Below are 257,757 nucleotides of genomic sequence, written 5' to 3' on the forward strand. Positions count from 1 at the left end.
GACCTGGGAGAGCTGAGTCCCAAATGTGCTCTAGTCATATTTAATAAATATACTGTTCCCCTAATTTATATTCCTGTTCCAAACAGATTTTTCAAAGTATTTTTCAGAGTTTTTCCAAGCTATTGTTACAACCAGTCAAATGAAAACAATGATTACTGGAACAAAGAATGTTTAAATGATGGATTGGTGGGGGTTTTGTTTTATTAAAATTCTTCACAGAGTTATTGTTTTTGCCTTCTCTCACCCCATTTCCTCAGGACAAAAATTGACAGGCAAAATACAACCAGATTCTCACAGTTCATGCTATGGCACTTTGAATAACGAAGACGCCTCGGTGAAAAGTCAAAGCTGAAAGAAGAAAGCACCTTACATGCCAACGACCAGGAGGAATGCCACTGCACCGAGGACCAGAAGCACCTTTTTGCTGGACAGTCAAGTGTATGTTGAACTCCTGTATGTTGATGAGTCATAGTGTTATTTAATCCTACTTAGTTTATCCCATGGTCGTCCCAAATGTGTTCTGAAGATAAAGGAAGCCTTAAGAGAAACTAACTGACTGTTAATGAAGTGGAACAGTCCCCTAGTATCCATGCCTCTTGAGGGTATTTTTAGAGTCTTAATTGCCTTGAAATGCAAACAGGCACAGAACAGGATTATAAAAATTCCCCTTTGAAACCCCTCAGATCTGTGTAGATGCTTAAAGACAAAGGTGGGAAATGAGGACAATTTTTTTTAAGTGACTTCAAAGTATTGTGCTATATGTATAATACCTTTACAAATCTGATCCTTCCTGTTCAGGAGTCAAAACTGTGGGTTTATGTATAGTATACACAAATACATTCACACAAAGTATTTTGTACTGTGTGTGGAGGGAAAATCCTGATTATCTTCTGCTGTCAGATTAATTCTCTTATCTTCCAAGGAAATCAGCACTTGTGTGAGGAGGGGGGAGACGGCATTTGCCATAAACACAGGCACCTTTGCACAGGCACACGCTGGAGGTGCCCAGCCAAGGCAGAGCCTGACATTTTACATCCTCCCAGAAGAGTCCCGTTGCACTGGGCTGTGCTGGGCTCAGCTGCATTACCTGTTAGAATAGTCTAGCCTGAGGTTTAACCTCTGCTTTCAGGAAAACAAGGTTTTAGTGAAGGAAGCAGAAAGTTCTCCAGCAGCAATGGGGTAGCCAGGCTACCTCCCTTGACGTGTCTTGAAAAAATGCTCCTAAAAAAAAAGAGAAGTAGGGCAACTCTTGCCTCCTTCCTAAACCGCTGGTAATCCTGCATGAGGAAAGGCTGTGAAAAACAGGATCAGAAAGAGTCACAGGAACAGTACAGTTTTCCCTTCGTTAAATAGTAGCGTCTCCGCACTGACTTGAAGAGCCAGCAGTGACAGGGAGCCATGGCAGCACGGACTCTGTGTTCAGGTCTGGGAGGTCTCGATGTCCCTCAGTCCCAGCCTCCCGGTGAGAAAGCTGCTTCTGGGCACCCATCACAGGTCTACTCACCCCGGCCTGGTAGCACTGATCTACCTCAGCTGGCGCAGCGGGGGTCAGACGCCTCTGCAGAAACAAGTGAAAGTGCTCTTGAAAAGCGTTCACATCTTGGACAAGATGTGAACCCAGAGTTTTAGGTCTGAATTAATCTGCAGCAATGGATAGGGGCCATAGGCCGTGTGTATTTTGTTTCAGTGGGAAATGAGGTCTCTCCTTTTTCCCCATTTAAAAATAGGTGCATTTATAACAGGTACAGCTGAAGGTCTGTAAGGCAGTTTCATTTTAAACCCCACGAACTGCACACAGAGCTGCAGCTTTTCCTGTGCCGCAGTGTCCCAGGAGCCAGGGCGCGGGGGAGCTGCTTGTGAAGCTGTTTTCCAACATGGACCTTTTCCAGCTGGCACAGGATGAGACTCTGTGTCTGCACCTTACTTGTACCAGCTGCCTGGCCGTGGCCTTCCTTTCCCCTCTTACAGCTTGAGTTCAAGTTTCTAAAGCTTAAAATAAAAAAAAGCACATTCTTTTCGTCTGCTTTCTCCGGGGAGTAAGGGCATGCCTCTGCCTTTCTTTTGCAAGGCAAATTTAAGCTGCTTTCTAAGTCTCAAGTGAGAGCACGTGCTAAAGGTGGAAACAGGAGGCCTACAGGTTTTCATTCTGTGACCTGGGAAACAAATGGGTGAAAGGATTTAGTTTTGTTTCTTTTTCAAATTATTGGCCTTGGGCAGAAATCTGTTTCCATAACTCAGGAGGGTTGGAGGAAGTTTCTCTTTAAAGCAAGAAACCAAATGTAAAAATCTGTGGCAAAAGTTATTATTTATTTTAAACTACTGTATTTGTTCTTGAACAACACTTTTTTTCTTCCTATGGGTTTGTACAAAAATTAAAAGGGTTAAAATGTTTTCTTTAAACTCCAATGTAATTGGAATTAATTTATGGAGCAAAACACTGGTGGGAATTATGTGCAATTAAAAGGGATTTGACATGATTTTTGAGATGTGAACATGTTCCAACTAATTAATGCATTATAAAATCCGAAAAACTCAGTGATGAGAATTCATTACTGCCTGCCAAGAAAGGGACATGATTTGTTTCCAGAATCAGTTTCTAATCAATGTCACGTTCAGATTGTGCTTGCGATATTTAGCTCGCAAACACCACAGACAAATGCCTGCTAAAAGAAAAGCCTGTTCACTGGAAGACAAAAAAGTCTCTGGAGCCCTCCTCTTTAATAACGAGCTATTTTCTTGCAATGTTTTTCCTGACATCAAAAATGTGGGCCAGATATAAGCTGCAAAACTTGCACCTGCAGGCTGAACTTTCTTGAACGGATCCTCCACGGGATCCGAGGAAATCAAACCACGGGAAGGCGTGGTGGGCAGGCAGCGGCTCACGTGGTCCCCCAGGCTCCAGCTTGGGATTTTTGACCGACCAGAACCAGCAGGACTCGTTTAGTGCTTGTTCCACTGCTGGTCACGCTGCGGTGAGAGATGAAGTATTAACTGGCCACGGGCCTGGAAATGGGAGCTCTGGGGTAGAGCGAGGCCATTTAATTTTTGCCGTAAAATATCAGGATGCGTTTACCAAATGGTTTCAGCTGGCAAAAAATAAATGAATTTTGGACTGGATTTGTATTTCTGCCTGTGGTAGGGACCTGGCATTCACCTGGTGGTCACCTACTCCTTGCTACAGCCCAGCTGTTGGTGGCCTCGTATTTTGTGTGAGGGCACTGGTCACCTGAAACCGAAGGGGAGAGGTTGAGCACTGTAGGGGCTTGAGCTTCTGTGCTTTGATGCTGTGGTTTCATGCAACTGGCAATCTGTTTGAATGGTTCCGTGCTGCTAAAATCTCATCCTCCTTTTCCCAGCAGTGCGATCCTGCATGGCCTCTGGCTCTTTGTGAGCCAGTTCAGTTCACTCACCCTGCAGAGAACATCTGCTTTCTTCTCCTTGCTGAGATGGCTCTCTAAGCTGAGCCAACTGGGCTGGCTGGAGCGTTTGGTGGGAAGGAGGGGAAAAGGAGGAGGGGGAGTGAGATCCCTGTTCTTCAGGGGGAACTATTACATTATTTCTCTCCTTCTGGGGAGCTTCACTACACAGCAAGCATCCTGCGAAGCTCACCCTTAATGTATCACCGTGCCTCAAATACAGCAGTTATGAACTTCTTGTAGCGCTTTTAAGTGTCTGACTCCTGAAGCAAAACCCTGAACCAGACTCGCTGGGTTGTGCACGGTGAGCATTGAGTGGCTCCACGTGGCACAGAGATAGGCAGCTTGTGGCACCAGGGGTGTCCTGAGGTCAACCAGAAGCCCGGACACATCTGACTACAACTTGTTCTAAAGACTTATTTTTTTCTTTCCAGCAACTGTTTGCTACAAGGTGCATAAGCAGTGCTGGAAGGATGGGCTGAAAAGTCTTCTGGACTCAAAATGGTCTCCCCTTGCGCTCTCTCCTTCCAACCCACTTTATGCAGGATCATTGGTTGCTTGCAGAGAAAACTGTTGCCTCCGGTAACACAGGAGTGCAGATGATGAGACTGAGCTGTCCTCCAGCTTGCCCTTGTGTTACTGTCCCCTGAGACGTGGCCTTTTTGTTGTTTAACTTTGTTTGTTCATTCATTTCTCCTGGAGAAATCAGCTGGACTGTTTTAGCAGCTTAGCCCAAAGGAGATAGAGGCTAATTACCATAATTATTAGAGGGCCGAGCTGGAAAATTACAACCTGAGGCCACTTCAGGAGCAAAAGACAGAAAATGTTTAGTACTCTGGATTCTCAGGAGTTTGAGAAATCCAGTGTTTGCAATGTTTCTGGGTTCTAGGATACAGTTAGGGACATCAGTGAATAACTAGCGATTCCATATATTATGAATGTGGGGTTAGTTTGACTTTTTTTTTAAAAAAAAAAAAAAAAAAAAAGAACTTATGTGGAAGTGAAGGATGACTACTCTCTGCCTGGAGAAGCAGAGAGGAAATAAGACATTCCCTTGGCAGATGGGACGTGTTTTAACCTTTTAAAGCTGGAAGATGTGTGGGGGTACCTTCCAAGCACCCTGGCTGAAGTAACCATTGAGTTATACAAGGAGGCAGCACTGGCAAATACATCACTACATTTTGAGCAGTCATGACCATTCAGAAACAAACCTTGTCCACTTGCCGTGTGCTTCATCTGTTCAGAGCACATATAGCTGATCTGACCCCTTAGGCTGCACATAAACATATTTTTGAAGCATGCAGAACAAGATGCCTGGAGTATTGTGTCAGTGCCTCTTTGACACATACTGTTTCCCATGCAGAGCTCTTGCCAGGTCCTCCCTGTGGGGAAATGGGACCGTGTGGTGGGCATGCACCACAGGCTTACTCTGATAAGAAGATACGGTACTGCCAGGGCATTCCCATCACCTGGGAAGTGTTTATGGAGTACTGCCCTACAAGGAAGCTGTGCAAACCTACAGACTTAGATTCTGTTCCTTTCACTTTGTGATTCCCACCAGAGTAAGTAATGGCAGTTTTTGGTATCCACAGGAGAGGAATTATTGGCACCTCAGGAACTTCCAGGCACAATAGACCAGACCCTAAATAAAGAGTTAGGTGGCTGCTGAGTAGGTTTCTTATTTAATCTACATCCCAGGTTTGCAGATAGGCCCCTGAAGTTTGCCCAAGCCTTTGAGGGAGAAAGTGCATGTATTAGTATAAAATTGCCGTAAATTTTGATTGCTAGTGGACTCTGGTGTCGGTGCCAGGGGAATTTGTGTTGATTCACAAGGTGACAATGAGGAGGACAGTGTTTGGTGGCAGAATCAGCAACGTGTTGTGGTGGCAGGAGAGTTTTTCAGAAGCACAAAGGAATGACTCCAGGGGACCACTAATATCCAGTGGTCTCCTGGACTCCTTGATGACAGTGTCAACAAGGCATTTGTTGACAGCTTTCACAGTAGAGCTACTGTAAAGAAATGATTAAACAGGTGGTTCTAACACTGACTGTTACACGAAGTCAATGTATCACTGTAGCCCATGGCACTAATACGTTAAACATAAAAAGTGGCCTGTGGCCATTGATGAAGGAGCCAATTTCTGTACTTCTCTAGATCACATTGGGAAAAATAGAAATGATTGATTTAAGCCTCCAGCACAAACATGTACTTGCCAGCTCTCCAGTTGGAGATTTCCACTCTTGGAATAGGCATTGCCTTGCCTAGATGAAATCTTTGGAGTCTGCTGCCAGGTCTTTTGCCAGAATCATTAAACTGCTTGAAAGAACACCACTGTCATTTGTCTTGTGTTTGATAGCTGGTGGGCATAAATCCAGAGCAGCATGAACACAAGACCAGGACTTTTCGGTCGATTTGAAAAAAATTGTGAATGTTTTACTTGAGTTTCAATAGCATGTGTACCGGGCCCATAGCTTTATGCCATCTAATGCTCTCAAATGCCCTCAGCCAAGAGTAAGAGAGAAAGTTTGCGTGGCACAGAGGCTGCTAATTAGGCAGTTCTCACCTGTCACACAAGGTTACCGCTGGTAACACATCGTACGGCAAGAGAGTACAACAACAAAGCACTGGAGCTTCTATTCAGTTTTCCAAGAACAGCTGTTCTGTGTTTTACAAGGGAAAGGAGCTGAGGAACATGATTTACTATTACTAAGCATCGCAGTTACCCATGTGTTTATTTTTTCCAGACAGTATTTAACAGTTAACTAACAGGCACGTCCTGACAATGCTGACTGGATGCTGGGTGTGTGGATGTGCTGCAGGATTTGAGGCAGCGGTGTGAATAACGGCAGGTTGCTGATATGAGAAGGCAGCTCCCTGTCATCTGGCCTGGCCTCCTGCACAGCTCCGGTCAGACAACCTCCTCCAAGCACTTCTGTGTGAACCCTTTGGCCCATCTACAGAAGAAGGCACCCTGTCCTTTCCTACTAGTGAAAGTAGAAGATCCACCAATGCCATTAGTAATTTGTACTAGCAATGAGTCACTGCTTGCTTTTGAACTGTGCCTTATGTCTATTTTAACTTGTCTGGATTTAGCTTGCAGCTATTTGTCTTTTGCCAGTGATTTAAAGCACTCTGTAAAGTCCCTCTAGTAAAATACAGTAAGATGACTTGGGCTTTTCGCTAAGCCAAACAGACGGACCTTTTAAGTCTCTTACCATCAGACATTTCTGTCAGTCCTCAGATCGTTTTTTGTAGTTGTTTTCTGCTCTCTCTCCATTTTTCCAGGGTCTGCAATTAGTCAAACACAAAGTAAAAATCACATCCTGGCAGCGCTGAAGCAGCAGCACCGAACTGGACCAGACCCAGCACGCCATGATCGGGTGCCCAGCTTCCCCCCTTCCCACAGCTGCAGCCTGGCCACCTCTCCCCAGGGACGCTTTCTGTTTTGACACTGTGATTTAATAGCGGCTGTTTTGCACGCCTAGAGATGCAGAAGCCTTGGTTATTTTCAGCGATTTGACTTCTGACTCATTGTTGAGTTTGGTGATGGTCCAAAGAGTAGGTGCTCAGAGGTCCCCGGGGGGCCAGCACAGCAGGAGACCCTGAAACCCTCTGGGCCAGGGGCTGGCACAGACATGGTGGCACCTAGCAGTGGTAGTCAGCAACCTCACAGAGCTGCCCTTTCTCCAGTGCCTGAGAGATTTGAGAGCTCAGCCCAGATTTGAGGAGAGTGACTCATTCAGTGACTGTTTAAGGTGCAGCAAGTAAATAGGCTCTGGGAGGGGTGCCTGGATATGGGAAGACCCTGCCCAGGTCAGCTGGTCTCTCCTCAGGGACGGTGGTGGTACACCAGAGGGAAGAGATGCTGATATCTGTCATACACAGCAGAAAGGCTTCTGCTCTCTCTGCCCCTTGCTGCTCCCAGCCTCACAGTGGGGATGTGTTTTGAAAGCTGCAGCTTGGGCATCTCCCCTCCGAGAGGACACAAGCAACTTCTAATGCCAAATGGGACATCCAAACCCCCAAAAGCAGCGGGATGTGAGTGCTGGCACTGGCCTCCTTGGCTCGTTCAGATGATCAGCCATTGGCTCAGGTTATGGATGTCCCACTCTGAGGTGCCCAAGGCTCCTGTGCTTCTGGTCCTGCTTATTCTCCTGCACAAGGGACGAGTGTCCCCCCAACCCTTTTGGGGATGTAGGTTTTGAAACGCATTTGTGTTGGAGAGAAGGTTGTGGTACAGTTATAACCCAAAGGTCCCATGTTACACCGCAAAGTAGGCGCAGCTATTTTGCTGGTACCCTTGCAGAGTGAATAGTTTGAATTTGGTGCTTTGAGGTCTTTGGGGTGGTTTTTCTTAGTAATTTGAAATGGACAGATCAGTAATGTCACCTCAATTAGCCTGAGGTAATTTGTGGTGAAATTCTTAATTTAAAAAAAAATATATCTGCTTTTAATAGTGAAGCCTTTGCAAATAAAAGGCCATGCTGGAGCACTTTGAATGTGATTACAATGACTCACATTTTTAATGGCTTTTTCTTAATCTCAAAAATGGCTTTTTTCCAAACAAAGTCCTACAAGGCCTCATATAACAAACAAGGGTTACTGCTCTTTTCCACACATAACATGAAAAATATCCTTGAGCGGAGCGAACTGCAGCCCATCTGCTGTAGCTTGGCCCGGCGCGCGGCGCAGCTCCCTGACCATTACGCATGGCTCTTGGTAAAGCAAACCACCTGCTTCCTGCACGAGGGCCCGCCTCGAGCCTCCCCAGTGCTTCTCCGAGCAGGAAACCCATCCAAACCGCTGACGGGGATGACAACCTTGGCATTCCCTTTTGCTGCATTTGTTCTTATGCCATTTGTTGTTCACTCAAGTGCTCCGTGGACTTTCGTCTTCTTTTCCATCCAGACTAGAAAAAGGCAGGCTGCGCCAGAGATAAATAGACTCTTACTTTCCTGTTTATCGCACTCCCTTGCTCTCCAGCTGCAGTCAGCAAAGTCTTCACTCGGGAACCCAAAAGGGCATCCTTGAAAGGGGAAGAAAAGGAGAGAAAGAGAAGTCTTGGGGCAACTTTGCCAAGGAGTGATCTGAACATCAGCCCCCTCCTCCCTGATTCAGGGTCTGATGCTGCAGATGTTTAACTGAGCTGAGCCTTTCATGAATCCCGCTTATGTCAAACAAGCAGTCACGTGAATTCCAGAAGTATCCTGGACGTGTACTTCCCAGGCACTTTACCTAGGCTCTTACAGCACATACTCTTACAAAACCATAATTTTTCAAAGACTGTGCTGAGTAAAAAATGGCATTTCCTCCACCTGCTGCATCACGCTCCACAGCTCTGCCAGCTGAACAGACCAAAGCCAACACCATTGCACAGCACACGTCGAGCATCCTTGTGTTGCCCTCATTGTCGATGAAGAGAGACCTCCGCTCATCTCACCATCAGTGCTCAAAGCAGATTAGGGACCGTTCGCATAACCCCATCTATCAGCTACACTGGGGAGGGGTGCCCTGAGCCCGAGGAGGTAGGCATGGCTTCAAAGGATGCAGCCCTTTACAAAACAAATGTCTTTCTATGGCCTAAGCGAGTTCAGGGTACGCAGTGCTCCAGGGTATCTCTCAGTGGTCAAAACATGAACGTGAAGTTTAGAAGCTCAAGTTGAAATCCTTTCCCAGTCTGAACTGGAAACCACTAGCTACATCTTCAGGAAATTGAAGAACTGGGCTTTTGGCTCGTTCTGCTCAGCCCTGACCCTGCTGCTGCAGTCTGGAGGGTGCTGTGGTGGCACTTCATATGTCTGTCAGAACAAGATGCTTCGTTCCTCCCACATTAAAAAGAAAAGAAATTCAGGGCTGATGGTTTGCTAAGAAATAAACAGTTTTCACTACCTTTTTCTCTGAAGAAATTAAGCCATATTATTAAATCGACTGATTACAGATGACCATCAGCGGCACTCTGAGATAAAAAACTCATATGAAAAATTTCACTTAGATGGTAGAAATTTGGCAGAGTTTTAAGATTAGCACAAAAAGGGATTTTACAGCAGAGAACAAAGCAGTGCTTCCAGCTGTGCCTGAAACTGGGACATTTGCCTTCTTGAAACAGTTATTTGGAGGAAAAAGTGTTTGTGGATATGTCTGGTTAACTGGGTGCTTGTGTGGCACAGATTATCTCGCTGGTACCAGCCCTATCATGTGTTCGTTAGCGTGCAACATGCTTTGCCACTCAGTGCTCAGAGTCCATCTTTTTATTTCTTTCTTAGAGACTGAAGATGTGCAAAATGCAGTAAATACCATTAGAACTGGAAAAAATACTTACTTACTATGCATAAATAAGGGTTCTAATGCAAAATAAAATTACAGCTTTAAATGTGCCATTATGAACCATTGGCCACAACAAAATCGTAGCTTAAAAATGTATTACACCTGGCCGGCCAAAACTCTAACCTATGTTGCTTTGTTTTGTTATGCTAAATGGTGGCTTTAAACATACCACGCCACAAGTGGAGGTGGGCTGCAGGGGCTGTATGAAACAGGGTAAAATGTGCAACACACACCGCAGCAAAACATTGGTTAAGATGATCTCAACATCAACCTACAAGAATACAGTCATGCTAAAAAATTATAGGAATGGTCCTAATGTTATTTCAGCAGATGTTGGTGCTCACAGATTGCAGAAGACACAGTCGGTACCAGAGTCCCTCTCAGCTGCTTTTTTTCAGCTGCTTAGTAACTAACAACTAAATAAATTGCTGGGTTGAGCTGAGGGTTACTGGGAGGTATTCAAATCTTTGCTTTGAGTCTGCACTTAGAACAGACCCTGTCTCAGCACAGGTAAGTGACAATTCTGAATTCCTGTGTGCTTGTGGGTATGGCAATGTTTTGGTTCCTTTTTTCAAAAAATTGATTTTAGGTAACATAAAACCTGGCCTTCTCCTCTCTGGAGCAGCTGCTCCTGCTGACCCTTTCCCTCTGTTTGCCTTTTGCAGTAGAGTAGGAGTTTGGGGTATTTCTGTGTTCCCTGTGATGGAGGAGGCACTAGAGCTGCTGGCGATCAGGGCACGACTTTGTCTTCTCTGCACACTTCTGTGTTTGGCATCTTCTGCTTAGTCTCATCCTGTATCCCTTTGGGTCAGCTCCAGATGCAGCATCTGTTGGGTGCTCAGTGGTGTCTGGGTAGGGACCCTGGGTGTGGCTGCAGTACAAATAATTTGCGAAGACAAAAGGTAGCATGAACACAAGAATAAATAGGCTTGCATGTACCATAAAAATGTGTCTGGAATTATAGTTTCCAACAAGCCCTGGTAGATGCGAGCTCTGCAATAAGACTGCAACAAGCTTTACAGTAGAAACAATGGGAACAAGAAACCTAACTAGTCTTAAGATGGAGCCTGCAAAATGTATGATGGGTTTGTCTGTAATAGCACAGGACCCTCTGGTGTGGAGGTCTCTCCCCACCTTATGCTCCACAATCTGATATAGCTGTTACATTCACTCTTGGCTTCTGCAGCTATAAAGCTGTGACATGAACTTCTGTGCGTGGCAGAGAGCACCTCCTTGCTGTATAGCGGCGCTGTGAGGGAGGGAAAAGATTTGCTTTTGTACTGAGGCTGTGCAGTAGCTGAGGTATTCCAGGAGCAACATTTATACTGGAAAAGCCAACCCAGCCTACTGCAACAGTGGTAGTAAGGGCTTCAGCAGCATCTGAAGTAGTGTCCAAGAGACAAAAGGAGTGGAGTAAGATAATATAAAACTGCTGGGTTTTATTATTAACACTGTTGCATTTAGTATGCTTCATTCATGAGTATTAAACACCTGGTGGAAGATAGAAGCCTGAAGCAGAGATCTGCCATTGACTCTAAAGCGTGCAAGACAATGAGTGAGGTAGATGTTTTGTGCTTTTCCAAACACATAAGATAGGGGACACTCTTCTCCAAAGCAGTGTTCCTCCATGCTTTTTAGTCCAAAGATCCTCAAACGTTTTGGAGGACTAAGCTGCAGGTTGCTTGAGCAGTGTGAATGTAGCGGTCTTCGTGAATAACCACATAGAAATGTGTCCGCCCTTTGAAAGTTGAGACTATGGGGGGGGCGGGGGGTGGGGGGGGTGGGGGTGGTGGGCAGTTTGGGGTCGGGGAGACAGTGGGGACAGTTGCTTTGTCTTAGAGTGATTTCACAAACCATTCTCTGAAGTCTTTCAGACCACAAGTGGTCCCCAGAGCACAGGTTGAGAAATACTCTCCCAGACACAATAATATCTGAGAGCAGAACTGCACTGTTCCCTAAAGCTGCCGAGTTCCTGAGGGATCGCTTGGAGAGCAGGGGGTGGTTAGACCTCTCCATTATTATTCACAGCTCTCACAGTGCAACAGAAAAATGTGCTTTAATTGTCGTCATAGCAAAGGAAATGTTTAAACCCCAGTGCAAATGTAACCCATGCTGTTCTTCTGCAAGCATGTGTGGAAAGCCTGAGGTGTAGGATCTCCTGGGTATTTCCATGAACTGGAGTATAAAATCAGAGCTGGTACATTCAGCGCCTTGTATGCTCTAACTGATGTCAGTGATGGTCAAAACATGCAAAAACTGAGAGGGAGTATAGATTTTAAGGAAAGTTGCATCAGCAGTCACCAATGTGAGAGCATCCTAAGGAAGAAAGGTGGGTGGGCGGGCAGGCTCTAGAAGATATGGACAGTGAATGCACGGACCTTGAAAAGAGCCACAGTTCCTAATGGGTTTCTTTTTTTTTTTTTTTTTTCTGGATGGAGGAGTAGCCTTTTAAGAGTCTGCAAATGTTTTTTCAGTGAATGAGAGGTGCCTCAGAAATGAGACATACAAGGATAGTCTGACTAGAATTGGTAGCGTGCCCCCTCCAAATTTCCTTTTGAATAATAACACAACATAAATATTTAGGAGTCTCTTTCTGGCACTTACAACGGTCTTGCTTTTCTGTTTTCTTTTCCTTTTGAGGAACACTTAAGAAAAATACCTCTTTTCCCTTTGTCAGTAGGAAAGCAATAAAATTACAGTCATCTGAAAAATACTGGCATTAGCTCTGAAAAGACATAATGCAGGAGTATGTCAAAGAAAAAAAAAAAACAGAAAATTATTTTTTTGTTATAGTTTGTTAAAGATAACTGAATTCCTCTAAGTAGCACATTTATCATCATGAGTGTCAAAATTTCCAAAGGTAACCTTCATTAAGTCTCTTAAGAAGTCAACCATCAACACCCACATGATTCAGTCTGAACAGCAAAACCAATAATAAAACCAGTAGGTGTAATAATTGCTGCTGTTCTCTCCCCAACACTTTTTTCTTTATATGAGAGTACATACATGTGTGTGTGTCTCTCTCTGTGTGCGTAAACCAGACATAAATCTAGCAAAGAGCAGAGCTTGCTTGTCTCTGCACTTACCATGCATTGATGACTCAAAAATATATCATTCTAAAAAATACAGAAGTCTTCCTTCTCCCATATCAGCCCCCTACAGGATGAACTTTCTTTTTCCTTCCAAAATCATCACTTAAAACTTTTTAGGACTAAAACATGACTAAACCTAAACATTTTCATTTGGAGCAAGCATTTTCCAGCATGTTTGAGTGGTCAGCTGTGGACATCATTTGGTTACTATGAAATTATTTGGAAAGAAAAAAAAGGGTTGTTAGAAGTTATTTCATTTTGTTTTCAAAGATTACTTTCTTGATAATGTTATACAGTAAACCCCTAATAGCTGGTTTATAGGCCAGCTCCACAAGACAAACAGACCAACTACATAAAGAGAAACAGCGAAAAAATTGGCCTGGCCAAGGAAAGCTTTCCTAAGATAATTAAAAACAACTCGTGCCTGCACTGTGAGAAAGAAGACAGCTTTCAAAATGTTTATCTTTGAGCTAAAATACAGGTCCCAAGCCTGAGTTTGAAAAGCAGCTGAAAAATAGTTGGCCCCGGTCAGGAGCGGGCGCGGAGCCGGGGGTAGGTGGGCCAGGCTGTGAGCACCACGCAGGTGGGACCGGGGCCAGCAGGCCAGCCAGGATGGTCCCGGCAGGAGGTGGGCAGGGACCTCCTGCCTCTCATCTCTGTTCAGCTTCACATCTCAGAAAGGCATGTTCCCCTGGTCTGAGGCGTGTCCTCCTCCAGCTATCTCACAGTCACTCCTCGCATACGGCTTCCCAGTAACCCGCCCCAGCACCTTCGGCCTCGCAGTTTCTCCCCGTCAGCCCTTCCATCCTTCAGCACCTGTGGATGACCATGCGGCACTGCTGCACAGCTCCTCTGCCTCTCCTGCATCTTCTGCAGACCACCCCGCTGGTGGCATATCTGAAATACTCCCTTCCTGCCAATACATCCTTCTCTTGTTGTGTCTCTTCACGTTAGCTTCACGTCAGTTATCTAGGCAACAGTTTATATGAAAAGTTGGGGTGAGAACAGAGATTGACAGAGTAAAAAGGCTTTGGTTGTAACCTCACTTCCAGTTCCCAACTTTAGGAAACTGCCACCTCCTGGTTCCAGGTTTCCCGGCATCACAGCTGCTTGCAGCTCGGTGGTTGTGTTTATTTTGGAACATTTCCTTCACGAAAAGAAAGAAAACAAAGTTCAGCCATTACCACATGAGCGGGAAGTGAAGAAAAAAACCCCACTCCTCGTTATAAAAATATACTCAGCCCTTTTCCCTGCTTCCCCCACCCTCCAAGCAAGACTTCAAAGCAAAAGGCAGTCTCAGGCAGTGACATTTGCTATGGAAATACATTCGTGGAGTGCAGCACAGGGCTGGGTCCCAGAGGAAATTTTTGTTCTTGACTTGATAGTTACAAGAATTTGAAAATCACCTAACGAGCATGTGGGGTAGGGTGTTAGTCTCAGTCACTCATTAAACCTGCACCTGGTGCATTTCTGTGCAGCAAACAGCCACGCGCAGAACTGCCGTCTCCAGAAATAAATGGCTTGAGGAAGCCAAGGGTCTGGAGAGAAGGATAAATCCCATGCCCAGGGTGAGCTTTTGCAGAAATGCAAAATTATACAGTAGTGCTCTCCTCTACAAGATTCAGCCCGGCATGTTTGGCTGTGCGTTGGCTGCAGATCAGAGCTTTGCTGAAGCTGCTGGGCCAGATCCTGCTTGCTGTGGAAGTTTATCTCCTAGTGATGCCTGCAGAAGCTGTTGGGCTACAAAAAACACAGTGTGCTCCAATAATGTAACCAAGTTGGACATCTAACCAGAGAATATGGTCACAGTGGAACTGTAGTTTTGAAGATTCATTTCTCTGAGCACTAGGGAATAATAGAGCCCAATAAACAACACAAGGAAACAGTAAATGCCGGCCACCTCATCAGAGAAACCTGCACAGAAGAGTGACGTCTTTGGGCAGGGATCATCTTTTACTTGTATTCACTTTCTTTTGGCTAACAGTGGCATCTCTTAGTAAATACCTCATCTGTCCTCACTGCATCTTGTGCTATTAAATGGCTTTGTTGACCCAGGAGATGGCACGGAGGCACAGAAGCCCTGATCTCTTGCAGGTGAGATCTCATCTACAGATGAGACACCACATCAGCTGTATCAGGAACAGCGTGTAGCATCCAAGGGGAAAAGATAAAACACCATACTCGTGGAAAAAAAAAAATTAAGAAAAAATTTCAGACCCAGCAGGAAAAGTTTCTGAGGTTGAGAACCATGTGTTGGATATCCTCCGACACTGAAGGGCTACTAAACAAAAAAGACATGCAACATCAGATAAACCCAGCAATGCATGCAGGTCATTATCCCATCCTCAGCCATAACTGGGTGGAACTGAGCAAAGGGCAGAAACACCTGTATCTGGTAACTGCGCATCGAGTGAAAGTGTTGATGGTCTCCTTATCAAGAGTCAAGGCTTCTAGGAACACGTTCTTCTAGGATGAATGCAGCATTGCCTTATTGAACCAAAAGAAAGGGGGGAGGATGTGTCACCAAGTCATAAGGGTAAACACCAGGGCAATGTCTCCACGTGCTCATGTGCTTATTGCTGACAAGTTAATATTCCATTAAAGCCCTGAACACACTGGACACATAAGTAACCTTGCAGACATCTGAAGTTAAGAGTCGACCTGCTTTGTTGCACGACTAGCAGCTAAGGCTTAGGCAGACTCCTTACAGCTACGGCAGCTCCACAGCAAGTACTTGCACAGACAGCGCAAAACACAAATATGAAGCTGATAATTTCAGCAGTGTGTTAGAGGTCTGTAGCAATACAGGAAAGGGCCAGAATGGATGGTGGCAAATAGTGGGGAAAAGGTCATGAGAAAAACAAAAAAAGGGAACTAAATTGTATTAGCAGAAAAACAGGGCATGACCCTGCCATTTGGCAAAGTTACAGAAATGTTAACCTTTGGAAATGCTATTAGTTCACTGCTGTTGGAAAGTTGGCTGGAGAGGCAATGCTCAGGACTGACTCAGTTCTAGGGTTTCTGCTGCGCTAAGCACAGTAACACATGAACACACCTCCCCTTCTCAGAGGCACGCTCGTAAGGAACAGTCACTAAATACTGTGTTATTCCTAATATTTTGCTACCCTAGGCAACCAACCACCAACTCCACTTGGCATGACACAGCCTGGAAGAAGCAGATAGTCTAGAATCAATTTGCTACTCCAGTTGAGTTTGATTTTATGATCTTAACACTTGTCATTTTGGGAAGGAACAAAACATTTGCTGTTCCCAGGGTATGCAATGCTACTGGGAAGCCATAAATTTTAATTCAGTGCTTTATTTCCCTTGTGAAGAGATGTTGTTCATATGTGCTGTCACAGTTGGGGGTTCCTCTCTTTTTTTTTCCTTTTGGTTGCTTGTCCCTTCATTAAGTTGGAACACACTCAGAAGCATGACAGCTTTTGTTTCTATCAACGATGGATGTTATAGTGAGAGTTTTGGTCTGGTTTCCTTGAACCAGGAATTGTTTCACATGAGTTTTTCTGCTGGATGAGCTGGCACTCCTCACGCCTCCTGGCTGCCTCTCCAAGCTCTGCCAGTTACTATTTTTCTTCCTTGAGTATCCGGCTTGAATTTGAAGTTGCAGGAAATGGAGACTGATGGGTTTATTCTTTAGAGGAAAAGAATCAATTCAGAGTGCACGCAGGTGCCCAAAAGAGACTTAGGGAAGAGAAATGCCCTGCAAGTTTATCCAAGGGTATTTCAGGGCTTGAAAGTGGAAACAGAAAACTTATTAAAATATTTTCATTTTTTAATTGAGATTAATATGTTAAATTATTGGAAAACCATACTCCTATAGAACTTTCTGTAAGATATATTGCTTCATATTTGGGGGAAAAAATACTTGGATGTCTAAAGGCTCAGAGAAAATACCTGCTTTTCATTCTTCCCCCTTGTATTTTCCACTCAAAAAAATTTTACCATGACAAAACCTGAAGGTACATACAGAAAAAATGTCCGGTTAATTGAACGGTGCCTACTGCCGTCTATGAAAGAAGCTAAGTGATAACCTAAAGGAAAGAAATTTTAATGATGGCAATCAAAGTTCAAAGGGGAATCTTTTAAGGGTTTTCTATAATTTTATGTTATGTGACAGAAGTGTATCCTGTCTGTGAGGTCAGAAATCCTGTTTAGCTCCTGTTTGAGAAGCAGACTCCAACTTCAGTTAGGAGGTTGGCTGAAGCTTTTCATATTTTTCAGTGCTCAGCGGTCTTAACATTTTGAGGACTGAAAAGGAGGAAACCAACACTGCAGCCTGTATATATTTCTCTAAGTCCAGGTCCCCATAGACTAATTTATACTCTTGAAAATATGCAAATTAATTTTACGAATGGATCTGGATAAGAATCGGTTTTTAATGGTCATCAATTTAATAACCTTGCAGATAGAAGAGGTCACCTCTCTTGCTTCTTCATAAACCCAGAAATCTAACTGACATGTGAGGCTCACTGTTTTCAATGTGAAAGGAAAGTTATTATTTTTGGTAGGGTTTTTTGTTCCCATCCCTGAAGGCCACATGAAACCTGGCTACTGTCCTGGGACTTCTAGTTCAAGTTATTGTCTTTATAGTCCCTGGAGTTAACCTAATAGCCTGGGATCTCGCCTGTAGAAAACATTTGGAGAAAAATTAATTTATGTTGTATTTCCTGCATATTTTTGATAGCTGCTTGGCCAGACTAACAGCATCCCTCCTTGTACTGTGGGACAGTAATCTTTCAGCTTTTGACGGCCTTTTACAGAAGGAAATCTGAATGAAAAATACACAGTATTTCAAAATGAAGGCCATGATTTAATCAGAGTAGGGCCAAAGTGGAATTCAAAACACAGATACAGCATTAACACAGCCTTTCTCTCTTCTGTGGTCTCTACTATGCTTCAGCAAGAAAGTTGTTGAAAATAAACTGTTTCACACCAAACTGCAAGGGCACTGTGTCTGAACTCTTGGGGGGAAGTCAGCAGAGGACCGCATGGAAGGATTTGATGAGAACCAGAGTGGGGGCTGCAGACCCAAACCCCCCAGGGCTGAGGTCCCCTCCGGGGTGCTGCCCAGCTGCACGCTGCTGGTTTGAAATACCGAGCTCTTAAAACCCAAGCATTTTAACTGCTGAAAGAGATCTATTACTCGAGACACATGCTAATGCTGTGGAATCTATACCTAACTCTTCCTTTGATGTGTTTTAACATACACATTAAAGTGCGTATGCTATAGAAAACAGTCACAAGTCTACAGCATTACAACTACAAAAACTAAAGTGCTCTAAAATTGTAAGAAATTAAATAGAAAAAAAATCAAAACAGCAAATGGACGGCTGCTACCATTTACACAAGAGACTCCAAGAATCTGGCTTAGTGCCCATCCAGAGAAACAGCCAAAAGTTTGTGTCGTGGTGGCACGTGTATCAGTTTCCTCACTGTCCTGTACAAGTACAGGTCTTGGAAAAAACTCCAGGTGGGAACTGGATTCACCTTTCCAGCCCTGGAAGTGATAGATACCTGAGGCACTGCAGGCAGGTCAGAAAACAGTGCTTCATGCATCTTTCTGCCTTGTATAGAAATGTGAATGACAGACTGTCTTCCCCAAATGTGTCCTTGCTGCAGTATGCATTTATGCTTTACGTTACAGGGAAGCCTTTCCTAGGACTTCCATTTTTCTGATGTGATCTTATTTTACTGCATCCACAACACAGTATCAACAGGCTGCAAGGGCACCTTCCACTAAGAAAGGAGAAATCAAGGCATTTTTACAAGTTAATATATAAAATAATATTCAAATTATCTTTATAAATAAAGAGAAAACTCAAGCGTCAAACCATAGTCCTTTTAACAGGAGAGATTAAAACCACCTCTGGCTTTGAAGGTTTTGATTTTAAAGCTGTGTTAAGCCTCCTCTGCTCCTCAGGCAATCAAAGAAAATTATTTGCTCCAAGGGAAGAAGTGATTCAGATGTACGTTCATTAGGAAGTCTCTTACCATGTGTTTCATGTGTGTTCACCCATGTGCAAGCACTTGCACAGGAACATCTTGCAACATTGGTGAGCTCTGGCTTTACACCAGCGCGCAGTACAACAAAAAGGGGTTGATTGCATACGAGGTGAGAAACAAGCCTTCAGGCAGGGAATTGCTGTTTTCTGGACATTTCTGGTTTTGTTGGACAATTTGAAAAGGAGTAAAAACCCTAGCCTTCTGCATGTCTACTAACCTTAAAAAGGATAGGTTTGTATGAGGTTTGGTTGGGTTTTTTTCTCCAATGAACCCAGAATGCCAGGATTGGGATCTCTGAGCTATTTGTTAGACTCGGGCTCCCTTCTACAACATCAAAGGACTCCAGAGCTTCACCATCAGCGCAGGAAGGATGGGCTTCCACGGCTTTTGACAGAGAGTGCTGTCACGTTGCTCCAGGAGCAGTTTCCGCAGAGGCTGTTTTCTCAGGCTCCAGAGCCTGTCTCAGCTGGCAGCTGCAGGATGCACCCACCAGACCGGGTGCCCTCCTGGAAACCTCCTCAGTCCCAGCATCAGGTTTGGGGATGCTTTAGGGGCTAAGGAAATCTGTAGTTTGGGGGTTGCCGGTTTAGAAGTTGTGCCACTGTGTGCTACCTACAGGCACAAAAGTAAGTTCTTAAAGACACTAATAGAAATTACTGCTAAATTTAAAAAAAAAAAATCTACTGCTTAAAAATCATTACCACCTCAAAATACAGTAGCTCAGTGGAAGTCTTAAAAGGACTAATGGAAACTACAATTAATTGTCTTTTAAGACTTTCCCCAGACTACCATTTTATAGATGCACTAATGTTTATTTTCATCTGTTTCTCTTTGAAAAAAAATCTGGTTACAGTTCTTAGCCAATTTCATACATTTTTGTGATTTCATTTGGAACCCCCTTGATATATTTGCCAGCTAATTTACAAGAATTATTGCATTGTAAAAATATTCAGAAAACCTGGATGCAATTGATTCCTGTAAGACATTTTGTCTTACAGGAAAATAAATTATCTATCATTAACCCTTTAATCCCTGCTGGCCTGTATCAAAACCACTTCCATGTGCACCTTAAAAACATAAAAATCAAAATCACTGTATTAAGCAACTACCAATCTGGAAAGTGTGTTTTTAATTGCAGATTTACAATTTGTTCTTCTGTGCACCTACTCTGGATTTTTTGGTGTGCTAAGGAGAAGTAACAGACTCTGACAAGTGTGGTCCCTCTTTCTCACCCAACCCATTCAGAGCAACTGGGTTCGCCCGTGGGTGAAGCTGCCTTGGGTGACACCTGGTACAACCAGGTAAGATTTTTCAGAAGTACATGTGTGGTATTTATAATTAATTACAATTGTAAATACATAGGGCTCATCACTACAGCCACAGTTAAAACAACTGGGGCGTCTGTCTCAAGAGGGGAGGAGGAGGTGGCTTATTTCTGAGATGGCATTTCAACTCATTTTTGAGTGATAAAGCTCTAAACTCAAGTTTTGCCTGTCCAAGTTTTATTTCATTCTTTTGCTAAAAGGCAAAAAAAAAAGAACCTTTTTCATATTGTCCAATGTGAAAAAAAGAACAAAACCAGAAATTAAGAGAAGTGATGTGTAAAAGTGAGCCCCAACAGGCACACGGGTTTACAGATGCATGAGCTCTCCCATCTGTCACAACCACTGCATTTTCTTTAAAAGAAAACATTTTCTGGGCTAAGAAACAAACAGCCCTTCTCATCCTATTTATTTATCTTGAGATGAAATGAAATACTGAATTGCACCATCCTTTCTAGAAATTACAGCAAATCCTCACATAGCGGCTCAGATTTCATGATCCAAATTTCTTCCTTCAGATTTCTTTTTCATTCTCCGCTTTACTCTTGCTGTGTCCTGGATGTCTTTTTGATTTCTGTTTCTTAAGAATCAGGCTTAGCTATGCAAGAATGTTAGATTAGCAGCACTGCTGTAAGCCTATGATGAAAAGACAGCTAAAATGTGTCAAGCAAGCTGATGCTGATACGTTACGCATATTTTGGAGTGTCTAAAAAGTTTGGGTTTTTTTTAAATCATTCTGTGTAGGCATTTTTCCTACTACAGAAGAAACTGTGTTTCTTTAAAGAGAACCAATTCGGTAACTGAAAGCTGTGTTTTGTCTGTTCTCTTCCTTTGTCACCCCACCTACTTTGCAAACTACCTTGAACTGATTGATTTTATTTTGTCCAGGGCCAAGCAAGCTCTGACTTTCAAAGCTGCCACAAAATATTTTCAGCCCATCTCCTAGGTGTTTTCCCAGAGTTCTCATTATTCAGTACAAGCTTACTTGCTCTTGCAGGGATTTGTTGAGACCAGTATTCACAAAGAATTGCAGTACAACTGAGTTGAATTTGCACAACACGCAAACTATGGGTGCTATTTAGGTTGCTGACCTCTGGGAAGAGCACTTAGAAGTACGGGACTTTGGGTGGCAGTTTTCTGCACGTTGTACATTTGGAACACAAAACAATGCTAGTGTTTTTCTGCTTTTCTTGGTCTTAGCACTTCAGAAACCTGCCATTGGTATTTTATTCCCTGAAGCTCTGTTCCTACTACCTACCTCACGTGGGTATGTGAACGGATCAGGTTTGACATATCTGGCTTTTCCAGACTTACAGCACTGAAAGAAAAACTGTCATACTGCATTTGACAACCCTCTGTCTGTGTGTGTGCCATGATCCCCCAAGGCTTCCACCTCCATCGAGCAGGCTGTCACCCTGCCAACTGTTTTCTCAGATTTGCTTCAACAACCCCAGCTGCCTTTCTGCTAGGTAACTTCTTCCATTACTTACACACTGCTGAACAAACTGATTGCCCTGAACATCTTTAACGTACACACAACAATCTGGCCACAGTCCCACCTCACCTCATTCCTCAGGGTAATCACCACCCTGTTCTGCAACTTCATTTTCTGGACTTGCAATGGTAAACAACGCGCATCTCAGAGCCACGAGACCCTCAGCATGGTAGGTCCGCTAGTCACTGTGCCTGTCTTAATGGAGCTGGCAATTACCATGGAAGTCATGGTTCAGGCTGGGAGAAGACCTTTCACCAGGTGAGTCTCAAGTACCTTTATGCAGCTGCTCTGAGGGAGCCATAGGAAGAGCTACAGGAGCAATGCGTTAGCATTTGGGCTCTTCACAGTGCTACAGATGACGCCAGAATTGCCTTCTGTGCTACATTTCAGCTTCCAAAAGCTCTTGCCAAGCAAGAAATGAGAGCTAAGGCTTGGGGCTGGCATCCATTTTGAGAAACTTATCTGGGGAACAGCATGGGAGCCAGAGAGCTTGTGAGAGCTTCTTTCACTGGGTAAGAGCTTCCTGGGTTCCCAAAAACGCTCATGTATCAGAGCCCACAGGAGCTGATCCAGATGCTCCGGGGTAGTTAAGCAAGAGATAGTAACTGCAGTACGATACAGCCCAAGAACAGATGTATGCTGCAAGCTACACCTGATTCAACATGATGAACACAGACATACTGTCCAGCTGATGCACTATAACACAGGTTTAATTAGCCACAGTTTGATTATCTGGTGTTGACACAGTTTTTATGACTAACTCACCCTTGAGACACTCTGAATCTGGAAATCCCAACCACAGATAAAAATTTCCTTGCAGCTACATAAAGTCACAGTATTTTTCTGACAAACTTTGGCTGAGAGTTTTGAGCATTTTTAACTTATCGGGCTTGCAGTGCATTTTACAAGGAGAGTGAAGTCTTAAGGCATAAATCATTGACTTAAAGGAAAACAACTGTGTAACAATATTACAAGATACACAGAACAGGATGCACTTGGATTCCAGTTTCTGTTCATTGGCTCACCAGAGACAAGGATCATAAATCAGAAATAGAGAATGGAAATCAAAGAGAAGTAACAGGAAGTGTCAAAATGAAAACCTGGCAGAAATTACCAATAGGAGGAAAAGAAAAAAGACTCCAGATGTTTTTCTTTTTTTTAAAAAAAAAAAACAAAACTGGGAAAAATTCAGTGAACAAAAGATCTACAAGCAGAAAAGAAAAAATGATAGCTTGGGTGGAGGGCTTCTCCTCTTTCTTTCTCACATACAAGCCAGGTCTAGTGAGGCAAGAAAATATGTATTTAAATAAGGGAGGCGAGGGTGGGGGGAAAGCCATATAAACATCACCTCCCCTCTTTTCTTCCCATGAAGCACAGCTCTGGAAACTCTGACCCTAGAAATATTTCAATTGGGCTCACAATTCAAATGGTTCATTAAATCCAGGATTATTACCACGAGAGAACTTGATCAGAGCAGCCAGGCTGCAATGTTTAAGGGGCTCCTTATTCACACATACCTACAGGCTGCAGCACTCGCAGCCACAGGGCGAGGAGCTGTGAATCCCAGCCCTGCGCAGCACCAAGCTTTTCCTCTGGGGCCATCTGCCGGCTTTTGTGCGGATGCTTCTCGGGATGTTTCTGGAACGATGATTGCTTTATCAGGTGCACCGAAGGTGAGCGATGCTGGAGCCATTTGGCATCATTTCTCATGGAGATGTGGTCCAAGCTGTGCTGGAGGCTGCACCTTTCTGTCCCACATGCTGCCTAACTCTGAACTGGCACACAATTCTTAAAGTGGTCTTCTGAAGACTTTAAAAAAAAACCAAAAACCAGCCCCACTTCCAATACTTCCCTTGTGATCAGAGATATTCATCCTTCTGCATGTGTGCCATAATTAATCCCACAATGGCCCTAAACTTTAATATTTGTGGGGGTAAGAAATTTAAATCCTTCCTCCAAGCAAACAACTTCAACCAATGTGAACCTATTAACCTAAAACATTTTCAAACGAAACTGTGAATGAGGGAATTAATTTGCAGGCTGATACTTCGGAAGACAAAGCCATTAACTAATCCATATTAAATGTCTTAAAGAATCAAACTTAGCCAGTAGACTCCTGAATCAAGAATAGATTACATTTTATTTGTACACGATAATTTCAGGGTAATTTTACCAACTGGCATATATTTGTATTACACTGCTACTGAACTACTGTTTATCACTGTAAATTCGTTTTCAAGCTGCTTAACTCAAGAATGGCTAGAAGCTTAAGGCTACCATTAAAAAAAAACCCAAACACCACCAAAACCGACCAGCCAACCCACACTGCCCCAGTCAAATCAAACACTTTTCTCCCTTCACCTCTCTAGCATACTTTACAAGTTTTATGGCTGTTTGAACAACATCCATAAACCATACTGCAACATGAAGAAACCTTCAATCCTAGCACATTCCATACAGAAATAATCTCATTTTTAAGAAACCAAAATATCCCCTATTATTAACAAAAAATGTATGCTGACCCACCAGCAGCAAATTGCATCTGAAAGGATTATTACCTTTCAAAAATATTTTTCTCTCTCAGACTACAGAGAGAGATTGCTATACTTTCCAATTTAAGAGCTCCAGTTGCTATAATTCAAGATTATGTAGCTGGGCTATATTTTATTTGCATTTCATTTAAGCACAGAGATGCTCCACCACAGTAAGTACCCTTCTGCTTTCTGTGCTAGTTTCTCTACTTAGCTCTGTTCCACTGCAGCCACACATATTCAGACACGAAGAATCGTGAGAAGCCAATTGCCATACACACGGGTCCAGATCACATGCGGTTACCTATGTGTGAAAGTGCACTGGAAAGTTTACAGTCCATCTGACCAAAAGATTTCTGAAAGGACAATACAAAAATTTCTGTGTATTGTTACAGCATCCACTGCTCTGAGGTGAAAAATTAACCATATACTTCTTTACAGATACAGCAGACCCTGGTAATGGATGCGTTACCGTTAGAGATCCTTAGCAATGCAGACATCAAAAGTAATACTAGGTCTGTTTATGCATTAGTTATTTTCATGAATAATGCTACAAAGCTTTTTAATTATTTCATAATCCTCAAGATGTTGTTTGGGCTCAGAACCACCTCAAATTTGAGACATATCAGAAAGGCCACAGAAGACAAAACAGGCATTCTTTGGTATTTTTGGCGTTCTACTGTGCTGCAATGATATTTAAACCTCAATATTAAGTCTTGCAAACCTGTACTGTAAAGATGCTGGAGTTCTTAACAAAACAAGTCCTTTTTTATCTGCTGGCTGCCTGTGTAACATATAAAGCAACCCTGTCAAGCTAACAAACCCCAGTGCTTCTCCACAGCCCGCAGCCAAGGAAAAATCCCCTCGAGTGACATATCCCAAGAGAGTTCTGGAGCAGTGGGAAGTAACATCTGGAAGAGCATCTGACCAAAGACCAAGAATGAGGTCTTCATGCTCCTCAGTTGTTTCTTTATCTGGAACATTCAGAGGGTCACCTTCTAGAGCCTTCCTGTTATCCTTTTTCTTCTTCTTCTCCTCTTTTAATTTCTGTACCTTGTGCTTGAATATGTCACAATGTTTGGGTTCCTGAGGACCACAGAAGAGTTTGTCTTTGCTTAGATGCAGCAAGTCATCTTCTGTTGGGATGCAAATCATGGCATGTAATTCAGGGTTCCCCTTTCTCAAGAGAGACAAGGTGACCCATACGAGAGCCCTTGGATAGCTCATCAAGATTGGCATAAAGACATCTTCAGTCATTTCCTTCTGTCCCAGTCGAGAAACAAGGCGGACACGCCGATCTTTTCCAGCAGTGGGATAGCACCAGGCTGATAACTGCATTAGTAGTTTTTCACTCCTATTAAAATTTTTTACAAATAAACATCAAGGATAGTTATTAACAAGTAGTACAACAGAAATCCAGCATCCCACATATTTACAAGAACACGATTAAAAAAAGCCCCGGGGCTTTTTGTAACCTTCCAAGCCAGTATTTGTATCACTTGTAGCACAAAAAGCACACGGGCGAGTGCAATTCATGTACAAGGCTATTTCTTCAGAAGGAGGTATTACTTGTTATAAACCCCCCAAATTTGTTGAATCACAAATGCTCTAAAACCTTCAGTGTCATTAATGCAGCCCAGAACTGCCAATGTTTTCTTCCCCTGACAACCACATAAAAATGAAAGACTGCATTCAAGCACTTAACACACACTGTTGCTGCCCTCATGTGTTGCACTGGAATGCAGAGGATTCTCTATTTTCTTTATAGACCTTATTAAGCAGTGCAAGAACCACCTGTGATATTGTATTAGAAAAGAGAATGCAAGCTGATTTACACAGCAACAGTTTTAAAATCACAAACATGAGCTTCTAAAAGCTCCATCCACTTGGAAGCAAACAAAGTATATGTCAACTCCAAAACCACACTGAACTCAAATGCATTACATTTAAGATATTTACTTCATCTAGTCACAAAGTTTGCTGGGAAAACGCAGTAGAAGCACTTCCACTCAACAGCAAAATCTGATCTGTTTATTCTCCTCACTGTACTTGGATCAAATAGTTCTCTCATCCTAATAATCAAGGCTGAGCTCTTGCCTTCCCCAATTCAGTAACTCCCAATAAAGAAGTAACACCTCACATGCACGCATCGCTTTGACATACCTGAGAACAATGAAGTCACTTGTCATAGTTTCATCTCTCTCACCAAAGTTTTGGGTGCCTGTAACATCCTCTGTCTTTAGCACCCCTTCGGAGCTTGTTACTTCCATAGTCTCTACCTCACCAGTCTCAGGGGACGCTTCTTTGAGTACTTCTGCTTCGGGGTCACAAAAGCTATGCCCTTCAGTTGCACAGCGCTCAGGGTGTGGGGAAGAAGGATGTAAAAGTTCTCCCGAAGCTTTCATTCTTCCTTCCCAGTTCTTTGTCAGCTGCCCCCAAGGACAGAAGAAAGGGGACAGAGTGCCCAGCTTGACATAATTTACCCTTTTTGCCGGTGGACGTCTAAACGATAAATCAAGTAGGTAAGAATATTTGTTTCATAGGCCTTTATTCAGTCCTTAGCATTTCAAAAGGTGGTCTGCTTTGTCCTGCTGGTCTAATAATGTTTTCTGTTTTCAAAACCAAGTACTTCGAACAGAAAGTTAACTGTGCATTCCCTTTGTAATGTCATCAAACAAGAAGTTTAGTTATTCTTCTAGACAACACTGCTCTATTCCCGAGTACCATATCCTTTCAGCCATGCTGGGTATTTCTATCAACTGTGACTGCCACCACCACCTTTTCCTCTGAACTTTTCCTACACGCCCCTCCTAGCAGGAAGGGGAACCAACACCAGCTGGCGCAGAGGACACTTCCAGCTACTTCATGCTCATGGTTAAGAGTTCTGTGTTTATTGCAGTTAAAATGAAGGCAAACTTCAGAATACCCGGTATTTAAAAGCTGGACACTGAAATATACCTCTTTGTTCACTTTATTCTTTAACATTTAGGACACACATTGATATTCTGCCTCTGCCTTCTCCTACTTCTTCCCTCACTTACTGCTAGGGGAGCTTGAAATAGCTTTATTTTATTTTCATATACGCTTGTTATAGCCTCATAACTGAGCATACCTCTGGGAATAGGTTTTAGTTAATTTCTATGCCTTATTTAGCAGAGCTTTTCTGTTAAATATATCTAGGATTCTTTTCTTTTTTATACACTAGGATTTAAAACACTAGTGAAAGATCTCAATAAAGTCCAAGTCTAAAGAAACACAACAGGTAATTAAGGGAGTATTTTAAGCAGCACCCATTTTTTTTCTTTCTTGTAATCAATTTTTAAGTTAACATTACCGTTTGAATTTTTCAAGAAGACTGGTTTCCAGTTCTTTGGCAAACTGCATTCCTGCCTGGCAGTCTGGGAAATCATTTGGAGTGTGAGGTATTCTTTGATATTCAGAATGCTTTAAAGCCTCTTGCAAGCCACCAACTCGTACACCTCGATATATCTGTTATAAAAACCAAAACCCAAAAAAGCAGTGTTTGTACTGATTCCTGGTTCCTAACTGAAACAAAACATTAATGCTCCAGAAGCTACTGCCTTAGAAAATGGAAATCTGTCACTTTAGCTTTCATAACAATTACCTTAAGTATGGTTTTCAGAGTTCTAGATGCTCCTTTCAACAAAAATGTTAGTCATGCTCTTATATTTAATTCTGAAAAAACATCAACAGAACTGAAAAGAGTTTCACAGGCTCTGCTCTCGTACATTGCCAAGAATGCCGTATTACTTCAAAGAAGTCACTGCCCAATTTATTTTAACTGTATATTAGGTACCACTGAAATTAATCCCCCTGCACACTCAAAAGCATAAATTTAAACTGCAAAAAAACATTAAAACTGCCATCTAAACATCCACAGCCAGATGCTCCAAACAGCACCGGAGGAACGTTCAAGCCTAACTCAAACTTTGTGTTTCAAGCTTTCTCCCAAACCAGAAGCTATCAATTTGTTGACAGAGTGGTGGAGATAGCCAAGCTTGAAATGGATTAGCAGCAGGCACCAAATGGTTTCTCTTTAGAGGCATGTGCCTGTAGAAACACAAAACCAAAGAGCTATAGCATCAGTTTTCTCTCCTTACTCCCCACTCTGATTTCGTGCTTTAGACTGCCCTGTGGGCACAGTTACACCCAACAGAAGACAGGGAAAGCTATTATCTATTTTTAAGATTTTAAGACCGAGCCTCTGTCATCAACCAGTTCATACACCCTCTTCTAAAGTGAGATTTTGATCTTATAATTGCGCATTGGTTACACAATGTGAAGTACACTCTCTAAAAGCTATTATTTTGAACCAAATTATATGATTTGTCATATTTATTTGCAATGTGCAATGAAAAAAAACTTACAAAAGGAATCCAGAAAGCCATGCCCCAGCCCTTTGGGAGATAGATATCCCAGCCACTCCCCCATCCTGGTCGATCTTCTCCAGCCATTTTCCCTGGCTGCTGCACCAACAGTATAGGAATCTTAGATTCAGAAGGACCCAAATCAAGGTGTGATCCAGGTACCAGTAATTGAGCTCTCATATGGTTTAAATCCTGAGAAGGAGGAGACATTTCCCATAAGTTAGTAATCATTTCTCCCTCTTCCAGATACTATTCCAAGATAGAGAGAAGAGGTAAGCTTATAAGTAGGAAAAATATACTAGTAACATGCTACATGTTTGAAATGACCTTCATCAAGACATGAAAAATGTGTTGGTTTGTTGTTTGGGTTTTTTTTTTTAAAAAAAAAGGTATTAAGCACCCTTTTTCTCCCCTTCTTACTTGCACAGACCTTGACGGAGAGCAGGTACTGAAATTCAGAACAAAAATATACAGCACAGATGAAGGAGGAAAAACAAGTATCGCAACTTGATATTTAGAGATTTGTGCACAAGACTAGACCGAACAGGTGCTTTCAGACAGTCTGTCAATACATGGAGAAAATCTGAACTACATCCAGGGAGATGAGAAGAACATTTGGTCACAAAACAGTTTCATATAAAGCATGCTGGCTCCAAGGCTTTGTCAATCACCACTTGTTTTATCTCATTGTACCGCATTAAGAATACATTTATAAAAAAATAGACCACCAGACTGCCTCTTTACACATCCCTTCTGCATCAGGTGTTTCATATGGTAAACATTACCTTTCATGACAGCACGAAGAACACTGTCATAGACAAAAACTGCACTAGTGTACTACTTTATACATACTCTGCCTTTTTTACACTACATCAGCCTATTTGAAAGAGCACAAAACTAATTTTCATAAAGAATAATTAGAGAGAAGTTTCTGCTATAAAAATATTTTCTCTTTTTTATTACAATAGTGCTGAAAGTTTATCATCTCTTGCAACTAAATCATCTTTTTACCCATGCATTTTATGGGTTGCTCCTCCATTGTCAACAGAAATGTCAAGATAGGAGATTTCAAACCTGTAACAGCACATTTAAAGCTCCCTACAAATTACAGGTTATTGCCCAGAACACCCACAACAGAGTGTGCTGCAGTTCAGAACCAGAGGGATTTATTCCCTTCCAACTTCTGTGATTCTTTTGTCAGAATTATCCTGGCTATGACTGAGGAGTGAATGGCCACAGCCTCTCTGTGCCACTTCATCCCTTTTACCTGCTGCACAAGTCAAGGGGATGTAGGAAATCCAATTCCAAACCCTTCTGACAAATAAACATACAGCTATTTAGTCCCGTAGACAATCCAAAAAAGTTTTCTTTTAATTGAATCGTGAAGAATAGTTGTGCAAGAACATTACACAAAGGCTACAGAATAACAACTCAGCAGCTGGATACTATGACATTAGGAAACTACTGCTTTTGGATTTATACAAGTTTCAAGAGTCCCGTTCTATGGACTCTATGGACCATTAGCCATTTCCTTCATGGCAATCTACCTTCTTAGTTACCTGCTCTGAGATTTTATTTTCAGTGACGTTCTTACAGATGTCCTGGTCCCAGATAAAGCTGTGAGCACAGTCTACAGGTACACCCTCCAGGTACAGCTGCCTAACTTTATCATTATCTACAAAAGAAGAGAACCTTCAAACAAAATTCAAATATTTTTTGTGTCTTCAGAATCAAATTACCAAACCCACTCCATTACCGTAAGTACAATGAGCAGACAACTAAGGAAACAGACTATTAAAAGCTTAACAAGCATCACTGCTTCTGGAGTATTTTGCTATCACGTTTTCCAAATACAAAATATGAAAGACTTAGTGTTAGAAGCATTGACATGGTGTTCTCTTACAGACATTTCTTATTACAAATAACATCACGTTTGGCAATGTAAATTACATCTTTAGCAAGCCACCTTTAATATTCTGGCATTTGACCTTTCAGGCAGAGCACACAGCTCAACAGGTTTGGTAAAAATCAGAAAGAGCAGCATTAGACTGATATATTTCAGGCTTTGTAAGTAAACTTGTAAGAGAAGCAAGGATGACCTTTATGAAATGTACATACAGGAAATATTTTTATGGATATGACTAGCATGCAACTACTCATTTAGCACTAGCTTCCCACTCTAGATCTTTCCAGGCTCTGTGCTTCAAGGAAGGGACTATTCTTTGCTTATGTCTACACAAACCAACAGTTGCATGCATTACTGAAGATAAGCAACACTTTAACACTGATTGTTGAAGTATGAAATAAATCTCTCTCATCTTCAGTTTGCAATCTAACCAAAGCAGAGAAAACGTATCAGCCTTTGGTGATCTATCGATTAAAAGCCTTCTGTGTACAGTACGTAATGCATGCCGATCCATATTTTAAGTGAAATATTTCTTACTAATAAACAATACAGTGAACTGATTAATAGTTCTGCGATTAAAACTTACAGGGACTGCTGTTAATTCTGTGATCTATAAGTCTTACATATTAAAGGAACATAATGTGTTGGGTTTTGTTTTTTAAATCACTTCGTCTATCAAAAGAAGATTCAGCTGATTTTTCCAGTTAAAGTTGACAAAGACTTTAAGCACAGAAGATAGGAATTATTCAGTAGTACTAACAATACAATAGGTACTGCTGAATATAATTGCAATAATTATTCATTTAAAAGCTATAATCTTCAATATGTCCCCATTACTAAGAGTTGCAAAATACTTCAAAAGAAATCTTAAATACAGCAGCACTCCCGACAGTTTGACAGTGCTATTAAGCTGATACTTGCTATACATTCTTGCTGATGAGTTACATTTATGTGAGAGGGAGAAAAACTATAAAGAAATTACCAGATTAGGGTGGCATAAAAACTATAAAGAAATTACCAGATTAGGGTGGCATTCCTTCAAATCAAGAACAATATAACTAAAAAGGAAATCCTTGCCAATTCCCTGCCAATTCAGCTAGAAGAATTCCTTCTCAGACCAAAGATTTAGGACAGGAACCCAAGCAAGAAACTAAGAGCTCAACACTCCTAGAGGCAAAGCACATTCTATCTGGAGATACAGCAAGTATCAATGCCTCAAAAGGAGGAGGAAAAAAAGACAGCAACAAAACCATGTAGTGGTGGTGGGGAATTCCTTCCTGACTCTTACAGATAACCAAGGCAGAAGGGCACATAATTACAACCAAACATAAGGTTAAGGAAAGTGACTTTTCCATCTTCTATACAGAAAGCATTTGTGAACACCAGAATCCCTTTATGTTAAAGTACTTAAATGTTCTAATTCCTTCAATGGTAAATTATTCATTGTAAATTTCTCTGATTGTTTTTTACCACTTCTTTCTATTACCACAGTTCAGATTGTCCTTGTCATATTCTTGCAGTTTTTTACAATTTCTATATTATATAATGGCATTAATATTTTTTTTTCCTCCACTTTAGAAAGCCCTTTAAGTCAGCCTCTTTCCATCACCACAGTACATCCAATATCCCCCTCACTACCCTAAAATATACTTCTCTCACTTGGCACGTTCTTTCTCCTTGATCCTCACTGAACTTGGAGAATTAAATTTCTCTACTAAGCACACTATAACTCAACTCATAATCCCATATCTTCATACCAGTTCTCTTATTTCTTACCTCTCTTCTGTTTTCTTCAGCCCACCAAGATTGCTGGGAAAATAACCCTACTGATGAATAAGTTGCTGATGATAGCAGATGTTAGAGGTAGTATAGGAAATAGGGAGTTGGATTACTAAGCACACAAAGCTCAGGGACAATCAGCACATTACCTATTTCTACTGGTGTTAATGGCTGGTGCTTAGACAATACAAGCAGCTAGAGGAAAGTTTTGTTCCATTTCAAGCTGTTCTGATTTGTGTAGCTGATTATCTTAACAGTCTTAGAAGACAGGCCTAAGAGCTAATAGTTCTTCTATTTGAAATTTTTCCCTCCCTCTGTGAGGGCATAGCAGAAAAACTAGAAATGTAAGCACTGCTCGTTCAGACCCGTATGTGTGTAGTGGCGTGTGGTACCAGGACAACTGATGCAAGAGGTGTGTTCACAGGCAAGGATTCAGGCTGCGTGTCTGCAGAAGGAACTTGAGCTCACTTATCTTTCATGACACATTTTCCTTCTATGTTTCTCATACACTGATTGTTTAAAAGCTCCACCATATTCCATGTTGAGTAGTTTTTAAAGCAGTGGAATTTGCATTCTCCCATAGAAGACAGGAAAAGCACATCAAAATGTTGAAAGTGTACTTTAAAATGGAGGAAAGAATAGAACTAATTTGCAGTCATGCAAGCACTGACTGCTTCTTGGGAGTCTTTACTTCCAGAAGGCATAAACCTGCTGAGAAGGCAGTGAAAAGTAATTTATTCACAAACTTTCTATCCCCCAGCCTGAAGAAATGAGGACAGTTCTTTGATTAAATCTCATCAGCACGTGTCTGTAACACATGGCTTGTACACATGCATATATGCATTCAGAGTGAGAGTAACTGGAAGAGGCTGATATTACATTTCATTTGTTAGTATGTTACAGGGAAAAAAACTACACAGGCATATCTTAGAACAGCATTTGGAAAAAAAGAAGGGATAAGGACAGATGCGTACCATTTCACACACTGCATGTATGACAATCCACAAGCAAAGACGTGGCTGTAACTTACCTAAACTATTCACTCATTTGACAAACATGCATCTTTAAGTTAGTAAAGATTTCCTAAGAAAATCAGTTAGCTTTCATACAACATTAAAGAACAAGAGAGGCTAAAGCACATATAGAATCTACTAACATACACAGTGCCATTTCAATCTTACTAATACTAATCCTAGTAGTATTTGAATGTCTAGGAAGCAAAAAGGTAGAAAAAGTGTGGGAAAACAGCAAAAGTTCCTTTTTATTGCTCAGTCAACACGTCATTAAGGCAAATGAATGATTACTAACATTTCTTAAATAAAGATCATCTCACTGTATGACGACATCTGAGTAATGTTATATCAAAACCAAGGCTCAGAAAGTTTTTGTAGTTCTATGGCTTGTAAAAAGGTTTATTCTTACAGAAGGGGCAAATTAATACCACACAAATGGAATTACAGATCTTAGAGAAGTGTTCTTATTGGGTGGGTGTTACTGCGGAAATCTTGGTAATACTATTGCTGTAGTGATGTATACTATATGCCATGATTAAATTCCTTCCTTTTTTGGTTAAACAAATGGCCCTTCACAAAACTGAAGGACAGTCTCCATTCCTGGGTTACCCTTGGCAAACGAACCAGTAAAATGAGAGGACAGAACTGATTGGAAAAATGCTGGCTAAAACACTAAATCAAACCAGAATAATCTTTGGGAACACGTTGCTTCTGATCAGATTCTTGTTGGCTATGTCAGTAATCTGTCTTCAAATGTGGCCAATAACAGCTCCTGGGGAAGCATACAACGCTAGAATCAGCATGTAGCATTGCGTTTCCTCACTCTGCCAGTTCCTAGCCACTTGTGGCTTACAGACTTCTTCAGAGGTGATTCTTTTGCACTGAGCAGCCTTCAAAATGTTCTTCAGATAGTTAACTGATTTTTTTTAACTCCTGCAAGCCTTCCAGGCAATCAAGGAGGCTTATAGGAAAAAGCAATAAATCGAAGTGGTGTATAGAGGCAGTAAAATATGCAACAAGACCCTACACTCCAAGATTACAAAAACTAAGCTGACAGAATACAGGAAGACCTTACAATGGGTCCTGAAACAGCAAATAGTGGAAAGAAAGTATAATGCTTGCATAAAGAGAACAGATTAGACATAAAATGCATTCTGCACAATAACTCGTTGTGTCTAGGCTTCCTTTTATTTACACATATGGAATTTTACTTTTTCTTTCAAAACCACTGATAATTAAATGCACTTGAATGTTTTCCCCAACTAGAAAATTATAAAAGCATCTGAGCTTAATAATCTAACATGGGTTGAATTTCTAGAAGTATTTAAAAAAAAAAAGTAACTTCTCTGCTTTTAACTACTTGAGCAAGGTGGCCTATTAAGGCAGAGATACAGCACAGGCAGTAGCTGTCACAGTCAACTATAAAATCAGGTTAAGAACAACAGTCTTTGGAGAGTAACAATAGCCTCCTGTCCTGGTTTCAGCTGGGACAGAGTTAATTTTCTTCTCAGTAGCTGGTGCCGTGCTGTGTTTGGGATTTGGTGGGAATACAACGCTGATGGCACACTGATGGTTTTGGTTGTTGCTGGGCGATGTTTATATTAAGTCAAGGACTTTTCAGTTTCTGAGGCCCAGCCAGTGAGAAGGCTGGAATGGCACAAGAAATTAGGAGGACAGAACCAGGACAGCTGACTAAACTAGTCAAAGGGATATTCCATACCATATGTCATGCTGAGTATATATAAGCTAGGGGAAGAAGGAAGTAGGGGACGTTCAGAGTGATGGCGTTTGTCTGCCCGAGTAACTGTTATGCGTGATAGAGCCCTGCTCTCCTGGGGATGGCTGAACACCTGCCTGCCCATGGCAAGTGGTGAATGCATTCCTTGTTTTGCTTTGCTTGCATGTGCGGCTTTTGCTTTACCTATTAAACTGTCTTTATCTCAACCCACCCATTTTCTCACTTTTACTCTTCCAATCCTCTCTCCCACCCCACCATGGGGGGAGTGAGCAAGCGGCTGCATGGTGCTTAGTCACCAGCCAGAGTTAAACCATGACACCTCCCTTTCCAACTAACACCTAAGAATACTCAACAATGGAGACAGGAATGTGTCAGACCTCAGTCTTGAGTTCCTCAGGTTGGAGAGATGAGCTACCAAGTCACAGGATTCCCCCACTGCACTTGTAATGAGTATGCAGGAGACTGTGAATGATCCTGTAACTCTTCCTAGACAGCATTAGAAAGTCACTCAAGTGGGCAAAGTAGAAAACAGCAGCCCTGCTGAACCATTAGTCCCTCCTGTTCTCTCTTTAACTGCTTCTACTCCCTTACCATGATGTCCTTTTGATTTTCTACTAGAAGACAGATGTATTCTCTGTCTTCTTTCATCTTTCTGCCTACTCAACTTATTTAGTACTGTTGTAACATCAAGTTCTTTAGCAGAACCTAAATTAGAAGGTATCACAGTTTACCTTTTCTTGCTAGCTGAGCAAGAACCTTCTCTCTCTCTTGAATAAAAGTCAGAGAGGACACAGAGTTTTAACTTCATGATGAAAAAACAAAAAAAAACCCAACGCTCAGAAAGGAACCAGAAAGCAACACCAGATGTTCTGAAAGTTTGTGGTTTAGATTTTTGCAAGTGAAGGGTAACACCAAGCAGAAAGACCTCAAAAGGCCATTTCTAGCCAGCTAAAGGAACACAGGCATAGGTATTTTCTTCCCCTTGACTTCCTCTCTTACATCATTACCTCTTCACCATGGCCCTCTTTCCTGAGGGATAACCAGCTCTGGCAGTGGGAGAGAAACTACTACGAGACATTTCCAATGCCTAGATGCCTTCCGCTGATCTTGCTTTCTTGAACACATCTTCACAGACATGACAAGCAGAATGAAGGGAGCTCAATTACTGCTTGTAGTTGCTAAGTCCTCTACCAACTCAAACCCGTATCTGTAAACAAGTGCTACATAGCTCACCTTACTTCTCAGCAGAAAGGAACCAAAGTAGAGGTCATGTATGCTGCAGCACTTCCAACAGGAACATTAATGATGATAAAGTTAGCTGAGCAGAACTAATTTACAGGAGAGAAAGGCTGTCTAGATACAGAGGGTAGATAGGAGAACGTAAGAAAATCCAAGTAACACAGAGTTGTGCAGAGCTGAAAGACAGTAACTGAAATAGGTGTTCAACATGACTTAAGCAAAAAGGTAAGGCTAGATTATTCTAGTGTCTTGCAAACACACTATCAAGGAAATGAAGTATTTTCAAGTGTCTGGAACCTTCAACTTGTCCTATTTGCTACTGTTTGCTAACTGGCTATTATGTTTCTCCTATTAGGTGAAGCAGTCTGTGTCCAGTCAACCTAACTGCGTACAGTGCTGTGTAGGCGCTTCCAAACCCTACTGCATATATACTGCATATACTCTTGCATATTTTTCAAGGACATTCACATCCAACTGATTTTGAATTTTGCACTGAAACATTGTCTAAGTCAGCACTGAAATGAAAGTTTCAGAAGTCATGCATTTTTCATTCTTAACATAACCAGCATCTTGGCCACCTGAAACGCTAATCTTGAGATGGTAGTTTTTTCCAGTGGAACCGCAACTTTCATCCTTGTAGGGCTATAAACCAGGAACAGCATCAGGAAGCCTGAACACCAAACAGAAACTTACGAAGTAGCTTTTAGCACCTGGTTGGCCTTGCCAGGATTCGAACCTGGATCATCTGTATGGTCAGACAGAGGCTTCCACTGAGCACAAGACCAGCTTTGGTGCATGTCCCTCCCTCAAAATTGCAGTTCTAAAACCTATGCAACTTTTAAGCTGTTTCTGTTCTGCCAGGGGCTGTGGAAAGGGGAAGGAGACATTCTGAAAGCAAACTGTAGAGGAAAACAGCAAGACACAATCAGGAGATGACAGTAAATGAAAAAAAAAAAAAAAAAAGTGTTGAGAGCAACTGCATCTCTTGCCTTTGGCAGTTCCAGGAGAAGCATAATATAAGCAAGGCATTTTACCTTGATATTTTTCAAAGTCTGGCACAGCTTTTGTCTTCTTTTTTGGCAAATTGACTCGAGGATCTCCAACAGTGAGGCCCAGTATTGTACCTGGTGGCATTTCTGATGGTGAACTTATCCCTTTAAAAATACACAGATGAACATTGCCATGAAACTACCAATTAAGTTGTGATCTTTTCTGCACCATTTTGTGCATTTTTGCCTGCAGGATGTGATACCACTATAAGCCAGAGAAGCAATCCAGAGTACTCAAATTAACGTGCTTTGAAAACTCACCAATGCTTGTTAAGTGTCCAATAACAAAAGACAACAATAACAGTGTAAGACTTAGTTTGCAATTACATTTGTGCTTAGCATAGAAGGGAGATCACTCTCACAACTTACATACTCAATTCATTCTTTGCATTTGGTAAATATCTTAAAAAGCCATCTCTTAAAGAACAACCAACCTTTGTCTTACAGTTGTCTTCTAAAGAAATGAAATTGAAAAACGTTTTTGAAGTTTTACCTCATCTCTACTTAACTGCCTCACATTGGATAGCTCAAGTACAGTGTGAGATCTACCAAAGCCAGCTCCTTACCTGCTTCAGCGCTAGAAAGTGAGAAGATGTTGTTAACTTTATGGTATTTTACAACTCAGGCAAATAAACAACTATTTATTAGAAACAAAAATATAAAGCAAGGTGTAACACTTTTACTTTGGGTAGGAGCCTACCATTTTATCTGTGGAGGTATGGTACAACTTATTGCCTTAATTTGGTGTGTACGGGGGGAGAGAGTGTGAGTGTATCTCAGACTGTATCCCTCCAGCAATCTCAAATCTAAGTTCATGAAGATAAGAAACAAGATTCAGTTTATACATTGAGAGTTTGGACTATACAGAGGATTAAAATTCCCTTTAAAAAACTTAATGTAACACCTCCTGAGTCTTTGATGTGCCACAGTAATTACCTAAGCACATGCTCAACGGCATCACTCTCTTGATCAAGAAAAAATAAGCATTTCCAAACTGAAGTCAACTTATTAGTATGCCAGTTTTGACTACTACAGTTTAAGAGTTTCCCTTTCCTCCCATAGCACCCATATGCCCAAATACCTTCTAATAGCTCAAAGATAGCACTTTGACATTGATGAAGCGATACTTTTTCAGAGTCCTTGCAGTTTTCTACCCACCAGTTATTCAGTCCTGTCTCTGAATCTGCCATCTCCTGGAAAACAACACAACTAATTAAACTCAAGTGGTTATTCAGTATTTGCTACCAGTATGAATTCACTCTCATTTTGCCTTAACCACTATGTTTGCTTTCTTCCTCTTCAAGTTTCAAACCAAAATTTTTTTTCCTGATGCGGTCTATTCCTATACTCCACTTTACAGTAATCCCCAATAAGCTGTTCAGTTTAACCTGTGTTCCAAAAATCAACAAAGCAATCCACAATGCTTCCTAATTCTGTCATTAATTATTTCCTACAAAAAGCCAGAGATTTCATGGCCTCGTCATCTTTGGTGCAAGTAACAAAAAAAAAACCCCTTAAAATCACAGTGATGCTACCTGTCAAGAGGTGGACAAAATACTAAATCCTAGAGAAACTGCACATTTGACTGAAAATGCAGAAGTTTTCTATACCTTACATGTCTCGTCCTTTAGCTCTAGGTGCTCTAGCCCTTTGCTTAGAGATATGACCTATGGTTTGTCAAAGAGAATATAAATTATTCTGGACCTCTCAGCAGAATACGTCACTACAGCACAAACTACACAGCCCTACTCAACAGCACCATTGTTTCTATTTTCTTCCTATCCTGGCTTAAAATCCAGATAGGGGTTCTTCTCGAGATTAGCATTAGTCAAGAGGTTCAATATAGAGAAGCTAACAGAGTAGAAATACATAGGTTAGACTTTATAATAAGGAAGGCCAGATAGTTTATAACTCCTAGCAACAAAAAGCTTGCACATTCTAGAAACCTTATCAAAATTACAGTAATATCCAAACTGCCAATTTCCTTACTGTTTGGAGAGAAGCAGCTTTCAAGGTCTCTGTAAGGACAGAGTGTGATAATGGGCCAATCAGCCGATATCTGAGAATCTCCATGGTTCTGTCACTGAAACAGAAGAAAATTTCAGGTGAATTTGCAATCATACAACATACAATATTTTTCCCCAGTACTGCTAAGCGAGAATTCAGCTATATTAAGTGGTTAAGGGTCATGGTTTCTGACTCTACTGTAAACAAACCTGATCACAATGCCAGTAGTCTGTGAGATCCAAGAGTAGGACTGGAATGCATCTCTAGTGCCATCACCAATTATTTTTTTCACTGGCACAGCTTTTTCTCCTTCTTTATCCTCCATCTTCCTTTTCTTGCCAAGGCTCGGAACAATATCCGTTTGTTTTTGCTCTTGAATTGATGTTGTAACAGGCTCAGGAATATAGATTTCCTCAGGCTCTGAACACTGAAATATTGTTTTTAACTCTCTCAATATGTCCTTAAGAAACATGAAAAGTTTGGATTACGATAATAAGCAGTGCATTGCAAAGCTTAAATACAGTTTTAAGAATTACACTCTACTATTTTATTTTCCTATATGAATTTAAGGGAATAAACTTCATTCTGCTGGAGTCCAGGGCTGGCTAGCAAGAGCTGAAAGTAATACTGAATGTTGCTAAGAATTTATTCTCGCTCAAATTAATGTAAGAAAAATTGCTACTACCCAAAATTTTACTTTTTTTTTTTATTTTTATATTTTTAAAGTTCATAGCTAAGTACCAGATCAGGATTATCTGTGATGAGACTAAACTTAACCTGTTGGGTGTGCCAGTAGGAAGGATGCGAATCAAGCAACAACATATTACAAATGTATCCTTAAGCAAGTGACACTAGAAAACATTTAACAAGCTCAAACACTAAAAAAATCTCAGAGGCATGCACCTTCTGTACAAGCTTTATAAAAACAAGCTGTAGAATATAAATATTGTTAGAGTGGAAACAGTCTTCCAACTTCCAGTTCCTAAAGCCATGTATCATACCCAGCTCTTCCACACTTTTCAGAAGGTATCTTCAGTATTATGTATTGTACATTTTTAAAGAAATCAGAGTTAAACTATACAGAAAAAAATACCTGTTTGAGAGCTGGATGTACCCAGATCCACAACTGCCTGTTTTCAGACCCATCCCTGGGTTTCCAAATGAATGTAACAGGACCAAGCATACCCTCAGGATAACGATCTGCTTGGTAAAGATTCAGGGAACCCTCAAATCTTCCAGATAGACAACTAGCCTCTTCAAATGTTAATCCTAAAGAAGAAGATACTTATTGAAAAACAAAAAAATCTCCTGCTTAAAAGAAAAAAAATAAATTAATTCTGCTAATCCTGTATCACAATTAGTTTATTAACAAGCAACTGAAAATCAGAATGTCTGGTCCTAGTATGAGACATTTTAGTTATGTTTTTCAACGAAAAACCACAGCCCAGTATCAACTGTTACTACTATTGAGATTGGCTGGGTATTAAAAAAAGGAAGAAGATGGGTCATCCTTTAGTCTATTCAGTATCTTAACTTAATTTTGAACTACATAAATCTTACCTGTCTCAATGCTACATATTCGAGCAAGTGGCTTCAGAAGCTCATTCTCTTTACCAGTCAACTCCAGGCAACAATAATATGATAGGTCCTGAAACAACAGGATAGCGGTAAAGTGAGAATAACTCCTGAAAGTGACCCTGGCAAGGAAGGACCAGACAGAGCTTCACAATTTACCCCAAAATACTCATTTTTTATTCACTAAAATTCATCTCAAAGAGAAATGAGTTTTCTTTTTTAACTTAAAATCTCTAGTTATAGAAGAGCTGTCAGGCATTCCTCTCATTTGACAGCCAACCTGCCTCTCAAACCAACAGACCAAGAAGGACATGGAACAAAGCCCCTGTCTTCACTAGCATCCTGCTCATGAAGACGATGCAGGGATTCTCTTCACCTCTTAGCTCTTGAGAAGACTGAAACTGTCGTATTTCAGTCATAGTTACCATAAAACTCTTTTAATGGTTCATCTCCTTCCCTCTGATACTCACCACCCTTCATCACAGTTATGAAATCACTCCTTTCGTACTTAGCAGTTACTAACAGCTGACACAAAAGTACTTCAAAGAGACGGAAATATTCCTTATAACCGAATAGTTGATTACTGCACCTTGGCAAAATAACAAAGAAAACTGATGTAAAAATAACAAAGAAAATAGACTGGTACCTGAAGAAGGCAGTGTTTTGCCATGGCGCGGTAACAAGCCCTGTAGCTCTTCTCCGTAGGGCTATTTCCCAAACAGTATCCCCATTTCTTTGCCATATGAAATCTCTTTGCATGCCAAATATGGGTCTCCAGCCAAATATTCTTTCTTTGCCTGCGATTAAACTCTGCTACCAGATTTATGTGGCGCCTTCTAGCTTTGCGGCATTTAGTCTTTGACTGTTCTTTTTTCTGATGTACAGCTTTCTCTGCCTGTTTTTAAAAGAGAGGATATCGAAGTAAACCTCAAAAGGACAAACTTCTGTAGAAGAAAAATGCTGACATATATAAGCATACAGGAAGCACTAGCATTAAGTTATACTTTATTCTGATGTTAGTTCTCCATAATTCTTGAGGCTAACTAACATTCTGGAACTTTATACACAAGCCCCATCCACACAAGTGCATCAAGGTTTTACTGGAACCCATAGGTAAACCAAAATCCCCACACATTCAGAAACCTACTAGTGAACAGTAAGATCTGCTGCTTCCTGTGTGAAGGTTTTGCCCAACATCAATATATCCACATGATCAAATGAATATGACATTAGGAACACCACGAGATTTGAGCTGGTACAGAAGCAGTATGGACTCTCAGACTGTCGGGTAGGACTCTAAGGGTTCTACAACGTGTAGAAAGCGAACAAGAAAGGACTGTGGTGATGTCTTGACCAAATTCTTGATAAATACCCAGTTAAGGTCTGAATTATTATGGGTGAGTGCATGGCTAGAGAGGAAGGATCAACTGTCTCCATGTTTGATTCGTCTTTTTGTGAAGAGAAGTGGTAGAAATAAACAGGGACTATAAAACATAAAAAAATCCTTAGGGTGTCCTTTGTAAGCTCACCAAGGAAGAGCTGACAATAAACCCCTCCTGCAGTGGACCCTTTTATGATCACTACTCTAATAACTTCTTAAGACATCCAATAAGCACAAATCCAAGTGTTAGTGACATCTACTTGAGCTACCATCTAAAACTGAGGTGTTCCTGCATTTTGAATCCAAATGTCAGTCAAAGTTTGAGAACCTGTAGGGAAGTTTTGCAGATAAACTCAGGTCTGAACATTAATAAATGTACAGCTGAACACTATGCCTTAGCTATGCTCACTATATAGTTTATCAAATACTATAAAACGCACTTATACCTCTTTCCTGGCAATCTCTTGGAGCCGTCTGGGTAGGCGTTTAATATTGTGACTCATAGCTCGCCTTCGCATGTGCCTAGGTAGAGTCTGGAAAACTAGAGAGTTTGAAGACTTCTGTGCAACTGCTTTCAACATGGCATTGATCTCAGCAGCACGAGCTTGAGCAAAGGTAGAAACTGGAATGAAAAGAACTGCATTAGAGCATGACAAACTGCAAAAATCAAAGGGGAACACTGCACGTAAATTACTGAATTCCAGTAGAGTATTCCTAGTACATTGGTCTCATAAGTTTTTGAGATAAAAGTAAATACTGTATACTATTATTAAAGAAAATTCAATTATTTAGATATTCTGAAGCTTACAGATATGGTGAAGCAAATACTTATACATGAATGAATTCAAAAGCCATGATATAACCAACAATTTACGCAAATAATGCAAAATTAATGCAAATAAAACTATTAGCATTAAGTACTTCTTGATGAAATTAGAGCAGCGATCTTTTCAGATGGTATTCAGAGAGCTGAAAAAAAATCTGCATGGAAAAAAAGGGAAGCAGTAATCATATTACAGACTGTTTTAAAATGATCAAATAAAATCCAGAGGTTGGTCTTGTTTTCTGCTTATGGAAGAGTATCTACTATCACAGTAACACCACACTTTGGAAGGCTAATCTGCTCTCCTAAATAAATGTTCTGTTAGATGAAAAGTTGTCTTTAGCTCACATCACGGGGAAAAACAGTTTCACTAGCTGTATTAAAAGCAGATGGCTGTCAGTTCTCATTTTGCTGGCAAAGAGAAACCAAAATGCACATTCCTCATTACAATTAAATACAACTTTTCAACCCAGAGGTCTGAAAGGACTCATTAAACAACAGCTGGTCATTCATTCCAGCATACAACTACTACTATATTTTGGAGAAAATTACGAAAAACAGAAGAACATAGCATCAGTTCTAATTTTTGCTCCTGAACAAAAACAAAGACAGACAGCAAACAATCACCTGCAAGTTGCCCAGGACATAAAAATCATGACCTTTTTCTTATATGCTAACCTGTTATGTATTTTGGCATTTCCTCAGAAATACTCTGACGTCCTCCTTGCCATCCCCCTCTTCCTCTGCCTCTCTCTCCTCTGTTTTGTCCTTTTGCAAAATATTGGTCTTTCCTGTAAGAAGGCCCAGATGACTGATTCAAAAATTTCTGCTGATGATACTGCTGCTCTGAACAAACATCTCCTGCAGGGTTTAGAGATAAAAAGAGTTAATAGAAATGCAAAGCAGTCTGAGTAACTGATAACTAACCACAGTTTTTCCTCGTAAGATTGCATTGCACATTCCTCCTCTTTTTTATATATATATATATATATATATATATACACACCTATATATATACCTGCAAAAGTAATCAGAAGAATTAAGTTCTTTTTTATATGAAGAAATAAAATTTTTGCACTGTCCTGCAGCAAGCCTACAGTAGACTAAATAACTTTTGTACATTCTGAAAATGGTATCCAATCCAGACTTTGTCTTCAATACTCCATCAGATCCAACAGGAAAGATCTGACTAAAATCTTTGTCTATGCAATAAATAAATAAATAAATAAAGTCTATGCAATATCAGTAGTGATTTTTACTACTGTCTAGTCAGAATTTTAGCACTAAACAAGAAAAGTTTGTATTTTTCCCTCTTGCCCCTTGATTTTTTCCCCCTAAGCAAATGTATTCTTGTCTCACTTACATGTATTTCTGTTACAGCAATAAATAAGTTAAGCATGATACATGTATGTTGGTGTAGTAAGTTACTTTTCTGGTACAAGCATTTAAATCAATATTGAAATTAGTCTACAGTTGAAATTGAAATAAAATAAAATACAAAATTGAAATAAAGTCTACAGTAAGCTTCCTAAGGTATAGGAATACTTTTCAAGAGTGATAAGCACCTAACAATACTTCAAGTTTAAGAGGGCCTACAACTCCATACTTAAAGATCTGTTTATATTCAACCTATTCAGTTCAGTCTTCCTTAGGGTTTCTAGTACAACTTCAGATACAGTTCTCAGGCAGCTCCTGCTGGACAACTGGACTAGAAAGGGCCCAGCCAGCCACTCCCACCACTCCACCTGCATCATGATGAGTGCTTGAGGGAACATGAGGCCATACAGTTCAGGGAGCTTCTCTAGTAAAAATCAACCTGTGTGTCCAGAGAAATGGGGCAACAGATTAAAAAAAAATCAGTTTTCAGGTTGATGAGCTTCTTAAACAAGCCTATCCCATTGTCCCAAAAATGCTACCATTGGCATGAGGAACAGCCAGGAGCAGATCTACCTCCTGCAGCATCAATTGATGTGAATTTAAAATGGCAAAAAACTTCCTTTTTCCATTTCAAATAAGCATAAAGCTTAAGTGTTATGTTCAGCAGCAATGCTGTTGCAGCCTTGACGCAACCACACATCATGCAGAACTGCACTAATTCAGATGAAAAAATAGTTTTTACACGGAATAACTCTCTGATCTGGGTTCTCCACATGGCTGAGAGGAGCGCTGTCCGGACAGCGAGGTAAAGGTGAGAAGGAAATAGCTGGGAGAGAGGGATGGATGCTGCCTCAGTAAGCAAATCTGTGTAGACCTACAGCCCAACTCAATTGTGCAAGGGTAACTGGACAGCAATTAATTCATACCACAAACACACTCTTTCACTATCAAGTTTGCCTAAGAATGGAGGAGCTAAACATTTTAATCAGAAGATGGAAGAGTTTCAAAAGACAGTGACTGACTTAATACCTAAAGAAAAATTAAATTATTTCAGGTACTATGTAAATCCATTGTTTTCTAACTCCTATGTATACTTTTTTTCTTTCCTATGAAACAGCCCTATAAAACCGAGATACTGACACTACAAAAGAATGTTATATGGATGAAAATGCATGCTATTTAACAGGACAGAAAAGCATAACCATGTAATCTTAGAAGTTCCTTGTTACAAATAAAGGTAGAAAAAATGTGTTTAATCTGGCAGTACTCTGGTAATGATATTCCAAAATCTTCAGACAGGGCTGTCTATAATTTGCTACGTCATTCTGTCTGCCTAGGAACTCTTCAATCACCTAAACACACAGTGACACTTAAGCATTTTTTTGTTCAACCACAAAGATGCAATTTGTCAGCTTCTGAAGGCCTCACAGTAACAGGCCCTGCTCTTATGTATGCTTTTATTTTCCCCCCAGAAATAACATAGGTAACAAAATAAAAAAATGAAACTGGGGAGAGGCTGGGGGGGTGTGAAATCAAAGTCCGCCTGTAGCACACAAGATGCAGGTCAATGAAAAAAGCATCTGGCATACAGGTTGATGGATTCTTTCAGTCTTAAAGGTCACCTGCGTACAAAATGCTCCAGCAATGACCTAGCAACACTGCCATTTTAGGGGAGCGCCTTGCTGCCTCCTGCCAATACTCTCCTATAGATACAGAAGCCACAAGCCCCAGAAGGCAAATTGGCTGGGCATGCTGATCGGATGGAAAACCAGCACATTTATCATAGGGCCAGCAGGCTAAACCAGCTCCTCCTGGGGCTCCTAGGTCTGACAGAAAGAGAAGAGAGATCACTGGATGTGGTAAAACGCCTAAATTAATTTTAAGACTAGAAACCCCAGCGGGTGGGTAGGGATTTGTCGTGGAATCAAAGGGGTGATTGCAGAGAAGCGCACGCTGACGAGATGCAGGGCAGAACCAGGGCTAAAGCACCCAACGGCTGGGGACGAGGCCCCGGGGCTGAGGAGACAGGGACACCCACCCCGAGGGGAAGGGGGGATGGCACCCAGCCCGGGGGGGGGACGGGGGGGACGGGGGGGGGACTCAGCCCCGGGGGGGGGGGGGGGGGGGGACACGACCCAGCCCCGGGGAGGGGACAGGACCCAGCCCCGGGGGGGTGCACCCCCTCGGCTGTCACCCACCCCGTCCCTGGGTAGGGGGAACCCCCTCCCCAGCCGTACCTGGAGGTGGGCAGGCTCTGCCCCCGCCGCCGCCGGGGAAGGGTCCCGGCTCTGCGGGAAGGGTGACGCTGGCTGGCTGGTTCCTCATCTTCTTGGCCCGCTTCTTCTCCCGCGCCCCAGACATCTCCGGCAGGGCCCGGGGGGCGCGGGGAGAGGAGGCTCACAGCAACCCGTCCCTAGGCGGGCCTGAGCGCGCCCGGCGAGGGCTGCCAAGCCTCTCCGCAGCGGAGGAGAGCCGGGGAAAGGCTGGCGGTGCAGCCGCGGCCAAAGCGGGAACGGGAGCGGACCCCGGCTCCGCAGCCACCCGCGGCGCGGCCCCCACCGGCTACACGCGGCCGCCCGAAACCCCGCAGCGCGCATGCGCGCGGCGCAGCGCCGCACACGCCCACCCCGCCGCCCCCGAGGGACTACATTTCCCAGAACCCCCTGCGGGGCGCTGCGGCACCAGTGGGCGGGGCGGAGCAGGCGGGCGGGGTAGGCGGGCGGCTCGCTGAGGAGAGGGCAGGAGGGGGCTGTCGGCAGTTATGGCCTCGCTCGTGAAGAAAATAATCAGCACTGCTAAGGCTCCCCCTGCGTTGGGTCCCTACAGGTATGCCTTAGCGAGACGGAGGTCTCTGGGAAGGAGCAGGAGCGAGCGGGAGCAGGTTTTGCCCGTCGGCAGGGCCTGGGGCGGGGGTCTGCCAGGCAGCCCTGAGGGCTGTGGTGGGGGTGGGCTCCTCCATCAGGCACCGGACTCCCCTCCGGTAACCCCCCAGGGACACCTGGGGTCCTACAGCACGGACGGGTCTGCAAGGCTGGCGGCGTTTTAGGCGCAGTTTTAAAATGTCTCTCAAAAAGCCAGTTTGGGAAAATAATTCTGAAATCAGTGGTAAGCAGGGGTTTAAAATGTGAATGTTGACTCTGGAGGTGATGGGAAGTGAAGGTGGAGCCCAAACCAGGATGCGTTTTGGCTGCTGGAGTATTCATTGCCCGGGAATTGCAAATCTCTTATTCTGAATGTAACTTCCAGCAGGTTATAGGTGCTTTTCAGTCTAAAAACGTAACTGCTGTAAAACATGTAATATGTTGCTCACTGTTTTCACAAGTAAGTTGTTGCAATGGCTCTGAATGTAATTTTAAAAGAAGTGCTCCCATTTTTAATTGGAGAAAGGTTTCGCTTTGCTATTTGGGTGTGAAAAAATACTCAATAACTATAGTAGACCCTTATAGCTAAGGTACTGAGGGATTTTTACCAAGGCATTTTCTAAGAATTTTTAATTCTGCATTTGGGCTTTGTTTTCCCAATACAAGCACAGATTCCTTTGGTCTAAACTTTTTCCCCTGTAGCATCTTAGTGCCTTCCAGGTACGGTTTTGTCTCTGTTACTTTGTAACTGAGCTTTCTGCTCTTCAAACTGTGTGCCCTTTACGGGAATTACAAAGATGGAGAAATACAAAGTGTCGAAGCAGAGCCCTGACATGAAGGTTAACTTCTGTAAACAAAACTGTTGCTGGGGCCAGCCAGGGGCCTGGCGTGGCTTGTACTGAGGAGAACATCTAGGATACGGGAAGGTGATGCTTTAGCTGTTCACACACAAACCACTGGCTTAGCCTTCAACATAGCTCTCCACTTCTGTTGGGGATTAACTGCACTCCAACATTTTGTGCTTAGTAGTTCTTAATGAAATACTGCTTGTTAAGCAGCCTTTTAATTGTATGATGGGTCTAACTTCAGTACGTTGATCAATAACTTAGTTTATTGGTTTCAGTAAACTTGTCAAAGTCCAGTGAGCAGAAGTTGCACAAGAACTGCTACATCTCTGCTGTGGAGTCTGAACATAGTAACAAAGGAATGTGGGCTTAATAGAGAATGAGGAATTGGGATGTATGGGCTGCCTTCCTGGTTCTGCTACAACCCTTCAGTATGCTTTTTTGGTGACCTATTTTTACTGTATTTTTGTATTTCCTTTACTGCATCCAGTTTCCTATACCTTGAGATAGGTAGGTATATATAAAAAGATATGTGTGAGTGTGTATGTGTATATGTATATCTCATTAATGTTAATGGAGCCAGAATACTGTTGTGTCAACAATCATCTATGTAAAAAAGATCAGATTATCTTTGCAGTACATGTCTTTAAAGAGCATGCTTCTTAACACCATCTCTCTGATGGATAACATTCTTCTAATGTCGTAATGTCTGTCCAGTTATGCACTTGGGTATACTGAAACCTGAATGACTCTAGGCACACCAGATTTCTGCTGAATCAGAGATTAATGAGTAGCTACAATTGACTTTAGTTATAGGATACATTTGCAGTTGAAGTATGATTGGGTGTTGTGTAGTTGAAGTTTCTCTGAGCTTCGCTCATGCATTTGACTCCTGTAAAATTATACCCTTTAGTTGGTAAATTGTTAATAGTCTCAGTGAATGGAAGATTCCACCAGTAAGCTTGTCAAGAGAAGGAACTTGAGGGGCAAAGAAAGGGACCCAATAAGACTGCTACAGATGTTGATCTGGCATTGGTGCGAGAAGGCTTCAGCTTGTTGGTGTTTTTTCCTAATTATTCACTATTTAGGATGCTCCAAAGCCTTTGTTGGGATAAATGATTTCTTGTGTCATTTGCTTTATAATAAGCAATACGAGACTTTTTTAGAGAGCTCATGCCTTCTTGTTGCATGGTTTTCTGTGCTTCAAACAGAAACAGAAGTTTGTGGTCTGAGGGCCTGTGCCTCAAACAAAGCAAGACATGGTAGGAAAGAAAATAAAATGAGGGAAGCATATGTGTTTGGTTCATACATGTATTTTCTATCAACAAGACTGCATCAGCTAGAAAACTACTTCATTCATTCAAACATTTCCTATGAGGACAGGCTGAGAGAGTTGGGGTTGTTCAGCCTGGAGAAGAGAAGGCTCTGGGGAGACCTTATAGTGGCCTTCCAGTACCTGAAGGGGCCTAAGGAAAGCTGGGGAGGGTTTTTTTACAGGGGCATGTAGTGACAGGAGAAGGGGTAATGGCTTTAAACTAAAAGAGGGTAGATTTAGATTAGATATTGGGAAGAAATCCTGTATGGTGAGGGTGGTGAGGCACTGGCACAGGTTGCCCAGAGCAGCTGTGGATGCCCCATCCCTGGCAGTGCTCCAGGCCAGGCTGGATGGGGCTTTGAGCAGCCTGGTCTGGTGGAAGGTGTCCCTGCCCATGGCGGGGTGTGTGTGGAACTAGGTGATCTTTAAGGACCCTTCCAACCCAAACCATTCTATGACTCACTAGTTTCTCTTCTTTAAATGGTGTAGTTTTGTGATGTACTCTGGTTTCATTAGTTGATAACAGAGAAAATAATCACCACAATATTTTACCATAGCAATTTAGTTACTGGCTATTTTTTCCCCTTGTGAAATTACAGGAGAATTTAGGACAGGGGTAAAAGAAAAGATGGGAGTGACGGCACTCTTCAGATTGCCTAACTGTAATCTTTTTACTGAGTCCCTAAATTAGGTTGGTCCAATGTGAAGTCAACAGATTGAGACAATCCAACTGAGTCAATCCAATTAAGAGAGAAGATATAATAAAAATATTCTCTGGAAGAGTCCCCTTTCTTTCCTCACTGGCATTAAAGGGAAGCTAACCTCTTAATTTAAATGCTTCAGGGAGGTGCCTAACCCTACTTTGTGTAACTTGAGACACTGCTGAATTGTCAAAACTATGTGTTTTCTTGTACAGTGGGAAGAGTTAAAAAAGCCAGTGTTGACACACCACTAACACTTTCAAAAGAGTCTTTTCCTAATTTCTCTGTGAAATATTTTTAATTACCAGCTGAAGAGAAGTAAACTATGTCCCTTGTGTAATGCTTGCTAGGTAGTTTAAATCTTTGTTTTAATCTTTTAATCTCTTCGTGGTAATTAAAGACATTAATAATTGCCAACTCTACTTCAGCAAAAACACACCTGACATTTATTTAAAAATGTTTTGCAAATAGCTTGAAATCTTCAATCTTCTGAATTAACCCACCCAACAGGTCACTCAGATTATTTGGTGAGAGGAAAGTGATTGTTCTGGGAATGGAGTGATCTAGAAGTTGTGCTGACTGGCCAAATTCATGACTCTGGAGGAATACTGCCAGAGAATTAGTGTGCAGGGCTTCACCTTACAGCTGTAACTCAGTATCATGGTGCTTGTTTGAGAAGAAAAATGTTAAATTTTCTAATCAGCATTCTTTTGATTTTTCTTTCTCCACTTCCCCCCGCCCCGTTCTGCAGCTGAGATGTAGGTGAAAGGTATTGTCTACCTGCCAAGCTAGGGTGGGATATATATCTGGGCAGGTCCAAAAATTGTGGAAAATTGTGTTTATTTACTCTGCCTCCCCTCTGCTATATGCAGTGTGGAAGCTGTGTAGCTCAGTTTAGTGTTGTGCTGCTGTGCTCATACCCTGTGCCTTTGCAAGAATCAGGGTTTATTTCCTCAAAACCAGAGCTATGCACTTCCATAGGTGGTCCCAGCTCTCCCAAAAGCATACACAGATTGAATGTGTGGTTGTGCGTACAGACTTGTGCATGGATAACCTCAGTCCTCTGTCTTTCTGAGATGTTATAAACTACTGAAGAATATGTGAAATGTGCCTTCAGATAGTTAAATGTTTTGATGGGGAAACATTAAACCTAAAATGTCACTTGTTTTCAGCCAAGCAGTCCTAGTAGACCGAACAATGTACATTGCAGGACAGATTGGTATAGAACCTTCCACTGGGCAGCTTGTCTCTGGAGGGGTAAAGGACGAAGCTAAGCAGGTAAGAAGTCTTCTAGCAATAAACTTGTAAGGGAGTTAGCAGGTGTGTAGTTAAACACGGACTCATGAGAAACTGAAGGCACCTAGAGATCACATTTCACACCCTCTAAAATAAGGGAAAAGCAGGAGGAAGTCCTTCCATTCTAACCCTGTAATTTTCCACCTAAAGAACTTGGAGGGCAGGGGAGGAATCTGTATTTCATGTATGAAAGAATCAATGTTTATAAGAAAGGTTAAGACCTCAGTAATAACCCTGGCTTGAGTCAGGGAAAGATTTTGTTCCCTTAGTAGCAAAGAGGTGGTGTGACGTAATAGGGTGAGATGGAGCTGCATCATGCATTTACATCTAATGAATGGATGCTTTAATATTTGTGTTTATTAGAAGTTCCCTTTTATTAATTTCTGATTTTGCTTACTCACTGAGGACTGTTGATGATTTGCTGGGTGAACTTACAGTATAACGTGGATGCAGCCAAATTAAAACTATATATTTACATACTTACCTAAATACAACCAAGCTGATAGTTAAAAGATTTTTGCCTTGTTTTTCATTAGGCTCTAAAAAACATGGGAGAAATCCTGAGAGCTGCAGGCTGTGATTATGGCAATGGTAAGTGCTGCTGTGATGGTGGCAAACAAATGGTTGGTTTTACCTGGATTTAAAAAAAAAATGCAGTGGGCTTAAAAAACAAAAAGGCTGTTTGCTAAACATTCAGTTGTTATCAATAGCTGGAAGAAACAAAAGGAATCATGAGTCTGGGTTACAAAATACAAGAATAAGTCAGAATGCAAGTCTTTTTGGTGGGTATCAATGGAACACTGCTTTTCACCGGAAGTTTCTGCCCACAGTGCTAATATTTTAACTCTAACTGGGGAAGCTCAGATATAGACAGAGCTGCAACTGACTACAGGCATTTTAAGCATCCTAGGCTTTGCTCCAGGTACAAGCAGGTTTGTATCTATGGTGCTAATATTCTAGGAGCTTTCAATACTTTTTTGGGGGAAGGACTCTTAACAGTGGAGCCAAATCAGGAATAATGCTGGCTTGGGCAGTCATGGGTAAAAAATTTAGTATAGACTGTATTTTCAGACCTGTTATGGACTCTTCTGGCAGCAGATATTATATAGTTTATTGCCAACAGTTGGCTTACAACAGCTTTTTTAATTGACCTGCTTATCAGTTCTATGCCTCTTGGAAGAACTGGGCTTAGAATGAAATTTAAAATGGATATTTTCAGAGCTGGTCAGGAATGTCTAATTCCTTAAAGTTTTATTAAATAGTAGCTGTTCGGATTTTTTTAGGTGGTAACTCTAATAGTCAACATCTGTTTGCAAAACTTTTCAAAATATTTAGAATACTTGAGAGAAATTTATGAAATAAAAGCAAGAAATGCACTGAAGATTTCAACTTCTGTATACAAGTCAGAGGTCTAAAATAACTGCAGTTGTGTAATTTCTAGTTGTGAAGACTACGGTTTTGATGGCAGACATGAAGGATTTCAATGATATTAATGATATTTACAAACAATGTAAGTAGATCTTTTTTGTTTCTGTTTTACTAGTATGGCTTGTGGAACAAATTATATTCATATTAGGCAAAGTGTTTTAATGACTCAGATTGTGTAGTTCCAGAATCTTCAAGATTCCAGTTGAAATTTAATAGTAAAAAACCCCCAAACACCCTAATTTGCAGGCATCAGATCAAGCACAGCCTACTTTCCAGTGGATTTGTGTCCTACCATTCCACTAACTCACTGTCATGTGAAGATCACCTCCTGCCATCCCTGCAGGTTGATCTTCCATGCCTCTTTACCTTGACAGATGCTATTATCCCTATGTAGTTCCACTGTAGGCAGCCTTCAAATGCTTATTTTCAGATTTTGTATCTCCATTTCTTTAAAGTCTCTTTGGATCTTTTTATACAATATCATACACTTTTTATATAAGGATGAGCCACACTGCTCCACTTAAGGAAAAAACAAACAAAAAAATGCTCGGTCAGCAAAACTGGATGTAGACTGAAATAGGTCATTCCAGTAAGCCATATTCTGCAGAAGCATTTGGGAGAGTATGCACATAAGTTCCTTATTTACATGGCTTTGGTTTTTAATTAGATAGCAACATCTGGTTTTGAATGAAGTGTTATTGATGAGCTATCAACACGCTTTTGTGCATGTCAAAGTGTGTGTTTAAGCAGGGTAAAAACAGACCAGCTGGATACTTAAGTTACTTGTTGCCTCCTGCTTGTAGTTCAAGACAGCAGTTGCTGTTCTTTGTGAGCTATTATCCTGCCTTGTCAGTGCAGGACACTGAAAGTTACCATTTCTGAGCTTAGTGTTAACTCTCACTGGTAAAACTTCAATTTAATTACACAAATTCCTTGGAAGTGTTCAAAGTCAGGTTGGATGGGGCTCTAAGCAGCCTGATCTAGTGAAAGATGTTCTTGCCCATGGCAGGGGGCTGGGTTGGACTAGATAATCTTTAAAGGTCCCTTCCAACTTGAACTATTCTACGAGTCTATGAATTCAGCTCTTACACCTTTACCCTTCTCCCTCCCGCCTTTATTTTGCCGTCCTGGCCCATGTCCCCTGACCCATTGTTTTAATATCCTTGAGCACCAGGCCTAACTGGGAATGGAGGAATAGGTCAAGGGACTATTTTTCCTATGCCTGCCTTTGATACGAGTAGTGTTGGCCCCCTGTTGACTTTAAGCAGATCTGGCATCTTTTCTCATGACTTGGCAGGGGCCTGTTTCTCCCTCTTGCTCTTTGTGTGAAAGAGCACTCTCCCATTCCCTGGTGTTTGCAACTGGATGATTACCATTCTGATTTAATCTTTCTTTTTCGGCCAAGTTGGTGTTGAGGCCATGCGGTGTCAGCAGACTGCAGGTTATCACTGGCCATTAGAACCACGGCTGTAGCTGGCTTCTTGATGATGAATGGTAGCTTGCTGAGATGTTGGAGCAGTCAGTGACAAAAAAAACCCTAAACCAGCAATGGGGAAATGATAGCTGGCACCGAAGACTATTTGTCCTGTAGCCTTGAACCTGAAACTGTTCCAATGACTACATTTTATACAGATTACTTTGAACTGTGTTTTATCAAGCAAAGTTAAGTGATTGGTGGATGTTTCTGCTTAAATTACAGTTTTCAAGACAAACTTCCCAGCCAGAGCAGCCTATCAGGTTGCTGCTTTGCCGAAAGTAAGTGTCACTTTTCTGCCTACAAAAAGTTTTCTGAAATTCCTTACTTCTGAAGCATTCTGACATCTTTTCTTATTATGGAATAGTTTCAATTGCAACTATTTGAAAGAAGACTCTGAAGTATTTAGTTTTTTTCTAAGTATACAAGTCTTATTCCCACACATTATAAGATATCTCAATATGAGAGAGAGATTTCTTGATGGTGAAAGATGGCTACAACGCTAGAAATCAGGGGCTATGATACTTCAGTAAAATTAATTTTCACTATTACTTAGTTGTAGCACTAATTTAGCAATGTTATCAGAAGTATGATCTCCCTCAAATGTCACTCTGTTCATACAAGATTGTATTATACATTCAGTTGCTTTGTAAAAAAGAGATATTAAACTCCTAATATGTTTCCTCATTGTTTTCTCACAGGGTGCCCGAGTTGAGATTGAAGCTATTGCCATTCAGGGACCCCTCCAAGATGCTTCAGCCTGACTATAAATAGAGACTGACTATCCTATGACAGCCATTTTAGATGTAATACTTCTCCCTGACATCTGTTTGTTCCTACAATTGACTATCAGCAGTTAGGTACAGTTGCAATCAGTAAATTTACTGAGGAAAGGTGCTTGCTTCTGGATTGTGGCCTTGGATTCTCTAAAATATGAGCTTACAGTGAATTCTCTGCTGGAAGACCCTGAAACCTCCTGCTAAAATCAGCTGAGCCCGATTGCAGGACAGGGCCCTTAGTTTGCGCTGGTGACTGGATATTCAGGTATTAAAGTATACACTTGGGTGAATGTATGACAGCTATACTGTGGGTGATCTGGACATGGAAAACTAATGATTTGTAATAGTAAGCTTTTCATAACAATTTTATATGAGAAAAATGAAAGAAATGGGAAGACAGAAAACTTGAATTGCATAGTGTGCATCTTCGCTTTGGTGTTTTGGGGAATTTTGTTGTATTTGTTTCTGAACTATGTTAAACTTTACAGAATAGATTCCTGTTGGGACTCACATTTTTTTCATATGGAAGCAATTGCTTAAGAAAGTTAATACTAATTTCAGAAAGAAGAAAATTATGCTATTCTGAAGTAAAGTGCTAACTTTATTAATCAGCTGTAAATGAGTAACCTGTAACCTTTTTCATAGCAATTCAACTTTGACTTTTTTGATTTTAAAAAAAATATATATCCCATTTAATAAGAATAAATTATGATTGCATCTCTAAAACTGTGCTTGTCTGTTCTGGGAACAAACTTTTCCTGATTATGCTTCTATACTCCATTACAAAAAAGTCCGCATCTTGTTTATTCAATAGAAATAATTCAAACCATAAGAATAGGTTTATTATCTATCTCCTAATAGCTAAGGATAAAAATAATCTTCCAAGATAGGAAGCTTTCAGCTACCATGACATTATAGTTCTTGACATTTTTCTCTCTACTATTAAGGACAGAAGCATCCGCTTGATGGGGTGATTAAGCAATATTGAGAAGTCAGACAGACTGGTGATGCTAGTAAATTATTCCATCCCTCTGCATTTATCTTCTAACCAAGTTGAAACGGATATCATGGTTTTAAGGATCTGGTTTGAAAGTCTGCTATCTCATGTTGGAGTTGATTCCCTGTCTTCTCCACAGCTATACGATTAAGCACACTATTAGTTTATTCGGGGGAAAGGAGCAGAAATTCTTCTCTGTTGTAGTCTGTTCACCTCAGCGTCTTGCTCTGTTCTGTGAAGATGGCCATCCAGTTAAATATGGGATGCTATTGTCACTGTATCTTCACTTTCTTTGTGTAGGGAGTAAAAACAGCTAAATGCAGCAGCTTGAAGAATGTACTGTTTCAGTGGCAGAAACGTGTACTTTGTTTATCAAAGGTACCGTGAGACGGAATCCTGTAGGCTGCTCATCCCAGAGGCTGGCTGCTGCTGTTTGTATGCCAGGGTGCCATGACTGAGGTGCTTCAGCAGCTATTTCTAATCCCATCCTGTGTGACTAAACTCACTCAATTTTGGTAAGCCACAAAAGCAGCAGTATAGCAAGAAGAGGGTATAGCGCTGGTTTGCCGCAGGTCAAGTCGCAGTACTGTGGGTTCAGCTGTCCAACAACTGAAATCCAAACTGAAGTTCTCCTGTGGGTATCATTTGTCTTCTGTGTATAATGCCTACTGATGCTCATGTCTCATACTTCTAATCAGTTAATGATTTTCATATGGTAAGCATGCAAGACAAACCCAATCTGGCAACACTGTTGCTGTCCACCTTTGCATGGCATGTGCAGATACTGCCTTGTCTGAAAATCCCCCTGCATTCAATACCACAGCCACATGGTGTGAATCATCTCCATCCTTAGATAAACTCTAAGTGTCCCACTTGTGGTTTCTTACCTTCCTGCTTGTCAGCTATGCTTTCCAGCTCTCATTACTTTTCAGTTGCACTATTGCAGTAACTATATTTTGTATTTTTCATGCATTCCTGGTATCACTTCAGCATATGCCAGAAGGGCAGTTGGAAAGCTGTGAGAACAGTCAGCCCGATTTTACCCCTTCTAGATGTGATGTGAAGTGGCCATTTCTCCTGCTTTTTGTTAAGCTTGTAAATTATATCTTTACAGAAAGGAAGATTCATAATGAAGTTGTCACAGCAAGTATGTAGAGATGTATGGATTTTTTTACAGCATTATCTTGCTTTCTGTTGACAAAATGGAGATGATATTTTTATTAGAAGCAAGATAATTATTTTGGTATTTCAGACTGAACTTCCAAGCAACAGCCTTTGAAAAGCACCTGACTTTCCTGCATATAAACTTCTTTATGTATAAGCTTTGTTAGTTTTGGCTTCTGCTTTTGTTCTCTCTCCTTGGCTATAATATTAATGTCTTTTATTCTCTACAGCTCTGACTCAAGAAGCGATCCCACTGAAGAAAAAGCATAATCAGACTTCTTAGGAAGGAGCTAGTACTAACATGAATATAACTTTCTAGGAAACACAGATCAAATGTTGCTTCACTTTGTCAGTTACAACTAATTAAGAATAATGTAATTAAATGGAGTTACATTTGAAGGTTCCTAGTTTCTTCGTATTTCTCAGTTACAGCTTTGTTCACGTATAATTACTTTGTTGGAATATATTTCACTTATTTGTAGCAGACTTAGTTAAAGTTCACCCTCAGCAGATGTCAATAGGGTTGACCATGAGCTAAGCTTAGCCTTGTATATTCGCTGTGACTATACCCCTTCCTACCGCCGCATTATTTCCCCCTGCCTTACTTGTGCTGTGCGGCCTCTTTGCCAACTTTGCGCCTAACACTAGATGGCGGGTTTGGTATTTTTTTTCTGTGTGCTCTAACTTGTCCGTTTGCTGATAACAACTTTTTTATAGAGCTCCCTCGGGTGACTTCACTGCCACAAAGGGGTGTGAATACACCGTTGCCATCCGCAGTAAGGTACGGTCTGAGACTGAAAGATAAGTGAAACACCTGGGGAGGAAAAAAAAGCATGCTGGATGCAGCTAACAAGACGAAATACATTACTACCATTTAAACTGTTTCTATCAATAAGAAGGTGCCATTCTGCAAAAAGTCAGGAATTAAAATCCACTTTTTGCTCTATGATTCTTTAGCTTTTAGCTGGAGACCAGCTTCACAGTTTCTTGAATGGCTCAGATCTAAATATGTATTGTCCAGATACAGTCTCAAAATTGTATTGTCCAGATACAAGCGTCAAAAATACTAGAATAACTGAAATAAACTCTCTTGTTTACAGCTATAACATACCAGTTCTCAATGTAAACAATCAGTCTTCCATAAAGATGTTTAAAACTTTTATTTTTTAAGCAGAGTTATATTACTTGATTCTGTTCTTTAAAACAATAAGGCGAAGCCCTGTAATTTTCCAATATAAAAAGCAAGTCTCATGGCTATCTCTTAGGTTTTAGTTCAGCAAGTATACAAACAGTAAGTCCTGGTTTAACTAGAGGTAAGTTAAACTTCACTTTTTTTCGTCTGCTAGACTGAGCTTCTAGCATGCAAAATATGAAGTTGTAATTCAGCTTGTGGCATCCCATTCGCACCATTTAAAATTTGTTTCAATCACATGTAATATATAAAAAAAAAAAAAAAACAACAAAAAAACCAACCAAAACACAACAACAAAACAGGCCCTCTATTTCTATGAAAGTCAAGCAATACTTAAATTTGCATGTTCTACCAGGTGTTTCTTTTAGTAGTTTTCTTTCTTCTTCAAATGATTACATTATCTACACATTAAGCAGTGCAAAAACAAAGTTCAGTACCTAGTTTTAATGAAACTTTGTCCTCTGTTAAAGCACATAACCAAACTTAAACTGTCCTAATCTTCTGCTACAAGCACCTTGCTCCTGCTGCAGCTTTTACCTGAAAGCAGTTTCTTATCGAGTGAAAGAGCCAACACTAGCCAGCTGGATTGCTGATTATCTTCTGGGATCCTAGCACAGTGTGCATGTGTGTCTGCACAGAGCTGACAGGGTGCAAATTTAGCCTTTTCTAGGGCTGTTTCTTGGTAATTGAAGCAAAATTTCAACCAGAACTTTCTTGTTAGCTTGGAAATTAAGTTTGCTCCTTCAAGTGGCCTGCCCAGCGCTCCCTGCGGCATGAAATGATTACTTCTACCTTGGATGAAGTTAAGGGCTGAAGATTGTCTAGCTTTTGGTAAATATTTTTGGAGATTGTTTTGTATTTTGATTATGGGTTGAAAAAAAAAAAAAAAAAGCTAAGGTATATTGCCATATCTCTGGAGGCATATCTTGTAAACACAGACATGGGAGCATATCCTCGTCTCAGCTTCTATTATGAGAAACATTTTTGATCCACAGACCAATTTCTGCGTTTGGCAACCTCTGTGATGTCTCGGGTTTGCAGAGGCAAATAACTGCATGTATTTTGGCTCTTTATCCATAGTGCATGCTTTGGTAGCTTACAGACCATACATACTAGACCCCAGTGTGCTCCTGAAGGTAAGGAAGTTCAGTGTACATCTAGCAGCCATGTTTTGATCTTAGGTTTTAACATTCCATGTTTAACTCATCGTCAAGCATATTTCATCTTTTAGAAAGAAAAGGAAAAATACCTTTCATCTGTTGTTGTAATTACAGAATACGTAAGGACTGATGGTAACTGAGAAGAGCTGATACTGTTGAGTCGTTGACTAGCTGAAATTGCTCTTGTTACCATTAGCATTGCTTAATGACCTGAAAAAGTTGAATGGTGAGGTAAGAACGTATATTGTCATCTGTCTTGTAAAAACAGCGGTAAAAAGAGTGACTGAGGTGAGCAGGTTATCTTGATTCCCTTGTATCTTCATATTTTATTTCCAAGTGCAGCCTCCTCTGTTGCTGCTAATACTACTGACCTCTGTCACAAAACTCCTCTTGGTTTATTTATGCTTTTAAAACATTTAATATAACTAGCCAAACTTCAACTCATGATCTAACATACAACTTGCAAGTAGTCAGCATGGCTCTCCCGCTGATTTAATCTCCTGTGTTTGGGAGCAGGGCTGTGCTGGCACAGGTACTGGTGACAGAACCAAATTCCCAGCTCGCAGGAGGAAACCAGCCATGACATGCAGCTGAAGGTGGAAGTTCTTGGTGTGTCCTGGGCCATGGATGTAAGCCCAGCCCAGTCCGGTATCACCCCAGGGAGTCCTCATCCTGCTCAGTAACCGTTCCCCCACTCCTCAGCTCTCCAAAGTGCATGGTATGTCTCTCATGGCTTTTTGTCATGCAACAATTTGGGTAGGTGGACAAAAAGTTTGACTACTTCTGTTTGAATTTTTAATTCCCACTTTCATGTCAATAGCTTTTTCATAGAACCAGCTGCTTGTTTTTACTAGCCTTCTACAACAGAGAAGTTAAAATAAATAAAAAACTCCGCAACATCCAAACTCTGCAATATCCACCTAGCAAAAAATCCCTAAAAAAAAAAAAAAAAAGTAAGTATGCATTTTGGTTCTAAAAGTTTATGGTGTTGTCTAAAAAAATTGACGTGAAATGAAGCTGACAAGTTTGTAAAAGCAGAAAACCTTCAGTTTAGCAATATAGCCAAGGAATATCAGCTTATACAAAACGCTGATAGGCCAAGGATATCAACTAGATTATTTAATACAAACAAAATTCAGCTGGAGTCAGATGTGCACATGCGGCACAAAATCTAGCTCTTAGAGGGGATTTGTATGATTTGCTAATGACAGTAAAAATTGAGTCCTTTTGTACAATAAAGCTAATAAAACAGCAACACATGCTTGCCCTTTTTAGATAACTGACCTTTTCTCCATGTTCTGCTTCCTTATGCCAGAGAATCCTGTAAACACGGTCCCCAGTAATATATAATATACAGTCCCTTTGCAACATTTACCATCAGAACAAATTTCTACTCTCTGTCTGATCATCACACCAATTATATTCAGGGCCCGTTCTCACAGGAAATGTTGGAAAGCTTTCCCATTCCGCTTCACCTCCAAAATGATTATTCAGCATTTTGGAAAATAACCCAGACAGTCCCTGACAGCATACTTCTCCTGGAGGACAGCACTCCAGGGAAATATAATAGATGACCTCTCCTTTGGGAACAGGCTTATATGTGTCTCTGGTTAGAGATCTAGTTTAGAAGACACAAATGCGTATGAGAAGCTGCACAGCTAAAGACAGGTTATTAATCACTGTCGTTGTTAACAGCTGTGAAGTTCTCTTTATATTTTGTGTGCTAGAATTTATAAGACTAAAACATCCTACTTACATTTTAAAATGCCTTCTTCTCCCTGTTTTTGCAGAAGTCATCATATATATTGAACTCCTAGCCTTTAAATACACTTATGTTTAAAAATGGAGAGTGAGCAGCAGACACCCACTTGGGTCCTGGACACTGTACCCTGTATATCTTACATTTTCTGGAAAACTAACCTCTGCAGTTAGTTACAGCTCGGTAAATGGGCACTTCCATCTTCCAGTCCTCTACGTGCTATACACTTCAATAGGTCCATACACTGGTGGTCCAGGCACTCAGAGAAATTACCTGCATACTACCATTAAAAAAAAGAAAGAAAAAAAAAAAGCTACACTGTATTTTTATCCTGTGTAATGCTGGTTGGAGATTTCAAAGGTTTGAGTTAGTTATCTGAACCTGGGAAAAGTCCTAATTGAAAACTGAATGGTTATACAGCCGCTGGAAAGCTATCCCACTGTGCTAGCCGTGTACAGAAGGCACTCTGGCAGGGAGGTGAAAGTTCATGTATTTCAAACACTTGAAGCCTTGGCAGCTTGACTTCAAAAAATATGTATAAAACTTTTCCTGGTGCCTCCCATTCATGTCTGTAGCTTGTGGCTCAATCCATAAAAGCATTTCTATTTTCCCAGTCCAATAAAATTTAAAAATATTCATGTGGACAGAAGAGAAGGCCGGCGAAGAGGGTGTTCGTAGAGATATAACTTCTATTCCTTGTTATTAGCTGTCTCTGAAACACATGGAAAAAAAATAATGTAACAATTAATTGAGGGTACAACTTGATAGTCACCACACCTTACAGGAATTCTAAGTGAAAGTTCTCTGGAAGCATCACAGGATGAAGGGGGTATCTGCTTTTCTCCCGATCTTTAAGAATGTTCTGTGTGGACCTGGAACAACCACAAGCAGCCACTGGCTCTGCTTCCTCTTTCCCTATCCCCTTCATATGCAGCCCCCGAAACTACATTTGCTGGCCATCAGCAGCTGAGAAGGTATGTGTCTTGCTGGCTTCCTTGGTAGGTAGAAGATGGTGCCCAAGGGGATGACTGGCAGAAACCATAGTGTCAGAGCATCCCACCCCAAAGTACTTCTCTCTTAGGCAGAAGACCCTGCAAAGATAGGCTGGGAACACGAGAATGTGGGACTTCCTTGTAGCGAAGTCCCATGTGGTGGCATTTCACAAGGCTGGGTAGGGAACACAGGCAAGGAGGGAATTTTGCATGGGAATGCAGGTGACAGGTGAGAGACATCCAACTGTAGTGACTCTGTGACATGTCTGACAGTTAATGTGCATGAACATTGGTAATATAGTGTGAAAAAAAATTCCCTTTACTAGCTTTGAATTCAACACACCCAGTATGTCACTGCAGCACTCCCTGTTCAGAGCCGACCTTGGCTACCTTTAAAGTGGTATTTATCTTGCACTAGCATCAGCTCATATCTTCTTAGTCGTACCCTCTCGGAGGTGAGGCTCTGAATGTTTTTGATGTCTCAAAGTAAGAATTTTTCCATTCCCTTTAGCGATCTTGCTTCCCTGCCCAGAATCTTGTTTTGGTTCTTCAATATCCTTTCAAGATGGAAGAATTGCTGCCTTACACAACAACATCCCTGATTTAAACGGTCACTGCTCCATTCTTAACATTGTTTGCTCTTCTTGCCCACAGCTGTTCTCTGAGCCGTCTACATCGGTACACTCCTATCATCTGAAATGCATTACAGACATAGAAGCAGGGCTGCTCTTTCTGCTTCCTTACAAAACTGTTGGGGAGGATATTGTCAAGGCAGGTAAATGCAGAAAGTAAGTATTTCAATAAAGCTGTCATCATCACATGATGAAACCTCTTACTCTTCAGAACAGGATGCTCTTCTTTGAGGTTTCCCAGAAACAAGTTAAGTGCTTTGCTGAACTCACAGCAGCTAATTCTTTGCAAAAGCAAAGGGGCAACACATTAAAAACAAGTTGAGTGAATAAACTTTCTCAGACTTCATAGGCAAAGCTATATGGCATAAATTTACAGATCTTGCAAGAGAAGAGTTGCCAACAGCCAACAATACCTTGGCTTCACAGGCTAGCTTAAAAAGTAACAATATAAAGGTGATCATTGTTAAATGAATGAATTAAAGGGAGGTGAGTGCTTTTTTTTTTTGCTTTTTTTTTTTTTTTTTTTGATCACTACTTCTCTCATTCTGCCTGAGTAATCACAAGGTCATGAAGGTACATATGCCTTGATCAAACTGTTTGACCCGCACCCTACTGCTCTTCCAGGCTGCACTGTTCATGCTGCAAACCATTTTCCTTAATCCTGTAGCACAGGTGAAACATGCTGGCTTGCTGCTGTCAGCTCAAAGACCAGAGCATACAATAGCACTGGGAAGGAACCAAAAGGCCTCTCATCCCAGGTGCAAAAGGTTCATCTGGAAGTCATGACAAGTGCTTGTGTAAGCTACCTCCCACCCTTCCTGATGTAGCTCTCCTCTTCTGAATTACAGAAATACCAGCCCAGAGAGATTTTGAGCACGGTTATCTAGGCCAGTGGTTAGGAGGGAGGGGAGCGGGGAAAAGCAGTTTCAGTCATTGCAGTAACTTCACTGGGGGAAGGGAGGAGGTGTCAGCATCGCCTGCTCATCCATACTTTTCCACATTCCAGCAATACCACAGGGTAACCCCTATCTTCTGTGGCAAACCCCTGTCTTCTGCAGCATACAAATACTTCATGTGAAGGACTCAAAATAAATGATGTAGGATTCTCAGTGAATGTGGAGGAAGAAGAAATAACTTTTGCAGAAAGACTGTGATGACAGAATTGTGAGCATAATTTCCAAGTCTGCTAGAGGGACAATCCTATCCCCTTGAATTCTCTTCACTGGTGTGATGATTTTGCAAAAGCACTTTATTTGGCCAGTGATTTTTCCTTCCTACCATGTGACAGCATTTGCTGCGCAATGTGCTTTCAACCCAGCACTATACTGCTGATTTCAGCTGATAAGGAAAATGATCTAAAATGTGTGTGTGTGTGTGTGTGTCTACGGGGATCTAAGATGACTGACTGGCATGGAATGGAAATCACAAAGCAGTATTAAGGCATTAGCTCATAACACCAAGCCCCTGCAAATAATAACCAGCAGAGTCATGTTTTTAACATAGGTTTTTTATTTTCCAAGACTGCGTGTTACAGTCTAGCATCTCCCCCAAAGAGGGATAATTTATCACCAGTAAGACTCATGTATTATATAAAGACAAACCATGTAAAAAGCATGACTTTCAACAGATTGCTTCCAAAAATATCTCTTAATGTAAACAAAAATATTTATGACTCTCTTTCTCATGTTAAAATGCAGAAAGCAGCTGTACACCAGCAGGAGGTTGACAAGATGTGCTCATTAAGGACAGCACAGTCTTTTCTGTCTCCTAAACAATAACCCATGCAGTTCTTCCCTCCTCTGTCAACGTACCTATCTCTGTCGATGCTGCGCTATCCACAGCTGCTCCTGTTTCTTCTTTTGTTTCAGGCCCTCCACTTACTATCTCAGTGAGCAGCTCAGTTTCCACCTGTTCTCCCGTCTCACCTGGGAACAGTAACCACGGAGATCAAATTAGGATCCACTGAGAAAAGCACCAAGTGCCCCAGCTCCTTTCTGTAAACCTGATTTTGCATTGTCAGCCCTCCAATGCCCCCTACCAAGGTACCCCCAAATGAATCCATAGGGAACAAACAGGATGATCCCAATCGCTTCCCATCGTCCAGCTACATGTATTCCTCGTGCCCATAAAGTTCTCCTGATGCTTTCACAAAATCTCCTTGACGCTCTATTCAATACACAACATGAATACTATTTCTGTTCAAATTATTTTTCCTGGATCTTATTTTATATATACACAGTTTTATTTGCAATTGAAACAAAACAGAAATAGAAAACATGGTAATGTGCCAGTCTGGCTAAAACTGTGCTTTTCCTGGGAAGCTGCTGCCTAATAAATTTACTCATGCAGCTACTGAAGAATAAAGGAAAGCAAAACAAATGCTAAGAATCATATGCACCACAGCACAAAAATGGAAGGTCCCCTCCACCATTTGCCTCATGGAAATGAAACAGGAACAAAACTCTTTTTTCCCCAAAGTCTTGTTCACTTGCCCTGCAAGCAGCATGAACCCTTTGGTGGTCAAAGCCCCATAACTGATCTTCAGGCAAATGGTCAGCGTGTTTCCATGGATGTGCGGTTGTACCACAGCATTCAGGGCACACTGTTCTGCCTCCAGCACTATGCCTCAAAGCTTAGAAATTGTGATTACTGAAACTGGAGTTTCCAGCTGAGCAGAACTACATGTTTTACAGGCGAGCACCCCAGTCATTTACTGCTTACATAAAACAGATGCTCATTTTATGTAGAGAAAGCCTTGAAACTCTTTTGTGAAGAGACATGGGAGAGGCTAAGCCAACCACCACACTCAGCTACTGGGATGCAGAGTCAGATTTATACAGCCAGTTCAGAGGCACACAGTGAAGCCACAGGGTTAGTGGCAGTGCACGTAACTGGCTCTGGGCTTCACACAGATCAGTCCTTCCGCATCTTACACCTCTTCAGGGCAAGTGTGGAGTGAGGAGGCTGCCGATACCACGTTTCCTTGTGGAGAAATACTTCTCGTGTGCTTCACCTGCTTATTCCCTGAAGAAATGCTCCCCCAGGAAGTATCTGATTCCACACCAAGCTGCTTTGTACCATTTAGGAGAAACCTGATTCCTCCTGTTAAGTGTTCACCTGCACATGTAGCCCATGAGAGACACATCCTCTGGGCACTAACCCAAAGATAAGCACAGCCTGCAATCTCTGGGAACGAGCACACATCCTGCTAAAGGTCCCTCTCACAGCACGTGGAAATACCTGCTGTCCCAGACACCACTGCTTCCTCATGTAGCCTTCCTCCTCAGCCAGTCATCTTCAAAAATTTTGGAAAGCCCAGCCCCATGTCCCTCCAGCACTGCTTCTATTCTGCTTGTGTAGTAGCCAAGCTTCTAGGACAGACTGGATATGCAAGGGCACATCAAAGAGAGGCTTTCTCTTCTACGTTCAGGCACGCACCTTCCAAGTTCATATGCATAGGGACAGTTGCTTTACAATTAATTCACGTAACTAAGTAATAGAGCCTTTGATCTTCGCAAATACTAAGGAATGTGTCTGAGCTACACAGAAAAACATTTTAAATGAGGGGTATAGTGAGGCATTTTACCTACTAGAGAACTAAAAGGACATGAAATAGCGAAGATAATGACTGGAAATGCTGATTAAATTTATTACAGCTTGGAATGTTGAGCCTGAGGCTTCCCCAGCCATGTGCTTCTATGCCCCACATTGTACAGACTCCCTGGACCAAATTCTGACTCCAGAAGCTCATACGAGGCTCTCAGTGAAGTCAAAAGGATCCACGCACAACTCCCTGGAGGCAGAATTTGGTCTTCTGCATTTACGAAAGCACAAATATTACCCTCAGATAGGTGGTCCTCTTCAGTAATATGTACTTTCTCGATGATTTCCCCTGCGGAGCTGTCACTGCCCTCTGCCAGCCCACTGTCCTCTGCCGGTGCTGGTGCCCCAGTGTCTTCTCCTGGTGCTGGAGGTGAAGAACCATCGCTCTCCTCTTGCCACGCAGATGGCAGCTCAGAGCTCTCCTCCGCTTCTGCAGGCAGGGGCTCAGTGCCCTCCGGCTCCTCCCTTTTACTGACTGAATCAATCTTCCCCTCTACGGCCAGAATCACAGATCCAGCCTCCTCTCCTGGCAGATGCTCGTCTGGGTTTGTCTCCTCAGAGGCAAGACTCACATGCTCCACTGGGTCCAACTGTGTTTGGTCAGCTATGGTTTCATGATCGTCTGCAGTCGGGGTGTTTTCACCTGATGATCCTTTCAGTTATGATAGGGCAAGGAAAGAAAAAAAGAGAATTACAGGTAATTGGTGAGGGGGCATGTAAGCTAGATGAGAACTAGACCCACAGGGGGGCTGCACAAGCACTGTCAGTCAAAGAGCTCCCACCTGGCTATGGACAACACTTCTTCACAGGTCTGTAGAGGATGGTGCTGCTCTTACACAAAAAGAAAAGTTTTGGCTTGATGCACATCATGTATTTTTATATGAAGAAAGCTGACCTGTTTACAAGTCAATGTCCTATTACATTTTGCCTTACAGGCCTGAAGTGTGCAGGAGGTTTGCTGGTGACAGGACACTGTGCAAGAAAGCACCTTTTCCTGCCCCAAACCAAGCACAGGATCAATGTGCCCAAGGGAGCTGCTGCTCTGGGCTGCACGTGGGATACTTCTGGTGGTGCTGCCAGGTGGGCTGAATGAAAAACACTGAGAAGAACTTCCTCATCCCAGAGAGTGAGCAGTGCTCATTTCTTAAAACAAAACCCGGTTTGTCTGTCTTTTTAAATACTAAACAACCATTCATATTACACGTTGTCTAATAAAATATTCGACAACAGGAAGCCTAAACAAATTAAAACTTCCACTTCTTTCATCCTTCACCAACTTACTGGTTAAATAAAGCGATGGGCCATTTTGGCAGATAAGGTTTATGAATAAAGAAGTGGCAAAATTACTCTGACAGGTATTTAAGGATAACAGTTGAAGAGTCAAAATGAGCTATATCTACCTATCAGACTAACTTAATCACTTTCTGATTAAATTCAGTTTGACAAGAGCTTGTACTTAACCTACTCCAAAGGAATGTCAGCATGAAAACCCTGGGAATTCATGTACAAAATCTGTTTATATAATAATTACAAACCTGGAAAAATTGTGTTTTTGAAGAAAATGATGATTGCAGTGTCAAAGCCAGTGAGCAGAACTATATGATACTTCATACACACATAGCTGAACAGCAAAAAATCCCACAAAACCAACCATCCTGTCCTTAAAACAGCCCCTTGAATACTGCTGCTCTTAAGATAACTTCACAGTTCTTTTGAGGCATTCAAGCAAAGCACCTCCAGCAAGCATCACCCGGTCAGCGTGTGCCCACAGACCTGGGGAAGGACAGTTAAGCCAGAAGAAAAGCAAGAGCAGGGAATCTGGAATGTCAAGACAGACAGAAAGCTTTGACTATGGGACACGTAAAATCTCATTTTTTCAGGGAACTGTAAAGCTGTCCATGGTCCAACTGACCCCTCCAGATTCAGAGAGGTATAGCTCAGCTACGCGCCTCAGACCACAGACCCACCCAGGGTGGCACACTGCCTCCGACAGCTGCCGAGGGGCAGTGGAAAGGGCAGAGGGACCCAGGGTTTCAGGCTGTCCATAGACATCGCTCTGTGAACCTGCCTAAGCCCCTTTTCAATCCATCTGCACTCTTAGGCTCCACCATGACCAGTGGCAATGAGGTCTACAGCCAACTTACACCCTTGGTAAAACATGTTCTGGCTGGTTTTAAGCCTGCTGCTAGTCATTTCATCAAGTGACGTAGTTCTTAGGTTACAAGAAACAGCAAATATATTTCCCTGCTTACCTTCTCTACGTCTTTATCACACTGTGCCTTCCAGGCACACCTTTTCCTAACCCGGAGCTCAACATGAAACAGCTACCAAATCAGATAACTGCAAATAAGTCTTAAACTTAAGCTACTCTAAGTAGTGATTAAAAAACCCAACTGTGTATGCTCAGAGACCAGACACTTGATCTTTTCACACTTTCATGTTTTTACCCCTTTAGACACTTCTCATGCCTTCACCTTGCCTGGTACCAGGTGAACAGGGAGCATTTAAGACCTACAGACAGAAATAAATGAGCCGTGAAAACTAGCATGTTACACAGTTTTCAACTGGTATTACCAGTAAAAGAAACAATTCAAACCCATTATTACTAGGAATCTCCTGCCGTTCCTATAAACATTGGCCCTGTAACTGCCAGCTAGCCTCTCTTCATCGAGATGTTTTCTAGAGATTGGGTTATAAAATACTGCCACGCAACGCAAGAGCCACACCGCTGGGAGCCCTGGAAGCATTCCTCTGCTCTCATCTGAAATGCAAAGAATTCTCTAATACGGAAAAAATAAATCTGCCCAGTAATCTGTTCAATACCTTTATTCCCAAGAAGAATGAACATCATGTGGCAGTCAACATTCCTAAGATGCCTTCTAGTTCTATTTCATTTTTTAAATTACAGGTTTTATTTTCCCTGCTGTAGACAATTTCAGCTGGAGAAATAATGACAAGCACAGTGAATTTAAGTGGACCATAGCTACAGTATTTTTTGCTTTGCCTTCTTTCTTTCCATGTGGAAAAGACTCACATTTTTGCAAGTTACTCATCAATGGAAGGAAATTAAATACCTTTTCCCCCCTATTAACACATTCAGAGAAGTTTCTTTCAAATTACCCTCTCATTATACTAAATTAGAAACTAACTAACATGTCTGGCCAGTAACTACCCAGTTAACGGAGATCTTTCAGCTGTAGTTACAAACCACTTTATCATTACCATGACATTAGTTTATGTATTTAGTACATTTCATAACCTATCCTAACATGGACAGAATTCCTAAAATGCTCAGAACAAATTACTTCAGTTGTTTCCCTGAGCTCTTCAGTGCTCCTGTGCAAACCTCTTTCAGCAGAGGATGGGAAGGCAGAGGAATTCGGTACACGGACCAGGTGAACAAGGCAGCAAGTACAGTACAAAGAGATTTCTGCTGGTGTTTTCAGTGGGGCTCCTCGGTTAGCAGCAATATGCTGGCTTCACTGCCACATAGAGAACGCCCACCCATGCAACCTGCCATCATCTCTGCGGTCACAAACCACACCACCGCCAGACAACACACGGAAACTAAACCCATACAGAAAGCACAGATGCTGCAGCCAGAGTAACAGCAACAGATGACACTTGTAACTCAAGAATACAGGAAAGAAATGTAGCACAATGAAATACAAACAACTTTTCTGTATTTATCTTCAACATCCACCTTTCTGGAAGGGCCACTATCTGTACCTGCAGCCTCGGGCTCTTCAAAGTGTTTCCAAACCTCCCTTCGAGCCAAGAGCTAAATACCACCAATATGGAAACAAAGTTTCATTGAACTTCCACCGAAGAGCAAGGATATTCTTATGAAACATCCTACAAATCAAAATGCCTTGCACCCACAACACCCAAAATTAATCCTCTATGACTTGAGCCAAAGTGCAGTCACAGGAGCACTGCGGGTGCTGCAGCCTGGGCTGGGGTTGTAAGCAAAAGGATCGCTGGGTCTGGTATTGCTAGTTCGCTATTTTTTTTTTTTAATTATTTTTTTTCGGAGCGGGGAGCATTGGATTTACAAGGTATTATATAAAAGCAGCAGCCGCACGACCTGTCTGTAAAATACAATTAAAAAAAAAAAAAAGAAAGTCTGCGGAGAGGCGCGGAAGCGACCAGCCCAGCCCTGCGCAAGCGGCAGCGGGTTGCGGGGCCACCGCCGACGCGGCGCAGCTCCCCCGACGGCGCGGGCACAGCGCAGAGCCGGGAGAAACCTGCCGGCCCCGGCCCCCCGCCGGGTTTGCGCGGACGCGGACACGGGGACGGGCCCCCCGCTGCTCCCCGCAATGCGCCCTCCTCCGCCAGCCCCGCGGGCAGCCCCCCGCCCGCCCCGGCCCGGCTCGGCTCGGCTCGGCTCACCCCGCGGCGGCGGCCCGGCGGCCGCGGCGGCTCCGGGGGGCGGCTCCGGGGCGCGGCTGCGGGCGCTGCTGGAGCAGCCCATGGCGGGGCGCGGCGGCCGGCGCTGCAGCCGCTGCCCGACTGCCCGGCCCGGGGCGGGGTGAGGAGGGGCCGGAGCTGCCGCCGAGCGGCGGAGCCGGGGGGGCCGCAGGGGTGGGCCTGGCGATGGGGACCGACGCCCCCCCGCCGGCGGGGGACAGCCGTCCGGGCGCGCCGCTGTGCCGCGTGCGGAGCCGCAAGGTCTGCGCTGCCCGCGCGTTAACCTGGTGCGTGTGCCCGTCGGGAAAACCCACGAGCAAACATCCAGCCAGGTCAGCGTGGCGCAGGGGGAGACCCAGCGGGCGGGCGTGAGGGTCCAGGCGCGGGGCAGGGGTACCAGGCGGGTTTGGAGCCAGGCTGATGTGTGAGGGTCCACGGAAGTGGTTGTGTTGTGAACCTGCGGCCGAGGCTGCGGGCTTCCTGCGGGGAACTGCAGAGGAGCAGCAGGTCTGGGCTACCTGCACGTAGGGCCTGCCTGGTACCTGTAGGCATTTGTAGTGTCCCAGGGGTGTGTGCCTGTCCCCACATGGGGCGGGGGGCTCAGCCCCGTTACTGGCCCTCCCTGCAAATGGCAACAGCAGCAGATACACCGGTGGGACTGGGATGGTGAGACCCTGGGGTCACAGGAGCTGGGAGGCGAGAAGATATCCCTGGGTTGCAGAGTCCTCTGGAGTCAGCAGTCACCGGTAACATGCTTACCGTCGGCCTTAAAGGTAAAATCCAGATAACAGGATTTTTATATTTGCATATAGGCAAATCAGCAGATGTCCAGAGAAGTCCAGGTAGCTTAGAAACTTTCCATAGGGTAGGAGTGAAGAATGTTGCCATATATTTGCTTGCATAAACAGGTCCAGTGCATTTTATTTATTGCACGCAAGACATGTTTCATTATGTCCTTCACATTTAGAGCAATCACCCATTCTTCTAAACAAACATTTTTTATCCATCCAGAAACTTACCCAAATTGTGTTGCCTTTGGACAATTGTCCAGGGTTTGTTGATGTCCTGCAGCCAAGGTGGAGCAGTAGCAATAAGTCCAGCCAAGGCTGCAGGACATATGGAAATCCTGGATATGTTGTATACCGTATGGTATGTGTGCTATCACTGTAGCACAAGCGTCAAGCTCTGGTACACCTGGAAAAGACTGATACAGATAGGTATGTACTGTATGGATGCAAGGTGACCCTGGAGCCGTCAGACTCACTGTGTGCGCAGCGCTCACCAAGTGCACCCGTGTCACTGGGGAATCAGCTGGCAAACATACACCACATTAAGCCTAAACACATTAACATCTTCCTCGGCTCGAATTCATTTGTAGGACACTTTAAAAACAGTAGAAAAAAACATGGGCTGTGTAGGTTTCACTGTGGCTATATTTAAGTTTTCTACCAGACACTAGACAGTGAAATGCTGGTAAATTTAGCATTAGCAAAGCATGCTGCTTTGCACAAAAGCACGAGTGCAATGAAGAGCTTAGCAACTTAATTTCAGAAATATGTTCATGCTGCTGGCGTGAAATCCTGACAGTGCTGTGGTGGCATCTGGGTTGGTTCCCTCCACAGCACCTGTGGGGTCCCTGTACAGCACAGATGTGGGTACCTCTGTGTCAGAGGTGGATGTGTGTGTGAAGACACCCCGGCATCCACCTGCTGCCTACCAACTGGGTTGGGCTCTGCTGCCACAGGTCAGAAAGTAGAAGCATCTGTGCTTGCGTAGGAGTCTTGACAGCTGAGCAAGCTGCCTGCAGACAGCATGTATGCAAGGGAGGGATGGCAAACACATCTGATATCCCACCTTTCTTCTGTGATGTCCTTTCAGAGAGCAAAGCAAGGAGGCCAGGCCACCAGGACAGACTCATTGAGCATTGGGCACTGAAGAAAATAGAAAAGGAAAGCTACATTCAGTTTTTCCTCTTGCCTGCAGAGCTTTGTACCTGCTTCCCTCCGTGTCCTAACCAAAGGGTGAGTTGTGCAGAGTGCACCTACCATCCGTCTTCCTGAAACAGTGAAGAAAGGAATTTAAGATTTATGAGGCCAGAGAGGGAACATGTGTGGGCATGCATCGCATCGGCAGCCAAGGGTGCTCAGTGGGGGGCACAGGGGCAGGGCTGCTCGGTACTTCACGTTCTTTAAACAGGTCTTGGCTAAGGTACAGAAATAGGAATGAGAACCCAAGGGCTGTTTGGCAGGTGACTGCTGAAATCGCTAAATAACAATTTCATCGTCATCTCCCCTCCTCCCACAGGTAAAGAAGTTGCATCTTTCCAGCAGGAAGGCGGGGTAGAACGGAGCCAGTGCTGGAGCTGGACGCAGGCAGGGCCATGGCAGGGCAGGGCTGCAGCTCAGCGTATCAGCTGTATTGCCACATACCGGGTCAGGCTTGGACAACTCGTGCCCTCTGCAGATCATTCAGCACAAACACGTTCCCGTGGGATGACACGCTGCTCTGCAGCTGCGTCTGTGCCACTGTCCTACCTTGCTGGGAGCACCAGGATGCCCACCCCGCCACCAAAAGCGGTAACTCCCATGGGTTTACCGTGGGGCGGGTTACACATGCCAATCAAGAGTTCATTGTGCAAACACGGACTGGTGTGTGCTTCTTTCTTCAAGCCTCTGTATGTCCAAGCAAACACCACTGAGGCCAAGACAGGGCTGGGGCTGATGCCAGTAGGCTCACGCTTTTTATTTCTACTTTCTAGATAATATGTGTCATTGTTTTAGCACACTAACCTTTTGGTCAGCATCAGTGGTAGTGACACACACTTTCCAGTGAACAGTCAGGGTGAGGAGCTTTGGAAGTAGGAGTCTCAGGGTTGGGGAGGTGAGACATAAATGTGGGACTGAGCATGAGATGAGGTTCCTGGGTGGGTTGCTGGTGGCATGAGAAGGCAGGGGCAGGGAGTGAGAGGGTGTGGGAGCAGGGACTGTGGCAGCAGCACGCACAAGCTATGCCCCATGCTTGCACAGAGTCCCAAAGAAATGACTGCAAGTGATCCAGCAGCTGCAGCTTGATGTTGGCAGATGGAAATCCTTGGTAGCCTTCCCGTCCCTTCCCCTGGGCAGGGCACCTCTCCGCAGCCTCCCTGCCTTCTCTAACCTTAACCACACTGGTACTGCCCTAAATGAAGGCAGTACCAAAGTAGCTAAAAATAACCTTTAACAACAAACAAACTAAACAGTCACCTTGGAATTAGTTGTTTTTATAAAGCAAAACTATTTTATTCAGGAATATAAACTGGGAAATTAAAAGCAAATTAAATTTGAAGTGTTCAGGGATAGCTCTGTCTCCAGAAGTAAAGCAACAAATGCCTACGTCCCCTTATACGCAAGCAGAAATACACTTCCAAAAGCAAACTTCGTAAAGATTTCTGTAAGGTCATGGCAATTTTTAAGTTCCCCAGGCCAGTACTACATGTTCAAACTTATTTCACTCATTCCACAGCTCGCTAGCTGTTAATAATGTTGAATATTTTATATATGATTCCTACTGCAGCTGTTGAATTTATATCTACTTTCTGATAGACCCAAATCCAGTAAACTTTTCAAAACATTATATTAATCAAGAGTTTTCTTTTTTAAAACTGTGAATCCTTTTCTCAAGTCTTTAGGTATTCTGTACTGAAAGACCAGTACTGACCAGGCAATAAAACACTCTAACTTGTTTATTGTGACAGATAATTCAGGCCCAACGTTCCACTGATGCAAATTTGTGTAGTTCCATTGAAGGCTGCTCCGTGATGCTGATTTATGAACTGCAGAGAACTGCCTTCTGGAACTGCTGGGTTTGTTTTGCCTGGGATGGCAATGACTTTGGAACTTAGCTCCTTGTAATTTCCTGGAAAGGAGGGAACCCAAAGATCTTCTCATCTGACCAATTACTATCGTTAGAAATCTGCATCTGTTAATTTCTGCACAATTTGGCTTTTAGAAGATACACCATACTGTTGTACCGGCACGATATTTAAGCTGGCTACACATATAGGTCTACAAATGTATGTATTTACATATGTATATATTTATATACGTGCATACATACATACCCCTTAGCATCCTTTTACTGGCTGAAAATATATCCAAGGTGTGCAGATACCCAGGTATTCATGATAGACAGTATTTAACCTCAAGATTTCCCCATTCCCTAATGAGATAACCTTTCTGTGTCTGGCCCAGTTTCCTCTACAGCTCTTTTCTTTCCTTCTTTCCTTTCTCACAGTAAGGTCGCTGGAAGAGTGGCCTAGCAGGGGTTTGCACTGGATCCAGCAGGCCTGCGCGTTACTGGGATTCCAAATTCTCAGTTATCTGAAACAAAATGCTGCATGTGTCTGCCTGCCAATACAGGGGATGGTTCGGGGTGTGACCCTGTGAAAATCGGATGAACATGTTTGCATTTGCCGTAAAAGTGACGCTTATCAGAGAACACAGCCTGTCACTTTTAATAGCCCTGACAAGTGCAAAAGAGAAAGCAATGGCTGCAGGTGTTCACACAACACTGTGTAATTGTGCGGAGATTTTGATGGGACTAAAAACATAAGAAAGGATTGGATTTTTGCATATTTTCATCTTATCAAATAGTATGCTTTGGTCATATTGGTAAAATAAAGATGTAGCCTAGCTTTTCAAAAGATAAGTCTTCTTTTTTTGAACTGAATATTGTCTTTCAGGGTTAGTGTGTGACCTTTGGCACCTGAAGGATAGCTAAAAGTATGCTGCCCCCCCCTTGCAGTGGCTTTAGCAGAGGTTAAAACTTGAAAGCCCCCCGTCCATCACATCACACACATTTTCTGGTTCTTTGCCAGTAACGGGTCAGCACCTGTTATTGTGTCAGGCACCCAGAAGCTCTGACAAGGAGCAAGTCCTGAGCTTTTTGCTCAGGATCACTGCCTGCTGATGCTCAGGGAAGGAGTGTAAGCAGCGGTACAGCTTCAGATGTTCTTCTGCGTCCCTGGCTGCCAGGATGATCCCCACTTTCTCTCAGGGTCAGCAGTGCTGCCACTTCAGCTTTATAAAGATCTCAGAAGTTCAGATAATTTAACAGGCTCTAGGATGTCCATGTACTGCTCGTTGTCTAGACTTCAGTATTATTTTTTCTCTTTCTCTTCGTCCCAACCTTTTCTCTCAGTTAACTATACACAGCACCTACAACAGCACATGTAACTAACACACACACCTTTTCCCTTAATGCCTCATTTTACTGTCATCGGATTACATGTCATTTTTCAATGAACAATGCGACCACCCCACTGACAAGCTGACAGTATTACTACCATTGCGTTTGAGGGGGTAACGTTTGGGTTCCATAACGTGGATAAAAAGTTCCTTTGGGATTTCTCTGCAGAAACACGGGTGCCTGCGCTGCATAGACGGGCCCACACCTGCAGCAAGCCCAGCGCTTACTCCTTCCAGCCGAACTGCTGCAAGAAACCCCACAGGTGATCCTAGCCAGCCCCAGCTGCCGAGGAAAATGTATGAACTTGCTTGTCCATCCGCAGGTACAAGTATACCCGGCCACCATGGCCTGGACTGTTCTTTGCAGATACACTGTCATTGGTGCCAGTGCTGCTGCGGGAGGTCCCTGCCTTGCGCTTTCGTCTCATCCTCCAGGGCCACACATTTCCACCCCCAGCAGGACATCCCACCAGCTCTGTCAGTGCTGCCACAGGATGCCAAACAAAGCACTGGCTTGACTTAAGAACAGCTCTGTGGGAAAAAAAAAAAGGCTCAGGATGGGAACTCCTTTGGTGGCCATCTTTACCAAAGTCAATGTATCATGAAGTTATGGCCCCAGCTAAAGGGCGGCCATTAGACTGTTACTCCAGTCACTCACAAATCTGTGATTGCATGTCCAGACTCAAAGAAAATAAGGCTTCTTTATGGTCTTAAGATATTTTCCATCTGCTAGATCACTTAGAATTTCTCAGATACACTGAGTTGGTTTCACTTATCTCTAGGTTCAAAATGATAACGTTGCTCTCCAGGTTTTGGGGATAGGTCAATGCTCCACCAGTGATGTTTCTTGCAGTGCTCTCACTCTCCTAATTCATACCTCTCACTTGTGCTTTCTTACACCACCTTATCAGCATTTTAAGGGGGAAAGGCGGTGAGAGATGTCTTTCAAGACTACTGCTCTCCACATTTGAATTAAATTATCTCCCTCTCTGCTGGAAACCCTGCCCCTGCCCTCTCACTAGGCAAAAGCAGAGTAAGGCCAGGGTGGAAGAAGCAGGAAGGGAGGAGGAGGGCTCTGCTTGCCCTGCGTGCGTGCTCATCTTCACTGCCAAACTGAGCACCAGCACGCAGAGCCCCTGAGCCAAAGCAATACCGAACTCAGCCCATGAAGGAGTTGACCTCCCTGGCTGAATGTGGTCAGTGGGGCAGGCAGGAGGGCTGGATGTGGCCACGGGGCCTGCTGTTAGTGCTGGGAGAAGCAGTGCTGCTTTTGCTGACGTTGCCAGCTGCTTCCTGGATCTCTTGTTTGTTGGAGATGGAGAAGCTGTCTGATGGGAGGAATAACAGCAATGCACCTGAGTATGGGACATGGAGAGGACATGGAACAAGAGAAAAAATGAGATGCAGAATGAAGTTTACTTTTTAGTTGCCAAAGAAAATAAATGAGATGCAGAATGAAGTTTACCTTTTAGTTGCCAAAGAAAGTAAAAGTTTGAAGTATACTTCAAAACTGATTTATTTATAGCCTGTAAAAGGCTGAAAATTATTTTGTTTCAGTAAGTGACATTGGGCTATAGAGACACATAAAAATGTAACATATATTATTATTTATATACTATATATAATATTTTTATGTGCTTAATCTAGAAATTATTCCCAGAGGACTTTACAAATAGAGATGAAGCAATGCCTGAGTTTCACCTGGCATAGTCAATCTCCACTTAAGTTTGGTGGTATTTTTTTCTAACAATCTTTATCTCAGTGTTAGCAGCTTAGGTCTTAATCTAGGTGCTTAAAATGATCTGTCAAAACCTAAGGTTGCTACTTAGTATCTACACATTAAAAAATGGTTGGGACGATGATGTGGATTTTGACTAAAGGCTGCATGTCACTGAGAGGGTTATTCTGTCATAAATATTTTGGTAATGTGTGTGATCATATACCAGAGAAAAGTTAGCATGGAGGTAGCCGCACCGGTTGAAATGCATAGTAGTATATTGCTATAAATTATTTCCCTTATTTGAAATAAACTCTATTAATATAAGAATACTAGAATAACTGAATACAACATGTTTTGGCTTGGCTTTTGAGTTTGTTGATGCGCATTGTATATCGGCAAAGGCACCAGACTTCCTAAAGCAAACAAGCACAATGCTCTCCCAGGCTTGTGCTAACCCAGGCAAGTCCAGAAAACTTTTACACTAGCTTTGCAATTTTGTAAGAAAATGTATACACTGGGGTGCCTTTCTGGTGTGGTGCGTCCTAAGAGCATGCTGTCATACCGGCAGAAGACCTGTCCTGTGGGTGGATGCCCAGGCCTCCTCCTGGTGGGGTGTCACAGGGGAACCCCCTAAACTCACACCCTGAACACCCACATTGCTTGTCTCCGCAACACCCAGGCAGGCACCAGCCGAACTGGCACTCGCTGCTCATCCCTGCACCAGCCTGGGGTGTCTGTCCTAGACTGGACACCACCCTGGGATCTATCACAACTATTCTTTGCCTGAAACGGAGAAGAACCTCACATCGTAGCCATGTTCATAGCTAGTGCTCGTGTGTTCAGCAAGCTAATGATGGTTTCCAGAGCCCACGGGGGTGCACGGCGACTCCAGCACAGCGGAGGACAGAGCTGCTCTCGGGGGGCCAAGGCCATTGCACAGCCGGGTGGGTGAGAAGCACCACTGCCCCTGCCAAACCCAGGAGCTTTACTGAGGGCACCCAAAGCTGAACCCGCTAACGCAGGCGGCTTCAGTTCCCAGAGCTATTCCTAAGGTCAGTGGCACATTTACTGCTTGAAATCCAGGTGCTGGCTCAGTGTGAGGCAGTATCTCATGGGGACAGGTTGTTTATGGCCGCCGGGCAGCAGCAGCGCCTGGCAGACACCCTCGGGCCTGGTGCAAGGAGGGCGCCGCTGCTCCACAGGGCACCGGGGTGCTCAGCACTCGCAGCAGGGAAGCGCGGAGTCACACCAGCACCGGTGTATACGGGCCCAGCGGCCTGTGGTGCCAGAGGGATTTATTTTCCCCACACCGCGGCCCTCCACATCGGCCCTGTGGCAGAAGTGACAGTCCCCACAGGGCGCGAGAGGCTCAGGCGGGCTTCCTTGATCAGGGCCTGAAGTCTCCCGCAGGGCTGCGACAGGTAAAAGAGCGCGGGGGCCGCCGCGTGCCGCCCGGTGTGGGAGGGACGGGGGGCTGCGCAGGAGGACGCCGGCGCGCGCCGAGGCAGGCCCCGCCCGCGGAGCGCCGCTGAGGCGCTGGCCCCGCCCCCGGCCAGCCCGGCCGCGCGTGGTTTGGCGCAGGCGCACTAGCAGCTGGAGGGAGGGGCCGGGGCGGCCGCGCGCGGCTCTCGCGAGAGCTGCCGCGCGGGGATCCGCGATGCGTTGTGGGAGCTCGGCCCTTTCTGGCTGCCCGGCCATCTTGGCGGCGCGTCTCCGGTGAGTGGGGCTGGGCCGGGGCGGCGCGGGCGGGCGCGGGGGGCCGCCGCCGGGTGCTCACCCCTCCCGCCGTTCCCCCTCTGTTCCAGGAACCGCCCGACCCGGCGCGAGGCAGCAACATGGTGGCCGCCAAGAAGACGGTGAGTGGGAGCGGGCCGCGGCGGGCTCACGTGGCGGCGGCCCGGCCTCCGCCGGCGGCTGGCGCGGAGCGGGGCGGTGAGGCGGAGCGGAGCGGCGGAGCGGGCTGGGGTGGGGGGCGGGGCCGGCGCGGGGCCCTGGCCGCAGCTGGAGGCGCCTGTCGCGGCCCTCAGAGCTCGGGCCGTGCCCTGCGGCCTTCTCCCAGCGGCTGCTCTGCCCTCGGCCCCTTGCTGAGTACCGTGCCGGGCTGCTGGCAGGGCCCCGGGGCGGGCTGGAGGGAGGGGGGAGCCGGCGCGGTGGAGCTCGCTCGGCTTTTGCCTTTCCTGCGATGTGCCTGCCTTCCGCTTAGAGCGACTGCCAAGTATGAGTTTCTTGTTAGGTGGCGTGGTGCATCGTCGGAAATGGAGTTACCTGCTGTCGTGAGCACTGCGCGCTCCTGTCGGGGTGTCAGCTCGTGTTGCATGTGTTCGCTTGTTTCTGCTAACCTGTGTAACAGCGTTGGCGTGCCCCCTAGAAAGAGACATACGCTAAACGTGGCGTAGATTTGCAAGGCAGAAGTAGCGTTTACTTGGGACTTGCCTAAGTGAGCCTGTCAAGGCCTGTCAGATACATCTGGATGTTACTGATTAACGTGGGTAGCAGCAACGACGTTTTAATATGTATTTTCATCTTGTAAGATACGTGGTTAAGAGGTATTTTTATGAAATTGGGAAAACATAGCATCAGCGACCCCCCTAGCCAAAAGTTTTTGCATACAGTAGGCTGGCCTTTATTCTGCGTGGCCAGTTATGGGGACGTTATTAAAAGATTGCTTGTATTTGGGATGTCTTCATTTTATTATGTTCCCCACTATTTTGCAAAATGTAAAGTAACATAAAATAATGCTTTTCCACATCTTTTTTCAGAAAAAGTCCCTAGAGTCCATAAACTCTAGGCTTCAGCTGGTTATGAAAAGTGGTAAATATGTGCTAGGATACAAGCAGACTCTGAAAATGATTCGGCAGGGCAAAGCCAAGCTGGTCATCCTAGCCAACAACTGTCCTGCTTTGAGGTAAGCAAATGTATGAAAAAAACAACCATCTTTAAAACTAAGACAGGTTCTTTGTACAAATACACTGTGTACTTCGTGTTAATTGCTGCAGCAAGTTATTAATGCAGAGTACTTTGCTGGCATGTTCCAGAGTGCTATGAAGTAAAAGTATTGGGCTGTTTGGTCTGTAATGATTCCAGGTCTGGATGTGTTGAAATGCTTCCCAGCATTTTTCTAGCTTACTAATTCAAAGAGCTTGCACTAGCAAAGATACTGGAAGCTTTTCATACAGTGATACCATTTGTTGAAAGTATAATGGGGCAGAATTCCTGTGTTTTTCCGAAGTAATATATTGGAAAATAATTTTACATGTAGAAAAACTGGTAGTTGACACTGATTTAAAACATTTGAAGCAGACAAAATTTGCTGTCCAACTAAGTTATAAATTTAGGTTCCTGGCCAGTGAAATTGCTTTTTGGGAACAAAATCTTTACAAATTTCCTGACATTTTTGGGCCCTTTTTGTTATCAAGGGATATTGGCAGATTCAAGAAATGGTAAAAGCATAAAAAATGCATTAAAAAAAAAAAAAGAGAAATGGCAGGACTGTTAGAGAAGGTAGAATGTTAGTGGGGATCCCAGAAGTGTTTGAAGAGCAGTATTGCCCACTAGAATCTCCTGGTGGAAGTCAGAAGAGAAAGGAATATAGATTGACCCTTCTTTTTTTTTTTTTTTTTTGTTAAAGAAAAATGGTTTCTTTCACAGCTAGTGGCAGCCTGATCTCTCCTCAGCATCTGGCCACCGGGTGTCATGACACATTAATAAAGGTCACCATTTATGCACTTTGATGTAGCTCCTACAACCCTTTGGAAGTCTGGAAGTCCTGAATCCCCTGCTTTGCTGTAGAAATAAGCATGCGTAGGAGCAACCTCAATGGTTTGCACTCCAGAAGTGCAAACTCGGCATGCTTATGGTTCAGGAACCCTTATATCCAGAACACAGTAGTGATTTTGTGTAGTAAGGAACAGGTGTGTTTTTCTGGATGGGAGGGAGAACTGTAAGATTTAAGTGTGATTGGAGTTAAAGCTGCTCTTGCTGTATTACAGTCAGTCACGTTAGTACTGTAACACCCTGGTTTTGAATTTCAGAAAATCAGAGATTGAGTACTACGCTATGCTTGCCAAGACTGGTGTCCATCACTATAGCGGCAACAACATTGAGTTGGGCACAGCGTGCGGAAAGTACTACAGAGTGTGCACACTGGCTATTATTGACCCAGGTATGTGTGTCTCACAGTACAGTGACCAAATGGATATGTGTCAGTGGTTCCTCTGTTCAGCTGTGAGTAGCAGCACTGAGCCAGTAACGTGCAGGAGTGATTACACACTTTGTCCTTTTCTGTCAGGTTTAACTTAATTATAGGTGACCAAGATCCTGTTGTTCTTTTGCGAGTTCTAAGTTCTTAGAACCTGGAGTTACTGCTGCGTATGTTAGCACTTAGCTCCTTTTACTGCTAAACCCTGGGAGCGTGTATTTTTTTCTACCTGTTGGTCTGTAATGAGGTTTCAGTGGCTGGGAAGCAACTTCATGGTACGTGTTTCTGTGCCCATCAGCTAGAATATGAGCCTTGTGCTACATGCTGTTTACGTCAGCCTTGTCTGACTGTTCTTAATCTTATGTGAGTTATCCTTCCCCGAATGATAATGTACAAATGTTATGCTTCCTCGAATGATAATGTACAAAAATAACCTATATGCGGATACTAATCCAGTGTTAAATTGTATTAAACATTTTCTTCTTAAACTACACCTGTTTATAATTACTAGGGTTTGGTAGCACTCTTCTGTGCCAGAGCGTTGCTCAAGTTCTTTATCTAGACTGCTAATTAGGTGACTTCTCATTCTCTTCCTAGAATCTTTTTAAGAATCAGTCTTTTGTTCTGTTGACCAAAATGCATACACATGGATTTAATGATTTCTGTAATAACTTTCACCTAATGTTTCCCCAAGTCACATCAGTTTGAATTTGCTGTTTCTTCAGAAAATATTATTTAGCTTGCTTTTATTCAAATGCTAGCTGTAAACTTATGTTTTGAAAATGTTACTTTTGACTTTGATTTTGGGTGGGGAAGGAACTGCAAGTAAATATTTTTGTTATGTAACAATGCGAATATTCTCGCTGTCCTGATATTTTCGTGATCAGGGGAGGCTAGACATTCGCTATATTAAAACTATGCATTGTGTCCTCCAGGACTAGATTGTTGCTCTAGTACTGGATTTGTGAATGCTAGTGACAGATATATAATCACTGTACAAATACTTTGTAGGGATTAGCAAAATACAGTTGCAAGTATTTTTTTACCGAGCCATCAAAATTACTTGGCTTTTTTTCCTGTTTTTGTATTGCTTTTAATTTGTTTTCTATTTATAGAATCAGTGTGTTGGGGTTTGTTTTTTTGAAAACATCTTTCTGTGGGTCTTCTTGTAACAATATGGGTTTTTTTGTTTGCTTTACAGGTGACTCTGACATCATTAGAAGCATGCCAGAACAAACCAGTGAGAAGTAAATGCTGTAAAGGTGTTATTTCTACAATAAAACTGGTTACAGATCTGTTTTAAGAAAAATTTGTATTATACCTTTGCTGGTTTTAGGGAACAAACTATATAAATGAAGATTCATTACCACTGCTGTGTTTCCTGTTCTGTTAGAAATAACCTTCACAGGACAAAATTTGCCTGTTTCTTTCCCTAGGAGTTGTGGATCTTGAGAGGTAAGTGGAGGAAGACTTGATCATGGCAAGTATGGTGCCAAATCCCAACAGGCTAGGGCTTCCTTAGTGTCTGGCTTTCAGTGCTAATGCAAAACCAAGGTGTAATGGGAGGTACAGTAGCAAGTTTGGGATGTTGGTGGGGGATCGCAAAGGGTTTACTTTAAAAAAATTTTTGTGCTGTTTTTCCTAACATGTTGTGTTCTTTTCGTGAAGACTATCTACTTTGTGATAAGTCAATCACAAAGTACAAAGGCAAATTATCCCCTTCTCTTTTTTCTTCCGAGAGAATATAGGGTAGCTGATAGACATGATGTATAACATGCTTTCAGTAAGATACCAATTAACTTAAAGTTGATTTTAAATTTGTACCTTTTTTTTTTTTTTTTTAGTTTTTTGTAAATGTTATATTGGAGACAGATGAATTGGTATTCTCAGTTGCTGTTGCTGAGGACATTGGTGTCTTACAGATTTGTGCATGTTTTGTGTGAGACCGTGATGCAGGATGGTTCATTATTACTAGTGATTGTTAATTGTGGTGCCAGTGCTTTGCTGACATGCAGTAAAAGAAACGTCTAATGAAAATTAGTACGTGCTGGAATCTTTAGAGAACTGGCATTCTGTTTGCTAAAGTATGCCAAAGCACAAGGTACCTTTTAAAGTTGCTGTTACATACCTGCACAGACTTGTTAGCTTATCTGAGGTCATTTAGTCTAGTTTTGCTGCAACTACTTCAGCTTCTGGTATAGAATGGATGAAGTTGTGTATTTCCGTTTGGAGAGAGTAACAGAGGCAAAGCAATGTGTGCCAAAGCAAAGTCTGAAGTGCTGGTGTCTCTACCTATTAAACTATAGCTGGAGATCAGTTCTAGAGATAGTGTAGATGGTGCTGTTAAATGTTTCACACTAGCTAAAAGCTAGTTGCTGCCAAGGGGAAGGAGTAAAACCTGAAGGCCCTTCAGCTGGCCAGAATGACTGGAAGCAATTTGGTGGTTTTGTTTGTGTCTTGGTGTTTGACACACAGGTGTGCAGCTGCTAGTTGTATTGCCCAATGGATGTGTCCGTAATTTAAGTGCTAGTTGCATTCAGGAAAGTTAGAGAAGCACTGAATGCAGACCAAGTAGGGAGAAGTTACGTGGTCTGGATGTGGTAAGAGAAGTACTTGAAATTTGGATTGCAATACCCTGGTAATCCAAGAGACTTCCCTCTTGTTCTGTTTTTATATATGTATGTATATATAGAAATATGCGTATCCACACAGATAGGGTGCTAAAAATACTAGCAGAGTGAGTGGAAAAGGGAAATACAGAAAAGCAAGCCAAATAAATTCATACCCTAAAAGTACTTCAAAACATGGAAGTTTGACTTCAAAAAATAACAGTATTTTATTATTTTGCATAGCTTATTTCAGTTGTTTAGTTCTGCTTAATTAGAATTTTCGCTAGTTACTAAATTGTTTATATATATAAAATTTTCAACATTTCTTATCTGCAATCAATGCAAGACAGAAGACATAGTATATAGATGCATGGATCCAAAATATTCAACTTCAGACGCACGATTTTGTTACTTTACTTTGAAACAGTTTAAGAAAATAGCTCTGACAAGATTGTATGTATAAATATACAGGTAGTGTACACTTTTAAGTTTTGATCAGTATTTTAGCCTGTTTTCCAAGTCTTCCATTCTCTTCGTCATTTCTTCCAGTAGACAAAAGTTGAGGAAAGTGAGCTACTGATAGGATGCATTACACGAAAGTGTCAGCTGCCTGATCGCTTTGGTCTATAAGCTTGTTCTTGTTTCTCCTTTTTGTTACCCTCTTCGACTCCCAGTAGCTTCTGATACAATACTGCCCTGTGTTTTCTTCTGCTTTGATCAGCTGGGTTGAGAAGGCTGTGTGAAGCCCCATTCATTAACTAGCATACCTGGACACGGAGTTCAGGCTGCAGCTTATTAAAAAGGCGGGTGGTTCTGAAAACTGGTCACTTTCTTCTGTTACTGCAGTAAAAATGTCTGCTGCTGATGTTGCATACCTGCCCTATGGTGGTATAGCATTAGGGTAGTGTTACTACAAAACCAGCGGTTTCTGGACAGATGTGGAGTAGAGCACAACAAGCTCTATCTATGGTTGGCTCTGCTGAAAGTGAGAAGGTGTAGCAATGCAAAGTGGTGTGCAACGCTTTCCTGATAAACACCTGCAGCTGGCAGGAATGCTTTGTCTGGTGCAGGAGGAGGCTGGCTAAGCTTGCTCTCCCAAGAGCTGTGATAAGGCTGGAGCTCGGGGAAGCTGAGGAAGAGGGGACCTAGCATCAAGAGAGAGCTGCAGGCACTGAGGCCCACCTTAGAAAGGCTTAAGTTGCTGCACTCCACTCCTGTCTTTTCTAGTAATCCTGATTTCAACACTTTAAGGTCTTACAAGGGAAAGTGGAGAATTTGGCATCTAAAAGTGGGATCGTTGACAAGGAGCTGTTAGAAATTGGTTAGGGTAGATGGGCAAATTGAATTCAGCTTCTTGGGTTTGGCTGGAACAGCTATGCACCATCGCCCCCCTGCCCCCTTGCACTGACAGTGGGCGCACTTACCCTCTTGCTAGTAAGGAGCAAGAGTGGTAGTGCTGCTGCTTCTGTGGGGACTAGCCTGCCCCTTACATCAGGTTTATGTTGGTAATTCAGCTGTCTGTCATGCAGAAGGGGTTACTGTATACATGCTAGCATCATTTGAGCCACCTCCTGTGTAACTTCAGAGCCTCTTAAATGTATACAGAGGCAAAGTTCAAGCAGTAGAAACTGTATTCATCTACAGATAAAGTTAAATGTAATTGGATACAAATTAACAGTTTGGACTGGTCCCTCTTAAGTTTATGGTCTGTAACGAGCTAGTTTTGTAGCCAGTTCTCTGTCCTCCCCCCATATCCCTGGGAGGGGGACTTGCCAGCAGTCTTCTGCAGTTATCAAGAACTAGTATATTATTCAGTATCTGAGTTGCTTTTCAGATGAGGCAGAGAAATGAGGTTTGTAATGGAGAAGAAACTGGATAGTTTCTGTTCAAAGCAGTGGTCGTATAGTGCTCTGAGGGAGTGTTTGGCACTGTTCCTATTAAAATGTATAGGTCTCTGGCTCAGTGTCGGCAGCTTTTCCATCACCTTGAGTCCTTCTTGGACTCTGAAAATCACAGGGTTGCCTGCTCAAATTGTAAAGCAGAACTTCACTAAGCTGTGTTTTCTTTTAAGTTCAGAGTTCCTCATAGCCCAGCTGCAGAAGGTCACTGTAAAGAGGCTAAGGCTTCTGCTGAAGGTGGAAGGAGTGGTCTCCTTTCTTACCAGCATCTGGGTTGGAACTGCATGTGTTTGGCTAATGTTCTTTAAGGAGATGGGAAATGACCTAGATATTTTTCTCTGAACTCATTTGGAGACTTAGGGGAGGTCCCTTCAGAGAGGTAAAAGTTAAGCATTTGAAGGACCTAGCAATAAACTTACGCGATGGCTTTCTCCCTCTTTATAAAGTAATTCTACTTTGCATGGAATAATTTAGTTAATCAAGTGATCAGAATGTAATTCCTTAAACTACCAGCTGAAGGATTCACTTGGGAAGTTGAGAATGAGGCTGGCTGCTGCAGTTACACAAAACAGCTGGAGGTGAAGTCTGAACTGGTAGGCAATATTTTGCGTCAGGTTAACAGAGCCCTCTGTGGTCTTGCCTGCTGTCCTGACCACTGAGGGCTCTGCTAGCCTGACTGGACAGACCATTAACTCCTCAGGTTCCTCAGTCTGAAGCTGTTGTTATCTAGGAAGCACACAGTCATGAGCTGTTGGTATCGCTGCACTCTTCTCGGCAGAAAATAGGTGCGTATTGATCTTGCACACAGAAAACTTAAATAGAAGATGTGATGTCTTTTTACTGTTCGATTAGGCAGAAGCAGCTTTTGTCAAGCAAACATGGAATATGCTGCGTAAGTACTGCATGATGCAAAGTAGTGCAGAAAGTTGTATTGCCAATTTGCTGCTGTTTCCTGAGATGTCTGGTTACAGGTAGTGTAAAGGCTGCTATACTAAACTCCTTTGAAAAGACTGGCTGACTTGTATATGGGAGAAAAAGCTATTGATCTGCACTTAGCTAATTTTCCTCTGCATTTTTTTTATGCAAAATTAATCAGACCTCAGTCCTCTGAATTCCACTTGATTTGGAGTATTGTTTTAGATGACTCACTACGTCTGGTGCTTCAGCAAGCAGTTCAGAAGGGAGCCATCTCCTGTATTCTGACTCTGTAGGCAGTAGCTGCTATTGCAATACCATCTGAAGAAATAACCCCAAGCAAAGAGTATTACTTGAATTTGGCCAGTCATTTCTTTGCTGTCCTTGGAGGTGTTTGCTGTTAGGGGTTATTAAAAGTTAAGATCCTTATTGATACTTTTGTTCCTTCTGTGATCTTTTAAGGCAGATCTCAAGCCTTAAAAGCCTTGCTACTTAAGAGATTAATGTTGTCTATTAAGTAGTTTAGGTTTTGATGACAGTGGATTGATTTGAGCTATGGAGACAGCTTAGACTTGATGCATTCCAATTATAGTTTCTTTTACCCTGCCCCCCTTGTCTTAAATGTTGGAAACAATTCTGAAAGGATATATCGCTGGGTGAGTTTTCGTACTTCATTAGTTGCATAGTTCTGGAATGTCACAAGGTTTTCACATTTGCACTGGTCTTTGTCTTTTGAAGTTTTTGCTGAAAAAGAGAAACAGTTAAGTACAGGCTAAATAAATTGAATGCTGAATAAATTGAATGGGATGGGGGAGGAAATGACAAGGACTTATAAATGCAGAGCAGGTTTAATACAGCTTCCTGTTCTCAAAACAGGTCAACATCCAAAGGAATGCTCTGGGGCAGATGTTGTAAATACTGAAAAGTAGCGCACAACACTTGGGTCTGTATATTCAAAGAGCAGTCTGGATTATTCTAAGAGGTAACCCGATTACCTGTTGTTCTTGTTGAGTGAGTGTGACTGTCTTCAAAAAGATACTTGTGGTGTATTGCAAGATTGGGACAGGCAATGACATCTGTGATGGCTATTGTGGTTGATTCAGGTCCTGCAGGAAACCCCCCAAAAGTCTAAAAATCAAACCCACTTCACTTAATTATACAGTATTTTTTTCTACTCACATGCACTGAGTTCTCCTTAATTACCGAGTAATCTCACTGATTGCAGTGAGGATCATTCATGGAGAGGACTAGAGATACAAAGATACGAAGGAACCAAGCTGTTAGGCTGTATTTACTGTATACATAATTTAAGTTGTGGGTTGCAGAACTGAAAGGGAGTTGTGAAGGTTCCTGTGAGAAACAGAAGTGATTGAAAGCTGAACATGCTTTAAAATATCAAGCACAGTGTTGAAATACAAGTTTCCCCAAGAAGTAATTCATTTGGATGGTATAAGAAGCATGCAGCCATGCATTTGTTACAGTGAATCTCACACGTTTTGTACAAAGCAGATTTGAATTGCAGAAAGGAGGTTGGCTTGGAAGGGGGGGTAGGGAGGGGAATGGGATGAACAGTTCTTCCATGGGTGAATTGTTAGGGTTCTTTACAGAAGGCAGCATGAAGAGGCAACTTAGTAACGACTGGGAAGACAGCAGGATGCTTGAGTTAAAACAGCCAACCTGAAGGTTGTGGACCCATCTTGGGAAGCCTCCCAGATAACAGATTCTGCTGGTGAGCTGAGTCTTTCAAGGCTGGTAGAAAGAAATTGCCAAAGGAAGTAAGATCACAAAAGGAGCAATAAAAATGTTCACATTTCCTAGAAATGGAGATGTTTCTTACCAGTAGCTTGGTTTTTCTCTCTCATAACACATAGAGAATGCCTCATACATGTGCAGTTTAGAAGAGGTCCACTGTTGGTGGAAACTCGAGGACTTGCTCTTTAACTCAGACTATCAGAGGAGCTCTATAAAACCAGAAGTGCTTTACAAATAGAGAAATAGTGAAGCAATCTGAAGTGATGGCAACCTATTTTGTGTCCTTTAATGAAAATTCTTGCACCTTTCATTGTCATCCATCAGTAATTTGCAGCGAACTGACTAAGAACTTGGAGAAGGAAGAGATTTCTTCTGCTCTTTCAGTTTTCCCCTTTATAATGGGAAACATTGATAGGAAGTTGGGAGTGGTTAGGTGGGATGGATGCAGTAAAGTTTGTTTGATGCACTACAGTTATAAGCAAAAATACAAGTTCCTAATTAATGAGGCACAGCCTTTAAACTGCAGGAGTCTATTTCATACTCCACATACACATCTTTTTAGTCAAAGGGTGTCTGGAGAGAAATGGAATCTTCCTTTATATGTAGGTACAACCAGCTCGAGTCATTCTGTGCACTACCCTTTGTTGCCGCAAGAGGGTAATGTAGAGGCAGCTCTGGTTCGAATGGGTTCTTTTCTGGAAAATAAATGCTTCACCTTCAATTAACTGTGGAGCCCTTAATGGCCCAAGTGAGCCGAAGAATATACATTGAACAATGGCTCGACGTGGTCAACTATGCCAGGAGAGTGGGTAGCGCATCTTGGGAATACCTGCAAGTATACCCGGAGTTCCTTCACTGAAAGTGAATGTGTAAGGGTCAAAGGCGATTGTGTGAACTCTCCTGGTACAGCACCAAGATGGAAGATGCTTCTGGGCCCCACAGGTTTGTTACAGCTATTGGGATCTCTGTTGGTGTAGTGAATTTTGATGGGTGCACAACAGCATGCAGCTTTGCCAGGTTACACTGGGAAGGAAGTGAGACCCTCTGGGTGGAGTCTGGAATGACTGAGCATGAGGACCAGGAGATGAACAGAGATGAGTGGTATGAGGAGCAAGACCAGAGTTCAGTGGACAGAACAATATTTAAATCAAAAAGTGTGGGAGAACAAGCTGGTGGAAGGAACACAGATTTTGGAGACGAGTTCAGGGCAGAGAGGTATGAGATGGGATTACAAGGTAAGGAATGAAACAGACTGGGTGAGGAGTCTAGCAGAAGAATGATGAACTGGGAACAAGGATGGTGAGGTTTCCAGTAGGAGGGGAGAAGCAGGTAAGGTGAACCTTGAGTATTTGACCTTGGGTAATGACTTGCTCTAGGAAGTTGTTCGAGGGCTATAGGCTAATGAGGTGGCTGTCTTGGAATTGCAAAGGAACTGACCTGAAAAGTTAGAGCTTTGGATGCTGGGCTGGTATAGACAGGTAATTAGGATTCAGATGTAAGGGACAGGGAAGAAACTGATAGATGTGTGGCAGAAGGTTTCCAGTTTGGCACAGAAATTGGGCATTTCTGAAACTCCTCTTCAGGCTTTAGGAACTGCTTGGGGCCCAAAGATTTCTGATCTCATCACCTCTGTAAAGTTGTGAATCAGACAGGAGGCTGCTAATCCCGAGTCTCTTGGTAAAGTCAGTGCAGTGAACATAAATACTCAGATTTGTTGGGGAACAATGCTAAATTTGGGTGTTTGTTTTTAGTATTCTGTTTTGTGACAAAACCCAAGTATTCTGTTAGGAAAAGCCTGTGAGAGTGTCTTCCAAAAAGTGTATTTTCAAAAGCAGTGGCTAGTTGCAGCAGTGATAACAATCCACAGTTTGGAAGGAGAACAGAATGTTAACCAGCAGGCTGCTGAGTACTGTCATCTGATGAGGGTCTTGTGACAAAAATAGTATGTGACCATGTAATTAAAGGCTCCCATAATGCACATGCTCAGAACAGCGGTGAAGAAGTAAACGTGAGTGCATATTCTGTATGCCTCAAGTTCTCAGCTAAGGACCAAGGCTGGAGTAAAAAGGTTACTGCTGTTGCAAAGGAGGAGAAAAAAATTAGGTTGTAAACTAAGCTAAAATAAAAAAAACCCAAAACACCCAACCCTGAACTTCGAGCTGGTGTAACAGGCTTGGAGGCAGAATTTCTGGTGGAGTGAGTTGATGAGTAACAGGTAGTCCTGGAGTGTCCAGAAAAACAAGGCTGGGTTGGGCCTCAGTTCACAGGTGTGAGGCATTACCTGTTGGTGAGAGAGGACAGAATCCGAGAGGCACCAGTTCTGCCCAGTTACTAGAGGTGTAGTCTAGAAACTGCCACAAAGGGGCAGGATTTACTTATTTTCTTATGGTGAGTAATATAGTTTAAAAAAAAATAATCGTGGTTGCTAAGCACTGCTGTGGGTACTTGGAGGATGCATTTCCATCACTGAGCTCTGGGGCTTGCTAATGAGCAAGGATTATTATACCGGTTGCCAGATAGTTTTTGCTTTGGCGTCTCCCCAGGCTTTTAAGATGACGTGCTGTCATCAGCAGATTATCTGCCTAATACGAAGGTTCATTGAACAGACTTGGTTTCATGTGATCATAGTAGTTCATATTTCAGAAAGATGGAACTAGAACTTAGAACTAGGAGAAACACAAAAGAATATACAAGCTAGGAAACATTATCAGATTCTTTTTTTTCAGATTCTTCCTTGACATCTGCATGAGGAAGAAATGCACTGCTGCTTGCCAGCCAATTTGACATAGTAATATTAAAGAAAATAAAAGCTGTTTGAATTTAGCTCAAAGACAGCCAAGAAAAAGCTAGTGAAAATTAAATAATCTTGCACAATTCTAGTGCTATGAATAGTATTATTCACGGTGATGTTTCTGAATTTTGCTTTGGTACTAATTTTAATTTGCAAAATAATAGAGTGTCCTGGGAATGTGCGAGTGGGAGAGACACTGTCCTCTAGCTGAACAGCTTTCATCCCGGCTCACATTTCCCCTTCCCCTTCCAAAACTTCAGCTGGGAATGTTTATAGAGAGGCTGTTTGTGCCAGAGTGAGGAAGGGTTCTTCTGGAACAAGCCTTCCACATTTGCGGCGCACAGCTTGGGAGCTTATTTGTAACTGAAATCTACTCTTTGTAGCTGTGAATGTATGCTCAATGAACTATTTTTAGTCTTCTATAAATATGCACAACAGCTCTTGATAATGTTTTGCTGTGGTTTAGGCTTTTGCCACTGGTCATAATGAGAATAAAAAATTGCTCTTAAGACATTACAAATCCCTGATTATTCTCCCACATTCTTAATGAAGTAGATCATGCGTCTTTGGTGGGGTGGGGTTCCGTGCATGGCTGACTTAACTGTAGAAAAAGAAAGGGGAGGAAGCAGTTTATTTTTCTGGGCGCAGAAGTGTACATTTTATGCAACCTTTATGAAAAAAGACCATTATTATATACCTTTACCTGGTGATAGATTAAGAGCGTGTATTCCTAACATATTAAAGGGTAGAAAAATTACTGTGGCTTATGCCTTGCAGTGTTGTGCCACCAATAATCTATGAGCTATGCTGTAACTCTAGCTGTTCATTTAGGCCTGCAAAAAACCTGCTAAGTGTTCATCCCTCTTGTCTCAATGAAAGGGGAATACTGTTACCTTCACAGATTTGGACTCTCAGCTCTTCACTTATGTCCTCCATAGCTGTGAAATCCTCAGCATAGAAGAGATGTTTATATGATGGCTCAGAAGCAATTTCCAGCAGTTCTTCCTCAATTGCTTTTCCTATTCCAATGGCATAGATGATTATACCTAGACCCGAAAGAAATTGCACATAATTTTTACACATCAGCAGTTCTAAACTCTTGTTCCTCCACGAAAGGAAAATATGAGCATTAGTCATTTTAGAGAAATGGAAAGTACAAGAAATGTATATGCTGTGTAACTTAAAAATTGGTTTAAAACAGGCTTAATATGCTTTAGTTAAAAGAGATGTGTAGAAACTCAACTGCTTTGCTGTAATTCAACAGGTAGTTTTTAAGTTACAGACATGACAATTGCCTGGCCACTACTGATAGTAAATGAACTCAGGAAGAGTACTGCAAAACATCCAAGAGAATCATACAAGTCAGCCTCACAGCTCCACTGAAAGTTCCTGGTTTGTATGTGTCTCTGTGTGGTATGTGGTGTAAAGCTAATGACTGGGCTGACTGGAAGACCTGTTATGTATTAGGGAATGGGGCAAAGTCCTGAAAGAGGGCAGTAACTTTTTTAGAAAAACATACTTAGTGTTTCATCCAGATACTCAGAGTGTATTGAAACTAGATTCTTGCACCCTAAGGGACACTAGTGGGCTGGGAGGCACTGCAAAGGGTAAGAAGAGAAGGAAAGGGATTTCTGGGACTAGGAGGAAAAACAGCCTTACACCAGGGATGCTCACAATGAGCATTTGCCCCAGCAGAAGCAGTAGGGAGAAAGTAAATGAGGATTTATAGTTTTCCTCAAGCTGAAAGCAGAGAAGGAAGAAGGGGCTCACAGCATTCTCACCTGACAGATTTTAAACAAGCAATGAATACAAAAGTGATCTTCAATATTCCCTTTTTCAGCCGTTATGGTTTTATTCTTGTGAACATGTCTTAGAATCATAAAATCATTTTGGTTGGAAAAGACCTTTGAGATCAAGTCCAACCATTAACCCAGCACTGCCAAGTCCACCACTAAACCATGTCCCTAACTACCACATCTACGTGTTTTTTAAATACCTCCAGGGATGGTGATTTCACCACCTCCCTGGGGAGCCTGCTCCAATACTTCACCACCGTTTCAGTGAACATTTTTTTCCTAATATCCAATGTAAACCTTCCCTGATAAGATGAGGCTGTTTCCTTTCGTCCTGTCTCTCGTTATTTGGGAGAGGACACCTACTTCCACCTGCCTACAACCTCCTTTCAGGTAGTTGTAGAGAGCAATGAAGGTCCCCCCTGAGTCCTCCAGACTAAACACCCCCAGCTCCCCCAGCCGCTCCTCACAAGACCTGTGCTCCAGACCCTTCACCAGCCCCGTTGCCCTTCTCTGGACACGCTCCAGCACCTCAACGTCCCTCTTGAAATGAGGGGCCCAAAACTGGTATTCGACGTGCAGGCTCACCAGTACAGGGAGGGGTGATCACTTCCCTTGTCCTGCTGGCCACACTGATAAGATCTTATATAACATTTCTCTTTACATTAGTTCTGGCTTAGAAAGTGTCCACAACTAGTACTGAATTTGTGATTCAGGATGCAACTATTAGCTTCACAGTATTTCAAGCTCTTTTTTATAAGACTCAAGAGCAGAAGCTGCCTTTTCAGCTGGTTGGTTTCACATTAAAACTTGGGGTGAAGTGGTTTGATATTTCTTTGTTATCACAGGGTAGTAACAGCTACACGCTCACTGAATTGGAACTTTAACATTTTTGCTGAAGAATCATGGGCTGATAACATCATAAAATACACATTTTCCAACTCTAACATTTAATGTAAGCATCTCCTTGCTTTTTGTCTTGAATCTGCCTATCATCGAGCTTTAGCCAGGAAAGTAAAACACCAGAAGCTGATTCAATTTAATGAATGGACCAGTCGTGCTGAGGTTTGTTGCTTTTTAAAGACTTGGAGATATCTGTGATAAAGCATCCAAGGCCAATTTCATGTTCAGCATTACTACATTGCCTACGCTGCAATTACACAGGGGATGGATTTGGCTTGTAGCATTACAAATATCAGTGTAAGCAGTCTGGAGCTGAGGTTTCATTCAGCAAGTAAGCAAGGTTGGCTTGTACTTCTTTCCTTCTTCAGTCCTGTAAATCCTCCACGTACTTTCCCAGATCTCACTAGTTAGCCTGTAAATATTTGTGTTTGTTTTAAATATTTTAAAGAACACTTTGTGTCTATTTCACTGTGATGGCACCCGTGTTAGCACGTGCTCTTATTGAATTCTTGGACATTTTTCCCTTTTCTCCTTAGAGGTATCAGTCCTGACCAATGCTATACTAATCATGTATCAAGTTATGATTGATAACATCAAGTCAATAAAACAAGAACAGAAAAATAGATGTGCAGCATCTTCTAAAGTCTGGCTACTTTCTCTGTGTTGTGGGCCATCATCCATGGTTCTTGAAGCAATTTCTTAGAAATTGTTGTGCAAAGAAAAAAAGGATCCTTTATTTTCTTGAAAAGCTTTGCAAATTTTCACTTGACTCTGCTAAACTGCTGGGAAGTTTCTGATTTGTGATACAGGTGTTCTAGAGGATGGATTTCAGCCCACATGTATTCTAAATTAAAAACCACCAGTTTTCAGTTACATTTCAGCATATCACCTGATACGGCACATAGCAACAGAAAGATAGGCAGCACTATAGCTCTATCCTTTTGTAAGGAGCACACATCTTCTTTCCAGAACACCATCAGCACAACAGAATTGGTTAAACATACAGTATGTAAGCAAATAAAAATATAACTTAACCAATTATTACCATGGTATTTCCCAGGAGGATAGATTTTTGTATTTTGAAGAGGCAGGTAAAAGTTTTTTTGATTTTCATTGTTAGAATTTTTGATGAAGTGCCCAGTGTTCCCAAATCTCTGTATCAATTGTCTACCCTTAGCGGATATGTTCAGGGCACTGCATGGCATGCCGGGTAGGTAGTACCACTACCTGGTGGTGGAACAGAACCCCAGTGGTGAGACAGCCATCATGGGCCTTGCACTAGGGATGGCATACATGCCTTGTAGCAAAGGTTCTTGTGAACACCAAAGATCTGATGTTCTGCCACAGTGGTCACTGTGCTAGCCAGACTGCTATGGCAAAAACTTTCTTGATTACCAGATAACTGTAGCACATCCCTGCTATCACTACATCTTATTTCTAACAATATTTGCCTTTTAGAATAAGTCAAAAACATCTCTGCTTACCATTTCGCTTTGCTCTAGTAGCCCACTCTGAGACTTCATCTTGGGCTCGTCCATCCGTAAACACAATGGAGATTCGAGGGACATTCGCTGAAAATGGTCTTGCTCCCTCTGTTTCTGTGAAGCTTCTCTCAAACATTTGTTTCAGAGCCAGTCCTGTCATGGAACCTCGTCCCATGTATTTCATTTGCGATACAGCTTTCTTCATATCTTTGGCTGAGCTGAACTGCTTTAATGTAAACTCAGTGCGAACTTCAGTGGAATACTGAAGCAAACCAACTCGAGCAGCTTTGGGTGAAATCTCAAGTGAATCCAAGACTCCCGAGACAAATTGTTTTACAATTTCAAAATTATCCTCTCCGAGACTTTTTGACCCATCGATCACAAACACCAGGTCAAGCGGGCCTTCACTGCATCCTGTGAAATAAGCAGCAGAGTGTTCAGACCATGAAAATCTCCACAAAGCTGAAAAAGGGATCTAGATACCCAGGGACTGCATAAACTCAGAGATCATCTAAAGTACCTTGTTCCTGGCTTATCCAGCTTTGCCAGCGTGCCCAAAGATGTTGTGTACAGTCTATACCAAAACCTAAGAGTGTGCCTATGACTAAGAATTTAACAAAAATACAATCACAGTGAATACTTAAGAGACATACTGCTTTGCAGTATACTACTACTCTTGACAGTAACAATCAGCAAATTTTAAGAATGACTGTTAAGTGGGGTGAAGAACACAGCTAGGATACAGAGACAGAGCTGCCATCATTTTCTTACAGGGACAGGCCAGTATGCCAACTTCAGATTTGTGTAGATGACCAGCACTGAAAGACATGGAAGAGAATTGCTGGAGCTGCATCTGTGTTGCAGAAGTAGCAAAAAGGTAAAAGTGGTACAAAGAAATGAGTCAGTGAAGCCACATTTGTATAGAAGGTGAAAAACTAGGAGTCATATTTAGAGTGGCAGGGAACAGTGAAGCAAAAGCCAAGAGCTTGAGGTAGGTTCAAGTCTGGGGGCAAAATTCAGAAAATTCATGGTTTTTTTGTAGCACAAACAAACCTGTAGTGGCAGAAAAACAGCTAAAAAAATACAGGTGAAAGAGTTAAATGCTAGAAACGTGGCTAGCTGCTAAACATGGATCAGAATTGTTTAGATAAGGTTTTCGTGCTTGTAACTTAACAGTCTTGTAATTAGGCAGCTTAAATATTGCTGAAATAAACCTTTTCTGATTTACCCATTAAAGCTGGGAGTTTGTCAGGAGACTGACAGATTTGGAGTTCACATACTTTTGGCAAGTGTACACTCAAAAATCAAAGCAGTTTGTAGGCACTATGTACCCATAACAAGGTTAGGAAATTTAGGGAGAATGTCTTTGAAGCTGCAGACTGGTTCTGCCATGTGTTTGTTTTTTGTTGTTGGGTTTTTTTTATTATTCTGGAGAGGAATTTCCTCCAGCAGGCATAGACTAGTGTGCTTAGTGCAAGGGGCTGGCTGCAGAGATGCTCAGATCCTATTTGATCAATGTAACTTCCAGGAAGATTTTACCATACTAAGGAATATAAGATTTGCATCAGTCTGGATCAAATTAACTTTGACTTCCGTGCACCTCAAGAATGCTGTAAGCACTATGCAAGAGAGAATTGTGCAGCAGAAATTTCTTTGACTGCAGAAACTACTGAATATACCTGTTACCAAGTCAGTGTAAGAATAAGAAACTTGCAGCTTTAGAGCTTGGATCTTTCTTCTTAGATAATAACTCTATTTAAAAACTGCTGTCCAATAATTCCTTTCTGCAGTCATCTGAGGAAAAGATGTGTCAGATGTACTAAGGTCATGGAAATGCAATGAATATGAGTATCAGAACGACCTCAATGTCATTGCGTAAGTCAAGACAGGGCAGCAGTTCATGATGAATGGTGTTCGGATTGAGATCAGCCATGAACGTGTTACTGTTCTTTTGGTAATGATAGTGTCCCCAACTAAGACACCCATTTTTACAGAATAAATGTTTTTCTGGAGTTCCTGTAGAAGAATTTCTCCTTCAAGTAAGAATTGGTGATGAGATAAACGCTTGTCATACTCTGAGCATGTCATGTTGGAAAATGAGCAAATAGACCTAATAGTACTTTAAAATGGAGTATATAGAGATAAAAGCTCCACAGTGCATGAATGTGATTAAAGTGCACATTCCTTGATAATAAGATTTCACTTTGGCTTTTTTCCTGACGTTTGGAAAGAATTATTATGCACTTGATGCTATACCAAAACAACTGTTGCAATTTGTTAGTTTTTTGCTTACAAGAGCATTAAGTTAATTGTTCAAGACATTTTCCATCACACTCACGTATGCTTTGGGCTATCATTTTTGAAGTGAGGTTAAGTAATTTTACAAATCAAATAAATGATTTCTAAATAAGACGTACTTACCTCTGCATGTTTTCTGATCCTCTTTTAGTACATATCCCTCCTGGCATTTGCAGATGTATGAATCGTCATTATTAACACAAATATGTTCACAACCATGGGCAACTGATTTGCAGACATCTTTATCTAGGAAAAATTGAAATATTTATATGTATTATATTTAACATATTTATAAATTCAAAGACTCCAAGCATGATATTTGAGGAATGTATGACAAAGGCGTGTAACATCTTTGTTTGTTTCTGTAGCAATGCCAGAGAAGAGTGGCTGACAGACATACTGAGTTACTTACTTCGACATGTTTTCCCATCTTGTCGCAGGACAAAACCCTCATGGCACTGACAGCTGTATGAACTGTTATTATTAATGCACACATGTTCACAGCCATGGTCAATGGATTTACACAGGTCTTTATCTGAGAATTGTTAAGAGAATTTCCGTATTAGACCATTTCTCAAATGCAAAACTGGTACAAACAAGCTTTGAGTAAAATTAAGTCTGTTATTTATTTTATGACTGAAAAACCGTATTCCCCATAAAGGTTCCAGCTACTCACTCCTGCATGTTTTCCTGTCTCGCCTCAATATAAATCCCTTGTGACACTGACACGTGTATGAATCGCCAGTTGGAACACAGACATGTTCACAACCATGGTTGACTGTTTTGCAGATATTTTTACCTTGGAATAATGAAAATTATATTTAGCATGGTTAGCTAGGTAAATGACTTTCACAAAATGTAAAAAATACGGCAATAAATTTCCATGAAGCAGCTTACTTCCATGAAGTTGATTCTAAATTAAAGACACAAATAACACACTACCATTACATGGTGTGTTCCATTAAGAGATTGGGAAGTACAAAACAAAGATTTAACAACTTACTCCTACAAGTTTTCCCATCTTCCCTCAGTGTGAAGTCCTCATGACACTTGCAAATATAGGAATCACCAGTATTAACACAAGTATGTTCACAGCCATGATCAACTGAGTTGCAAACATCTTTATCTGAGAAGAGTGGATGGAGTTTGTGAGGTGAGGTTCATTAGGGAGAGATCATACCTTCTATTAACCTGTCTAAATAGTTGCAAATCACAAACATACACATGTGCAAATACTCACAGTCACAACACTTAAAAGCTCAAATAAAAACGTACTTTTATAGCTCAGGCTACTCACATCTACATGTCTTTCCGTCTTCCTTCAGTATGAATTTTTCATGACACTTGCAGATGTAGGAATCTTTAGTATTCACACAAACTTGTTCACAGCCATGACTGACTGAATTGCAGACATCCTTGTCTGCAAACGGAAGAGTTGGCAGTCAACATTCATCAGCAGAGGCATCAATTATGTGTGTAATTCATCAAATTAAGTTCTCATCCTACTTACTTCTGCAGGTTTTCCCATCTTCTCTCAGTAGGAACCCATCATGGCATTTGCAGATGTACCAATCATCAGTATTAACACAAACATGTTCACAGCCATGGTTGACTGATTTGCAAAGATCTTTATCTGAAAAGAGATGACAGCTTGTGCTGGTTAACGCATTTCTACACGAGCATGAGCTGCAGATAAAAAGTACGCTGATAAATATCAAACTACTTACTCTTGCATGTTTTTCCGTCTTCTCTTAGCAGGAATCCCTCCTGACACTTACAAACAAATGAATCCCCAGCATTAACACAATCATGTTCACAGCCATGGTTGACTGATTTGCAAATATCCTTGCCTGGGAACAGTTAGATAATATTTAATATGGTTTGCTATTTAAACTTTTTTTGTCAATACAAAGACTGTGGTGGTAATCCCATGAGCAAAGAAAGATGGAAACCTCCAAACTGAAAGCAAATCTCTGGCTAGTTAAACCATAGACAGCTTAGTTTACATGCAGTAGAGTCCTTTACCATCTGAGCAGAAAGAATTGCATAGTTTGGATGGCTTCCCACTGACAATAAATAATTTTAGGATTAATCTGGCTAGATTAAGGAGAAGGATTTTACATTAGGAGTAGTAAGAGTAAAAACAGGGAATAATTTAGTATGGTCATTTAGCACAAATTCATGCTGGTAAAAAAAAATAATTAAGCAAAACACCACAGGACACGAAGCAAAATAATTCTTTAACATCCTTACATCAATGCCAAGAGCCTGCATAAACAAACCCTGGAAGGATAGGGATTACTCATTTAAGAGGATAAATAAAATCTAACTAGTATTGCTGAAAATTGATGGGAGGATTTGTGTGTTAAAACCAGTTAGTTAAAACCTCTTCAAGAAGGGTGGATGGGGAGGAGGAGAAAGTACAGAAGGAAGTGCAGCCATCTATCAGCATTCCCCGTTTCTTTTTCACTGCAACACAGAAGAAAACATTCTTGATTGCTAATTGAGAACTACCTTTACCTAAAAGGTACAACAGTACTGACAGCCAAGTTCAGACTGACTCTTCAGCAGAATACTTAGGTTTAACGTGCAGGGAAGAAAACCTTATATTTTTAAAAGACCTTAAATCTGAGCCAAATTACCTGGAGGTCTCACGATGCCAACACAAAAATTCCAAAAACTAATAGAAAGGAAAATCATCTAACTCAATGAGCATTACGTTTAAGACACGGCAATCTAAACTAGATCCCATTATAGCAGATAAAGAAGAAATCGCCATGTAAGTAAACTTAGCATCTGCTTATACACAGCTGTGTGCAACTCAAACATTTGTTCTTTATAAACAGAATCAAATACAAACCAGCAGCAGACATGGCTATAACTTCAAAAGGATGAACTGCACATAGCTGAAAGCAAATATAAGCCAGAATATTTTGGGATGGGGTGGGGGTAGTGTAACCAAAAAACAGTAAAAGTGAATGACTGCCCTATTTAAGGTTATTTTACTAGATACACCCCAAAAACATAGTCCCATAATCTAAAGAGAATGACAGAGTAGTTAAAAAAAGCAACCTCATTTAGAAATTGAAAACAGCTGTATGATTTGAATAATGATTGAAAGAGAAGAACATTCACAGTATTTACTGAACATGAAAATACCAGGAATTTGAAAACGCTTAAATACTAAGATAAAGGACAAGAGGGTGCACGGCCAACAAAATAGAGGATAGTATGAGTAAGTTATTTAAAGGCTAAGGAATAAAAAGCATTCTAACAATGTATTATTAATTAATAGATAGAAATGGTAGAATTGCCAATCTTAATGCAGAAGCGTTAAAATAGTTAAGTGAGTGAAGAGTTTCATCAGCTGAGAAGCAGGTCACACAGCACCTACTGAATACACACATTTTAAAATCAGTAGATCCAGGTAACTTGCAATGAAGAGTTGTAACTGGCTGAAGAAGACCTTGGATGGTTAGTGTTATTTTTCAGTAACTCCTAGAACTCTGAGGAAGCTCCAACACACTTAGCAGTCTCCCTCCACAGTGTATGCACACACACTGAAAAAATTACTATTGCTCCAGTATTTGGAAAGGATGGATAGTTCATTGTAAGCCTGTCAGTCTGACATCAATCTGCATTAAAAAAATGGCATGGATTAATGTGGAACTTGCTTCAGAGTAAAATCAAAGAAAGAGAATTAATACCAATCAAGCTCATGTTATGGAAAAATAGATACTGGAAAGCTAACTAAATATTTTTTAAAATTTATTATGAGGCTGGTTCACAAAGCTCATGCTGTTCACACAATGGAGCATTCAGTAAGGCAGTAATCTCAGTATTTATTTTCATTAAGGAAACAGTCTACAGAATCAACATTATATGGATTAACACTGGCTAGAGAGGTCTTCAGGATAAGTCATAAATGGGGAAACATGAAGTGGCTTTCTTTCTAAGAATTTGCTGTGATCCTCTACTATTTAACATTTTAATGAGCAACCCAAAAGAAACTACAAAATAATCGCCAACAAAGGTTGTAGGTTACTCCAGTTTTGAGAGAAAAGCAAATAAAAATAGAGCAGCTGCTGATAGAAGGAGACATGAACCTTTTTGCAAGCTGGATAACAGCAGATCATATGTATTTTAAAGTAGCCAGAACTAAGCTTATACATTCAGAAACAAAGAATGAATGCTGTACTTACAGGATGTGGGACACCTGTATGACAGAGTCTTAAACAGCTTGTGATCGTGGTAGATAACTGAACACAAGTGCTAGCAGAATATTTTGGTCATAGACTCACATTATCTTTGGTCATAAAGAAAAAGATAGATTAAAAAAAGATAAAAAAAGATAGGTAGATTAAAATAATAATTAGGTGGCTATAGATCCTCTGCTCTGGACCCTGCTGTGTTTCCTATTAGACGACTTTGTACCATTGTGGTGCCCCCATAAGGATGCTGATGAATACCAGAGGTTTTAGGGGAGCAAGAAGAGATTTATGGAAAGATCAGAAAACATATAAGGAGCCTGAAGGAGTTTCATCTGCTTATCATTTACAAAAGAACATGCTAAGAGGTTAAGGAACAGGTTAAGTCGTGATCTGCATGAATACACACAAAACAACACAGTGGTAATTAAAACTTCAATTCAAAGTAAAAAGCAGCAACATCCTATGCTGAAGATTTAAATTCAACATACTCAATCTAGAAATGAAGTTCACATTTTCAAAGCTACTTTCAAATGTTAAAATTGACTGTTTTTTTGAAATGTATCTTCAGTTCAAATAATTAATTTCATATAAGTCTTACGATCTATAGAGAACAATATTCCATTCTGACTACTATGAATCGGTAAATAATCTCCTACAAAAAGAAAAGAAATTAATTCTTTTATTCATAGGCTACTTACTTCGGCATGTTTTCCCATCTTGCCTTAGTACAAATCCATCATGGCACTGGCAAGTGTATGAATAGTCATCATTAACACAAAGATGTTCACAGCCATGAGTGACTGATTTGCAGATGTCCTTATCTAGGAATAACGTACATTTTATGTACTACAGTTTGACGAATGAGAACATTTCCAAAACTTTAAAGACTAACAGTAATAAGCTCCTAAGAAATAAAGAATTTATCCTCCTTTTTGGCAGGCAAAATCACCAATAAAAAGACCTGCCTCTAGCACAATATGTTTCTTTAGTAGACCTCTGAGTGCAAAAAATACAGTAACATAAAATAATTTACTTTTACATGTTTTCTTATCTTCCCTCAATACAAAACCCTCATAGCACTGGCAAATGTATGAACTGTCAGTATTCATGCAAACATGCTCACAACCATGATCAACAGAATTGCAAACATCTTTATCTGGGAAAAAAATAAGGTTGGTAGTATTTAAAACATGTCTATGAATGCACAGATCGTAAAGGAAATCTATTAAAGATAAGGATACTTACTTCTACATGTTTTTCCATCTTCCCTTAGTACAAATCCCTCATAACACTGGCAGATGTATGACTCATCAGCGTTAACACAAACATGTTCACAGCCATGGTCAACTGAACTGCAAATGTCTTTATCTGAAAATAGTTGATGAAATGTGGTTAAAGCACATCTACAGTGAATATGTTAATGGAGAAGTAGTAGCTTTTATTAGGTGTACTGATACACTGGAAGAAATAAATAGAAATTTAGTCAGCAAACACTTCTAACTCTTGGTACCTGAAAAGTTGTCTTTTTTTATCTCCAGTCATACCAATTTGGCTATTAAATACACTATTTCTGTACACAGAGTCTCTACAAGTTTCTGGCAAGTATAAAAATACTAATCCTATATTATAACAGTAAACTCTTGTATTTGTTAGAACACTTCCATAAATCTACATACTGTAGATAAAAGTCTGTGAGTAATTATTGGAGTACTTACTTCTGCATGTTTTCTCATCTGCTCTCAGCAGAAAACCCTCATGACATTTGCAAACATATGAGTCACCTTCATTAACACAAATATGCTCACAGCCATGGCTGACTGATTTGCAGATGTCCCGTCCTGAGAATGATTGATACAAACATAGGTTTGGAATGAAAACATGTTAAAAAAATGTAGATATCAAAAAGTAGGGTTGTTTTTCTTCCAGTAAGAAGTGAAAACCCCCTTTCTTTTCTTGCTTGATGCGCATGCAAAAATGTTCAATAGATAACAGCCACTCACTTCTGCACCTCTTGCCATCTTCTCTCAATACAAATCCCTCACGACACTTGCACATGTAGGAATTGTCAGCACTAACACAAATATGCTCACAGCCATGGCTCACAGATTTGCAGACATTTTTACCTGAGAAAAATTTAATAGATTAAAAATTGCGTTTAGGGTAAGATGTTCAAAATGTTAACAATTCCCAGCTACTGAATGTTCTTGTCCTTGCTAGTATACTGAACTCAATCCTGCAAATCATTTATAGCACCTGCTGTCTTTTTTTGTTGTAACAGAAAGGTACATCTTTGTCCTGTTCATTTTGCAACCTCAGTATTAAGAAGTGCACTGTTCCAGTTCTAGAGTTTGTAGAATTTCATATCCCTAGCATGCAGATTAGTGACCCGCTAGGATTTCCAAAGGCACCTAACTCCCGCATCCACATTTCAAGTAAACTTTCTGGTGAGAAACAGATCTTTCTATCATCATCTTTTTATCTTCAGTAATGAACCTGCTCAAACCTGAAATAGTTAATGCTTTTTCTTCCTCTGTGCTTAAGTTCAGAAGGTGTTTGTCATTTTTTCTGTAAAGTAGGGTTACAAAAATGCAGTGTGTGTAGTATTTAAGGATAGCGAGAAAGACAAATTATATGATCCTGCTGTGGAATTCTGGAAAGTTGCCAGCTATAATTGGGCAAACAGATGTTCATGGGGTTTTCTCATACAGAATGTAGATACAATTCATATTTCAAAATAAAATGAAATGCAATCTATTAATTAACATTATATAAACTAACATTTTGTATTCCCTTTCTTTCCCACACACTTATTTCCCTGCAAGACTTAGAACAAACAGAACAGAACATTCCATCTGGAAGGGACCTACAACAATCTGCTAGTCCAACTGTCTGATCAGTTCGGGGCTGACCAAAAGTCAAAGCATAGTAAAAGCACTGTCCAAATACCTCTTAAACAACTAACAGGCTTGGGGTATTAACCACTCCTCTAGGAAGCCTGTTCCAGTTTGACCACCCTCTCGGTAAAGAAGCAGTTCCTAATGCCCAGTCTAAACCTCCCCTGGAGCAGTTTTAAACCATTCCCACATGTGCTGTCACTGGATCCAGGGAGAAGAGCTCAGCACCTCCCTCTCCACCTCCCCTCCTCAGGAAGCCATAGAGAGCGGCGAGGTCACCCCTCAGCCTCCTTTTCTCCAACCTGGACAAGCCCAAAGCCCTTACCCGCTCCTCATCGGACATGCCTTCCAGCCCTCTCACCAGCTGCGTTGCCCTCCTCTGAAGGCGCTCAGGGACCTTCACATCCTTCTGAAATTGTGGGCCCCAGAACCGCACACAGTGCGCAAGGTGAGGCCGCAGCGACACTGAACGCAGGGACAGGCGCCGCTGGGGCCGCTGGTTGTGCTGTGTCCCATCACCTCAGGGTGACCCAGCACCCTTGGCTGCCAGGGCACGCTGCTGACTCACGCTGAGCCTGCTGTCACCAGCACCCCCAGGTCCCTTTCTGCAGCGCTGCTCCCCAGCCACTCCTCTCCCAATCTTTACTTGTGCCTGGCGTTACTCCATCCCCAGGTGCAGAATCTGGCATCTGGATTTGTTAAATTTCATCCCATTAATCATAGCCCAGTGCCCCAAACTGTCTAGATCCCTCTGGAATTCTGCATGGACAGAACATGTAGCTTGCTTTTAGAGTGTCAGTACTTCTTGAGATAAGCAGAATTTGTCTCTGTTTGCATGGAATAATCAAGTAGGGTGCTGTTGTGATACACAAACTGAGAATAAGGAGCTTTTAATTTGACATGGTAATATCTGGGGGACTGATTTTTTTTTTCTGTAAACGTTATTTAACAGATGTTGATGAGATCTATGGGATTACAGTTACAAAATACTTAATGCCTGTGTGTTTTTCAGACTTATCCATTCTTGTTCTTTGATCACTTAGTGATCAACACTATAAAAATTAAGAAAAATGTGCAATGAATGTTTTCTTGATATCTGCCACTCATCCTGACTGCATAATGTAGTGAAATGTGTAATGCAATTACGATATCCCTTTGCAATCATCCTTATCCCATGCTGGACAAAATGAACTTTCCATTAATAATATTGGAAGCTTCATACTGTATCAGACTTTAGAAACATATATTTTTGCCTTGATTTGAAATGAAAATTACAGTTGCCCCATATAAGGACATAAGTCAGAATAAAATAGTTTTGGATCCGCAACAGTTCAATTTCAGGGCTACTTTTTAAATGGCACAGACATTTAATGTGCAATTCAAACGGCTAAAAGTATGCATCCAGGACCAATTCAGATGCCTTAGCATATCCAAGATACTGACATACTACTGGCAGATATGACATAAAAGGGGAAAGTGAACTTTTTGAATCCTCAAGCATTTAAAATGACGCTGGACATTAAAGTTTAGGCACTCAGATCCTACTTTACTGATTTCTTCTATGGGTGTAATAAAAATCTAACTCTGAGTTCCTGAATAATAACTTACGTTTGCATGTTTTCCCATCGTTACGAAGCCTGTATCCTTCAAAACACTGACAAGTGTAAGATTTGTCACCATTCACACACAAATGTTCACAGCCGTGATCACTCAGAGCACAATAGTCAACTCCTGTAGGAGCAATTTAAGTTATTAAAAAAATTTTACAAATAATGAATTATTTTTCATCTCTAGTACTTCCATGGCATATAAACAAGTAAATATAAATACATTGAACTGCTTAAACAATAATCCAGTTCCTTATCTGATAATATACATATAGCATCAATAAAATGTAAGAGGGCCTTGTGGTAAACTTTGCATTGGTTGCTTTAAGCAGAGTTGGGAAATCATACTTTCCTATGCTTACATAACTCAACAGAGTCCATGCCTCGGTACTTACAAATTGAATTTTAAAAACCCAGTACAAAACACTTCAGCAGTGACTTTATATAAGACAGTGGCAAAGACAAAAAAACCAAACTACCTTATGAACATTATTCTTTAAATACAGTCTCCAAATGGCCAGATGCGAAGGTGGCATTCCCTAGAACCCACTTGTGCACCTGACCCAGCTGCTGTGGCAGCAAGCAGAGAGCATCTCAGGGACCTCAGTGTGCTTTGGCTTAGACTAGTCAAGCTGTTGCAAAGAATTGCAAGTGACAAGTACTGTCAAATACGGTCCATTTTTCATCTCAAATTTCCAAAGTGTTTCTTCTCTGTAACAGAGAGACACAGGACCCCTGGGATCCCGCAGGCAGCACTTGCTACTGTCTATTGGCTACACACATGGTGTCACTCATTTTTTTGTAATTAGTTGTCAGAGTAGAAATCTGTTTACCATTCAGATGTTCCCACAACTGTCTTAAGATACTTGTGCCTGTGTATGACACCAGAATTGTAATTTCCAGATGTTTTCCCCTTAGGAGTGGTATATGTTAAATCCCTTCCATTCGACTGCTCATTCAGGAAATCCCAAAGTGCCAAAACTCTTTTCATGATAGCCTAAAAATGTTCATAGGGTTTCAACAACTCATCTGGAGGTCAGGAATAGGACAATTTCTTTCCTAAATATATATGAGGAGAGGGGTATGTTGGCAAGAAGAGAAGCTATTCAAAAGAGCTCAGTTTCATTGCACAGAGGGATTCCAGAAGCCACAGCACTGTTTAAATGCTGCTGATAGGTCTCCAAGTACAGCCTGGAGGAAAGTAACTCAGGAGTGTAAAAAGATCCCTCTTTTAACTACAAAGGGAAAGAGATTTTCCATTTACAAGTTGATGAAACTCCATAGTTCAGCTGTTTTAAAATTTCCAGTTGTTCTTTCAGACAAATGTCTAGAGACAAACTGTTTCTAGTACAGCCTATTGTTGTTACATGCACACTAGTTCTGCTGTTGCGTTACTGTCTGCCTCTTTCTAGAGAGTTACAGTGGCAGGCAGCAGCAAAGTCTGCCAAGGTATTGGATGGGGCTAAAAGGGTTAGTAGGGAGGCAAAGACAAAGTTAAAGACAAATTGCCTTTACTGATTTGCCTCACTTCTGCCTAGATCATTTTTGTGACTGAGCACTTGCAGTTTGACTTCTGTTAAAACTGCGTTGCCCAAGTGAAAGAAAAGAAGTGAACCCTGGAGCTGCTCCAACATTCAACAAATTTGAAAAATAACATACCTCCAAACGCTGTAGAAAAAGTGGCTCAAACCCTCTCATCAAAGAGGTCCAGGAGAAGTCAACAGGCCAAATGCATTCACATTCCTCTTTTCCTGACCTGTTCTATGTATTATTTTTCCAGTGAAGAAGGCAATTTGGCTATCTGCAAGACTGCCATGAATCTAAATGATCATTAGATTTATAAAGGGTGGAGAGCTTCCAGGTCAGCTGTTGTTATTAAGGGTTATTAAGGTTATTAGCTGTTATTAAGGGTTCCCATGCAAAATGTAAAGCTCGGTGTGAGACTCACACTTCTCCTCCTGCCCCAGGTAAGCTGATGCAGTTCACCTGGCGGACACTGCTGCCCACATGACCTGTCAGTCAGACATTTGTTATGTGACTGACAAACTGCCCTCAACACCTGGGGAGCAGATCTTCCAAAACTTTTCTGAATAGGTGAAGATTTACAGTTATCTTGACAAGTATCCTTTCCTAAGTCCTTTTTCTGTTTGCTCCTACTTTCAAATCATCGTTAAAGTATTACTGAAATGCAGACTGTAAAACTAAATTGAAGGTGTGTCCGCTTCCCTGTATGAAACCAGAAACCTTCTCCAGATGAACTGAGATCAAAAAGCTTCTGACAAGACTTACTTGTGCAGGTTTTTAGGTCCTCATTGATGACAAATCCTTCCAAGCACTGACAGACATAGGAGCCATCAGTATTTAGGCACAGTTGCTCACAGCCATGATTGTTTTCAGCACAGTGGTCCACTCCTGTTGAATTGCATTAATAATTGAAGAAATCACATTGGCGCCTTAGATACACTACAACACTGTAGTTAGCACACAATGCCTTTGCAGAGCAAGAGAAGAAGATCCGCACAGCTCTTTATTTATGCAGTGTCCCCCACATATTTGAGTAACCTGAATTAACAACACCTAAGTGAAATTAATACAATAAGTCCACCTGGGAGATAACAAACTTGATGAAGTGCAGATCCCCCCTGCCAAAAATCACGAAGGGAAACTAAGGTGGAGTGAAGGGAGAACCTTGAAGTCCTGCCTGGTCTCACCCAGAGAATCATGCTTGCTTTCTTTAAAAAGCAAGACTCTGTCTTTTGTTCACCATAAAATTTTCTCAGAAAGTATGAATATTAATAACTCTTGAAATAGAAATTATGGCTTTCAGATTATTTAATAAACAGGACATATTTTTCAGCAGGATGAGAAATCACCCACTTAAAACTGGCCTGCCAACAGGTTCAAGCAGTTAAAGCCTAGTGAGGGACAGATACAAGTTATGAGCATGAGAGTGTCCTAATATGTTGCTTTTCCTTGATTTTCTTATTCCAAGTAAGATAAAGCGGAATTTTTTTTATATGCAAAATTATCTTGTATGCAGCTGGTTGTGTGGAAGATGAAGGGTGGGGGAAAGGAGAGAGAAGTGTGAATTTGGTTTAAAAATCACATTGTCTTGTAGAATGGACAGCAAGGCAGTAGGGTGAGATACAAGGTGCACTTGCTGTAATCTGCTGACTGTAAATATAGGAAAAGCACATTTTAGGAAAAAAAGATTTATGCTAAACTTTCTCATAATATTTTATTGCAACGTGCTAATGGTTATTTTTAGTCATATAGGCCTTAATCAGTTTAGCTTAACTTGATCAAAGTAGTGGAGTTCCCACAGACACGAACAGTCTCATATGTTTCTATTTGCAAATCATTTACAGATGTGAACAGGCATGTCTGCAGCTATTTGTTGTCATTTAAAAGCTTCTGTATTTAATGTAAAATTACATACTTCTAATTATTGCTGTTTATTAGTTTATTTAACTAAGCAACGAGTTTGCAGTAATTGGTCCAGATTTGCCATTATACATAGATAGAGGTAACGCTGGCTTGTACAACTGAAGCTGAGGTGTCAGTTTTTACTAGTTAAAGCAAGTTCCAGCTGGAACATTCTCCTTTTTCCAACACTTTACATCATCATGGCTTGTGTAACTTCTCAGAGCACACAAAAAATGTGGAACAGAAAAAGAAAATAGCCCCCACCCCCAGTATTCTCTGTGAAAAATTGCATCTGTTTGGCACCATCTTTTACAATACAAACACCCACACTACTGTGAATTTTAACATTTAAATACTCTGGGTTCTCATGCACAGTCTTTTAATACATTCTTTCAAAGAGCAGAGTAATCACAAAGCTGGTAATTGCCAGGTTTTAGAAATTAGTATAACTGTAAATCTAGTCATCCTGTGCTTCATTACATGTGTAAAAAAAATGTAAGAAGGGGAATAGCCAGGATAAGGCTCAGCATTTTAAAAAACAATGTCTGTCTTGGAATGTATTCATTTTTAGATATTCAACTTGTGATAGCCTAAAACGTAACTTTAAGAAGTTCTGAGCTCTTGCAACACATCCAAATTTCCTTAAATGTGGCTTTATCACAAACAGTTTATTTAAAAATAATTACTCCCTGGCCTATTAACTTTTTAAAAATTTCAGTGACTTCCAGTTCCATCGGAAAAATATGTCATAAGCACATCAGGAAAAAATGCTGCCAATATTTTAGATGATGTGCAATATGGTTCCCTGCAATAAAAGTATCTTCTAAAAACTGGGTGACGTCAAGTGGGCGATGTTGTTGGGTTTTTCTATTGTCCTGGGTTTCTGGTGCAACACTGATCTTTTTTGCGTAACATTCTTATTAAAAAGAGGATGTTTTACTGAATAGATCACTGAAAGTGTAAAACATATAGAAGGGGGAAGTGTCTACATATCTCCACATATCAGCATACATCAGTATCAGATGTGCTGCTGTTCACATAGCTCATAGCAATGACACAGAAGTTCAACAGTAAGCACTGCCTCTGTGTTAAGACACCTTGGCTGAAAATATTTTTGCAGTTATTTCGATTGGAGAAGATGATGCTTTAGTTCTCTATTGGATCAGGGATCTCACTATAGCATTACTTCACTAGACCTGGCTTGTGGTGGACTTTACAGCAACATAGGTTTGCATAACTCAAAAAGATCTCTAAAGGACCCGGGAGCATTTTCTCATTCTGTTCACACCTCGCCCCACTGCAGTAACCAGCTGCTGCAGTTCATGAGACACACTCATTTCTGCACGTATTGCCATCATGCTGTTGGGTGTATCCAGGATGACATTTGCACACAAATGACACTTCCATGGTAACACATCCGTGTTCACAGTCATGCTACCCTAAAGCACAGAATTTTACCTCTGCGGAGAGAAAAACAGTGAAGAATTCAAGCAAGCCATGAGGGCTTCTGAAGCAAAATGGCTTAGAAAAAATCACTTTTCTTAAACAATACTGGATTCTGTGCTTTAGACACCTGTTAAATCTGATAGTGAGCCGAGGATCTGAGAGCAGATTACAAATTCTTGGCTATGCAAGACTTTGACTCCCATAGACCTGCTCCTGTACTCATCAGAAGTCATGCATCATGGTGAAGGAGGAACATCTAGTGCTAGAGTGATGCATGCTCCCTGATTTATAAAGAAGGCATATATGCAAACATTCTGCTTTATTTTACAAACTTATCTAACATGAGCATTGTTATAACAAGATTTGGAATAGGAGCTTAATCCTGGAAACGTCACCAGGTTTACAGCCAAATCCAAAGCCCCCTAATTTTAAGGAAAAACACCCCAAATGGGAATTACAATTTGCCTTTAATTTGCAATTACATCCTTGGCAATAAATATTCTACACAATGCTGTTCTTTTGCTCCTATACTCACCAAGGCACATCCAATCTATAAACCCCTGAATTTATTAAAATACCATATAGATAATAAAGACCAGAATAGCATGGATTGCTGTAAAAACAGCACTGCGTAGACAAAGATGCTTCATGAGAATGCATCTTTAAGACTGAAAGAAAATACAGCTCCAAAACCAGATAAATTTTATGAGTGTCTAGAATATATTGCTCCAGGCAAGCTTCTTATTCATAAAATATCAGCAGTACAAGAACTGCCCCCCTCAAGAACTGAGTCAACAGATCAGGGTAGTTAATTTTGCTGAATATATTCTCCTTCAACTTTAACATTACATTGAAAATCTGCTGTGATTCCAGGCCCCCACTCAGGAAGAGCTCTAACATGGAAGTCTTTTTAACGTAAATAGTATGTGTGATTGGTTTAGAACCCTAACATTGCTGAGACTCTTTTTACAGTTTTTTAGGAAACTGGGGTTTCGTGTGTGACTCTAAGTAAGTTGATTTTAATAGCTACGTTATCTATCCGATACTTTCCAAAGCTAATGAAATACATCTGTTCTTGGCTAAACCAACTGGGCAAAGTAAGGTGATTATTTTATTTTTAAAGCTGTTTGTGTTCCTACAAGACAGAGTCAGAAAGTTTCAAATAAGTAATGAACTTACTGGTTTTGAGCCACTCTGGTTCCTATATTACTCTTCAGGTTCCCATAAATGTCTCCAGAAAATGTCTAATACACAATCTAGTTTACAAAACAGCAAACTGTATTTTTCCAGCATGACTGGCTCAGTTAAAATTCAAGTTTTTAAAGAAACATTGGTTTCAACCTTAATCATAGAGAAAACTTTCATCCTTTCAGAAGAAGCTATTCACAGCAGGTTTAAGAAATAAAAGCAGATGAACTTTATTATGTCCAAAAGATTACTCACTTTTGCATGTTTTCTTATCTGGATTAAGTCTAAACCCTTCTTGGCACTGACAAAAATAGGAGTAATCTGTATTAACACACTCTTGTTCACAGCCATGGTCCTGAAGAGCACAATAATCTGGTCCTAAATGGGAAAAAAATGTGTCAGTAAGGAATATAAATCCTCAAAAATAAACTAGGTAAAAAACCAGTTACTTTGCTTTCTTTTCTTTAGCCTTTTTTTTTCTAGGCACCATTCTGACTTTTTTACCATATTGCTTCAAGCTATGAAAATAAAATGTTCCTTCTTTCCAAATATCTGCTACACTTACAAATATCTGGTATGTATATTTCAATGAATTCTCTGAGAACACATGTAGAGAAGTTAGACTCTTAAATATTTCTTAACATTTCACAGCTAAGTCCTATACATTACTTCATTAAAACTGCCTCTTTTTTTTTACGCAGAGCAAGTTAGATATGATCTGTAATAAATACACAAACATGCTTTTAATGCTGTTCATTAGGTGAAAGCAGGACAATCACATCATCAGGAGCACTGGCGTTTCAACAGTTCTGAGTGTTTATTACATAGTTCTTCCAGTTAAAATGCTCACAAAAGGGAAGATGAGCAAAGTCTAGAAACAACTACCTCGTGTATAAAGTACCTTACAAAGGAAAGTAATTATGCAGTAAGTACTGGGATATGTAGTACATAGTCTACTACTACTGATGAAGTCAAAGAACCTGACATTCACTTAGACGCAGTGTCTAGCCTTCAGTTTTGTATCAGTGAAGTTCATTAATTTATACTAGTGAAAGAATGGTCTTAACCTCTCAGCACTGCTAAAAATAGATAAACAAGTCAAAAATCAGGTAAATCACATTTTTAAAGACATCCAAGCACTTTTGAACACCTCATTAAACAACATGAAACCTGACATTCAGAGGTTAATTATTACTCCCAGAGGTAATTGGCTTCCTGAGGCAGGAACTGTTCTTTCCTTGTATGTGTGGTGGGCTAATGTAATTGAACTTTTTTGTATGATGAAAGGCCTTAGCAATAGTAAACCACCTATATTTTCAGGGCAAATAAAGTGGAATGTGTCTTTCTAAGAAAACCTGAGAGGCATATTTTATCACTGATGAACTCCACTTCATTTATTTGTAGAACATTTCCTTTACCAAAACTTTTCATGACAGCATATTGCACATACACATATACATAACACAGGGATATCTTACGTTTTTACTAAAAAAAGTAAGTAGAAAATATAGTTTGTTTAAGTGTGCACTGAAGAGACAGAAACCATAAAGTCACCATGTGTGCATCAGAGGAACACAGCTGTATGCCTTCTGGACCTACTCAGTGCTGCGTTGCATTTACCTGCTCAAATCCTTGCTAACTCAAGTGTGCAGGACAGACTTTTCCTGGGTGACTGTTTCTGAAGATGAGCACAAGAGTTGAAGAGTATGTATTATTATCTTTGTTGGAACCTTGAGGCTGTTATGTTTGGAACATCAAAAACACATTTCACAGGGCTTTATTAACACGGTCCAGGTTAAAGATGCTAGCAGATGGCCTCTACCAGCTACAGATCATGTGAACACACACACAGCTCAAACAGGGGCAAGAGCAACAGCTGAAGCTCAGCACCCCTAGATACAAGCAGAAGCTACCATCTGACCTTTTGAGGGGAACAGCAGGAGTGGCAGAAGTCCCCTTAACAGTTAACTTAGTAGCTAGGAATGACCTCTGTCTGCCTCGCTGATAATCTGAATTTGCTGCTCTCTTCCAGCCACGCACAGAGTACGCTGCGGGTGTTGGCAGGGTTGCCCTCACATGCAGTGTTCCTTGTATTTCATTCTAAGAAGTCTGGAGTAATTCCCAGACAAAACATTTGTCAGATATGTATGACTGTATTGGTAACATTTACATCTTCAAGCTTTTCTTTCTAGCCATGAGCATGAAAGCTGACTTTCTGTTTTTGAAAGGAAAGCCAGGATTCTGAGGTAATCATGAGATCTCAGGAGCTGGTGCCCCAAACCCAGGCTTGCTTGCTGATGCAGGGATCTGGGCTGGTGTGAGTGGGAGTCTTGGCTAGTTGGTGATCATCCCTGAGATTCAGCATGTAAGCCAAATATATCGAAATTTATGTTAAAGGTTTTAAATTTACAAACATTTAAAATCTCATGATCTGTAGTTTGTTTATGCTGACTCAAAGGCATCATGATTCATAACATATGGGAGCTAGGGGACTCTTCTGCTCTGAAGAACTCTCATGCTGTCTTGACTTTTGCAGCATTAAAAGACTTTTATTTATTATTTATTTTTTATTTTATTTTATCTTTATTAGCAAGGCTCAGAAGATATCAAGTGTAAGGAAAAATGGCTTAGTAAGTTTTATTTATGCTTAGATCCAGGACATGCATCTTGGAAGACGATGATTTGACACAGTATTTGCTCATTCCTCCCTGACTGCTCCTGAATCAACCTCTATGGCTTACCATGTCCAGTCACTTTGATTTTTCCCTAATTGCAACCTGATGGAACTTTCTCCCTTAATTTTAAACTAATTTAAAGCATTTACAACAAAACAGAATGCATTTAATATGGCAGAGGTGCACAGAGCTATGAGAAGCTTGTCTGTGGCCTCTGCCCCTTGGCTTGGGAGCTGCATTTAATGTCAGGCTCCCACCCTTGGTTCTTGCCCGAGACACATTATAGGTATGCCTGTGCCTAGCCTTGCATTTTGCTGATCCTGACTGACTGTAGGCTTCTCTTGACACTGTGGACTTGTCTGATGATCACTGGACTGTTGGCTGAGCCTGGTTACTGTCATAGGACCTGTTTTGTCCCTCTTTGGGTACCATGGAACCAAAGGCCTTGCCAAAGAGATTACTGACCCTGCTTGCCTTGTAGCCGTCCTTGGCTCCCAGCTTGCACTCCCCTGCAAAGCAGTGAACTTTTGTGTTGTATGTTCCCCATTCCACAGCGATCCAACACGAAACCATAGATGTGCCTGCTGAGAGTTTCTGGTCAAAATCATATGGGAAATGACGTTGGGAATATGGTGATAGAGTCTGCTGCCCTACCTGACAAAAAGTGAGTAAGGCCTTCTACAAACAGATAGCAGAAGTCTCGAACTCATGGGCTTTTGTTCACATTGGAAATTTCAACAAGCCAAACCCACACCAGAAGGGTAAGACATCATTGTGCAGGCAACTCAGGAGGCTTCTGCACAGACTTGGTGACAACTGCCTAACATGAATTCTTGAGGGGTGATGTTCTTCTTCTTGACCTGCTGCTGTGACCATAAGATGACTGAGTTCACGATCCAGAAGGCTGGGAGGGCAAACAGCAGAATTCAGACTTCTTATTTTACACGCTCAGATTTCAGCTTATTCAGGGAATTGCTAGGAAGAATCCCCTGGGAAAGAGCCAAGAAGGGAAAGGATGCCTACGAGAGCTAGACGATTTTTAAAGAAAACTTGCTAAGAGCTCAGGAACAAATTATTACACTGTACTGGAAAATCTGCTTAGAAGATTTAAGAGCTTCTCAGTGAACTGAAACACAAAGAGGGAAAATAGTAAAGGGGGAGCCAAGGAAAAAGAAGAGTATAAAAGCATTGCTTAGGTACTTTGGGACAAAACCAAAGCCCAGCTGGACCTATTACTACTGAGGTACACTAAGGGTAATAAAGAAGGGGATCTACAAATATGCTGGTAGCAAAAAGGGAATCACAGAAAATGTGGGCCTTTTGATTGGGGGAACAACCTAGTGATGAACAATACAGAAGTGGCTGAGAAGAATAATGACCTTTTTATTTCTGGTTCTCACAGACAAAGCCTGCTCCCAGATCTTCATGCGTACCAGCACATTCTGGGAAGAAGAGGGGCTAGTAACATCCATTACAGACGACTAAGAGAAACTGGATATACACAGATCCACGGGATGACCGGCATTCACTGTGGGTGCTGAAAGAGCTACGTGATGTGACACCACTGTCTATCATGTATGAAAATTGACGGGGACCAGGAGAGATCCCTGATAACTGAAAAATGGTAATGTTACACTCATCTTTTGAAAAAGGCAAGAAGAAAGACCCAAGGAACCATAGACCAATCTGCATCATCTCAGTCCCAGTATCATGGAGCACATCTTCTCAGAATCAATTTCCAAATATATGAAGGGCAAGAAGATTATCTGGAACAGCCAATATGGATTTACAAAGGGCAAACCATGCTTGACCAACCCCTTCACCTTCAATGATGAAATGACTGCATCTGTGGACAAGGGAGGATCAGTGGATGCAACACACCTTTGCACTAGTAAAGCTATTGATGCTGCCTCTCAAAGCATTCTCATTTGGAAGCTGAGGAAGTATAGGCTGGAAGAAAGAAGGTTTAGGTGGGGTGAAAATTTGCCCAGGCCACCAGCCTCAAAGGATAGCGATCAATGACTTTGTGTCTGGCTGGTTGCTAATAATGACCAGAGCACCACAGGGAACAATACTGGGCATCACATTGCTAAACATCTTCATCAGTGACATAGGTGATGACACAAAGCACACCCTCAGCAAATCTGTGGGTGACACTAATTTATGGACAGTGACTGAAAGCAAACAGCAGAACTTAAATACCGACGAAGGTGAACTTGATATTTGGACCAGAAGATGTCTTATGAAGTCCAGAAAGAAGAATTGCGAAGTTCTGCACCTGGATGGCAAATGCCCCACAGTTTGCACAGACTGGGAAGTGACCAGCTGATCCCATAGGGAAGCAGAGCCAGGAGCCAAGGGCAACAATACAGCTGAGCTGGGCAGGGGCCTTGTCAGACAGGTACCGCCCTGCAGTACCCAAGCAAGGTGAGCAGGGCAGGCCTGGAAATGGTAGCCAGGTTTAACCAGAAGTCCAGATCATCAGACAAGTACACGCTGCTGAGGCAGGTCTGAGGTCAAGCCAGGAAGCCAGCCTGCATGTCAAGATGAGGTAAGGCCACTCCTGGTGAGGGCAGCCAGGGTCCGACAGAGCCAAGTGATCGCTGGGCAGGTTCACAATGCCAGGGCAAGGCCATGGTCAAGCTAGGAAGTCAGTCTGCAGGTCAGGTTCTGGATCAACGAGGGCTATTGCCAGGCTCAGCTGGAGACTGGACTTGACATACTTTGTCCAGTTCTGGAACAATCCCTTCCCTTCTCCCCCCAGTTAGAGAATAAACTGAAGAGGGCTCAGCAGAGACCTACTGCTGGGACACAGTACACCAGACTTGTGCACAGAACTTGAGGGATCTGGTCTTACTGAGTTCAGTGAAAAGGAAGGTCTCTAACTGCATCTTACAATTAGTTCTTGTAGGTCATTACAAAGATGATGGAGCTAAACCCTTCTTGCTAGTGCCAGATGGTGTAACAAGGAACAATGGTCACCACTTGTGGCTTGGGTGATTGGCATTGGACACGAGGAGAATGTTATTCACTAGAGGGAGAGTGCAGCAGTGGAACAGGTTGCCCAGAGAGGCTGTGGACTCTCCACTGGAACTTTTTGAGACTCAAACTGGACAAAACCATAGCTGACTTGATCCACAGTTTGTGGCAGTTCCACTTTGAAGAGGAGGCTTGAGTAGATGACTTCCAGAGATCCTGTCCAACCAGCATTTGGAAGTTTTTGTGTTTCCAGCATAAAGACAGCAGCACATGGTCAGACTGACAGTCTATACAGCCCAATGTGCTGTCTCAAGCAATAGATCCCTAAATCAGAGGATAGAGACAGGACAAGCCTGAAATACTACTTTCCCAGAACACTCTCTCAGCTTCCAGCTGTGGATCATCAGTTTAAGTAGGTTAAAGTAATTCATACAGCTAGACCATAAGCTAAAAAAACACTCAGGACATATAAAATGTGTATGCTGTTTTAAGGTCTTTGTTAGGTTCAAACTCAGGGAGAAAACAGTGCTTAAAATCCACATTCTTCAATAGAATAAATTAACAAAAATTTGTGCTTGGACAGTGGAAAGCACTTATGCTATAATAAGATTTCAATAATTTATGGATGTGGAAGTACATATGGAAGTATAAGAGAATTTAGCTAGCCCTTAGCTGGCAGATGCTTGACAAATGGGCAAGTTCATACAATCTACAAGCAAAGTGAACCAGTACAAACTGTACTCTGGCCCTTGGGGAGGCAGGAAATTCACCTCCCCTGACTCTGACCATCTGAAAATTAGGTGTCTGCTCTGGCAAGTCATACAGGCTTCCTGCATAGTCAAGGAAAACAGGCACTTCCATAAATTTGTGTCAGAGCTGTGGAGCAATTGCATTCTAGAAGCATATGTCTCTCCCTTGATCATAAGACCAGATGTACAGCCTGGATTAGATACTTTCTTTCTAAATGTTAAATTTAAGTGAAATAATTACCAAGTATAATACATAATACAGTTGTCAGGTTAACACAGTCTCTCATCATAAAGACGGAAATGCCCTCAAGGCTGTGTAAAGCACTGAAATGCTGTGCTATATTGATGCATTATTTGAGAAATAATGTTTGAACACATTGTTCAGTAATATGGGCTAAATTCTCCACCGGCATCATCAGTGCCAGTCACCGAAAACTACTGGAGTTTGTCTGCTTACAGACACAATAGTAACATTTCTTTATCAAGGCTCTGTGCCGGTTTTGGCTGGGGTAGAGTTAGTTTTCTTCATAGTAGCTAGTATGTGCTATGTTTTGGATTTGTGCTGGAAACAGTGTTGATAATTCAGGGATGTTTTAGTCATTGCTGAGCAGTGCTTAGCCAGAGCCAAGGCTTTTTCTGCTTCTCACCCCAGCCCACCAGCGAGCAGGCCAGGGGTGCACAAGAAGTTGGGAGGGGACACAGCCGGGACAGCTGACACCAGCTGACCAAAGGTGTATCCCATACCACATGACCTCATGGTCAGCATATGAAGCTGTGGGAAGAAAAAAGGAAGAGGGGACGTTTGGAGTTATGGAGCTTTGTCTTCCCAAGTAAGCGTTATATGTGCTGAAGCCCGGCTTTCCTGGAGATGACTGAACACCTGCCTGCCCATGGGAAGGGGTGAATGAATTCCTTGTTTTGCTTTGCTTGTGTGTGTGGCTTTTGCTGTATCTATTGAACTGTCTTTATCTCAACCCACAAGCTTCCTCACTTTTACTCTTGCAATTCTCTCCCCTGTCCCAGTGGGAGAAGGTGAGAGAGTGGCTGTGCGGTGCTTAGTTGCAAGCTGGGGTTAAACCATATTTATGAAGAAAGGTAACTAAGAATGTACATTAAGATTTTACCTTCAAATTTCCTGAAAGTGAGTTATGACATTAAACACTGTGGAGTTTTTAGCTACTTCTCCCAATTACGGGAAGCCTTGGCAAGAGTATTTTCTGGTCTGTCATTACCCTTCTGCTTTATATCCACTCCTAACTCTGGTAATTTTTGAGCTTATTAGCTCAAATTTGACAAACAACGAACAGGAAAAGCCATGAAGTTACTATAACCTGCTGGAAACATGGAAGCTTGGTAGAAGATACTGATGTTGCCAGAGCTTTGGCACACTATCAAAGAACTCACTCTTGAGAAAAATCCATGGGAAAATAGGCTGCAATATTTCCTCTGATTGTGGAATTACTCTATTTAATTTTAGCTTGTCTTACAAATGAAGCTGATTATAAATTGTCTTGTACAGACTTGTTTGTTTACCCAGCTAGGGAGATGATATTCTAACTGAAAAATCTGGATAATCAAACAGACCGTGCAAGCAAAGCTTTGGGCTTTTACTGTTGAAATGGAGCCTGTTTTCATGTTAAAAGCTTCCTGTTCATAGAAGGGACCCCTACCATTAGCCTCTCCCCCCAAAAGCCACACTAGCCCCAAAACCAATTTGCATTGCTTTCAAGATCTTTGGCTTCCAAGGTACTCCAACATTTTCTATACCTGATGCGTAATTCAGTGTTCCCAGGACCAACAAGAGTATTACTGTTAAGAAATGGAAGATGGAAGTACAAAATGTTCATAATTAAAACTTAACACAACTTACTTCTGCAGGTTCTTTGGTCTGGATTTAAAATGAACCCTGGATGGCATCTACAGTAGTAGGAGTCCTCAGTGTTAACACATTCATGTTGGCAACCTTGGTTATCCAAAGTACAGTAGTCTACAACTGAAAAAGAACAAGACCAGCATGTACAATTAGAAAAACAAAATTAAAATTATTATACATAGGTATTATCGTACTAGTTAAACACAGTAGCTATAAAAAAAGGAAAAGCTTACATAATTTCTGCCCTGAAGAGCCTTTCTGCAAAAAATAGTGCACTTTCAATACCAGTTGGTGAATCAGATTTGATTAGAGCCCTGGATCGTTTCTCCTACCCTCTGAACCTTATGAGCTCTCAGATCGTCAGAAGACTTCTCAACACATTTTCATTTACTGCCTCAGTCATTAACTCTGTCCAGATCTTCACAATGTAGACCAGGGTGTAGCAAAGTTTGTTTGATTTAGTTCTGTCTTCTGTCTCTCCAGTCCCCATCCTGGAATCGCTCTGCTTTTCCTTAGTTCCCTCCCAGCTGTATTAGTTCTCAAGACCTGTTCCTATAGCCTGAGTATATAGGAGACCCATGGCAATACCTTCTACACCAAGGACTGTCACAGTACATTCATTCCCTCCAATGTGCTCCAGATTCATCCTGTACAAAGCAGCTGCAGCTATGAAGTCTGAGAGCTTCAGGCTGATATTTACCACTGATATTTTGCTTATATGACACCTTTCGTATGAGAGAAATAAAATATCATAGCCAGTTCAGTCACTTATTTCATAAGTCCGGTCATTTACAATTTTTTATTTATCTATTTATTTCCAGGTTAAGCTACTTCTTCACAAAGAAAGTCTTAGAAAAAATTGAAGATAAGTCACAAATCAGGTGTTCTGTCACCAAAGAGCTGTCAGGTCCACATTAGGCAATTTCACCTGATTCTTTCTGCAGAACATCTAGTCAGAAAAGTGGATAAGCCATTTTTTTACTTTGAAAGAGCTTCTTTTAACCCTTCAGAATATTTGTGTTGAATCAAGTCAAATTAGACTACTTGCTGGCTGCTATGTGAGACCATTTTCCTGGCAAGCACCTTCCTGTTCCAGGCTGAATAGCTTCATATAAAAACTTATTTACTGAATATATATTTCAAGGATATGATGTGTCATATAATTAGTCAGCTTTCCTCTTAAATTAATTCCAACCACATGCACATTTTCAAGTGTTTTACAAGAACACATTAAGAAATAAGTAGGTCAAAGAATATATAATTATTTTCTATCTAGCATCATACCTGGGAAACAGCCCATATGGATAGTTCCATAAAGTCAACTCCTCCTCTGCATTTAAACCCTAATGAAATGCATTTCTATCACAATACCTGTAACTGCCCAACTAATGATTACAAAGCTGAGAAGTGAAGCGAAGCGGTTACAGTTGGAAGGGACCTAAAATGACTGTTGAGTCCAACTGCTTCACCAATTCAGCACTGACCCAAAGTTAAAGCATGTTGTTAAGGGCATTGCCCAAATGCCTCAGACACTGACAGGCTTGGGGTATCAACCAGCTCTCTAGGAAGCCTGTTCCAGTGTTTGACCACCCTCTCAGCAAAGAAATGCTTCCTAATGCCCAGTTCAGTCCTCCCTTGGCACAGCTTTGAACCGTTCCCATACATCCTATCACTAGATAGCAAGGAGAGGAGACCAATACCTCTGTCTCCACCTCCTCTCCTCAGGAGGCTGTGGAGAGCAATGAGGTTGTCCCGCAGCCTCCTTTTCTCCAAACTAGGCAAATCCAGAGTCCTTAGACATTCCTCACAGGACATGCCTTCCAGCCCTTTCACCAGCTGTGTTGCTTGAGAGACATCTAAACAGGTTTTAGAATGATTTGTTATTAACATCTGAGCAACTACGACCCTAAGCACTTTCAGATGACAAACTCTTCAGGGAGGAACTGTACCTTCTTATGTCTATGCAGCTGCTAATGTACTGTGGAGAGAAAGGAAAAAAACCCTAATGAAATAAATAACTAATTTTTCCAGCTTGCTTTTTTTCCATTTATAGCCTTCTGGGGACCTCTTACTCACAGAAGTAGGTCTGCTGGCCTGTAAGAATAATGAGCATATCTATTTAAATAATACCTTTCCACCAAAACAGTTCAGAAGAGAGAACATTCTCTTGACAGTTGGTTATGGAAGTAAGTATAATTCCCTTTCTTCAATATTTTTTGTATACAAACTGCCATAATTCCAGGCCATCTTAGCCTTGTAGAGTGGCACTAGTAATTGACCTATAAATTCATTTCACTTTTAGCCTCATGTTTCATTTTGGTGGTATTTGCTTAGAAGGGAAATTTGTCAACAGCATTCCAGTCAGCCAGTAGTAAGTTGTCCATGAAGTTAAATCTTCCTGAAAAGACTGATAAAAATTATACATCTATATTTTTTAAATTGAAATACTGTAATGCTTTGGTTGGTATGCAGAAAATATACACAGTTTGTATAAGATCAAAGCAGAATAATATTTTCCTATTTTTTTAGTGTTATTATTTTCATATTTCTGTAGAGTCATGGATATACATTAGAATGTGAACACTTAGAGATCTCACTGTTTTTAATGTTAGACCATGGCTATCTCAATAAGAAACTTTTCTAAAGGACAAATGAATGACCTTTTTAGTGAGCAAGCAATTAATTCAGCTGTCATCTGCCTATGTTCGTTCCATCCTGTTTTTCTTGCTTGGTGTTAGTTGGTAAATGAAAGCCATCTTTTACTTCTAGTTACCAGTTCTGCACTCTGGGTGTTTACATTGCCTTCTCTGAACTGTGGACAGCATGGGTCACCTTTCTTTTGGATTGCTGTTTTACTCCTATGCTGTTTATAGGGTTATTCAGGCTTAGGAGAACAAAGTAAGTTAAGGAGAAGAGTAGAAGAAAAGGGTAGGAAGAAAAGGTGACAATAAGTAAAGGCATAAGGAGGATGAAACTGAAGATGGGGTAAGAGTAGAGCAGACTCATGGAAGACTCATAAGAACCTAGAAAGCAGCCAAAAAAAATCTAGTGGTGCCAGGGCTGCAGAGAGGTGCCAGCAGCCAAACCACTGCCAGGAGAAGAGGTCCCAAAGCCCAATAGCTGCAGCAGGATGGAGACAGTCTAGCACCAGCCTAGGAAAGAGGGGACAGCATGTCCAGCAACACCAAGAAGGTGGAGAGACTGAGTGTCCAGCAGCATGATGGACAAAGAACAGCTCATTACCACCAAACTTTGGCTGGATTTTGTTCATGTGAAAAGAGGGCAGTTAACGTGGAAAGCTGTTTAAAAATGTGAAGTGATAGTGCTCTGCCACCTGTACATATCATTGAGCAGACAGTTTCAAATACTGTTTAGTCTACAAATTTGTTCATAAACGGTGTGTTGCAAACAGAGTGGTTGGCCATTCAGTGGATTTGAATGGATACATTGTGAGCTGCTGGTTGTGAGATTTTATTTAATTATTGCCATTCATGTAACTAGCTGACACATGTCAATAAAGCAATTAGTATTGCCTTTGATCCTTAACCAGTGACATTAGCCCATCAGAAAGAAGGAAGAGAACTTGATAAACCTGCCTGTGAAATAAGTTTTCTGCACTTTCTCATTTACTTTTTCTGGAGTTAAAATGTTAGAAGTCTTAGATATCTTAGAGGGAAACCACATCTTAGAGGGAAACCTTTGGTTCTTTGAGAGAACCATGATGTATATATCCTACTGAAATTCCCTCTTCATTCTCTGAATTAAGAGGACAGAGTAACCTTAATAAAGTCACTGCTTTTTGCAAAACTGTTGTACTCAGTGTTCTCTGGCACATGTGTACATCAAGATCTTTGTTCTGATCCTGCTCATTTGATAACAAATACTTCACGTAAAGGAATGGTTAATTAGCTTAAAAGTAATGAAAACTGAGAGTTATCACTACTGATTCAGTACTCCTTTACAAGATTTTCCAGCAAGGACGATTATTCATTGGTGATCACATCTGCAGAAGCTGTACATTCTTGGTAGTAGCATATTCCTCAAAAACCTCAAATTGTTCAAATAAGAAAAGTCAAATTCTAGAGACTGAGAGCTAATAGAATTTGCAGACAAATTACCACTAAACCCACAAACTACCCAATCTTTTTCTGTTCAGGAAATGTAGACAGGCTAAGTTCTGCATGGGTAAATCATAATAAATATACACTGAAACATTCACGTGCATCAGTAAGAAATGAAAAAGCTAAATGGTCAAATAAATCAAAAGAAAACTGAAAGATAGAAGTGCTAATAATGTGCTTTAAAATCACAACTGATATAGCTAATTATTGCAGGGGTATGAATAGCATGAGTTCATGGGTTTTTTGCTAAACTAGGTACAAATGAATAGAAACCAAGTGGACAGGAAACACACTATAAAATGCAAGGTAACAGTGAACCCTTGCATGAACTGAATTTTGAAAGTAACTGAAAAGAATTGAGAACATGAAAGCTTCAAAAATCATCAATAGAGCTTATAATAGGCTTGTATCTCTCCATGCCTAAGAGAGTCAAGAGGTAGAAAAAATATTAAAGATGTATCACACCTCCAAAAAGCACCCTCCAGAACTTGCAAAGAAATTAACAGGCAAAAAACAAGTGCCACTGTAAGATATTTAATAAATGGCATAGAAATACTTTGAAGCTTTTAGTAAGAAAAATAGACTTTGTATTTATTATAGAGGATAATATTAGGTTTGACATAGGAAGAATTTCACCAAGATTTATTTTTATCCCTATGATGCTATGGTAGCTACCTTCCTAGTTAAAATATCTTGGGCTGCAAAGGACCCTTTAACTTAATAGAGAGAAAATAGTAACCACAGCTGATGACATTATGCATTAATATTCTGTTATAGAATATATGGTAGAAAAGAACTGGGGATGAAAGAATCTACCAACAGAAGTCACAGATTTTCTGTCTCAGGATATAGTCAAATCAATAGGAAAGAAATATATGCTTTATCCTAACACAGGTAAAGGTCTTGAGGAATAAATGCTAAAGTTATTGGATGAACTTCTGTGGAGTGTGTGATGTAGAAATTTCGGCTGGAACATTTAAGAAGCATTTTTAACTAAATAGTCATTATTTGCTGAATTTTCAAAATAATTCAACTTCAAAAAGAAGTTTCTTAAAATGGTATATTAATAGCCAAATTATGCTGAGGATAAATTGTGTTGAGAAATTTAAGCACTCCTATACTGAGATCATGAAGCTAGAAGTAAGGAAAACATTCCGGAAAAGTACCAAGTGAACGTTCCTCAAAACTTCATATGTTATATTAGGTCTAAAAAAATCTCAAAACCTCATTTGTGTGACCCATGTGAAACTACATGCAGAAAGTTCAGTTCCATAATCTGTCATGCATTTTGCATCTCAAAATAGGATTATCGTAGCTCTGTGAAGGTAATAAGATACAATTATATTATGTCAAGAGCTGTTTAAAATGACTAGAGTAAGCTGTTGGACAAAAGCATTATGGTGGCCTGTAGCAGATTTGGGGCCAGGGATTCACTTGGATTCACTTCCACGGGATTTCAGCATATATTTGAAATTAATCATGCAATTAAGTGTTTGCCTGAAGAGAATACCTAACGAATAAGGCAGGTTTTTTTCAAGGACTCATTAGGGGTTTTTTGTAGTGGATACCAGACGGCAGTATTTTCCCAAAATGTACCATGGGATGAAAAATTTATGAGAAGGCTAATAGGCTAGTGGAAAAGATTATACTAAAAGTATTTACTCTGTATAAACAGGAAAGAATAATAAGATACTTAGGTGGTAACAGAGAGGGAAGTATGTTTGATGTTAAAAAATCATTATACTGCATTTCCACACTCACTGTTTTGAGTTGTGATTCTTAGAGCTGATGTTTGCTTCTTTACTGCCCTTAGCGAAAATCAAAGGCACATAGTGGATGGGTTTTTAAGGGGGGCTAAACTTCCCTTAAAGCCACCTTCCCCAAAAGAGTTTAAAATCTCTCCTGGCATGACCATAAAACCAAGTGAGAAATGACAAGAAATAGTCCACTTTCAAGTATAACTTCTGTCTGAAGAGGAGCTACTGAGTTTGTCAGGCTTTGTTTATTTTTAATGGCCACATATATCATGCCAGTACACTGCTGGCCACCTACATGGATCTAGAATAAAACATCTGGTCTGTTGTTTCAAAACAGCGATGTTATATTCTGTGTGAAATTAAGTGGAACAATTTTCCCAACTCACCATTCATTATCAGTAAAGGCCTATGAACATGCCAATATGTATTCTTCCTTATCTACCACTCATATAGGAGAAGACAGCTTCCCATCATTGCCTATGGCTAAACTGGATATTAATTTATATTGAATTTCCCTTCGGTTTGTGTGAAGAGATAAATATAAATTGCTAAACTCATACTTACCAACACAATTCTTCCCATTTGTGTCAAGCTCATACCCTTCATAACACTGACAGACGTAAGACCCAGGTGTGTTCACACAAATCTGCTCACAGGCGTGTTTCTCCACAGCACAAAGGTCCTGAGCTACAAAACATAATTGCACGAATATTAAATTCTTTGACCTTCTATAATGCACAGGTAGACTATAGATCAAAAACAAAACAAAAAAAGGAAGCTATGAACAGCTCTTCAGAGATGAGCTAATTTTAAAACACATCATGCCAATGTTCTGTCAAACAGTGAAAGTCTTATACCAGCAGGAACAATCACTTAAAGCTGAGGAGCTCATTCCTTCAGCTGAAGGCAATGACTGTTGATTGGCCAATGGTGCCTAGCAGGGTTGCTTGACTGTATGTTTCTATAAAAAGTTTGAAGGGCATTCTTCAGGGGTTTGGTTTTTTTTTTTTTAAAAAAAAAACAACTGTTTATTTGTGTCTTTTTTTCTTCTTTTTTGCATAACTCTCCCAGATAAATGATGACAAGGTAGGAAAGGGAAAGAAAAGGAAAACACAACACCAAAAGAATTGGGGATATTACATTTCCGAGTTTTATAATTTTTCAGTTTTGTGCAAAATACCATAGCAAGTTAGCCCTCCCAAGCAAAAGACCTCATTAGAAAAATTATTATGACAAATGAGGTCAGTTCAGCACCTGGACGAATGAAGCACATTGCGCTTTTTTTTCCAATAGCTAGAGCTTTCTGAGAACCCCAAGTTTCCCAAGTGAAATCTCTGGAAAGCAAAGTACTTTGTGTGCTCAGGATCAAGCCCAAAGACTCCTCAACACATAATGATCATTTAGAGCTACAAAAAAGGCTTTTGGAACATGTTTGAGGAAACTAGCCAAATAAATAAAATTTTTCTTTTATAGCTGTCTGCTTCATATCAAACGGCATGATGAACAGCATAAACAGTTGTTTAACTCTCTTGTTCCAGTATAAACACCCACAGATAGATAATTTTCCAGCTTGTTTCAGCTACATTTCCAGCTTACATATATTAATGTAAGATTTGAACAACTCTAGAGAAGAATGGAAGAGATCAAGTTAAACAAATAATGAGTAAATAGCCGTTATCTGACACAACTACTCTCTAGAAAAGTCAGACCAGAGTATGTGAAAGGAGCATCTTTTTCATGCATGCAAAACCATCTTAATGAAATAAATATAAGAATATTTCAAGTTAAATGAAAGTATTCTTTTTTCCCTAGTTTTGTTCTCAAAGATAGCCAAGTTGTTTTTTTATTTTTTTCTTTTCATGTGGAAAGCAACAAATCACAAGTATGGCAGATTTTCTTCCTTCAATGCAAGGAAATCATTTTTTTAGAAATTATATTATAATGAAACGTATCAAGGAAAAAAACTATATTCAAAAGAGAAATGCACCCTTTTCCAGCCTGAGGGCACCCTTTTTCAGCCTGAGTCAAAGCTGTCAATTCATTGCTGACTGAAGCCACTTCATTAAGGGCTCACAAGAGCTGAATACTGATATAGTGTACTCTCACAACATTACAAAAAGGGAATAGAAGAATGAAAAAAAAGTATAACTTTAGGTACAGCAGAATGAAAAGACACTATAATTTTAAATACATACCATTCATCTTTTCTGCATTGTTTAATTTAGAAAGTGTTACAATATATATGTAAGGAAACTATTTGTTCATGGAAGAGCTGACAAATAGATCCAAACCTTAGATAAACACATGTGGTTCATGTTGATCATGTATTGCACTAAACCTAAAAATGATGAAGATTTATTTTATTTAGAGATTGAGGAACATGTTGTCTCTGTGCACTTGTGGACAATCAGTGGCCAATGAAGGTAATAAAAGTGGTCACAGACTGTGAGGTTTTCTATTGCCACACTTGCCCTTACCTCCAGAAATAAGCTGTCCAGGCTCAGTCCCCTTTCCTCATGAATTCTGTTACTTCTCTGGGGAGTTTTTAGACAATGGTCTGACCTTGTCTAGACTGCTACCATACAATCTCCCTCCTTCACCAATGATTTGCACCATCCCAGCACATTTAAGGCCAGTTTGATGGCTCTCAATATTAGATTCCCAGTGCTAATTGCTAAAATCAGTTTATAGTTTGCTGATGTAGAAAAAAAGTACATTAGAAGTAGGTTACTAACACTGAATGACTCCCTTTCATATTTAGCAAACTGCAATCTAGTATCATTAGATTGATGATCAAAGCAAATACACAGTCAAGCAAATCTTGAGTAACAGGTAAGTGAGGAAAACCTAATGTAAGACTGAGTCATAGCTAAAAGTAAAGCAATGCAGCAATGGGCTTCGAAAAATGGTAAAGAGGGAACATGTTGTGGGCAATTGTGCATGGGTCACCAGTAGGAAAGCTACACACAATTCCAAGACTTTCTTGGAAATTAATCTGTAATTTGTGTCTAAAAGCTGAACTACTGGCTGATAAAAATTATGGAAATGTAACACAATAAAAAAGAAGATGACATGATAAAGAAAGATTTATTTTTAATTGACTCAGAATAAAAAAATTCATTTGTCAAAACTGATGTTGAGGTGAGGATGGGGACAATGTTTGAGAGGAAATTAAAAAAAAAAAAAAAAAGATAAATTTTGAATTTCACATAATTTTCCAGAAACTTGAAAGTAGAAGAATTCTTTCCCAAAAATTCTGTAAGAAAATTAATAGTATGAGGAAGACTTAAAAGAAAGTTTTAAAGGATACAAAAGTTTTAAATGAGAAGCATTTTAAGAGAGACACAATGAAAATAATAGGTTAGAGAACATTACTGAAATCTGATTACATATTTGGAGCCATGATCTGGGACTCTGACCAACCTCTTTCTGAAGAGCTATAGCAAACATGTGGAAGCAGAGAATATAGGCTGTGTGCAAAATTGTTCTTGTCACTATTCTTGTCTTAGCTCAGCTGCTAAACCAAATAATAATTAGGAGATATTCCAGAATGGATTGATTTTTTTTCCATCTTCTTGAGGAAACAAAAGCACAAATTTAACACAAAACATTCCCTCATAATTCACATACATGCATATGACAAATGTCTACATCTGGTGAAGGATGCTGGTGAGAAGAAATAGAAAACAGAGATTCCTAAAAATAATTCATCCCATGGCTCAACAGCATAGGAGGTGACGAGCTCAAAAGCGGTTTCCTGCTGTAGCCCAAAGAGTCTGAAGGCATTTGAACACAGCAGCAAGGGTGCTGGTACTGACATTCTTTTGTTCCCATTCCTGTTTACTGAGGCTCTGACTGAAACCGTGTGTCCCACTGCACATGTAAGGGCTCTAATCCCCAAGCTGCAGGGTTGCCTCCGATAACTGATATACTCTTGCTGCTTCAGTGGTCATCAAGTTTTTGATATAGAATACAACACTAAGCAAGAGAGAGTAATAACCTGTCAGTCCCGAGCTACCTGACTGTTCTACGGCACTCTCCTGAGATGTGGAACATGTGAGTTTAGACACAAGGATAGGATTTGAGCCTGCATCCTTCACCTTAATTCTAAATTATCAGCTGTGAAGCGTACATCCTATGCCTTCACCATGACTGTCTCCTCCAGCTTTTTGAAAAGACGTTTCCCAAAATTTTTCTTCCAGCTAAAATCAGTTTGGCAAATTTCACTTGAATCCATGCACTGTCATGGGATAAGAAACTACGTTTTTAACAAGTACATTTTCTACAAGCAATTAAAAATAGTATTACATAATATCTTTAAAATAATGGTGGATGCGGGAATAAATTTGGCATACACATCTAATGTAGTCTCCTGTTAATTACTAGGAAGCACGTTAAAATGGATAAAAGAAATACTGCTTAGAAAGATCACAATTAAAATGAAATATGGTTTGTTATTATAAACAATAAAGCCAATTACTTAAAACCGAAAAGGTCAACCCTTTTAAAGGAGGAAATCAGAGCATAAGCAAGACTTTCAAAACTATTCTTTGAACAATGGCAATCCCTTATACTTCAAGCAGCAGTTAGGGAGAGCTTTTCAGAATGGCAAGTTATTTCACTGATACTGGGTTTATTGCACCTTTTTGTACTATCTAGTACTGGTTGCAGTCTAGACAAGTTACTAAAGTAGTTGGATTCACTTCATGTGAGATGATAAAACAGTTCTTTCTTTGATAGCTGCTTCATGGCTGAACTTATTACACCAGTAAAATTAAAATGTCATTTTATGTAGCTACAGTGTACCTCTGCAGAGCTGTGTACAAAAATGAGCTTGATGTATTTCAGAAAGGTTTATAAGAATTTCATTTACACAAAACAGGAAAAAGAATTACGACTTCACCTTTTCAGACCCTTTCTGATGATTACCATTAATTATATACTGAGTTTAGTCCTACATTATGAGCCCAACAAAAAGGGTCTGTGATGTTAAGCACTTTTCGGGAGCATGCAAGAGAAAAGTTAAGAAAGATAACATACTGCTGCAAGTCTTCTGGTCAGCATTCAGAATGTATCCTTGTTTACACCGGCATAGGTAGGAGCCAGGGGTGTTTATGCAGAAGTGATCACAGTGGTGCTCAACTGTACTGCACATATGGGGCACTGAAAAAAAGTAAGTAAAATGTTATTAACTGCTGATCTTACTTACTTGTGGTCACAACTATAAAAAAAATGGTGTAGAAAATTAAACTGAAGTCATGTAGATATTTCAAATTAAGGGTTGACAGTTAAGACAAAAATGGAAGCTTAAGCCTAGAAGACTGCAAAACCCCCACACTCTTAACAAACAGTACTAGGTATTCATTCCTTTAAAAAGTAGGAAATTTGATATTTTCTGTCTGGTTTACATTAGTGGAATGGTTTTGGACATGAAATTACATGTAGAATGGAGACATCAACAAAATAAAAATATACAATAGAGTATTCAGAAACACTAATTACTTGGTGGTCCCAAGAAGACAATGAAACAAAACCTACCACATTCAAAACCAGAAAATAAGTGGAATTTAAATACAAACTGTTCTAGAGGACATTCAATTTATTGAATGAAGAACATCCCTACACAGCCCAATAGTAAAGAAGAATGACTAGAAAACAACTTGATGAAGAATCTTGCTTGCTTAGTTATTAATGTTAAGGAACAAAAAAACAATATATTGATGAGGTCATGCATCTCCAAGATTCAGTAATCTGGGAGCTCAGCTGAGCTATACTCCAGAGTATGCCCTTCTGAGTCTATTTTTAATTTTTGTATTTTATGTCTCTAATAGTTAAGTAGTAAAATGTAAGAGACTGAGACAGTAAGAAAGGAAAAAAATAGTGGGCCCATTCTGCCAAATTCATCGCTGAACTACTTTTCTCCAGATCAGTATTTTGGAATTAAGACATATCCTTGATGTCCTCTTTCCACTGGAGCATTGCTTGCATGTTATTTCTGTAATATATAGGTGAATTATTTCTCAGAGAACATTGTTTGAAAAAAGATTATTTTGCTCAACAATTAGAGATTGATGTGCTCCTTATTGGGCTAGACAAAGCTCAAAATTTATGGAGTAGATATTAACAATAAACTTCTAGCAGCCACAACAGAAGCCTGATAAATAACTTCACACGTGGTATGTGTGGTACTTGTGGGGGAAAAAAAATGGCTTTGAGATACATACTATGTATCTGGTCATTGGAATGGTTACCAGAGTTACAGATTTATTACTAATATACAAACCACCACAATTCCAAAATCTCTTAATAAGCTTTTTGGATCTCATAATTTTCTGCCAAAATAAAACTTCTCAGGTACTTTTATTTATGTGACAACAGACCTGCTTGGACTTCTTGTCTTCTCATCTTTCTGCCATTCTGAAAAGGAAGTTTATGACCTTTGATACTTTCTAAACAGAAGTTTCCTCCTGGCTCTATTTCACTAGCTTTCAGCAGCAGGTACAGCTTGTTATGACCAAAGAATCACTTTCAAATATGACAAATGACAAATATATTCATTTCAGAGTTTAAGCGTCAAAAAATCTTACCATGTATTAATGCTATAGAATGTGAATCTATACAACATCGCTTCAAAAACAGTCAATCCTCCCATATCAAAAGAACATCAGGCTGCAAAACAGAGTACTGAAAAAAAAAGAGTTCTAAAAAAAGAAGCATTCAATGATAGGCATCCAAATAACTCAGTCCCTTTTGAGAATATGTTGTTACTATCTGTTGCCTATCTTTTGACATACTAGCACATAATCTTTTTTCTAAAACATCTCTGTTACACTCATTTCAAAGAATCAGTGGTACTCTGGTCATCAGATTTCTGCGGTAAAGGAGGCTGCTGTCTGTATGATTCCTGCAACCTCGTTTGTTCCAGGAGGTGTTTGGTGGACACAGCCAGGGACTGAAGTAATAGAAAGGGTGATCTCCTAGTTAAGGAATGTGAATGTGAGCATATTGAATTAGATTTTATCTCTGTCTATGTCACAGGGTCCTTATTTGATCTGGGGCAAGCCCATATCAGTATCTTCAAGGAAGCATCAACTCTCACACTGCACGCATTCAGCTAGAGACACCAGAACCCAGATTTGCAAGAATTCAGGGCTCTCTCAGCTGCAAGTGAAGGCTGTAGAGCTGTGACTGGTATGTTATATTGGTCTAAAAATGCTAAATGCCCCATAAAATCAGACCAGGAATTGCCGAGTCAAATATTTAAAGTTTGTGGGTGATCTTGACAGTCTTTACCCTGTTTTCCTTCCTCCAGTGTAAAATGGGGATGGCCCCACTATCTACAGGAGAATGATAGAAGACTTCATTTGCTCCTGACCGATCCCAGCTTTTGTCTTTCTCTCTCTTCTTCTATTTAATCTTCACCTCCTTTCCTGGATTCTGTTTCCATTTCTGTTTATCTTTTTCTGAGTTTTCAACTCTTGCCTCATTCTTCACGCCTCTGATTTCCCAGGATATTGTTTGCTTCTCTTTTACCTCGCTGACCAGTAATAAAAAGAGGTGCCTGGGATCCCCTGGCTTCAACTGCTGTTTCTGATACCCTAAATCTTTAACAGCCAGAGGCAGCAACTATAGGGAAAGTCTGATTTAATAGAGGGTGGAGCACATCCAATTTATATGGACTCTTCTGAGAATATAGCTGCTAGGCACCAGGTGATTTCTGTCATCCATGGGGAAACAGTGGTTAATTTGGTTTACTTTATATTTTCCCCACAGAACTTCATTACTTGGCCAGGTTTTTCTCTTATCTTCACAGGAACCATGAAGACACATTCCCACAGACATAAGGGCAATACAGACACAAGGACAGCTTAGGTGCCAAGGTCTTTTCCCATAGCGTGAAACCCAGCAGACTACATGCCAGGAGACTTGACCAGAGGGGTGCCTTCAATTGCTCTAGCAAATAAACAAGGTGTCCAGATGTTCAGCTCTGCTACAATGATACTGCCTCTCGGTCCACACTGGGGAGGACTTAAAAAAACTAAACACATTTCCTGGGAGGAATGTAGGCGCTCTAGGAAGCAGAGGCTATGGATGCTTAGATTGCTGCCTTGAAATTCAGCAAGCTGAACACTGCTTCACGGCCCAGACTCAATAAAACATTAAGGATCCTATCTGCAATTTAGTCCCTTAAGTTGAAATCCGTAAGAATCTAACAGCTTAAATTCTCTGTTGCACCTGGGCCTGGGTTTTTATGTGCATTTTTGGATCTCACCTTCAATTCCTGACATAGCAAATGTTCTGGAGCATTCCCTGAGAAAAGGAGGCGGCAGCAATCCTTGTCACCTCCATACTCCTTCATCTGTGGGGGTGGGTGGGGTGGGGGTGGCTTTATTGAGGATCACAAGTATTTGGATTAAAAATGAGCTATAAAACACTAATACATTTACTGGACACTGCCTAGTCAGAAAAAAACAAGTAAGTGGTATTTGTACTGGATTTGTTTCTAAAATGCAATTAAAAAAATCCAGTAAAATGAAGTTTTGAAGCACTTTCTCTTCATTCCATTTAAACTCTCAATCCATGTTTAGTTATGTATCTTACTACTCCAGCTAATTATATGGCAAGGAAGAAACAGGAAAAAATCTATTATCTGATGAATGTCTGTGATGGTGTTCTGTGCTGATGCAGTTCAGCTGGAGCTCTGTTGCTCTTTGAAACAGTTTTGGAAAAGATCGAGTAAGGAAAATTCTCCAGACTATCCTGACAATAAGCCTCAGTTCTTTTCTGGCAAAAGCATCCCTAGAGATGAGTAAGCATTCAGTCTCACTATGCATTCTTTTTCTGGACTCTGCTGAAAATGCCTCAGCTTAATGCCAAATCTGTATGAAGATCTTTCATATTTGTCTTAGGAAAAACTAACAAAAAAAATTTATATCAAGTACATAGATTGGAATAAAATGAATTATGTATGTCATGATATTTGTAAAAGGTAACTTCTTATCAGGGAATTACAGATGGAAGTGATTGTTGCAAATTAATACCTATTAAAACATTATTTACTTTATTGTATGAATGAGTAATATCACTGTAATGGCTTCTCCTAACTTTCTGTACTTAAAATGGATTGAATAAAAATCCTACCATGTCTCTGTGTCTCATTTCCAGTCACAAGGCATGCATGGAGATAATTGTTTGCATAGAATTAATACGTAAACTTTGGAAGAGAGATCCACAAACTCTACAGAATTTTTTGAATAACCAAAACACTGTTTATCAGTTTGAAGTTTCAGTGCTAAGGGAGGTCACATTAAAAATCAATAGGTGAAACAACTTATCTAATATTTAAATAGCAAAGGGTTGCAAATTTATTGCTATTATGCAATGAATAGGAAAATCATGGTATGTGTATTTGCCTCACTCCTCATGACCACTAGGAATTAGATCATATTTTATGGCATTTAGCAGTAGAGTACGTTTTTCCCCATATGTATGACTGCTGTTCTGAATGTTGTCTGGCTGGTCTCCCTTTTTTCAGTATATATATTCTGAGAGATAAGCTTCCATGTTAAAAAAAATATATATATAATGCATAGGTTTCCCCCCTGTGTTTTACTTTCATCTGTGCATTCAGATCTATAGATAAAAACCTTACCACAAAGTTTAGTCTGGAAGGCAGATGTCAATGTTTCAATCTGACTGAAATTAGCAACCAGGAACACATGCTCTTCATGCGGTTCACTCCCAATGGACTTCAGCGTGTTCATATCTACTCTTCCCACTCCAATGGCAAAAATCAGGATTCCTGAGTTACGTGCTTTTGTGGCAATCTCTGCCACTGGATCCTGAGGTCTCCCATCGGTCACTATCATGATAATTCGGGGCACATTCTGCTTCAGAGGTCGAGCTCCTTCTGATTCTGAAAATGCAATGTTCATTGCATACTGAATAGCCAGTCCAGTCATAGTGCCAGTTGCCAGGTGCATCATCCGCTTCACTGCTCTTTCGATATCCTGCTTCCTCCTGAATGTCTTCAGTGAAAACTCATGTTTGACTGTGCTGCCATACTGAATCAGACCTACGCGGGTGGCATCAGTACTGATGTCCAGGAACTGCAAGATGGTTAAAATGAACTCCTTCACTTTTTCAAAGTCATAAGGACGTACACTGCGAGAGCTGTCAATGATGAAGACGAGGTCCAGGCGTTTGTTGTTGCAAGTATTTTCTGGAAGGCAAAATGCAAACAAAAATACTTTACAATAATTTCAAAATGCAAACTGGTTCAGGTTGACCCGATGTCTCAAACATGCTGTCTAAACAAAGACAAACACTGGGAAAATACAGGAAAAATAGGAGATGTCAGAACTAAGGCTACTTGGGCAATATAAATTCAGCCTCAAGTAAGTAACAAAAGCTGTCTGTTAAATGATCAGTAGATTATTTATTTTTTGGAGGGAAATCAGTGCCCAGCATGACCAATGGCAGTGGAATGGGTAGATACTTGTGCTGTACCTTGTTTTGTCACTGTTGTTGAGATTTTAAGCTCAAACCCCACACAGGCTGGAAGTGCCCTCTGAATTACATAGTTACTATTTGAACAGGCTGCACTGTGCTTCTTTTTGTGGTAGTCCCTGAGAATTTAGAAATTGAACACTCCAGTGAGGCAGGATGGAATCAGTCCTCCATTACAAAAAGGGAAAACAGAACACAAAGAAATGTGGGTCAAAAGCATCTGTTAATTGCAGTGGCTGATACAAGATGTGAAGGGACTGATTTTTCAGGGAACTTGGCATTAAGCAGCACTTTGCATGTACAAAGTACAGCTCTCAATGACGTCAACTGCAGCTGTGACTGCTCAGCACTTCTGCAAATCAAACCCCATGATTTCAAATGCATAATTAATGGACATCTGGGAAAAGTCTCATCTTGGACTACCTCAGCATCACACAGAAATTCTGTAGCTGCATCAGAGAGAAAATCCTGCTGTCTACAGTGGCACTCAACCTGGCCAAAAGACCACTCATACACTTTCCACCCATCGGCAGTCTTTTTTTTTCCAGTGAAGCAGAAATACCACACAGTGTGTCTATATCTGACAATTGCACAGGCAGGCAGGCCAAGCTATCACAGATAACAGCTGAAGTGAAGGCTGGCTGCCTTCTGGGCATGCTACAAGCCTCCTGGGACCCTGGGTATATCCTCTGGCTTCTGCTTAGTAACCTTTTTTTGAAAGAATATGAGACACATGCATGAGTTGCACGATGAGAATGGATAGGGACTGACCATTCACATGACAGGCTTAAGACAAGCAGGGAGAGGTGAGCTGTGAGCCTTGCTGCAGAAGGCAGCATAAAGCAAAAGATTAAAGGACTTTAAAGGGCTTAACGGGATGCTGGTGAAGAGAAATTTCTGAGGTTTAATACTGACATTAAAGATCCCTCCAGATTAGGAAATCCCTGAGCCAAAAAAGCATGGCAGTTGGGGGGATGCCTTTAGGTACTATTGTTTTGTCCTTAAACATTTTCATATGCATCACATTTTGACTGCTGTCAGAGACAGGACACCATGTTAGGTAGACCTGTGGCTTCAGTCAGCATGTCTGCTCCTGTTCTTCCATTCCCGTGGTTATGAACAGACCTGTGAAGTAACTAGTTGCCCATTTGTCTGCCTGGCTTGAAAGATTAAAGGTGGCAAGAATGCTCATTTCACTAAGTTGAGAGACCCCTAATCAATAATCTCCCTTATTTCCCAACCCAATTCAATTCCCAGTGCGCTCTCATCCGTCTTGTGCACTGAATGAGGCAAATGCTCGGTGGAAACGTAGTATTTGACTGTATAATTGAAGGTCATGTCATACTGCACAAGTACAAGTGGGCCAATCAAAGACTCAATTGGAAAAACATCTGTCTGTAGGCAAGCCTTTACATGAGTTCACTTGTGACTGCTGATGAATGCTAATCATGTACTTCTGCCAAGGCAAGGGGTGAGAAAGCTGCCTGTTCTCACTTGTTAACTCAGAGGCTTCTTTCATAGATTACCAAGAATATTTGTGGGCATAGAATAAAAATGCTCTTTGATGACAATAAAAATGACTGCCTGGATTTATTCATGCACAGCCTACAATATGGCTTTATTCATAAGCATAGGAATATGCTAGGGTTGCTTAGTCTTTCAAAATCGGAGGACGTTGAATGCAAGCCAAATTGAGCAGAAACAAAATTCCAGTTCTAATGGGATACAGATATCCTGACAACTACTTTCCATCTTATTATCTTAGTGTTATATCTAATTATTAATTAGTTTTACTAATATAAGATGAAATATTCCAGCACAGTTCTAATACAAAGATAATGCGAAGATATTATTTGTGGGAGCAGAGCAAGGGGAAAGAAAGATAACTGCAGAAAAAAACCCCTAAGAATATGTCTGTGTATGTGAGGGGAAGGACAGAGAAGGGAGAAGGGTAAAATGACTGCTATTTTATTTTCCTTAAAACAAGTCAAAACTAGAGCCATGGTGTTGAGTCCTTTTCATCTGAATATAACAATTTGGATCCCAGTCTGACAAGACTCAGTTATGTATTTTGAAGTCAGGCATGAATCTTGTTGGGAAAAAACCTGGACGGCATTAGTAGACAGTACTACTAGAAACACACCCCATTGTGCTAAATTACTTAAGAAAAAACTGTTGGGCTGAATGTAATACAGTATATTTCAAAACTACTTTCATTAGCAAAACTACATCTATAGAAATAACAAACATTTCCAAATTTAAATGTATACAAAATGACCTTATAATTATTAAAGTTGATTTAGCTGAGATCCATGAAAAATAAAACGTAACTAATTTACTAAGTAAAACTTCAGCTGGGTGGTATTTTGAGGAGTGGCAATCAGTAATGACTAACGGATCTGAACACTCATCCCCCCAGATAAACTTTCAGTGATACCTTTTTAGCAGTTGCATGTTTTTGCACTTGCCCTGTAAACTATAACCTCTTCCTGTTACCAGCTCTCATTTTGAACAAGGACATTTCTCACAACTTGGCAAACATCCTCGTACCCAAGAGTAATTCCCTTCCACTCTTCTTATGAAAAGTGACATGCTCATTGAAAAGAGCTACTCATCCATAAACCTGCTTCTAAGTCAGCAGAGGTTTTGTATTGCCAACACAAAAGTTAAAAAAAACCTCTCACTGTGAGCTGTATTATCCAAAGGCAAGGCCAGGAGACGCAAGACAAGGACAGACAAGGCAAAGGAAGGAAAGGTCAAGTCAATATGTTCTCCTCCTCCAATCAATATGCAGTTTGTCTGTCAGTAACAGTTACAGCGATGTTACCTTTGCAAAGTTAACAACACAAGGACATTTCAGTTCTACTTGGAAGAACCCAGCTGGGAATCAATTACTGAGAGATACATAAAACAAAGCTTAAAAGAATATTTCACATTGAGCATCTTAATTTCCTCTAGCTCTGAAAGTTCTATTAAGTTATTTTATCTGATCCCTGCAGGTTTTCTTCTACTCCTTTCTCAAAGCAAATTACGCTCAAGCCTGAACCCCTACTTTGGCTTTGATGAAGTTCACGCTGCTTTGACTTTGCTCACCCACCCAGGGTCTCTATCTGAAAGTGTTTGTACCCTCTCAGCTTATATCTAACTAATGCTACATTGCCTTAATATAACTAAAGCGCTGCCAGGGAGTTTTCCTGAGCATTGGAACTGACTATCTCTAGGCTGTTAAATCATTAGAATAGTTCCTGGTATTGTTCATCTTAGGACAATTAACATTTTCTCAAGCAATCCTCAGGCATGATATGGGAAGTAGCATGAGCCAGGGACTCATCCTAATATGCAATGTGGATTCAACCACTCTTGTAAGCTCAGTGTATTTAGTAGTACAGAAGCAGGCCATTTTATACCACTGGTCTCAGTGCCAGAGAGCAGTCTAAGATACAAGCTAAGCTCAGAGGCCAGCTGGATTGCATCCACAGTATTAAACTCACCTTCCCACTAAAACAGAATGGCTGTATGCAAGCTGCCTATTGGGAATAATCCCAGTCCTCTTGCAGCCTCTGAACCATGCACAGGGACTGCTGGGGGAGTGCTAATCACTGCGGGCCAGAGAACTCCAGCAATTTAACAGCAACAATAACGGTGGAGTCCCAATGCCCAAGAATGTCCCTTAGCACTGTTAAATTTCCTGAAACAATTCCATTTTGGGACATTCAAACTAAACACATGAAAAGGACCAAAGTTTTAGATGGTGATTTTCCAAAAGTTTTTGCAAGCCAGCTCCCTTGATAAGATTAATTGTTTAAAAATGAGTTAGTTATTTTCTATTGTTGTCCTATATCTTTATGACTCCTTATTCCCTTTTTTTTTTTTTTTAACTTTGATATTACTTATTTGGTTATGTAGGTCTTTATCCTAATATATGAGAATGGATAAATGTTGAAGAATGATATTGCTTTATGCAAAGCAAAAGGAGGTTAGCTCAACTTGGTAAACACTGCAGCGAAGTTAAGACATTGAAAAAGTAATTTATAACAAGTAAATACTAGTTCCATTAAGATGTTTGTTATAGAGTAAGACAATTTAAGCAAAAAAGAAGGATGAGATCAGTTAAGAAAATATGAGATAATAGAAAAATTATTGCCTAAACAGGCAATGCATTAGTGGCAATGTTGAGACTCAATATATTGTTTCTTAGCTAACTCTACAGTAATGCAAATACAAAAAATTACACGTGCTGTGACAATGCCAGCAATAACACCAGGTTTATTTTTACATTCTATCTTTTGAGTAACAGAAAAATTAAATAAAAGAGGAGAAAACTGTTCTCCTGGCTTGCACATTATAAAACTCTTTCCTAAATTCCTCTTCTTTCTTTGCCATTTTGTTATTTCATTTTCCCTCTAGTCCTCAGCCTTACTGGCCTCTCTTTTCTTTACAACTTCTTTCCTTATAAATCGCAGTATAACTCCTAACAAATTTGTTTCAAAGTGTATGAACTTGCTGGGTGTCAAATATTTGTTCTTAAAGTCCAGAATTCAGGTTTTCCCTAGCTAAATATCCAGCCAAAAAGATTGGATTTGACAGATTCTCAGATATTTCCAAAGGATTTCGTAGTTCATCAAGAAGGTTTAATTTTATTGCCATACAATCATACAAGTAAAGAATACTTAAATTTGCAATTAATTCATAAATATAGCAGGAGCAAAATGCTCAGATGGGAAGAAACACATACTTACATATTACCTATATATACCTTCTAGGAAACCACAGTAGCTTCATTTGCAAAGATCAAGCACGAAGTACATAGCAGTAAATGTAACGTTGCTTTTGAAAAACGCATTTTGTGGTTGTTGCCAAGAGTAAATGAAGAATAGCACTAATTCCAAGCACTTCTTGGCTCTAGTAAGACGTTTTGTGCAAGTTACCTTCCAAGAAGGACAAAGGATAGTACGGTACATTTCAGATATAATCCTACCTAGTTCTGGAAGTAAATGTTAGAAACTGCTCAGTAACCCTTTCCTGGCACATGTATGTGCTGCACTTGGTTCTGCAGGTGACACCAGCTCTTGCCAGCTCTGGGACAGACCCTGGGTCCAAGACCTGCCCCCATACTCCCTGGCCCCATCCTTGCTCTGAACCTTTCCCCAAACTCACAGGCGTCTGGCCCTAACCCAAAGACTCATTATGAGTTTGGCAGCTCACCCATTCCTCCTTACATACTTCTTCCTCTGGAACAATCTCAAATGCAACACAGCCTTCAGACATTTCTTTATTGCCTCTGACAAAACCTTTTCTGAACTTCCAAAATTTCTGGGACAACTCTACAGCAGGATGCTCTTGTCCAGAGATTTCCATTTCTTACCACATGCAAATGCTTCGTTATCAGTCACTGCAGGAGAGTCCGTTACCTTGTTGTCATTTCACCTCACTATTTCTTTTCCTTCCCTGCCATCCCTTCCAAAACAAGAAGGTCATTATTAATAAGAAGTCCCTCCAATTCCAGAGTCCCAAAACTGACTCCTACTATGTCTCCATTTCTTTAGACTGGTTCTGTCTCTGGCATGAAGCTGAAGTATGGTGTGGGGATACTCTCAGGTTCCTTAGTTTTTTTTCATATATTTCAGCTGTTCTGAGATGGAAACTGTCGGGTCTTCTGACAGGAGTCAAACCTGCTTAATGGTCAGGAGGACCGAGGAGTGGGTTGCTTTCCCTTGTGGGCAGAAAAAGACCCGGACAGAGGGATTAAGCATCTTGATATCCCCAGTCCAGTCCCAGAAGCATCAACATCTACCAACTGTTTCCTGACAGAAACAAATGTTACGTGCTCTCAGTTAAGCATAGCTCACACCCGTGAGAGACAAGGAATTTTCTGAGCCACGACGGAGAAACTACACACAGTTAAAACTACTTTGAACCCAGTTCTCACAGACAGCCTGGAGGCATTGACTCTGCCTGTGACTGACTGTCTTTCCCTGCACACATCTGTAAAACAACAAATCACAACCAACACAAAAAAGGGTGATTGCATGGGAGAAGATGATCTTCATATCTTTCTCCTCAAAGATCTGAAACTCTCATTTTGCCTGAGCTACCTGGGGCACTGTTGCAATGGAACAGAAATTATTACAGAAGGAACAGATAGAAAAAGTAAATAATAACAGTAAATAGCAGTAGCAGCGTAGAAAATTAAGTGAAAAAATGTGACCTGAATGAGTTTGCGCTGTTCTGCTTTCAGGACATTAGCTTAATGTTTTAAAAACTCCTATCCATGCTTTTTTTTTGTTTTTCTAAAAGTCATCCATGTCTTTGTTTACAGGCAAGCTATTAGCAACCTCAACATTACTCATTAATCAGCTGATCTGAAACCACATATTTCTATCCATTGGTAACAGTTTAAGTATTATACTCTTTTCCAGAGTAGTTTCAGAAACCGCACCATGGGATAGTACCATACACCATTTCCCCCTGCCCCCCAAAATATATGGGGCATCATTCCCACTGACAAACCATTAGTTCTACCATTTCAGCAGTACTTAAATAAGTAGATAGTGTCTTCTAGCTTCCACAGCAACTTAAAGGCACGTTGTCTTCATTCACAATAGTGTCTGATTACCCACTTGTGCCTATAAAATGAGGTGTTCTTTAAGTTATGTAAATGCTGTTTCCAAGACTTTCAAGTTAATTTTGCACATATGTGCTTTTTTAATTATTAAGCTAAAGTACTCACAATGAAGTCAAAACCATCATACTTTTGAACGTTTGGTGTTCTTTCTTTTGGCCTGAGGTCCTTCAAGACAAAATACACAGAGGAGACTTTGAGATTGTTGAGAACATACAAATAAAAAAGTTTGCAATTTTAATCAGTGAATTATTGTCAAGGCAAACTCTTTTTCAAACAGAAATGGTATTTCACAGTAATTTGTGGGGGTTGTAACAAACAATTTCAGAAATACAGAGAGCATTTGCAGTTCAGTACATGACACTGTTTTTTCTGTACCAGCAGATGTTCTTTCCTTTTTGTGGAAAATTTAAAAACCTCTTTAAAAAAATAAAATAAAAGGGGGGGGGGGGGGGGAAATTGGCAGGAAAAGATAATAAGAAAACAAAGACTAGAGAGAAAACAGGAAAGAGGAAAGAGAAGAAAAAGCTTTATTAGAGGAAATACAAATTAAATAAATACAATAACACGTCTTCTGCTGCTAGAAATAGAATTATATCCCATATAACATTAATTACTGAATTTCCCTTTAAGCAGCTTGAAAGTGAATGCTATTTTAATACATGAATTGAAAATTAATAGTGAATACCAAATATGACAGTTGGCAAGCATAATGTTGTCATGCGGCTAAAAATTGCTAACACAAACCACAATCCAAACTTTCTGATCTCCATGATAATTGGCTGCAGATGAGCGTACTCAGAATAGGACACAAACCCCTGGGGTCTGTTACAGTCCCAGATAGCCCTCATGGCTCATTAATTGGGCCTGCTTAAGGAATAACAGCTTTTGCAAGGAACAAATAGCCAGGCAGGGATGCGATTGCCATTCAGATCCCACCTTCTCGGACTCCAGGACCCCTGCTAGGGCTGGGAAGGCACAGCCTCAGCACCACAGAGAGAGGGTCTCCCACTGCAAACTAAACCCTGAAACTGGAAGACTGGGGTGGTCTGAGCAAGTGCCACCTTCCTGCTGCTGTTTTAGACCTCAGCCAGGTAGATGACTGACAACAATTATTGCAGGGGAGAAGCCGATACCTGAGAGATTAAGATGAAAGCACAAGTTTCAAGGCTTGGTATAAAGTCCATGGGAGACATCTCAGCCATTGACACAATCACTACTGGGAAGCAAAGCACACAATTGCTAATAACGTGTTGAGGCACAATGATTGTAAGATGTACCTACACACCTCTGAAGGAAGAAACAGGTGATTTCACACACTGTAAAATGCTTTGTGCTTTCTCTTTCCAAATGTTACACCTCTGTTTATATGGCAATTTTATGTTTTGATCAGAGAGAGTCCAAATTGATACATTTTATTATCTTATATCCTTATAAAAGTTTGGTTAGGATTTTGCTTATATTTTGGCTAAATACATGATAATTCAAAAGATGTAATTTGCAACCTCTTCCTACCTTTATTGCCTAGGATAGTTTTGATCTCCCCAAATACTATACCAGCATCATATATCAAACACATAATGTAGTTGTTATCATGACCAGACTCATTATTGACACATATTTTCCCCTTTTATTTGCGGCTAAAATGTAACCCAGAATGGTTAACCTGATGATGTTCTTGAGCCTCGAAGTTACAAATACACAAGTTTAAGAGCTGGCTTGGATACAAGAATGTTTGGAATAATTTTAACTGACTGTAGCGAGTGATTCATAAATTTAGTAAGCACTATTTGTACTTCATATTAGTTCTCTTCATATTAGTGGAATGATATTTATAAAATGAAGAAATAAATTATTATATATTTTGTTGCAAAATACAATTTAACACAGACGGGGACATTTGTGTTTAGCAGCAGTTTCTACTGAACAGGAGCCAAGTACATTTCCTTCTTGGCCTCCATTCCCCATTCAATTTTGTGCAGCACCAGTTAATCTCTTGTAGTTTCTTTCTTCTGGGATCTTGTAGCATCTAAATTAATGCCCCCTAAATTAGCTTTTCTCCTCACATAAATAGTTCTTTTCAAAACCAGGTAGGTGCACATTTTATATTCCTAAAGAACAGAAGGAATGTTATTGCTTAGAATATTATTCTACAGCTTATTCAATTATTCCCATGCATGCACTTCAGAGCTTTCCAAAGAAACATGCCCATGTGACGTAAAATACATGCTCAGTTTACAAGAACAGAGTTCACCAAGAAAAAAAAAAACAACAACAAAAAACAAACAAAAATCTTGTGGGTTTTCCACAATGTTGAAATTTTGCTTTGCTTTGTTTTACAATAAACGATTAAGATGCAGCAGGGCATAAATCCCACATCTGTGCTACCAAAACCACCCACAACATCAAACACCAAAAAAAGCTACATCTTGCAAGGACTGGGCACGTGTTGTTTCTGAATATAGAACCTGCTGAAAGGTGCTGTGGATCTCTGACTGTGGCCTTGAAATCACAGTGTGGAAATCACCACTCTGGACAACTGACACGGCTCTCCATCAGTCTGTTTAGGTGCATAAGTCTATTCCAGTTGTATTTGAAAGAAATGAGCTAATGTAACAGACTTAATTTTATCTTTATAACCATGTAGCACTATATTTCCATTACTGCTTTTCTTTAGTATCCAAAAAGCTATGCTAAACTGGCAAACTGTGCTTTCAGTGATCTGTGTATAATCTAAAAAAGCAGCTGTGCTCAGCAGGAGCAATGATTTTGTCAGAGAGCTAAGTAAAAACCTCTTCAGAGCTCTGATAAAGTCTTTAAAAGACAAGATTCTAAACCAAAAGATTAATTTCCTTTAAGGAATCAGGATACCTAGGATCAAACTGACGAGGGGAAAGAGAAGGCAAAATCCAGTTCAAGAGTCATATAAGGGGAAAGGCAACTGCCTTCTGCTACAGTAAAGACAAATGTACCATCCTGTTTCTTTCTGTTATTTCACAATATCTTGCAGGACTATGGAAATGATAATTTAAAACATAAATACATATACATTAAAAGCAATATTTTCCAGCAATTAACACAAATTCTGTTATTACAAGAAATACATATGTATTTTCTACCTCTAAAGCAACTACACGTATTCTACAACTAATATGCTACAAGAAAGATGTAAGAAGATGTTAACCAACTTAATTAAGTTGGCACAATTGACAACTTTAAATACTTTGAAGTTTGAGTCAGTGTTTCAAGAAAGAAAAACCTGAAAAACAGTTTGCCTTCCAAGGCCCACACAGAAAGAGTTCTATGTCCAATTGAGCCTTGCACAAAACTTTTAGATCTTTAATGGAAATTATTAGCTATAGGAATAATAATTTTAAACAACAACAAGCAATGCAAGGATTTGCTAAACAAAAACACGCATTCAGGTTTAGCAAAAAAACTAGGGATAAGAAAAACATAGAAAAGACATAGCTCATTCCTTCTGAAACCTTCATTAAAACATACAGGCTATTAGCCCTAACAAGACAATTAAGAAATCTATGAAGTATTAGTGCATGGCTGCCAAAAAAGTAAATCCTCCTAAAGCTGGATCTCACAGTACTTTTATCACTATGTGGACAATCCCACAGGATTTTTCATTCATCCCATTTTGCCTGTTTACATTGTCAGCTTCCTGGAGCAAGGAGTTTTACTTCTGTACATAGACACTATTAGTATTTTACCACTAAATAGTTACCACAACAGTACACTTTTGTTTTAAACGTTAGCAAAATGAAAAAAAAAAAAAAAAAAAGAAGGAATAAAATTATTTTAATGCTACTAATATTTACAAGGCAAAATCCTTCATTTTAGTCCTAAAAACATAAAGACCTTCACCCAAAAAAACCCAAACCCCAACCTAAACTTTTGTTACTTTTCCAGGTATCTGTTGGTTCTTTGCAGCTATATTGCTCACTTTTGCCTGCCAAGTATTTCCACAACAGCAGCAATTGTCATCACCACTACTATTTATAGTATACTTATTATATAGAATGGGACAGCTTTTAATTCCTGTTAAATTGCTGTAGTTCTGAAGTGTTTTTATTAAGTCAATAGACTTCATGTCACTGAGAACATGGTTTGGCCCCATTCTTTTTCATGTCATTTAAGGAACACTACAGCTTTCCAGCAGAGTGGCATGCATTTTACACATTCTGTTCTTTACAGAGAGGCACGTTTTAACCATGCCACTGTTTATATGCACTGCTGAATCTGAAGCAGGTGACCTAATTTATTGTAACAGAATGCAAGGCCCAAGAGTCTGACTCCAAACTGCCACGTACTTTTATGGGCTGGACCAGAGAATGTCCCAAGTTTCTTGCATCATTTAATGTCTTGAAAAGGTTCTTTCAGCCAGAGCTGCCAGAACTGTTTGCATCCTGCACATGCCAAACTGAACAGGGATCCAGAATTTTCCAAATGCAGGAATTGCTTGGCTTTTGAAAGAAGAAAGAAATAAAAATTTAGAGATTAAGTTATTTATATTGACTGCTAATTCTTTTCATATATTTTCCATTATTTAAAATAGGAAGAAGAGGTTATAAAAGCATTTTTAAAGAACCACAGGGAAAAAAAGGCAAACCGAGAAATGTGAAACCTTTTAGTTTCTCCACATAACACCTTGCTATTGTGTTCATTTTCTAGCGAGACAGGTTTATTACTTAAAGTTAAACTTTAGATTAGGGTATTTGATGGGGACCCTAAAATATTCAGGAGGGACTACTATTTAATCACATTTTGGAATTTAGGATTTTAGAAAGTTTGAGAGTCTTGCTAAGTAAGGTGTAAATGTGGGTTTTCTCTTTGCTGTTCCACATCCATGTTTTTTGGTGGACTAGTTCTCCAGAGCTGTGGTTGTCAGCCTTCAGTTGCAGAACCCCAAGAATCTCAAGACCACTTCTATTGGCTTTGAGAAAGATAAAGAAAGAAATCTGTTGTGACCTGGCTTAAATTTGTTCTACAGGAACTGAAAACCAATATTCTTAAATTAACAAAGGACAGATTGCAAATGGAATTTTATGGAATGTTACATACTTAAAGGATTACATTTTGTTTGGGGAAGATTTTCACTTGGTGGTCCCCTTTCTGTCACCCATTCTTCCATGTTCTGGCTTGCTTTCTTCTTTCTTCCCAATATATCTTCTGCAGGACACTTCACATTCCTCATGTTCATCTAAGTTAGGTGACCTTTACAGGGAGGCAGGCCACTTAACATCTCCCAGCAGCTGGAGAGAAGTATCTGATTAGATTGATGTGTATCGGGAATCCCTAATGACGGGCCATGTCCAAACCCCATCCATGCTATATTTTCATAATCTGACAATTACCTTAAACAATGAGCAAAAGAAGATTACTGTAAGTCATGAACTGTTACAAGATGAAAAAGTTCACCAGCAAACTGACTAATGATCAACAAGAGAGATGAACCTTATTTTTTAAAATATGACAGACACAAGATAAAACTGCTAGATCCTGTCCTCAGGTTTTTGGCAAAAGAGGAAAAATGATCTACTCATTATAAATACAATTAAGTGGACAAAATGAAGGGATTAGCATCAAGTAATGCAATGACAAGCCTCATTTCAATAGCCACTGATTTCCATTCCATCATCCTTATGCACAGCACATACATACAGACAGCTAAAACTCGCTGGCATGGTAAAAGGCAGCTTTGACAGAACCTTGATGGACCAATATGTATTTTCTCCGAACAGTGAAAATAAGATCTTTTTGCCAAACAGTCCTGTAGCAAATATTTATTTCATATCACTTACACAAAGTAGATCTAGAACCTCAAAAGTAAACACCTTCTTTCAATGGCTACTAACCGGTCAACAAACTTTCTCACATTCCTGCTTGCTAATGGCAATCGCCTTTTTATTATAAACTAACTCAGCCAAGGTTTGGCCAGCTGCTCATGCCTTTTATAATTTGTATTTGAGATGCCTTTTGGTGATGCTGTTTGGGTTTTGGTCTCTTGGGCTTTTTTGTAACTTACCTAGTAGAGATTGTGAGCTAACATCCCTTCTTTGGCTGAAACGTCCTCCAGGGAGATCTTTTGCCATGACAGAGACAATGGAAAGCAGACTGTGTCCAAATAGCAGAAAGAAGCATGTAATCATTTTCTTCATCTTCAAGAAACAGAGGGACATTCAAGGATGTGAAACTGCAATAAAGGAAAGAAGGAGATGAGCTCCTTGATTACACAAAAAGATACACTGTAACCATGTCAGCCACCCACCTGCATTGCCTCCCTCCTCCACATACAAACATGCAGATATATTGGCATGGAATAATACCCACAACTTCAAGAAAGAAGATCTACATAATAAAGTTGAGTTAACAGACCCTGCGTAGTTTTTATAAGTATTGTTAGTTGAAGTTCATAGTTAACATTTAAAATGTATCAGCTTTTACAATCATTCATAATAATCAAGTATTTTTAAAGCAAGAAAAGGAACTTAGTTTCGGTCAGCCTGTCAGCATTAACAGGTTCAAGGAGGACACAAACATATTTTCATTATTCTACTCAGCATTCTGCTGCATTTTTTCAGAAGTTTAATGGTTCTTGTAGTCTGAGAGCTACTTGCATCAGAAAAACTTGGAGAATTAAAACAAGAGATGGGAATATATGCCAGATACACCAACTATAATTGTGAACTCACAACAGCTCTTGCTTCCTTTTCAAAAGACCATCTATAGTTGCTAGTATGAAGATAACAGTGCAGGATGAATCTTGTTTACTCAAGGAGACTTCTGAGGACTGGCAATGGGCTTGCCATAGATCATGAAGAAGTTTTGTCATACTGAAGAACAAATTGACAGAAAAAATTCCTGCACTAAGAGATGATTCCTGCCCAGGAGTTTGTTAACGCACCATCAAAAGCCACAGCTGACTCTGACCGCAAACAGGGACCTAAGACTGACGTGCTAAACGCTCATCTTCCAGCCATGTCCCCTGTTGCTGGGATTCCTCAGATGGCAATTCCTTTTACCTTCCCCTCAAAATTTATTGTTTCAGGTTGTGAGACAGCATCTCACAGGAGCTAGATTCAGCCTTGGAACTAACTGGCGCTATGAAGAAGCTTAGTCAAGAGCTCCCCTAGGCACAAAGACATGGATAAAACTACCCACTTTCACAACAAAAAACTGTTCTACCTGAAGCTGAGTGGAAACTTAAGCAGCAGTGCAAATTTTAACAATAGTTCTTGGTTCTGTCGAAAACATTTTTAATAGGGTCCTAAACCTGGTAAGTAGATAGAGCCACATATCTGTAATAGAAGGCAACTAAATGCTCCAGTTCAGAAAGAGAATTCATTTTTACCCCACCATAAGGTACTCACCGAGAGAAAAGAAGATTGTGAGTAAATATTTTCTCTCTAATAAAGAGATTTTATACGTTATTCTTCAGTCTGTCCTACACAATCATTACACATTGATCTATTTTTCTGTCTATCAATCTATTTTTCTGTTTCAGTAACCTACTCAGCATCCCCAAATATGAACACAATATTCTGGTGTGTATGCCAGAGAGCAAAATGAACTAACTCTTTGCACTCAAAATGCCCAGCCTTGCTTAAATGTTCAGTACTATCCAGTAACAGGCAATACATGATTTAAGGGCATTCAAACTAGGAAAGAGAGGTAAATGGTGCTTGTAATAGTGGCTACCAAAAATTAAAGGTTTGGAGCCCTAGCAGCATGGACACCTGGATGGTATTATTTGTAGAATATTTCCAGTGCTTAAAATTTTGCTGGAGGCAACAGTCATTACTGCTGGAGATTACTGATGAAAGCTTCTCCCAGGTTATCTCCTCACTTCTCAGAATATCGTCAACACAGGCTGTGCAAGGGGGCCTCCTTTCTCTCTGGCCTGTTCCTTCAGCACACAAGGCAAATGGACCTCCAGGATACATGTCAGTTCTAGCACCAGTATTTTAGAAACATAGAAGCCATGCTCAGAGAGCTAAGGAGAGTAGAGAAATATGCTCCTTACAAGGCTATCATCATGAGCACCAGGCATGAACATCAAAAAGGCTATCTGGCTGCCACCTAGTTGTCAGTGGACTAACTCATCCCTCCTTCCTGCCCATCCTAAACAGCTGCAAAGATTGGGCTAATCTCTAAGTAAAGCCATTTTACTTGTTCCTGATGGCACATTAATGGAAAACGAACGATACTGTAGCGCAGCATCTTTACAAAGCATTGCCGATCCATCCATTAACAGCATGGTGCCACAGGAAACTAACTCAGGACAGTCCTACCAGCTCTGCAATGTACACCAAATTAAACCCTCCTACATTCTGGCACTTAACATATTTTATACATTTGTAACAATTTTTGATATTTGGTTACAATTTTAAATTTACTAAACTCACAACTCTCCCCAAGCAACTTCAGAAATGAGAAAAAACCATCTGTGTGTTTGCTGTGATTTTAAGTCTTTGAATTGTTAGGAAACTTATTACATAGCATGCAAATATCATACAATTAGATGACCATATAAACCAAAATTCCTACTTAATCATTCATTAGCTGTCACTGAATTCTGAAACATAATAAAGCTGTAAATTTTCAATTTTGCATGACTTTACCAGTCCCTTTGAAATGTAACGTTGGGGGTACTAATCATTGAATAACGATGCCTAGTTTTATGGGGATCTTTTTATTCAAACATAACATAACTTCTATTGTTCACTAGTATTTAATTTTCATCCAGAAACCTTGGACCCTTAGATCTCAGTTTATTTACCAGCTTGATAAGCAGAAAATAAGCCTACTTACACCAAAGTTCCACCAAAAAGGATCCAATTCTCAATTAAAAAAAAATAAAAATCTAATATCAACACACTCCTATTCTCACCAACAGTGTTTTATAATACTATTTCAAAAGAAAGCAATGCTTAACAGAGGAGAGCTTTAGTTACCTCATTCTGATATGTATACATTCTGATATGTAAGATAATAAAAAACAAAAATTTAAGTGAAATTGCAACCATTTTTAATGAGAAAAAACCCAAAACACAAGTTCCCAAAGCCAAAGGCTGTGTATGTGATAACAGATGTCACTAATGCAAGCCTGATACCACCCTTTCATCCACACTGAAAGCTTCTGTGCTGCTTTTCTGAGGTGATGACAGTCCAGACTTGCTTTGCTCTAGTTCCAGGTACATGTTTGTGTCCACTGTTTGCATTTTTACATAACCAGTTTGTATTATGGTCGTACAGCTTCTCCTCATACAGTCCTCCCACAGTTCTCTCTTTATTTTCTGGGTCTTCTTCAAGGTTCTCTGTCTTCACTCTACAAGTTGGATGGTGTTTAATGCACCATGGTTGGCATTTAACACCTCATTTTCCCAGCAGGCTGAGCCAGGCTGCTGGCACAGCCCTCATGTTGCTGGCCAACCCTTGCTCTACCAGTGGAGAACACATCCCCAAAGTACCAAACTTACAAACACACATTTTTGTGGCTACCCGGAAAATATGTTTCATGCACTTCAATTCCAGCTGTCATAGCAGGAATATTCAGCATTATACCACTGGGAGCCAATCCCCTGGGGGCAGACCCAAGACCAAGTAACTGTATGAAAGCAAAAGACCAAGAAGAAGGACGGCAATCCATGGATCTCAGCCAGGCTGAGCACCAGATGCACCACTTTCCACTGCTCCATTCTTCTACCCCTGGAGAGAGGAAGAAGAGGGTCCTATGCAAGGCTTTCACAGCAACCTTGAAGCAGTCAATGTAGCACACTGCTCTGCTAGACATGTGAAGCTCCTAAGAGAGAACAGGCAACTGCTGCTCACAAAGGTACAATATGGTGAGGGTTGTTTGCAATATCTGCAGCTGTCTTGAAGAAGCTTGGTATAAAGGAGGAGATTCTTCTAGAAGGTGGCAAGTAAACAGACAGGCTCTCTTGACCTTTTCAAGCTTCCCTTGCTCCCTAACTGGCTGCTAGTCAAGAGCTAAATATTTCCATGGTGCTTTCTTACCAATTTTACCTGTGCTTGCTTAGCCATATAACCATGCAACAGAATAATTTTTCTGACACACTGTTAGGGATTTTCAATTTCATGAACTACTGTGTAAGAATACTGAAAAATGAAATAGGGACTTCACCTTTAAAATACCTATTTCCTTTGTTGGACAGCACTCAAACAACACAAGCCTGTTTGTATCCTTTCAAATATGTTTCCATGGAAATCTCCTCATAAGGGATTGATGGCTTTTTTGGACAGACACACTAATGAATATTCAGCATCAGTGGTGACAAATCAGTTATCTTCTCCACTGCATGGAGCATGTTACTAAAATTTCTCCTCTTCATTCTGGTAACTCTTAAATAATGTCAAGGGAAGAGACATGCTCTGTGGCTTATGCTGAAGCCAGTGTCCTTCCATCTCTTACTCCACTTCAGGGATATTTATTTCACACAGAATCGGGAAACCCTGCCACTGGCCTGGAAGGCCACTTTTTTTTCATTCAGGTACCTTTAAAATGTACCTGCCTTTGCTGGGCAGATCATGCTGAAAAAGAAATTGGAAAACCAGGGTAGCAATATGTTTCAGCTCATGCCTCCTGCTTCTCTGGGTGACTTCCTTCTGTGTCTTGCAGTAGAAGTTCCCTTCCAAGGCTAAATCAGAAACATGAACTACACAAACCCCTACTTCTCCACCTTCACCAATTGCCAACAAACCTGGCACAATGCGCAGAAGGGAAAATTCTAAGAAGTTACTTGGAACATCAACACCTATACTAACCGCAGATAATATCCCCTCTCTTGATCCCCATATAATTTCTCATCATAGATGGGAAGGAAAGGGAAGACAAAAAAAAGCACCAGAGGCAGCAGTTATTGCCACTACAGAGGTTGCCTTCAGGCCTTCAGCTTACCTTCTTTGATGATTAAAAGAGACAGCCATTTACTTTCACTAAGCTGCAAGCAGATCCAGCTTCGGTGTTTTTAAGTTATAAAGATCACAAGTGCATAAAAGGGAAAACATTCTGAAGTTCTTTCAGCACTCCTTATTATCTACTTGTTTTTAAGATAACAGGAAACTGCAATCAAATCAAAAGCTTTTGCTGAAGTTAAAGGAACCGCAAACATTCTATATAAGTCAACAAAAAACAAGTTGGTGTCCCCAAGTTAGCAAGCACAGTGAGTTACTTAGAAAACCAATAAGCTCTTATTACATGAAAGCCACAAAATGTCTCATGCACAATCCCATCACCTCAGACCTTAAAAAACAAAATTAAGGACAGCAAGCACCGTAAAGCCCTGTTAACTATCAATTACAACATGTTCCAGGGTACTTCACTATCCACAAGCCAACACATGCATTACTAGTCCATTACTCATTGAAATCACTGTGTGTGGCATGGGTATCAGGACATAAGAGTATTATTAACAATTTCCTCCATCTTTCTAGACCAGTTGCTGACACAGGCCTTTTCCAGTTCTGAAAAATAGCTATAGAGCCCCACAGAGTCCAAAATCATAAGATATCTGTCTCTAGCTATGCAGATACTGCATGGAGCAGGAAGATGATATTTAGCACATCGGCAAGAAGTACCATCTTGCCTTCCTACTTACAAAGGAGCACTCTACGGCCATCCTGCTCCACCAAATCATGCACTGGACCTTCTACAACTCCTTGCTACACAAGGAAGACTTCACTAGGCTCAACAGCACAGAATAGGTACCACTCCCCTAATCATGGTTGTCAACTGCACCTCACCAACATGGTTAAATCATGAAGAAGAAACCAGGTTGCAAGTGTTCTAATTTCGTAAATTCCTCATCTGCTCCTAAACCCTGATGGCAGGCACTATGTGTACATAAACCTACCTACCACTGCACTAAGTCCTGCAAAGCAGCAGAGCAGTACTTCCTTGTTAATACATTCTTCAGCTCCTTTTAAGAGGCTAACTTTGGCCATTCATGTTGTCACTAGTATCAGATGAATCTGGGAAACTCATTATCTAAAAGTCAATTAGCAATTCAGGTGTATTCTGAGAGAGACAACCCAAATGCAAACAGCTTTCACAGTAGCACAGCAAGCCACCACAAGAACAGAACTGTGGAGTTGGTAGTTCCCATCTTTTATCAGTCTAAAATAATGCATGTCCAGACAGTAAGAGTAACCCAAATCTGCAGTGGGTTTAGGACCAGAAGTTGTGTACTCCAGCACAAGAGGACTGGGACAAATTCTTTGCATGGGTCGATTAAGGTCTACTTCCTGACAGGGAGTTTTATGGCCACATATTGTTGTTTTGTGTCTGCAAAAGGGCACAATCAAGCATTTGATGGCAACTTGCCTGTTCCAGACATGTCTGCATAGTAATGGGGACAGGATGACAACGACGGATTCACAAAGTCTTCCAGCTTTTTTTCCTATGTTTTCATATGGTCCTCCTCATCCAGCACATATCCCTACCTCAGCAGCTAAAAGGATATTCCAGAGCTCTCTATATCGAGAGAGCCCCTGCCTTGTAGAGCAATTGGGCTGCAGCTGAAAGAAACTCTATCAGTACCTAATTATTCTGACTGCTGCTACAAATGCCCACAGCTGAATTTTATCCTGGACAATAAAATCAGATGTGACAGGGGACTAAATTAACTTAGGTTTTGAAACAGTAAAGGGAAGACCCAAAATGCATTATAGAGCAGTTCCTAGAAGGGAGGTTAATGACATTTGGTAGTTAGCCAAATATTTGCACAAACCCAACACTGTACATGAGTACCCATATGCAGAGTGCAGCTGGAAGTGCTACAGGAAGGGCAACCACATTCTGGAAGCCATCAGAAGAGTGCTGGGGATGGGGGAAGAACAGCTTGCCTGTCCAAGCACTGAGATCAGATAAGCACACACATGTCTTGATGAGTATACACACCAAAACATACAGTGTTTCAGAAAGAGCAAAGATCAGCATTAAATTTTATTGTGAGGTGTAAATATCATGGTAGCACTTTTACACAATGGACTCCATTATCTAAAGGGCTTAGAATATATGCACTACATGTATAATTTAATTTTCTACAACTCTGATGAAATAAAGAACATTAAGGGATCTATTATTTATTTTTAAGTCATTCATCTAAATCACATACCTGATACCACTGTTGCAAAACTAATAACTATTAAATTACAGAATTGTAGAATAATCTAGGTCACAAAGGACCTCTGCAGGTCAGCACCTCCAGTCCCTGCTCAGAGCTGAAGCTGGTGACCATTTCAGTAATTTCAGAAACTCACCACATAAAAGTCAATGGTGATGCTGTAGAACAGTGCACCCATAGTATGGTTTACTCTGCATAGTTTCCAGTGGTCAGAGAGCAAGCTTTAGCAGTGGGAATTCTTACTTTATGACACCATCAGTCTCTACATTATGATTTTTCTTCAGTTGCCACTTGGACAATAGACCTTTTCATTATCTTGTTCTTTTGGGGAAGACTCATTTACACTTTCTGGTTCTGAATCTGATCTAGACATCAGAGTTTCCACAAAGGTCCCAGAAGAGTAGCAGGGGAAAACTAAGAAACTTCAATTTTACCATAAAGAGTAGGTATCTATATGAAAGCATATATTATACGATGTATAATACATATGTGGGCTGCTTAGTTTTTTCTCTGTGAAGTGCAGTCACAAACCGTAACAGACTGTTAATTGTGAACAGAAACAGTAGTTCTGAAACTTATTTGCAAACTCACACTGCCCCAGTACCAGCACCAGTGAAAAACAATAATTTGCGGATTAAAACCACTTCATTCTACGTACTCCTTGCTCATAATGAAAACACACTCTAATAATGAATACACTATATAAAAGGAGCCTGTTAATGATGTCCAGATTATAATTAAATAGCAGTGCTTAGTGTTTTACCCTCCCATGGAGATAGTTTGTAAGTCAAGGGAGAGTATTTGGATCTGATTAGCTTTTCCCTAGTTTGCCTGGACTGACTACAACATCTTTTAGTATTACAGCTGGGTCCCGAAGGCCCAGATCATAAGCAATAGAGTGTGCGTTTTTCTGAGAAAACCCAGTGAAGTCGATGGAAAGACTCACATAAAGTAATTAAGTGTGAATATTGAGTGCAAGATGAGGATCTAAGCTGCAGCCTTGTGTAATTGAGTGCTACATTTTCTTAAGATATAAAATAAATAAATTTTAATTTTATGAATATAGTTATAATCATAATGATATACAGTACACGAGGAGAAGTTTAAAAAATCTAGTGCTTAAAGCTGACACATCTATATGGAAAGTGTATAACTCAAAAATTATTTTGTAGATTCTGTAGGTTTTTATGGAAAAGCCATGTGTGTATTTTATTAAGCCCTTGAATTAAGGAGATTTTATGATCAGATTCAGCATGAAAATTTCATCTGAAGCAGTCAGCTGCCTGACAGCACAGCATGTCACCTTGTCAGATCTCAATCAGAATCATTCACCCCTTGAATGATGGCCCCAAAAGAAAACCCAAGCATTTAGGAAATACTACATAAACCAGTAGGCTGCACCCTTCCCTCTCTGCTGACACTAATCCATGGTTAAGCAGTGACAGCGGTCAGTCTGACACAGAAAGGACTGCCTTCTGAAACAGGAATATGTGGTCATTAAAGATGCCACAACATTTTTTGTAAGATTAAAGAGCACCATCTAGGCTGGGTTTCCAGGGAATGTGTATTACATGCAGCAAACTGTCCCAACTCCTTGAGTCTCCAGCCAGCGTGCTGCTCTCGGGAAGCCCGGGCAGCTCCCACGCTGCGTGTCAGAGGTGACCACTCAGGTGACAGTGCAGGGCTCTACCCACCGCTCGGGGACAGCCGTGTCAGAGGTGACCGCTCCAGTGCGGAGCTACCTTGCAGGGCTGTCCCACTGCACGGGGACAGCCAGCCCTGGCCTGGCCTGCTGGAAACCGGTGAAGACACCTGCGGGCTGCTCACTAACAAATGTCTCTAGGTAAAGTTTGGTTCCGATTTTGACTTTCAAATACAGTGGGTTTTTTCCTTACAGCATACGCACCGTTAAATGAGTTACCGAAGCCCCCACAGGGAAGCGGCTGTACAGGGAGCTCGCCCAGACCCACGCACCCAAAGGAACGGAAACACTTCTGCGGCTGAAACGCGAGCGGCAAAGCGCTGCAGCAGGACCCAGCAAGCGAGCATCCAGCCCAGCCCCAGACCCCGCTGCGGCCCCTTGCCTCGGCCTCCCGCTCCCCGCCAGGCCCCCGCCGCCCGCGCTGCAGCCCCCGCCACCCGCGGGGCCCTCCCCGGCCGCCCCCGCACCCGGAGCGGGCCCCCGGGGCACCGCCGCCCAGCCGGACCGTCCCTCCGCCCAGCCGGGGCCCCGGGGCGGGGGTGACCCCCGCGGCAGGCTGTGCCGTGCCCCGGAGGTGCCGGCGGTGCCGAGCCCGCCGGGCGGCGCGGGAGGCAGCGGGGTTGCGGGTGCCCGCCGGCGGGACGCCGCGGACGCGCCTGGCGGGCGGCAGAGGCGAGGCGAGGCGGGGCAGGGCGGCAGAGCCGGGCTTACCTGAGGGGCTGACGGGGCCGCTCCGCTGGGCGGCGGGCAGCGGCGGCGGCCGGCGGCGAGCGCGGGAGCGCCTCCTCCCCTCTCGGCGCGGCCCCGGACGGCGCTCCCCCTCCCGCCCCCCCGGGAGCGCCGCGGACTGAGGGGAGCTGCCGCCTGCCGCCAGCCCCGTCCCCGAGCGGCTGCAGCCCGGCCGGGCCGCGCTGAGAGGAGGGCAGCGGGGGGGTCCCGCTAGAGAGACGGGGGCCTCCCTGCCCAGACCTCCAGAGCCGGCTCTTCCCCGCCCGGCCCCGGGAGCAGCCGCGGGTGGCCGGGTCCTTCTGTCCTCAGCCGCCTCCGCCGCCCGGGACGCGGTCCCGCTCCTTCCCGCCTGCCCCGCGAGGGACACAGGCTGCCGGCCGCTCCCTCCCGCTTGCCCCGTGCGAGGGACGCGGCCCCGCTCCTTGCGCCTGTCCCGCGTGAGGGACGCGGGCTGGCCTCCCGCTCCCTCCCGCCGGCCGTCAGGGAAGAAACGGGACCGACGGCCCTCACGGGACACGGCCCGTCGGCCCCACGCCGTCCCGCCTGCCCCTCGAGGGACGCGGGACCCGCTCCTTCCCGTCAGCACCGCCAGGGACGCGGGCTGCTGGCCCCGCTCCCCCCGCTTCAGGCTCCCAGCCGCGGTGGGCCCGTCTCGGCCCCGCCGCCCCGTGCCCGCCACGCATGTCGGCCCCGCCGCCGGTTCCTCCCTGTCAGACCTGGCCCTGCGCAGCGGGCGGGCGGCGAGGGGCGCTCCGGCAGCCCCGAGGAGGAGCGCCTGCCCCGGCCGAGGGGGCTCTCCCCTCAGGCGCTGGCCGTAGGGTCCCCGCTAGGGGCAGGCGGGGCGGGTTTGGGGCGCGTTTGGCCCGGCGGCGCCTCTCCGGCCGGCACCGTGCTCCCCGCGCCGGGCCCGACCGCCCTTCCAGGGAAGCGGACCAAGGGAAGCGTCGAGGAATGGAAATCCCATTCCCCGCGCGGAGACCCCGGGCCAAGGAAAACAGTCCCTGGTGAATCATGCGGGTGTCTGCCACCGCGGCGAGCCTGTGGGAGTCTCCGTCGGGAAAAACACTGAGGGAGGCGTGAAATAAATGGGCCGGGTGGAGGGGACCGTCGTCTCCCAGCTGTCACAGCAGTGGTGCAGCCAGTAGTCCAGGTGGAAAAGCTGAGTTTGGGGTTTGTATCGACACTTAGAGGTCTATTATGTATGAAGAAGAAAAAAAATAAAATTCCTGCTTTGTTCCAAAGTGATTGTGATTTCTGTTTCCTGGAAAAACAAACAAACAAACAAAAAACAAACAAACAAAAAAAAACCCACAAAAAAACCCAGCAGTGAAAGCCATTCCAAATGGCAGAGGTGAGCCAGGCTCACTGTCAGGTCCAACGGGGAAGGGATAGAATCACCAAGACATGCTAATTTCCATGCATCAGGTGCCAACAGGGTCTGAGAGGATATTTATGCCCCCCAGAGTTGCTAGGATGGCAAGCAAACTGAAAATCAGCAGAGCTAATTTGGGTAAGTTTTGTAAGGCGCAATTATCTGTGATGTGGGTGTACAAAATCTAATCCCTAAAAAGGGAGGTATAAATGATGGGCAAGTCTCAAACTTGAAAGAGGCTGGATTCACCCCATCTCTTATTCTCAGCACCGGGTCCTGAACCTCACCGGTAGCTAGAGGAAAGGGAAAAATTAAAAAGGCAGATGAATGCTGATAGACATTACAGCAAACCCAGCAGAGACAAGGGCAGAACAGTTCACCCATTCTGTTTCATCCTTTGTAATGCAGCATAGAACAAGGCTCCAGCCACCATCCCAATTAATGCTCCGTCATCTCAAAATGTAGAAACTGTACCCCTGAACATTTCACTGTGCTGTGGCATCAGGCACCAGCTGAGTTGCCAGGGGAAGACAAACGAAAGGCACGTTCTCTCAAGTGTTGTGGTGAGAAGATGATGTGAGCGCCCAGAGGCTTGGCTTGGCGACTTCAGCTCCAACTTAGACATAAGAAATCCCAAAACTAGCTCTTCCCAGAGGCCATGCAGCCTGCTGCTGTTGGCAGGTGGAACACACAGAAGGTATCCCAGCTGGAGATCAGAGGAAGGAGTATGATGGCAGTGAGTCAGCACGATAAGGCATCTATTTGTTTCAGAACAGACAGCTTAGATTAGAAGATGGGGGGATTTTTATTTGACTTTATTAATCAGCTTTGCTATTCATTTAATACCATACCAGAAGTTCTTTGTATTCCTCACATTACGGAGTCTCACTGTCTCTTTGCCACTTGTCCTTTCCCAAATGACGAGCTTCTGTCCTCCACTCCCATGGTGTGACTTCTTTTCAATTTGAGAGAGACATTGATCAGTCTGGCAACATTTGGGAGGATAGGCAGAGGAAAGCTGAAAGATGTTAAGTTAGAAAAAGCTGGAGGCTCCTATCAAGCCACGCTTCAATATGCAGGCAATTATTAAGCTTCTTGAAGATTGCTAACAGGATATCAGAGGATTTCTGAGTTCTCCTTTCCTGGCTTCTCTCAGTGCCTGCAAGGATAGTTCTCGATCTGGAAGAAACTCCCAGTGATGTAGGCTGCTTTTGAATGATCACAGGCAACCACATAATGTAAAAAACATATTTCAGAAAGCACGTTCCATCTTAAAAGCAGGTGCTTTAGTAAAACAGCAGTGAATTTGTTTTCATCCTGCTGTCAGAGGGCTGTTTCAGACCTTCCTGGTAGTTAGACACTTCCTGCTGATTTCTAGCCTAAATGTACTTACGGCCATTTTATACTTGTTTTCTAGTACCTATGTTGTCTTTCAACTAAACAGTTCCTTCTCTTCTCCAAGGCTTGTTTATCTAGTGTATTTAGTCACAGCAATCATTTTCTCTTTCAGTCTTCACTCTTGTTTCACTCAACAAGCAAGTTCTTGCTGTATATGTGCTGAGTGTGGTTGCGTGTGGCAGAACTGAACATGATATGCCATACGAGCTCTCACCAGAACGTTTCTATTTATTGAAAATACTTTGTCTGATGTGGTCGCGGATTTCATTATAATTTTCAATGGCCACATTACCATTGATGGCTGATAGCCATTTTTGTGTTCAGTTTATATGCAGCTGCATCGGTTCGCCAGTGGATAAATCCTACCTAATACGTGATGTTTCATTTTATACTGTGGCTTCATGTCTCTTCTAGTTCTTTCATTCTTAAGATCATTCAGTTCTTTCCAAACAAGATCTCCTACTCCTTTACATTTATGATGCCTGTTGAGTCTCCTATGTTTTATCAGAAAACTTGCACTTTTGCCTGCCAATTTCATGAATGAAAAAGTTAAATGTTTAGTAAGATTCCCAAACTGATCTTTCAGTAATTGCTGATAACTCTCTTCTAACTTTCCCGACTGAACACTCCCTCGTCCCATTTTCCTATTGCTGTAAGCTAGGTCCATACTTAGCTCACAGTCCTTCTCCTAGTTCCTATTTCAATCAGTAATTTCCTCTGTGACAATGCTTTTCTGAAGTGCAGACAGATTAGATCTACTGCATTTCCTTTGCCTCAAAAAAGCAGGTTAGGTGAGCACAACCTAGTGCTGGGAAACTAATCTTGCACTTATCACTTGTTCGTGTTTTGCAACATCTTTAGTTTTTCTTTGCTTCAAAATTTGTTCTGAAGTCTTTAGTACTACTTGGATCAGAATAAAAGCTGAGATGGCATTTGCACAAATCAAGTCGCCCTAAAGTATTAATTGCTTTCCACTGGCACTGTCTGACAATCCAAACATCAAGAAAATTAGGTATGATACTTGTGCTGTCTTTAGGGATAGAAATTTTCTGCTCCCATTGATGTGAATGTGTTTCAAGTTTCATGTCTCCTTTGCTTGTAATTGCTGCTGCACTTGCTTATTATCCTGCCTTTGCCTGTGTTGACTGTAATAAAATATTTATAGACATGAAAGTTTTTAGCATTGGGTAGACAAGCTGAAGGAAGACAGATTTCTCAAAGGCCCAGGTGAAAGTTTTGTTAGTTTCTATAAAAATTTAGACCTTAATAAAAAAGGTTGAAATAAATACATAAAAATGGTTGTTATTACAATAAAAAGTCTATGGCTTTTGCCAGTGGAGGGATTCAGATTTTTATTTAATGATGTGCAAGGTTTGAAATGCTTATAAACAAGATCGTAAGGCTGTTGTACTATTAAGTGTCCATATTATCTATAGGGAAATAAGATCATATTTATTAAAATAACTTCAAAAGTTTGTATGTGACAGCCTTATTGTTGGAAATGTCGTAGGTGTAATACTAACTCATAGGGCTTTTAAGCCACTGCACTGTAATTAATCAAATAGAGTTTCCAATGCATATGCAAATTGCAGTCTATCCATGGAAGCAGCAGCCATAATAATACAACCAGAGGAGATGCCCTTTCCTGGGTCCAGTGCCCACTGAAATGAAGCTGTCTCCACTGACTCCCAAAGAGCCGGAGCAGCAAGTACTTGTCATTTTAAAAAACACACAATGCAAGTTCCTTTTAGTTACAGCAGGATTTTCAGATTTCTGCAATAACTTGAAAGTAAAACTGTATCAATATTTTCTTTACTACTCTTCCTAAACAGACAAGACAGATTATTATTTTTTTAGCTTAGATATCTGTTGTAGTTAAAACTACTGTCACGTAAAGCAGGTATGTTACAGTTGGTCAGTGGTTGTCTATTTATTGCTTTACAATTCTCCATTATTATCACTTAAAATCATTTAAATGAAATATAAGGATATAGGGTTCAAGAGTGTATCTAATCTATTTTCCCAAAGAAGTAGACAGATAATATACTATTCCCCTAAAAAACTTTATCCTTTTGCTGTGTCCACAAGCCCTTTCTACTTCAGGCATGTGCTTAACTTCTTTGCTGCTTTGAGCATCTCTTCCATAGCTAGCCACCTCCCTGACATTTACATGATTCTAATTTGCACACAGTACATTATATAGCCTATAAAAAGAAATGGAGAGAGACTTTTTGGAAATCCATACTGTTTGTTTTCTTACATGGATCCTTTCCGTTCAGCTGATAGTTTCTATAATTCCAGGAACATGCTGCTGGTTAAAGACAAATTCAGTAAAGATTCAAATACAGATTTAATGACAAAGTGTTTATTTCTCACTTGAGCTAAAAAGGACTCACCTGAGAGTTAGTAATGGAGCAATGATACATGAATTACATGATTCTGTTCACAGTTCACAGTTTGTGAACTTCGTGTGTGTGTGTATAAAGCCAGGAGAACTGAAACAGTTCAAAGGGTTTGAAGGACTATGAATTTATAAAGAGCACGCCCTTACTCTTCTCCCATATTTCTGTGTTGATTTTGCTGTGGTTTGGTTCTGATGTTTCAGGATTAGGATCTTGGCTGTCTTTGGACTTAATTCTAAGGATCACTTCATATTCTTAAAACATCTGAAAAAGTCAAATAACTCACTGGTGTGCATGCCCTCGTAGCCTCCATTCAGTTCTTTTTGCTTTGCTGTCTCTGTACCACTGCAGGCTTCCATCCTTCTGGTTGCCATGGATAGCAGATAAATGGGCAAAAGGCAAAAGTTTTGAAGCCCAGATATTGCAATTAACGAAGTTTTTCCTGCTGAAATTCTCTTGGAAACTCCATTTGACACTCTAAAATATTTTGGAAGAAGAAAATGAGAACTCTTGCAGCTAGTACCTGAAAAGCAAGCATTTGCCTTTATATATAGGTTACATCCTTTCTCAGTTTTCCTCAAAAGAATTATGTGGTAGCTTGTGATTAGTGTCTGGACTGCACAATGTTTACTGGTGAAGAAAAATTAATATATATCATCAGAGGTAAGACTCAATGAAGTTATCTGCTGTTTATGAAATGCATACTGAATTCATCTGCGGATAGCACTTACCTACTTTAACCAGCTGAAAAGTTGTCCCAGGATTGCCACTCTGCCAAGTATATTCAGAAGCTTTACTTTTGCTGTAACTTTCAACATGTGGCCAGTAAAATTGCATTTTTGGCATTCACCTTGGCAATGTAAGCCATGCCATGTTTGAATTCAACTTTCCTTCAGAATCCAAGACAATGGTTTTTTACTCAGTTCTTGGGGGAAAAATTGAGATCACATACACAAGGAGTTGAACTTAGATCTTGCAACATGATCCAGAAAGCATGCATGTTGCTAGCTTTAAATCAGTCCTTGCACAATGAAAAATATTCTAAACCTAGTGATGTGTTTGAATTTTCATTCATGTCTGGATCTTAAGCAAAATGACAAGGCTCTTCATGAGCCTTAGGTAACGTCTGTGTCATGCTCAGGCACCCAGATTTCATCTGAACTACAACTTTGGCAGAATTTAGGCAGTCTGGCTCTTGCCCTAACAGTGTTCATACAGAACTATGTAGTTCAAAGATAAAAAAAGAAAATTACATCAACATTTAAATCATGGTGATTCAGATGCCAAGCAACCAAATGATAGTCAATCCAGCCAGATTCCTGGGTGCTTCTGTGGTATTATTTGCAGCAGAAATACCTGGCTGCCTGATCTATCATTGCTGTTGTCCTGACTTGAGATTTACCCTGATTTCATCTTCAATGAAATTAGTTGTTGATATTACTACTTGAAAAATGAAGCAGACTGCCTCGTAGCAGATACCAACAAAAACACAGTACTTAAACACATATGCTGGTCTGTATTTTTTTAAAAAAAGTGAATACAAAAAACATGACTCGTGAAATTTGCCTGCCTCTGAATGACTCAGCTGAAATATGTTCTGTTAAAAGGCTATTATGCTAATAAACTTTGATTAATACAGAGAACTGTGACTATTATGAACTAGTTTGGTGTTAAGTGTTATGAACCAGTTTGGTGTTAAGTGTTGCCTACTGGAAGCATCTTGTCTTTTGGCCCTCTGTTGCCAATCCTGTTCTAGCACACATAAGACAAGAAGTCTGGTCCTTGCTGCCAGGGCTGTGCAGAAGACCTTGGGAGGCAAGAAAGGGTGGCAGGTCTGCCCAGCTCTCCATGACTCCTTGTGCTGGTCACCCTGTGCTTGGTTTCAGGCATACATCCAGGGCAGATGCTCCAAGCCTCAGTTCAAACAGTAGGTAGTAACAGCCAAGCCACACCTGCCCTTTGGAATGTCCTGCAAAAGGCACTAGAAGCCCCTTCTGCATTTTGTGAAGAGCAGATTTCTGCCTGCTTGTGCTGGGTGTGTTGTAAGAGCACATGGGGAGACTTGGGTGGCTGAATGGCTTCAGGGAGCTTGTGCATGAGCTGGGCACCAGCCTGATCAGCCCTGTCCAAACTGGTGGTGTGTTAAAATGTAATTATCAAGTCTTTCTCCTTACCAGATCACCCTCGGCCAAGGCAGGAGGTGAATGCCAAGCTCCACAGGCTGGAAAAAACCTGGTTCGTAATGCAGAACTGCAGGGAGCAGCCAAACATTAAGTTGAAGCATTTATGAGGTTGGGCAGCCATTGAACTCGCTGTCTAGTCATCAGTTTTGGAATTAAACATCCAAGTTCTTTTTTGAGACTTCTACATATGAAAAGATATAGAGTTTCCCTGAATTAATTAATTCCTGAATTAATTTATGGATTGCCTTACAAAAACAGTCCTTTATTACTCAAAAAAATACCAGGGAGAAAAAAAATGCTTATAAAACACGATCAAAAGACAAAGATGTAGAAAACCAGCTTGTTTCTAGTCTGATTTTTCTATCTGCAGGTTTCTATCATTAAGTGCTGTTACACTTCTGTTGGCTGCATTGAAGACACCTTTTATTGAAGTTTTGTTCCCTATGTGCTTACTTGTATGATGTCCTTAAGTCACCTCCTAAATCTGAGTTATTAAAGGCATTGCATTTCCTGAGTTTTTCACTTGATGGCATATTTTCCAACTCTCTAATGGTTCTTTCAGCTCTTTGCTAACTCACTGCAAGGTTTTTTAAACATTCTGCTTGGATTATTCACAACTTAAGGTATAGGCAATATAGAATCTTTTTTATTTTCCATTTTATTGATGATTTATGCTTACTTTAAAGTCATGGAAGAAGAATTTTAAGGATCATGGAGTCAAAACCTGATCTTTCAGAATATCTCTTGAAACATATTCACTTACTGAATATTCTTTGCTCACATACAGCTGAGATTTATCAGCTGTTTTGCAATCTGTTTCATATGTGCAATGCTGTTGCTGTATCATTCTAGTTCTCTAGTCAAAATACTGTGTTGAATCAGGTAAAGTGCCTGAGAAATGTCCAAGTGTATAATGTTTACACTTGCCCCCATATTGATCCATTTCATAGCCCCTTTAAAAAAAGAAAAAAAAGATAGTCTGGCAAAGTCTGTTTCCCCAAGCAGTCCTGTATTCTATAATCAGTTTTCTGAGTAATGCACTGAATGACAGAATTATGGAAAAATTTAGGTAGGAAATGACCTAAAAAACAGTCCCCAAGGTTGGTGTTCAGTCTTTCTAAGTTATAGACTTGTATGGTCAATCTTCTACCATATTTGAAGTCTAAATTAATTCAGGAACTCTCCAAAACACCCTTTTTGAGTACCGCCACTGCTTGGCATTGGTGGCATTTGCCAATGTTTTGGCTCTGCACCAGATCACTGTGCTTTTAAAGACTGGAGGAAGAAACCGTTGAAATAGAAATTGTGAAAGGACTAAGGATGAAAGGCTTCTTGAAAACATACTAGATATAGTAGTAGATATTGCAGATATAGAATACCTTAAATTATTTAATGTATTCCTAGTAATGTTAAAAAATTCCTCAGCCCTCTCTACTGCCAAATATCTGGAAAAACCATCTAAATGTAAGATGGTATTTCACAGAAAAAGGCAACAGAGCAAAAGTGCCATGAAAGAAAAAGTATGAGATGCCAAAGATCTGTAGTAACCTCGGTACTGTTTGTAGCTGAGTTAAACCTGGCTAGGTAATAAAAGGATACTGCTAATACTGCTGCTGAATCCAACCCAAAGGGAAAAGTTACGCTTACAATAAGATGAATAAGCTCTTTTTGCTTCAAAAGCAATGAAGGATCAATTATGTACTTTATCTATAAAAGTTCTTCTTATCTTACTTAGTATCTTACTTTTTATCTATGTAAGACATTTATCTATATAAATAAGATAAAAAGTAAGATACTTTTCATCTTACTAAGTATCTTACTTAAAGATAAGTAAAATGGAGGAATGCTGGTTAGAAACTAAAAAATGTCCAGATAAGACATCGTATGTTGGGTGTTTGTAGGCATCACAGATATAACCATGGATCACATCTCAAAAGTTTCCCAGCTTGTGACTCTATCTGGTCTCATAACCCCTGAGACAAAGCCATACCCCCTCAAATATTCACCTCTCTCCTTTTCTCAGGCATCCCTTTTCGAAGCTCATCCTCAGGCTGCTCATGTAAAATGAACTCGTCCCAGTTCAACTGAGACTGTGCTGCCCGTGCAGCCTCTCATCCAAGGGCCACAGGTAAGGCAGCTCCAGCGGTTACACGTAGCCCACACCTAAATGTCACTATGCACAGCCACACAGCAGCAATTATGGAAACTTCTGTTACGTTGCTCAGTGCTAACAGGAGTACAACAGCTACAGACGAGTTTTTCTGAGCTTCACTTCTTCAGAGGGAGTCTACTTTTCTGGACTCCTGAAGTGTTCACAGTGTTTGTTCAGCATAATGATACTTTGCCTTTATTGTATTTATTTGTTCAAATTACTGTGTCAGAACTTTTTATCCAGGCTGAAAAATTGAACTGCAAAGAGAGGAAAAAGCAACCAAAAGGTAACAATGTATTATGTTGTGCTCTGGGTTGTTTTTTTTCCCCCTGCTGATTCACAAGATTTAAAAACACAAATAAAGTATACCTTTGGAACAGAAACCAGCCAGGTCCTAAGTTGAAAATGTGGCCACTGATACCTTTAGTAAATACCTACATTTAAAAGGAAAACATTTGCATTAAAAAAAGGAAGAAAACTTCAATATTTGTGGACACACACACACACACACACAGAGAAAAAAAAAATAAAAGAAAACCAAACCAAAACTGAACAACAAACTATTGCATCAGCTAGTCTGGCTCATTAAAAGCCTGTTGAACTTCTTTAGTTGCTTTTTCTTTATGAGAAGCAAAGAAGCATGATCACACAATAGCAGGAAATTTAAGCTGGCCTGTGCAACTGATAAAGCTAATTTCATCCTCGGCTCTAATGCAATGAAGGAAATTAAACCCATTCTAGTTTTCTAACGATTTCATGGGAGAAGATTTTATGAACTCACAAAAGACAAATATTTGTAAAATTTTTCAGCTTTCAATTTGCTCTTTTGTTCTTCTTGCCTTTGTTCCTTTACTTTCATTGCCCTTGCTGCCCTCAGGTGGGTGCATCTGATACTGCCAAGAATGACCACATTCATATAAATAGCACCAATGTCCCAGAGTGTTCCACCAATTTATTGTTTATTTAGCAGTCTTAAACTGGTGTACTGGTGATACAGAAAATATAACTATAAAAGTAATTGTCTGTCCAGCCACATTTTCTCCATGAGAGACAGGGCACCTGTTTGTGCTTGCCTCTGGCCCAGAGAGGAGCCTGAAAGATCTGCCATCCGTAAAGTAGAACACATCTGTCTTATTAGGACAGTATCTATATTTTTAAGAAACCTTGCCCATCCTGACACTGAGTGTGCTCAGAGGATTTGATGCTAAAAGTCTACAAGTGATGTTGGATCTCTGCCTCTCATTGCATCCTTGCCTCTGCTGTCATGAAGGGACCTGAAATGGAGCACTTTGGAGGGAGAAAGTTTCAAAATTACAAGTGATCAACTCTGGGGAGTCCCTGGTGGTGAAGTAGAAGGAATCTCAAAAAAAATCTCTCAGCCTCTCAAAAAAACAGAAGTATTTGAATACTTGGGCAAAGTTTATATGAAAACAGAAACCTGTTAGATAGAGTTATTAGCATGATGCATTTAGGTACTGTGATGGAGCCCAAGCTCTGGGCTAAAAAGCTGTGTGTGGCTCATCCCTGCTATTGCTGGTCACATTGACCTCAGAGCAAAGAGAGGTCGTCTGAAATGGCTGCAGAGACCCTGCCGTGCTGCACCTCCCTCTCTCAGAGCAGCTTCACAGCTCTTCTGTCTCTGCTGGCTATCAGGCTTCCCCTGTAAGCCAAGTAGCCAGCCCTGCGGCATGCCTGATTCATCTCCTTGCTGCTTATTCAGCCTTGAAGTGACCCCATGTCCTCCACTCAGACTAATTAGTTAAGCCCCGCCTTGGCTACAAAGGACAAACCTTTCATGACTTTCTGAAAACCCTTCTGTTTGAAAGGTTTGAATAATCTGCAAGAGAAAAAGTAATTTACTGTATTAAATTTCACATAAGTTCTTCATTAAAATAAACTACTGTTGTAGCTCGTTGTCCAGGATATAGTTGCAGAACTGCCTTTTTGCTTTGAAATAACTTTGTACCTGCTGGCTGGGTAACAATGAGGGTTTCGCTCCTGTTGCTTCAGGATCACGTTCTGGTGGAGGTAGACAGGCTGCAGGCAGAAGGTCACAGATCTGGCTTCCACACCCTGCTGAGCTATTTAGCTGAAAAACTGGCCACGTTGCAGAACCATTTTGGGCCAAATCCATGGGTGTGGAGACATCGTTTACAAATACCAGAGTCCTCTGAAAGAACTCTAATCCGGATTTATCAGAGCCAAGCCTTTCTTTAGATATCTATAGCTCCTGTTTTGGGTTTCTCAGAGCCATGAACTGAGATAGTCCTGGAAAATCTCCGTAGCCATAGGCACTGAAATTTCACAAGGAATTTTTGTTTGTTTGTTTGTTTTTGTTTGTTTGTTTGTGGTACCTGGCTGGAATTTCTGCAGCTGAGACATGTAAATGGGAAGGATACAACTTAGCTCCAAAGAAGCAGACCTTAAGGAGAGGAACCTTTAAGGAGAGAACCTCTAAGCAGAGCAGCCTCTAAGGATATTAAGGATATGACTTGGCTCCAGAGAAGCAGTTTGGAGACTTCTGTCGAACTGGACAGTTTGGCAGGAATTGAACCAATACTCCTTTAGGTTTCAACAAATAAATCTGTCCAACAAATAAGACCAAGGTATCATCCACTCCAGTGCTAAAAGTCTGAAACCTCTGGTGTAACAACTCACGTAACAGGTTACAGGAGCAACTATATTTCCTCCTGACCATAACACAGGAGAAAAAGAGAACATAAGCCCATCAAGTCTGTAGTGGTGAACCCTGTCAATGCAATGACATCTGTCTCTGTGCTGTTTAAAGGACATCCATGAACATTGCCCTCCCATGCTCTGTCCCTGTTCTCGTTTTTCTCTCTTCTGCCCCGACTGGCAGCCAAATCTTCCATCTTGCCTATTCCATGCATCAATGTGCAGAGTTGTTGATACTGGCAAGAATTTGTTAAAACTGTCCATGGTGTCCCTAGCTGCTATACTTTGGCCCGTGGGGTAGCGGTGAGGAATGCCCTATTTTGAAAGCACAGAATTTATAATTTGTTTCAGACTAGTTATCAGTCCCACTGCTTCCTTGCCAAGCTTTTCTCTGGCCATAAGTCGGTCTGGTATGGCCTTTGGTAACGTATCAAGTCTGAATTTTTTTTACTAACCAGAAGTCTTTCCAAAGAAGTACAGAAGTACAGTTACAGGCTAACACCTAAAATAATGGTCATTAATAATTGTTTTAGAATATTTAATGTACTTACAAGCACATACACCACACTGGTGGGTCACCACTAAAAATTCGTCTTTGCTTTCTCCAGTACAATACATGAATGAGTATACAACAAAGGGAACTTGCACTATTCCATCAGGAATAAGAGCGTCAGGCACAGAGGAGAGAAATGGGATTTGTGCCTTAGCATGTGTAGGATTTGTGGAGCCTGCAATGCCTATAACAGATATTTAAACAAATTACAATATTTCAGCAAAAGATCTACTTATATTTCTGGTACTATCAAGGTTTAAATTCTTACTTGCTGGTTTTGTCCCTGTATTTATGACGATCCATGTCAGCATACCCTGAAAATATTTTCTTTCCACTCTTAATTTACTAGAATTATTAATAAACTGCTATATTAGAATATAAGATAACAGCATAGAATTTGAGTAAGCACATGCTGCTAATATCTGGGAGAAAGGAAAAAAAAATCAAGAAATAGTGAAAAAAGCATTGTTAGGAGCAAGCAGTTCACAAAGCACAGGAAATTAAGAAGCTGAGTTTTTAGTGGGTTTTTGTGTTCAGTGATGACTGACTATTAAAAAATTATTACAGTAAAGCTGTGGTGTGAAATCCCAGGATGAGACATGGAATTGGAGAATAAATTCAACACCTGAGGATAAAGAACCTTCAGCTGGAGTTCATGTCTCTTCACATAACCCTGAGAATCTTCTTTTCCTTTGGGAGCAGGGGAACTCGTCTCCCATGTAGATCCTCTGATATGTCAGCAGAGTGGAGCTTATATTATATTATCTGCTCCCTCCTACCAGCTGCCATCTACAGTATGTGCAGGAATGTCATGGGTTTAATACCATAACCTCCCTGCCCTCTTTTAACTCAAACTGGACAAAATCCAAAATGTATTAGGAGTACTGGCAGGACACATGTACTTGCACATACGCACGTATGGTATGTGTGAAGAAGTCTTGATTCTTTAGTAAGACAAGCTAAAGCCTACATAAATTTCATGTGAATTAGCACAACATTATCCCTATAATGATGTGGAGAAAAAGAAGCCCCAACTTTTGGTGTAGCTCAGCATAGCCCAGTTCTGTATCACACACTTCATCAGATTCAGAAAACTGCCTGCAGTTCTGGACAATGAACTAAAAGCTTGAATTATCTCTTGTTTTTATCATACAGTAAATTATAGAACTTAGTGTTCTATTCTCCATTTATACAGTATGGAGGGAAAGCTGGTGAATGGACTGGACTGGTGAGTGGACTGCAAAACTGTCGGTTAGGTAATTTACAAAGAAAATCCTGCCATATCAGATTGGCTGGACAGGAATTCGCGTATGTTTGTACTCGGAAGATCAGCAAAAATGATTTCCATAGTCTTGAGGAAACACCCTTTTATTGTAGAGAAGTTTGTATACACAGATGCAATGTATTTACAACCAGCTTTTCTCAAACAGATGACTATTTAAAATCCTTCACAAATCTGTCAAGAATGAAAGAAAATGAAGCTCAGAAGCCCAGCCAGCCAGCCCAACCCCCAAATTCAGACTGATTCCCGAAGAGAATTGTAATGAGATAATAATACACAGAGTTATTCTGAAGGAAGCAATAGGACTGTGACAGAGATCAATGGATGGACTTCAGGATTGGTTCAGTCAAAAGCATTGCTTTGTTTGATCTCAGAGTAGATGAACCCTGAAGTAAAATTCCAGCAAACAGCTGGGGACCTGTCTTTTCCCAGGGGTGTGGAAGACGCAGGCAGAAAGAGTCTGGCCCTTCCTTCCCTGGTCTCTGCAAGGGTGGTCACACAGTTGCAACCTCCATGAAAATAAGTTGTTGGTCCTGCGTTCCCCTGGAAAGCTCTTTTCCAGAAAAAGGCAGGAAAAGCTCCACTCTTCTTCAGTGTGCGGAATGGAGTCAATGCACTAAAGGTTAGTACAGGTGTCCTCCTTAAGAAGGGTATGGATTCACATGCCAGCCCAGCCACAGGAGAGACAGCACCTTGATTTCTTCTGGTGCCCGTCCAAACTGTGGCTCAGCTCTGCACTGCCCTTTACCTGGGGTGGTTGCAAGGGCATCAGTCTGGCTTCAGGCTGTTCAATCACCCCAAATGTAGAGGAGACAACACAGGGAGAAATGATGAGAGGTAGAGACATGCATTATATTCCCTTTTCCTGTTCCTTTTCAATTAAAAGTGGAACCTTAATCAACAACAAAAAGTTACATGTGCAGGAGGCACTTCTCTGGGAAGAAATAAATACCTCACACAAGCATTCATGGATGGATGGAGTCCCATAAGAAAGATTCTCGGCACAACCAGTTCAGTCATAAAAGGAATCTAAAACTCCCATGTTGATGTATATGAGAAACACACAGAACGTATCTGCTAATGCTCAAGGAAGTTCCATGCATAAGTTTCCCATAGGTTGGGAACATATATCTTATAATCTGCATAATTTAGCTCACACTCAGCAGAACGTTGCAATATTTACAGGCACATTCCAATGGGAAAATATTTGCATATTGAGTGAGAAAGATGCAGCTTTGTTACCTAACCATGGGACTTTAAAAGCAGGGATTTTGTGACCTCAAAATACTATATATGAAGTTGCTGGGGAAAAAAAAAAGTGAGTAGGCCAGAAAAGAAAATTACCACAAGTTGGTAGGAACTCTTTTGGTTTTTTGAGCGTTAGAATGGTTGCAGGCTAGGACAAAGTGAATCCGTGTAGACCATAGGTTCTGGCTTGCTACACATCACAGAGTGCTCTGTCTACTCTCATTTCCCATACTTATTCTTCCCAATTAAATTTTTTTCCCATTAGCCAGGTTGATGAGAATAGTGCATAAGACTCATTCTTCTCCTTGCAATCATCACCCTTCACAGCATAATAACTTAATAAATTCTTGCAGAACAGGAATGAAGTGGAATGTCACTTTTTTGGACTTGGTCTGTATTCTGAAGGTGAAAGTGGGCATCTGAGAAATACATTTGTAATGCTTTGGAAGTTTTACAAATGAAAAAAAGAAAGTTACACTCTGAACCTGATTGAGAATGGAATTCTATGTTCTCTAGCACTGCATGTCAGACATGGTGGAAAAAGCTATTCAGTGACTACTATAACCTTAGTGCTACCCAGAATTGTTCTGAAACTAGTTCACTAGTTTCTGAAACACTACTGTCGATGCAGCAAATTATTAAAACTATCTACAGGATTTTAATCATACATTTAGGTTTCAATATGTCAGCAAAACAGCAATGTATTAACCCATAGAGGTTATATCCTGGAAGTGAAATTATCAAACTATTGCTTCAATGTCTGAAAAAAAAGCTATCCTGCCTAGGTACACAGCACACTCGCACTTATGCCGACACATAAGGTGGTGGTGGATCTTTAGCAGCTCCGTTCACAGGATCATCATATGGTGGCAACAGGACCTGCAGGAAAGGAAAGAACGGTTATAGCTTTTTAAAAAGAAGCCAGCTGATAAAATTTACAGAAAAGAAAACCCTTAAGGCCTCGTCCTAAAAATTAACAAGAGTAAATTAGTAAGCAGGAGAAGAATAGTTAGAAAATGAAACAGTATTAGTTTGAAGTTCCTCCTGTTCCACTTGTGTGCCTGTTTTTACAAAGGAAAACATGATTTCTTCTCATTTCTTACTGACACCAGTGACAGCTTGATTTCAGCCAAAGGTCATTCATTGCTGGTACTTGAATTTGTTTGAACTGGCTATGACAGTAGTTGCTTATTCTGCAGCCCTACTCTGTCAAGAGTGCTTAAACCACATCTCATGGAGGAGTGCTCAAACTGCTAAGCCAGAGTGAGAAAAGTCCTGAAAACCTCTCTGAGGTGTCCCCAGAATAGCCAATAATTTTTTTTTGGGGTGGGGAGAAAGAAAGCAAATGGTAAACAAATTATCCAATGGCTAAATACATCTCCAGTTTTGTGCTTCTGGGGCACTCAGCCATGAGAAGGAAGATTTACATTCCCATAAGCCCTTCAGCGAATACTTAAACATCTGATAGAAATTTGGACAGCTTTAATCATATATCATCCCTATTCATATAAGTCCAGGCAGCTTCCTAGGACATGGGAGGTGCAAGTTCGGGCCACACAGGGCAGAGGAGGGATTTAAACCTAGATTTCTACTTCTTTAGGCAAGCATGCTAGTTACCATGCAATTTTTAGTAGCACCAGTACTGATGTTAATTAGCTTGCACATTAAAAGGCAAAGAAACACTTGGTCTGTGAATCCCAGCAGGGACTGAGGGTAAAATAGATGTCTGAATGAAGAATGAGTCTACATTCCCTAAAATATCTCAATATTGTGTAAGAATATCAGTTGTAGTGCACTGGCAGGGATACTTTATGCAGCTGAAGATCAATTATTCATTATGGAAAACCCAGATCTATCAGCATCGCTTCTTGGTCATTAAAGAGCATATAAAGCTGATTGTCTAAACATACATAGGGAAAATCCTGATCTCAATAAAGTTAATGGAAGTTTTGTCATGAGAGGATTTCACCAGTTCTTAAAGAAGCTGATAATCTGCCTTCTGCAAAGAAACATCTGTACTCATCCCTTCTGGACCTCTTCCACAACATAACAAAATCAGTGGGAATCTTTCTATAGATTTAAACAGACTTTGGATAAGGCTTTTGTGGGAGAGTTCCAAGGGTGATTCACACTATACTTATGTGAGTTTACAGACATGCGTTGATGACCATGTGTTCAAGTACATCTGTGCATGTTAGATTACAGAATGGCTATCTTGGCATCTTCAGTCCTTAATAAAAAATGCTGCATTATTTAGAAAAGGAAATTGTCAGAACCATCACTCTTTTATTAATACCATATGTTTGAGCTTGTATATGCAATATACTATGCACATATCCACTACATAATCTAAAAAGCTTTGTATTGAAAAGCACTTAATAAATCACATCAACTTTTAAGGGTGCAAACAGCTTATGGCAAACTACTTATCTAGTGAAATTAGGACAACATATAGAACTTCAATTAAATATTATGATAAAAACTGTAAATATATTTCGCAATGTCACCTCTATAAATCACACTGCTCAAGCATGTAAACTGTGAAAACCACTAAAGTTGAGATCATCCCCCTAGTGCTGATCATTAGTTTAATAACAGGGTTTCTAGCAAAATCCTTGTGTTACTGAAAAAGGCACTAGTTTCTCAAATGTACTGAAACATGTTCATTGGTTGATTACGAAGCAACATAATTAGTAATTAAATCTGATCCACAGATGACTGAAAATGAATCAGATTCACATTGTGAAGATTTAGTCATCTTATTGGACTCTTGTAATGCTAAGCCCCGGACTGTGGTCCATTCCTTTCAGGTTCAGAGTCCATTTCATCAAGCGTGACAAAAAATGACAGCAGACACAAGCCATAAAGCTGTCCCTCTTCCAGGTCTAGGAGCTGATTAATAAAAGGCAATACTGCCTCCTGTGCTCTGATCCTCTTTTAGATCAATTTGTCCTAAGTCTACTGTAGTTACATCAATATTATTACTTCAGCATTGAGGTTACTGCCATTTGCAGTAGGTCTCCTGGATGATTTACTGATATGAGTGAGCTTCTTCATTCCCTTCACTCCCGTATGAAACAAAATCTGCCTGGTAGGAGAACAGCCTCCTGGGGAGGCTTTTACTTCTTGGGAGGCGAGCGCTCTGCTTTGCTCTATGGATCCAAAACTCATACGTGGGTCGATGGCCCCAGGGACCCTCAGAAAACACTTTCTCGCTTATCAACAGTTCAACAAGAAGTCAGGGAAGATAGGAATACCTATTGGAGCCTTTTTGGAGAAGCAACTGGCTAAATCCTAAGACATATGGATTTCTATAGGAGTATTCAAGGTATGTGGGGTATGAACTGGGAAGGCCACTAAATAGGTTGAGAAGTTTCATCCTGAAGTTGAGGGTCACTTTATTGCTGGCAAATGTTATTTGTCTGAACAGTTCTATCAGTAATAACTTTACAGGCTTACTCCCCACACATTTTTGTGTTTAAATATTTAAATATCCTGATCTTGTATTTCCTGACATGAACGGAATAGTGATAAAAAATAGTAAGTGTAGAATGAGCAGAATTCAAAATTACTACCTTTGCCTAGCAGTGTTTGAGTCAGACAAAGAAAATATGGACAGGATATTAAACAAAGGTTACGACGAACTAACATGATGGACAACACGTAGATGAAAGAACTTGGAGTTTGTGGAATACATGCTGCCAGCTGGGACCCCAAGTATCTCACGTCATTAAAGTCCTTTAAACTACTTTAACTGTTTTACTTTCAGTCAATGGGGTTTTGTGACTGTTACTTAATCATCTGTCAACTCTAAGTCTAAACAGTCATCCTTTAGCATCCATGACAGTTTGAATAACTCTTCAACTGCTCTATAATTACAAATCTTGCAACTCTGCCTCTGAAAAACTAACTTTTAATTATTTTTGACAAGAACAGAATTTCAGGCCATTACTTTCCCTTAATAATTTTTTCATCTTTTCTCAAATAAGTCTGTTTTGGCAAAAGGGAGAAATATGAATAAAACCTGAATTGTCTCAGCTTTTAACCATTTACTGTTGGAAATATTTACTGAAGGACCAAGTAAGCACCAAGTAAAGACCAAGTTTACTGTTGAAAAAACAGTTTACAAAAATCTCAAGAAAAGGAGAATTTCATTAGAATTCTAATCACTGAATTCATACCAAAGCAGCTGAGATAAGAATCTGGATCAGAGCAGTCTTCCCTTCTCCTGTGTTAATTTTAAATCTCAACATGGTTTAATGGAAGCAGATAAGTGCCTTGGACATAAAACAGCATAGTTATTCAGGCAGTACATTATGTTCTCCAGGGACATAAAATGGAAGCCAGTCACCGAGCTAAAGGGTGAATTCAGAAACTGGAAAATTAGACAGAAACTCACTTATCTAAGAACCTAATGAGAATGGATGCAGTCTAAAATAATTAATGAAGGAAAAAAATACATGCATATTTTAGGTTCACGGTATCCCCACGGCAGAATATCCACTAGGACAACTGATGTGTTTTGCTTCCTAGGCACTACGTCTGAGCATTTCTTTACCTGTTTGTTGTGAAATGAGAAAACTCCATGTTAGTTCCCTTGGATGCTCTGCAACTAATGTTTACAGTGTGTTTGAGATCGTCACTCACAAATTAGTATAAAAAAGTAAGTACAAAGGACCCCCATTTTTTGGAACTCAGTGATCCCTGTGAAAAGAAGTTCTGTCTATTTATCAATAGATCAGCAAGCAAGTTTGGACAATCAGAAGGTTGCCAGGTTCAGTCCTATAGGATGCCTAAAATCCAAAGGACAGAAGCTCCTAACCTCTTTCACAACACTTCTACCTGCAGTTACAAACCATGTAGCATTTTAACATCTTCCTTTAATATGCTGCCAGAGGAGGAGGTGACATTACTCACTGTTTGTATATTGTCTGGTGATAAAAGCATTGCACAGAGACTCGTGAGATCAGAGCTTTAGGGGATCCGAACCCAAGAGGGTTCAAACCCACAGCTCCTATCTACTATATGAATGCTTCAGACACAAGGTTTTCAGTTAGGTGGGAAGGACCATATTCCACCCTCCTGTTGTCACAGTGAAGCCAAGTATGCAATAATCTATGGGAAAAGAGAGAAAATAGGAGGAAGTGTTGCTATATGGTCCCATGGTTAGGGTACTTAAGTGGGACAGGGAGTGCTGGGTGCTGGGCTTTGCTCCAAATACCATTTAAGCATTTTGTGATAAGCAGTCTTGTTGTAGAGATAACACAGAACTAACTGCATTCTACAGAATGCAGAAATAATTCAGAACTGACCCATAAGAAATCCTGGTCCTGACTTAGCTGGTGTCATCCAAGTGGTTTGGATAATCATATTACATAAGCATCTCTCTATTATAAAGCACATGATACAGGATGACCTTCTCTGGAAGAAATAATTACCATACAAGTTTGCCAGTGGCTATAACATATTCAGTTAATACAAGCTTATGTCATTTCTTATTTTTTTCATCCTGGTTCATCTGGCTTTGGAGAATAAGTTTTTAAAGACATTACTTAGAAATATGCCTAAGCAAATATTTGTATATTCAAACAGTTTGGAATTACCCTTGGCTCAAAGGTGGGTTTTGTTGGCTGGGGTTTTGTTCACTTTTTTGTGTTTTGTTGGTTTTTTTGTTTGAGGTTTTTTTTTTTTGGGGGGGGGGAGGATTGCATAATTTCAATAATCACTTCGTATTTTTGCAGCTGATTTCACATTTACCTCAAATTTTCTCATATTGCTGCAGTTAGTTCTGTTTGAACTCAAGCTCTTACATCTGTTTGTCTAGTACATTCCTAGAGGAGAAAATCTGCTTAGTCCTGTATGAGTAAATTAAAATATTTGATTAATTGATTATTTCTGCATTCTTAAGGGTCTCACCCAAAACTCACTGAACTCAATAGAAATCTTTCTGTGTCTCCAGAGAGCTTTGGGCTGCTCTTTCCCACAGCTGCTTGTATTCTCCACTGGGTGGAATGGTACAATTGTCACATAACAGCTTTGAGTCTGAACAGCGTTTTGGCTGGCAGCTATATGAAACTTTTGTGAGTTCCCATGGCAAAATACCTTGCTGATGCCTTGTTAGAAACAAACATTGCTAAAGACAGCTCTAACATACTTTTCTCTAACACCTAGAACAGAAATGCACTTGATAATGCCAAAAAAAGCTATAGATTAAAATTTTCTATGATAAGTGCTGAAGTTTGTAGTGAGCATTCGGGATGTTTTCTCAAACTTCAGCTTTTCAATAAAAACTCCCGTCTTTTATGCTTAAGGACTTCACATTGCATCAATACACAGTATATAGCCAGGGACAGGTGACAATGAATAGTTGAGTGGAATTAGGGTCATCACTACTGCAATTTAATCCTGGTCCTGTTGCTGACCTTTTGTGTTTTGACAAATCGTTTGACTTTGCCTTAGGAAGGTCTCCCATTTGTAAAACAGGCATATTGCTTGAAACAACTTAAAAGGTGTTGGAAACCTTGAGACAGATTTAAAACCCTCTTGGATGAAACTTGCATATGACTGCATGAGACAGGGACCACACTGTGGAAATATTTACAAACTAAATATATATTTGCAGAAATTTCAGCCTATGTCTGGAAACGTTTACTCCAATCTCTTCACCACAGATATGTATGCATTACGTACCATTCTTCTGCAGAAGTGACCTTTACATTTCAGACACCCAAATGGTTACCAAGAATTCTTATGGGAGGCCTGTGCAAATACACAGGGAAGACAGGGAGAGGGGGCAAAAGGAGCCTTTTCTTTCTGACAGTTCACGTACAAAGTGTCAGTGGGTTCAGGTCTTACTCTCTCTTTACTGAAAAAGGGAGACAGAGTAACCACAAAGCAAACAGTGGCAGGCAGATGGCAAGAGGATTGCCAGAGTGCTGGACCAGGTGAAAGCGCCGAACCACAGGTATTTCCTCACCCGGGAGCCTCGGTCCAACATGCAGTGCCTGGCCGGGTGATGGGACGAACACTGACACGGCTGCAGGCTGAAATACTGCCGCTGCATGCTTTCCTTCCCTAATTCAGGATAAAGTTTCTCCTCAGCATAGCACAGGGCTGATGTGTCAGATTCAGGGACAACTGAATTGAAAGATGAGGTTTTAAGCAGCACATGCTCGGTTGCACTGGTCCTCTGCTCTGGGTTCACTCCATCTCGGCAATCCCAGCCTGAGACCAACCACAAGCTTGTACCAATCTGATGCCATTGTGCGGTCTGGAGAGGTTTTAACAGTATGTGATCACATTTACTAGTTTCATGTTTACTACCCTGCTCTCCCGTCATTCACCCAGCCAAGAGGAGTAGAATTTCCTCCCACAGCCGCGGTGCTTTGAGGAGCCATTAGCTGCAACCCAAACCACACTCAGCTGCAGTGAAGCAAGCAGAAAGCCTACAGACAGCTCTATGGGGAAGGCTGCTGATGTGACCACCTGTCCAGTTCAAGATAGTCTCAACAGCTCTTGTGTACTGCTGAGTTCTTGACTATGCAAATATTATGAAGATCACCCAGGGAAAACAGAAGACTTCTGCGTGCCTAAACAGCTATAGCTGGCTGATTGCTTCACTTTTTATGCAGGAAAGGCTGAGAATAATTCTCCCTTTGCAATGTTTTCTTGTCACATTTGACAATGTGGTTTTCTTTGGAGAAGTCTGAGATTATAGAGGAAAATGTCACAGCACTAGCAAAACTAGCCGGCTGCAACAAGGCTTTTACCATCCCATACCAGGTTAACTTCAATAAGTAGTTCCCATGCCTTGCCCTGGCACAGCCACCAGTCCCCACAAGGTTTCAAAATTCATCTACTATCCATGCTGTTTCTTCATCCTCTTCAGGCCAGTCCACCCTGCATCTTGCCTCTGCTGCACCCAACTCCAGGCCCCCTACGTCTCCCTGGGCCTCTACATGTAGCAAGGCACTCTCTCTCCTCCCTCTGCTTCTTCCTGGTCTCTCTTCACCCAGGGCTCCTCTTCATACGGTCCTTAGAGCTATTTAAGTAATTAGCAGGAACCAGCCACAGCTACACATTATCCACATCAGCCAACCCACCGCCCCTGAACCCAGCCCACAGCTGTATATTATCAAAGTTAATTAACCTGCCTTCATTCCTCTATAATTCCTCTACAAAAAATGTAGAATTAAGATGTATCTTTTGCTTAAAATTTTCAGAAATCCAGATCTTCTTAGCAGAGCTCAGTTTTGGAGACTCAAGGCACCAGATGAATCACTATGTATGACAATGAGCACTGGACTAGATCTAAATATCACTGATTTCATTATTAATTTTGTATTTTATTTGAAAGGAAATGAGCCTATTAATGTAGCACGTGTTTTATTCCCTGTACAACATTTACTGGAAGTTACTAGATATACTGATTTTACTGAGGCAGACTCTTCAAAAGTTTCTAACATTCCTGTACATAGGATGGGAAGAAGTAGCGTTTATCAAGAGTTTCTAAAGAAATGTGGGTTTTTCTACAATAAGTGCCCATGAGTTTTTAAGCCCCAGGCTTTTCAGATGTCTCAGAAATGAGTCACCCAAGGTCTTCTGCTACTTTTAAAAATTCAGTTCATAAACTCCAAGTGTAAACTGCACCTTTGATCTGGTCATCTGATCTGGTCATCTCTGAGGTAACTTCAGAAAAGTAGGTAATATTTGGCCCTGGAGAAAAGTCGATCATGCACACTGAGATTATCAAGGGAGAGAGATTGACTGAAACAGGATATATTAAAACTAAATCCATCAATTAAAACTAAATTGAGAATTCAGAGTTTTCTCTTTAACCCCTTAATATGAAGATACACTTTATGCTGACTGTATGAAAAGACTGACAGCCTTCAGGAGAAGAGACAGCTTCTTTCTAGCAGTGAAGAAACAGGAATAATAATAATTCTGTGGTGAGAAACAGTCAAGTGTTGCATACAAGATGAGCACTGGAGAAAGAAGTAGGGATTAGCTTTCATCCTGCTGCAGCTAAGCATGTGCATGTAGGGACAGCACTGCTGGATCAGATGAAAGGTCCATCCAGATCACAGCAATTAGTGACAGATGATGAAGACAGACAAGTGCAAGACAATGCAAAAGAAATGAAGAAGGAGCAGTGCAAGCATATATAGTCATGACTTGCCCAGAATATTCTCCGAACTGTTGGAAAGTTGAATGTCAAGGAATTGCTGAATTACTGGTCATATCTTTTAGGAATTTTTCTTCCACTGATTTTTCTAGCTTGCATTTGAACCCATGCTGACTTTTGGCACCCACAATGTCCTGTGGTAAGCAGTCCCACAAATACCTCCTTTGGTTTGCTATGAAACCTGCCGCTAGTTATTTCATTGAATGTCCTCCAGTTCTTTTGCTAAGGCAGTGAGCAGTTGCTCCTCCTTTACCTCCTCTGCCACTCATAATTTTAAAGACGTCTATCATTCTCTCTTGTTCTGTCCCTCTGTTATCCCACTAAGCATCCTTGCTTCCCTGCAGTGCAGTCTGCAGTTAATGTCTTCATACTAATAAACTCACTTGACAGTTCTGGGTCCAGGCTGAAGAAAGAGCTCCAAGACCAGGCATGTGGAGAACCATTAGAGTCAGGAGGGAGCTGGGGAGGGTGCTGACCTCCATCTGGATGAAGCTTCCTTCGTGCTCAGGAGAGCAGCAGGCATTTTTACCCACCTGACCTACGTTAGATGTTCTTCCAGATGAGATAAACTGCCCTTTAGAAGTAATTTTTACAAATAACTGCTCATAAATACCTGCTTCAGAGGTGGATGTTTACAATGTAAATGGCTGCTTTTGTCAAATGAGTCCAGTCAAAAGAAATGTTTCTGAGGAAGTCACAGAGCAATGTTTACAAGAAACCTTTCCCATCTTTCTCTTTCTTCTTCCCACAAAAAAACCCCAAACTTTCCCATCTTTCTTTTTCTTCTTCCTCTGTCCCCAGATAAAAAAATCCCTGAGTAAGGGCCAAAACTTCATATGCCGTCCAAATCATGTTTAATGATATGAAATGAGAAATGTTTTACTTTGGTTTATGCACAGATGCTTTTCTTGAAAAGTTTGTCCAAATTGTGCTAGTTAATTACTATTTAAGGATTTCATGATATGTTGTCTGTCAAACAAATCCCAAGAAACCTTCCCCTCAACATGGACAGGAAGTATTTTCATGTTTATATGGATGCATTTCCTTTAGAAACCACACTGGAATGATTACAGATGGAGTAACTGGAAGCAGAATAGCTCAGAGATAATTTATAACCCCATTCAGCGAAGAAGTAGGCCTCAGTGCTGCAAAATCATCTGTGCAAAGTTCAAGTTGGTATGTTTTGTTCTCCTTTGACAAAACTGCTTGTTTATTTCAAGCCACCAGCTTTTTGAGACGCTATGTAAGAAACTTTACACGAGTTTATGGATTTCTGTAATGAAGCAGCACAATGCTTTCAGCAGTCCAGATAGAGGAGTAAATGTATATATTACTAGGACACTGCAATATTTAGGGACAGATTGTGATTACCCTTGCGTGGGAAGAAAATTGGATTCAGGAAGCTATTGCCCTTTTCCATCATGTGCAACCTCATAAACGTCATCCAGAATAATGCTGTAATTACCCTCTCCATTCAAAGGCATAGAGGGATAGTCCACCTCAGGCCACAGAAGCCTTTTCTATGCCTTGGCCAGCCCTCTGTTGCTGCATATCATCATTTTGTATGGTGAGAACATAATTTATTTTTTTCAATTTTTCCTTCATTTTTTTTTCAAAATGTGCGTTTGCTGGATGAGCACATGCTTTCTCAGGGGGTGCCTCCCTGCATGCCATCAGTACTGAAGACTTGCAGTATACTTTGGCTGTGTGTTACAAACAGTTGATGTGTCGTCCTGAGTGCAGAGACTGCAACAGAGCACCAGTCTTTGAATGGAGTTTTTGATTACTAACCCGCATGTCTTTCTAACCTTATCTCCTCTTACAATTACATTGTGTATCCCACTCAAGAGTTAACAAGACAAGAAACTAGGAGTAGCTCACACGGGGCAGCCAAATTGTTTAACAGGACTGGTCATCTTCCCAAGAGCGTGGTTATCACAGCCATGCCTGCATTACACATATTGCTGGAAAGGCTTCTGTCTTATCTTCATCTCACCAGATGGACCGTTTTTCTCTATCTAGATGGCTAGGGACATCGGGTGACTAAATGTCAGTCTTTGGGCACCACAACAGAGAGATGGGCCAGTTGTAAAGTCTGGAGGTAGATTCTGAAGTCTCATTATAACATTTGGGAGCAGTGGGACCTGGGGTTTCGAGATGACCAATCTCTAGTTCTGTCTTCCATATGTTTTTTTCACTAATTTTCATTTTTATAGAAACACATTCTTTTGGTATCACTATTAAAAAGTAAGGCATAATATTGCCATATAAAATACAACTTTTCTTGCACAGTGTATTTAGGCATTTCCTAGTGAATGCTGAAGGGAAGCCTTTGTTTATAACCAAATTACTATAAAACTGTGTTAAAACTACAAAGGACTAGTGTCATGAAAGGCGATGAACTGACAGGGAGGGAAAAGTCTTACGTTTATATGAAAACCCCTTACTGTTAGTAAATCACATCTGTAAAGCACCTGTCAACCAGAAACTCCCACAAACTTTTGCAGTTCTTCTAAATTTGGTACGTGAATGCCCACTCAGCCTTGTTCTTTCTGAAGCTAAGTGTTTGTCACAGAGTTCATTTAAAGCAGACCTCGCTCTCCTCACTGCTTGTAAGACAGAGGACTAAAACCACAAGTGCCGCACAGTTTGGGACAGACCACAGTGGGCAGTAAAGAGTCCTGAGGGACCCTTGGGAAGAGCGCAGTTGCTCTACGGGAGCTGTTAAAGGGAATTGAAGTCAGACTGAAAGAATGGTCCAGAAGCTGTAAGTAACCACAGGAAGCCAGACCTCTCGATTATTGTCACACCCTCAGCAAAAAATCTGCAGCTGGGTGCTCCTCTCTGGTAGGGAGCGGTTTGCTTTCATGCAGTCTCTAAGAGAACAATGCCACCTACTGAACCACCAGCTGCAGCAGCTCCCTCCCACCTATCTGATGCTCTTTCTCCATCTGCATAGTTTGTGGTGTTGGGGAAGCTTTGGCAGAGAGGCTGGGGGCTGGAGGGACTGGGATGCGCAAAGAGTTCCTCCTCCACTTGGCAGAGTGCTTGCACTGTGCAAGGGGATGCGATGCACAGACACAGTGCTGGTGCTGAGGGCAGGACGGCTCCCGGGAAGAGCACTCTGCAGAAGGGCAGGCTTCTAGAGTGGGCCGATTGCATGGCTATAACACCACAGCATGGCTAACTGCTGCCAGGACTGCCCCTTGCAGCCTGCTGCATTTCCCTGTTTGAACAATACCTGCCTGAGTCAATCCAGGCCTCCCCCACCCTTCGTTACTCAGTGTAACTGTGACTTGAGTCTGACCTGGAAAATTCACACATGGCTCAGTTTAACACCCATATATCCTTGGCAACAGGGATTTAAGTTGTCATCAGCTTTTGCCGCACTGATACGTATCCTTGGAATTATACTGAAGACTTTGACTCATTTTCTGAAGCCCGCAAAACAGCAGCTGTCAAATGGCAATGAATCGACCCTGTTAGAAAAGAAGGGTCTGTAAAGAAATACTGCAAATTTATAAACACTCTGGGTATTCCTACATTGCAACACTCCCAATTAGTGGATCCAAAAAGATATGGAAGATTTAAATTACACATCCCATTTCATGTCTTCTTTTTAATCTAATTATGAATGTTGAGAAAAGTTTTGTCTATTTCTATTGCAAAACTCCTATGAATTGTCATGTATTAGAATAATTCCAGTATTTAAGCTGCAAACATAAATACAGGTTTTGTGTTTAAAATAAAAATCTACCGGGGAAAACAGATAAACATGTGTATTTTGATCTTGTACTTTGACTTTTAAGTAAATTCAGTGCCTGTAATGACAGTCCCCAAATCAATACCATTAATAGCCTGTTCCAAACAGCACAGCTGGCTTCTGACAGCAGCCACCTAGTAATAGGTGAGACCTATAACAGGAAGTGTGATTAGCAACCAGCACTTAAACAACAGAGCAAACAGGCAGCATGAAGCTCTTCAGACCACAGAGAACACTGGATTTTAAGACAAAATCCTTCCATAAACAAGGAAGCAATGGAAGAAAGAGCTGAGTATAGATGATAAGATGGGAGACTTTAAAAAAAAAAAAAGAATAAAAATATCTTCGCTAAGACTAGAGGACAACTGACAAGAGATGGGACTTCACTGCAGTTAGCATATGAAATGCTGGAGCAGCTGAATAGCTGCTTGCTGGCAGATGCGGACTGTCATGATACTTGTCTTCAACTTGAAGTCAAACAGAAGAGGAGGAAGTGCACATGTTGCACAGGCACAGTAGCAAGACATGAATGTTGGCATCCACATGGAGCCTGAGCCCTTTCAAGAGTCTTTGATTAAAGACATTGCTTTGGGAATGCTTATAAGCACAATTCTGCAGAAAAACAGATCCAGGATTTAAAGCATATTCCCAGGTCTCACGTAGACTATTGCCTGTGGTTACTAACTAATCACCCCCTTTACTTCAAGCAATGGGTAGTTCTGCTTATACTTTTTTTTTTTCCCCCTTGCCCCTGCTTCTTCTTCTTCTCTGCCTACTGTTTTACCTGCTTTCCCTCTTGCAGGTTTTATCAGTTTCCACTAGGGAAGGCCAGAGCTTCTCTGTCTGGACTGAGCTGGAGGCTCTGAGAAGGGCTCAGAGAGTGAGTCATGCCAGAGGTACTCATTTGTGGTCTTTGCTCACTTTAAAGTATGTTCATGGTTACTACTCACTGGAAAAAGACGTCTCTGATCTAGTGGCCCAGTAATAACATTATGCACACAAACTCCACACAAGCCCAGCTACCTGACGAACATTGCCAAGTCTGTAGGATTTTTATGCCACACTATGGAAAATACCTTTAAAGCAGGATTTTTCTCCAAGTTGTCTTCTACTCTGACATGTACCATCCCCAGACTGGCTCAGTAGTAGGAAATCACAGGTCCCAAAGCAGCTATCAGAAAGAAGAGCTATTACGCACGGTTTGCCTGCCTCTGGGCTCCATCTCACGCTTCAGTCTGTCTAAACGGCATGAGTCTAGGGGTCCTTCGCGCTGTCCTTAGCCAAACTAATCACCTGGCACGCATGAAGAATAACACAATAACACAAAGAATGGCTCTTCTAACCTTACCAAAGAATATTCTTCCTCTGCTCAGAGGAATCACCCAGCAGGACTGAAAGAACTAACTCTGCACTTCTCAAACAGGTGTGCTATTGCTTTGAGAAAGGGAGAGCAAACAAAAGTGTTGACAGATTAGTTACAGGCTTAGTTGCTGTCATGTCCACAGAAGGAATGCATCTGCATTGAAAAAACAAGTAACTTATTAACCACTGTGGATAAATCTATGTCAGATAGCATCTATTGGGGTGATTTGATAAAGTTCGTAAGGATCTAAATCCCACTTTGAAGAGAGATTTACGGCTTTACATTTTATCCCCGCTGGCAGCATGACCGGAGATGAAACTTGCATTGATTGGCTTCAGTGAGAGTTAAAAATAAACAGAATGAAATCCCCTGGCTGTCCAAGAGCACAAAGGGGTTGTTCCTGCTCTGCAGAGCAAAATGTCTAACTCTGGGTTATCTTCTGCACTCGTACATTGGCAATTTTTCCAGACTGGATGAACAGTTCTATGGTACTGCTGTCACAGCTTAAATTACTGTAGAAAATGAATCTTCATCCATGGTGTGCTTGAGCAGTTGGCAGGAAAAAGCAGCCCCAGATTGGAAAAGTGGAAAAAATAATCTTCAGGTTATTATGGTTCACTGTGGGGGAGCCACCTTACTGCCATGTCAAAATGTCCTACAGACACCTCCAGAAACTGAGGGGAAGAAGTACTGGGAAAAAACTTAGAGGAGGGAGTTGATACCATATCCCCAAGAGACACTGCTGTGGCTAAGGTATGGAGCTGGGTCCCCAGATCCTGGCATTATCAGCCCCTGGGGCATGAGGGTCACATCTTCCCACCAGCTGGGGTCCAGGGCATTCCCCTGCCCAGTGCCAGCTGGTCCCCCCACTCCTTAATGCAGTCTGTTCATGGAGCCAAACTGGGAATGTTCATGTGGTGTCTCCCTTTGACCAAAGGCCACAGAAGGAGGACCTCTCGTCTAACAGGGGCAGCAGGAATATCCCGTTCACAGCCTGCAGTGGGGAGGATGCCCCTTTGTTCCAGATGGCACACTTGCAAAGAGGATGGCTTAAACCACTTACACTGAGTGACAAAAATCAGATTATCTGGCAGCTGATCAGCTGATAACTGTAGCTATTAGGTTAGTTAGAGTTCATATCTATGAGCATTATTTCTAAGAACCAGTTTAATCAGGGGGAACTAACTGGAAATTTCTGCGCTGGAAATTCCTCCTCCCCGCCCCAGGATCAGTCCACACTTGAGTTGTTTTCACGGCTTTTAGTGGTATGAAAATCAGACAGTTAGTAGGAAGGCAGAGAGACAGCTGAATATTTTTTAAAATGAAGCATTACTGAATTGGGGGCTGGCAGCAGAAAGGGGTCTGTAGAGAGGATCTCATGAGGAGCATGAAAGAAGGTACAACAGATGCAGGAGAGCGCCAGTGACTGGTGCTGGCAGACCAGTTCTGCACAAGGACAGAAAACATGAAAGCTCAACTCTTGCAAGGACATTATCAGTAGATTTCTACCATGCGACCAGCCAAGAAGAGGGATGAATACTGCTGTTGAGACCTGAACACTCTCAACATGAATTTACGGAGTCATGGTGGACTTGCTTTAGATATAAATGGGGGAAACTAGATGTGAGACCCACCAAGGACTTCTTGAATGCAGAAAGACAAGCGACAAGGAACGCAGAACAAGAAGCAGGCTTGCACAGCTGTGCTTAATGAGTTATCCATTCTCCTAATTGAATCTGGATGTGAAGTGTAAGTGTGTTCACATACCTTACCATTAAGAAATGCAGTAAACCAAAAGATAATCTGGTTATTATTTTCAGAACAACTTCCTGGACTGAAGAACCAATTATATATAATCACAGCTCCTTACTCTTTTGAACCAAATCCTAGCACCCTATATTAAAGAAGTTTCCTTCTTTCCTAAGAGAGACACCTGTAATCCAAACCTCTCAGAAGGGTTCACAGCTGCTGCAGCCAGCAGGTAACTGTGGACCCTTCCTATCTCTTATGCCACAGCATCCCCTCTAGTAAGGATTCGATTGTTCTTGAGAAAAGCTCAGTCACTAATGTCTTTCCATTTAAATTCAAACACTTAAGACATATTTGCCAAGGATTCTGAGCAGGTAAAACAGGCAACTCCTAGTTCAAAGGTTAGAAGAAGGAAAATAATGATCTTTATGAAGGTATAAGTAAACTTCTATTTACTTGGCAATGAAAGATCCAGGAATGTGATTTTGCCAAGATGGTAATAGATCAGAGATATGAATAACTAGTGCAGCTGACATGCCCTCTCTTACAACAGACATAGGTCTCCCTTCAAAAAATGGCACACAACAATCAAGTAACCATAACACAAATGCAATTTTTATGGCTATTTAATTGTCTGTAATTTGAATTATTAGGGGACAGGGGTTTACCCATTCCTTTTATGTTTTCAGTACAAATTCTGCAGGCATACAGAATTTTGAATTCAAGGCTGAATTTGTTGATGATTTGTTATTGAAGGCAGAGATTTCTTTTTTTCCCTGGTGTGAAGAAGCCCTGCTGAAAGAAGTTTCTCGGCATCAATAAAAATGAAAACATCATTTAAGTAGAAAAGTACACTTGAGTGTTGGGGGTATATTATACAACTCGACAGACAGCAGTGATCTATCACAGGATTTCAGAATTTCATGAGGTTTCTTCAAGAGTCCTAAACTCTCAAAGGCCCTCAGCACTCAGCTTCCAAAGCCCTGTTCTTCCACACTTCATTTTGAATCCATTTTTATCCAGTTGTGTTGAGCTTACTTTTTTACAGTCACGTGAAGAGGGGTTTTTGTGAATGTCTCTCAAGGTAGACGTAGAAAAAAAATATCTTTTTGAGCCTGTGATTTGGGGGGAGTGAAGGGAGAGAAGAACAATATTCTGATTCACAGTGGAGATTGATGAGGATTTAACCCTACAAACTGTTGTTCCTTGCTGAAGCTCAGCAATGAGCAGAAGAAAGAAAGAGGCTGCTCAGGAGCACATCAGCTCCTCCATCACACTGCAGAGCGCACTGCACTGGTGAGTGTCCATGGGGCTTGTCAGGGAAGGATGTGCAAGAGATGGAGACAGACCGGGTCACCTAGAGATGAAGGAGCTCATCCTGACTGGAGAGGAGCAGTCAGGCATGGTTTTGAATGAAGCTTGCCTCCACTCCAAATAAACAGTTCAAACCCCAGGCTGTTCGTGACTCTCCTCCTGCCTCTCTGGCTGGGCCTGAGAAACTCTTCCTCAGCAGCATTGCTCCTGAGACTTCCTGTATACTCCTGAACAAGAATTTTTGGGTGAATTTTTTTGATAGCTGACAAATTCCCAAACAGCTCTTTCTATAGAACCTGATCTAGCATCATCTCATTGAACCTACTTAGAAAGAATGAACAAAAATTGCATCATATCTGAAAGCAAGAGATTCTGACCATGTTCAGATTAAGAAGGTGTATGTATTAAGGAAAGGAGTCCAGTGGTCCAGGACACTAGTTAGGAATGCATAGCCTTTCTCAAAACCTGCCTCTGCCATAGCTGTTTTGTTAAATCAAGATAAGCAATGTGAAATTAAAACTCTCAGTGCAAGAATATGTCATCTGTGAACAGGATAACAGGGCTTCCTTGCCTTACAGAAACACAAGTGCTTTAACGATGAGGAGCCAGCTCAGAGCACTTTGACAATTACTAAATACAAAAGTACCGAGAGGAGTTTTGGTAACCAGACATCTCTGAAAACCAGCCATTTGCTTTGTAAAGGCAGCAGTGAAGCAGGTGGTTTTAACATTGTTTTTAAAAAGCCTAGCTAAATTTAGTTTCCAGATAACCCAACTGATGGTCTCCCACCACCAACCCTGCCAGTTCTGTGGGTTGCAGTTAGCAATGTTTGAAGATGAGTTACAACTGCCCACAGGCTGAACAAAAGAGCTATCAAAACTATTTTACATAAAACTCCCGGTTTTACTCAAAGTAGATTCCAGTAAAGAAAGTAGTAACAAACCCATATTTTCATACTTAAACATCCTGGTTGCCAGCTCTGATCATAGTCCATAAAACTTCTTAGGCTTTTCTTAAAGCTCCAGGTATCGAAGACAAATAACTGTGCAAGAGTTACAGCTTTCATGTAATAGTAGTAAGTTTTCTAAGCCTTTGCAGCTGCACGGGAATCACTCATTCCAAATGCTTCAAGTTGGTGGTCTAATACCTCAGCCTGTGGAGACCACCCACTGTTAGGAAAACCTGAGGAAGGCAATCCTGAGCATTCTACCTAGATGATCCAAAGGACCAAGTTCACGCTGCTCCCATTCTGTTATGTAAATGACGTAAAGACCCTCATTGCATAAGGCAGTGGAGTCACCCCAGGGACCACTTTGGCACAGTGCCCTCAGTGCGTGGCCTGGGTGGAACCCAGCAGCTCCACAGGGATGCCGCGGCAAACAGCACTGGCTCTTTCCAGGGACTCTTTCTTCTTGAATTCCTTCAGCGCCTTCTGCAACAAGCAAGACATTGCTTAGCAGTTGTGCCCTGCACCTAAACATGTCAGCACTAAACTGCTATAAAGTGAACTGACACCTTCTGTTCTTTTAGGTTAAAACCTGTTTATTCATTTCTTTCATGTTGATCTTTGTTTCATACTGTCTCCTTACTATACAAAACCCATCGTGCGCTGGGAGGTGAATCACTGAACTTTTGTTGCCTTTTAGCTCCTCTCTGTGAGTGTGTAAATCACTACACCAGATGTTGAGTGTCCTAAATCAGTTTCTACAGCTAAATCCACATTTCACAGTAGGTGTAGACCATAGCAGCCCTGGGTCCTAATCAGTCCCCCACTGTCCAGATCATCACAGAGCTCAAGAGTTCAGAAATGGGGGTCATTCCTGGGGCTACAAGAAAAGCTGTAGTTTATGCTTTACACAGATTCTTCAACAGATTATAGGCATAAAATAAAACTGTATTTTAGCAATAGATGTGACTTGCAACCATAGCGCATTAGTCTGTTGAATCTCAAGCCTAAACATAAGCAACAGATGAGGACTCTCAAAGGAATTAGGATAGTTAACTAAGGAGTCAGAAATTGATATAAAATAAAGCTATTAAATATATAATATTAGACAAGTGCTTGTGATGTATCATCCTTACCGCAGTGTCATTGGTGGTTATGTACACCAACACATCCGAGTTGTTTCTGCTGTTAATGTATCGGTAACAATTCCACACGCAGCTTATCAAGTAACCCTGCAAAGAAAAGGAATTTATTATTTGGTGCAGAAAATAAACCACATACATTTTTCTGTTACAGCATTTCTATTCTTATATAAATAAGAATATGAGCTTGATAGAAGGTAGGGGGGTGAGGTGACTTTACAATCACTTTGCTGGTTGCAGTGACTGCAAGTATGTGTAGGGGATCTGTGAGTCATCAAACACTGTTCCTCATACCGATAGAGCTGGGGTTGAGTCTTGAGAAGAGAAGGCTCTGGGGACACCTCACTGTGGCCTTTCAGTATATAAAGGGGGCTTATAAGAAAGGTGGAGAGACTTTTTGCCAAGGCCTGTAGCAATAGGACAAGGGGCAATGGTTTTAAACCGAAAGGGGTCAGAGTTAGATTGGACATAAGGAAGAAACTTTTTATGATGAGGGCGGTGAGCCCCTGGGACAGGCTGCCCAGAGCAGCTGTGGATGCCCCATCCCTGGCAGTGCTCCAGGCCAGGCTGGATGGGGCTTTGAGCAGCCTGGTCTGGTGGAAGGTGTCCCTGCCTATGGCAGGGGGTTGAACTAGATGGTGTTTGAAGGTCCCTTCCAATCCAGACCTTCTGTGTTTATATGGTTCTGTGATTACGGATACTTGCGTTGCACTACAAGCTGCTCCTTCTTGGCAGAGATACTGTAATTTAGACCTATCGGAATGAAGTTTAATGTTCCAGATATTTAATATTACAGCATACTTAATGTAGACTAACTGTTTTGAAAAGAAACAGTTTCTTTGTGCCTGAGTATAGCTAAAGTAGTATGATTTTGTGTATATAACCTCCATTTTACTTAAATGAGCAGGTCACATACGCTGGCTTACTTTCTTACACCTCTCTAGAAATACAGAGAGATACGAGTTCAGTCAGACACCTCATTACTGTGCATGGGACACTGCATACCAGCAGGGGTGAGTTTTACAACATAAAATGAAAGTACAAGTTAGACTGTGAACAAAAAAAGAAGGTACTGCAGATGCAGAATGTCTCAGAGACAGCAGCAAAAAAATAAACAGAACCAGTTTTGGATTCCTCCATGGTAAAGATGTTTAAATATTGTCAACTAGGGGTTAGCAGTATTAGGAAGTGGAAGCAAACCCCAGTAAAAAGAGCACAAGCATGCTGGGGACTGAAGAATTGTCAAGCAAATTACAGGAAACCCTGGCCAATTACTATGGGATGATCCTATATATCATCTGCATTGTTTCAATACTCTGTTTCACTTAATTTGACATTAAATCAATGTATTCCATATGACAGGAATGGTCTGGGGTCTTCCTGCTCTTGCCTGACTAGAGAAAATAGCCAGTGTAAAAGTTTTTATTATCTGGAATTATTTCTGACCTTTTTACTGTTATTACAAATACTTCTTCTTCTTTTTTTTTTCTTTTTTTTTTTTTCCAGTATAAAGCAAAAAACCTGTTATTGCAGCAATAATCCCACCACAGGATTATAAACTTCACTGGTTTTGTTCTTGGAGCTCACTTGGCTCTGGGTAGGGCTGCTGCCTGGCAAACAACCAGTTGTCACCTTTATTTTTGTTTTTTTTAAACTGGTTGGGCGAAGTGCTGACATCCATTATCTCCTTCACCAGCAGAAGAGATTCCAGTTTGGCCAGCAGAGATGAGCAAAGAAAGTGACTGAAAGGAAGACAAGAGGCAGTAACATGTGGAGGAGCAGGAGTCAGATCCTCAGCATGCCAGGGACAAGGCTGGCAGGACTAAAGAGTTCCCTTTGGAGCTTTCTCCTTCCCATGTAGTCACACATGACACTGATGTGGAGAACATGTTTTGATAGTGTCTAACTAATATTTTTACTTTGTAGGTTCTACATAGCAGTTTTTTCACAAACCTAGTGCGTGCAATTTAAAGTTCCAGCACGGATTGGATTTGCATGTGTGTCTCACTCTGAGTGAGTCATATTTTTGTGACTCACTTGCACTGATGACCTTCCAAAAGCCTCTTATCCTTTTGAGCTGCCCTGTGCTTCCACCCTCTCCAGAGCTGTCACACATGAGCTGTGTTTTTCAGGCTGCCACATGACTCACTGATGGCTCGCTTGCAGATCAGGAAGAGGTTTTTCCACCAGGGCCAAGCTGGCTGAAATTCAGTAGGTTTGCTTCCTCTTCTTTACAGCATCTTACAGACCCTGGATGACTTGGAGATGTTGCAGACTTTAACAATACTGTTGACCATCAAACGGGGAGAGCAAAAGGCTTCTGAAGTGAGCTGAGTCCCAAGGGAAGGTTAGACTGGCTCTATAGCCCAAGCTGTGGGCTATGTAAACCTGCCCCAGGCTACTGAAACAAGCGGAGTAAAGGCATGTACATGGAGAACCACAACTTTTCCAGAACTAAAAAAAATGCCATTGTTAATTATAAATCATAATAAGTAGTTCAATAACTTTCAATGCTCAGATACTATGTGCTGAGAAAGGCAGAAGAGCTAGTACAGAACAGAGAGTGAATACAGCACACTTCTGTGGGGACACAGCCCTTCTTCATAAGAAACCTTTTACATGAAGCCACCTGTTTGCAAACTAATTTCTATACTACTTCTCCCAGAATCCAAACTGAGGGAAGCCCCACTTCAGATAATACAGTCTTATCTGGGAGAAGCTAGCAAGAGATTTATTTCTGAATGCTTCTATTCCACCACACGTGGCGAATAAAAACACATTAAACCCCACAATGAACCCCTCCAGCTCTTCCAGCTCTGAGCCATAGCTCTGACCAGCCCTGCTCCTGCATGCAGGGGCTGTCTCCCAGTGGGTGAGGTCTGCTCCAGCCCTTGATATAAAGAGGTCATCAGCCAGCACACATCAAGTAATTGGCCCTAAGACACTGACCCACATATGGCTGAGAGTGGTGGCAGCTCCGAGCACGTCCTGCTCCAAGTGCTTTGGACATGTGCTGCTGGCCTGCAAATTGTGAGTCATGGAAACTTGTTTTCCTCAGCCTGTAACTTCTTTAAACTTGTTCCTAATCATTGTTTTCTACTGACGCTGCTACGCTGTTAAACGGGATTGCTGATTCGGTTACCGTATTTTTTCCTGAAAAACCTGGCTGAGGCTTCAAATACTGCTTTAAAATGTGGGGCTGGACATACGGTATATAAATATATTGATTTTTCTCTCAGGACATGAATGCTCACATTTGGAATAGGTCCTGCACAAAAGGCATGAGGTGACTTCAGCCTAATGCCCCCTCCGCGGCACTCCTGCACAGCGCAGCACAGCCTGCTGGCAGACCCCCTTGGGGGGGCAGCGCCAAGCAGCCCCCACGTGAAAGGACGGGTGCGCAAGAAGGGCTGCGTGTGGAAACAGGCACTGTGCCTGCTTCTACCAGCTTTCAGCCTTCCCCTTTGAACGGTGGGAAATTACTTCAGCCCCTAAGGAACTGAAACCCACAGAACTCTGCAGCCCTGCCTCTCGCTGCCGTTACTGCACGTGCGCTTGTTAAGCGGCATAACGGCAGCAGCGCGCCGCGTGACTCCTGCTCATCAGGCACGTGCCCAACCAGCGGTCTGACCAGCATCTTTGTGGAAATTAGAGGCTGTTGTACCCTGTTGTTTCTTGTAACACAGCATGGAAAAGTCTGTGCCGATCTGGGTCACAGCAGCCCTCTGGGCAGCTCCCTCGCTGGCAGCAAGTGCAGGGTGAACACCGCAGAGCCACCTCGGGTTAGGAGCTGTCTGCACCGAGTCCCGTTTTACTCTCCAGCTGCTTTGAATTTTCTATTTACAGAGCTGGGTTGGTCTTCAGTAACTGTTGAAAATCAGATAAAGATTTCTACACACACTGGAATTTATATGAAGATTTCAGAGGGATGCTAATGGCGGACAAGTTGGCCACACGTATTTCACATGTTGGTGCCGCAGATGTGTGGATGAGATCTGCAGTTAAATCAATCTCAGCACACTAGAAAGTGTATCTTTTGAGTATTTTATAGTCAAAGAGGCTGTACAAGAACTATTGCTTGTAATTGCAGAGAAATGCTGTGATTGAAAAGAATTAATGATGTCAAACCAAACCACTGGCCGGCATCACTTTAAATGGGGCCAGGACATCATCTGTTGGCTCCCAGGCACACAGACTGGGGTATGCAATTTAAAGCAAATGACCCCTGCTTTAGAGATGCTTGTCCCATAGGTAACCTGCCACCAGAAAGCCCAGTGCTGGAACCTGTCTCAGGCTCTTGTGGAATAGGTGTCAACCTCGTGGCTCTGTGTTGGCCTTTCCTGGGAGTGAGGAGCAGAGCCTGGCTGCTGGGTCTGTGTTCATGGCCCTGACTGTGGCTCCATTGCCCCTGTAGGAAGGCAGCAGACACTGGGGTGATGCACTGCAGATCAGCGTCGCCCCTTGCCAGGAGGCATCCCCCTGAGCTGAGACATGAAATCTCTCGGGGTGAGCACAGAACTTCATTCTGCACCACCCTTCCCACCTGCTGAGGACACCAGAACCTGCGGAATGGTCTCATCTCCAGGCTGGACACCTTGTACACGCAGGTTATAGGCATATTATGGAGACCAGGGTTAATACCCAATTTGCTGAAGACCAGCCTGTCTCACTGAACTGAAATACCTTTTGGCTGCCCCCCTGGCAAGTACCTCTTCCTACCTCCTTTCCAGAAAAAGAAAGGCCAAAAAAGAAGAGGAGAAGCTGTTCTCTGCTGCTGCAGAGTGTTTGGAGCAAACTGGGGGAAAGGTTTATTCTGGTTGTGTTTGTGCTCACCTGAGCCTCGCTCACCTGAGCCTGGGGGACTTTGCCCACGGTGCGGAGGGGGAGGTTGAAGCCTCAGCAGCTGGGGCTGGCCAGAGGAAACTGAGGCCCCACTCCCCAAACCAGCTGCAGAGGACAGTGTGACTCAAAAGCCACTGTGTTGGCTACATGCCGTTTGAAGTGCTGCGTACAAGTACAGAAATACATTTGTGCTGCTGGATGTCCTTCCTCAGCTAGATAGCAAACACCTATGTTTCATGGTATGTAACTCCGGTTCAGTTTCCAGACAAACACAGTAAATGGAATAACACATTTTGGTCTACTCTGAAAAAAATTCTGAGTGAAACCACCTGAAATATCCATTAGCTGCTTCAGATCCAAGTAAATCCTAAGGACTAAAAAGACAAGTGCTTGTGTGTGGTTAGCTGGCTCGCTTTCTTCCAGCCGTCTCTTGCTCCCCTTCCCTTTTCAAAATCCCACGACTGCAAAGCACAAAACCACAATATAATACCACTATATCTTGATTTCTGCTCAGTAATGTTTTCCTTTGCATGTAGCTTCACCCAAAACAAAACTGTCATGATGCCAAATGCTTCTGAGGAATTGTGATTCTGTTTCATATTTCCCACCAGCTGAATGCACCTTTTCCTAATGTAGCTTTTCCTAGGTTACAATGTTTTGTTTTCTCTCCCTATTTCTAGTCAAACTCTAGAGGGAGAGGGAGCTCAGGCATATTTTTATGCACAGTACCTTTTCAGTCTCAGTATATAAACGTGGTACCATCTGTTAAGTCTATCAGTGATAAAGTGAGATGCATCTGATAGTGTCCAGCTTTCTTTTCACGGAGCAGATTCCATAAATCTGCATAGCAGCTCTTCTGGAAACACAAGAAATGCAAATGAAAATGCTAACTGGAATTTAGCATGTGTTTCTGTGTGAGTCATTTTTTGTGACTCATTTGCACGATAATACGTTGCTAGAACGAGCATTATATGAGCCACATATACTCTTGGAAAAAAAATGTGTTAGCCACTTTGAACCAAAATGGATCTTTTGCATTATTAATTTCATAGGTTTCTTTTTTCTGTAATAAGTATTTTTGTCATTCCACTTTCAGTTGCATTTTTTTTATAAGCTTGAGACTTCCTTGCCATACTTAGTCAATGAAATAACAGACCCACCTGGGGTAAAAATGAGATAATGGTTGCATCTGAGAAATATAGAGAGCACATCCCTTGTGGTACTTGCCAGACCTATTTATTACGTTCATACATATTTCTTAAAGGTGCAAACAAAAGCAACCGTACAGCTGTGAACATATAAAGCCAGAAGGCTAAGCTGTATTTCTAAATCACAGAAGAAAAGTGACTATGACTTCCAACAGCACCTTAAAATACCCTATCTGTTTTTTTTCAATTTTGAAGTAGCTTCAATAGTCTAATCGCCTCTTTTGTCACAATAAGTTTCCCTGTTCATGTTATCAAATGTGTTGTCTGGAAGCAACACCCCTGGTGTCACTGTGGCTTGTTGGGACTTCTCTAATCTAATGTAGAGAAAAAGCAAGAACTATTCTGAAATAAAACCCAACATAAGAAATACAAGAATGGCAGCACTGCACTGTATGAAACTTGCAGAAGGGTGCAAGAAGGGGGCAAACACACCAGCATACTTTCCAAGAGGTCCAAGGCTCAGGAGACTAGTTGAGCCACAGGTGGTTGTTTTTCATTCATTGATTTGTTTGATCTTATCCTGAGCTCCTTTTGGACTTCTGCTCCACACAGCAGTGGGAGCCTGACCTCGCTGGACCACAGACCTGGATGTGGTGGTTCCCATGAGCCTGTCCAGCTGTGCTGGGTGATGCTACATCTCCCCTTCCTCTGGTACTGCCAACTCCAGCCCCCTTACCCGCGAGGTTGGTGTAACAGCAAATAAATCATCAGTCCCTGTGCCCTTTTGCTGCCTGCTGTGACAGTCCTTTATGTTGCCCCTCCCAAGAGGGATCGTTGGGATCTATTTACCTGCTCTAAAACATCCTTTTTGAGATAGGGCACCAGAAGCGAATGCTTTTCCAGAGGCAGGAGGCATCAAAACGGGCAAAGAAATCTTTAGATTTCTGGCTTTCCTATTCCTTTCTTAATACTCTTAGCATTTGATTTATTTGTTTGACCAGAACTGAGCAGTAAGATAATATTTCCACAGGTGTATCTATTACAGCTACAAGATCCTTTTTTCAGGTGGTCATGTTGAGTTCAGAGCCCACTGCCATGTCTGTGAAACAAGATTGTGCTGCTTCTGTGCCCAGTGCTTGGAATTTATCACCACTGAGTTTCTCTGCCATTTCATCACTCAGTCACTCAGTACCATGACATCCTTCTGCAAAGCTTTCTTGGCTGATTGTTTTCCCTATTTTGAAAGATGTTGCAAAAACCCCGTTGTTGTTAGATTTCCTTCCTCTTCCCAGACCTTTTATGAATGTACCAAACAGCATGGGTGTCACTGTTGTAAAGACTGATAAATTGTCCTTACTTTCTATTTCCTAGCTACAGTCTGTGAGATGACCTTTTCTCTTGTCCCCACACATCTCAGGGTGGTTTTTAAAGCCTTTGATGAGAGACTGCCAAACACCTTTTGAGAAACCAAGAAGTCTGTATCAACAGGCTCTCCTTTGCCCACTGGATGACCCACTCCTTCAAAGGATTTATGCCTCATGAGTTCCCCTACAAGCACCATGCTTTCCCATTGTGCCCTACATGTTTGTGTGTTTGTCTATGAGATTTTGCACTTTTTTTCCATAACGTCTATCACTTTGCTCTGTATAGCTGTCAGGCTGCCTGGTCTGTGGTTACCTAGATCTATTCTAAAACCAGGCCTCCCAGCAAGGGACATTCCACCCATGACCAGGAGTAGACTATGCACAGTAATGCTCTTACCTTAAAAGCCAAAATGATACTTATGAAAAGGAGGATAATCACAACCAGACAGGTAGGGTTCACGGACATAATCTCTTCCTTGTAGGGAAAATTCGTGGGCTGCATAAGCAAAAATAAGCAAAACACCGTATGTTAATCCCACAAGTCATTTAAGAGCCATTCAATTAGTGCACTCTATAATTAACAGCTTACAAAACTTTCTGTGATCTGCTAAACCAGGAGCTCTCTGCACCAACAACCAGTTTCAGTAAGTGTGGCTGGAAGAGGCACTGTGAATACTCAGCTGCCAAACATTCCCTGGAGGGCTGAGGGATTTGCTTTTTGCTTTGTATGTAGTATGGGCTGTCTTTTCTTCTGTGCACATTGGGCTTCTACCTCCCACAAACCAGCAAAGGACATCTCTCTGGCATCTTTGCAGCAGGAAACCTGCCATCCTGAGCAATGGCAGGCAAGTCCTTTACTTATTAAGTAATCATTATGCTGGCACTGGTTGCCAAAGACCAGTGGCAGCTCCTTCCAGAAAGTCAAAGCAGGAAAAGCTGGACAGCATGATCCTTTCACCAAAAGATTTGATCAAAAAACATTGGGTCTATTCTGCTCCATCTTATTTGGACTACTACTCCAGGAGCACTTGCTAGTGCTGCTGTCTGAGCGCGTGCCCCATGGAGGCATGGGTCCTACAGAGAGGCAATGCCATGATTTCAAACTCAAATGTGCTCCAGGTCCTTCTGTTATCTCAGACATGAAATAGAGGTGACAAAATCAATCTTCCTACTTAGCATAGGCTCCAGTGATTTACAGCTGTGAGACACTTTAGGATAAGTGACTGAAAAACAACCTCTAAAAATGTTTTACTGTATTTGTTATCGCTTAAAGAAAACACACCCTTTAAAATTAACATTCCAAATCATTTTGCAGTATTGCAAGGCACAAGTTCCTGTTTCAGTTAGAATAAAACGCTGTTCACAGACAGAGCTGTTCTCCACAAAAGGCAGCTCTTCTGCAACAGCAGCTCATTATAACTGAATGCATTAGCTCCTTCCACACACAACTTCCTTTTCCCTTACAGGTCTAATTACTTAACCAGGCCAGCTCTGCATCCTTGTCAGGACAATTTAGACCAAGCTATAGCTGTATTCTTGGTGATGATGGTGTAAATCCAGAGTAACTCCTTAATACCCTTTATATCAGCACTCGACCCAGTGCATCAGGAAATTAGCTTTTTTTTTGGACAGCTGCTAGTGAGAATAGCTCTTTATTTAGCACTTCCATGAACTGTTCAGATTGGTTAACATCAACCGCAGTTGTAACCGTTAGCAGATAAATGTTACATAAGCACATTTTCCGCTTCTTCAGAGCAATGTTTCTGTTCCTGTACTGAATTTAATGGTTGAAGTTTTTATCACGTTATCTTCTTTGTCAAGGTACAGCTTTTGTAGGAAACTAGTTTGCTATAGTTCAGGAAGTTGCTGCTTTTTTTTTTCCACAGAAGGTTATTGCTGAATATAGTGGATGCGGTCACCCAGAGACCAAGAAAGCAAGAGTATATGCCAAGAAAAGATGCACTGAAAAATAAACACAAACCTTATCTGCAGAAAATTTAAGTATTAGTGCCACAGCCTGCCCTCCTGCCTGCAGGAGGGAGGCCATGCACATGGGTAGAAAGTCCAGTCAGTTAAGAACAGTTACAGTAAAACTGGCCCAAAACAATTTTTTTGGTATTGACCTGCCATTAAAAAACCAGTCAAACTAGTCTGTGAATGTAATAAAAAACTCCTAGTGAGGTTTTGGTCCTCCTCCACTCTGGTTTTGGGTACAAGTCAGTGGTCAAAGACTGGATGACTGCATACTGACTTAACCAGAGGTCAGCTTAACTGGGGCTTGCATGTGGGCAAGAGAAGGGCAGGAAAATGACCAAGATAGTTCCCGCTACCTTGAAGAGCAGGAACATCTGCTGGAACCATGAGCCCTGGCCACATCTGGGAGCTGCATGTGCTGTTGAGCAGAGCCTGGCCCTCCTTTACAGCAGCAGTGTTTCAGGTGAAAGGACAACAATTCAGCACTGAAAGCAGCAAGCCAGGAGAGCATGTGAGGAGCAAATGCTGTGGCTTGTCTCCTTCAGGCTCAGCTTTCCAGATCTCTGTCCTGAAGAGATGTGAGCTGTAAGTGAGCCCCAGAGAGGCAGTGGGTGCTGCACCCATGATGTGGTCACCTGTACCCACAGGTGCCCTGGAGATCTTGGTGTGGGGTGTGAAAATTGAAGCTGGCCCCTCCTGGAGCTTCCCGGCTTGCTGTGTGGGAGACAGAGCTTTCAGGTCTGTGATTAACATCCACAGAGAAGAAACTCCCTTTGTTTGCTAACCAGGCTGGTGGCACCTGCCAACCAGAAGAAGTTTAACGCTGGTTTGCCCAGGCTGGCCTACAGACAGCCTGATCTTGACTCACAACTACAAACCCCTTCAGTACAGTAGGAAAAGCAATCTATAAAACCTGCTGCTTTTGGCAAAGAAGCAGGAAAGATGGTGGGAAGCATCTCAGCTGGCTCCAGGCTCACCTGGTGCAGGCACCATCATGGAGCTGGTGCCACCAGCAGGCCCTTGGGATCCTCCCATCGCAGCAGCTGCTCCCAAAATCTCAGTCCCATAGAAATGGGTACCAACAGTGCTTCAGATGAATCAAAGACCCATTGCCCTCCACTGAGTGCAGTGATAAACACCAGTGTGGGTGTATGAGGTGGAAGGAGAAATCCTGCTCCTGTGCTGGGAATTTGCTCTCCTGTGGGGACACCCTGCTACTGGGAAGACCCTGGACACCGGGCTCAGTGCTGCAACTTCTGGGAAAAGCTCAGTGTCAAATGTTATACAAGGTTTGATGAAGCTGAGACTGGAATACGGCTGGATGGGAAAAATCAAGCCTGTCCCCAGAAATACAGAAGTAATTTTGCCGCAGGACATGATGAAATTTTCTGCAGAAACAAGAGGTAGTTGTAGTGGTGTGATACTGGCATGCTAAAGTCATAATTAAAGCATCATTTATAACCTTGTCATGGACATGGAGAGGGCTGCATGCATAATAATATACCTGGTAAACTTTTAATTTTAAAAAAATTACTGCTTATACATAGCAAAGTTTTGTTAAAAAGAACCTAAAACTGAGATGGAAAGTATATTTCTACTGTATTGATATTGTACAAAGGCACAGGAAGAATAAGAAGTCCAAGGCTGAATCCCTTTCTCATTCCCTCAGTCTGCTTACATGACCTTTCACATTTTCCTTCCCCTTGGACCACAAAAAAATCCACTTTAAAAGATGGTCTGGATTCTCGTTCAACAGTTACAATCCTCTGACTAACAGAATCTTACAAAATTGAAAGAAAACAGCAATGTATCTGTAGAATTTTTAAAGCTCTACTATGAAGTTAGTAGTACTTCTTCTTTGGAATTATAAAGTGGCCTTGCAGATGTCAGAAAGGCTATTCCTTTTTTAAGCTTTAGTTTATAGAAAACAATTTTTCAGGTTTAACCTTTTTTGTATTCTCTGGACATTTCCCCTAGGATTTAAAAGCTTGACTGATACCAGCTGAATTGTTAGACAGCAGCATTGCAGGTAGTGCCATAGTAAAGCTATTTAATATATTTTGACATTTTCTTCAGATGAATTGTAATTGTCCTGTACTTTAATAAAAAACAAGTTTGCATAATTCACTTGCAGACTAACCTGTTCTGGACCTCTGCTTCAACTCCTTTTATATACTGTTATTAGATGACAGAAGATGAAGTGTTTAATTTGAAGGCTTTAGAAAGCCCATATACCAAAGATTTAGTGGGGTTAAAGAAATGTGCTTTAGGTCAAACTGCTTTAGACCACTACTGCTCCAAGTATCAAAAATATTTTTATTTTACACGCGATGGATTTACTGTATGTGAAGGTTTTTGTTTTTCTAGTGACAGTGATAATGACCAAGATGTCCAACAAAACCCTTAGAAAGTTTTATCACATGGTCACCATAAAACATTTCAAATGCTAGATTTGTAACATCCACTTATTTTACACAACCTTTCATGCTGAGATACTCTTGGAATATATGGGAATTAAGTGGCATGCCTGTGTGCAACTGGGTATTTAAAGATGACAAAATGTTTCCAAAGATGCTTGTGCCTCTGAAAGAAGCAGCCAATGCAGGCTGACGTTACCAAATAACCTGTGAACACAATGTTCCATATTTTACAGTTACAACATTTTCAACTAGGGCGCTGCCTTCCCTATTTATTATTATTGCTAAAAGTACATGGAGGGTTTCATAGTAGCTTGCAACTCATCGCTGATGGACTGAAATCTGGCAGGTGCACACCGAAGTGAATAGGTAACGTAATTCTAGATACTAGTATAGGGAAGTAGAAATGGTTAAAAACACGGTGTTTTCAACTTAGAGCATGAAAAAAGTGTTCTTCTGAGACTGCCAAATATATTCCAATACCTAATGCATACCTTCTTCCAGATATTCAATAATGGATTTGCAGAACAATTGGGATTTTTCATTTCTGTTATGGAGCTGTGCTCCCTAAAATATCATTCCCCAAATTTAAAGCATTTTTAGAGGAATAAAAACTGTAAGAATGCCAGGAAGAAATGCAACCCTTGCTTTCTGCCTACCTTTGCAAACCTCTGCAAAGGGGGTAAGAGTAAGACGCCTTTTTTGTATGTCTTATTTATGGGCTTATTTATAAATCATCAGGAGGGATCACACCTAACTGGCATGACTAGGTCTCACCTACAGGGACAAGGTTATTTACTGCAGTCAGTCTTGCCCTAAACACAGTGTTTGAGATGGCAAACCTTTCTGCCATGAGTGTGTTAAAAAGTAGGGAAACAAGACCATGGGTACAAGCCTGTTTAACAATATTTGAGCACTGGCACTGCATTGATGGCATTATTACTAAAAAATTTGAAAAGCTTGGTTTTAGTTTCATCTCATTGTGTGTCTGACTATCTTCACATCTCCCTTTTGGTTTTGCCCCCTCGGTGTGTTTGCTCCGAATCAAGTGCAACAACCTTTTGACAATCGATGCAGCCCTGCCAGGTAAGAGTAAGAGGGTACAAATGCTGAGCCATTTGTGCTTAGGACCACAGCTAAGACACAGGAGGCACGAACAGCTTCAAAGTAGATGCAGAACAGCCTCAAAACAGCTTCAAAACTTTGTTGAACAGGTGACATCAGTTGTACAAAATTCATCAGAGCTCTTGGTAGTTTTTGCTAATCACTGATCTCCACTGTGAATGTTAAAACAGAAATGACTCCTTGTTTCTAAATGAACTGAACTCGAACTAGCTTTTAGCTACTCATTATCATTAGGCCTCACATTAATTTAAACAGCCCTTTAATACCTTTTTTCTGCATATGAAAACTCTAATGGCATCGCCTCTATGTCTCCTTCCTCAGTAAATGAATCAGGAAAAGCTGATTGTCTCTCATCATTCTACAAGGTACCCATCTTCTATACAGTTTTTGGAGGAACTTTTCTGCATGTTCTCTGACTTTTAAGCACTGTCCTTTACAACCAGACACTGTAAACAGGCAGATGAAACCCATGTCACCAACTGAGGCAGGAATTCTCCTTTCCCTTACTAATCATTGCTGTTGTCTTCTGTCCACAAATCCCACGAGTAGTTTTTACAAACAGCAAAAAAGACCCAGGTACTCTTGTTTTGGCACTTAGTTCCCTAGACTGCTTGCAGGGTCACTGCATCCCAAGTGAAATTGTCACACTGTATGCTCATCTGTATTCCTCAAGTATTTACATTTCTTTGCACTTAGTAACGTAGTACACATTAATGTCTGAACTCAGGTTCTCAGTCCGTCTAGCTCACTCTGATTAATGGCTCTGTCCTTAGTGCTATTTAATTCTTCATTGCTGTCCTGGCTTCAGCTGGGATAGAGTTAATTTTTTTCATAGTAGCTGGTACAGTGCTGTGTTTTGGATTTAGTATAAGAACAATGCTGATAGCACACTGATGTTTCAGTTGTTGCTAAGTAGTGCTTACTCTGAATCAAAGACTCCTCAGGTTCCCCGTGCTCTGTCAGTGGGGAGGTGCACAAGGAGCCGGGAGGGAGCAGAGCCAGGGCAGCTGACCCGAACTAGCCGCAGGGATGTTCCATACCATAGAACTCATGCTCGGTATATAAACTGGAGGGAGATGGCCAGGGCCTGCTGATCGCTGCTGGGGGACTGGCTGGGCATCCGTCAGCAGGTGGTGGGCGATTGTTATCGGGCAACACTTGTATTTCTTGAGTTTTATTCCTCTCTCTCTTTTTGTTATCTCCCTATGATTAGTTTTACTACTACTACTACATTTTACTTTCTTTCTGTGATTAAACTGTTCTTAACTCAACCCATGGGTTTTACCTTTTTCCTGACTCTACTCCCCATCCCACATGGGGAGTGGGGGGAGTGAGTGAGTGGCTATGTAGTACTTAGTTGCTGTCTGAGGTTAAACCACAACAATTAATGTCTGTGTCAGCCACAGGTTTTATTAGAAGTGATTTTGCTGGGAAAAAGTCACAAGTACTGCTTCTGCGAAATGCAGAGATGTGCTCACTTCGGGCAATGCAGGTTAGAGTCTTTCAGAGGATGACACAGAACAGCTAGATTAGGCTCCTGCTCGCAACCTCCTGCTAGAAGGCTCAATCCCTCTAGACAGCGAGCCTGTGGAAGCTCTCCCAAGGCTGGTGTTAGCCTTTGTGAAGAGTCTTTTGGGTACTAAGATTATTAATGGAAGTCAGGAAGAGCTTGAAATCTACTGCCGATTCCTGGAGACCTTCTTCTGCCCGAAATAGAAACTCACTGGCAGATGGTTGGCTTGACCACGACCCTTTGCAGTCTGCCAGCTAACCTCTCCTAATCCATTTGATACATCCTTTATCGATCTAGTGCTTTATTGTTGCTCTGAGCATCACGCTGCGAAGTCAAAAACCTCACGAAAGCCTATTATCTCCCTGCCCGTCTTTATTGACAAAGCCAGTAATCTTGTCAGTGAAAGAAAATGAGTTTGCCTGCAGGACTGATTTTCTGTGAAACCGTGCTGGCAGTCATTAATCATATTCCTCTAGTCTAATCCTTTATCAATTGACTCTCCTCTCAGCCCTTCTGTTATTATTCTGCTTGGTAGCAATGTCAGGCTAATCAGCCTATAATTATCCTGGAAATCCACCTTGCCCTTTTGAGCACTGACAGTTTAGCACTCCTGAAGTCTCGCAACATTTCATTACCAGTCCAGAAAATGATTTACAACAGCAAGACGAAGATGTATGCAACCAGGGATTTCAATGCTCCAGAGCAGCAATGCAGCTCACAAAGTGCTCTGCTGCACCATCCCCAGCACCTTCCAAGGCTGGCTCCTTGTATTCTATGCTACAGAAGGACCTATTGCTTTTTTACCTGCAGGAACAACAGTGATGTTTTAGCAGACATTTTGAGAGAGTCAGATTCTCTTTGCCCTTCTAGTGAGCTGGCTCCAGACGTGACACCTGGCTTTCAGCAGAAGAGCCGGGGCTTTCTGGGGTGCAGCTCCCAGCCTGCTCCTGTCCCCGTCATGTTCTTGCACAGCAACCAAGACTGAGTAAAAACTGGTTATGACACATGCCCTGGGATAGGCGGGGGGGGGGGGGGGGCGGGCAGGGGTAGTTCCTGCAGCCACACAGACACTTGTGCTGCTACAAGAGCAGGGCTGGCACTGAAGCAGAAGGGAGGAACTGCAGGTGAAGGCTCCAGCCAGTAGCATTGCCAGCTTCTAGCACTCACCCAGCTATGGCTGTAATTCCCTCTTTTCCATTTGTATATCTGAGAACCTTTTGAATTATTCCTCTGCTTCTCTTCCAGTGTACCACCAGCTGCAAATGCAGGCGGGTGTTAAATAAGGCAAAGGATAACAGGCCCCTGATGCATCCCAGCTCCCGCTGGCTTGACACATTGCCTCTTCCTGCAGGTTTGTGTGGCTACTTATCTCCCTACTGTTTCTCATTACCTGTTATTTATACTGCCCTGTCTAGTTTTCCATCCACATACCAAAGTTCACAGCCAAGCTAATCTGTATTCAGGTTTCTCAAGGCAGATTTTCAGAGGCAGCTGCAGCGCTGGCTTCTCCAGAGCTCTGCAGCTCCACCTGACCCCCTCAGACATGGCATGTGGTCCTGTGATGAGACAGAGGCTGTTAGGCTCTTCTCCTTAGGTGGTTGCAATCATACCTTGTAAGCTTACACAATAGTGGCTACAGATGTTTGGTTAAAATAGACCATGTGAAGAAGGGAGCCTCTAATTGTCCCTAAGATAGAATCCAAAAATATTTTCTAGCAAAACCAAACCTACATTGAATCAAACTCCTGCCTAATGAAACATGTGTTAAAGCTACCAAACAAATTAAAAGAGGCGGCAAAACATCCTTGAAATAGCACAAAAAATAAGCCACTGGATATGAACCCAATGACACTGAATCCAAAAGCAATTACTTATTATCTATGTCTTGCAATATGAGTCTTATTCTAAATTAAGTGCTGCTGAGAGCTTCCACAGCAGTGCAAAACTCCAGAGCTCTGCAAAAATATTGTAATAAGTTAGTAAGGTAACCTTGGCCAGACTAGCAAGGACTGAGAGGACTTTTCAAGGATGGCACTGGAAGTCAACAGGAAACCATTGGCCAGAAATACCAAACAAACAGTGCACCTTGCACAGGTGGTTTTTTTCTCCCAAAGCCCCCAGGGACTTGTAAACATCAAGTAATTTACCAGCTGACGGAGGTAGTCCTGAATTGTGCTGGGATAGACAAGTACACTGATGGCAACCAGTGTGTTGAGAGCAAAGTCAAAGATCTGGTAACAGAAGAAAGGGATGATCCAAGCTGCATGTTGCTAAAAAGGAAATAAAATGAAACTCATCAGCCACAAGTTAAAACAGAAGGATGCCTGTCCTTCTGCGCTACAATCTAAGGAATAGTTGACACAGTGCAGTGTTAAATCAGCTTAAAGAAATATGACATTTAGCCAAAAGGGCTGTCCAAGCCAACGTGGCTGCTGAACTGCACCAATGTGTGGTGTCAGTCCCACAACTCATTGTACTAGGACATTTAGAAAGCACATACTTTCCCCCCCCCCCCCCCCCCCCCCCCCCAATTAATAGGATTAATACTGGGACAGACCACAGGCTTGGGAGGTGAATGGGAAAGAATCCCCTTAACTTTTGCAGGTACAAGATGCAGTTCTCTGAACTCACAGTTTGCACAGGGCTTACTCCTGTTTGAAACTGTAGCCAGCCAACACGACTGGGCAGTTTTCCTGCCTGCAGCACCCGGCCCTGCGATGCCACTGATCTAAGCAATCAGTCCTGCTGGCTCTTTGACTTTTCTTTTCCCCCTCAAGTTCCAGCTAAACAACAAGTTGCTAGAAAGCAAGTTTCTTAACGTTGTTTCTACAGAGTTGCATAGTTCACTTGATTCATATCATCACCAAATATAATGAATTACCTTATATGCGCCATATGTAGCCATTGCACAGATCAGAATCATAAGAAGAGAAATCGCTGTGGCAATGCACATATCTGGAAGAGAAACACATCAAAATGATTGCAGATCAATTCAGAGCTGGTTCAGTTATTTTGCCATCTATCTTGGGCAGAACATCTCGAAGGGCAGGGTGGGATGTGGGTGGGGATGGGTTTAGGTACATCATTCAGTCATTGCCGGAGGAAATCTGGCTTTTGTGGGAAACCTCTTAAATATAAGAATTACAGACAGTGATTAACGCTGCACAAGCCTCTGCAGCCTTTATGAGGCTGTGGAGATGCAATGAATGATTTCATTTTTCTGAGGATTTTAAAAAATCAGGAGCAGTCTTTACAAGAAGACTATTTTGCCAGTGGTGATGACATCTGTAGTCAGAAAGCGTCTGCTTTTCTGCACTACAGATTGTTTTTGCACTAACAGCTGCTGTATACGATTGCTCACAAATGTCTAGAAACTCTGGAAAAGGAAAAATGAATTTTTAAAAGAAAAAGTCATAGATAGAGGCATCTTAGAGCAGAAATAACATCTTGGAATTTTTCATTTCAACCAAGAATACTCCAGAAATATACAGTTTATTAATGAAGATGTATAATTGTCAGGAAAGGTGAAGGAGTAAAGGAAGGAAAATACTCTTTAAGGTTTTGATTGGAGTAATTACAGGACTCCTATCTCTTTCTTCCACTGCTGCTCAGCTTTCAATTAACTTTTCATTAGATTTAAAACATTCCTAAGCCACAAACTGGCTGGAAGGAGATCCCGGGGAAAAAAATTACATATATATGGTCTTTTCATATATACCTCCCTTGATACAATGACAGGCCACAGTCAGGACACCAGAAGTGCATTCTGGAACCTGACCTTGCAGTTTGGGAGTGCAACAGAACATTGCAACTGCTTTTCTGAGGCTAAGCCAGTGCACAAAGAGGAGAGAGGACATGAGGTATACAGGACATGACTTTAGAGATCCCACCTCTGTTGGTATCTGCTGTTTACATTGCTGTCAGCACGTGCATTAAAACTACCTGCCTCAATCAGACATTGGTGGACTTGAGACACATTTAAATACAGGACAGCGTCCGGGCTGTTTACTACCCATCACTGCCTGACTCTGGAGGCATTCAGAGTGTGGAGATGCTTCCATTTGATCACAGAGTTGCCACAACATCTAACACCAGCACATGATGAGGACCATCCCACAGCATAGGACAGCCCCTCCACCTCCCTGGCTGCTTTAAAAAGAGGTTCTGGGTAGGTGCTCTGGAGCCTTCATCAAAGTCCCTGAAAGGTAGTTGTGGACAGATCTCACCTATGACCACCAGGCAGCAGTGCATGTTCACCTGGGTCATGGCTAAAAAAGGAAGGACAGACTTGTCTATCTTGCCATTTTTTTCCAGCCTACCAATACAATCATCCTTGAAGAAGACAAAGGAACCAGTCCTTGATCCTTTTTCACCTGAGGGAACACAAATCCTGCACTAGCACAGAGCTCCTGCCAGCACTAATCCAGATTTCTGCTGGCCCTTGATGCAGAGAGGAACCTGAGACTTGTGAAGCTGGTGGGAAAGTGAGCAAGAGGAGGCTGTTGCTGGCTGATAAGGGCATCTCCAGAGGATGCTTATGTACGTCGGGCTACAGGCTTCTTAGGTACCGTGCCTACCAATGGCAGGATTAAGGACTTATGAACCTAGGTCTCCCCTTTCCTGGGACACTGCCTGTGTCCTGGGTTTCAGGACTCTTGCTCGCTCTCTCTCCCCCCCAAATTTTGTCCTTGTGATTGCATAGGGACTCAAATGCAATTGCAGGCTACTTCCTAATTTAATGGATGAGTCCCTTTGGCACTCAGAGAGGCACATTCAAACCACTGTAGGTTGATGAGGGCCTGAAGTCCAGATGTCCTTATTCACGGACAAGAGCAAATGCTTGAATCTTTGTCTTACTGTCAAAATAAGCAGGTCTGACCCAGGAGAGGCACTAGCGCTCAGCGCTGAGGTTAGCTGCACCCTGTGCTCACTGCTTCCAACCTGGTGGCTTTATGCCCCTTGGCTTGCGGGTGCTTGGAAATGCCATTGGGAGGCAGCTGGGCTCCTTGCTCATAATTCAGTAGGGGATGACATCTCAGTGCACCCCAAATTGCTCTTCATACCAAATGGTTCTTCAGGCAACTCCTTCTCCTCTTTGTGTAGAGGATCTGGACATCCAGCAAGGGGTCCGAGCTGCATCGCTGTGACCAGTCTCCAGCTTTTTAGGAGCGGTGAGGCTGTGCTGTGCCTGTTAGAGGTGACTGAATTCTGCCCTCAAGAGGAAGCACCCATAAAACAAACCTGTACTAATAAGAGGTACTACAGCCTCTTCAGACACTTTTAACTATGTGGTCATTTGGCTGCCCACATACATCCTGTGAAATCAAAACAATTTTGAATAGACCAGGTATAATTGAGGTAATGAAAGAAAAGGGGAGAACTGGAAATGGCTGCCCGTAGCCACTAACCTCAATTGAGGTAATTGGAAAAGAGGCTCTTAGATCAACATTTTTATTTTAACCATCAGCCTGAAGGCACTGATCACTTATTTAGTCTGTCTGTTCTTAATCCCAGTCACCAACTCACCGTATCCAAGGGGAAGCTGCTGTCATTGCCGTTTGCAGCAGATGCAACAGTCACAGGCTTCGCCTTGCTCATGACCACAGCAGTACTGGTTCACAGCCAGAGCCCAGCAAACTGCAATAAACTTGACATTGAAGCTCTGGTCTGACACACTCATGCTCCCTGTCTCTGGTGTCTCTCTAGCTGTGCTCCACTGTGCCAAGTCCTAGTTGGCTCAAGCTGGTTCTTTCTCATTTAAGGCTTCATTGGTTTTTTTGAGCTGTGTCAGCTTCAATTAATCAGAATGAAACTAGATATGTAGCACATTAAATGAGAAGCTAACAGGGGTGTGTGAATTTTTTTTCCAGCCATGCTGTACTTCCCGTGGCATTCATGGCTAGAAGGGCTGTACTTGGACCACTGCAGTGGTTACACAGCCTAGTGTCCTAGATGGCTTTTTGAGTTTTCTGCTTGGGTTTAAAGAAACCAGTTGTGTTTTTTTCCTCTTATAGCTTGCAGCGAAATCCTATCTTCCCACCACGCTGGGGAGCAGATGCTGCTGGGGCTGGGCAGAGCTCCTGGCATGGGGCAACTGCGTGCACGGCAAGGTCTGCAGCTGGAGCTCTTTCAAACACATCTCACAAGCATTTCCTTGCCTTCCCCTCTCCTCTTCCAGAGGAGGCTGGTGGTGGGTGCTGCAGGGACAGGGAGGAGCAGTCAGCAGGGCCAGTGCCTGAGCCTGGACTTGTGTGGAGTGATGGAGACCTCAAATCCTCCAGCTCATCACCTGCCCCAGCCTTGGAGTTTATTGCTGGCTCACAGCTCCAACAGCTGGGGGCCAGAAAGCTGCCGATCAGCAGCCTGCAATCCTCGGGCAGTTTTGCCCACCTTCTTAGCCTTATTTATGCAGCAGCCTGGCCTCCTTACTGACAGCTAAGGATTACTGCCTCGCTCTCTCCTCCAAGCTTCTTGTGCAAGGTCAGTGCCACCACTGCCAGCTGCCATGCAGAACCCATGTGACAGTGGCACTTTCTCTCCAGCGAAGAAAAGAGGCCAATGAGAAGGGAAGAATTTGCTGCACTTTTGAGCCCAGCTGACTTGCTCTAGAGGAGAAAGCCAGAGGGGAAGATAGAGCCCTGAATATGCCACTTTGTGGCAAAGACCTAGTTTTCTCCCCTCCCTGTGGCAGGGGCTCATGCTGCTGGGTGGTGTTGATGGGCTGAGGCAGGAAGAATACCTGGTCTACCATCCCCATTTATCCCACAGCAGAAGTCCAAGCCTGCTGTCTGTAGGTTTCTTTATTATTTTTTTCCTGTTTGAATTAATCTTGTTAAGCCCTGGATACATGCCATGTTCAGCAGAGAGACCATCACGTTATCCTGCCCTGCCCTGAGCCCTCTCCTTGTCTTGCCTGCCCGTCCCAGGGCAGGGACACTTTGGCCCAAGTTGCTGACATCAGTGTCAAAGTCCCCCTCAGTTTCTATAGGCCACACACAGGATTTCAGTCCTTCTTGTCATATGGCTTATGAAGTATCACACACATTCATGACACCGGGAAGGCAGTAAATAAAACCAAGCAACACGCACTGCTTGTCTGGACTGCTGACATGTCAGGACCATGGTCTGTGTATCTAAAGGAGCTGAGCAGCAGGCTCAGGTGGAAACCCTCTGGGAAGTCAAAATTATTTATAGGGCTTTTCCATCTCCTGCCCAGACATTATTAGTCTTTTAACAGCGGCAGTATTACATTGGGCAGCTCACACTTTTCTAATTTTTCCTAGTCCAGCTTCTAGTTCATGAAGTCCCTCAGGCCCTAAGGAAATAATAAAAAGAAAGATGACACTAAATGGGCTCAGCTGAGTATCCAGCACAGGAGGAAGCCCAGCATGTTCCCCAGCTCCCAGATGTGTTTCGGAAAGCCAGCCAAACCACACGCACTGGTGTCTTCCAGTAACTCCATCTGCCACATGGCGAGTCTTGGCAGACTTTCCCCCCCCCCACCCCTCATTTCTTTTTCTAGAATAGAAGGGAAAAGCACTAACCTACAGCTTTTTCTAAGTGCTCAGGTAAATCCTTTCTCTGCTTAATCAAACAGGCATTTTGGAGCCTCTGGCAACGCTCCAGGAACCACGCTAAATCCTGAAATTAAGGCTAAGCAGATGTGAGCTGAAGAACTGATGCTGCACTGGCATTTTCAAGCAGTTTGCGCTAGACTGACTCTGGCTCTGCATGTGACAAGAGTTTTTCCCGCTGCTGGAACTTAAAATGGAAAATTCTCCATAAACCAGGCCTGAGCACAGCCAGAAGTAAATATAAATACAAATACTGGGGGGATCCTGCTTTCTTGGATGTCAAGGCAAATTTGCCATTAACTTCAGGTTAGCCACATTTCCACTACTGTGACTCAGCTGATAAATTTATTTCCAGATTACATTCTCAGATCTTTTATGAAGGAGCCTATCTGAGGAAGGAGGAAAAGGGAGTGACAACTTTACATGCAAACTCTGTGTCTGCTTTTTTTGTTTGTTTGTTTGCTATTGATAGGAGTGTCAAAAGTAATAATGAGTAACGGCTACTAGTATTTCCATCATTATTATTTGTCAATACAATTACATATAGATAACAACTTTGGGACCTTCATTAGCATAAAAATGGATGTATCTTCCTGTATTTCATACACATGGCTTCACATCTAAGGATTTCAGTACTTGCACCTAACCTGGGAAATATTTCTTAAAAAAAGACAAATAAAAGTAGGACAAGAGAAGAGCATGTAGAAGTTTGTCTGACGTTTTATCAGAAAACATTTCCTCATTTTTGAACGAATAGTCATACTTAAAGAAAAAAGAATAAATAAAAAAATCTCTGGCCAGCTATTTCCAGTAACTATAAAAGCCAGTAGCTTGATTCAGCTGCCTTTACTCGGTAAAGGCATTAAACCAGAGGGAGTCAAAGAATAAAAGGAAACATTAATTCAAATATTCATTCGTAATTTAACTGCCTGTGAAATGTTCCCTTTACCAAATGGAAATGAGGGCGCTTGCCCCAGAAGCCATCCTTTTACAGTCTTGCAGGGTTCACTTCAGAAGCCTCGATAAAAAAATATAGAAAATAAAATTTTCAAGTGTAGATGGAAATCCCCAATGTACTTGATCTGACAGCTATTGCATTACAAAACAGAATTACAATTTAAAAGCCGTGGGCACTGGCAGGCCTCTGATGCTGGCTATATAAAACCACACTGACAGACAGTCATTACCAAGGTTAATCTCTGAGAATTAGGACAAGGCAGTCAGTTTTAATATGTCAGAATCAGCTAGGAGCCCATCTGTATCTGCTATGGTCCTTACTTTCTTAAATCCAGTTATATAAAAAGAATTTTAGTTGGAAGTTGTAGGTGGTTTTACAACGAAGACACAATAAAGTAGCAATTGTCCCTTATTATTAATTAATTAAGATCCTCTAGGCATATCTGCACTAAAGACCTTGTGGAAATAAGCATCTCTTAACTGATACCCAGCAGCTCTAACACACCATGGGTACAACTATTTTTCTCCCATGTGGAGTATTCCTTTCCTACTGGTATTTTTATTGACTTCAGCAGGAATGAGGAAAGGACTTAAGAGCCTTTTGCTGCAGATGGGTGAGATTCTGAGCAGCAAGACACCAGTGTAACTAGCAGGAGACCTTGTTTCAGATTACTGTAAGAAATGCTGAACTTAACTATCTTGTGAGCAGGAAGGAAAATAACAGACATTTTTTTCAAAATCACATTGAAGGAAAACCTTTCTAGATACAAATTAAATGGTTGAAGCAAATCAACAAATCAAACATTGCTAAATAAGTTCAAACAGTCATGGAAGAAAGAAACATTTGCAAAGGACAGGAGATATTTCCAGGAGACATAAATGGCCTGGCTCACCTTCCCTGCAACCATCTTGAAGATTTTCTATCATGCTCTTTGGTGAGTGAAGGAAGCAGCCCTGTGTAATCGCTAATATGCCTATAACTATAAAGCTAATATTTATATTTGCATCTATTACAAGATTTATTTCAAGACACAAATAGCAGTATGGATTCTTATGCATGTGTGGGCACTATGGGACATGGTACTGGGAGGTGCAGAGACTCTGTATCTCCCCCTGTCTTGCAAAATCCTCCTGGGGCTTTCAGTATCATTCTCCAGGATAACATCTCCATGTCAAGGGTTGGCCTTGCCCCTGCCGAGCCAGGACACAGCAGAGCAGACGGATTACTAATAGGTAGCAGATAAGGTTACTACTAGGTAACCAGTTTGAACTGTGCCATGAATACACCTTTCATAATAAAAATGCATCTGTAAGATACCAAGCTGGAGCAATAATTAAAGGACAGTAATTACTGAAATTATAGGACAGTTACGTAAATGCTGGAGCAGTTCGTACTTACTGGCATCATCCATAAATTCAAATTCACCCCCTAATTCAGCACTGGTTAGGTGATACTGGTCAGGATCGGTCAGGGCACTCAGCAGAATCAGCAATACCACCGAATTGATAATCTACAGGGAGGAAAAAGGGAAAAGGGTCAAGCTGTGAAAGTAAACTGTGAAAAACCTCTGGGTAGCATATACCCACCACAGTCCGTGCCAACTGTGGCAGAGGCTGTTTTCCAGCCATCCAACTGTAGTATTTAACTAACACTGCAGTTAGTTTCTCTGGGTTTGCGTAAACAGGACCTATTTCTTCCCCAAGTGGCAGCAGGAAAACGGAACAAAACGTGGATTGCCCCTTTCCATTCTGACTCCCTCCCACACCACCAGAAAAGTTACCGCTGCCCTTTCAGATTACAAAACACGTTAGCACATCCACTCCAGTTTGCTCTGTTGTAAAAACTAAAATCAACTAAAACCAATAATTTTGAGATTATTACAGATGCATGATGTCATCAAGGATTATTAGCATGGCAGAGCTGGAACTGGGGACAGGCCCTAGGAAATTGCTACGTCAACAAAGAAGAGCTGATTTGCTGGAAGAGGCTGTGTTTTAAGAGACCATGAGCGATGAGCTGATCCACGTGAAATGCTAAATCAGGAGGCCTTGGGGGGGATGGGAGTGGGTGGCAATGTGAGCCCAGTGTCTGATGCACACCTTCCTGTGTCGTATGGCACAGAAAGATGCTCACATACACCGAGGCCTTGGCTATGAAATGTGGTAAGTCAATTAAACCCAAGAGTATAGTATAAAGCCATCCAATAGAAGCAGATTGTCAAGTATCAGCTACGAGAGGAACTCAAGAGGTTAGCCAAGAGCTGTATTTTAAAACAAATTTGAACAAAATGCTCATATCACTTTGAAGCAAAGAGGGCTAATTGAAGAAAAGAAGATTGCTCGGCATGAAATAACGCAGCCTGGCTAGAAGATTATTCTACAGAACTAAGAAGATAACTGATGAACAGGAAAACAGAAAAGAAAGATGATAATATAATATGCTGGAAAAGATGGATTTTTATTGCTTTGATTCTCACTTCAAAGTCATCCTAATCTGATCACAGGTTACTAACAGCAACAAAAAAGGTATAGGAACACAGGCTACCATAAGACATAACAGGCTAGAGAATTTCGTGGGTAAGATCAATGCTTTTTGATTGGCAAATTCCATCAAATTTAGCTGATAACAGATCTGTTAGCAATGATTTTGAACAACTACTGAGAATAGATTGAGTTCAAAAGACAGGGAAAGAGCAAGCACAGTTTATGCTTTTTCAAAGCAGGAAGGCCGCGTAAAGAAAATCTAGCCAGAACATGAGATTTAAGAATAAAATAAACCCAAGGAAAGACAATCAAGCAGTCTCCCCATCAGCACTTCAAATTTGTATGGTCATAACCAACAATCACCATGGGCTCGTCAAGGACAAAGCGTAATTAATTCCTTCTCTGACAGGCTAAGAGGCCTCGTGGACAGTGAAAAAACAGTGGATATCGTCTCTTTGCATCTTAGCAAGCCTTTTAATGTTATGAGATTCTTATAACTGAGCTAGGAAAACCTGGTTTGGTTGAAAGTGCAGGAAGGTGAGTGCACAGCCAGCTGGATAGTTGTAATGAAAGAACAGCTGTCAAGGATTCACAGCCAGTGTGGAAGATACATTGATTATGGTTTTCCAGTACCATTGAAAGACAAGAAAGAAATTGGTATTTCAATTCACCTGTGACTGGTATCTTTCTTTAATTTTCAGACAATGCCAAGCTGTAAGCACTGGGAGATAAGATTAAAAAGATTTTGACCAACTATGGCAGAAGCCAATTGTATCCTGGGCTGCACCAAAAGAAGTGTGGCCAGCAGGTCGAGGGAGGTGATTCCCCCCTTCTATTCTGCTCTCCTGAGACCTCCCTGCAGTGCTGTGTTCAGCCCTGGGGCCCCAACATAAGAAGGACATGGAGAAGAGAAGTTTCTGGGGAAGACCTTATAGCAGGCTTCCAGTACCTAAAGGGGGCCTAAAGAAAAGCTGGAGAGGAACTTTTTACAATGGCATGCAGTAATACAATAAGGGGTAATGACTTTAAACTGAAAGGGATAGAGATAGATTGGACATAAGGAAGAAACTTTTTGTGATGAGGGTGGTGAGCCCCTGGGACAGGCTGCCCAGAGCAGCTGTGGATGCCCCATCCCTGGAAGTGCTCCAGGCCAGGCTGGATGGGGCTTTGAGCAGCCTGGTCTGCTGGAAGGTGTCCCTGCCTATGGCAGGGGGTTGGAACTAGATAATCTTTAATGTCCCTTCCAACCCAAACCATTCTGTGATACTATGAATTCAGACAATAGAGCACAATTCAGTACCAACAAGCACAGAGCATGACATTTGTGATGAACTGCAGAACAAGAGGAGAAATAACTGACTAGGTAACAGTTCCTCAGAAGTTTGGGTATGAGAGTGAATAAACTGAACGTGACTCGGTGTCATCCCACGAGCTCATCTTTGCGGCTACGTGGTGGTGGGCAGTACTGCAGAAACCTGGGTATTAGACACACAAGTCATCTTCCCACTTGCCCTCCACAGGGCCTCTGCAGAAAGGGTCCAGTTCAAAGTCCTTCTAAAATGTACCAAGAAAAACCCTGGAGAGGATCCTGCAACAGAACAGAAGGTGATCAGACATCTGGAAAGTGTGACTGACAGGGAAAAAAGTGGGGTTGTTTAGCAAGGAGAAGCTGGAGGGAGATGTTCTCAGTCTTTTTTGTGCAGAAAGGCAAGGAAAAGAAGGAGGCCATAGACTTTTCTCCAGGTCCACTGGGAGATGAGTAAAGTAACAGATTTACATTACAGCAAAAGGAAATTTAGGTTAGGAAGCTTGCTGAATGATAAGAACAATCAGACAACAGAAGAGATTGTCTGGAGGGGGTTAGAGAACTTCATTACTGCATTTTTTCATAGAACAGTTAAATAGCTTTGTGTTGGGAATGCTGTAGACATAGATGGTCTTGTCCTGGCTTTGAAGACAGATCAGAGACTGTCAACATTCAAAGTTACATTCCATAAATCCTACTAATTTTTAACATTATGTATAACTTTATATTGCAATCCAGTTCTTGCTTACTCTTTTGTGGAAAGCTAAAGGACATATACCAGTAATAAATACGTTACTGAAGTACTCAAAATAGCCAAGCAATCAGAAACCATAAATGCGTATAGTGCTGCTATTTTAGAGGCATACAAGTTTAATCTTTCATACAGGTATAGTCAGGAAGTTTCATAAAACAGTGACCTAGACACTCTACTTTCTCCATATGGATATGTCCAGATTCAGATCTGAAGTCCAGCGAGGTCAGTAAGAATCTCTCTAATGCTCTTTAGTGCATCACTTTTCTGTTCTATCAGGTTGTTCTTTTGTGACCCTCATAATGACCTCTAAACACCTTCCAACTGTGCTGTCAGCGGTGCAAGTGAAATATACCACGTGCTTATTTGCTCGCTCTTTCTCTGAGAAGAAATGTGTGCACAGTTGGGTGTATTGTATTTCTTAGGGTTTTTCTTTTGTTTTGAAAGTGATGCAACTGTTGAATTTTGAAAAATGCTTTCATGGATAAATTTAATGTGCTTAAAAACTTACTGACGTAGCATCTTCCAAGGACACATAATCAAGGACAAGAGCATAAAGTAATTCCCTACTGATATATGCAGTTGGTATGAGAGTTGAAATCTCTGTTCCAGGAAAAGCAGAAGAGATTTTTATGCTTTCTTAATAAGGCCAAGATTTCTCTTACATTCCTTCAGCAACAAATAATGTAACAACTAATTAACAGTGCTTAGAAAACATTTTCATTATGCGAAGTTTCAGTAAGCAACTGAGCCCTTTACCTTCCCAATGAGACATGTTATCCTTCTCTTATGGATGGAGAAACAGAAACATGTTCACCAGGGTGGTTTTCAGCAGCAAGAATAAAATGCAAGATTTTGCACTATCAGGTCAGAATGGTACCCACTGAGTCCTGCTGCTGGTTACAGTCACGCTGCTACCCACAGTTATAGGAGAGGAGCCCCAGGAGTACCAACGTTCTGGCCCTGCCCAGCCCCACCTTGGACCTCCACACATCCCTGACCATAGCCCAAGACCCCATTTCAGATCAGCCTGGGGGTTATCAGTCCCTGCTCCAGCAGCACCACAGGAATGCAGGTCTCCAGCCATGCTTCCTGGATGGACCCCCTGAATGCACATTGTAGCTTGTCTCCAGTTGTGTCCCTGGTCTCATCCCCTTTTGCTCCTGGTTCAGCTGCCTGGATGGCCGCTGGCCCTGGTTCATCAACTGCCATGTTGGGGGCTGTTGATAGACCCCATTATCAGCCCCCAGTTCTGCACCTGAGCTCAGCCCTTGCAGGATGGTGCCCAGAGTGCCCTAACAAGGGACTGGAGAAAGATCCCACAGAAAGTCCTAGAAATGCTCGTGTCCTATTATCCTGATAGAGAAATAAAATAATAATTTTAAAAATCCCCAAATCTTGCTTCTCTGGCAACCAGATGGTGCACACCCAACTTCTCACCAATGCAGAGGGGGGAAATAACTGCTTTGTAGAGACCCCAGAACGTATAATGAAACGGGGGGGAAAGAAAATATGGAGGAGGTAGCTAGTCTAAATATTGGAGCATTACTTGGATCTCCTGCTCAAAGTTTACCAAGCACAATTTCAGTTTTGAGTAGAATATATTTTAAACATCAGTAACTGTGTGAGAGAAGGTGCCTGCAGGCAGGAGGGAGAAAGGCAGCACATGCTGAGACCAGGACCAGCACTGCCAGCCGCTGCTGCTGCTTCCATCTGTACCATGGTAAGGAACCAGCAGCTTGTGCACAATGTGATGCAGCTCTGCTTGGGGGAATGCGCAGCATTCAGGATGCAAGGAAGCATCCTCATGTTTTCCACAGACAGCATCCAGCATTTAGAAACCATATAACACATTAAAATTTCAAACTTCTGCACCAATGAGTGAGTTGCCTTATTTATTTCCCACACCATTTGTTCCAGAGATCAGCAGTGAGCTATGGTGACCCATGGAGATAAAATGCAGGGGAAGAAAGGTGTTAGGAACCACTGCAGCAACAGGTAATGAGAAAAGAAGTGCCACTGTAATTTCAGACCCTTCACAGAAGTGCAGCTGCATGGTATCTATCCCAGCTTATCTAAAATAAAATTAATTCCAGTAGCTCCTGAGAGCATGCCATTAACAGAGATCTTTTGCTGATTCCTAACTCAAGCAGATAGAGAAATGCTCAAGCCAGCAACTACATAGGTGTCTGTAAATACTAAAAGAATTGTCAGGAATTACAAGGGCTTAATTTTCCCCTGTCTTCCTCCAGCTTACAGTCAAGAGTTGAAATAAAATTGCTCTGATAAAGGAGTTTAGAAGAGGAAATATTAAGCTTACTTTAAGTCGGTGCACTGCATTAAAAATACACCAATATTTCTATTGAGATCCACAGGGTCCCCTCTAAATATTCTGCTACAGTTCTCCTAAGACTTCCTAATGCAGTAAAGAGAGATCCTTACATTTATAGGAAAAAGTAAGGAAAAAATCCTAGCTTTATTTATATTGAGGGTTCAATTTATAACTGAACCCATGCATGGAACAGTCTGGATGTAGTTTATGCGGTGGAAGATGTACATACACTTTTAATTCTGGGTCTCTTTTCAGCGTCACTGAACTCGAGAGATCTGCTTAAGTATACACCTTAAATCTCTGCATCGGTGGAGAGCTAACTCACTGCCTGTGCTCCCTGCCCGGGGCCCTTTCCAGTTCCAGGGAGCTGGTTTAATGACAGTGAACACCCCAGTAACAGGTAGATATAAAACCCCAATACTTTCAGATAAGGAGAGAAAAATAGAAAACTGCAGAGATACACTTTGGTTTTATGATATACAAAATAATAAAAAAATAGATTTAATGAAAACATTCTGGGCTAACCCTCCAACTTTCTGTAATCCACATTAGTGAATTATAATAATGTGATCGATATAGGCAGCTAGTTACCAAAAACATCATTGTAGCTTACTTTATAGTTCCGTACCTGATACAGCTACCAGATGAAAGAAGGGATGATGTTTCTGAACCAAACAAGTTGTGACTGAGCAGAAAATAACAGCAGATTTCTCCGAGGACTTTGAACAGTGAGCCATCTCCAGATGTTGCTGACCAAGGCTCCTAAACCTTGGCCAGGTTTTGAACTGGCACACACAATTCTAGTGTGTTTTTAATACCCCACAAAACTGCCAGGGTTTAGTTTGTTGCCCTCTACAGAGATGCTTATTGAAGCAAATCACCAAGGACATTAGTTTTACTAGTAAGAAATCCTGAATGTTTTTAAGAAAACTGAACAAAGTCTCAAACAAAACCCCCATACCCTCTGTCTCCCTTAAAAAACTCAAGGTAAAGTTGTGACTCCAGGTGCTCGTTCTCTATAGAAATTACAGAAACAAAACCCCAGAGTCTTAAACTATTTTTGCTCATTGAAACTAAGAACAGAAGAATATTTTATAGTATTTGGATATTTGAAACCAGTATTACTATTAGAAAAAGTAAGAATGTATGGAAACTGTATAGTTTAGCCAACTCAGCATCCTTAATCCCCTCCATCTACCTTTGTCTTCCCACTTGGCATGTTCATTGCATTGTTCTTGATTTTTTCCTTTAGCATAGAAGATATCGATACAAGCAAAAATGCTTTTGTTCATCAAAAGGACAGAAAAACCCTACAACAGGGAAAAAAAACAAAGTTCAGGGTTTAACTCAATAGCTCAGGGTAAATTAGCACTGTCTGGAACACCTTTCCCAAACTTATCTGTTAGCACTGATGACGAGTTAAGGTTTATGAAATATTGGCCCGTATGGGCAGATTTTTCTATCTGTTCCCTCTCCCCCTGTTAGGCAAAGTATATTTTGTTTTCTGAATTCCGATTAAACAAGGAGGCACTTTTAGCAATAAAGGTTTTACAGCTGTCTGACTGGTGTGGAAAGCAGGCAAACAAGGTGAGAAGGAACGAGGTGTCCCTCCGGTGGGGCCAAGTATCTTTACAGATCTTACAGCAATAACTCGGTCACCTTCTCCCTCAGGGCACGTAGGACCCAGGACCTGCATCTAAGCACACCTCAGTCAGTGGCTTGAACGCCCAGAAAAGGAGGAGCAGGAGAACCCTGGCTGTCAGAGTAGATACCTCTCTTTTTTTCTGCTGTGTAAGCCTTCTGCCTCACGCTAATGAAAATGTTTCAGCTTGCCAGCACTGAGGGACAAGCCACAGATGTGTTAGTGATGCACAAATTAATGAATGGTCCGAGGAAGGAAACCCAGCCACACTTAGTTATCTTTTCACCCAATAGAACACAGCAGTCTGAAGGGGAACAGAAAGATGCCACATCAAGTTGGGTTACAAGGGAATCCTTCACCCCTTTCACCAGTGAAACTCATCACCAGACATCATTACTGAAGCCAAAAGGTTGGAGGAATACAGAAAAGGATGAGCTGTTTATTCAGGAAATGCAAGTGCTTAGTCATATTACAAAGCATCCTAAAAAACCAAAATACAAGTTTTCCTGCTTCAGGTTATTGCCCAACCTTAGAATAACAGCAGCATAAAAGAAAATATTGTCCCTGCACAAGTTGCTCTTTCTTACCTCCCTGTGTGACTTCTCAAAGCCTATGTTTGTGCCTGCTACCTGAAACACTGCACTGGGATAGGGAGAGTGTCAGTCAGATCACAAGTAGCAATTAAGTTTTTATGTTCTTTAATCTGGAGAAGGCAAGGTAGAGTCTGCAATTCTTGTTGCTTATTTTTCTGTATTACTCATGAGAAGTCAAAGAATGATCCAGACAGGCTCAGACCAGCACGCTACAGAGTGCGTATTCTAGAGAGCGTAAAATAGAAAGCCGCATTAAATATTTTAATCAGACTATATATATAATTTCAACTTTGGTTATTATAATGACACTAAGCACGGAACTTCAAAGGCTATGCTGATTAAATTGATATAGGAAGTCCAGCGTAATTTATCAGCACTCTTCTATACAAATGACTCACTCAACTACTGTCTACTGCCAGGCTTTTAACAGCCCTAAAACTCAAACCACAGGAGATCTGTTATTAATGAAACATGGTAATGACAAAATTAAAAAAAAAATAGATGGACAGACTGTGCAGGATACACACTAGAGGTTTCTGCCTCCCTAGAGATAGAGTTTAATTTGTTATACTTAATCTTAGTCTTTCCATGGTTTAAGGAAATAGGATATTTGTATGCAAATCTATCAGTGGATTCTTTGTTACTTTTACATTGTATTTAAATACAGTTGAACTCATATCTGAGCAAAGTCCTGAAAATGTTTGCTAAGGTCTTCTGCCCGGCCCTAGGGAAATACAATCATATACCCATGTTCAAGGTAAAACGTTGCCAGATCAACTCAGAATTTCCACTAAAGCACACCTTGGTTCAGGATGCTGCGGAGAGCTAGCCAAGAATGGTATGCATTAAAACCTTATTAGAAAAAGGGTTGCTCGATGGGTCAGTTGGGATTTGTTTGGTTTCTGCATTTGTCCTTTACTTCCAAAACCTGATTTTTGAGTCTTGCGGGTGACTATGAAAGGTTGAGGGCAGACCTGCTAAAGTGTCACTGTAGATGTGAGTCGTGGCAGCTGCCATGAGTCTGAAGCTTGGTGTGGACTTGTGACAGGGGATGGGCCAGTGAACGTGGCTGTAACTGAGCACCCAGGCTGGACTGCCCAAGGCAGCTGGCCCTGGCCAGCAGCTAGCGTGCCTTACCCACACCAGCCCGTGACTCTGTGCTCAAACTCACCTCTAGCCTCTTTGGACATGTGTTACTGCACTGGTGAGAGGAGTGTACCCCAACTTTTTGCAGCAAACTACATATGCCCACTTAATTAAAAAAAAAAAAAAACACAAAAAAGCAAAAAACAAGAACAACAAAAACCCCAAGCAAAGCACACCAAACCTTTGATCAATTATCATTATGTAGTCACCACAGGCAATATCCATAGAAGCCATACAAAAGGGACCGGACTGGGGCTGTCGGTAGTAAACTGCATCGTTGCATCACTCTGCAACCCAAGGCATGGATTTAGTCATGCAAGGAAGAAATGGGCACACCACAAAGAACGGTACAGTACAGATAATTAGTAAAATAGTAAATAACATGATCACATGTATCTGATCTGTCTGGGTGCAGCTGTTTCACAGTTGGGAAATGCACCTCCGCAAGGTGAAAACCTCCCACAAACCCGTGTTTCTGCCAAAAGCATTTGTCCTGTCTGTTTTAAGTAGCTTAATATATCTCCTGACAGAACAAAACCTCGCTCAGCACAAGCCAGCAATGAAATGGAAAACAGCCACAGCACTTTAAAAAGCTCTTCTAAGGCAGAGGACGAGGATGACATTAGTCAGAGCTTATTGCAGATATGCGAAAGAGAGCAGACCCACAGGAGGTCCAGGAACAGCGTGCTAGGCTCAAGTCCAGATTATTTCTTCAATGATGCCTTCCTGGCAGATTCTCTACTTCAGATCGACCAGGAGCACTCTCTCGCACCTTCAGCAATGAAGGTGGGTTTTCTCTTCCCATTCTGCTCTTTGGAGATTTGCGGCTTTAACCCTCCAGCCCAGCTGCAGAAAATCCCGTGACCATTTTCAAGTCTCACCACTTTAAACTTTCAGAGTTTTACAGTCAAAGCGTGAGCCCCACAATAAAACCTGAGCAAAAGAAAGCAATCAAGGAAATTAATTCCTGGCTATTTTGCAACATCCGTTCCATATGTCCAGGAATATATAAGACTAATTGCATTTTCACTGACGTCAGTCTAATCAACGATCAGTTTACAAAGCTTAATGTGTTCTCCTCTGGCTCACTAGGAGATACATATTAACCTTCAACAGAACTTCTAAATACATTTTACTTGATTACTGTAATACCTCCTCTCCTTTCTATAAATACATTCATGACTTTTTGTATAAGAAACAAATGTAATTACAGCATACTGGACTCTTAATGGGGTTTTTTCCTTTAACAAGCATTTATGCAAACTTTGCTCCTATTACAACCAACCATCTGTTTTCTCACTGAAGGGAGACAACTGTCCCCTGTAATCCCACTGAATTTATTACCCAATTGAAGGCCTTTACTAGAAAAAAAAAAAAAAAAAAAAAAAGAGTATTTTACAAAGGTTTGCATTTTCTGAATTGGTAACTGCATTGATTAGATGAGATAACTGTGTCATTATCCTGGACAACTGATGCAGATTATGAGCTATCATTGCAATGATTCATATACTCCGTGAAAACACCTAGTGTGGTATTTGGGGATAGAAGAAAAACTGCGTATGTAAGGGGATTAGAGTTTAAAGACATTTTCAGAAATCCTTGTGTTGTGTTACAGACTGATAAACAGTTCAGTAAACGCATGGACTGCCCAAAAGATGCTTACAAGAAATTTTAACTCTCCAATGACTTAAAAAGTGTTTAAAACAAAACCAGTAATAAACACACTGACATATGACAGACTCCAGGGAGGACAGACAAAACACTGTTTCTATTCCTCTTTGCAACATGGCAAACACACAAACCTGGCTATTTTCACTCAGAACAGAAAGCCCAGGTAACTTGGGATATGGTATACCGATGAATCCATCCTTTTTTCAGATAATCATTCTGGCCTGTTCATGGATTGATTCTGTCACCCATAGATGAGCGATTAGGGTCTTTGCAAGCTGTCTTATTGATTGTGTGATTTAATTTCCTCCCATATGGTACCTCATTCTGTAATCTAACTGAAGAGGGCCTGAAGCATGAACTGGAGAAAGCAGGTGGGATAAGGTCCTCCTGCATTGCAGAAACCAGCCTGGGTTTGTGAGTGGTGGGGAGAGGAGTCCTTTAAGGGGCTCTCTAGAAGCCATTCTCAAAGCAATTAATAGTTATGGTATTTAATACTGTGTCTCTAGGTAAGTTACAATCAGAATGTAGTTATTGAGAAGGTCCTTCAAACGAGGTATATTTTGTTCATGCTAATGATCACTGCTGGTCTTTATTCTTTGCTCTATCATGTCTAAAATGCATAAATACATTTTAAATTTCTTAAGAAAACACCACGCAGGCCCTGAACAGATACCCATGTGCAGGATCAGTAATTTATTTCCTGCTGGTCTTGAAGAAGATAATGAAATGGATGTGATCCACTCCAAGAGCAAATACCCTGAACTTCCTTCTGATCCCAGTTTCAGTTGGATATTGACATGTACATCAATCATACAGGGGAGCTTTTAAAAGTGGGATGCATATTTTTCTTTATTCATAACAATAATTCCAAGTTTTCTCTCCACTCTCCTCAAGAGCAAGCATGTGCACAGGAAGCCTCTAATGAATTATTTGGGAATGTTACTGGCTTTTTTCAAGAGCTCGACTTTCATTTTATGAAAAGAAGTATAGGCAATAGAAAAACTAATGATAATTTTACAGACACGGCATTTGGGACGTAAATATTTAGTCACTGCTACCAGTTTCACTACAAGAATTGGGAATCTCAAGTCATTTCAGATTATACCATGACTCTTTCACCTGCCAGCAGGTAAATCTCACTTGCTGCTGACACTACATCTCCTGCCAAGGGATAGGAATTAGGCATGTCATTGGCACCACCCAGCTCTTCCCCCGGAATATACTGCCCAGATCTGGGCCATGGAGGGGCAGCCACCTAGTGAACCCACAGAAAGCCCCATTCTGCACAGCTTCTTTCCCCACTGCCACCAGTACTGAATGGCGAAGGCAGCATTGCCTGCAGGACCACCTGACCCAATGCCCCAGCTGTATCACACTGGCGTGACACAGGAAGCAACATCCCTGGCTGATATGAAGGAACAGAGCCTTCAATGAGCTGGCTGATGGATTATGACCATTCAAACAGACATAAAGTTGGGGCTCCTTTATTCTTAGTCCATTTCATTCCATATAAAAGCAAAGAAACCTAATTTTCTGGGTGAAACACAAGGCATCATGCATGTATTCATGCAAACTGGGATAACAAAGTTTCCAATTCCCTGTAACATCAGGCTTCTAATGGCGCAGTTTCCCCCCTTTTCACAACTTCAGTTCTTTTTTCAGTTTTCAGAGTCACTTGATTCTCACAGGTTTGAAAATAATCAGTAACTCCATCTTTTCTTAGAATGTCTTTATTTCCCCTGAAACGGCCTTTCCACCCTGTTCAAGGGATCACCACTCACACCTCCTTGCTGATGTGAACTGTTTCGGACAGCGTAAAGGTTGCAGGAGTGAGGACAGAGCAGCGTGGAAGGACCCCAGTGTAGGTACATTTTGTTTACATGAGCAGTCAGTGCTGATCTCTAGTCCCTGCCAAGTAAGCCAAGATTTCAGTAATCTTCTAAACTGGTATTTACACACATTGGCATACATGCTGTTCTGCATGGGGGCTTGGAAAAAAGACATGAAAATAAGCACGGCCCAGCCACAAAATACCTCAATTCTCATTTTGACATCAGATCAAGTGCACTCCACTGATCTCAGCTGGGTTTTCAACCTGTAAATCAACGAAGACATAGCAAGTGGTGCTTTTCTTTTTTTGCTTTTTTTCTTTACGCTATAGAGAGGCCACCCCCAGTACATTTTTTCATCCATTAAGTTTCAATCCTTTCATTAAAAAAAAAAAAATGGCTGGGATTCAGAGTGAAATTATGCACTCTTTCAACGGTATAGTCAGAAAAATCCTGAACTGAAATGTCACGACTAGCAATTCATGCTGAGCTTTCCACAAATAGCAGCTCAAACGTTGAAGCCACGCTGGCTAAAAACTTCAGCTCGCTCTATTTATGTTCTTACTGCACGTCCTTTGGAGGGACCCGCACAACTTGATAACTCGCTGTTATAAAAGGTTCTCAGCCTTCCATTAGCTTTTATTTTTAGCCCCTCTCTGCCAGCACCCCGGGGAGCACGGAGGGAGGGCAGTGGCTCCCAGGGACCAGGGGACAGTGGGGAGGAGCAGCCCATGTCCAGGGCACTGCTGCAGCAAGGCAGGTAGCAGGCGGCACGGCACTGGGCACGCAGAGCTCAAAAATGAAAGCTCCTTCTTTTAATGCTTTCTTTCTCCTCAGTTGATGGCTCAAAGTTTCATCTCCCCATCTGAGCAAATAGGAAATCATTCCCGTTGTCCCAGATGCTGCCGGTGGAGCCTCGGAGTGCGCATAAACCCCGCTGCCACGTGTCGAGAGAATGGAAAATCCTTCCGTGACACTGTTACCACATCTGACATTGTTCCTTTTCTGTGTTTTAGATAAAGAAAGTGGAGTCCGTTTCCTCAGGAAGAAGACACGCTGTGTTTATAAATGCTGTTACCATTGGGATGTTATTCTGACTCACCAGTCCTGACTGGGTCACTTGGAACTGACAAAAATGCCAGGTTTGCCCTGAACTCCGGCACCCAGGGGAGATCGGAACTGAAGCTGGCTCATTTCAGCAGTGTCACTGTCTTGAGCAGCATGCTGCTACAACTGTCTGGGACAAAACTAAGCTGCTGAAAGTGACTTTCTAATTTTCCTGAATTTTTTATTTTCAAAGTATGACATTTCTAAGACTTCTGTGCCCAAAAATGCTCCTGTGTTATTATTTGTGACCTCTAATTTCATATTATAATAGAAGTAAAAAGTCCGTGCCAGTGGGATAAAACCCAAAGATTAATAACCAGCTGAACCAAACTGGTCCTCAGGTTTTGAAATAAATGCTAGCCCCCAGCCAGCCACATTACTGCCATTTTAACCTTCAGCATAATGTTTGTATTCAACACAGCAGCAGCCCCTTTTAAGCTTTTCTCCCCCAAGGCAGCACACTAGTTCCTGAAGTGCAGGCTATTCTGCAACCTGATTAGATATTCTTTTGAGGAAATTTCCCCCGACTGCTTTACAAGTTACTCTTTATGTTGAAGTACCTCAGTGCTCTGTGATAGTACGTGTATTGTATTATATATATCCTATACTGCAATACCATGCAATGCTGTATTATATTATATTATTCTAGATGCAGTACCTATGGCTCTACCACGAAGAAACTACTGAAACACAATAGCTATAGAAACATTAGCATTCTGAGATCCATTATGTTCTTAAAATAGAGCAAAGTTAAATATTTATTTCCCAGCTATTGATACTTTATGAAACCATTGTTAAGTGCACGTGGCTGCTGGGTCTGTTTTGGAAATTCACAGTGTTCCTTCCCCTTACCGATGCGGGAAAGCGCTCTCATCATGCAGCCCTGATGACTCCACCTGCACCCAGCTCCCCACTCTCCCCACTACTCGTAGGATCCCAAATATCCAATTAAAACATTAAAACTAAAGAGCTAAAACATCATTGCCAAGAAATACAGGACTTTTTGCACATTTACTCAGACATGAAGTTCTGCCTCCTAAAATGATACTAACACAAAACGGGTTCAGCGTGTGAAAATGTTATTTTAAAAGCCTGTCCATATTTTTAAGCTACTATTTTTTCCTCCTTCAGAACCCTCTGCTACTGAATCATTGTATTCATATTCATAGAATTAATAAAACTTAAACCTCACAGACAGCAAGATATGAAAAAGCAACAAGAAAACTATTCATTCTCTAGGGGGATGTTTTTTCCTCAAGTAATTTCCTGTAAAGCATAATGGCAAACAGTACACAGAACACATGCTGGCACGGTGAAAAATCAAAGGGGTTTTTGTTTGAACTTTATTTGAGGTAATGTTCATAGCTCATGGGGTTTGGAGTAATGCAACCACCCAAAATGCATGCAGAGAAAAAAAATTGCTACTAGGGCTGCATCTATTTTTATGTACTCAATAGTACATGGTATCAAATCATAATTGTTCTTCTGAGGTAAAACAATGTTTTCGTATATGACTTTGTAAAACAAAGCTGTTCGCTCAAGCTATTTACTCAAGGGGCTACCCCTTCCTCACTTACTGCTTCCTAACTTTGTAAGCTAGCAAAAAGTTTTAGCGTTTATTTTCAACATGCATCTAATTTTCTATTCTTCATAGTTAACCTTAAAAATCTAAATAGTTGCCACAGATGAGAAAGCACAGAAAGAAATGTGCCCCTTGACATGTTACGGGTTATTGTCAGTCTGAAGTCATTCAGAAATCTGCCCTGAGAAATCTATGAAAGCAAAAGAAGCAAGGTAGGGAAAGGTGTAATGAATGAGGAAGTACCTGTTAGTTAGAAAAGAAAATTTATAAGTAGGTTTTGCAGAAAAATATTATGTGAAATGGGGGCACTGGTGTTTAGGTAACAATGTCTAAAGAGCTGTCGGGCTTTTCTTTGTATCTATGGCCAGCTGATGCACTTACTTCCCTCTTCCTCAAATATCTTTAGGTCCACTGAACAGCTAAAATATCCGTATCCCTGCCTCAGTGGAGCCAATGTGAAAAGGCTTCATTCAGCTGAAGGCAGGAGGAAATAACAAGCACCCTGGCAGAAACGTTCAAATGCTTTCAGGTCATATTAAAACTTACTGAAACTTCATTGCAGCCAGGCAAAGTGAGGCATATTTTTCAATACTGTCAGTATTTCAGATACCACAGGCTGTGGATATTGCATTTAACGATATTTTATAAAACCAGGAGCAAGGAACGGCTCAACTAATGCACCATTTTCTCAGTGGAGAAATATGTATTTTAGAGGACGTAGAGCGTTTTATAAGATTTCTAGGACAGAAACGTCAGCCTAGCCTTTTTATTACGCTGATTGAATTTATTTAATGAGCTGCCCTACAATGGAGGCTAGCCCTGCATTTTTCACTTGCTTCTGAAGGGAATTTCAGCAGTTAGCAAATAAGCCCGGGTCTAATCTGCTTCCGTCTGCAATCATTTGAAAAATGATGCTTGGCAAACAGCTCTGCACGGCCTTGCCATCAGACGCAGGCCGATTCCTCGCACCAAGAGGCAGGGCATACTGAGCAGGCTGAGAAGCGCATCTACAGAACCGACAGCGACCAGCCAGCAATTTTTATTGCAAACCCTGCGACCGCGGCCAGAGCCGGCTCGGGGAAAGCTGCTTTTCCCGCAGTGCTACCCAAGGGATTGAGGGACAGGAGAGGAACCGCGGGCTTAGCGTGCCTCCCCCTCACCGCCTCCTTCCCCTGGCTGATATAACCGGGTGTCGAACAGCCCCTGGGGGCTGGCAGCAGGGTCAGTCCCTCACTCCCAAACCATTGCCCTGACGAGGGACTTAAGTCTTTCTGGGACCTGATAGCAGCTGCCTGAAAGGCTTCAGCTCTCGCCAGGCAGCCCGAGATACTGCCGACAGTTACCTGCCCAGCGAGGAACAGCAGTGACGAGAACACCCGCCCGCTTCACGAAGCGCCGACCAGACGTGCCCAGCCAGGGTTTCCCGCGCGGGGTCGGGGCAGCCCGGCGGGGGCAGCAGCGCCGCCCGGCCTGGGGGGCGCCCCTCGCCGCGGGGGCTTCACTCATCACGTCTTCCGTCCCCCGAACGGCTTAGTGCTCGGGACCCTGGTGAGCCTGCCCGTGCTGCCCCCCCCCCCCCCCGCCCCGACCCTTAAGCACACACACGCTTCATTTCCCCCGTTTAAGCAGAGCCTGAACACCAGCCTCTGAGCCGGGGGGGCTGGGGCCGTTACGATGCTCACAGTAACGTGTCTCCTTGGGGGTTACCTCCAAAACCCGCCCGGGCTGCAGGGGCAGCCTCGGCTGCTGCCGTGGGCATCCCCCCTCCGCGGGGCAGCTGCCCCTGCAGCCGGTGCCGAGCGACCGGGCGGGGACACCCCCGGGGGGGCCGGGGGCAGCCGGCAGGCGCTTACCAGGTACCAGACGCCGAGAATGATGGTGCCGGTGCGGACATGGCAGCAGAGGCAGCAGCTGTTGGAGTAGAAGCGCGCCCAGGGCGAGCTCAGCATCTCCGCGGCTCCTCCGGGCCCCGCGCCGCTCCGCGCCTCTGGCCGCGCCGCTCCGCGGGGGCGGGGCCGGGCCGGGCCGCCCCTCCCGGCGGGCGGCACCGAGGGCGGAGGGACCCAGCTCGGCGGCGCAGGGGGCGTCCCCGCCGGTGTCCCGGGTGGCCGCTGCGCCGCTGCAGCCCGCCGTGCTCCTGCAGCCCCCGCCGTGCCCCCACCGGCACCAGCGCCCGCTGCCGGCTAGAGGAGCGCAGAGAGCGGAGCATCACCGCAGGGCGCGGAGGGGTTTGAAATACGGAGTGAGGGGATCAGTGAGCGGGAAGCTGGGTCCCCTTGGCTCGGGGAGGCGGCACAGCGCGGTCCCCCGGTGGCGGCGCCTACCCGCACAACCACGCACCGACCCACCCTCCTCGGGCACCGCCGCGCCTGGGGCTGGGGCCATGCGAGCCAAGCCGTGGCCGGGCTTGCTTAGCCAAGCTGCCATGTAGCTGGTCTAGCGGCCCTCGACAGGCGAACCAGCGGGGAAAAAACCTCCATTGCACTGCAAAGAAAGATACTGTCGGGGGACATCATGGCACCCTTTGGAGTTGCCCCACATTCTGAAGCCGTGAGGATTTAATTTCGTTCACACCGTCCTACCCACCCACGCCCGAAGTCGCTGCTGTCAGGGAGGCTGGAATTACCTTGTGTAACTGATACGCAAGATAACATTAACCTCATTGCCGCTACCTGTAGTTAACGCCCCGGTGGCGGTGGGGGAAGCAGCATTAGGAAGAAGGACCCAATGCTGCGTATTCCAGCACTGATGCAAGTAGAAGCTAAACTTCCCACCAAGCAGCCGACTTTTTCATATTTTATTGTTTGAGACTTGTATCGTTCTCTAGAGGAAATAGCAAAGAAAATTCTACCAGGAGACCTGTATGCCTAGCCTGACACTAACAACACTTTATTTACTGCCATCTGTCTTGGCTTCCTACTAAGTCCCACAATTTATCATCAAAATAAAACACTGAAAAGTACTCAAATGTTTCCCTATATGGTTGCTTTGGGGCTCTTTATTTCATACGTACATCTGCACAGACCAGGAACTCCAAGGTAAAAGGAGGAGCATTTCTAACTATGCCTTATCCCAACTTGTAAAGTCACTATAGTAAACGAAATTAAAAATACTTTAAGTAGGAGCTTCACATAACCTCTGTTCTTAGCTTGTCCTTATAAAACTGTCAGGGATTTTTTTCTTGGGCGGGGGGAGGGGACGGCGGGGGTGTGGGTGGTATGTGCATAAAGAGAAAAGCCACTTAACATCAAATTTATAATTTTGACTAGATTATATGCATAAACCAAGTACTGTATTTTCAAGGTTCATAGTCAAATATGCCACTAACATTCTAGTAAATTTAAACATTCATACTGACAAAACAAAGAGACCAAAGGACAATCCCAAACAATGTTGTCTGGACTATCCCACTGGTAACCTTGAGATATCTTGTCCTTTAATACCAGAAATAAAGCAAATTAGAGACTAAACCCTTGTAGGTACACCTTATAAGTGTATGTGGAAGGTAAGAACATCTGCTTTATGAAGGTTATCTGACCAAGGACCTCAGCTTTTCAAAGCAAAGGGGATAATAAGTAAAGGAGGATGCGGTAGACAAGGACACACAGATGCAAATCTGGAGGACAAGGGACAAAGACAATGCCAAAGACCAAAAGTCTCTGGTTACTGATTGATGGGCCATTGAAGAGCTCCAGGCCCAGCTTTGGAGAGGGTCACCTGGACTTTGTAACTGATAAGAAAGGGCAAACAAGAGGAACATGAGGATTTAGGATATTTGAGGTGAACTCTGCAAAACAGGAAGGAATGCTAGAGGAAGGGTATCAGGAAGGAGCAAAGGAGGAGACCAGACAGAAAGGGGTATTAAAGTGGTCAGTCATGTAAAGTACACTTGTCTGATGGAGTCCTGCACCTGATCACCTTCTCTTCTTATAAAGCCTTTAACTGTCTCTCTGTGTAGTCTCACTCTCCACACAGCCTGCAAGGAGTAAATGCCAGCTGCTGGGAGGATTGGTGTGACTGAGGAGAGCAAGGGGCTCAGCACTGGTGGCTGGAGCAGGACCATGGGTCTGGCTGGGTGACAGTCTGTATCTGCCCCAAACCAGATGTGTGTGCTATTTGCTTGCAAATGTCAAGCTGGACCAGCTGGTCTGTACTTAGGGCTTCTTCTACATGTAGGACTGTAGGAGGCACAGCTGAAGGCAGCACCTTGCCTGTGGCCATCTGGGTAGCCATCCTCATCGGTGTCTTGTGCCTGCAAACAGGAAAGCAGCAGGCACATCCATCAGCCTGGGATGGGCACCACCAGGCCCTGGGGCTGCTGGAAGCAGTAGCTGCTTATAACATCCCCCAGCACAGCTCTCGTCTCTGTGAGGAGGGATGAACTGCATGTCTTCTTTTGCTTACAGTTTCCCATCAATGGCTTTAACCTGGATATCCTCAGAAGAAAAAGGAAGGAAAAATGAGAAGGTGAACTAATTACTTCAGAGCAGTCTCCTGTAAAATTATTAATTTCCATTCAAAAAGTCTGATGGGGAAGATCAGGAAGCATCAGGCTTCATATCACACTCCTGATTTATGACCAGCTGTACTGCATTTGCATGGCAAGATTTTAGTAGTGGGGGGCTACTGGGGTGGCTTCTGTGAGAAGCCACCAGAAGCTCCCCTGTGTCTGACAGAGCCCTGTGTCTGACAGAGCCAAAGCCAGCTGGCTATGAGATGGCCCCGCTGCTGGCTGAGGCTGAGCCCATCAGTGATAGCGGTAGCACCTCTGGGACAATGTATTTAAGAAGGGGGGAAAAACCTGCAGCAGGATGGAGAAGGGAAACTATGTGAGAGCAACAGCCCTGCAGACACCCAGGTCAGTGCAGAAGAAGGGGCAGGAGGGGCTCCAGGCACTGGAGAAGTTTCCCTGCAGCCCATGGAGGTCCACGGTGGAGCAGATATCCACCCACAACCCTTGGAGGACCCCGCACCAGAGCAGGTGGATGCTCGAAGGAGGCTGTGACCCTGTAGGAAGCCTGTGCTGGAGCAGCTCCTGGCAGGGCCTGTGGCCCCATGGAAAGGAGCCCAGGCTGGGGCAGGTTTGCTGGCTGAGCTGTGACCCTGCAGGGGACCCAGCTGGAGCTGGCTGTGCCTGAAGGATGGCACCCCATGGGAGGACCCAACTGGAGCAGTTTGTGAAGAACTGCAGCCCGTGGGAAACTCATGTTGGAGAAGTCCATGGAGGACTGTCTCCCTTAGGAAGGACCTCACAGTGGAGCAGGGGAGGAGTGTGAGGAGCCTCCCCCTGAGGGGGAAGGAGTAGCAGAAAAGTGTGATGAACTGACTGCAACCCCCATTCCTCGTCCCCCTGCACAGCTCAGGGGGAGGAGATAAAGAAAATCAGGAATGAAGCTGTGCCTGGGAAGAAGGGACAGGTGAGGGGAAATTGTTTTAAGATTTGGTTTTATTTCTCATTACCCTACTCTGATTTTGATTAGTAATAAACTAAATTAATTTCCCCAAGTCAAGTCTGCTTTGCCCATGATGGTAACTGGTGAATGATCTCCCTGTCCTTCCCCTGACCCATGAGCCTTGCATTACATTTTCCCTCCCCTGCCTAGCAGAAAAGGGGGAGTTGACAGAGCAGCTTTATGGGTACCTGGCATCCAGCTGGGGTCAGGCCACCACATCAACTCTGGAAGTCCAGAGCAGTATAAATCACAGGCAGAGTTTAGAGAAACGACGAAGTCCTATCTGCCTCTTTCTATTTTTATTTCTTTGGCATACTACATACTTTGCAGATGGAAGACCTAGTCCCTGCCTTGCAGCAGTTAATAGTCTGCAGCTCTCAGCGGCAGCTGAGTGCACAGGTACAAGCACTGCTGTGGGCTTGCATGGAGCCCCACCAGCTCTCTAAGAGTCACCCACTGATCCCAGCTCTCTCCCTTTGCTACCAGCTGTGGAGGCACAGACATAGGCGCAAAATGAATTAAAACAAAAATATGCTAGGGGTAGTAAAAGTGGGGGTGCTCACAACACAGGTGACAGCATGAGGTCACTGGGCTCCAAAGCACACCAATCCATTTTTCTTGCAGGTAAATGGATTTTGAGAAGACACTTTGGCTGCTGCAAGTTCAGCGTGCAGCTTTCTCTGCAAAACCTCATCCAGAGGACGATTTGCTTTCCTGCCTTGGCTCTGAGCAACCTCTTTGGAGGGAGGGTTGGCTGGTGAGACGTCGGGCACCCAGCAGCAGTTTCTGTTGGAGGCAGTTGCTGGCACCGTGTTGGTCTCCCCCTTCCAGGCTTGCCCACCAGCACAGGCTGCCCCGCGCTGTGAGCCCCCCTGCTAGCATCCATGACAAATGGCCTTCAGCAGCCACCACTCAGCAGAAGGAAACACATCTACTGGTACTGTTACACAAATGTAACAGCAATGGCCTTAGAAGTGTGCTGTTGAGTGTGTGTCAAGTGATAAGTTGAACAGAAACGGAGTATTTGCAAATATACAAAACTCAGTGTTTACTAACTTGTTTCAGAGCACGAGTGTTGCCACAGTCACAGACTCACAACCGCAGGCTCTGTAGTTCAAGCCTCCATGCCATTCACCTTCCCCTATGAAAGAAGAAACAGCAAACACTTTTTACAGAGATGGCTGGGAATCCACTGTATCTGATCTTGCACCCAGAATGGTGGAAGATCATTTAAGATATACCAGGGACAGCTTCTGAACTGGGTGACACCTGAGTCCCTAGAGGTACAAGACATACTCTGGACCATCATCTTTATACACTGAAACCTGAACAGGACCGGTATCGCTGCCTTGCTCAGGAGGTGATATCAACTCAAGTGAATCAACAGCCCATTCACAAGCACTTGTTTTAGTTGTGCTGAAAAAAATAATCTTTCCAGTGGGATTCATGAAACAGTAAGAATTTTTTCCAAGGGAACATTTTATTCTGAAATTAAGCACTGCACAGGGTCAAAACCTGACACACCCTTGTTAGCCACAGGTTGGCGTGTAGGCTGTAGGATGTATCCAGAAGAGAAATGCAGACTCATGGCTCCTGCCTGCCCCTCCTAACCACAGCAGAGCTAAAAATTGCTCAACTCATTTTGTACAGCCACTCGTTCCCTGCAGCACACCCTGAGAGCTACGCCAGCCAGCTGGGGAAGGTCCTAGCCCAGCTTCAGTTCATTGCCAGTTCTTCTCTGTGCTGCAAGTTGTTAAAAAAATCCAGTATATTCTCTGTCCTGCTTCTACTCTGTACTCCCCTATGTGTCCCTCATGATCTTCTCACTCCAGGGGACAACTTTTCCCTCCCGCCAGAGGATGCTATGTTCCATTTGGCATTTTCTTGTGCTTTCTAGTGCTCACTAATATTGGTTACTGGTACTCCTCTTCCCAACCTTTTTAATACCTATCTGAACAAGATTGCTTGAAGAGGTCAGGTGGTTTGGAAGCCTATCATTCCCACCTTCTGTATGTACTCACAGTCCACGGAGATGGTGGACCATAGTTCAATTGGCCTTGAATAATTCAATCACCCTGTTGCCCAGCATTGCCAACAGCACATACACAAAAGGGCAACTCAAGGGAACCACATCTTCTGTTTGTAGGATTAGCCATGTGCTCCAGAGTGAGCAAAGTTGTTGTTAATTGTTTTCTATTTGGCCAGGTTAAGACAAGATTTAAAAAAACGTTAAACATTGTCCAGAAACAAAGGTCTGGGTATTGTCCTTGGGCACAGGGTGGTGCCAACATTGGGAAATCCACTGTGATTGTAGTAAAGAATCATTTTAAGAGTCCACGTTGTTGTTTGGCTTGCTTCAGAGACTGTGTTACAGGATGGCTGCAAGTGATTCAAGTATTCAGGGCTACAGAAATATTTAATGCAACAAGGTTTAAAAAACACCCATGCTTTCTTAAAAAAGTAACCTTCCGATAAATGTCTGACACTACCTCTCTGTCACTGGCCAACATGCAATAAAATAGAACTGCTGTCACATTTCAAAACGGGTTCAAGAGGTCATTCATCTCCTGGTTTTTGTGAAAAAGATCAGAGTGAGAACAGTACCTTTCTCCAGCATGTTACGACTCCAAATACATCTTGGAAGCCTGTGAGAGCCATCACAGTGACACAGCTCGGTGTGCAACCACTTGCACAGAGCTAGTCAAATTCTTATGTTCCACAGCAAACAGTGGACAACAAATGACTTCCTTTTTTCTTCCTTTTTCATTTCCCTTTTGACTTTTAAAAACTTGTTGAGGGAAGTACCTGGACCTTTTTTGCCAATTTCTGGGATATTTTCTCATGATTCACCTTATAGAAGATAGTGATTCTAATCTCTTAGACAACTGATATATTTACACATTTTCTTTCATGATGGTAAACTTCATTTGCAACTCTATCTTCCTTGGGCCACAGCTTCATAATTCTGTTTTAAAAGTGGCTGATTTTAAAAAGCATATCATTAAAATATCTTGATACATTGCCCTCATAAATCAGAAAAGCCAAGAGTTCAAGTGTTCTCCAAGAAAAAGCTCACCTTACTGCCTCCTTCCTTTCCTCTTTTCTGACTTGAAAGCCTCTCAGTTTTGCTGTGAAGATAAAGGACTCACAAGGAGGGTGGCTGGTGAGCTCTGGAGTACATCGAGATCCCGGTCTCTCTTGTTTCTTCTGGCCTTCCCATTCATGCTAGCCCCACAGATTAATTTTAACTTTTTGCATGAGAAGAAACCATCTGTGCTACCTTCACTAGAAACCTCAAAAATAGATTAGGTGATTATCTAATTATTTGCCTGGCTGCAGGCTTGCAATTTGGTAACATGTACTGGAACTCTTTCTTCCATGTCAGACACAATATGCTACCCATGGGCTGCAGCCTCCTCAGAGGCATACCTGCTCCAGTGTGGAGCACCTCCTCCCAAAATATGTGCCCCATCACGTCCCCAGCGATGTCTCCTTCCATGTGTCTCTTGTGTTCTTCCTCAGGTGGCTCTTCAGTGTCCCCTCCCTTTCTCCTCTCCCTTGCCACAGCTGTTTTGTCTTAAGCACGTTTGTGCAGGGTTGACACAGGCTCCCCTCACTTAAGTTTTGGCATGCAGAAGATGTTTATGCTGCAGATAGAGCCACCTGGAAGTGGCTGTGACCAGCACAGGGCATGGTGTCCTCCCACACAGGGCACCCCTGCACCCCCCAGCTACCAAAACCCTGCAATTTATGCCAAAGACCCTCCACGCCTAAAACTAGATGATGGGGACAGCACTGTTACAAATTGAACATCATTTACCACAGAGTCCACCCCTCCTCCCTGCTGACCAAGCCGCAGGGGTTAACACCCTAACAGACTGAATGAGCGTGTGTTGCAAATTTCTCTTCTTGTGTCTGCAAAACACAAGCCCAGGAATATAATGACTATTTAGGTCATTTACTATATTTTAGAAAACAAGCAATGATTCATACGGTATAAGCAACAACAGTTAAAACCACTGCTGAAGGTAGCAACAGGGTCATGAAAGCTATAGCAGTAGGGTTTCATCCAGACCCTGAAGAAAGCAGTAAACAATGTTCCCTTGATGCAGCATGGGCATTTCCTTCTTTGTGGAGTAAAATTATGTGACAGATTTGATCTCTTACTCCAGTTCCTCCAAAAGCATTAGCTGAGCTTTGTCCCTTTCCCCTGTGCAATTCTTCAGCTTGTGGTGCCAGATCTCTAAAGGACCTTCCACCCTACTCTGCCATGGCCTCTCCCTTGTCTTTCTGGAAAAGCTTTCTGTCCCAGCCTGCAGGCTGAGAGGATGGATAGTTTTCAGCCTTTCTTGACACTTTTTTCAAGGTCAACCACACTATGTGTGTTTCTGTATTATTCTTGGCCATGCTGCTAATGGAATTGTTTCCCCGTATGCTCCCCAGTCTACCCCCAGAGTGATATGTATAGATCCCACCATGACGAAGAGGATGCCCCACCAGCTTATCAGGTGATAGCCCAGGGGCATTTGTAACCATGTCTAGCTGTCAGGGCTTTTGGGCCATGGCGTTAGTGTTTACCACTATTTCAGGGTCCTTTACACATAAGGGGACCTCCAGCAGTCAAAGTAACTCCCCTTCACAGAGGCATCTCCTTTGTGGGAACAGCAGAGTTGGCCATAACTCCACGTTTCCCTCCATCAGCAGATCCCAAAGCCCTTCTCCCTTGTGCAGGTCACTATTCAGAAGTGGCATAGGCCCTGGACTCCCCTGAGCTCTGCTCTTTCAAGCCACCACCCATCAGCTGGCTATCAGCCCAACTCCCCCATGTTACCAAGGCATCTTGATCCTTCCAGAGCCACACTGGGAGCACACAGCAAGCTCCAGCCCCCCCATGGCAGCACGGCACACTGATCTCCTGGCTTTTCACAGCAGCACCAGAGATTTGGTGTTGGTGTGTAACTACCTTCTTTGGCCGCTCCTTCCTTCTCATGCATGTTCCACAGACCTGCGGGTCACCTGCTCAGCTCACTGGGGAGCTTCTCACAAAGGCACACAGCGGCAGCAGGGAAAGCAATGAACAAGGGTTTCCCCTGAAACAACTATTTAAAACAAAACTGAGAAGCACCACCAGAAACCCTGGCTGTGGCTTGTAATGGGGGTTTGACATTTGATGTTCCTCACGGTTAGACAGGAACTATCCACAAGCCTCAGCTCCCGCCTAGTGACATTGCCAAACCAGAAGGCATGGCCAGTCTGAAAATTTCAAATGTCTCATAGCTCTGTTTGGCTGTTCTGGTGCTCGTCATGGGGAGACACATGTTTGCTCCTTCTTAACCATCCAAACACAGAAGGTATAAACGAAAGAAATTCATGCAGTACAAGCGAACCTTACTGTGGTGGTACACAAGAACTGTTTTGTTACAGAAGCAGGTTGGACTGGTCTAGATACTGATTAGGAGAAGAATAAAGGCACAAGTTTACTAATTTTCAGTATTTGGATTACTCACAGAATAATTTTTGATTAGTAATAATCTGCAAGTTCTGTGGAAATTTTAAGTGTGCTAATGCAAGTTTGAAGATAACTTTTAGTAAAAAACACTTGTGAGATGAATACATAAAAGTAAAGTATACGAAGTCAGAGTCTGAAAAGTACATCTAAAGATGGAGTATGCTGTGTTAAAAGTGTGTTTATTCTTTGAAATTTTCTACCCTGCAGCGTTTCTATACCACTAACCAATACCTTAGCAATAAATAAAGAACATCAATTCTCTCTCCTCTTGCCTTAGGAAGTCTGTGAATTTCTGTAATAACTTTAGTTCTGCCAGCTAAACAGAGCCAGTGAACCTTGTGCCTCACCTGATGCCCAGGGGATGGAAGAGCTTTGGCTTTTCCCCTCTGCTGGCTCAGCATGCCTGGAGACACTGAGAAGTGGAGGCACCACCACTAATCTTGGTGGCTTGGCTCCAAGTGCTATCAACCCAATTGGTAAGTGCACGTGTCTTGTATCTAACTCAAACTCATTGTCTCTTCCTCCATCAGGCTGAGCCCTTTAACACCTCGTATACTAGGAACCTCCACTCTACAAGGAAGCCTTTTCCAAGTCTTTTTGATAAATTAACCCTCTATTCATCAGACACTGCTTCCAGTCCTTTAAGTATGTTTATTGCTTCCCTCACTAATGTGGGATCTAGACAGTTTTGTAAAAGCCTTTAAAACTGCAGGCATCAGACATAATAGTGTTTATTTATTCAATGGACACGGTATTGGCATTGTATCCGCATTCCTCTTCACTTCTCAGATTCAAACATCCTGGGATTTACACTTGACCTCTTACTACAGCAACCTAGTGGAAGGTCATGCTTGAAGTTTCTTTGGTCTTTTGGCCTGAACGCTTATGCCAGACACAGTATCAAACTGACTGGGAGATTTTATTCATAGTCTGTAGTCAATTATAGAGCATGAAATACAGCATATGAGGATGAGATGGAGCTGCTGGATAAATAGGTGGTTGTGCTACCAGCGGTGTCTCACGGCTTGCCAGATTGCTTGAGCTAAGGAAATCTCAGTGACAGTTTTTAATATTGTGTTGAGTTTGTGGTCAGAGAGGTCACAGGTCTTTGATTGATAGGAGAGGCAAACCTTCTAAGAAAAGCTAATATACATCAAATAGCATTTACTTCCTTTTAGTTCCATTAGTTAGATTAGCTAATGTTTAATTTATGGGTTCTTTTGAGTATGGCTCAACACTGGGAATGTTGCCAGATTTTATTCTCTTTTTCACTATGCAATTATGGGCTTCCCCTCTTTTAAGAGCTCATTTTTAATTTTTATTTTTAATGTAGAAAAATGTAGATATTCCCCCCATTTTTGCTCATCAAGCAGGTTCGGTTTACATATTTGTTTGGATTTATTTTTTTGTTTTTACTTCTATCTAGTAGAAGTCATGATCATTTTGTCTTTTATTAACAATCTCAGTCTAGTGATAAATCATTTTCTTCCATCCTATCGAGAACCAACACTGACTTTTAAGTACGGTCAAGAGGAATTAAAACAACACAACTTCCATAACTGTAAATTATTACTGCCTGTAACATACAGCAAACACTTCCCAGTTTTGTATTTTTAGATGTTAGCCAGGTTTCAAGCAGCAACTCACCACTTTTCTGGAGGCCTGCTTAGACCCACAGGTGTGTTTATTCTTTAGCACATGAAGCCATATGCACAAAAACCCTGAGCTTTGAGCTATCACCAACTTTAAAACAACTGAACAGTATCACCATCTTTAAGTATCTATGAAGTTATTCCTTTTTTCCTGCTCTCTTCCAATCTTTGGTGGACTCCTGAGCAAACTCCAGGGCATGCCATCCCGTTCTTCTCACCAGCGTTCACCACAGGCAGAGGTTTCCCACAGAGCTTTACAGAAACTTCCAGTCTTGCTCCCATTTTTTTCCATGCTAAGAGAAGCACTCAACTTTCTCATAGTGTCACATCCTCTGCCAACTTGCCCATCTACTGCTTAATACGGAGTCACCAGTGGAGATCACTTCCTTGCCAGCCAGGCCTGGAGAACATGCCATTAGGAGCTGGTGGCATTATACTGTGAAAATATCAGCTGGGTTTGTCCCCTTCAATGGTCTGTCCTGAAATCCCTTGACAGCTGACGTGCTCAGCATGTGATGGCAATTCAAACACAGTTAGCCAGTACTTGCCTTTTTCTGCAGCCCATGCAGAGGCAAACTGGAAGTCCTGTACAGGTGATGTAACACCTTTTATGTACGCAGTATATAACTACAGCTCCGTGGTATGTCCTTCATGTAGTGCAGAGATACAGTACAAATGGATTTGTTACTTCAAGAGCAAGGAATACATTTCTTTAGGGTGCTGATGGTGCAGAAACTTCAACTGAAATTTGTTCCAATTTATAAATGTTTTGTATGTATTAGGAAAAGGAGCTAGGAATTCTAGATTAAAAGCCACATGAGATGGAGCCACCCGTACCAGGTGTATGTGTGTGTGGGGTGAGATTGAAGCTTTCTGGTACTTTATATTGTCTCTTCTAAAGAGAGACAGATCAGGGCTGCTAACGCTCTCTAATTATAGAACCCAAAGATTCTTTTGGCTTGTCATCATCACAGGCTCCTCCAATGTCCAAAACATCCTCCTAGGAACCCTCATATCAGAAGTAACATTGATAGTGTAAATCATATGCCTCATTTTCCATCTTCCTCTCTGTATAGCAAATGGCATCACAAATACCAGTATATTTTTTCTGAAATAGCATTATTTGGCAACTGATCCCCAAGTGCAGTATAAACGTCTCTCCAAAAGCATGTCTCACGATCACACCCTTTCTCTGCCGTGTGTCCCAATATAGGTTACCAATATAAAATGTATTACTGTATTGTGACTGTAAAGCATTTTATAGGCATGCACATCCAAACACGTTTGATTATACTCACTTTGGTATTCAGTAATGGACTGGTAAAAGCACAGAGGTTTAATTGCAATAACACAATTCAAATTCATCACCTCTGTTGCAACTCATTTGGTGTCAAACATTGATGCACAAACTTTTGGAATACAAGTGACTTAGGCACGGCCTACGGAAACCCCATCTCTGCAGACCAGAATGATGCACATCTAGATGTCACCTCAGAGAGCAGTACCTCCTATTTTGTACTATCTCAGCATCTCATTCAGTCAATGTTTCAAGCTATTCTGACAGTGCTCTGAAATTAAGTCAAACATGGCGGGGCACACTGTATGTGGGGAAAGGTATGTAACAGTACAGTACTATTACTATGCATCCTGCAGCTTCCTTATTGCACGTTCTCATAGTGAAGTACGTAATGCTGCTCAGCTTCTCAGCATGACTTTCTTTTCAGCTCTAACATGAAAATAACTGATTACCAACATGAAATTCTCCAAACCCAAGCATAGTTTGAAAATGCAAATCTGCATATTTTCCCCCCTTCCCCTTTGATGCTTAGTGCATACGAGCCCTTAAATCACTTAGCTACCACGTAGGACACCTTCATATTTGCAAGATAGTCAACACCCCTCACGGGGAGTTTTTGCCATGCTGATGGAGACATCCTTAAAGGCCTGGTAGAACACCTTGCTGATAGCTCACTTCATTTGGAGCAAGACTGAGCCACTGGTTTGCCATAAATAAAGAACACAGTTTGCAGCTAGGAATTATTTCCCCATTTAACTTGTCAAAATACCTTCTTTAAGGTGGACTCCTCAAGAAATATTTGGAATTATTAAGTCTAGAGAGTTTAAAGCCTCAAACTGTATCATGTCCTCCGCAGAGTACCAGCACAAAGCAGAAGTAAAACACTGTGAAAGACATGCGCTGCTCTCAAGAGATGTTACCGTTACGTCAAGTCTTCACATAACGAAATGTGTTCCAGCATGATGTTCTCTGGCAGCACAGAGTGATGAATCCCAGTGGCATACTAGCACAAAGTCAAGATTTTTAGTGATGGAATTATTAATGCAAAGTGAAGCACTTGCAATCCTGCTTCCACATGTTGACCTTGTACTGCATGACAGATGTTCTGCCTGGAAGTGAACAGGCAAAAAGCTCTTTTCTAGTATGACTTCTGACCAAGTTTCCCATAACCTAGCACTCACATGATGTGACTGCAGAAATCAAAACCACATGGCAACCCCTGGGTATTGCTTTGCCAATAGAGCGGGTCAGTACCAAGGACACAGACACCAAGTTAAAGACATGAGCTTGTCTTTACTTACATTTAAAGCAATAGAATAGTAAGAGAAACAGTACAGCAAGAATAAAAAAGGCCAAGGTAATGCAACTAATCACTACTACATATTACAGACTATAGTGGTTAAGAAAGATACATCACCAATCTCCCTAATACTTTATAATCATCCAGATCCGCAGTCAGTGGGGACCCCCAGCTACAGCAAGGATTTGGAGAACCTTTCCCGGGAACTGGAAGGTCCTGTGCAGCGCGTCCACTTGTAGGTGAGGTCTCTAAAGTCACTGTAAGAGCGTCCAGCTTTTATACTGTTGAATAAACCAGCTCACACAATTTCAAATGCAGAAACATCTGGTTTCACTCTCCTCTCAGATCCCACCAAAGCCTGGCCAGGGCTCAGGGAGGAACCAAGGGAGTTTCCTCTGTCTACTTGATTTTAACCACCGGTTTCCAAACAAGGCCATATATCTGGTTTCATGGCCTTGACCACCTGCCTCTAAGCAAGGAAGGATGCACTGTATCTTCGCTAATGATTGTATTTTATCTAAGCTACAACTTTTGTTAATGATCATACATATTTCACTAACGATCATGCATATTTTGCTAATGATCGGATACAAAATATATATAACATTCGGTTGGCGGGTTCATCTAGAGGTCAGCTTTGGCTCAGGGCTTGTTGCTCAGGCCTCAATGTGTAAAAACTGCCCCCTCAGTCATCTACACACCAGGTTTTGGAACCCTTCTCCTCTATGATGCACCTCTGTCGCAGCCTACAAAGTGTTTTTTTATATGCAAGGCAGTAAAAGCTAAAGTGTTTTAATCATTACAAAAACAATCACCAGATCTGCTGTTCTGCATGCCTGCTAAGAACTCACCGTAAAAGACACACTCCTAAGACACTGTAAAGAAGTTCCACAGTTAACAGCAGGCTGCATGACTTGGATGACTTTGAACTGCATCTCTGTACTATATGAATATAAAATAGCACATTATTGATTTTCCAGCTGACTTCTACCAAGTGCTGAGCATCCTGAGCCCATTCCAGAAAAGCACTTAAATATATTTTACTACTACTACTGTTCAAATATATTCAATCCTCAGATCAAATCTGAGTAAAATTATTTTTGCTTGTTTAAAAAGACAGGTTTTACCACCCCACCCCCCACCCCCACCCCCTGCCTTTTAAAAAAAAAAAATAAATCAGCACATTAGTTCAGAGCAGACAGCTTTTGAACCTCTGTCCTTGGAAACTGCAGAAAATGGAAACTGCATTCCAAAAGAATTCCAGCAAGAAGGAAAAGAATATTTCAAATCTATACTATGATTAAGATTTTTTAAAAATAATCAGCCAGGCATGATGGTGACAGAAAAAACCAAAAAGGTATCTATGAAGGGGACACTCCTCCTTGTTAAAGTCAACTATGAAAGTCCTGCACTTGGAGTAATACCAGTATTAACCCTACTCTGCACAGGCCACAGGCTTGACTTGCAGCAGAAATACTGGGGAGCCAGCTGGAGTAAGAACACCTCTGAAGCACCACCACAGCCTCAGCCTTACTTAACAGCTACGCTTGCACCTTCTGGAGGCGAGTCAAACGGGCAGGGCAGGTGTGGGGGAGCCGGCACTGCTGCTGTCCGGTGTGGGTTAGTTGGTCTGCAGGAGCACAGGGGTCACCATGCAAGCTCACCTTGGGTTCTTCTGGAAGTGCCTACTCAGACCATGCCAGCAAGAGTGGAGTAAGAGCTTCATCTGAAGAAGTTTCAAAGAACTTGAAAGACTCTAGCTATGTAGCCAAGCTAAAGGCCAGTGTAACTAAGACACAAAGCTGGAACAAAGTAGTTCAAGAGTCAAATGAGAAATGATCCCGGCACAGCAGGGTTACTTGGAACAGATCACTTGAAATAGGCACCTAAGTAGCTGCCCCATCCTAAATTGTCCCTGGCAAAACTCAGCTGGGCCAAGACTACAGCCTTTGTTTCACTGAATTTAGAGGGCTTTTCCCCCCTCCACACTATCATAAAAGTAAACACAGATAGATTGGATTCTTCCGTAATTCAGAAGCATGTAGACTCTCATGGTGCTTATGAAAAGGACACTGTTTAACGCCACATTAGTCTGAAACAGTACAGTCTTTGAAGGAGAACATGTGGACATCCCAAAGTCTCAAACCTCTACTGAAAACCCCCTTGAGAAATCCATGCAGGATTTGACTGACAGAAAATACAACTATTGAGATGTATTTTATGCATACTACAGAAAAAAACCCACAAATGGAAAGCCAGGTGGCCGTCATGTGGCATTCTGTAGTAGTCCGTGTTTTCTCTTTATAATTTTGCTGCATTCAAACAATTGTGCTTCCAGGAGAGCATTCTTGAGAAACTGTCCTGCATAAGCATGGCTTTCGGTATTCTTTTTCTGTTGTGTTCTGTTATTTGTTTTTAAAAGGATATCCCGTTTCATTCAAATGTAAACCCATTTTTTATGCTTAGTCTGAAATATCTTCTAGATATTTCACAGTCCCTCAGTTAGGGTACAACACACAGCTCCAAATTCACTGGACAGACTTGACACAAGAGGTGTCTGTATGAGGAACACTTACAGTTTTTCAGCTTGTCTGGATGAGAGCTCCACAAAGTCATCTTAAAAGATTCCTTTCCCCCTTCCCCGAGAGTGATCTGGAAGGGAAGCTCTAAGGAAAGCGTTCTGGCTGCAAAACCAGTTTTGCCTGTTATGTTTTGATATTGGGATACTTCAAGCTTAAGGTCAAGAAGACATTACCTTGCCAGACATAGCTTGCCTATCAGTTTTGGATAAGCAAGATGAGGAACTAGAAGATGAACCAAGAATGGAGAAAACAAGAGTTTCAGCATGCACTAGATCCCTGAAATACCTCAGCTCCCGAGGCATGGATTATTATGGATACATGGAATATCATCTATTTCAAGCAACCCTTCTTTTACCAGGCAAGCACAAAGCAATAATGGTTGACATTGGTACAATCACACTTAGGGAGCCTTTCAGGACTTCTATGTGTGCAGATCAAATAATTAAAAGGATGAGGGGGCTCAGAGGAAGGGACAGTGACCTAAACAGCCCAAGCTCCTTTCAGCCTTTTGTAAGGCAATTCTTCCAGTTTTCAAAGCAACAAAGAAAAGTTCAAAGAAATACCTAATCACAGTGTACACAAATAGGGAATTTATATAGGGAATAGGTTCATTAGCAAACTAATTAATTTTCCACTTTTAGTTATTTAGTTGGTTTGAGCTACAAATAACATCACTTTAAGTCAGGATGATTTAACTCTTGCAGCCAAGCTAGAAACCAGCCTGTGGCTTTTCATAATTGTAATGACGGCTTCAGCATTGTCCCTCTCCCCTTCAGAAAGATGTTGCCTCATTTCACAGTAACCAGAGATCATAGACTACCAGGTTGGAAGGAACCTCAAGGATCATCTCTTCCAACTTTTCCTGGCAAAAGCACGGTCTACACAAGATGGCTCGGCACCCTGTCCATCCATATCTTACAAGATCCAATGTTGGGGAATCCACCATTTCCCCGAGGAGATTATTCCAACGGCTGACTGTTCTCGTGGTGAAAAATGGTCCTCTTGTGTCCAACGGGAATCACCCCAGGAGTAACTTTGACCCATTACCCCTGTCTTTTCCATGTGATGCCTTGTAAAAAGGGGGTCTCCATCTTCTTTGTAGCCACCCTTTGAATACTGGAACATGGTGATAAGGTCTCCCCTAAGCTTTCTTTCCTCAAGGCTGAGCAAACCCAGTTCTCTCAGCCTTTCCTCACATGGCAGGCTTCCCAGTCCTGTGGTCATCTTCACGGCCCTTCTCTGGACCCTCTCCAGCCCGTCCATGTCTTTTTAGCACAGCGGGGACCAAAAGTGAGCACAGTATTCCCGGTGTGACCTGACAAGTGCTGGGTAGGGTGGCAAAATGGCTTCTCTCTGTGTGCTGGTGATGCCCTTGTTGATGCAACGCAGCACCCCGCTGCTTGCTCTGCCGCAGCAGCACACTGCTCATCACGCTGAGCTCTTGCCCACCAGGGCCCGGGTCCCTGCCCACAGAGCTGCTCCCCAGCCGGGTAGATCCCAGCCTGTGCTGCGCTCCTGGGTTGTGTCTTCCCCGGTGCAAGACCTTACGTTTGTCTTTGCTGAACTTCTTAAGGCTCTTGTTAGCCCACCCTCCCAGCCTATCCAGGTGTTCCTGCAGGGTGGCTCTCCCTTCCAAAGTGGCCACCTCCCCAGTCAGTTTGGAATCACCAGCAAACTCCACCAGGGTACGCCTGACCTCATCATCTGGATCACTTACAAAGATATCAAACAGCGTTGGGCCCAGTATCGACCCGGGGGGACCCCACTCGTGACAGGTTGCCAGTGTGAAGAGGAGCCATTGACCACCAGCCTCTGGGCGCGGGCAGCCAGTTCCCCACCCACCGCTGGGCCACTTCTCCGGGCCGCAGCATCAGCTTCTCCTGGGGGAAGCTGTGGGGAACTCGAAAGCCTTGGAGAAACCCCGGTAGACAGTGCCCACCACTCGCCCCACATCAGCCGAGCGGGCTGCGCTGTCGTGGAAGGCGATCTGGTCTCTCAAGCACGATTTGCCCCTGGTGAATCCGCGCTGGCTTTTCCCAGCCACGTGCTTCACTTGCCTTGCGGCAGCTCCCGGGGGGATCGTTCCACACCTTTCCCAGGGACCGATGTAAGGCTGATGGGCCTGGAACTTCCTGGATCCTCCTTTAAGACCTTCTTGAAGATGGGGGTGACGGGAGGTTCTTACAGTCTTCTGGCCTCACGACACCAGCCAGCGCTCAGCACCCTTGGGCGGATTTGCAGGACGAAGCTCCTGTAACCGTGCACACACCGGCTCTTCCTTCGCTGACCCTGGTCCGTGGTTGCACCAACTTGGGTTCCTGTTCCCAGGGCTGGGGCCCAGCAGCGCTGGCAAAGACAGGGGTGAGGAACACGCTGGGAACCTCTGCCTTTGCAGCGCTGCTGGTGACTAACGCACCGCCACGCTGAGCCGCGGGACAGCGTTTCCCTTCTGTTTCTGCTTGTTGTTTATGTGCCTGAAGAACCCTTCCTTGTAGTCTTTGACATGTCTGGCCAATTTCCGTTTGAGCTGAGCTTTTGCTTTTCTAGCTGCATCTCCGCACACCCTGGCAATGCCCTTGTGGCTCTCAATGGGTACTTGTCTGCCTTTCCATCTCTGGTACGCTACTGCTTTGTTTTTGAGCAGGCTCAGAAGCTTGCAGCGAAGCCAAGGGGTTCTCTTGCTCCACCTACTTCCCTTACATTAAAGGGGATGATCTGTTTTTGTGCTTCCAGGAGAGCATTCTTGAGACAACTGCCAGCACTCACTAGTTTGTTTATCCTCCATGGAAGGTCCCCATAGAATCCCTCCCTTCTTGAGAAAACACATTCTATAGTAATTTCAGACATGGCTGCAGGTATTTTCCACATACAATAGCTGCTTATGTGTATAGGTGAAAATGCAAGGTTACCGATCTTTCTTAACACCTTCGGAGACTTGAGAGCTGAAACAAAGCTTGTACATCTCCTTGGATACACACCCAGCCGCTCGGCCCCTCGGCAGCAGCGGGACCAGGAGCTGATAGAGCTCCTGTTCTTCTGACTGACTGGCTAAGCCTCAGAAAGACACTGGTCTCCAGTCCAGCGTGCCTCTTCAAAAGACACATTAAAGCCTGGCCGTCCAAGAATGAGTGACCCCAAATGACAGTATCACATCAGAAGAGTTATCCCCCACCCAGAGCTTCCACTGCAGCTACCGCCCAAGGCATGACTTTGTTAGCCACGTAGGTAAGGATGGGCAAGGAAACAGTCACAACATGCTGTGGCAGCCTTAGTCAGAAGGGCCTCTGAAAACAAAGCTCTCAGTAACAAAGTGGTTTATACTTCATCAGATACTTGAAGCAAGGAATCATTTAAAGGCAAGTCAGAGCCTATTGAACAACTAAGTGGAAACATGGTGTGTGGAAAGGACTTTCTATCCCTGAGGAAACACGGAACCGTCTCTTAACTAGTTGGTTTTAGGAGTTCATTGTGGTGATCCAGTTCTGAGTGGTCCATGACTTACCCTCTGCCATTGACTGAATTAAAAATACTGAGCCAAGTTAACAGGTCACTTGATGCTACAATTAGGACAGAAAATGTACTTGCTTTGAGCTGCAGATATTCCTAAGTATGTTTGGTTTTTTTTAAGAGCATTGTATGAGACCCTGAAACCAGGAGTTGAATGTTAATGAGTTTTGAATGCGATTTTCTTTTCCAGAGTACACAAAAATTAGAGACATCATAATTTAAGAACTTGATTTTCAGTGAACCAGAAACCTTGCTTAGTATGACTAACCAGATATTTATAAGAGCAGAGGTTCAATACTTTCTTAAACTGAAGGGACCTACTATGAAGACTAGACGATTTTAGCAATTCCACCAAGTTTCGGTAGAAACAGTATGTGAACTATTAACATGATATAGAGTACAGAAAACAATAATCCCCTCCATCTGACAAAGTAAGAGTTCTCCCACTTCACTCCCAACGTCCACCCCAACTAACAGCAGTTGTTAGTCCTGCAGGGAATAAAATCTGAGGTGCAGTGATACCGCACTACTTTCAGCTTAAGAACTATTGGTCACGCAGCTCCTCCTGCTCCTTCCCCCCACCCAAATTCACTCAACTGATGCTCTCAGTTCTTAAATCACAGAACGGTTTGGGTTGGAAGAGATAGAGGTCATCTAGCTCCCACCCCCCTGCCATGGGCAGGGACACCTTCCACCAGACCAGGCTGCTCAAAGCCCCATCCAGCCTGGCCTGGAGCACTGCCAGGGATGGGGCATCCACAGCTGCTCTGGGCAACCCCTGCCAGGGGCTCACCGCCCCCACCGAAGAAATGCACTTGGAATTTTAAAAGTAAAATAATTTTAACAATATCTTTTAAGAACTAGTTGCATTTTTTAGTTTTCTTCTTCCATTTACAGCAGAACAAAAGAAATCTTTCAGTACTGGCATGGAAAATTGACTATCCTTCATTGGTACTCAGCAGTCACCAGAAGGAGACTCACAAGAAGCGGCTGCAGCAGACTTGCACTTTTTTTAAACTGAAATCTTGACTGACAACCAACTTGAGTCATTTAAAGGCAAAACAACTATGATAACAGCTGAAAGTCTCCTTAAGCCATGTATTCTGACATCTGCACTTTTCAAAAGCCTTATTCACAGGACAATCCCATGGCTAGGAGCTATTAACAAAGACAGTTTCCAATGAGATACAATTCAGTTACAACACAACAGTACTAGAAGTATTTCTATAAAGTTTGAAATGTTTTTAATATGTACATTCTTTCTTAGTAAATATTAAAGTAGTGCTTTTCTTGCACTTTTTTCTTTAGACTTCTAAAAGGGCATCAGAAATACAGTTTTCACCCCCCTCCAAACCAATGCACAGTTGTTACCTTCGTAACAAGCACATATGAATTCTGTACACCTTTCCCTCCCCACAAGAAATAAAAATATGCCATGACTATCCAATTACACATCATCACAACAAGTTTAAATTACGCATACAAATAATTCCAGAGTATTTAGAAAAACCCAACATATTGGATTCATGAAACCATTCCATGCATTCAACACCAAAAAAAAAAAAAAGAAAAAGAAAGAAGAAAAAAGAAAAAATGATTAAGTTTCTTTAAATGGTGTTTTGTCTTTCTATCCAAGTACCAGAGACCAGATTCAGTGTATCATTAAGACTAACCACTGCTTGAGTCATAGAAACATGACAGTACATAGATAACCAAGTTTCTATTTATAGACAATATGCTATACAGTTACTACCTCTTTAATGAATGTCAAATAAAGCAAGTTTCACTTTCTAAGACGTTGAAACTGCACATTAAGAAAACAGTAAGAGGTGCTGCTAAATAGGTAACAACATTTTGAAAGGAAAGCTATGTATTTATATGATCCTGCTTAGTAGTAGCAGTTAATATAGCAGGGTTCCTATGTTGTTAGCTAGTTTGTTTCTTTTTTCCAAAATGACAAGCTATTAAAGAGCTAGAGCTTACTAACCCAGAAATATCAATTTTATCTTCCAGAGGGGAAAAAAAGAAAAAAGAAAGAATTTATGCAGTGA

General features: G+C 42.0%; 7 protein-coding genes and 1 long non-coding RNA gene across 18 annotated transcripts in view; 4 read left to right on the forward strand and 4 right to left on the reverse strand.

Annotated features, from left to right (window-relative positions):
- Nucleotides 1–22,851, forward strand: part of NIPAL2 (NIPA like domain containing 2) — a 144,414-nt gene extending 121,563 nt beyond the window's left edge. The window contains exon 14 of the mRNA XM_080380125.1: nt 258–22,851. Within this exon, the coding sequence (XP_080236251.1) occupies nt 258–352 (95 nt within the window). The 3' untranslated portion in view covers nt 353–22,851. The remainder of the gene's footprint in view (nt 1–257) is intronic.
- A 944-nt stretch (nt 22,852–23,795) lies between these two features.
- Nucleotides 23,796–47,074, reverse strand: POP1 (POP1 homolog, ribonuclease P/MRP subunit). Of its 2 annotated transcripts, none has more exons than XM_080380117.1 (15): nt 46,718–47,074; nt 43,782–43,964; nt 42,727–42,902; nt 41,546–41,794; nt 40,885–40,972; nt 40,418–40,593; nt 39,534–39,751; nt 39,307–39,400; nt 38,399–38,510; nt 37,303–37,422; nt 30,153–30,268; nt 28,594–28,785; nt 27,540–27,694; nt 26,369–26,707; nt 23,796–25,559 (listed from the first exon to the last, which is right to left on the reverse strand). In XM_080380117.1, exons 1-15 carry the CDS (start codon nt 46,839–46,841, stop codon nt 24,902–24,904), a joined length of 3,000 nt encoding a protein of 999 aa, XP_080236243.1. In that variant the 5' UTR covers nt 46,842–47,074; the 3' UTR covers nt 23,796–24,901. The 2 variants fall into 2 exon arrangements, with proteins under 2 accessions (XP_080236243.1, XP_080236242.1); XM_080380116.1 differs by having other exon boundaries at nt 39,534–39,784.
- Nucleotides 47,075–47,157: 83 nt separating this feature from the next.
- RIDA (reactive intermediate imine deaminase A) lies at nt 47,158–61,762 on the forward strand. The gene is made up of 6 exons (XM_080380136.1): nt 47,158–47,306; nt 51,375–51,480; nt 52,035–52,089; nt 52,940–53,008; nt 54,626–54,681; nt 55,102–61,762. Exons 1-6 carry the CDS (start codon nt 47,242–47,244, stop codon nt 55,162–55,164), a joined length of 414 nt encoding a protein of 137 aa, XP_080236262.1. The 5' UTR covers nt 47,158–47,241; the 3' UTR covers nt 55,165–61,762.
- Nucleotides 58,482–79,554, reverse strand: ERICH5 (glutamate rich 5). 5 transcript variants are annotated; one of them, XM_080380133.1, is made up of 4 exons: nt 71,071–71,191; nt 66,917–67,330; nt 64,887–65,000; nt 58,482–62,163 (listed from the first exon to the last, which is right to left on the reverse strand). In XM_080380133.1, exons 1-4 carry the CDS (start codon nt 71,150–71,152, stop codon nt 62,141–62,143), a joined length of 633 nt encoding a protein of 210 aa, XP_080236259.1. In that variant the 5' UTR covers nt 71,153–71,191; the 3' UTR covers nt 58,482–62,140. The 5 variants fall into 5 exon arrangements, 4 of the variants coding, with proteins under 4 accessions (XP_080236259.1, XP_080236260.1, XP_080236258.1 ...); XR_013926954.1 differs by having other exon boundaries at nt 64,887–67,330; XM_080380134.1 differs by lacking the exon at nt 64,887–65,000 and having other exon boundaries at nt 71,071–79,554.
- An 88-nt stretch (nt 79,555–79,642) lies between these two features.
- Nucleotides 79,643–83,600, forward strand: RPL30 (ribosomal protein L30). Its single transcript, XM_080380137.1, has 5 exons — nt 79,643–79,749; nt 79,839–79,889; nt 80,793–80,938; nt 82,065–82,195; nt 83,433–83,600. The coding sequence occupies exons 2-5, from the start codon at nt 79,869–79,871 to the stop codon at nt 83,480–83,482; spliced, it is 348 nt and encodes a 115-aa protein (XP_080236263.1). The 5' UTR covers nt 79,643–79,749; nt 79,839–79,868; the 3' UTR covers nt 83,483–83,600.
- A 1,442-nt stretch (nt 83,601–85,042) lies between these two features.
- Nucleotides 85,043–165,551, reverse strand: MATN2 (matrilin 2). Of its 6 annotated transcripts, none has more exons than XM_080380111.1 (26): nt 161,036–165,551; nt 150,769–150,936; nt 137,253–137,822; nt 132,641–132,763; nt 128,165–128,287; nt 121,720–121,842; nt 113,702–113,824; nt 109,676–109,798; nt 107,388–107,510; nt 104,886–105,008; nt 104,601–104,723; nt 104,131–104,253; nt 103,584–103,706; nt 100,402–100,524; nt 100,185–100,307; nt 99,972–100,094; nt 99,678–99,800; nt 99,351–99,473; nt 99,087–99,209; nt 98,798–98,920; nt 96,377–96,790; nt 93,090–93,242; nt 89,331–89,402; nt 88,649–88,759; nt 88,302–88,397; nt 85,043–85,388 (listed from the first exon to the last, which is right to left on the reverse strand). In XM_080380111.1, the coding sequence occupies exons 2-26, from the start codon at nt 150,920–150,922 to the stop codon at nt 85,336–85,338; spliced, it is 3,714 nt and encodes a 1,237-aa protein (XP_080236237.1). In that variant the 5' UTR covers nt 150,923–150,936; nt 161,036–165,551; the 3' UTR covers nt 85,043–85,335. The 6 variants fall into 6 exon arrangements, with proteins under 6 accessions (XP_080236237.1, XP_080236238.1, XP_080236236.1 ...); XM_080380112.1 differs by lacking the exon at nt 161,036–165,551 and adding an exon at nt 160,302–161,024 and having other exon boundaries at nt 88,302–88,398; nt 88,653–88,759; XM_080380110.1 differs by lacking the exon at nt 161,036–165,551 and adding an exon at nt 160,302–161,024.
- LOC308060883 lies at nt 88,394–90,882 on the forward strand. Its single transcript, XR_013926955.1, has 2 exons — nt 88,394–88,635; nt 90,012–90,882. It is a non-coding gene; the product is annotated as an uncharacterized lncRNA (long non-coding RNA).
- Nucleotides 165,552–174,405: 8,854 nt separating the features above from the next.
- LAPTM4B (lysosomal protein transmembrane 4 beta) lies at nt 174,406–236,448 on the reverse strand. Its single transcript, XM_080380135.1, has 7 exons — nt 236,260–236,448; nt 219,363–219,474; nt 212,314–212,387; nt 211,580–211,702; nt 202,801–202,899; nt 195,044–195,139; nt 174,406–176,464 (listed from the first exon to the last, which is right to left on the reverse strand). Exons 1-7 carry the CDS (start codon nt 236,353–236,355, stop codon nt 176,390–176,392), a joined length of 675 nt encoding a protein of 224 aa, XP_080236261.1. The 5' UTR covers nt 236,356–236,448; the 3' UTR covers nt 174,406–176,389.
- Nucleotides 236,449–257,757: the final 21,309 nt, after the last annotated feature.

The sequence above is a fragment of the Falco punctatus genome, assembly GCF_963210335.1.
Source record: "Falco punctatus genome assembly, chromosome: 3".
NCBI classification, from domain to species: Eukaryota; Metazoa; Chordata; class Aves; order Falconiformes; family Falconidae; genus Falco; species Falco punctatus.

Coding starts and splice junctions, on each gene's coding strand:
- POP1 (XM_080380116.1), bottom strand. CDS start 46,841: ATGTCTGGGGCGCGGGAGAAGAAGCGGGCCAAGAAGATGAGGAACCAG. Junction 41,795..42,726: donor AAGAGATTGCCAGGAAAGAG/GTATAAGTGCGT, acceptor TTTTAAAAACAG/GCAGAGAAAGCTGTACATCA. Junction 39,785..40,417: donor TACATCCAGCTCTCAAACAG/GTATTTTTTTCT, acceptor ATGTTTCTTAAG/GACATATTGAGAGAGTTAAA.
- RIDA (XM_080380136.1), top strand. CDS start 47,242: ATGGCCTCGCTCGTGAAGAAAATAATCAGCACTGCTAAGGCTCCCCCT. Junction 53,009..54,625: donor TAATGATATTTACAAACAAT/GTAAGTAGATCT, acceptor CTTAAATTACAG/TTTTCAAGACAAACTTCCCA. Junction 54,682..55,101: donor AGGTTGCTGCTTTGCCGAAA/GTAAGTGTCACT, acceptor GTTTTCTCACAG/GGTGCCCGAGTTGAGATTGA.
- ERICH5 (XM_080380131.1), bottom strand. CDS start 71,152: ATGGGCTGCTCCAGCAGCGCCCGCAGCCGCGCCCCGGAGCCGCCCCCC. Junction 67,331..71,070: donor CGCCGGGCCGCCGCCGCGGG/GTGAGCCGAGCC, acceptor CATAACTGAAAG/GATCATCAGGTGAAAACACC.
- RPL30 (XM_080380137.1), top strand. CDS start 79,869: ATGGTGGCCGCCAAGAAGACG. Junction 79,890..80,792: donor TGGTGGCCGCCAAGAAGACG/GTGAGTGGGAGC, acceptor ATCTTTTTTCAG/AAAAAGTCCCTAGAGTCCAT. Junction 80,939..82,064: donor AACAACTGTCCTGCTTTGAG/GTAAGCAAATGT, acceptor TTTGAATTTCAG/AAAATCAGAGATTGAGTACT.
- MATN2 (XM_080380111.1), bottom strand. CDS start 150,922: ATGTCCCTCTGTTTCTTGAAGATGAAGAAAATGATTACATGCTTCTTT. Junction 99,801..99,971: donor AGACGGAAAGACATGTAGAT/GTGAGTAGCCTG, acceptor CACTCTTCTCAG/ATAAAGATGTTTGCAACTCA. Junction 99,474..99,677: donor AGATGGGAAAACTTGTAGGA/GTAAGTTGTTAA, acceptor CATTATTCCAAG/GTAAAAATATCTGCAAAACA.
- LAPTM4B (XM_080380135.1), bottom strand. CDS start 236,355: ATGCTGAGCTCGCCCTGGGCGCGCTTCTACTCCAACAGCTGCTGCCTC. Junction 202,900..211,579: donor AGGACTACCTCCGTCAGCTG/GTAAATTACTTG, acceptor TTGCTTATGCAG/CCCACGAATTTTCCCTACAA. Junction 195,140..202,800: donor GTATCATTTTGGCTTTTAAG/GTAAGAGCATTA, acceptor TTTTCTTTGCAG/GGTTACTTGATAAGCTGCGT.